At 45.0% G+C, this 288358-nt stretch overlaps 1 protein-coding gene across 3 annotated transcripts; it reads right to left on the bottom strand.

Moving 5' to 3' along the window:
• Positions 1 to 52892: 52892 nt before the first annotated feature.
• On the bottom strand, positions 52893 to 275873 carry AHCTF1 (AT-hook containing transcription factor 1). Of its 3 annotated transcripts, none has more exons than XM_088474344.1 (37): positions 275546 to 275873; positions 271148 to 271190; positions 270634 to 270762; positions 268976 to 269229; positions 267438 to 267618; positions 266507 to 266714; positions 252237 to 252350; positions 238049 to 238130; positions 237056 to 237206; positions 213134 to 213266; positions 212875 to 213053; positions 202288 to 202349; positions 195751 to 195879; positions 195565 to 195655; positions 194391 to 194480; positions 194111 to 194251; positions 193443 to 193547; positions 193224 to 193317; positions 179362 to 179482; positions 179222 to 179278; positions 172051 to 172197; positions 159653 to 159840; positions 154789 to 154933; positions 154579 to 154710; positions 134571 to 134718; positions 132352 to 132499; positions 131889 to 131990; positions 131417 to 131624; positions 116486 to 116671; positions 115927 to 116308; positions 115486 to 115588; positions 109046 to 109125; positions 101296 to 101465; positions 85340 to 87113; positions 72906 to 73036; positions 72597 to 72694; positions 52893 to 53322 (listed from the first exon to the last, which is right to left on the bottom strand). In XM_088474344.1, the coding sequence occupies exons 3-37, from the start codon at positions 270752 to 270754 to the stop codon at positions 53130 to 53132; spliced, it is 6648 nt and encodes a 2215-aa protein (XP_088330470.1). In that variant the 5' UTR covers positions 270755 to 270762; positions 271148 to 271190; positions 275546 to 275873; the 3' UTR covers positions 52893 to 53129. The 3 variants fall into 3 exon arrangements, with proteins under 3 accessions (XP_088330470.1, XP_088330471.1, XP_088330472.1); XM_088474345.1 differs by lacking the exon at positions 271148 to 271190 and having other exon boundaries at positions 275546 to 275651; positions 275735 to 275873; XM_088474346.1 differs by lacking the exon at positions 271148 to 271190 and having other exon boundaries at positions 72906 to 73033.
• Positions 275874 to 288358: the final 12485 nt, after the last annotated feature.

Below are 288358 nucleotides of genomic sequence, written 5' to 3'. Positions count from 1 at the left end.
AATTCAAGGGCTTCAGCACTTCAGGGAGGAGACACAGGGAAAAGAACGGGAAAAAGGGTAAGAAGGAGGGGTACTCTATAAGAGCTGAATCAACATACAGTAAAAGAAAAACATAGACATGAAATATTTACAGAAAAGTACCCTCTAAAGGCACATTATGGCAACAAAAAAAAACTTCTGCTGTTATCAACATCAATATCCATTAGAACATTATGGGCCAAATGTAATAGGTAGTCTGTTTTGGTAAATTGCGAGTTTGGTGCTAAACTCGCAATTTTTCACAACTCTCCAATGTAATGGGGTGTCTGTTCACTAAAACTCGCATTTTTCAGAGTTACTAAAACTCTCCATTCTCAAACTCGCATCCAGATGTTTTCACATTGAAAACAATCAACTCGCCCAATGTAATAGAGTGTCTGTTTCAGACTCGCAAAAAAAAGTTTACCAAAAGTCCCCAAATAATAGACCTGCTTCAGGCTAGCGAGTACATCCTGAGCAAGTCAGATTAACACAGAAACATGCACATATCCATGAGATATGTACATGTTTCTGTGTGTACTTATGTTAAATGTTTTTAAATAAAAAAAAAAAATGTGCACACCCCCCAAAAGCATAACCAGCCCCGGGCTTTATAAAACCTGTTCCGTTTCTAAAAATACAGGGGCCAAAATGCGTAGGGGGCCACAGGATATTAAGAACCAGCACAGGGCTTTGTTGAGCTGGTTCTGGAAAATCAGGGGACAAAACGAGTAGGGGTCCCCTGAAAATTCCAGAACCAGCACCGAACTCTTTCTAGCTGGGGGATAATGCCACAGCCAGGGTAAACCTTTCACCGGTTTCCCCGGCCAAAGCATTACCCCTGACCACTAGTCAGTCTAGGCCGGGGATCCCTGGTGAGTTGGGTACCCCCCCAATAAAGGGGTACCCCTCTCCAGGGCACCCCAGGCCTAGACTGATAGCCCGGGGCTATCCCCGGCACCCTAGGGCGGTGGGTGCCGGGTTGATAGTGTAAAGTGTAAAATTAAGTTTTCAATATTGTCTTTATTTGTAGAACCACAAGTACCAGCAAGCCTCCCCTGCATGCTGGTATTTGGAGAACCACAAATACCAGCATGCGGGGCATTACGGGCCCGCTGGCACTTGTAGTTCCACAACTAAAGAAATATGTAAATAAACAAACATACACCGTGAAAGTATAATTTTAATAAAACATACATGCACACTCACACATACTCACCTAGTATCCGAAGTAATCCATAGGGGTGTACCTGAAAAAAAAAAATCCATACTCACCTCTCCTATGCGTAGATCACGTCCACTTGTCCGAGTAGGCAATCCAGGGGTTAAAATAGAAAAACGAAAAAAAACGAACCATACGGACTGAGCAAAGGTATGTGTGTACACATACCTTCATACCTTTGCTCCGCGTAAATGACCGGGGCACACGTGTGCCCCGTCAGTGAAGGGGCCGCCAGCCAATCAGGGAGCATCTCCGTCGGAGCAGCTCCCTGATTAGCTGAATGCGGCCAGCCTGTGTGTTCCATAGACGTCTATGTGGGAGAAATCCCCATAGACGTCTATTGTGGGAACCGCTACATCGTAGCCGCAAGATTAATTGAGGTTAATCTTGTGGTTACATCACTGATACAATGTCGCGACATATCAATTACAAAGGTTTCTTTGGCTGAGTGGTCTGTATACTATACGAGTTTAACTAACTAGAGTCAGTGATTATAATGATGAGGTGGCAACTCTTATCCAGGCATCTATAGATGGACCATGAATCTTTCACATATCCTGTTTGGATCATACAGGAAATGGGGTACTTGTAACCATGAAGGGTCTATTTAAAAAGAACAATGTCATAAAAAATATTTCCATTTACTCTATATTTATACTGAAGTGCCCTTGAGGTAAAAGGCTGTTCTGGCAAGAGGATAGTTCACTTATTTCGAATCTGTGACATCAGACGGAGATTGGAGAACCAGTCAGGGGTGCAGGGAGCCGTTGGGGAGTGGAGAAGACGGAGCCGGCCAGGGGAGTAAAGCAGTAAAGAAAAGGGCCTCTTCTCTGCTTTTATCCATTTTAGCAGGTAAAAAGACACATAGGACCTCATTCAGACCCGCTCGCAAGTGCTGTGCGCTAGGAAGCGGCCCGATATTTTGCGCATGCGCACGCTTCGTTCTGCATATGTGTGAACTACTCTGTGCGATCGCAGCCCGCTCGCTCGCACAGCAAAGACAGGCCAGTGAAATGAGTGACAGGAGAGGCCGTTCGTGGGTGGTAACGGGCAGGACACTAATAACGGGGGATTGGAGGTGTGAACGCAGGCGTGCCTGAGTGTTTCAACGCCGTTTCTAAGGCATGCATAATTAACAGGCAGCGTCATAGAACACGTCATATGCCTGTTTTTTACACTGAAGTCCTCGCAGTGCTTGCGGTAGGGTAAGGCAACCACAAGCGCTGCGATTGCTACCGATAGTGTTCGATGTACCAATGTTTTAATACACTTCCTGGAGAAGACGTGCACTAGTGGGCATGTCAACATACGCTAATGGGTGTCTGCATAGACAGAGCGATAGCTCGCACAGCCAAAGTGGGTGTGCTTATGCCTTGGCGAGCGATCGCTCTGTATGGTAAGAATGCAGAAATTAAAAGGGGAGAAGTCTGTGATATCTCTGCACTTTTCAACTAATTAAATACAGAGAGAAGAAAGCTTTGGGCCTGATTCAGACCCACTCGCAAGCGGCTGTCCGCTCGCAAGTGGGTCGATGGTGTGCACTGAGCATGCGCACGACGGAGGGAGCTCCGTCGTGCGCATGCGCCAGACGCGACGAGCGAAGGAAAGTCCTTCGCTCGTTGTGTCTGATCAAAGGGGGCGTGCTGTCGATGTTGATTGACAGCACGCCCCCTTTGGTGGGCGTGCTGGGGGCGTGCCTCCCTGACGGGGGCGTTCCCACGGGAACACCTCCCGTCAGAAGCCGGCCCACTGACATCACTAGTGATGTCAGTGGGAGTGATTTTGGCTCTGATAGAGCCAAAATCACTCCGGAGCTTGCGGTTGAAAACCTCAACCGCAGGCTCCGGCTCGCAGTTTCGATGGTCGCGATGGTCAAGACCATCGCGGCCATCAAACTGCACGCTCGTATAGCCTGTGGGTGGTGACCCACAGCTATACGAGCGTCCAGGAGGACGCTGCATTTTCATGGAGGCCGGCCCTCATTCAGAGCGTGCGCTCTGCTCAGAGCGTACGGCTCTGAATGAGGGCCTTTGTCTTTCTCTAGCTAAAATGCTGGACCAAAAGCCTCTTTTATAGTTTATTGAATAGACCCCTTACTCTCCTATCCTGCACAGAGATAAAGGAACAGGAATATAAATGCAGAGGTACACTCTCTAATAAATATAATACTACAACAAAAGAATCACATGAAATGTACCTACTGAATAAATGGCTACTGTGTCTGAATTCAGAAGACTGATAAAAAAAATTAGAGAAAATGTCATTTACCTGGTCGGCATATCTGCTATCTGGACCATTTGGAACTAATGTGCTATCTTTGTTCTTCAAAAATCCATTGTGAGACCAGTATGCTAAATCAAACTTATATGTTTTTTCATGACCATGGTTCCTCGGGTCAGAAATGATTGTGCAGTTGTCTCTCATGGAAATAATGCATCTGCTCCTTGCATACTTCTCTCTCTGAAATTAGATTTTGCAAATAAAATAAGTATAAGTTATAATGGAAAAGTATAGAACTTATGTAAGTGACAAATTTTTGGGTACCTTGCTCCGATTATTTCTCACTTAACTCCCTGTTTTGGAGGAGCCTGTGGGCCTGATTCAGACCGGGTCGCAAGCGCAGAGCGCTCACAACCGGGTGGATGTTTGCCCACTGGGCATGCGCATGACGGAGCCGGCTCCGTCGTGCGCATGCACGAGACCCGGCTAGCGACGGGTGCTCCGTCGCTCCGGGTCTCGCACCAAAGGGGGCAAGCTGTCGATGGTGATTGACAGCTCGCCCCGTTTGCTAGGCGGGCAGGGGTGGGTGGCTGGCCAAACGGAGGCATTCCCATGCGAACGCCTGCCATTTGGGGGCGGCCCCACTGACAGTGGGAGAGATGCCGGCTCTATTAGAGCCAGAAGCTCTCTGGGACTTACAGCCACGAGACCCTACCACAAGGGTCTCGTCGCAAGCCCGATGGTCGCGATGGTCTTGACCATTGCGACCATCATCCTGGCCGCTCCAAAAAGAAAATCAGGGCTCTGAATCAGGGCCTGTATACCAGAGGAGAGTAGGGTGTAGTCTTAATTTGCTGTGAGTTAGAATATTCTAAATGAAGATTTAAAAATTACATGATAAAGACAACTATGGGCCTGATTCAGAGTTGGGAATAAAGAGCGATCTCTCAAGTGATCATCTTGGTGAAACCATGCTGCACTGCAGGTGGGGCAGCTTTAAAATGTGCAGAGAGATTTATATTTGGGAGGAAGGTGTCCAAACTGACATCTAAATTGTAGAGTAATAATAAAGCTGTGCAGTATTTGTCAGCTACATGCAAAATCAGCAGGTATTTATGTATTTACAGTTACACCCCTTACATTGCAACATGGTTTGCCCAGGTACACAGTTAAGTGCTATCTCTCTCTCTATTCCCAACTCTGAATCAGGCACTATATTTTCTCTGTCATCGATGCTGGGGGACATTGGACCATGGGGTTGTAGCTGGGACTGCAAGGAGCTGGCACTTAATTAATTCTATAACTTTAACTCTAAGCTCCTCCCCTCAGCAACCCCATGACTCCAGTGTAGTTTAGGGGCCTGATTCAGAGCCGGACGCAATTAGCGCTCGCTCGTCCAGAAAATAGGGGTGGCTATTCAAATCAACCGTTCGCTCTTTGCGGTCTGTTCACGCCTCTAGGTCTGAACGAGCGTACCAAACTTGCGGTCGTTCTTTGAAAAAATACGCCCCCTGGCCGCTCGCATCCTACGTCATGTCCGCTATTTATTAGATTAATCGAGTACATCGACCAGGGTATGAACTGCTCGCTATTCTTGGGGTTGGTTTTTCCTACCACAATTTTGCGAGCAGTTCTGACTATAAAATAACCCAGTGACGTGGTCAATGACGCTGCTGTTTTAATTATGCACACCCATAAAACGCCCGTTTTGACCTTTAAGCACGCCTGTGTTCGGATCTCCACTCCCCGTTTTCAAGCACCTTCCCCCGTTACCACCCACATACACCTCTTTCTGTAACTCAAATTATCAGGCATTCGCTATTTTGCGAGCACATGGATTTCGACCGCACTGACTGGTTCGCGCATGCGTATAACGATCCGTACGCATGCGCAGTTGGGCAAACATCGCTCGGAGCGAACGAGTGGCCGCTTACGAGTGGCTCCGAATCAGGCCCTAAGTGCCTTAGGAGAGCGGCATATGGGTAACTTTTATGTTTTATATGTAATTGTTTTTTTTTTTTAATTTTAGTAAAGGGCCTGCACGTTGCCAATGGCAGCGCACAGGCTAGGTGCAGCGGCTGGTGGGAGCGCACTGGCCGCTTACAGCCACGATGGGGAACGGGTGCGCTAATGGCAGCACCCTCCCTCCTGCATTACGGTCTCCATCGGAGACCGCCTGGGCCTGGGGACAGAGCAAGCCTTCACCCTTTTAGAGGGTACGGCAGTGGCCGGTGGCATACAGGCATCAAGAGGCACAACGTCAGCCTCAGAAGAGCCATCGTGGGGTAGGGCTATGGGTCGGTCACTCTCTGACTTTGTACAGCTTATGACACTTCAGCCGGATGAACAGGCGTGCGCGGCCGCTGCTGTGTCTGTTTCTGCTATACAGAGTGTTGCGTCTCCAGTGGCGGTAGGTGCGGCACCTCAGCCAGGGTCAGAACTGCCTTGGATTCGTACAATGAAGCGCTCTGTGGTGGGTTTCGAGAAAGTTTCCTCCTATATGGAACATTTCTTTGAGAACCCTAAGCTGCGGGAGGTGCACAAGCACCTGACTCCTTCCAAGGGACCGGTAGATGCTTTGGAGTCCAAGGAGGAGGAAGGTGAACTACCAGAAGAGGAGGTTCTCCCAGAGGAGGAGGATCCGGAGCCCTCATTGGGCCAAGGGGTGGAAGACCTCATCACGGCGGTGCGTCAATCGCTGGACTGCCTAGACTTGGATACCCAGGCACAAGTGGTAGGCCTGTTCAAGCGTCGATGAAAGAGGATTGTTTCTTTCCCTGCTTCCTCGAATTTCTCAAATCTTGTGGAAGAGGCGTGGAAGGGCCCGGACAAGAAATTCTCTATTCTTCGCAAGTTTGCATCTCTTTACTCACTTCCGCCAGACCATGTCACCAAGTGGGAGCAGCCTCCAAAGGTCGATGCGGCAGTGGCACGTTTGGCCAAGCACACTGCTCTCCTGGTGCAGGGTGTGGCGTCCTTCAAGGATCCGTTGGATAAGAAATTGGAAGGTTGCCTTAAGTCAATTTTTATTGGCTCTGGAGTCGTAATTCGACCTTTGCTGGCCTCCGCATGGGTCCAAGCGTTCCTTAGAATCTCACCATTATTTCCCAAGCTACTGGAGGAAAAAGCACTTACCTGCCGGTAGTGGCCCAAAGACAGCGGGGACCACGGTTCTGTGCTTTTTGATCCTCCTTTTGGGGGGGAGCACCTAGTAGAGGTCAGTCTGCCCGAGGCCAGTTTTCCCCAGCAGGGGTTCCACTCCTCGGGGCAGGTTCTCAGGTACTTACAGGCGCTCGGGAGCCAAGGCTCTGGAGAAGCCTAGCGACTGACGGGGTAGCTACCCACCCAGTCTGTTGAGGGTAGGCGGATGCCTGCTTCAGTTCAGGGACCGGTGGGTGTAGTCAGCATCCGATGCCTGGATGCAGGGCATTGTCTCCCGAGGATATGTAATCGATATGTCATTGACCTCAAGGCTCCGCCGCCACAATGTTTTTTCGCTACAGCCCTTCCCCGCGACACGGAGAAGAGAGTTCCCTGCTGGCAGAAGGAGTTGTTGTTCCAGTTCCAGCAGCAGAACAAAAACAGGGATTCTACTCCAACCTCTTCCTTGTTCGGAAGCCCAACGGCACCTATTGCCCGATCTTGAACCTACGGGCCTTGAACACCAGACTGTGGGTGGACCGGTTCCACATGGAATCTCTCCGCTTGTAGATCCAAGGAATATCTGCCAAGAAATTTTAGGTCTCTCTCGATATTCGGGACACGTACGTACACATCCCGATTTGGTCAAATCATTCTCTCCTCAGGTTTACAGTCGGCCCGGCACATTATCAGTTCCAAGCTCTGCCTTTCTGCCTGGCAACAGCCCCACACGTCTTCACAAAGATCATGGCGGCTATGACGAGCCTGCTGCACAAGGAGGAGATAACGGTTGTTCCCTATTTGGGCGATCTGCTGGTGAAAGCAGATTCAGCTTCCCAGTTACAGGCTCTGCTGCACCACACGGTGTGGGTGCTTCAGGATCATGGCTGGATTCTGAACTTTGAGAAATCTTCCCTAACGCCTTTCCAGCGTCTTGTGTTTCTGGGAGTCATCTTCGACACCTCTCTTTTACAATGAGTCTTCCTGCCTGAGGCCAAAGCCCGGGCTCTCCATGATTTGGTCACGACTGTGCTGTCGGTCCCTCGCCCGTCCATCTGACTGTGCATGAAGCTGTTGAGCATGATGGTCTCCACCTTCGAGACCATCCATTATGCCCGGTTCCACTTGCAGGAGTTCCAGTGGGAAATTCTCCACAATTGGACGGGTTGCATGGGGGACCTCTCCTCTCAGCATCTGGTTCTGTCGGTTTCCGATCACCTCCCCGAGGGCGCTCCTTGGCTAGGCCAGACTGGGTAATTGTGACCACAGATGCAAGTCTCCTCGGTTGGGGAGCGGTGATGTCGAACCGCCGTTTTCATGGTCTTTGGTCATCATCAGAGACTTCCCTGCCGATCAATGTGCTAGAGCTCCGGGCCATCTATCTGGTTCTGCTGGAAGCACAGTTGTTCTTGGCTGGCAGGCTGGTGCGAATCCAGATGGACAACGCCACAGCTGTGGCGTATGTGAATCATCAGGGTGGCACCAAGAGCGCGGCAGCAATGGCGTAGGCGGCCCTCATTCTCACTTGGGCAGAGGACTTTGTTCTGGCACTCTCTGCAGTGTTTATTCCGGGAGTGGAGAATTGGGAGGCGGACTTCCTCAGCAGGAACACCTTCCTGCCAGGGGAGTGGTCTCTCCATCCGGAAGTCTTCCAGCAATCGGTGCGGAGGTGGGGTCTTGCGGAGGTGGACCTGATAGTGTCTCGGCACGACTGCAAGGTGCCCCAATTTTGTGCGAGTCCAGGGACCCACTGGCCTTCGCAATGAATGCCATGACCATTCCGTGGTGGTCTCAGCTGGCATATCTTTTTCCTCCGTTTCCCACATTAACCCGGATACTCCGGCGGATCAGAGAGCAACACGTTCCAGAGATCCTGGTAGCTCAGGAACGGCCACGCAGGTCGTGCTACGCCGCCATTCTCAAGCTGCCCGTGGGTCCAGGTTGGTGGCTTCCACTGTGGCCGGATCTGCTGCTGCAGGGTCCATTTCGGCCTGGCTTTTGAGACCGAGCTCTTAAAGGCAAAGGGCTTTTCCCCTTCTGTAGTCCTTTTTGCAGGACATGTTGTGGGTTCAACCTCCATTTCAGCCGCCAGTGGCTCCATGGGATCTGAACCTGGTCCTTTCCACTCTGAAACCGGCTCCTTTTGGACCTTCATTTTGTCACGTGGAAGTTGGTTTTCCTTATGGCCATTGCCTCAGCTGGGCGGGTCTCGGAGCTTTGTCTTGCAAACCGCCAGTCCTCATTTTTCATGATGATCGGGCAGTGCTCCGAACAGTGCCTTCGTTTCAACCGAAGGTTGTTTCGGCCTTCCACTTAAACCAGGACATTGTATTTCCGGTGTTTGGCACATCGGAGACTTCCCGGGAATGGGAAGATCTGGCTTTGTTGGACGTCGTCCAGGCCCTGTGGATCTACTCGGACAGGACTTCGGCCCTCCGTCAGACGGATTCCCTACTGGTTCTCTACGATGCTCAGAAGCGTGGCTGGCCAGCTACGAAGCAAACCATCGCAAGTTGGATTCGATCAGTTATTTCTCTGGCCTATTCTGATGCAGGACGACCGCCACCTGCCAGGGTGGTGGCTCATTCTACAATAGCAGTGGCGACCTCTGGGCATGGGGCCTCAGCTACCCAGATCTGTTGCTCAGCCACCTGGTCCTCTGTCCACACGTTCGTTCGGTTTTACAACTTTCATGTTTTTTACTCCAGCGATGCCCACTTTGGGTGTACAGTTCTTCGGTCAGGCAGACCCCTTGGGGCGGCTGTTGAACGACCCATGGTCCAGTGTCCCCCAGCATCTATGAGAGAGAAAAGAGGATTTTTGGGTACTTACCGTTGAATCCTTTTCTCTGAATCATGCTGGGGGACACTGCGTTCCCTCCCTCACGCTCAGTCGTGGTGTCTTTGTTTTTTGTTGACCTATTGGTTCCTGCGATTCTGTTTTGATTTTTGACTTTAACAGTTTCACTGGGTTACTGCTTCTCCTTACCAGGCACTTTTGAAGTTGTACTGGAGTTATGGGGTTGCAGAGGGGAGGAGCGAGAGTTAAAGTTATTGAATTAATTAAGTGCCAGGTCCTTGCAGTCCCAGCTACAACCCCATGGTCCAGTGTCCCCCAGCATGATTCAGAGAAAAGGATTCAACGGTAAGTACCCAAAAAGCCTCTTATTAAGATGTTACATACCTGTCTCCTTTTTTATTTAAAACATATTTTATTGTAAGACTGCAATAAACATTACATAATAGCAATTAACAAGACATCAAAAGATAGGTAGGGACAATCCAAATTATAGTCCATGGAAATTGTAGAGTCAATGAACTATAAACCAGTTACAATAAATTTGGCAGAATCCAGCACAATAAATTAGTCACCTAGTCAATGCACTATGAGGGCTACAGGAATCTCTTCCTTATATATATATATATATATATATATATATAAGGAAGAGATTCCTGTAGCCCTCATAGTGCATATATATCTGGAAAATGGGGTGGAAAGGACAAGCGCCAAATAGTGTGATAAATTAAAAAATATATAATTGTGCCCGTGCTCAAATAATAATGTGCGTACCAAAAGATAATTCTTTAAGGCTTATCTGTAAATCTTGTCAGTCGATTGAGTATACAAAGCTGGACCCGGGTTACTGGTGCCAGATAGGACCTTAGTAGGGAAAGGCTCTTAACAGAGCCAGGTGAAGAAGAAAAATAATATAGTGTAGTAATTTCAGAATACTGAGTCTCGTAAATAAATGGTTATGCGTACCCGATAGATTCTTGTGTAGATGCATATAGTGTTAACCTTTGGTAACTTTATCCAGGTTTCGTCCTTATTTTTCAGCCCCAAAAGTACCACATAAAGTGGTGATGGTCTTTAAATGAAATAAATAACCATCATCAGCACTGGTGTACTTAAACAGGGGGACTTTATTACATAAATGGGGTAATGGACAAAGTATAGGACAAGTTAACACAAAAAGTAAAAAATTAGCTTATCTGTAAGGTGGTGTCAAGTCTGTCTGAGAGAGGCTGGCAGTGCCCAACGCGTTTCGTCCTTTGGACTTCCTCAGGTGTAGTGGTATAGGTGTAAATGTACAGCCTTATATACCCTATGGTGGAGGTAATCAATAAGTTTTGAATTGGCGCTAATCGCCGTTTGGCGCATGCGCAGTGCACCGCGGCCATCTTGGTGACATCATCCATGATGTCAGGGGTATCCCAAGATGCCGCGCATGATGCACCGCGCATGCGCGACTCACGGCAAATACATCGCGTCTAGTAATAACAGATTCCGCCTTGTGTGCCGCGTGGGTGAAGTGGGAACACCCGACGGCAAGTAGACAAGAGGGAATATTCACTAAAGTGTGGCACAATGCTTCTAGAGGCTAATGTAGGTGGCGGCCATCTTTTTGGTTATCCATAAACAATTTGATAGCTGGCGGCCATTTTGTTGGTTAGTAACAGGCTTCACTGGTGACATGATTTAAACGGTGGCCATTTTGTTGGTTTGAACAGGCACACAGTACTTTAAGGAATAGATTCTCAGCCTAAATGCATAATCCAAACTTATTATATACAAATCTAATAGTTATAGTCAATGTCACGTTGACATAATAAATTAATAAATAGACATATAAGTTAGGATATTACAAACAGATAACCAGATAAATTATGCAATACAAAATGTGGAGTGTAAAATAAAATAAAAGTGGGTTTTAGTCCCCATTAATAACACATAAAAGAATAATATGGCAATAAAAGTGATCTGGTTTTAGCATAAGATAGATATAATAGAGCATAAATAAATGCATAAAATATATACATAAAAACATATATATATATACAAAGATTTTCTCTAAACCCTTTCTATATATACATAAAATACCATCGGACATTGTAGTATCACATATGGGGAATGGGAGTAAGAATGGGAAGACATATACAGAGACAAGTTTAAAACCACTTAAAGAAACGGAGCAATTTCATAATTGTCATTTAAGCCATGGGGTAATAATGTGTTTAGTTCGAAAATCCAGTACATCTCTCGCTGAGACAATTTTGTAGCAAGATCTCCTCCTCTTATGCCTAATTTGACATGCTCAATGCCCCTAAAGGATAGGTGCTCTGGGTTCGCATCATGTTGTATTTTGAAATGTCTGGATATCGAATGGCTTTCAACTTTATTCTTTATGTTTCTTACATGTTCTTGAATTCTTAGTTTAAGATTCCTCTAAGTTTTGCCCACGTACTTTAATCCACAAGGGCATTCTAACAAATAAATTACTGAGCAAGTATTACAATTGATGAAGTGTTTCATGTTAAACTGTTTAGAGTTGTTAAAATTAAAGAATGCCTTTCACCGACACAGAAAAGTAATAGATTCCAGACGTTTATTGACTTGAACAAGTTCGTCAGAAAATTAACACTTAAACGACATTTCATGAAGAAAGACACAGCCATTATCCACAACTATGAGAATAGTTCTAAATCAGGCCTTAAACCTGTGTCCAAATTCTACCCTCTAGAATCTAAGAGTAGCAACATATCCATGTTCTATGAAATGACTAAAAAGGACCTAATAGATACCCCAGTTGAAATATCCCCAAAGAGTAACTTGACGCATCAAGAGAAACAAGCACTTAAAGCTCTACAAGAGAATAAAAATCTAGTCTTCAAGCAGGCTGATAAGGGGGGTGGTCTTGTTATTATGAACAGGCTAGATTATACTAAAGAGGCTGTACGGCTTTTAGATGATCCCAATTCATATATACCACTATCCAAAGACCCCACAGAAGAATTTGTTGAACTCTTTAGAGAATTACTTGTGCAAGGTTTACGGAAAAACTTTATTACAAAAAATGAATACCAATACGTAATGATGTCCAACCCAGTTATTCCCATTTTTTACCATCTGCCCAAAATCCATAAGAACTTAAGAAACCCACCAGGTCGACCCATCATAGCAGGTATTGACTCATTGACGTCACATGCATCTGAATATGTAGACATTTTTCTTAATAAATATGTGAAATCACTTCCTTCATACCTCAAAGATACAACTAGTCTCTTAAATTATATACAAGAAATTAGGTGGGATGATTGTTTCATGTGGGCTACTATAGATGTCCAATCTTTGTACACCAGTATTGAACACCACAAAGGGATTGAGGCGTGTAAAAAATACCTAGAGAAGGATTTATCTATTGATGCGAACCACCAACAGTTTATCTGCGATGTGATTTTATTTATTTTAACACATAATTATTTTAAGTTTTTAGATGATTTTTTCTTACAAACATGTGGCACGGCGATGGGTACCGTTTTTGCGCCTAGTTACGCTAATTTATTAATGGGGCACTGGGAATCGGAACACATTTTTAACAATAATCCTTTTAGTCATTTCATTCATTTTTATAAGAGATATATTGACGATATTATTATTATATGGAAAGGGAGTGCTACGGATTTTAGTGATTTTATTACATTCATCAATATTAATGATTTTAACTTGAGATTCACCTCCAATCTACAAAAAGATGAAATTGAATTTTTAGATATTGTATTGAGGGGATCCAATGATGAAATTACTACCAGAACATATATTAAATCAGTGGACACTAACAGTTATCTACATTATAAAAGCGGACATGTAAAAAGTTGGAAGGACAATATTCCATACTCCCAGTTTTACCGCATTAAACGCAATTGTAGTGATGAAACTGTCTGCCATACACAACTTAACATCTATGCTGACAGGTTTAAGGAAAGGGGCTACCCAGACACATTGATTACGGAAGCCATTTCCAAAACAGAAAACTTGAATAGAAAAGAACTTCTGGAATATAAGACTCGATCCAAAAAAGAAGATCAGGTACCTTTCATAACGCAATTCAATAAAGAAGAAAAAAGAATTAGGCGTGTCCTCAACAAACATTGGGGAATACTTAAAATGGACCCCATTTTAGCTGATATTTTACCTAATCAACCTACTATTATTTTTAAGAAGGCTAAAAATCTCAAAGATATTTTAGCCCCGAGCATGCTCCAGCAAATCCCATCCACCAAGCAAGCTCTCAAGTGCGTAGGGGCCTATAAATGTGGTCATTGCAATATGTGCAGATATCTACATCCCAATAGAAAGGCATTCTTTAATTTTAACAACTCTAAACAGTTTAACATGAAACACTTCATCAATTGCAATACTTGCTCAGTAATTTATTTGTTAGAATGCCCTTGTGGATTAAAGTACGTGGGCAAAACTAAGAGGAATCTTAAACTAAGAATTCAAGAACATGTAAGAAACATAAAGAATAAAGTTGAAAGCCATTCGATATCCAGACATTTCAAAATACAACATGATGCGAACCCAGAGCACCTTTCCTTTAGGGGCATTGAGCATGTCAAATTAGGCATAAGAGGAGGAGATCTTGCTACAAAATTGTCTCAGCGAGAGATGTACTGGATTTTCGAACTAAACACATTATTACCCCATGGCTTAAATGACAATTATGAAATTGCTCCGTTTCTTTAAGTGGTTTTAAACTTGTCTCTGTATATGTCTTCCCATTCTTACTCCCATTCCCCATATGTGATACTACAATGTCCGATGGTATTTTATGTATATATAGAAAGGGTTTAGAGAAAATCTTTGTATATATATATATATGTTTTTATGTATATATTTTATGCATTTATTTATGCTCTATTATATCTATCTTATGCTAAAACCAGGTCACTTTTATTGCCATATTATTCTTTTATGTGTTATTAATGGGGACTAAAACCCACTTTTATTTTATTTTACACTCCACATTTTGTATTGCATAATTTATCTGGTTATCTGTTTGTAATATCCTAACTTATATGTCTATTTATTAATTTATTATGTCAACGTGACATTGACTATAACTATTAGATTTGTATATAATAAGTTTGGATTATGCATTTAGGCTGAGAATCTATTCCTTAAAGTACTGTGTGCCTGTTCAAACCAACAAAATGGCCACCGTTTAAATCATGTCACCAGTGAAGCCTGTTACTAACCAACAAAATGGCCGCCAGCTATCAAATTGTTTATGGATAACCAAAAAGATGGCCGCCACCTACATTAGCCTCTAGAAGCATTGTGCCACACTTTAGTGAATATTCCCGCTTGTCTACTTGCCGCCGGGTGTTCCCACTTCACCCACGCGGCACACAAGGCGGAATCTGTTATTACTAGACGCGATGTATTTGCCGCGAGTCGCGCATGCGCGGTGCATCATGCGCGGCATCTTGGGATACCCCTGACATCATGGATGATGTCACCAAGATGGCCGCGGTGCACTGCGCATGCGCCAAACGGCGATTAGCGCCAATTCAAAACTTATTGATTACCTCCACCATAGGGTATATAAGGCTGTACATTTACACCTATACCACTACCCCTGAGGAAGTCCAAAGGACGAAACGCGTTGGGCACTGCCAGCCTCTCTCAGACAGACTTGACACCACCTTACAGATAAGCTAATTTTTTACTTTTTGTGTTAACTTGTCCTATACTTTGTCCATTACCCCATTTATGTAATAAAGTCCCCCTGTTTAAGTACACCAGTGCTGATGATGGCTATTTATTTCATTTAAAGACCATCACCACTTTATGTGGTACTTTTGGGGCTGAAAAATAAGGAAGAAACCTGGATAAAGTTACCAAAGGTTAACACTATATGCATCTACACAAGAATCTATCGGGTACGCATAACCATTTATTTACGAGACTCAGTATTCTGAAATTACTACACTATATTATTTTTCTTCTTCACCTGGCTCTGTTAAGAGCCTTTCCCTACTAAGGTCCTATCTGGCACCAGTAACCCGGGTCCAGCTTTGTATACTCAATCGACTGACAAGATTTACAGATAAGCCTTAAAGATTTATCTTTTGGTACGCACATTATTATTTGAGCACGGGCACAATTATATATTTTTTAATTTATCACACTATTTGGCGCTTGTCCTTTCCACCCCATTTTCCAGATCACTATTTCGTCTGATTGCCATACAGACCTACGGAAGGGACTGCTGCCTCCTCTTATTTGAAGGATTCAAGTGGTCGATTAACTTTTCATATGTATGACACCTGCACTTTAATGTCACAATCAGGTTAATACACTGTGCGCGATCCAAGAACTACTATTTCCATATATATATATATACACACACACACAACAACTGCATAAATCCGGCACTCACCTGATGAGTGTTTGCTATTAAAACCGAAACGTTGCTGTAGCATAGACTCTCTCATTGCTGTACAAGTCCTGGAGAGCCATCCCTTGCTTGAACCTATATATATATATATATATATATATATATATTTGTAACTTCTATTTTTAAAAGGGGGCAACACCTGTAGATACAATTTCTTCATTATACCAAGCTGTAAGTTGGACTGCAGTATGGAGTGTATCTTTCACCTGGAAGTGTAATGTACGAACATAGGGGAGCCAAATGGCAAAAAGCTTTTCTGCTCCTTTATCTTTATTAAGAGATAATTCCTTTCCAACCAGTCCATATGGAACAAATAGGAGATTCTAGGATGTAAGAGAGTGAGTGGCAGAGTATCAGCAGAGATCCATTGAGACAAAATGGTTTTCTTTGCAGCTGCTGCAAATCTTTGCTAATAGATGACGGGCACCTTTATGGTGACAAGATGACTCAGACATTGGCAGGATATGCCACATCGCCCACTCAGGCGTTAATTCAAAGCTAATTCCCAGCGTGGTGGATATATATACGTGAACTAGGGACCAGACCCTCTGTACCTCTGCACAGGACCACATACAATGCATTAGATCTACATCGGGCTGTTTACACTTGAAGCAATTAGAGTCTGTGGAAGCACCAGTAATAAATCTTAGTTTGGGGGTAAAATAAGCACGGTGCAACAACTTATAATGCATTTCGGCGTAGGATGCCGAGATTAATTGTTTATTAAATCTGATAAAAGATTGAAAAATAGAGCTTAAAGGTATGGTAGGAAATGTAGAGCGCCATTTAGTGACTCCAGCTGTCTCCACGTCTAAATTTATTACTCGTCGTATAAAAGTATATATCGTGGAGGTGGAAAACAACATGTTAGGGCAGCAGGACAGCACATCATCCAAACCTCTTTTTGCCCCAATAAAGTTGAGAGTCGGGGAACCAAAGCGGTGACATAGCTACGTATTTGATAATAGACAAATATTGGGAATCTTTCTTTTAATTGGTTGTATGGGTAAACAATCATTGTGTAGTAATTGATATATGTACCTAAGTCCTTGTGAGCTCCAGGTTTTAAAAATCTGTGTTAAAAAACCAGCAGTAAACTCAGGGTTGTGACTACTGGGAAGAAATAATGAGACGCTAGGAGAAACCTTCATTTGCGCTCTGGCATTACGCCAAGCCAAGTAGGTAGTATGAAATAGTAAGGTTTGTGTTAAATGCGGTGGAAAAGATGAAGGGTGAGTATGTAATAAACTAACTAATGGGACATCAGTGCTAAAAGCCTGCTCCAAAGGTGTGTCAGCAAATCCACCCATGCCCTTAATCCAATCAATTGCATAACGATAATATGCCGCTATGGCATACGACCTCAAGCAAGGGAGGTTGATTCCTCCTAAAGTGGTTGGTTGACTAAGTTTGAATTAGGAGATCCTAATTCTAAGAGTGTGCGTTGTATTCAGTGGCGGGCTGGGCCGGGGGGCAGGGTGCCATGTGCCGCCTGCATGCATTTGCCCCCCAGGCTAAAAGTTGCCAGCCAGCCCCTTGTTGTATTAAGGCAGGGAGATTAGCTGAGTATAAAGCTGAGGGATGAGATGGGATATTAAGGCCCAGATATTTTAAAGTTGTCCTAGCTCATTTAAAAGTAAAAGAATCATTCCAATCTATGGTGGTGTCGGGATGTAAGGCCAGTGCCTCCGTTTTAGTGTAATTTATAAAAAAAAAAAAAAAGAACAGATTATACTGAACTCTTTCAAAATGTGAAGGAGTTTAGATATGGCAGAGTGTGGGTTCCTAAAATATAATAGCAAGTCGTCTGCGTATGCAGAGACTTTTATAGTGATATCTCCGATATTTACTCCTTGCCATTGTTGACATAGCAGAAAAGTGCGAATAAGGGGGTCTATAGCCAAATTAAATAGTAAAGGGGACAGGGGACAGCCTCTATGCAGTCTAAGGGAAGGAGTATTCAGGCCGTTTACTGTTATGAATGCCATAGGAGTGTGAATAAAAAGTCATGGCCAAAATTCTGCAACTGAAAGGCACGCAAGAGGTGAGCCCACGACACTCTATTAAAAGACTTGTCAGCATCACAGCTGACAAGGAGTGCATGTCTATCTTTTATCTGGTGAGTTTTAGCTAACACTGCAACTAGGTCATGTATATTATGCACCGAGTGTCGTACCTTCATAAATCCAGTTTGTGAGGGGTGTATAAGATGGGGTAGTACTAACTGTAAATGTTGGGCAATAATACCAGTAAAAATGTTGAAGTACTGGTTACGTAGGGATATTGGCCGATAGGTTTGGGTGGGGCGTCAGTAGTTTGTAATACTCAGCGCTAAGGCCATCTGGACCAGGGGATTTACCATTGGCTAGAGATTTAATAGCCAAAGAATCCTCCAGTTCCGTAATAGGGGCTGTCAGTGAGCCACGGGCCTCCTGGGAAATGGATGATAAATTAGCGTAATTTAGAAAACGCATTCCCAAAGCGGGATCATCATCTTGTGCAGAATAGAAATCCGTGTAATAGTGTAAGAAGGAGTCTGCAATATCTTCAGTTTTGTGAAGGGATCCTGAAGAACTCTTAAGTGATATAATGTGGGGAGATGATTTCTGACTTCTAACTACATTAGCCAAAAGCTTGCCTGCTTTATTTCCCCAACGGAAATAGCAATGTTTCTGAAAGTCAAAATTATGTTGGGCTCTCTCCTTGCATAGTGTATCATACAATCTCTTAGTATTCAGATAGAGCTGCCGTGACTCCTCCGTATCAGTCTGCAACATAGAGGCGGCGTTTATGAGAAACAGGCCAAAATGTGTCCTCTCAGCTCTGGTTTAGATGCAAAATAGAGAAATATCATCGACATGAGAAATATTGTCATTATTAGAATTGTGGAATTGTTGTTCTATGTGCTGTTTGAAGTCTGGAGAAGTAGATAAATATGAAGGGAATCTCCAATTAAAGGAAGAAGCCTTGGAGGTGGATAATTGTAATAAAAACCGTAAAGGAGCATGATCCGAAATTACTATGTTTTCAATATGTGAAGTTTGTATCCTATTGAGTAAGGAACTAAAGGCCAGCCAAAAATCGAATGTAGCCGAGGAGTGATGAGGATGTGAGTAAAACGTGTAATCACGTGCTAGGGGGTGGAGGTGTCTCCACAAATCAACTAGTGTTAGGGGGTCGATTAGCAATTTTAATGTTAGAGACGTGCTGCCCTGCCACCCACCTGATGCTCCAGTTCTGTCCAGACTGGGAGACATAGTGGTATTGAAGTCGCCTCCCAAAATAAGGCCGCCTTCTGCCCAGTTTTGAAGTTGAATGTAAATGTCAAAGAGGAATGCATTGTTGGAGCCTGTGGGAGCATACAAAGTGACAAGAGTAAATAGTTCACCTTCTAAAGTCAGTTTAAGAAATAAAAATCTACCCTCCATGTCCAATACGAAGTCTATAATTGTGTATCTCAAGGATTTGTGGAAGATCACTATCACCCCTCTCTTCTCAGATGTGAAGTTTAAACTTTTTAAGAACCCAAGAGTAAGCCCAAATGGGCCCACGCAAACTATTTGAAATATATAAGAATCGAACACAAGAGGAATGGGGAAAGAGGTAAGGGAAGAGTAGGTCGGGGGGGAGGGAGGGGAGAATGTGAGAGCAGACAAAAGAAAAATAATAAACCGATAGGTAATTTGAAATCTCTGCAAAAGGTATCCAGCGATTCGTAAGAAAAATAACAAATAGTAGACCAGATATGAAAGGTACAATCATCTGCGTTATTAGGAGGAGCAGTAGCACCAGACAGAGAGTCTAGGAAGATCTTCGCAGGTTTTGGAGAATCAAAAAAGTGCTGTTTGCCGTCAGATAGGATCTTCAATTTTGCAGGATACATTAAAGCAAATTTTAAACCTAGATCAAATAACGCCTTGCAAATAGGAGAAAACTCTTCTTCTCATTGCCACTTAATATGAAAAGTCTTGATACAGCAATAATTTATGTCCTTGGTACATGAGTCCTTTAGACTTACAATAGGCATCGAGAATGCGCGTCTTGTCTAGGTAATTCAGCACTTTCATAATGACTGGGCGAGGCTGTCGTTGATCAGATGATCTATCAGGACCTATGCGCTGAACTCGCTCGTTGATGAGAGTGGTAGAGGGTATGGAGCAGTTGAGCTCAGATGGCAGCCAACGAGAGACCAGATCCATGACATCTTTTTGTTTTACAGATTCCGGTAACCTAAAAGGTGCAGGTTGTTACTGCGATTTTGGTTCTCTAAATCTTCTAGTTTATCTTGCATAGCAGAAATCGCAGATTCCTGTGTGCGGATTATGACATTGTCCTTCTGTTAGTTCGTCTTCGATGCTGGAGATACGTTGTTCTGCCTCTGCGAAGCATCGGTCATGTTCCTTAAGTTGCGAAACTGCAGAATCTATGGCTTCTTTGAGGCCAGCTAGTTTCTTGTCTAGCAATGGAAAGAGAAGCTCCGATATTTCTTGAACCATAGCTACTGAAGCAGTGCTAAATAGGGCGAGTTAGAGACCCCATCCAAAATGCTATCTGTGGGGGGTGATGTAGGAGAGCCAGGAGATGAGGAGGAAGCTGCATTTTTTTCCTTCCCCTTAGCCGTTTGATTTTTAGATACACGCTATGATATAATAAAATGAAGTGTAATTGCTGCCAAGGCCACAAGAGGGAGCTCTAGCCTACCCTGGGGGGGGGACTGGGTTTAGAGCCCTGAGTGTAAAAAAGGTGGTCTCACAGTGTCACAACATATGGCACAAGGAGAGAAGGCTTTGTGGGAGAGCCAGTGCTGTGTGGAGCAGAGTGTCCTGTCAAAATGGCGGCCGCGGGGGGTCCTGTGCGCCAGTGTACCTGCACACAGCCAAGTTAGCCTGGATGACGTAGCAGTGTGTCCCACCGACTGCCCAGTGTCTTTAGTCAGAAAGGCAGACGCTGTTAGAGGAAAAGAGAGGTGAGTATATGCCCGGCTGTGATCCACGATGACGGCCGCGGGCAATGGCGTTTCGTTTATGCGACGGGACTTCAGCGTGGAGGCAGTGCGGGGGGCCGAGGTGCAAGCCGCTCTTGCCCACAGTATCCTGGGGACCCTCAGGTGACTTGGGTGGTCCAGAGAATCTCTCCTAGCCGCATTACAGTGCGGTGGGTCAGGTCCGCCCACCAGAAGTATACCTGTCTACTTTTGAAAAAGCATTTCAGGTAGATTTTGAAAACAACACTAATGCGGGCGGCACTGTCGGGGTGTGTACTGCTCCATTGAGAGGTGTCAAAGTGCCTACACAGATGGCCATTAAGTCTGCTTTTGGTCCATGAACTAACAAAACTGTTTTACCATAGACCATTTTTTCCCAAACTTTCTTGATTCATGGCACACTTAGTGTCTCAGACTTTTTTCGTGGCATCGCTAGGTGTCAGTGGGGCAAAACTCTGAAAAGCTACGCTCTTCAGAGTTTGCTACATACTATAGTGGTCAAACCGTACACTCCATTGCAGACCCATTGTCATGTGTGTGTGAAGAGCAATACAAAACAGCAATGAAAATGGATGGCCATAACTAGTTCAATGTAAAAAAAACAATAACAGAGTACAAGCCCCCCCCCCACCCCTGCACTCACCTTCTTGTAGTTCTTCTCCACGCACTCATGGGCACTACAAGAAGTTGGTGACAGCCTTCCTTCAGCTCAAGGGGGCACCCACGTGATCCTTCTGCTCCTGAGTCCTTCTGCCAGTTTACTGCCCACATCCTCCTTTTCGTCGTCCTCCTCGGGATCTCTTCAGGGTTTGTGAAGCACGTTCTTCTGCTGCTAGTTCTGGAGGGGGCGATTTGCTCACAGCTCTACCCCCTGGCTTCACAGTACAGCACCCTCCTTAACTACCAACCCCACCCTGGAACATACCCATAACCTGCCCTGCCTGGGGACATACACTACTCACCAACTCCAGGGTCCCACTCCCGCTGGCCCCGGGGACTTACACTGCTCACCCTATTTTTGTCTTGTGGAGGACAATGTTTTTTTATTTTTTGTTCCTGTGTGGGGGCAAATATATATATATATATATATATATATATATAGTGTTCCCTCTAGCGCCGGAGCTAGTGAGGGCATGTCCGTGTGCGCGCCAAAGGCGCACGACCGAGAAGGGGGCGTGGTCATCAAAAAGGGGGCGTGTTTATAAGACGCGTCCCCTTTTCATCACTCTTGGGGGCGTGCCCGGCACTTACGGACACGCCGGGCAGCCCCCAAGCCCTGCAGACAGGGAGAATAGATGCCGGGCGCACATATTCCCTCACCCGTGGTACAATGCGACCGGCGGGTGAAGACGGTTCCCGCAGGCTGTTAGGGCAGGGCGCTTTTTGCCCTCCTTCTGGAGGGCAGGGCGCTTTTTGCCTTCCAGAAAGAGGGCAGGGCGCCGCGCCCCGCTAAAACAGCCTAGCGGGAACGCTATATATATAGAAAGTGGCAGTGTATAGGCGGCAGTCATGGCTATACAGTCAGTCAATGGTCGGAGGTCCCACTCCCCTCAAGTTCAATGTTTAAAATTTATTTTACATTTTTCATCAGGTTCCTGATGAAAAATTTGAAATAAATTTGAAACGTTGAACTTGAGGGGAGTGGGACCTCCGACCATTGACTGACTGACTGTATAGCTGTGAGTGCCGTCTATACACTGCCACTTTCTGTATTCATTTGCGAAGGAGGGCACCCAGCGAAGTTGTTCTTTAGTAAGCAAGAGTGTCAAGTACTTTGTATTCGCATATATATATATATATATATATATATATATATATATATAAGTTCAAATCCCAGTAGCACTCATTAAAAGAGTCATTGAGGGAGTGCACGGTACATATGGTAATGGTAGATAGCAGATACAAAGAACCAGCACATCCAGTAAATTAATGCAAAAAAAATCTGTATTCAGATAGCAGCAAAGAGCGGCAGCATGATTGATAACAGTCACTGATAGAGTCCAAGCAGGGTGAAGTATAATTAAATGGTATACTTAATAGAAACCAGGGTGGTCACCAAACTGTCAGTATGCATCTCACCGGACCCTAGAGCAGCAAGCCTAATCTCGACAGCTGTTTCGGCGCTGCATGCGCCTTTATCAAGAGCAGAGAAGACTACAGCACAAGGAGCCATGTATATAGCCACACACATTAATGAACTCACCCACAGGTGCGCGCGTCCACCCCCCTGTACACAACGGTTCCAGGAAGCGGCTAGGCGCACACGTGGGCAACAGCGTGTAGCCGAACCACGTGACCAACTCGATCACATGATCGGGGATGACGTGACGGTAACCTAGACAACACAGAAGCGGTAACCACGGAGCCGCATAGTCATAATAAAGCCAAAGAATAGGCAAGGCAATATAGCCAATAATGCGTGCTAGGGGAAATATAGTGACCCCAAACAGGTCATATCAATCCGCTAAATTCAGTGGCTACAATGGCTCAAGTGCATTACAATCATATCAGAATGCCAGTAATAAACACAATATGACACACCAACGATACATGACAATAGACAACACATATCAATATAACAATACCCAAAAAAAACAAAAAAATAACAAAAGACATGTACAAAAAGACATATGGTGGAGAGCACAGGATATATAGAAAGACAGGAGCTTAATTGGAAAAGTCAAAGAAAACAGCTCAAATATTGACCCTCATTAAGCCCATTGGGTACAACAGTGTTCAATCGGTCAATCCAAAAGCTTTCCCTCTGTAATAGGAGCTTATTCCTGTCACCACCTCGTTTTAGGGGAAGAATGCAATCAATCGGCATACATTTGAAATCCTTTATGAGGTGTTTAGCTGTGACAAAATGTCTCGCAACTGGTGGCGTATTAGTATCGACCAAATGCAGGGCTTTCTTAATTGAGTAACGGTGGAGGGCAATTCTCTCCCTGAGCGTACGGATAGTCTTACCCACATAGTTTTACCTGTCAGGGCTTAATGTGTATTTTTCCTTATTGTTTTATTGATTTCTGTAGGGGCCAATGTGTTTGTTTTTCCAGTGTGAACCAATGTGTTTTATTTTTTTTCTGTGCGGGTTGCTTTTTTTTTCTCTTGTGGGGGCCAATGTGTTTGTATTTTTTCCTGTGGGGGCCAATGTGTATTGTTTTCTGTAGGGACTAATGTGTTTTTATATTTTTTTCTTGTTGAGGCTAATGTATTTTTATTTTATTCTTGTGGGGGCCAATGTGTTTTATTTTTTTCCTGTGGAGACTGTGTTTTTTTTTTGTCCTGTCTGGTGTCAATGTGTATATTTTTTTTCCCGTGGGGATGAATGTGTTTTATTTATTTTTTTGTGTGGACCAATGTATTTTATTTTTTCCAGTGGGGGATAATGTTTTTGGTTTTTTTTCCTGTCGGAGTTCAATGTGTTTTTTCCTGTAGGGGTCAAAGTGTTTTATTTATTTTTCTTGTGCTTTGTTTTTCATCTGCGCATGAGTCTGAGTTGCAGTGCGGATTCATATGCATGCACAAAGTAGAGTATTAGAAATGTGTTGGGTGTTCCTAGGTGGTTACAGGGGGTTGGCTATAGAGACGCTGAATTGCTCACATTGGAGGCCATACTTACATGGATGTTCTGCACCTAGCATAGGGCTGGTGAAAGTTCAAATGTTGCAACCAATGCTGGCATCTAAAGACTTAAGGCTGGTAGTGTGTACCGACCTCGTTAGCGACGGGACCCGGAGGGGTGTCAGCATTGGCAAGTGCATGCACACTTGCTGATGCCGGGAGCAATGGCGCGAGAGCGGGGGCAGCATGACCCTCACTTACGATGTTGCCCGCCAGACTTGCATGCAAGTCCGATGGGCGATGTCATTGACAACGTGTGGGAGTGCACATCGTCAGTGACATAGTGGTACACACTGGAAGATGTGCCAGATAGGTCGCTGCGATCTGCCGGCCGCTTAGTGTGTACCCGGCATTAGAATCTGACAGTGGGCATATCAGTCCTTGCATATTTCCATCCCAATCCGCCCCTGACCCAGCCACTCATATGTCAGTGAGCTGGAGAGCTTTGCCCATTTTCTTATTCTTCTCCTCAGTGTTTCCTCCGTAGTGGACAGAGTGATGATGTCTTCACAGGGTTGTGCCCTCTTGGAGTCAGAGTAATCACCACAATTTCAGGTAGTCTCCCTTCAATTCAGGGTGAAATGGCAAGTATAAGCTGCTTTCATGTATGCATTTGTTCTGGTTAATCAAGGAGGTGTATTCTTAGAACAGTATTGAAAATTAAAATTAACATGCCACCAGTATAGCGCAAGTACACCCGGCATCCCCATCAATGGTTAGGCACCCCCGGGGGGAGATTAGGGATAGGCACCCCGGGAGACTTAGGTTTAGGCAGCGGGCAGGGGCGTATCTATAATGGGTGCAGGGTGTGCTGGGCACACGGGTCCTTGGGTCCAGGGGGTCCCTGCACCGCACACCCTGCACCCATAGTGTTACTTACCTCTCCGGAGTCCTACGTCGGCGCGGGGGTCCGGCGTCGTAAAGACGACTGGAAAATGGCCACCGCGGCCATGTTCCCGTCGTTTGTGCATGCGCAGTACAGGGAAAATGGCCACCGCGGCAATTTCCCCGGTGAACTTCGCATACTCTATAGACTCTGGGCACACTCTAGTGCCCAGAGTCTATAACTCCGGCGCTGGCCGTGCACAGCTCAGTGCGCTGCCGGCCGCCGGACAGAGAGAAGGGGGCCGTGTCGGAGACTGCACATGGGCCCCCTCCTCTCTAGAAATGCCCCTGGCAGCGGCGAAGGGGGGTTAGGTTTAGGCACTTAGAGGGGGGAATAGGGTTAGGCACTGGGGGGGAGGTTAGGGTTAGTCACCCCTAAGGGAGGGTTACGGTTGGGGGGGGGAGATTAGGGTTACTTACCTTTAGCAGCAGTTGGTATCTTCACCCCTGCCGGGCATGCGCTGTCGGGATTTGAACATGCAGCCGGCGGTAATACATACCGATCCCGTTCAAACTATTGTGCATATGAGAAAAATATGTAATTATGGCGAACGAAAAAAATTTAAAAGTAAAGTCCTTTTATAAATAGTTGTTTCAAATGAACACAACCATACATATTAAAGAAAAAAAAAAAGAGATACCTACTTTTCTATTCATATAATTTTTCAGGTCTCTAAAAAGTAGTTGGCTACTAGTACTATTGTTATTGAGTTTTTGCAAGGACTTACAGAGGGATTGCAGCCTTGGGCTAACCAGTTTGGACTTGGTTAACTTTTTGGCAGGGGAACCCTGTGTCTCCCTGCTAAAGCTTTACCCTCCTGGCTGGTTCAGCCCGGTTCTTTTTATTGGAACATTGGAAAATAGTGGGAACCCCAATCCATTAATTCTCCATATTTTCTAATATCAGCCCAGGCTCATAGGCCACTGCCGGCTCTCAGAGGTACAGTATCTAAGATGTCAGCTGTCAGGTTCGGCTGTGTCTATATTTTTGGTTTCTTTTTTATGACTGTTGACATTATGACTGTGGACATTTTAACTGTATCTACATTTATTTTGTCGATATTTTGATCATGTCGGCATTTTGGTGTCGACCTTATGATTAACTTTCAACATTTTGACCCTGTCTAGATAAACTGAAGTGCCAAAAGTCATGGGAAGATTATGCTAGGTGGTGCCACTGTACTGTGACGTATTGGAAATGCCCAGACCTGCATCAGTTGAAATCTGACATCTCGTGAGTCAGTTTGAACACCGGCTCATGGCACGGCGACGTGAATTATCAGAGTTCAAACAGAGTATGATAGTGGGTGGGACATTCTGTTTCCAAAGTTGTGCAGACATTGAACATTCCTCGATCTACGATGTCAAATGTCTACTGGGAATACCTTATGGAGGGCATTACCACCCATAGTGGACAGCGCAGTGGCCGAGCACGCATGCTTAATGATCGTGACCAGCGGCATCTGGCCAGAATTGTTAGTGGTAACAGACAAGCGACACTGGCTCAAATCACATCCACATTCAATGCAGTAGGTACTAGATGCAGATCCAGCAGGTAAGTGCAGCGGGATATGGGAGCAGAAGACCCTCCACAGTGCCCCTGTTAACACTACAACACTGGACACAGTGCCTTACCTGGGCTTGTGCCATCACTAATTGACACCTGGAGAACTGGCAGCATGTGGTGTGGTCCGATGAGTGACTGTTACAGTTGTTTCAGGCTGATGGTAGGATTTGGGTATAGCACAGACCTCATGAGGCCATGGACCCAAGTTGTCAACAAGGCATCAAGGTGGTGGTTCCATAATGGTGTGGGGTGTGTACCCCACAATGATGGAATATTCCAACACCGTGTCAGGAGTCCCAAGTTGTCCAGAAATGGCTCGAGAAGCATTCTGGAGAATTCTGATGAATGGTGTGGCCACCACATTAGCCTGACATGAACCCAATCGAGCATTTATGGGATGTGGTGGAGAGGTCCTGCACCTACAAATATCAGGGAGCTGTGGGAAGCTATCCAGTCGGCACGGGTCAACATCTCACCAGAGGTCTTCTGATACTAGGCACCTATCTCTCATGACTTTTGGCACTTCAGTGTATTCATCATCAACATTTTATCTATATCAACATTTTGTTTGTCTAAGTAATGTACCTGTCAACATTATGGTGTCTATATTTTGATTGTCTAAGTAATTTACTGCACCCGATTCATATCTTGAAGTACCAACCATAATCCTGCTTCCTTGACACACAATATATTTTTAAAAATACTACATTTAAATATACAGTACATACTTAATGAAGGTTTGCACGGATAGCCGCATGTAAATTAGAACAATTCTGACAAAAACTGGTGAATCGTACTTTTCAGAATACATCAGAAATATATTTTTTGTACATTTTGTTTATGTCTGTCCATAGTTATCCCCCTTAAAGAAATGAATAAGTTATATTTTAATATACCACATATATTTTCAAGAAAGAGTTTTTCTTTCCCTCTATTGTGACATAGAAGAAACACCAATTTCTAGAAGAGAACAATTGTACATTGCACGTAGTATCATTGAGTCACTAATAAACTATCAATAGTCTATTGCAACTATAGATATTTAGAGTTTCATTTGGTGAACACTTCACTTAGCACTTATTTTACTGATTAATAATGATTTATGATAGTACTGCGATATTTGTAAATGTATGCCATAACAATACCCTCACTTCCCCAGAGTTGAAGTTGATTGGACTCATAAAATAAATACCAATTTAAGAATTGGTATGAATTGGTATGAATAAATTCATAAAATCCCTACATAGCCTGATTCTGTACAGTAACAAATAGAACATAGTAGAATAATTGGCAGCAACACTGAAGTAAACCAACAAAGTTGACCTATTCTATAATTCAGCAGTAAAATAGTACCACAGCATTGTGCTTACTAGAAATACATGTATGAATGTGACAGTCACATATTCAGTTAAGGATTTTTCTTACCTTATTGAAAGGCCTCACACGCACAGCTACTTTCACACTATCAAAGTTTGGCATACTTCAACAGCTGCTGATCACCACACTATTACAGATGAAATGAGCAAATAAAAATTATCCCAGATATGTACTGAAACCACTGTTAACGAAAGCCCTTGCTTCACTCCTCTAGGTTTTCTACTGAATTATTTAATGCTGTATTCATTTAGGTGGTATCAGGTTAACTTCTCAGGTTGCTGCAACTTTCTCTATTTCAAATATTTTATCCAATGTTGTATTTTTGCTTTTACCTCGGTTTAGTCATTAATTGTTTTTTTTCTAAAGTGATGTTGCAGTAATTGTTGGACTCATTATCAACTTTCCTTGTTAATATAGTTATATATATGATAATGATATTCAGCTTCTACTTAGGTCATCCCTGTTTATCGTCAATAAGCACCAGGATTGACATGCCCTACCATAGGCGAAACTAGACATCTGGTAATGCGTTGTTCCAGTTCCAGCACTTTGTACAGTGCAGTGATGGTACTGGGGGGAATGTGGCCAAATCAGGGAGCCATGGTCAGACCCCCTACACAGAAAAAGCTAAAACAAACTACTATGTTCGACACTGTTGCACAGGATGATGCATGGGGCAGATCAGGGCTGGCCAGAGCCTAATTTTGTTGGTAAGCGGCTATAGATTTTGGTGCCCCTTGGTGAATTAAATCCTCATATTTCAGTGTGTGAAATATAGGGAGTACATGTAATGATCTAACAATTACAAAAAAAACAATTACAATTACAAAAGTGTTATAGCGCCCTTATACAGCAGGATCAACCTGGGTGCTAAGCTACAATTATACCCAGAGATACAAATTCAGAGAGAGGGTAACAGCACTTGGTGACAGGGAGAGGGTGATGACAGGGAGAGGGTAACAGCAATGGGTTACAGGAAAAGGGTGATGACAGGGAGAGGGTGACAGCACTGGATGACGGAGAGGATGACAGCACTGGGTTATAGCAATGGGTGAAAGGGAAAGGGTGACGACAGGGAGAGGGTGTCAGCACTGGGTGACAGGGAGAAAATGACAGCACTGAGTGACGGAAAGGATGACAGCACTGGGTGACAGCAATGGGTGAAAGGGTGATGACAGGGAGAGGGTGTCAGCACTGGGTGACGGAGAAAATGACAGCACTGGGTGATGGAGAGGATGACAGCACTGGGTGACAGGGAGAAAATGACAGCACTGGGTGATAGCAATGGGTGAAAGGGAAAGGGTGACGACAGGGAGAGGGTGTCAGCACTGGGTGACGGAGAAAATGACAGCACTGGTGATGGAGAGGGTGACAGCACTGGGCGACAGGGAGAAAATGACAGCACTGTGTGATGGAGAGGGTGTCAGCACTGGGTGACGGAGAAAATGACAGCACTGTGTGATGGAGAGGGTGTCAGCACTGGGTGACGGAGAAAATGACAGCACTGGGTGATGGAGAGGGTGACAGCACTGGGTGACAGGGAGAAAATGACAGCACTGTGTGATGGAGAGGGTGTCAGCACTGGGTGACGGAGAAAATGACAGCACTGGGCGACAGGGAGAAAATGACAGCACTGGGTGATGGAGACGGTGACAGCAATGGGTGACAGAGAGAAAATGACAGCACTGGGTGATGGAGAGGGTGACAGCAATGGGTTACAGGGAGAGGGTGATGACAGAGAGAGGGTAACAGCAATGGGTTACAAGGAAAGGGTGATGACAGGGAGAGGGTGGCAGCACTGGATGACAGAGAGAATGACAGCACTGTGTGACAGAGATGGTGACAGTACTGGGTGACAGGGAAAGGGTAACAGCACTGGATGACAGGGAGAAAATTAGAGCACTGGGTGACGGAGAGGGTGACAGTGAAAGGGTGATGACAAGGAGAGGGTGACAGCACTGGGTGACGGAGAGGGAGACAGCACTGGGTGATAGGGAGAGAATGACAACACTGGGTGACAGGGAGAGAATGACAGCACTGTGTGACAGAGATGGTGACAGTACTGGGTGACAGGGAAAGGGTAACAGCACTGGATGACAGGGAGAAAATTAGAGCACTGGGTGACGGAGAGGGTGACAGTGAAAGGGTGATGACAAGGAGAGGGTGACAGCACTGGGTGACGGAGAGGGAGACAGCACTGGGTGATAGGGAGAGAATGACAACACTGGGTGACAGGGAGAGAATGACAACAGGGAGAGGGTGACAGGGAATGGGTGGCAGGGAGAGGGTGACGCCAAGAAAGGGTGACAGCAGTGGGTGACAGGTAGAGGATGACGCAAAGAGAGGATGACAGCACTGGGTGACAGCAGTGGGGACAGGGAGAGGGTGACAGCCAGTGGATGATTAATACACAACATTTCAATTTTCTTACCTGGGCCCAGAACTGCAGTGCAGCTCGTGGACAGTGGCTCCTTCTTGGCCTTTTAACGCCGGGCCGGTCACGTGATGTCAGATCCCCGGCGCCCAAGCACAGCCTTCAGAGAGGGGAGGAAGCCGGGGAACATAAGGTAAAAGGGGAGGAGCTGAGTAGAGGGAGAGTGTGGCCCCTCCTCCCCCTCCAGCCTTGCATGGACAGACTCCAGTAATGGTGCATACACACGATCAGATTTTTCCTTCAGATATGAACGATAACGATTTAAAAATCGTTCAGTCGTTCATATCTGAAGGAAAATCGTTCATATCTGACATGCCTGAACGATGGACGATCAACGATGCGCGTTCCCGATGGTCAGATAACGATTTCTGACATCTGATGGGTTTGCAGTCAGACTTGGACGATTCCATTCATTTTAATGCAGTCAAAAATCGTTCAATCGTTCAAATCGTTCAAAACTTTGTTAAAATCGTTCAAATCGTTCAGATCGTTTAATCGTTCATCTGACAAATCTGACAAGTCTGACAAATCTGACCGTGTGTACGCTCCATAAGCCAGACTGTCCCTATGGGGGGAGGAGCTGAGGAGAGGGGAGGAGAAGAGATAGTGTGGCCCCTCCTCCCCCTCCAGCCTTGCACGGACGGACACCAGCATAAGCCAGGCTGTCACTCTGTTCTGAGGAGAAGAGAAAGCGGCCCCTCCTCCCCCTTCAGCCTTGCGCGGACGGACTCCAGCATAAGCTGGGCTGTCACTCTGGGGGGAGGAGCTGAGGAGAGGGGAGGATAAGAGAGAGCAGCCCCTCCAGCCGTGCCTGTACTGTCAATCACTCACAGTGTTCAGACTGCTGCACTGGCTGGCGGCGGGCAGAGTAGCGGCACAGTATAATAAGTCAGCATGACTTATTGTATTGCCGGCTGCATGGGGGACAGGGGCGGGACTGAGGAGATGGCGCCCTTAAAGCTAGGCGCCGTACATGGTTGCGTACCTCGCGTAACGGGCCGTCTGGCCCTGGGGCAGATCATAAGAGAGATGGGGGGAGAGAGGAATCATTGTGATCACTACCCCTGCACAACATGCAGGGAGAGAGAGGAGAGTGCTGCTGTTCAGCGCCATTAGCCTCTCTGGACGCTTTACAGCCCAGCACACACTGGGGAGAGAGGCTGCTGCCGCTAAGCAACAGCAGGTAATTAGTGTTATGAGGAGCACAAGTAATTGAGGCTGTGTAACTCAGGTGATTTGGGGCATCATGCTCCTAGTGATTGTGCGCTGCACCTCCTCAGCTCATCTTTGTGGGCACACACTAAGAGTGTGTGCATCGTAATGTTGTGCATATAATCAGGGCAGGTTGCTGCGGCAAAGGTTAAATAGATTTAATTTCTGGAGATCTGGCTAATAGCTGGTCCAGTGCATACACAGACCACCCCCTTAGTTTTGCCTATATTTCCTACATACTTTTTATGTACAAGGTGTGGCTGTTAAATAACGAGACTGTACTTGTAAAAAATAAACCATACTGTCAGAGTTAATAGGGAGTGGAAGAATATTGACCTTGGACTATCCCAAAACGGTTTTGCAAGTTTCACCCCCTCACACAGATAATTTGTCATCACACAATGATCAAAGAAGTTGTGTTTTTCTTGTGTGCTGAAAAAATTTAGTTCCAAAGTAGAACAACGTGTTAACTAACATTTTTAGTTGAATTGAACAAAAGGATGTCAAAGATGATGAATGTCCTGGAAGGACTTGCACATTAAAAATAGATGAAAATGTGGGAAAAAAATTAGATGATTGTCAGAATTGCCAGTTGACTCAATATCCGAATGATAGTAGAAATGGTAAACATTGTCAAAGAAACTGTTTTGCATCAAGATGTTAACATGACAAAAGTTTGTGCTAAGATGGTCCCAAGGCTTCACACTGTAAAGCAGAAAGAAAATCAAAAGTAAATTTGTACAGACATTTTGGAACAAATTCCAGCAGATTCGTATTTTTTAGATAAAGTTATCACCTGTGATGAAACATAGATCTTCCAGTACGATCCTGAGACAAAACGCCAGCCCATGCACTGGAAAATACCATCACCAAGAATGCCATGTTAGTTGTTTTCTTTGATATGAAGGGTGTTATTTTGGAAGACTGAGTATCAGAAAGTGCAACAGTGAATAACATTACTCCAAAAATGTTCTAGCAGCTTTGCGGGAAAGAATCAGAAGAAAGAGGCCAGTAATGTGGAAAAATGATATCATCCTCCATCAGGACAATGCACCAGCCCACACAGCTCTCTGTGAAGCAGTTTTTGGCTGAGAAACAGATTGCAGTGCTATAACACCCTCCATACTCACCAAACCTAGCACTTAGTGACTTCTTTCTTTTCCCTAAAGTAAAATCTGTACTCAAGGGAAGCAGTTTTGCATCAGCTACTGAGGTAAAGAAGAAGACAAAGGAGCAGTTGAGACAGCTGACAGATAATGAGCTACAGCACGGCTTTGACCAATGGAAAATAAGAGAGCAGCGGTGTGTGGATGCAGAAAGGAGAGTACATAGAAGGGGAAACAGAGTTAAAATGTACTTCACATAATTAAACAAATTATAGCATCAATCATTTCAATTAATAGCCACAGTTCGTATTTATCTATGGAATAGTGTGACACTTCTTCGTTATTTCGATCTAGGAAGCCTCCAGGTATTCATTAACATATTTGTTAGAGGAGACTGATCCAGACAATCATTGTGGTATTTTCAGATTCCACCTTTCATTCTTGATCTTAAAATCTTGAAAAGTCGGCCTAGATGTAGAAGAAAATTTCTGTCTGTTATATAGCCTTCCTGACATTGTATTTCTAAGTTGCCGAAACTAGGAAGTGATTGATTAGGTTTTTCTCCAGAAGATGTGTGTATCATGGAATGAAATCTTCTCAAACTAGAAAGATCTGTTAAGCTATTTTTACACTGAGAGCCAAACTTTCTATGTGTTGGAGGATGTGATCTCGAAATATAAAGTGTCACTAATATTAAGTGCTGAACACACTGCGTTTTGCCCTTAATATTAGTGCCACTTTAAATTTCTTGGTCAAAGCCACAAAATAATAAATCTATCCCTAAATATCCACTGTCCAAGGATGTAATCAAAGGGCTCTTTTAGTCGTTACACAGTGCTGACTTAAGTTTTTATTTGGTCACCTTGGACACCATTGCTTATTATTTCCCCTTTGCATAATTCTTATACTTCGTAGTAGGTTGTCCTGGTCTTAAATCTAGAGCACAGGTTCTCCAACTCAGTCCTCAGGACCCCAAACAGTGCATGTTTTCCAGATCTCCTCACAATTACAAGTTAAATAATTAGCTCCACCTGTGAATCTTTTAAAATGTGTCAGTGAGTAATGAATACACCTGTGCACCTGTTAGGTGACCTGGAAAACATGAACTGTTTGGGGTCCTGAGGACAGAGTTTGAGAACCAGTGATCTAGATTTCTCTCCATCGTATGATGACTCTGGAAACCAAGGCTATGGCAATACAGGACGCCAGTGCAATCCATAAAGAAAATAAATAAATAAAACACAATCCTGTATTTTACTATCCATGGTGCCTCATCTCAGGGCAAGCCAGTCTTCACGCGGAAGTGCAGCGCTACTAGACATATGCCTGAAGTACCTCATTCTGAGTAACATCTATCTTCACATTTGCAACTACTAAACATCCATGTATTTGAACCCCTTGTTTAGCATTATCATCTTACCGAGTAAAGATCATTTCATCCAGGCAATACATTACTTAAACTGTTCAGTAGATAGAATTATCTCCTCAGTCTGGGTGCTACATTGAGAACCCACATGTTCCCTTTTTAAGGCAGGATATAACAGTACTGAAAAAAAATCTTCTATTACTATTTATCCAATGAAGAATGCAGGATAATAGGAAACCCCCTTACCCTAAGGGGCTTACCTGTAGTGGGTGTCTTTTGAATGTTTAGGAGGAAATTCAGTTTTGTGAACTCTGCTTCCATTGCTGCTGGCAGTGATTACCATGATGCAGAACGCTGTGAAGCAGTTCAAGTTCCCCAATCCAGAAGCTGATTTTTTTTTTTTTACATTATTACCAGAACTGGTCTGGAAAGTAGCAGAATGGTGTGTACGGGTAGCCAGCCCACAGGACTGAGGATCATACTTACTAAAGAATATTTGAGGGATATCCACAGAAACACCCATTCCCCTTACTGTACGAGGTATATATAGGGGCAGGGCCATAGCTAGGGCAGTGCAGCCGGTGCCATCGCACAGGGCACCACAGGGCAGGGGGCGCTATTTGGGCTTGTCAAATTTCTGTTTATTATCATTCTTGCTTGTAGCTTCCTCTTATTTCATCCCCAGCATCTCCTGGCCTCTCCTATCTCTTCCCTGGCCCTTCCCCATGAAGCTTTGGCCCTTTTTTGGGTGCATTATGTCCCTTTGAAAACTATGGGGGGCACTAATGCTCTTTCTGGCACAGGGCACCAAAAAGTCTAGTTACGGCTCTGTATAGGGGACAGCAGCAAATAGAGATATCTGGTGTGGTTCCCTATTTTTGACTGAAAAAGCAGCCCCAATAGATATTTATGGGTGTTTCTTAAATGCGAAGCATTCAGAAGCATGGCCTGGTAGTGATCTCCAGATGGCATTAGCAATGGCAAAAAGCAGCCCCAATAGATATTTATGGGTGTTTCTTAAATGCGAAGCATTCAGAAGCATGGCCTGGTAGTGATCTCCAGATGGCATTAGCAATTGCAGCCTATGGGCTACAGACCCAATAATAACTGGCAGAGGGATCCGTAGGAACCTTCCCCGGCACGCTCAGCTCGCACATGCACAGTTATCAGATCACACATCTGCAGTAGCACAGGCGGCTACCATAGTAAATTTATCGCATTAGTGATCACTTCTGCACAACGCAGGGATGGACTGCTACAGGAGCACCGGTCCCTGGATGCAAGTCTTGGTAAATACGGTCAATCTTTATTTTATTTTATTTTTTTTCAGCGATAAGAATTTATTATCAGGTCTAAAACTGAATAATAAATTCTACCCTGAAAGAGAAGCTAAGGCATGCAGGACCTCATTCAGAGTCGGTCGTTGCGGCCACACGGTCGTGCGCCACAGATGTTCGCTAAACTGCGCATGCGTAAAATTCGCAATGCGCGTGCGCAAACTAGCTATTACGATCAAAAATACCTCTCTCCTTCAACTTGGCCAGGTCGTTAGTTTGAGTGACAGGATGAGGCGTTTGTGGGTGGTAACAGGGGAAGGTGCTTGTGAACGGGGGAGTGGAGATCCGAACGCAGGCGTGCCTGACTATGCAAACGGCGTTTTATGGGAGTGCATAATTAACTAAGTAGTGTCATGGCACATGTGACAAGGGCGGTTTTTACACTGACTTGATCATAGTGCTTAAGAGAGGGTATGGTCAACCTTAAGGTGTACGAGCAGCTCCGATGGTCTCGATTAATCCTTATATGCCCGGAGATAACGTGTAATGCGAACGAGAAGAGGGCGTTTTTTTAGTCTTACGGCCGCATCCTACCCTCGCTCGTCCAGTTAACGATCCCATCTTAACGACGCAACTTGCGAGCGCTTCATTTGCATATCCGGCCCCTTTTACCTTACGACCGTACGGCCGCAACGACCGACTCTGAATGAGGTCCGCAGTGCTTTATTTAATTTTTTCTGCATGGAGTAGAAAAAAATAAAACATTGCATGCCTGCGCTAAAGACTGGAGAAGATCTAGGTAAAAGGAAGACCTCTTATATACAATCCCTGGGGGAATTATTACCTACCTGTCTCTAACCAACTAGAATGGAGCTAACCCATTGTAAGGGCTAATGTATTGAATTAACTAATGATTGCACCATACACAAAGAATTGACATTTGTTTTTGTTCTTATACACATTTATGTTATTTCGTGGTTTAGATGTGTCATTTTTATTTTATTTAGAAAGGCTGAACATATATTTTAGTACGAGTCTGATTCTAAACATTCATCATGTAACAGATGTGTACTAACAGATGATACAATTGTTCAATTATTTGTCCTGTGACCTGTGTGCTATTGGTCCCCAAAAGAAGTCCAGTTTGATTACACTTTGATAAAGTCTTCCCCGCCAAACTGTATTAGATGTATAACACCAAGAAGTCGTAAGGAGGACAGATTGCCTGACAGAATTGTACTTTTGCTGCTGAAATTTAAATTCACAGACCTGCAAATCGAGATATACCCACTTCTGCATTTGTTTTGGAATTTGTCATCACTACATCTACATGTAAGAGGTGAGGCAGCCACTCAACATTGCTTATAGAGGGCATCTGAGAGAGCCCATCACTCGTATGTGCAAGTCCCGTAATCATCACACAGGATCTATTTGCTGGCTAGTCTGCCTGGTCACAGTGTAAGCCAGACTAGTGGCTGAAGAATTCACCTAGCAATGAACTGCTTAGGATCCTGCTAACCCAATTTCTGAGCATCATAGTGGACCAAGAGATCATTCAGACATCACTTGAATCACAACAATGTGAAACTACTTTTGGTTAAAATCAAGGCCTGTGGGGGTAGATTTACTAAAGCGCCTAAAACACTGGTGTTGTCCATAGCAACCACATTCTTTATATAATTTTCTAAAATGCAATAGAGAAATGATAGCTAAAATCTGTGCCTACACTGAACGAGCAGTCGTTCAGTGTAGGCACATCAGTCATCTCCTAACATGCACAACATGATGTTACAGGTTGTACAGCTTGTTTGCCCGATGATAGATGTATAAAACGACCAGTGTGAGCGCGCATCGCTGGTCGTTTTAGACATTTTAGTGAACGATTTGCAAACGATTATTGAACGATAACATTCAATCGCTCAATTTAATCATCTAGTGCACAGGTTCTCAAACTCGGTCCTCAGGACCCCAAACAGTGCATGTTTTCCAGATATCCTTGCAAAATCACAAGTGAAATAATTAGCTCCACCTGTGGATCTTTTAAAATGTGTCAGTGAGTAATGAATACACCTGCGCACCTGCTGGGTGACCTGGAAAACGTGAACTGTGTGGGATACTGAGGACTGAGTTTAAGAACCACTGGTCTAGTGGATATGAAAATGATTCCAGGTCTCAGTTCCCGCGACCATTCTTTGCGACCAAAGGATTACTTAGATGGTGGATTATTGATGGATCTGCAGCTACCACTGCATGTTGTATGCACTTGCTTGGACCTGCAAAGCCACCAGTGGGCATCTCAATACATTTTCAGGTGGCTATAGTATTAGCATATATTCATATAGCACCTGCGTAAAAGATCGCAGCTGCAAATGCATTAGCATACATCTCTAAAACGGGCCCAGAGTCTGTTACTCCAATTTGACAATATACATACAAACTTCGCAGCTGTATAAGGGCAAAGTCTCCAAAAATATGGAAAGCAATAAATCCATATAGCATTTGTAAATTGAAATTCAGTAACTAATATTTTATATTTGTAATTATAAATAAATTACTAAATATTGTTACTTTCTGGATTTTATATTTGTGGATTAGAAAAGATTTATTAATCAAAGTAGTAAACACGAGAAGGATTAGATCAATAGGATTCATGGAATCAAAGCTGATGGTATATAAGAACAGTGCATGTTGTTCTAAATATAGTAGCATAACAGTAATATCTAAATTAATATCCTGTGTGATATGGGAGATTGATATAAATGAGTCAGAAAAATAGTGACCCTATGGATACGGTAACCAGGCCTATGGTGGTTTGGTGGATTCTCCTAACTCCTAGCTGTATAACTTGGCTGGTGTAAATTCCAGGATCCAGTGTCCAATAGCTGCTTAGAGGTACTGGTCATTATCCGAACAAGGTGGTGATGATAGAGTGAGGATTAGTACAGGTATACTTCCATAGTATACTGCCGGACTTTTCGCCTTCATCTGAACTTTTCTTGGGGATAAAGTATCGGGTGCGTGCCCATGTATCCCTGTATTCAATTTGGAATCGGCGAAAACGGGACCCGGCAATAAGGTAACTAGCGAAAAGTCCTGTCACTTTTGGTGAAATCAGCCTGTCACACCCCAAAGGATGCACTAACATGGGGGATCACTATGGGTACCCCCAAAAAGCCCTGCTAAAGGCATTTGGGGTTTTTAAATGATCTCTACAGGTGTTCCAAAGTGGTATTTGGGGTTTTTAAATGATCTCTGCAGGTGCTCCAAAGTGGTGAAGAATAGCATTTAGCAACATTTAAAAAATAAATAAAAAAATAGCTAGTCCCATCAAATTTGGGGTACATGAAAATGGGTGCAAGCATATTTTTAAGTCCCTAAAGTGAACTTTAAAAAATTGTTAAGAATCCACCTGCCGCAACCAGCCGCAACAAAAAATCCACCTGCCGCAACCAACCGTAACAAAAAAAACACCTGCCGCATACTTGGGGACGCCCCCTGAGTTTATTTCACTAGTTTATAAGTTTGTCCCCCACCTTTTTTTTTTTTCTTCTCCCACAAAACGAAAGCACTTTTTTTGGGGTATCCTGTGGAACTTTTACAAAATTTTACACATATACCTTTAGGGGTCATTCCAAGGGGTGCAGGGTAATTTTTTTAAGTTTGTACCCCAAAACCCCAATTCTGCACTTTTTTTCTCCACCTATTCTATGGTGAAAACTTATCCATGGATTTTGACAGACTTTTCGCACCTGCGGAAAGTCTTTGAAATTGAATATGGGGAAAAGTGAAAACGGCGAAAATGATGTCATCGGCGATAAAGTATCGCCAATAACGAGTTTTCGCTGCCTAATTGAATATGGCCCTATATTGTGTTTCCCATTAATTTTTTTTATCCCGGAGAATTATCATATACCGGAGGATGTGTGACAATTCCTTTGATTGACTTATTGTTGACTTGTTGGAACAATCCAGAGCTCAAGTGAGGTTGATTTGTTTTGTGCCATTAGATATAAGGTGGTGACTTATTAACCTCTGCAGCACTGGAGTGCAGCGCCATAGGGTTTGTATATCTTTTGTTTGCATTATTATTTATTACCAGTTATATAGCGCACACATATTCTGCAGGACCTTATAGAGAATAGTTGCCCATTCACATCTATCACTGCCCCAGTGGAGCTTACAATCTATATTCCCTACCACATGCACACACACATACACACGAGGGTTAATTTTTGTTGGGAGCCAATTAACCTACCAGTATATTTTTGGAATGTGGGGGAGACCCATAGGAAACCCACAGAAGCACAGGGAGAATATACAAACTCCACACAGGGCCGTAGTGGGAAACAAACCCACAACCTCAGTGCTGTGAGGCGGTAATGCTAACCATTACACTGTCTGTGTATTAGGATTAATCCTATCTGTAGGATCTTTGAGGGAGGGTGTATTCAGAATGGGAAGGGTAGATCATCTGACTAAACTAGCCACATGTGCATCCAAGGAGGGGGGAGCAGATTCCCACGTAGCCCTGTCAGTCGCTGGGAGGGAATAAAAAGTGGAAATGCACTTTGAAATTAAGAAGCGCTTGCTAGGGGGAGCCCACTCTGACTGAGCAGAGGAAGGAGACTTCCCTGCAGTTTTCTTTTGGCTCTTAAGTACAAGGGAATCAGATTTTGAGGCTTGGTCTTTGTCTTTAATCAAGAGTGCAGTTTTCACTGCCTTGATCAAGGCTTCAACATTTTCCTACATTTGGGAGTACTCTTGAATAGAGGAAGTCTCAATATCAGAATAAACAGGGAGCTTGTTTAATGCGAGGAGCCTGAGATTGGGAGTGTGAAGTTGGGCTGCACATCATTGCTCCAGTGCTGAGAGAAACACTGCTCCGCGGGTCCAGCTTGTCCTTGACCTCTTGATGCCTTTTACCTGAGATAATTGTTGAATCTGAAAGGAGAGCGGTGCCTGGAGGAGGGGACGTAACCACTCGGATCCCCCAGGTACTAACATTGTTTTGTCTTTCCTCTCTTACTAATATTTCTTAAATATCCTTCTACTTTCCCTGATACTTGGTTCCTACCCTCCTTGTGTGTGATCCCTGCCCCCCCTGATACCCTTATTAACCTCCCCTTGATACATATCTTTCCATCACTATATTCCCTGATTATCTCTCTACCATTTAATGGTGCCCACACACATAGCGATGTGCTCACGATTAGCCGATGTGTACGACTTCCCTTGAAACTCTCCCCGGCAGCTCTGTACACGATCTGCACACAATTTGGTGTCCAATCTTCATATGATCTCTCCTGCATCCAGAATTTTTACAGTGCATCACCTCCTCGATTGTCAGATCTGCCCTACTGCATGGCAGATCTGACGATGCGATGTGCGACTAGCGGGGATGCGCATCGCATCGTGATCGTGAGTGGGGACTCACGATTTACTCATGATTTGGCCATATTTTATACGATCTGTCGTTCCAATGTGTTGGAATAAGCCAGATCGGGTAAAATATCACTATGTGTGTGGGCAGCTTAAGGGTATCCACTGATAAACCCTCCATAACTACCTCCACACCTGAAATTATGTTGGGGGATGATAATGTTTTGAGCCAGTTCTGGCTAACTGAGGATTTGCAAGGACTCCTGTGAATCTTTAATACAGACAAAGGAGAAGAGCCTTTACTAGCAGGACTGTGATATCCCTGTTTGAATTTAATATATTTCCTCTGGAAAAGGTGTCCATACCAGGGAAATATTGAGATCGTATGAAAAGACCTTCTAGTGGTCTATATCTGAGGTTTTGTCTCCATCTAGTGTTTTTTTCCCTAATTACAGGCTCTTTCCAAATTACAGGTTGTTATTTACAGGATGTAATCCTTGAGTAAAGATAATATTTTCACTACAATACAGATATAATTCTTGTGATATTTTAGTATCTTGTATTTCTGTACACAAAACAATATTCATAGTGTAATAATTATATGATATACTGCTCGATTATTATACTATAGTTTTACTATTGATATTTTTGTAATACTGTGACGGAGATTCTACTACTTGGATTCTGGGGAATTACCCTCAAGAAATAAGTGTTTGGATAGAAAGAATATATAAAATGTAATTAACAGATATCTAAAGGGTTAAAGAGACGAATTAGGCATACACAGGTCTACTTTATATATTTTTCTGCTTAACTTGCAATAAATAGTAGACGGTTCAGTAAAGCTGTATCTCTTGGCCTGCCCAACTTAGGGCATGGACAGGTACATAGAAAAGTTACCACCGCCACATAATTCCAATTCTTCCTCAGAGACAACCATAGGTAGAACCCGTCAGAAATCAAATGCATCTGCATCTGCCCCTTCACCCCCATTTTTCTCTACAGATGGCCCCTCAGGGAATCAAGCAGCGGGTACCCTACAACCCATCTCTATTTCCTAATCGGAGGACAATGCTAGGGTTACAATTAATATGCTTATGCCCCTGCTAGACAAGAGATTTGAGGATCTCAGTACACGATTGGATGCATCCCTAACTAAGATAGATGCAAACACAGCTAGGATTGTGACAGCAGAACAACGAACAAACAATACATTCCTTAACAACTAAACTAGATGATGTAGAAAATAGGGATACAAGAAATAATTTAAGGTTCATAGGGATCCCGGAAACTGTAAAATAAAAACCCTCAGCTGATGGATTTCCTTTGCACTCGTATTCCTCAGGCACTGGGGATTGCAGATGAGGCAGCTCTTCCACAAATTGAATGGACACATGGAATAGGCCCGAAACATTCGGGGCGTGATCCCAGACCCTGGCCTGTTATTGCCAAATTTTTAGATTTGAGGGTGAAGGAAAAGTTTCTCATGGCTTATAGAACCACACAATCCCTCATGGTTGATAATATAAAAATCTTGATTTTTCAGTGATGGTGTTTCAAAAAAGGTGACAGTTTTCTGACATATGTAAACTGTTGGTGGAACAAAACAGGAGATTTGCATTGATGTACCCGGCTAATTTGAGGATTATGGAAAATGGACAGCCCCTATTCTTTACTGACCTAAGTTGGCTAAGAATCATGTATCTAGGAATCCTCCTGATTCCCCCCCACGTCCAGATGAATGAGCTGTCTACTTATTTGTTAGAAATCATTTTTGAATCTTAATGGGTACTTAGAAACCCTTATGGAACAGTCACTGCAAATTCACATCCGATAAATCCATTTTAGTTTTGTTTCGACCCCTAAGTTCCCATCTGATCCTATTATTTTACCTTTCTTCTTGGTACAGATAATACATATCATGGGATAGAATATACACTCAAAAGAGTGAGAGGGGGGAGGAAATAAAAAAACAAAACAAAAAAAAACAATTGTGGTGACAACTAAGTTTGATATTTGCCCTATTGGTATATAGACCTGAGTTGTGTTGATTTGCTTTATATTTTTGTATTTCCTTGTATGGCTCATGGCCCTTTTTTTTCTCCATTTGAGAACATGTTTTCTGTTTATGCGGAGCATCCCTCCTGCTTTGGGATGGGATCCTCAGACGAAGTTGACGGCTTTGCCTCACCATATTGTATTTCAAAAAAAAAATAAAAAATAAAAAATTGAACACCATGATCTAAATTTATATGTTAACTTGTTAAATGGAACCGCAACTCTAACTGTATTCTATATTGTTAATTTATATTACAGTTTTCAAAATGTTTTTAAATTAATTTACTTTGCCGGGAGGGCGGGGGGGGGGGGGGGGTGTGGGGCACGGCCGTGGGGGGTGATGCTGAGGGGAGCTCCCTGTTTTCCCCCTTTTTTTGTTATACTTTTAGGACAAGTGCTTCTCAACATATGTGCTTCTCTTTTTTATCAACCCATGTCTAATAAATTAAATAGAGGGGATGGTCCGTCTATTCCTCCGCATTTTCATTTGGTATCACGGAACGTGGATGGCCTCAATACCCCTGTTAAACGTAAGAAGGTAGCGACTCACCTGCACCCAGATATAGTATTAATACAAGAGACACATTAGGCGCAGGGAGAGCAGGGTACACTCAAGGCCAGATAGATTGGGGAATGCATCACTGCATCTTACAGATCTAAATCAAGAGGGGTGGCAATTTTATTTAATAGAAATGTAAAATACTCCATTTTGGATAAGATAATAGACCCAGAGGGTCGCTTCTTGCTGATAGATGTATCTATTGAAGGACGTAATTATACCATAGTTAATCTATATGCTCCAAATATATCCCCACATCAATTTGTGGCTAAATTGTCTCAGATATTGGCACACAGAACGGTGTATGACTTGATATTAGCAGGTGATTATAATTCAGTGGACGACTGTAGTATTGATATGTCTCCCTTAGTAAATAGGTCTAATACACCCTCATGGTACTTTATACAGGCACTCAAGACTCTGCGCCAGTTGTCTGACCCATGGAGACTTATACATGGCTCGGGAACGAATGTACACCCATCTTTCTCGGGCACATCAATCTTTATCTAGGATTGATTTTTTTTTATTTCAAATTCTTTGATGACCCAGGTACGTAGGTCAGAGATCCATGAGATCTTAATATCAGATCACGCCCCAGTATCTTTGGGCTTTAGGCATATCTCCTTGACCCCTGCAGATTGCCTATGGCGCTTCCCAGACTATTTGGCTAAATCGGACCAATTTAAACGATTTTTAATTACATCTTCATATAACTATCAGGATGATAATTTGGAACATTGGCAAGACATTATTTTATTTTGGAGCGCTTCCAAAGCAGTTATGCGAGGTCATGTTTTACAACATGTAGCTAAACTTAGAAGGGAATAAAAAAAACAATACTTGGAATTGCATGCTGCGGTGGCGCTAACATTTCGACATTATCAAGCCAATCAGTCTGCGCATAACTTGGAGGAATACCTTAAAAATAAAAACTTTTGGAGTCTTTTTTATCTGCTCAGGCTAGAACCCGCTTAGATTATTCTAAACAAATGTTTTATAAATGGGGCAACAAACCTGGCAAACTACTAGCACTCATGTCTAAGCCATGGACAAAAAAATCCTATATTACAGCAATCAAGGACCCTTCATCTAATACTACACATTTGAACACCAAAGAGATTCTGGGCAAAATGTACTAAGCGGCGGTTTGACGGTGGTTTCTATTCTATTCTAAACCCCGGCGGTTTGGTGGTGGTTTCTATTCTATTCTAAACCCTGGGGGTTTGGTGGCGGTTTTACAGTGGTTTCTAAATGACTGCCCTGTTCTATTATATTCTAAAATGTGTTTTTTAATGGCAGTTTTGCAGCGGTTTTGGACTTAGTAAATCTGCAGATAGCAAAACCGCCGCCAAACCACAGTCAAAACACATTTTAGAATAGAATAGAACAGGACTGTCATTTAGAAACTGCTGCAAAACCGCCACCAAACCCCTGGGGTTTAGAATAGAATAGAAACCCCCACCAAACCGCCGAGGTTTAGAATAGAATAGAAACCACCGTCCGCTGCTTAGTAAATTTTGCCCTCTATCTCATTTCCACTCTTACTTTTCAAATCTTTATCAACCAATCGAGGAGGAGAGAGACTTACGGGAACAACTACTCTCAGCAGCCCGATTACCTGTATTGACCCAGGACCAACGGGATATGTTATCAAAGGATATTTTGGAGGCAGAATTAAATAGTGTTATAACTGGTCTACTACCTCATAAATCGCCTGGACCTGATGGTTTCTCAGGTTCTTATTATAAACTCTTAAAATATAGCATAGTACCCACTTTGGTAGAATTATTTAATAAAATATTGCATGATAAGCTGGCTTTCCCTTCATTTACAGCTTATACGACACTTATTCCAAAACCAGGCAAACTTCTTCTAACTCAAAGAGATTTGTGTTTATTGAACCCCTCTCTTTAGAAATTCTATTTGGAAATCCAAACGCCCAAGGATTGGGTTAATTAAACTACAGCAAACAAAGGGTGAACCCATCTGGGGTCGTCCACGGAGTGATGACTCTAGAAACAGCAGGCCGTGATCTCAGGGGTGGCAGACTCGGTTAGTGCTCCAGGTAGTCTGTTACCAAGTGTTCCTTACAGAGGGTCAAGGCCACTAGCACTTACCATATGCTCCGTTGCGCTCTACACCTGGATTCGTCTTCCTTCTTCTGGCGCCGCTGCTCCGTCTCTGCCGTGCATATCGTGCTGCGTGTATCTGCTAGTCAGGAACATAATCCTAATGCCTTCTGCGGGTTCTGTTGGATAATATCCAAGGGTACTGGGTATGTGGCTTCCCAACGTGTTTCAGCCTTCTTGGCCTTCTTCTAGAACACAGGTTCTCAAACTCGGTCCTCAGGACCCCAAACAGTACATGTTTTGCAGGTCTCCTCAGAATCACAAGTGAAATAATTAGCTCCACCTGTGGATCTTTTTAAAATGTGTCAGTGAGTAATGAGTACACCTGCTGGGTGACCTGGAAAACGTGACCTGTGTGGGGTCCTGAGGACCGAGTTTGAGAACCACTGTTTTAGTAGGTAATTGTGATGTCTGTGGCTGGTCTCCCACCTTCTTATAGGTAGAAGGGGGATGGTCTAAAGCCCTGCAGCTGGATCAGGGCAGTGTTTAATTGGTGAATGGTTGCTGCCTTGTGATTGGTGATTGAGGCTGTCAATCCTGCTTTGTTTACATTTGGTAAATGGCAGCTAGTGTTAGATTTGCATAGTTGCTGCCTGTAGCGGGATACATGCAATTGCAGAGTAACTACTCATATAGATTTTTATGGAGGTGTGCGATGCACGGTAGTTATATGTTTGATATTTCTTCATGTGTGTGCGTTCACAGTGTTTAAGGCAGATGTCCGGGAGATGTTGGGTCTGCTATGCTATGGGATGCTATAAAGCCGGATACCCTGTCTATTGTGCATAGCTACAAGTATGTCCTGGTGTTCGGTATGTACAGCCCAGGTTGTGTCCCTCCCCATTGTATTGTATGGAATGGGTTGGCCTTCTTACTGTTGTTAGGCAAGTGGTAAGCCTTGGTTTGTAAGTGGTAAGGCAAATGTTAGGTTAATGTTAAATCATTGTTTTCCTAAAATTGATTTAACTTCATTGTCCTTGTTCAGAACTCATGGTGCGAATGTTTTTAATTCATACATTCACTTTAATTCCTTTTTATTAATAAGATTAGTGAAATTGCCCCCTCTCCAATTGTGTCACTTCCTGGATGCCTACAAATTTCAATGATTTGGGTCACTGTCATGATGGTCTCTAAAGTGTTTCCATAGATTATGGTCCTCAAGACCCTTCTTTATGTTGCGTATATGTTCCTGAACACGTGTATTGAGAGGTCTAATTGTTAATCCTACATATGGTTTTTGACAATCACATTCCAAGAGGTATATTGCCGGTATGCAGTCGGGAAGCCAGCGGACCTAATCCTGACAGCTGGCTTCCCAACTGTCATATCCCAGCAAGGGTCTAAAGACAGGCATCGATATGCCGACACCTGTCATTAGACATTCGCCGGGAGCCCGACGCCCGTCATTAGACATACGCCGGGAGCTCGACGCCCAGCATCCCGATCGAAGGGACGCCGGGCGCTGAGCGCGGATAGCAGCAGGGGGGGGGGGGAGGGTTAGGTTTAGGGTTCCCGGGGGGGACTTAGGGTTAGGCACCCCCCGGGAGGTTAGGTTTAGGCGGCGGGGAAGGGGCGGTTAGGTTTAGGCACTGGGGGGAAGGTTAGAGGGTAGAAATAGGTTAGTATATACTTACCTTTGACTATCGGGATTTCCTCCTCTGCCGGGATTCCAATCGCCGGGCATGGGTCTGGTGGTAAATCATACAATTTCCATATTACCCTCTTGCTGTTGCATGTGATCATGGTTTTGATTTCATATTGGGTGTTTGTGTAATTCGATTTAAAGTGAGTCGTCGGTTTGGTGGTCGATTTGTTATTGTTAGTGCATCCTATGCATGTGCCGCAATAATAAAAGCCATTTGTAGGTGCAGATTTTGTGATGGTTGTCTGTTTTACCTGTTTGGGAGGATTGTGGCTATGAACCAACTTCTTTCTAAGGTCTGGGGCTTTCCTGAAGGCCACTTTTGGTAGTTCTGATAGATGGTCTACCAGTATTTCATCCACTAATAGGATGGGCCAATGTTTCTTTAAGCTATTCTGTATGGCTTTGGATTGTTTCGAGTATTCAGTAATAAAAAGGGTTGTGTTGTTGGTGATTGTTTGCTCTTTGTTTTTGTATTGTAAGAGATCGTTCCTGTCAGTGTTCTCTACTTGTTTAAAGGCTTGTCCAATTGTCATCTTATCATAATGTTTGTCTAGAAGTTGTTCTGTTAATTCTTTACCTTGTGATTCAAACTCCTCTTTTTTGGAAGAGTTTCTTTTGAGTCTGATGAGCTCACTTCTCGGTATGGATCTGAACCAATTTGGGTGGTGCCAGCTGCTGGATAAAATTAAACTGTTCACATCTACTTGTTTGTGAAATGTTTTGGTTAGTATTTGGTTGTTCTCTATATAAATGTCAAGATCTAGGAATTCGAAACATTCCTTGCTGTAGTTGGCTGTGAATTTAAGGTGGTTGTCATTCTGATTGATGCTTCCTAGAAAGTTTTGTAGTTGTGACTCAGCCCCGTGCCAAATAAGGAGGATGTCGTCTATAAAACGCCTCCATAGTACGAGATTCGCTCCGAGCTCTTGGTTGCCCCAGATAAAATGGTCCTCCCGCCAACTCATGAAGAGGTTGGCGTAGCTCGGAGCAAATTTTGTACCCATCGCAGTTCCAGTGGTTTGCAAATAAAACATGCCCTCAAACCAGACATAGTTGTGCCTGAGGATAAATTCTATACATGATAGTATGAAATTCCTTTGTAATTCGGTCATCTCTAAATCCCTTTCTAGGTGGTATTTGACACTAGCAATCCCTTGGTCGTGGTCGATGACTGAATATAGAGATGTTATGTCTGCTGTGACCAGCCAAAGTTTCTCTCCCCATTGTCTGGCTTTGAGGTAGTTCAATACTGATGTAGTGTCTCTTAGGTAGGATTTCTGTTGTACATATGGTTGTAGAATTGAGTCTAGATGTTCTGATAAGTTAGAAGTCAATGAACCTATCCCTGAGATAATCGACCTGCCAGGTGGTTTTGTGATATTCGTGTGTAGTTTTGGTAAATAATAAAAAAAAAAGCTGGAATAATAGGGTGGTCTGTTTATATGAATTTCAGCTCTTGTTCTGTGAGTATACCTGTTCTTTTGCCATCATTACGGTGTTTATTTGATTTGTTTTGAAAGGTGGGGGTTGGGTCTTGATTAAGCTTTCTATATGTCATCTCATCACTCAGCAGTCTAAATGCTTCTGCTAAGTAGTCTTGTTTATTGAGAATCGCTATACCCCCGCTGGTTTTATTATAATTTGATGGTTGTCTTGAAGTTCTCGTATCGCAAGATATTCTTTGCGTGTGAGATTGTGTGTCTTTTGTTGTCTTCAATTCTTTCAATATCTTTCTCTACCATTTTCACAAATGTCTCAATCTGTGGTCCCTGGATGTGACATGGGTAAAAGGTGGATTTGGGTCTGAGGGTTGCAGGTTTGTATGGATCTGTCCTTGTGTCATTTCTAAGTTGCGCTGGGACTGTAGTGGCAAAGAATTTCTTTAGGGTCAATTTGCGGCCAAAATTATGTAATTCTAGATAGGTCTGAAATTTGTTCAGTTGGTTGACAGGAGCAAATTTCAGACCCTTTTCCAAAAGTTTGAGTTGGTCATTCGTAAGTGTGGCGTCACTGAGGTTAAATATACCTTTCCCTAACTCTGTGGTTGGTCTGCTTCCGGATTTCTTCTTTTTGTCTCCTCCTCTACATCCTCTCATGGAGTTTGTAAATTTCTTTTGTCCATTTGGACTGGTAGACGTTGAGGTAATGGGCGGACATCTAAAAAAAGGGGTGGTGGTGACACATGTTGTCTGACCCTTGTATTGTGTTGTATTTTTTCCCTCTGGGTTTGCTGTTGGCTAGTGGTTCATGGATATTGATGGGTGTTTCTGTGACAACGCTGCTATTGATCCAGCCTCTCTCTAAAGAGGCTCTTGCTAATTGTTCGTATTGTGCCTCATCTCCCGTTTCATAAAGGGATAAGGGTTGTTCCAAATCAGTAGCATCTGTGTACTCAAATGAATATAGTTCTTCCTCATCTTTAAGTAATGGTTTGATGGTGTTCGTGTTGTGTATTTTCAACATGTACTGCTGATAAGTCAAATTGAGGGCCTTGTATATAGGTGTTCTTGGTTTATTGTTTCTCAGGGTAAGTTTTAATTTGTTTTGCTGTACCATGCATGTTCGTGGTAACAATTTGTTCCGCTTGGGTTTGGTTCTAATTCCGAATTTATCTCTTATGATTTTATTCTTTTTAGCCTCTATTAATAGATCCTCTCCTTTCAGGATTCTGTGTGTTGTCAGTTCTGATAAGGTGATAAATTCTTGTTCTTCTTTGTATGGTTCTAATTGTTGGTCTAAGGTCCCTATACTCTCCTCTAGATTTGTTGGTGTAAAACTCACTGTGGTACATATACCCATCTATTCTATCGGGATATTTGATCATAATTACAATCATCTCAGGCCAAGCGCTGTACCTATCTATTTTTACCATGTTATTTTAAGGTTTGGGGACACCTTGAGGTTTACAAGCAGCTGACCATTAACACCTGCTCAGTGCGCAGAATACATACCTATATCTACAGCAAACAAAAGCAAACGGGGGTGTTAATTTTCCTCATATATTAAATTATAATCACGCTGCAATATTAAAGGTATCTCCGTGACTGGATCCATGATAAAGACCTTTATGCAAACTCATCAATTGAGGGACAATTTTTAGTAGATTGCAATTTGGTGAGCTTCTTACATATGCAGGACGCAGAAATTTCAAATCATATAAGAGATAACCCTCTCTTATGGTCCACAAGAAAAGTGTGGCATATTATTAGTCACCTTTGCCAGTTAACTTCTTATAAATCTATATTTTTGCCTTTTATAGCAAATCCGGAATTTCAGAGGGGTAGGGCAGCATTCCCATTTACTAAACTTCATAAAGAAGGGCTAACTAATATAGGTATGTTCCTTAACATACCATTAAAACGCTCACTTAACGATGAGGAGGCATTGGAAAGGTTTCCCTCATTTCGTATTCATCCCCTCGTATTAATGCAGGGTAAATATGTTGCTTCAGTTATTAAATGTTTCTCGGATTCTGAAAACACATTTAATACTATGCTTCTTTCAGAAACGGACACAAAAAAAGCGTTATTAATACACTACTCCTTTTTAAGACAACCCATACAACATGAGGTGGTACGTACTGGGATGAGTAGGTGAGTGCAGGTGAGTCCCTCATTATCATGCGAAATTCTTAACATAGCTCTTCTCTTATCACGTAATTTACTCCCAGCTATTCAATACCAGGAAATGTTTATGAATATTTTTTCACAAAGCATACTTCTCCCCACATAGACAGTATCTAGCAGGTATGACCTCCTCGGCCTCTTGCCCTAATCAGTTCACAATAGCCAACTTGTACCACTATTTTTGGTCTTGTCCTCTTTTAAGAACTTTTTGGCTACAAATAAGGAAATATGCCCTTGAACACCTGGTGAATTATGTACCATTCACGGATATATGGGCTGTTTGGGATACTTCCGGAAGGTCAGCGAGTGGCGAGAGGTTGTAAGAGACTTCTACTCATTATTGGTGCGGTGGCTCGTAAGACAATACTCCAGACATGGATTGAAACCTCTCCACCTACATTGCGTCTTTTTAAGGAAAAAAAACTCTTTCATGTATTTAACATGGATTGGATTGAGACTAGTGTTGAAACATTTTTCTTAACTTGGGAGAGCTACATAGGTACCCTGACCTTAGCTCAGACATATAATTTTTTAATCAAATTTACCCAATGGTATTGTTACCGAATCATACCTGGGGAACCCCCCAATTAGGTTGGATTCTTAAGGGACTATGCTTGTTCACCTGGGCCTCTTGGTTTCTGCCTCCCCCCTTGGGATCTTGTCCCCGTGCCCGCTTTCCTTTCCGGATTCAGATGGTTGGAATACTGTTAGAACGATGAATAAAAGTACAATAAATATTGTTTTATATTTTACAAGTTTACTATTCCAATATAACGACATTCAGAAATCATTATTATATATATATATATATATATATATATATATATATATATATATATATAGTCTTTGGATGGAACAGATGTGGATCAAACCTGCACCAATATTCTATGTAGTAGACTTCTAGTTGTCTTACCGGTACCGGTTATGAAACCAATTCATACCTTCAAATTATGAGGACTATGTGTATAGAATTGAAGACAAAGTCTAGAAGTCTACTACATAGAATATTGGTGCAAGTTTGATCCATATCGGTTCCATCCAAAGGATATATGTGTATAATTCTTACTATTCCAATATAACGACATCCAGAAATCAGTATTAATTTAAGCGCACTCTTTATTGTTTTTGTTGGAATTAATCTGTTGACCCTTCTAACAGGGGGACTTAAAAGAGCTGCAGCTGAGTAGTACACAGCACATTAAGGATATTTAGGATTAATTGTTCTAGGGTTTGGCGCAAGTTATAGGGATCTTTGTTTAATATATATATATATATATATATATATATATATATATATATACACACACATACATACACACACACACGCAAGAGTAAAATGTTTGGTGTATGATCTTCTGAGCCCTGGTGTTAAGCAGGCAATATCACTCTGCATTACATAGATGAGGAGAAAGCACATTGTGCCTCATCTTCCAAACTGAGCTGGGACAGTTTTGGCACCCCCATAATTTGCATCTACTACTTTATTTTCCGATTAAGAAAATAAAATGACTCCTAAATCGCACATGCAAACACCCTCATGCCATGAGCACCATAAACTACGCTCCTGTTGCACCCCCCCCATTCCTCAGTCCTCCTTTTTTCAGTTCTCACCTGTTGCTAACCCCTACCCTCTCCAAATACACTTTACACAAAAAAAATATATATAAATAAACTTGAGAGATCTACAGGCCCCTATTCAGCTCCAGATGTCACATTGTACTGTAGTGTATGTCATACTGGTCAATCTAAAGATATGAAAAAAATAAATCTTTGAAATGAAAAGTAAAATATCAATTATTTTTATTTAACATTCCATGAAGGTATAGATACACATTTTATAAATGTATGAAGATTTGATACAAAATAGAATAAAATGTCCTTGTCTGGAAAGAAAATTACACTCCAGGTACTGTAATTTTAAATTTCGTATTTAAGAACATTTACATTATATATAAATTATTCTTTCGACAAGCATTTTTTTTTAATATTTCCTACATTTTATTTTATTTACAAACTTGTGACGCACATTTAAAAAAAGAAAAAAAAAGAAAAATCATCTGATCTTCCGGCGTCTCACAGGTTTTGATGTTACTATTCTTCTTGATTTCCTTAATGTATTTCTTTGAGCAGCTCGCGATTCCTTTGGTGAAGGCTGTACAGCTTCTGAATTGACAGTTGGGCTTTCTGGAGGTGAAAGCAGCTGAATCTCTACAGGTGGTGGTGACCATCCCACCTTATCTGCTTGCCTGCAAACAAACAACTGAAGTTGAAAGTGCATAATTAAAAAAAGAGGCGGCATGCAGAGTTGATAAAATGGGCAACATTGGGAAAAAAGGAATTTATCTTTCAGTTAATGTATTCACTCCTCTTACCTCAGCACTGTCCCTCTACTCACTAGAGCAGGTCTGGCCAACCTGTGGCTCTCCAGCTGTTGTGAAACTACAAGTCCCAGCATGCCCTGCAACAGTTTTAGCATTCCCTAACAGCAAAACTGTAGCAGGGCATGCTGAGACTTGTATTTTCACAACAGCTGGAGAGCCAAAGGTTAGCCAGGCCTTATGTGCTAGGCTCTATCTAGTTTTCATTTTCACAGCCACACTGTCTACATTGTATGTTTCCATTTTAAGCAGGACATTTGTTCCCTGCTATCTGGCGTTGTGGTGCACTATGCTATAATAATGAATGACTACAGTGATTCACATGTTCTCATTGAATTTTATTTATATAGCGCTCTTTCTCCAATAGTACTAAAGGCGCTAAAACTATAGACAAAGGTTTAGCCTAGTATGAAATAGAGACACGATGAAGATAATACAAGGGTGTGGCCGCAATTTTGAGTAATCAGTTGCAAGGATTACTCATCATTTAAATATTAAAAAGGAAGGCAGGTGGATCCTATTTCACCTGATGTTGATATGGCTACTAAGCTTTTCAATGTTATAATGCCTAAAATAGACAAGATTGCATTCCCTTATGCCTGTGATTTATGAAATATCAGCACCAGTTTTTACCTAAAATACGTGAAACCTTTGACCAATTTATACCCAAAATAGATAAGAGGTTAGAGAAGTTTTAATCCTCTATCGATTCCTCATTGGTCAGTTTGCCTGATCATACCAACCGATTAGATGCGATAGAACAGGTCAGTGACTGAGGACACTATCAACTCCCTACAATTTATGCGGCTTCCATTTAGTCACTAGCTGACAAGGTGGATGATTTAGAAAATCGCCATAGCCGTAATATGCACTTTGTAGGCATACCCGAGAGTTAAGGGACAGGCCTTATTTGAATACTTGGGACAAAACTTATTCTTGCCGCCTTCCACCTTGAAAGTGAGCTGGGTGTACAGCAAATTGAAAGGGCCCATCGTCCAGAGAGGGAGGGGGACTAACGACAGGCCTCGGTCGTGCTATCGTGCTAAGGAGAAAATCTTGGAGGCTTACAAATGTCAAAGGATCCTCATTTTTCAGGATATCACTGATGGCAGCCCCAAACCGTACAGAATTTTCTTTTGTCTGTAAATTTTGTTTACCAACAAAAGGTTTACTGTGTTGTACCCTGCAAAGTAGAAAGTCACTGACAATGGGCAAACCCTCATATTTGCAAGTGTGGCTGCTGGTAGAATGCTTTTTTCCCCCACAGAATAGCCCCTCACCATCGCACTCCCCTACAGGTCCTTCTGTGTCTTGAACTAGTAATGCTCTTAAAGTTTGACTTCATAACTGTCCTGGTCATGCTTTTTTTTTTTTTAATTTAAACTTCCACTATCTTGACAAATGTTTAAATGGTCTGCAATTGTTACAGTTTGTTTATAATTCTTTTACACTTTATATCCAACCGACCCCTGGGATGAGCACCAGAGCTTGGTTTATTCATTCTTTTGGATGGAAAATGGTTTAAGAAAAATTAATGAAGCATGTTTGTTTGTAGTTTTCGCTTTCCTGCTTATTGCCATTGTACCTTGTGAAAATGCATCAATGTGTGTTCAGCTCACCATGGGGATTCATGCCCCACGATTTGCTGACCCTTACTCTTGAGGTTTCCGATGCTTGCTGGGACAGGAGGGACCTTGTGTCTGACATCTCACTCTTTGCTCTTAAGCTTCCATCTAACGGGATAGCATGATAGCACCAACACCTGTTACACACTAATCACTCACACAGACTCCTCGCACACTATTAAAATTACTTCTTGGATTGTGGGTGAAAGTGGAAAATGACAGCGCTGTGGAGCACCTGAGAGATTGAAGAAATTTCTATAAAAAAAAATATATAATTTTGAACGAAAATGATGACGACCTTGGGGTAATAGCTGGATCTGGATCCACGGGCACCACGCAGTTAAAGCTTTCACTGCTCCCAGGATGCACTTGGGTCCGTCCACCTCTATACCCCGCCCCCAAGCCACAGGCACCTCAGTTGGTAAGCAGCCAAGGCCGGAGGAGGAGACTAAACAGAGAGAAGAAAGACTGGAACACACAAGGAACCATACTCACAGAAATGGGAGACGGAAAAACCGGTGACCAGCCACACAGCCCATTTGAAGCCAGGAGCGTCAGGGCGGGCGCCTTGTGGACCCTATGGACTTCGTAGAAACAGAGATAACAAAAGGTAAGTTCTTACCATAGCTCTTGTTTTCTACGTCAGGGTCCATAGGGGGTCCACAGGGTTGACTCCCAAAGCAGTTCAACTAAGGGCGGGGACGCTCCTGAGCAGAAAGGAGAATCCAGCGCCCAAAGGATGCATCCTGAGAGGCAAAGGTGTCAAACGCATAAAACCTCAAAAACGTCTGAATTGAAGACCAAGTGGCTGCCTTGCACAGCTGAACAGCGGAGGCACCACATCTAGCAGCCCAAGAAGGACCCACAGACCGAGTGGAATGAGCCTCAACAGAGGCTGGGACAGGTAAACCTTCCTGTATATAAGCCTCACGAATAACAGAACAAAGCCAACGGGCAACAGTTTGTTTGTTGGCAGGCCAACCCCTCCTATGAGAACCAAAGAATCGGACTTTCTAACAGAAGCAGTCCGGTCCAAATCATTTCTGAGCGCACAGACAACGTCCAACGACGCCTCACCAGCTGTAAGATCAGGTGACTGAAAAGCTGGCACCACAAGTTCCTGATTGATGTGGAACTTAGAGACTACTTTAGGCAAAAACTCAGGACGAGTGCGAAGCACCGCTCTGTCCTGGTGAAAAATTAAGAAGGGGGGACTACAGGAAAGCGCCCCCAACTCAGATACCCTCCTGGCTGAAGCAATTGCCAGGAGAAAAAAAACAAACAGTCTTAAGCGTTAACTACTTGAAGTCAACCGACTCAAGAGGCTCAAAAGAACCACCGCCAAGTCCCACAGAGCCACAAAAGGAGGATGGATTCTAAGAACACCTGGAAAAAGGTGTGAACATCCGGCAGTGTAGCGATCCTACGTTGGAACCACACAGACAGAACCAACACATGAACCTTCAGGGAAGCCAGACGAAAGCCTAGGTCAAGACCTGACTGAAGAAATGCCAAAATCCTAGAAACCCTGAACACCTGAGGATCAAAGTTTCTAGACTCACACCACTGAAAGTGTGCCACAACCTGTGGTAAATCCGTGCTGAGGCAGGTTTATGCACCCTCAGCATGGTACTGATGACAGAGCTTGAAAATCCCGGGACCTTAAGACTGACGGCATGGCTCTTGAGACAGCAAAGACAGTCGACCCAGACCGGGTAAAGGCAGGGCCCCTGAGACAGCAGGTCCCGACGCTGAGGTAGAAGGTATGGAACGTTGATGGACAAGATCTTGAGATCGGAGTACCAAGGACGTCTGGGACACGCTGGAGCCACCAGCAGAAACGTGCCTCCATCCTGTTTGATTATTCTTAGCACCCGAGGCAGCAGGGAGATCGGAGGAAACAGGTACGCTAGGTGAAATGTCCATTTCACCAACAGCGCGTCCACCAGACTTGCGCCTGCGTCCCTTGTCCTTGAGCCGTAAACGGGCAACTTGTAGTTGTGACGGGAAGCCATCAGTTCCAACTCCGGCAGTCCCCATTTGTCCACGAGAAGTTGAAACACCTCCGGGTGAAGCGACCATTCCCCTGGGTGCACGTCATGACGGCTGAGGAAGTCCGCCTCCCACTTGAGGACTCCCGGGATGAAGACTGCCGAGATTGCAGGAAGGTGGCTCTCCGCCCAAGCCAGGATGCGAGACACCTCCAACATCGCCGCTCAACTGCGAGTTCCTCCCTGGTGATTGATGTACGCCATCGTGGTGGCGTTGTCGGATTGCACCTGTACCGCCCTTCTGTGAAGAGCGGTGCCTGATGACAGCAGAGCCCTGTACATGGCCTGCAGCTCCAGAACGTTTATGGGAAGAACTGCTATCTCCGGAGACCAACGGCCCTGAAGAGACAACGAGCCGGTCACTGCCCCCCAACCCCCGGAGACTGGCATCTGTCGTGAGCAGAACCCAGTCCGGGATCCAAAAGGGGCGACCCTCGATGAGATTAGCTGGCTGAAGCCACCAAGCTAGAGACCGGCGCACTTCCGGGGACAAGACCAGCATCTGGGATCGGATCCGATGAGGTAACCCGTTCCACTTGGACAGAATCTGCAGGGGCCTGGAATGGAACTGGGCAAATTCCACCATGTCGAATGCCGACACCATGGACCCCAGGACTCTCATTTCCGAGTTGACCAACACCCTGCAACTGCTCTGGCAACTGTGTATCCTCAGTTGTAGGGAGGACACCTTTTCAGGAGTCAGGAAAATCCTTTGTTGACGAGAATCCAGAAGGGCTCACAAATGGACCATCCGTTGTGATGGGATCAGAGATGACATTTTCCAATTAATCAACCACCCGTGTGCTTGAAGACAAGCAATGGTCAGGTGGGGATGTCGAAGAAGTACCCCCGGGGAGCTCGCCAGCAGAAGATGATCATCCAGATACGCCAGGAACCGTATACCCTGGCCCCGAAGGTGGGCGGCCATAATTGCCATCACCTTGGTGAACACCCTCGGAGCCGTGGAAACGCCAAAAGGCAACGCCCGAAAACTGGTAGTGATGTTGCAGGATAGCAAACCTCAGATACCGTTGGTGTGCAGGTGCTATGGGCATGTGAAGATAGGCGTCCTGGATATCCAGGGAAACCATGTAATCCCCTGGTTCCATCGCCAGAATGATGGAACGTAACGTTTCCATCCTGAACTTGGGAACCCTGAGGTATTTTGTTCAGGGACTTCAAATTCAGGATAGGATGATGAGAATCATTGGGCTTCTGAACCAAAAACAGAGTAGAATAGTATCCCATCCTGCGTTGAGGCTGCGGAACGGGAACAATGACCCCTGCTTGGAGTAAGGGAAGCTTTGGTCTTGTCCAGAGAAGGACTCGTGCAAAAAAACTGGTGGAGCGGCCTAAGCCGAAAAGACAGGGCGTACCCCTGGGAGAATACTTCTCGCAGCCAGGCATCCGTGGTGGTATTGTGCCAGCACTGAGCGAATTGGAGAAGTCGGCCCCCCACTCTGAGGTCCCCCAGAGGGAGGCCCGTCCCATCAGGCAGCCGGTTTATCCTCCTGCTTGGAAGAAGGGCGCCGAGCACTCCATGCCTGCTTCTGGGGCTTGGGTGCGGCCTTGGTTGCCGAATGTCTCGGGAAGGACTGACCCTTGGCCTTACCTTGAACCCGAAAGGACCGAAAAGCAGAGCTCCTCATTTTAGCCGGCGCAGAGGCCGAAGGAAAGCCGACTTGGATTTAGCCAAGGTTTCTACTATTTTGTCCAAGTCTGGACCAAATAGTAACTCACCATTAAAGGGCAAGGCCTCCAGACCCTTTTTAGAATCTGCATCAGCTCGCCAGGACCTCAGCCACAAGGACAGACAAGCAGACACAGCAGCCGCCGAAACCCTAGAGGTCAGCAGACTAGCATCCAGCGATGGTAGCGTAGCGCTCTTAATCAAACGGGTGACATGGGAGTCCACCGCTGGAGGGGTTTCCCACTTCCTGCAATGAGCCTCAGGAAAAAGATAATTAGACGCCAGCCGCTTTTGTGACTGGAATCTTTTACTGGGCAACTGCCAGGCCCCCGCCATATGATCCGTCAACTGGTCAGACAAGGGAAAGACACTCGAGGTTACCTTAGCCTTTTTAAAAATTAGGGTACTTAGACCTAGGGGCCGGTTCATCCTCCTCGATATGAAGGATAGCCCGCACCGCCCTAACCAAAGCCGGAACATTTATGGAGGACACTGACTCGGATGCCATGGTCCAGGAGATGGAGACTGAGTCCTCATGGACTTCTCCGTCATCTGAAGACACATCAGAGCCCGACAGCTGTGCCGTCAGAGCACTCACTACATGACGCTTGGACGCCTTATGGGGCAAGTCACTATGCAGCATCGACTGAAAAGCCGAAGATGAGGCCGCCAGACTCTGCACAGAGCTGGACAGTACATCCACCCAGGGTGGAGGATCCGCCTGAGGAAACCCCGGAAAAGGCACCACAGACTGTTGCATCACAGGGGGAGAATGGACATACATAGGCAACCCTGCATAAGGCCCCACAGTCTGAGACCCCGAGGGAGACTACAATAACTGCGGAATATCTGGGGAAATGGGGATGTCCTGCTGGGGCAACACCCTAGAAGGGACCGATGTTGGAACCACTAAACGGTGCGCAATTGACGCCAGCACTTGGGAAAACATCGCCCATGGAGGATGCTGCGACATAGGGGGTTTACAGGGGACAAGGTACCAGCTGGCACCGCCCGCACAGACCATCCTGAGAAGTCCTCCCTATCCACTCGCACAGAACAGCGTCTGCAGGAAAACACAGGAGCCACGGAGCGCTCAATCTCCTCATCAGACATGATACAGCAAATATTCAAGGAATACGTATCACCAGAGGAATTATGGTGTAAACACCCGCGCTCTCACCAGTATGCAACACAAACAGCACACAATAATGGTACTGTGTAGCACACAACTGTATGTGACTGGCCTCAGAAATAGTTAATTTATATAAGTGAGGTCCACAGAAAAAGCCCTTCCCCGACACCTGCCGGGCCGTAGGATAAGGAAAGGGATAGGTATAAGCTGACAGTAAGTTAGAAATAAGTCACGGACAGCAGCACTAGCAATAGTCACATACAATGCAATAAGATCATTACTCACTGCACCTTCTGCTACAATCAACCTCCCAGATTCAGTGTCTGGGAGGGCTATAGAGCTGCGTACACTGTCTCTTTGCAGAGGAGAGGTACACAGGGGGACCGGTCCACACACCTCCTGGGAGTCAGCGTTGCTGCCAGAAGGTGGCCGCCGGAGAGCTCTGAGAAGGAGTGGCCGCAGGAGGAACAGCTCAGCGACGCCAGCACACGCAAGAGAAGGCGCGCTGAGCTGAGGAGCCGCTAAACCAGGGAAGGCTGCCTCCCCTGGCTAGCAATTAACCCCAGGGACGCTGGTTCCCCTCCAGCCATTATTCCGTGGTGGTCCAGCAGACGCGCGGGGTATACCTAGTGGGGGAGCCCGCTGCCGTTACTAGCGCCGCCGGTCTGTCTCCAGAAACCAGCGCCTGAAGACTGCATGTATCACCGCGAGCAGTGCTGATAGCTTACCTTGATCCCCGTGAGCCCAGCAGCAGTCAGTGGGAGGTCCCGGAGCCACGCTAGTACTGACTCCGGGGTCCCGCTGCGATCCCCAGATCAGTACTGGCGTCGCAGCGCCAGCGGGGGTGTTGGAGCGGCAGCATGGACGTCCAGATGGACAGTCTGATGCTGCCGCTCAGAAGATAGTAAAAATAAATAAAATCTTCAATAAAAAATTTAAAATTAGCTTAGGGGCTGCTAATGCAGCCCCACTGCGCCAGGGTGACCAGACTCCGGCTGGGCACCAACTAAAACTGAGGTGCCTGTGGCTCGGAGGCGGGGTATAGAGAAGGGTATAGAGGAGTTCTCAGAGTGCCACATGTCTCTAGGAGAACTACCATCGGTGACTACACAAAACTATGTTTGGAGTTAGATAATGTAACGTGATCAATAAAAAAACCAAATCGGTTAACTCTCTAGATAATATGAGATATGGTAAGAACTTACCCGTTATCTCTATTTCTACGAAGTCCATAGGGTTCCACAGGATACCTTGGGGTATAGGTGTGACGTCAGTCTAAGGGCACCAAAGAGTTAAGCTTTCAGCCTCCCAGGATGCACTAGGTCCCCCTCCTATACCCCGCCCCCGAGCCAAGGCATCTCAGTTAGTTACCAAGCCATAGGCCGGAGGAGGAGAAGGAAGAGAGAGAACAAAGATCTGGACACATACAAGAATCACATTCTCACCAGAGGGAGACGGAAAAAAACGGTGACCAGAGCAAAGCCCATCTGCAGCACAGGTGCGACAGGGCGGGAGTCCTGTGGAACCCTATGGACTTCGTAGAAATAGAGATAACAAGGGTAAGTTCTTACCATATCTCATATTTTCTACTTCAGGGTCCATAGGGTATCCACAGGATACCTTGGGGATGTCCCAAAGCAGTATCCTTTAAGGGTGGGGACGCTCCTGTGCAGAAAGGAGAATCCGCCGCCCGAAGGAAGCATCCTGAGAGGCGAAGGTGTCAAACCTGTAATACCTCACGAAGGTATGGACAGAGGACCACGTAGCAGCCTTGCAGATCTGGACTGCAGAGGCACCACGTCGAGCTGCCCACGAAGGACCCACAGACCTAGTGGAATGAGCCTTCAGAGAAGGAGGAACCGGTAGGCCTTCATGAAGATAAGCTTCAGAAATAGCCATACGGAACCAGGCTGCCAAAGTTTGCTTTGAAGCAGGCCAACCCTTTTTACGGAAGCCATAGAGGACAAACAAAGCGTCCGACTTCCTAAACGAAGAAGTGCGGTCAACATAAGTCCTTAAGGCCCGCACAACATCCAAAGAGGCCTCACCCACGGAAAGACCCGGTGAGTTAAAGGCCGGAACAACGATTTCCTCGTTAACATGAAACTGGGAAACAACTTTGGGAAGAAACTCGGGCCGAGTGCGGAGTACTGCCCTGTTCCCATGAAAAACCAAGAAAGGGGGTCTACAAGAAAGAGCCCCTAAATCAGAAACACGTCTGGCCGAAGCAATAGCCAGAAGGAAAACAGTCTTAGCTGTTAGCCATTTAAGATCCACTAATCCCAGTGGTTCAAACGGCGGTACTTGGAGAGCCCTCAGGACCACAGCCAAATCCCAAGGCGCCACAGGTGGAACAAAGGGCGGCTGAATGCGGACAACACCTTGCATAAAGGTGCGCACATCCGGGATTGTAGCAATCCTACGGTGAAACCAGACAGATAGGGCCGAAACCTGTACCTTCAAAGAAGCAAGGCGAAGCCCATGATCTAGTCCCGCTTGCAGGAAGGCGAGAATCCGAGACAGACGAAACTCCCGCGGTGCATAACCTCTCGGTCGACACCACTGGAAGAACGTATGCCACACGCAATGGTATATCCTCGCGGAAGACGGTTTCCGAGCTCGCAACATGGTACGCACCACAGAGCTGGAAAACCCCCGGGACCTCAGCATGGCCGTCTCAACAGCCACGCCGTCAAAGACAGCAGAGTCAGGTCCGGGTGAAGACAAGGACCCTGTGACAGTAGGTCCAGTCGTAGCGGCAACCGCAGAGGAATGTCCACGGACAGACCCTGAAGGTCTGAGAACCAGTGCCGTCTGGGCCACGCGGGAGCTATCAACAGGAGCGTCCCTCCTTCCTGTTTGAATTTCCGGATTACCCGTGGAAGAAGGGAGACCGGAGGGAACAGGTATGCGAACCGGAACGTCCACCAGAGACGCCCCTTCGTCTCTTGTGCGAGACCCGTACACCGGCAACTTGTTGTGCCGGGACGCCATGAGGTCGATCTCTGGAAGACCCCATCTGTCCACCAGTAGTTGAAAAACGTCCGGGTGCAGGGACCATTCCCCCGGATGAACGTCCTGGCGACTTAGAAAGTCCGCCTCCCAATTGAGCACTCCCGGGATGAAGACCGCTGATATGGCCGGAAGATTGCGCTCCGCCCAAACCAGGATCCGAGACACCTCTACGAGAGCCGCCCTGGTTTGGGGTCCCTCCTTGCCTGTTTATGTAGGCCACGGTGGTAGCGTTGTCCGACTGGACCTGTACCGGGTGACCCTGGAGAAACCGATGTGCCTGCTGGAGAGCATTGAAGACCGCACGGAGTTCCAAGATATTGATTGGAAGCTCCGCTTCTGTCGGCGTCCACCTGCCCTGGAACAGATGTGGACCCGAAACTGCTCCCCAGCCCCGAAGACTGGTGTCCGTTCTGGGTTCCAAATTGGGTCCTGTTGACAACGGACGTCCCTCGCTGAGGTGGGTCATCTGTAACCACCAAGCAAGGGACAGGCGAACCTCCGGGGTGAACACAATCGTCTGGGACTTCAGAGACTGAGGCAGCCCGTTCCACTTTGACAGGATCAGGTGCTGCAGAGGTCTGGAGTGAAACTGGGCATATTCCACCATGTCGAACACCGACACCATGGAGCCCAGTAACCTCATCGCCGAGTGTAGAGACACCCGGCGGCTGTGCAGACAACTGCGCACCCTTGACTGTAAAGCAGAGATCTTTTCCTCCGTCACGAAGATCTTTTGCTGTCCCGAGTCCAATAAGGCTCCAAGATGCAGAATCCTCCGAGACGGGATTAGAGTGGACTTCTGCCAGTTGATTAGCCAGCCGTGCCGTTGCAGCAGGGCAATGGTCAGGTCCAAGTGGTGTAACAGGAGCTCTGGAGATCCCGCCACCAATAACAGGTCGTCCAAGTACGGCAACATGCGGACTCCCTGCAGCCGCAGAGAAGCCACCATGACCGCCATCACCTTGGTGAAAACACGTGGTGCTGTCGCCAGGCCAAAAGGTAACGCCCGAAACTGGAAGTGGTCGCTGCGGATTGCAAACCTGAGGAACTGTTGATGGCGCAAAAGAATAGGGACATGCAGGTAAGCGTCCTGTATGTCCAATGACACCATGTAGTCCCCAGGTTCCAGCGCCAGAATGATGGACCGTAGGGTCTCCATCCGAAACTTCGGTACCCGCAAAGACTTGTTGAGTGCTTTGGAGGTTGAGAATCGGACGATACGACCCATTGGGTTTCTGTACCAAAAAAAGATTTGAATAGAAACCCTGGCCCCTCTGGGAGAATGGAACAGGCACTATAACTCCAGCCTGGAGCATAGTGTGCAATACCTTCCGCAGCTCCGTAGCCTTGTTCCGGTCTGATGGTAGACCCGTGGTGAAGAATCGAGCCGGGGCTCTGTCCCGGAAGGAGAGGGCGTACCCGTGGGAGACCACCTCCAGAACCCAAGTGTCTGTCGTAGTGACCGACCACCACTGGGCGAACTGCAGCAGGCGGCCTTCCACCCTGGGATCCCCCAAAGGGAGGCCCGGACCGTCAGGCCGCAGTCATCTTGTCATCTGGCTTGGGGGCCGGACGTCTGGTACTCCATGCCTGCTTCCGGGGCTTGACCGATTTCCTAGGGCCAGCCTGACGAGGAAACGACTGTGGTTTGGGCCTGCCCTGGGCCCTAGATGACCGAAAGGACGATGGTCCAGAACCAGAAGGAGCAGCGGCTGACGGGAGACAAGCCGATTTGGCTGCCGCCAGCGTGGCCACAATCTTATCCAGATCCGGACCGAAGAGAACTTCTCCGGTAAACGGCAACGCTTCCAGACCCTTCTTGGAATCTGCGTCCGCCTTCCAGGATCGCAGCCACAAGGTGTGACGAGCAGCTACCGCTGCTGAAGAAATTCTAGACACCAGAGTACTAATGTCTAGAGCCGCCTCGTTGATGTAGGTGGCCGAATCACGGAGATTGCCAATCAACTCCGCCTGATCGGCCGGACAGTCGGAATCAAAAGAAGCCTCTAATGAATCCGCCCAGCGCTCCATCGCTCTGGCAACCCAGCAAATGGCCATAGCCGGCCGTGCTGCCCCCCCCGCAAGGGAATAAGCGGACTTCAGGCAGATTTCCACCTTGCGGTCCGTAGCACCCTTAAGGGAGGACATGGATGGCATCGGCAATGTGGCACTACGGACAAGACGGGTCACGTGAGAATCCACCTGTGGAGAGGATTCCCACTTAGCAAAATAATTATCCGCGAACGGATAAGCCACCGCCAGGCGTCTCTGCGGCTGGTATCTTTTGCCAGGCTGTTTCCACGCCTCCTCTAAATGGTCCACCAACTGACCCGAAAGAGGAAAGACTGTGGCATCGCCCTTCACGTCTCTGAAAAAGGCATACTTAGACTTAGCCGCTGGGGGAACTTCGTCCTCAATCACCAAGGCTGTGCAGACCGCCCGAATAAGTCCAGGAATATATACTTTGGACTTAGCATCAGCGTCCTTAGTATGGAGAGGTTCCTGATCGTAAGGATCCAGAATCTCTCCATCATCAGACGTCCCTTCGTCATCCTCATAAGGAGCGGACAGAGACGCCACCGGCCGTTTATGAGGCCGCATCACAGACTCCCCTTGCAACACATCCGACAAGTGCTGTACAGAACTCGTCAGGGAGTTAACCCACGCTGGCTCCTGAGAAACCGGGAGCGGGGAAATAGGGAGACTGTGGGGTACCACCAATTGGAAACCCTGCATGGGTGACGACACCACAGACTGCTGGGACAAACCCATCGGAGTAAACGCGGGCTGCGGAGCTAACTGGCCCACTAAAGCTGTTAGCGCCTGAGCGAAACAAGCCCAGGGCGGCTCCTGTACCGGTGCTGTAACCGTAAGAGGCCGCGCCATGGACAAACACTGCCGGCAAAGGCCCTCCGCGCTACCCTCCCCCTCCGCTAACGGTACTTTACACGTGGTACACTGTAGCCGGAGGGGAAAATCACTTTCAGACATGATGGCACCACGTATGTGACCCCTTTCACCAATTATATATTAAATAGGCGAGAGACCACCCTGCAGCACCGCACCGCAAGGGCTTAGCAGAAAGAACAGGGACAGTAATAAAGCTGACAGTCTTGAGAAGAAAAGTTACAGGCAGCAGCGCTAGCACAGTCACATACAATGCAAAGAAAATCAATTCCTGCACTAACAGCGCTGATCACTCAACTACACAGACACAGGGCCTGGTAGGACACAGCGCTGCATACACAGACCTGACCACAGCGGAGGAGAGGTATGCGGGGGGACCCAGACCACGATGCTTCCAATGCAGACTTCCAGCAGCGTTCACCATGCTTCTGAAAAGATGGCCGCCGAGGAGCAGAGAGAAGGCTGGCCTGGGGGAGGAGCGCTGACACAGGGCCAGTCAGCACAGTGCAGAAAGGGCTGTGTGCAGCGGGGGAGGCGCCGGCTGTGAGACAGGGAAGGCGCGCTCCCCTGGCATGCATTTAACCCCTGGGACGCCGCAGCGCTACCGCTCTGCTGCGGTCCGCTGTCCCAGTGGGTAGTGGAAGCGCAGGTTGGTCGCCTGGCTCCACGCTGCAGCCAGTCCCCAGGGAGCCCCCTGCCTGGGGACTTAGGACCATGTGATCAGCGGGGACCCACCGCGGGACCCCGCTGCTTACCTCTGTCCCCCTTGAATCCGGCCATGGTCCGGAACATCTGGGGTCACCGCTAGCTGTGACCCCAGATGCCCACCAGCATCCCCGGATCAGTACCGGCGGGGTGTAGGGAAGACAGCATGGACGTCAGGACTGACTGTCCATGCTGTTCATCCAGATGTGCAGCCACAGCTGCATGAAGAAAAAGCTTCAGGGGCTCTTCTAGCCCCCACTCCAACAGGTGCACCCGACTCCGGCCGGGCACCAAACTAAACTGAGATGCCTTGGCTCGGGGGCGGGGTATTGGTGGGGGACCTAGTGCATCCTGGGAGGCTGAAAGCTTAACTCTTTGGTGCCCTGAGACTGACGTCACACCTATACCCCAAGGTATCCTGTGGATACCCTATGGACCCTGAAGTAGAAACAATTCAATAGAGATAGCTACAATGAGAATCTGTACTAGAGGGGTGAAAAAACAAACGTAATAGTCTATACAAACACACGCATGTAAGCGTATACATACACATACATTTAGATCTTGTTCTTTTTATATATGCATCAAAGATAGTACTGTGGCCGTACATATTGGAATTATGTGCACAAATCTGTGTGCTCTCCGCACACACATGTACTAAGTACATGTATATGTGAGGGATTAAAGCAGCCTAAAGGGTGAAACACAATCGCATGCCTAAGTGTGGAAATAAAAAGAAATGTTGGGAAGTAAGTCCCCAACAAAAGCCCAGCACCTTTAGGTCACATGAGCTGTGGTGGGAGCGTGAACCCCAATACATCCATAGGCACTGTGTGATAACATGGAAGATGTGGTGTGTGTTACAAGCGAATTCCGTTTCCGTGGATTCTTATTTTCATCTAGATTGACATTTTCTGTTACAATTTTGCTGGCAACACAGTGCCAATTCTTTTCCCCATTCCCTGGATGTGAATTAGCAGTGATTAATACGGCAGCTGTATCTCAAAATTGTGGTGCTCTCATATGCATAATTCTATTCATTGACTGACATCAGTTGGAGACATTTTTATTTAATTATGTATGTATTTTTGATGTAATATAATTGTTATTACTATCATTTATGTTGTATTCACACACACATATATATATAATTCTTTTCTTATTGTATTTTTCATTATAATTGGCCATTGAGGTCTCATGTTTTATTATCGATTTTATTATTAATTTTTATATATTAAAGAGGTCTATTCTTGACTAACATGGCTGGAATACCATTTTTTATCCACATATATACATATTCTTTTTTTGGTTGATACTTCATCTCCATTTTTCATTATAATACACACACACACTTATTTACATTATCATTTTCGTTCACAATTATATATTATTTTTATTATAGAAATTTCTTCAATCTCTCAGGTGCTTCACAGCACTGTAATTTTCCACTTTCTTGTTTTTTCTATGGTTGGCTACCCATGACAGCAGGATTGTGGGTGGGCCGAATACCCCTATCACATGTAAGCAGATTTTTACTGCCCTTAAAAACCTTAAGCCAGGAATTGTTTACATACAAGAGTAACTGGAAGTCAGATGGGGACTGCGTGATGGTTGCCTCTCCACCTCTTACCATTCCAAATCTCATGTAGTGGTCATCTTTGCCAGATACCTTCCTTACAGTAGTCTGCATACTATTTTGGACCCGGAAGGCCGGTATATCATATTGTATGTTTAAGGAAAAAGAAAGAATCTGCACTGATCCTTATATTTCTAATCAATTTCACCCTACCTACTTATTTTCTGTGTAGGTATTCACCATTTAATGTTATCCTTTTCATACCGTCTTAGTACGAAAAAGGAATGTTGGAAATGGTGCTACCCTGCTCACAAAACATACTCAAAGAAAAAGAAGAAAGGTGTGAGACCGTTGGGTGCACTCTCGGGTGATTAAGGGCAAGTGCTGGGCTCTGATGGTGTTTTTGTTACAATAGCAACATGGTGATAAATAAAAAATAACTTTTATTAATTTATATTAAAATTAAAAATATATACCATAACATTTGGGGTTAAAATGAAAGATATAGTGCATAAAGTAGGAAAAAGTGTTAAATTAAAATTCCTGGAAAGGCCGCTGGGTTACTAACTTATATTGTCAGTATTAGTTCTGATTATATACTGCACCAGATATATATTTCTGCTCACTTATTATATAGCTTCAGTATTGCTATTCATCAGAACAGAGCAGATTCACTGTATCAAAAGTCAGTAGTGACATTAGTTAGCTTGCTGTTACAATGTATAATAACTACTGTAATTGTATCAATAATATCGCCTCAGCAGTTGTTCGTATCCTGCTCTGAACAATCACTTCATGTTAGAGTCAGCTTCACCATATATTTGGTTTGATAATTATCGTATTTAATAACCTATTTCAGTTAACCCTGTACAGTGTGTAATTGGGTTATTTCCCTGTTCATTCACCATTGCAGGTATGTGGCAGGTCCCTCTCAGTACAAGTCAGTGCAACATGAATATTGTTGTTATATTTCTGTTACTACATTATTATAATCATGCAACAGCTCTGCTCAGTATAGAACTGTTGATTAACAGCAAGATGTGCGCTAGTAATGAGCGCATTGAAACGTCTGCTTCATACAATCTTAAATCGAACACATTACTGCTAAAACACTTCTAATCCCTGGGGTTTATTTGTGTATAAACGGCATTTAATTGCCGCGGCTCTAATGGTACTCACTCCCTGGGTTAGGATCAGTGTATCATATTTTGAGCAGCAAGTCTTTATTACAGCATGTTAATTAGGAGATCTTAATGTGGGCTAATACATCCATATGACCCAGTGATCTCAGGTGCCCGATATAGAACTGTTAATTAATAGTAAGATGTGCGCTAGTAATAAGCGCGTTGGGACGCCTGCTTCATACAATATTAAATCAGACACATTACTACTGTGGCACTACTATTCGTAAGATGTGCGCTAGTAATAAGCGCGTTCAGACGCCTGCTTTATACAACAATAAATCAGACATTACTGCTGTGGCACTACTAATCCCTGGGGTTTATTTGTGTATAAACGGCATTTGGTTGCCGCGGCTTCTAATAGCACTCACTCCCCAGGTTAAGATCAGTGTACCATATTTTTAACCAGCGAATCTTTTTTTAGCATATTAACCAGGATGTCTCCATGTGGACTAATACGTCCATATAACCCAGCGGTCTCATGAGCCTATGCGCATTTCGCTGAGGCGATATTATTGATACAATTACAGTAGTTATTATACATTGTAACAGCAAGCTAACTAATGTCACTACTGACTTTTGATACAGTGAATCTGCTCTGTTCTGATGAATAGCAATACTGAAGCTATATAATAAGTGAGCAGAAATATATATCTGGTGCAGTATATAATCAGAACTAATACTGACAATATAAGTTAGTAACCCAGCGGCCTTTCCAGGAATTTTAATTTAACACTTTTTGCTACTTTATACACTATATCTTTCATTTTAACCCCAAATGTTATGGTATATATTTTTAATATAAATTAATAAAAGTAATTTTTTTATTTATCACCATGTTGCTATTGTAACATCAACCCCATCAGAGCCCAGCACTTGCCCTTAATCACCCGAGAGTGCACCCAACAGTCTCACACCTTTCTTCTATATCCTATTGTATGTCCAGATATTTGATGCCAGATTTACTCCACTTAATATCTATGCGCCCAATTGCGATTTACAGGCCTTCTATCAAACCATATCCATGAAACAATTACTTGTGAGTGAATAGATCCCATGCGCATGGCATCTTTTCACACTGCGGTGAGAGCTTGGGGGCAGCCCAATTTCTCCATGAGTGCTGGGCACCCCCTCTACAGCGATGAAAAGAGGGCATGTTTCAAGGGCACAACCCCTTTTCTAGTGACCACACCCCTTTTTCTGGAGCATGCACCCTTTTACTAAGATGCCCAGCCCATTCTAGAATTAACACTATATATTACTGGAAAGATTGTTCTGGCACAAGCTCAATCCAAGTTTGATTATACCAAGAAAATGTACTTCCACTAGGGAAATAAAACGGGAACTTTGTTAGCCAATATGACTAAATCTTTAAAACATCTGCATCATGTGACGGCCCTTTGTGATCCTAATTCCCCTACCTTGTTATTATCCGGGTGTTCCAAGAGTATAATAGTCTCCTGTGTACAGCTGCCCCACATGACACTGCTATAATGACTAAATTGTTGGATGAGGCTGCCCTGCCCCATATTTCTCCCTCGCAAGAGATGCCCTGGAAGCAAATATGAGATAGCAGTTCCATTTTGACCCTACAATCAAATAAGTCTCCAGGACCTGATGGATACTCAGCTGAATACTATAACCTTTTAAAACATTGCATTGTTCTGGCTCTTTATGAGCTTTCCCGCTGTATACTGACATACTCAATTTTTTTAACCAAGCTTTTACTACACTTATCCCAAAGCCTAATAAAAACTCGACTCAGTCGTCTTCCCACTGCCCCATGTGAAAGGCATCCATAGAGACACTGAGAATGGATTGGCTGCTAACCTCTAATCTGATTTCCAGGGTATCTTTTTAAGCCTTAATGCCACTAAGGCATTTGATATGGTAAAGATTTGGTCCTAGATTTCAGTCCATGATCAAATGTTTAAATACTCGTCCAACTAGCTCATTATTGATTAATGGGACTGTCGGGTAAAGTCTTATAATGTCCCGAGGAACAAAACAGGCTTGTCCCCCTTCGCCCTTGCTCTCTAATTCGGCCTTAAATCCCATGCTCAGAGTCTTACAAAACTGGCCGGCATTCAGAGTATTAATATTGGAGTGGAGGTTAAGATTTTGGCCGATGTTCTCTTGGACCCTTGTTGGTGATAATAACTGAGCGTGTATCAGTATCAGGCTTTGCCGTTAATTTTGAAAAGTGTACTGCTTTATACCTTCGAAGAGTATAGAATTTCCCAGTGTGGTCCAGAGAGATTCCTAATGTATGGGCGAATAAGGCCATTACATATTTGTGGGTATAGATACCGTAAAAAATCTTAGTAACCTATATACCACTAACTTATGAACTATTGTACATAGTGTTCGGGTAGATGTTGAGAGCTGACGGCGGCTTAATCTCTTATCTAGGACGGGCTAGTCTAGTGAAAAGGATTCTAGTTCCAGAGGATTCTCTATCCTCTTCAATTTCTCCCTATTTTTTTGTTAAGACAGGATATTATGGAGCTTGAAGGGAAAATCCGCACCTTTATTTGGAATGATAAGAGGTCTTGTAAAGCTTCAGCAAAGCAGATCTAATGGTGGCAACAATTTAACCAATATCACTGCCTATAGTCATGCTTCCCATCTTCGTAACATGAGAAATTGGTTACATACAGATGTGTCCACATACATCTATCCTCTGTGCGCTACAAGTCACGTTACACAACGTGTGGGCACCAGGTGACTCGCTAATGCTGAGCGTCTTTTTGTGCAATTTCTTTCCTTCAGGTGCATCTTATTAACACAGCGATGCGAATAGGTAGCACAAGCAGCTTCTACTGATTAAAATATGCGGCATGCCAATATTCTGTGTGCGACTATGGGTGATCCATGCAAAATGCTACGTTACAGTGCAAGTTGCTGTGACACTAAGGTAGCGCTTCGCATGCGAAATGCAGATACACCCACGACTGCTTGTTTTCTACATGGATTGGTTGGAGGCCTCATTGCAAAAGGAAAAGTTTACTAAACTAAAATTTGTTTAAAAAAAAAAGAAAAAGCAAGGCAGGGAAAATATAGGGAGCATAATCACAAAATAAAAGTGTAAAATGTAGCAGAAGGAAGTTTTGTTTTATTGGTGAAAATCACCACATTGTCTCATATTAGATAATTTTTGGACGAGAGGTTGGCATTTTAAGACAGTCACTGAACCTGCTTGTGAAATGAATTGTAGAGGGAAGGGGGGGAGTGAATTGGAATTTTGTGCGATTACGTACATGTCCTGTTTCTTTGCTTTGTGTTTTGGAGGTCTGCCTCTTCGTTTTACTACCAGATCTTCAGCATCTGCCTCATGAGATTTCTGGACATCTGCATCCTACAAGAGAATATCATGATATTTTACTCACTTTCACCGTTAAGTTTTGGTATTAAAAAAATAAATAAATATTACTTATACTATGGCTCAGAGCATATTAGAAAAGCATTCAGCAAAAAATATCCCTGCTCAAGGCTGTCTATTATAACCCTTACCACTGCTTAATGTATTAATGCACCATCACAATAAAAACAGAAATGGTAAGACAAACCTTGTCCTTCAGTTTTACATTAGCAGGTGTTCTAGATGATCTTGTCCTCAATGAGGGTGGAGAGAAGACATATTGAGAGGCTACGTGTTGCTGTATTTCTACTGAAGAGATGTGGGGAGCGGTTTGTTCTGCTAAAGAGAAACAAAGAATAGATTTATATTTAAAATCTACACATACATTCTCCACTAGTAGTTGCTAACTAATATGCATTTTATATGCAGACATTCACTTACTTGCGCTGTAATAGGTATTGAAATAAGGAGAGTTATGGTAAAACACAAAAAAAACTTACCTTGGTAAACTGTCTTTCTTCAAAGTCCATAGGGTCCACAGGGAGACATTGGGGGGTGTAGGTGGGACCTGGAGGACCGGACATCAACAGCAAAGCTTTTCAATCCCAGGATGCTCCGGTCCTTCCCCTTATACCCCACCCACAGCCTGAGGGCACTTCAGTTTTGTTAACAAGCCCAAAGCAGGAGCAGGATAGGAGAGAAGGAAGACTGGTACACTGAAAAGGTAATAAGTGACAAGGGGAAGAAACCCATAGAAGCTAGGAGCATCAGGGCGGGTGCCTTGTGGCCCTTATAGATTTCGAAGAAAGAATACAAGGTAAGTTTTATCATAACTCTCCTTTTCTATAGGGCTCCATAGGGAGACATTGGGGACGTCCCAAAGCAGTTTAAGGGCGGGAACGCTCCTGAAGGGAATGGAGAACCCTACGCCCAAAGGAAGCATCCTGAGAGGCAAATGTATCAAAGGCATAAAACCTAAGAAAAGGTGTGGACAGAAGACCAGGTGGCTGCCTTGCATAGCTGTTCAACTGAGGCGCCACGCCGGGCTGCCCACGAGGGACCCACAGAGCGAGTAGAATGAGCAGATATTGAAGCCGGCATAGGAAGGCCAATCTGCGTGTAAGCCTGTGAGATAGAGTCCTGCGAATCCATCTAGCCAGAGTGTTTTTTAGCTGTCCATTACTTCTTGTGGAATCCATATAGGACAAAGAGGGATTTCTATTTCCTGATGGAAGTAGTGCGGTCCACGTAGATCTTCAGAGCACAGACCACATCCAACGAGGCCTCTCCTATCGAGAGGTCTGGTGAATTAAATGCAGGGACCACAATTTCCACATTCAAGGTGGAAGTCAGAAACGACCTTGCGAAGGAACCTGGGCGTGCACAAAGAACAGCCCTGTCCTGATGAAATATTAAAAAGGGGAAACGACATGAAAGCGCCCCTAAATCAGATACCCTACGGGCAGATGCTGTAGCCAGAAGAAAGTCTTCGCAGTGAGCCACTTGACATCCACTGATTCCAGGGGTTCAAAAGGAGGTAAAGGTCAATATACCAGGCATCAAGGAAGCACTAATCAAGTCAAAGAAATATATTGTGTGGGCTGCTGCTCATCACCTGGGAAAAATGCCACTTCCCTACAACAAGAAATATAATAAGAAAGAGGCAAAAGAGCGCTGCGCACACACATAAATCAGATATTCCGTTTATAATAAAGAATTTAATGTACACTTAAAAAGGTGTCAAAAGATTGCTCTAATGCATATTCATGTATATATTTCAAACCTATTTATATATCTCTCATAGCATAGCAAAAATAGCAGAATAAAGCTTTATATGGATCTAAACACTATACTAAATAGTAGCATCACCTAACAGGTAAAAAAGAGACAATAATATACAATAATAAAGTCACTTATGAGACTAGAGGAATATGTCCATATGATTGTAAAATAGATGAAGGGGGGCAATGTTTGTGGAAGAAGTGTCCTGTTGCGTTGCGCTACTGAGTGTGGCAAGGAGTAGCGTGGCTATATTATACCCTAAAACAAATGTCCACATGTAGTTCATATACCAATAGGTTTCACTTCCTCGGATGAACGGATCTGCTAATGCTGTAAGCAATAAATTCTCCGGCAGCACAGTGGGATCGCTGTTCCTACCAGCTGGATGGTAATCTTATCGGTCAGCTGCGTGATCAGTCTGTATCTAATGTAAGAAGCCGCACTGTATTAGAGCCGCGGCCCAGTGGCTAGCTGTTTGTTCAGTCAGAGGGGAAATCCAGCAGTGTAGTAGGCGCGAAGTTCGAATGGAGGGTCCTCAAGTGCTTGGAGCACCGCTGACAAATCCCAGGAGGGACAAAGGGAAGTTGTATACGTAGAACACCGTGCATGAAGGTGTGAACATCCGGTATAGTAGCAATTATGCACTGAAACCAGATAGAGAAAGCAGAGACCTGCACTTTCAGAGATGCTAGGCGGAAGCCTAGATCCAGTCCAGCCTGAAGAAAGGCAACAATTCTACAAACTTTAAATACTTGCGGGACAGTTTCTTGGAGTACAACATTGGAAATATGTATGTAAACATGGACCCTGAGACAACAGGTCTACTCGTAGAGGAAGTTGAATAGGAACGTCTATGGAGAGTCTGTAAAGATCAGAGAACCAATAACGTCTGGGCCAAGCCGGAGCTATGAACAAGACACTGCCCCCCATCCCTCCGCGTTGAAAGGCCGAATGACAGAGCCTGAAATTGGTAATGTTGCTGTAGTATAGCAAACCGGAGATATTTATGAGAATGCGCTATAGGTACATGTAGGCAAGCGTCCTGAATGTCTAGATTTACCTTAAAATCCCCAGGTTCCATAGCTAGGATAATGGAACGGAGGGCACCCTGATAAACTTGTTCAGAGTTTTGAGGTTGAGGCTAGGCAGACGAGACCCATTGGGCTTCTGAACTAAGAAAAGGGTAGTGAGGACGGGACCCGAATAATTACTCCTGAATTCAGTAAAGACTGAATGGCTTTTTGAAGCAGCAGGACCTGTGCAAAAGAGCTGCTTGGGATAGGGGGTGGGCGTCACCTCAGGAATGAGAGTGTGTATGTATCCATGGGTGACCACTTCCCTTACCCAGGCATCTGACGTGGTTTGATGAAAAACCTGGGCAAATTGAATAAGTCTGCCTCCCACCCTGGGAGCCCCCAGCGAGAGGCCAGCCTGTCAGGCTGTAGGCTTGTCCGCAGACTTGGCAGGTGGACGTCTAGTAGCCCAGGCCTGTTTGGCCCTAGGCTTGGTGGCCTTGGTTGAAATCTGCTGTTGTGGATAAGACGGACGATTGGCTTTTCCTTGAGGGCAAAATTATGACGTCTGATGCTTTGTATTATATGCAGATGGCAGGAACGCCATCTTGGAAGCTGCCAGAGTCACAATTTTATCTAATTCTGAACCAAATAGGATGTCTCCAGAATAAGGCAGAGACTCCAGATGCCGTTTTGAGTCTGAATCTGTTTTCCAGGAACGTAGCCAAACAATACAGCGGGCCACTATAGAAGTGTCCGATATCCTGCAGGCCAGGAGAGCCGCAACCATACCTGCTTCACCTGCATCTCTAATGTGAGATATGTAGGACAGCTGTTCCCTCGAAGCATCAGGGGGGGAAATGTCTCTTCTAGGGCCTCATCCCAACTCTCAATGGCTTTTGCCACCCAGGCCATAGCCCTAGCAGGACGAGTAATAGCTCCTTTAAGATAGCATATGGATTCATGACAAGCTTCTATACATCTATCTGTCGTCTCTTTGAAGGAGGTTGCAGTATGAATGGGTGTGGTGGCATTTTTAACCAGACGTGTTACATGAGAATCCACTGTTAGGGGAACTTCCCATTTAGTACTATCAGTAGCTGGAAGAGGGTAAAAGGAACTGAACAGTTTTGGAATTTGAAACCTTTTACCAGGCATATTCCAAGCTTCACTCATGTGATCAGATAGCTGGTCAGAGTGAGGAAACTCTGGTTAAAAAAAACAACCTTTTGTCGCTTTAAAAGTGCGTGTTTTTTCTTAGGAGTGGGTTCATCCTCTTATTTGTAAAATAGTTTTAACAGCTCTCACAAGAGCAGGTATATTTAGTTTAGAATGTGGCTCCTCTTCTCCTGACACAGAGTCAGAGTGAGAGAGGTCTGCATCCTCTACATCCCCAGATGATACAGTACCTTGCAAAAGTATTCACCCCCCTTGGCTTTTTATCTTTTTTGTTACATTACAACCTGGAATCTATAAATTTTTTTGGTGAAGTGAGAAAAATATATATATTAAAAAAAAATGTATAAATAAAATTCAGAAAATTGGCATGTGCATATGTAATCACCCCCTTTGCTATGAAGCTCCTCAAAAGTTCTGGTGCAACCAATTACCTTCAGAAGTCACAATTAGTGAAATGAAGTCCACCTGTGTGAACTCTAAGTGTCACATGATCTGTCATTATAAACACACCTTTTCTGAAAGGCCCCAGAGGCTGCAACACCACTAAGCAAGAGGCATCACACCATGAAGACCAAGGAGCACTCCAAACAAGATCAGGGACAAAGTTGTTGAGAAGTACAATTCTGGGTTGGGTTATAAAAAAAATATCCAAATCTTTGATGATCCCCCGGAACACCAACAAATCCATCATCATCAAATGGAAAGAACATGGTACAAACCTGCCAAGAGAGGGCCGCCAACCAAACTCACAGACCGGGCAAGGAGGGCATCAGAGAGGCAGCACAGAGACCAAAGGTAACCCTGAAGGAGCTGCAGAGTTCCACAGCAGAGACTGGTGTATCTGTGCATGTGACCACAATAAGCCGTACACTCCATAGAGCTGGGCTTTATGGAAGAGTGGCCAGAAAAAAGCCATTACTTAGTGATAAAAATAAGACACGATTTGAGTTTGCCAAAAGGCATGTGGGTGACTTCCCAAATGTAAGGAGGAAGGTGCTCTGGTCAGATGAGAGTAAAATTGAACTTTTCGTCCACCAAGGAAAACGCTATGTCTGGCGCAAACCCAACACATCCCATCACCCCAAGAACACCATCCCCACAGTGAAACATGGTGGTGGCAGCATCATGCTGTGGAGATGTTTTTCAGCAGCAGTGACTGGAAACTGATTTGAGTCGAGGGAAAGATGGATGGTGCTAAATACAGGGATATTCTTGAGGAAAACCTGTTTGTCTGCCTGTGATTTGAGACTGGGACGGAGGTTCACCTTCCAGCGGGACAATGACCCGAAGCATACTGCTATAGCAAAACTCGAGTGGTTTAAGGGGAAACGTTTAAATGTGTTGGAATGGCCTAGTCAAAGCCCAGATCTCAATCCAATTGAGAATCTGTGGTCAGACTTGAAGATTTCTGTTCACAAGCGGAAATCCATCCAACATGAAGGAGCTGGAGCAGTTTCCCTTGAGGAATGGGCAAAAATCCCAGGGGCAAAATGTGGCAAGCTCATAGAGACTTATCCAAAACGACTTGCAGCTGTAATTGCCGCAAAACGTGGCTCGACAAAGTACTGACTTTAGGGGGGTGAATAGTTATGCACGCTGAAGTTTTCTGTTATGTTGTCCTAAATGTTGTTTAATTCACAATCTAAAAAAAAACACAACTTCACAGTTGTAGGCATGTTCTGTGAATGAAATCATGCACACCTTCAAACAATCCATTTTAATTCCAGGTTGCGAGGCAACAAAACATGAAAAATGCAAAGGGGGATGAATACTTTTGCAAGGCACTGTGTATCAGAATCAGATAAATGGGTGGACTGGGAAGATAACACAGCACGTTTAGTAGGCTTAGTAGTTAAAGCTTTTGCTGAAATACCGTAGAGGTATTAGCCAAACTCTGTACTGTCTACCCATGGGGGAGGCAAATTATTTGCAGGTTGTACCAGCTGTGGCCATTCCACAGGGGGAGCTACCACGGGGACTGCTATGTGGTCCGCAAGTTTTGCCAGCATCTGTGAAAAGGCAGCCCAGGGTGGGTCCTGAGGGAGACACACCGGGGCTGAGTAACAATTAGTACAAAGACCCTTTCCGAATGAGGTCCTCTTTGGCCAAGCCCACTGAGCAGGACTTACAAGACACCACAGTAGGAGCAGCAGCATCAGACTATTTTATTCTGGTGGCTATGTCTGGCAGAGGAAAGAACAAGCAAAGTATGATAAGTGCAGTGAACACCCTGCAGTATGTATACTATGGCACAGTGTAGTATGCAACCACACTATTAAGTGTGAGATAGCCCTCACAATTATATATGTGATGAGGTACAATGAACCCCCCCTATACCTTAGTATGTCAGGGTATAGTAGAATAAAGGGAAAGGTATAAGCTGACAGTATAGAAAGTAGAAATTAGCGCTAGCACAAGTCACATACAAATGCAGAAAAACATTACATGTCTGCAATGGGCACTAAAACCAAACTACAAACTGGTAGGATATAGCGCTGTATGAACAGCTCAGAGAACACCAGAACCACAGTAGAATGGCACCCTGGACAGTGGGATGGGCTGCAGGTAGAGCGCCTTCTCCCCTTGCTGATGTTAACCACCGAGTCCCCTGGCCTCTATATATGCCCTGCGCCAGTGTATTGTATGCCCCAGTGGTCTAATGGAGTCGTGGGTGCACCAGTGTCCACATCAGCACCTCCAGTCTGTATCCTGAGACCGGAGGCAAGACTGTGCAAAAATGCGAGTCACCGTGCACGTGGTTCCACCTTCTGTCCCCTGAATTCTGGGGTTCGGGTACCCTGCTAGCTAGTCCCACTTGGAGCCCTGCCGGGAGTACCTAGCACATGCTTGGTGTCACGGAGCCGTGGAGGGGTGATGGGGCAGAAGCAGACAACCGCTGGTGTAAAAATAGAAAATAAATTAAAATTATTATAAAAGTTTGGGCTGCTTAATGCAGCCCCGTTCTAATGGTGATCCAGCTCCTGCCGGACACCAACGAAACTGAAGTGCCCTCAGGCTGTGGGCGGGGTATAGGGGGAAGGACCGGAGCATCCTGGGATTGAAAAGCTTTGCTGTTGGTGTCCGATCCTCCAGGTCCCACCTACACACCCCAATGTCCCTCTGTGGAGCCCTATGGACCCTGCAGAAGAAATAAAACACTTCTATAAAAGATAGCTACTAAAATCAACTACATATGTGGAAGTTTCGGGAGCCTATCAGAACACAAGTTTTATTTAAAGATGTATAAATTGAAGACTAAAACCTTTTTATCAGGGTGTGTAATGAAAAGGCCTTAGGGGGCCTTGAAATGTTGGCTTAAATAAACACTATCGCTGACTTGTAAGTCCGATGAAGTGCCACCTGATTCTTCCTTTAAAGATCCGCATTTTCTATTATTGAAAGGATGGCACCCTGGCATATAGACATGTGTACATGTATGTGAAAAAAAATATATATTATATTATACATACATATATATACCATAAGTAGGAAGCACTCCCGGACAAATAAAGCATGAAATAGCAGTTAAAACAGACTGTTGGGCCTCTGCATCTGTCTGTATTATGTAACCTTTATATTGGATTAAACCCGTTTTTTTGTATTGGAGTGCAAGTCCTGGAAATACACACACACACACACACACACACACACACACACACACACACACGGATGTTTCACCTGGGTAGACTTTAAATTTACGGTTTCCATCTCACCACTCCAGTAACACATTAATCCTTCACTGCTATAGTTATGCATCCCCTCCACTCACTGCTATAGTAAGACATTACACCCTCTCTCACCTCTGTAGTAATACATTTGACATTCCCTTCCCTCACCGATGTAGTAACACATTCGCCTACCTCATCTGTGTAGCAACACATTCCCCAACCATACCTGTGTAGTAACACATTCCCCTCCCTCACCTCTATAGTAACATATTCCCCTCCCTCACTATTCAAATAGAGGAGCCTCACCAACTGCTAATGGTGATGTTTGGCATCACTTTGGGTGACCGTTGGTGTTTGAATTTCGAACTGTGCTGTAGCCACAATGAGTCAGGCAGGACATTGCACAGGGGGAGGAAACATTTGAGCCCTTTTCACCCCCCTAATCGTTCAAAAAATCGTTGTGTGTGTATGCACCTTATCGTTAAACGATATCGTTTGACTCAGAAAGTGAACGATTTTTACAAACTATTATCGTTAAACGATGAACGATTTTCGTTCATGCGTTCACGTTTGTAGTTCAGTCAGACTTGTCAACTCAACGATTTTCAGTAAGGGAATATGCAAAAATCGTTTGTAGTTCTAAAAAATCGTTCATTACATTTAAATGAACATAGTAAATGAACAACTTTAGTAAACGATTTTAGTTAATTTTTTCAAGGGAGAAAATTGTTTACTAAAATCGTTCATTAACTAAATCGCTGTGTGTGTATGCACCTTTAGAAGTAGAATTTAGAAAAATCCCTTCTTAGTGGCCACCTACATCATGGAAGGAATATACTCCCCGATTTTCCTATTTCGATGTCCAGGGCTTTGGGCTGGGCGTTGAGGTGTCAAGTACGTTTGAGAGAAAAAAAAAAAAAAAAGGGCACTGTTGTGCCCTTATATTAAGAGCCGTATTCAATTTGAGCCGAGCCGCGTTAAGTTAACACGGCCCGGACTTAACGCCGACTTCGCCTGTTTTGCAGGCGTTAAATTATCAAGCGCGTGCACGCTTTACCCCGTATTCAATTTGAAAGTACGCGTAGGCGGCGATACTGTAACAAGCGGAAAGTACTGTCAGTTTTGGGGAAATCAGCCTGACACCCCCCAAATGATGCTCTGACATGGGGGTTAGCTATGGTTACCCCCGATTTGGCTTGCTGAAGGTATTTGGTATTTTTAAATGGGCTCAATAGCTGCTAAATAGCGTTTTTCTATACCGGATGCAGAATAGTAATTAGGAGTATTTTTTCCAGAAAATAACTTATCCCAGCAAATTTGGGGTACTTGAAAATCGCGAAAAATCCACCTGCCGCAAACACCTGCAATCAAAAAAACACCTGGGGCATACTTGGGTATCCCCCCCAGGGTCAAGGTCACTAGTTTTTAACTTTGTACCCCAACATTTTTTTTCACCCCCTTTTTCAAAGTAAATTTTTGGGGTGTCCTTAAGTTGTTTTTTTTTTAACACAGATTACCTTTGGGGGACTGTCTGAAGGCTGCACGGGGGTTCCCGAAACGTTGCACCCCAAAACCCCAATTCTGCATTTTTTTCCGCCTGCCATTAATAGGCGATACTTCACCGCCTATTACACTGCATTGACTTTCCGCCTAGGCGGAAAGTCTTTCAAATTGAATACGGGGTAAAACCAAAACAGACAATAATTACGTCATCGGCGGTAACTTAAAGTGGATCCGGACTTAACGCTTCAAATTGAATACGGCCCACAGGCTGAATCGAATAAACTGAATTCTTCCATAGGGAATTCCTGAGAGGGGGACATGGCATTGAGGGGCTACACCTCAAAAGCTATTGGACGTACTAAGCTGAAATTTGGCATGGACAGGTAGAACTGTCGCTCGGTGCTGCAGGGTAAAAAAGTAAAAAATGTGTAATTGGGAGTAATCTAAAGTTTTTTTTTTCTTCCACTTCCTGTTTGGTCAAAACTGCCACTTTTCTGCTTCAGTCTATGAGGGATTTTTGGGAAGGCATAACTCAGGGTAGAGGAAAATTAAGACTTGGACTTAGTTTTGTTAGGTAGCTCCTGTTCCATGGAGTGTAGGGCCTTTTGGGGTTCAGGTAATTGAAAGTTACAGTTTAACAATTGGCCAAAACATGCCCAATTTTAAAAATAGGGAATGGCATGCTCAGTAGGTGGCCTCCTGCAGGGGGTGTACAGTGGCTTCACTTGGGTGCACTAACATGGCTGGCTTTTAGCCGGCATACCAGTGCAGGCGTTAGCGGGACCCAGTGGATGTGCAGGCGGCAGAGACTATGGGACCTGACTGAGGTAGCGGGCGTTCGCAGCAGACCTGGATCCGAGAGGATCCAGTCCCTGCCAGCCATTCTGCAAAGTTCGGCAGTGGTGCCATTTTAAAAAAACGGCAGTGGTGCCATTTTTGAATTTCAAGATGGCTGCCGCGAGCCAATCACAGCGTCAGAATAACGTAATCACCCTGTCCCCTCGGCTAGCCAACGCAAGGCAGCGACTGGCAGTTCGCCGGTGGGGAAGGAGCATGCATGTAAGAGCTTCTGAAGTTAGAAGATGCTGGAAACCCTGTAAAAGAGCTTAAAGGCCGCCTCCCCCCAGGTGAAAACCCCGAAAGCCCTGGGGAGGCGGTAGCCCCCCAGGTGAACATGCAAGAAGCCTTGGGTAGGTGGCGGCCAAGAAAAAGCTTAAAGGCCCCGCCCCCAAGTAAAGATGCAGTATAAACTTTTATTAAAATATTAAAATGTATTGTGTTTATTTTAATATTTTCTTTACAGGCGGACTGCGGGTGCCAGCGGACCCGTAATTCCCCCGCATGCTGGTACTTGTGGTTCTCCAAGTACCAGCATGCAAGGAATGCTTGCTGGGACCTGTAGTTCACCTGTAAAAGACAGTACACTATTCTTTACGCAATTAACCCGGCACCTACCGCCCAGGGGTGCCAGGGATAGCCCTGGGCTATCAGCCCAGGCCTGGGGTGCCCTGGATAGGGGGATACCCACCTCCCCAGAGATCCCCAACCTGGGATGACTAATGGTCAGGGGTAATGCTTTGGCTGGGGTACCTAGTGAAAGGGTTCCCCTGGCTGTGGCATTACTCCCTCGCTAGAATGGGTCCGGTGCTGGTTATGAATAATATATGGTAACCCTATGTTGTTCGTCCCCTCTATTTTGACAACCAGGACCGGCTGTGGAAAGCACGAGGCTTGTTGTACGCCATTTTTTTTTTTTTAAAGTTCAGTTTTCATTTTTAACACAGACGCATGGACGGATCTCACTTATCCATCTGTCCATGCATCTGTGTCTTAAGTGTTTTTTCTGAATTATTATTTTTTTTTGCCTGCATCACGGGTCTCACTGATCCGTGCATGCAGTCAGCTATCTTTAGATCTTGCACGATAGTTCTGTCAAAATGTTATTTAAGCACCATATCGAGTGCCGGAGTGCCGTGGAGAGTTCTAGGGAAATCGTTCAGGATATCGCAATGTGAGCACATCATTCCATGTGTAGGGGCTTTAAATAGCAGTTCAGGGCTGAGACCATCAGTGCCAGTGAGCCAGTCACCCGCTGCTGCCCTTGTGCACTGCCCCTCTGCTGCCACTGTGCACTGCCCCGTACCCCTGCAGCCGTCTCTCCCTCTGCACCCTCAAAATGCCTCCTGTGTGCTGTCCCCTCCACCACCCGCACTAGTGTACCATTTTGTTGCCCTTCTCCTCTGCAGGTGGCCCAGTTTGCTGCTCCCGTCCCTGATGGTTAATAAATTATAAAAAAGCAATGAAATTCCATAGACATAAACCCTTACGGTTATGTCCCATTAAGGCTTCTTAGACATGATCTGAAATTTCACAAAGCCTACTGAATTTCTGCAACTCAAACTTAAAAAAAGCAATTAAATTCCGATCATTGAGGCTGACACCTTAATGGACGTGTTCCTTGCACAATACAGATACGGTATGCCATCAGACCCTCACAGAGTCTATGCAACTGAGGTATGAGCAGAAGATAGAGCTGCGTAGATGGGATAAGAGTGGTGTGGATGGGGGGAGGAGGAGACCGTGGTGTGGATGGGGGAGACAAAGCATGGAGGGGGGGGGGGGGGGGGGAAGAGAAGATTAAACAGTACAGATGGGGGGGGGGGGGAGCCAAAGTGATGCAGATGGGTGGAAAACAGTGGTGCAGATCGGGAGGAGACAGCAGCGCAGATGGGTTGAGAGAGAACAGTGGCACGGTTTGGGGGACAGAGTGACGTGGATGGGGGGTACAGTGTGGCATGGACGCGGGAAGACAGCAGCGCAGATGGGTAAAGACAGATTGGTGCGAATGAGGGAATACAGACTAACAAATGGGAGAACAAACAGTAGGGATTGGGGAAGACGTATTGGTGCCGATTGGTGCAGATGGTGGGGCAGAGACAGGGGCACGGTTGGGGACGACGACACAGTGGTGCAGATGGAGGAAGAAAGAGTGGCACAGATGAGGGGAAGAGAGTGGCTGGACGCTGGATGGGAAGAGACAGATTGGTGCGAATGACGGAATACAGACTAGCACAGTTGGGAGACCACACCGCAGTAGTGATTGGAGAAGATAGAGCAGCATGGAGGCGTATCAGGGAAGAAAGCATAGACAGTATGATAGTTTTAGCAATTAGTAAGCTGAATGTGTATTCTGAATAAAATGGATGTATGGAGTGAAGGATGTTGGAAGCCAGTGGGATTCTTGGGGTGACCGAATGGGAAGATTGTGGACACTGAGTGGGCTGTGCGTGCCACATAATTGCTCAGACCTCAGTTGCATAGACTGCATGTATGATCAGAATTTCATTGCTTTTTTAAAAGTTTTAGTGGTAGAAATTCAGTATGTTTTGTGAAATTTCAGATAATGTCTAAGAAGCCTTAATGGGACATGTGAAGCCATAAGGTTATTTGTCTATGATCGATAGATCTATCTATCGTAGATGCTGGTTAGTACAAACCTTTTGCATTCTGTCTTCGTTTTGGCGTAGGTGAGGAGAACTCAAATGAAACAGCAGAAGCATCAAGAAATGAAGCTGCACTACTAGATCTAGTCCTTGTAAAACGGGTGCTTCTCTTCTGCTCCTGAATACCAACAGTATGCACTATGTCTTGGTTCTCTGGTAACTGCAACCTTTCCTCCACAATGACCTCTGCTAGTGAAGGAAGAACACTTTTTCTAGTTTGTCTGACCGTGGTTTTTATCTGGTTAGTCAAGCTTTTAATGAGTGTAGACTCTTGAGCTTGATTTATTAAAACATTTTCTTCGTGAACATCTGTGGTTTCCCCAATATCAGATTTACTGATGGTAGATCTTTTTGCCCTTTTCCTAGGCGTATCTATAATTTGCTCTTGTGACTTCACATTTTCCATTCCCTCAGAACTTTTTCCGTCAGTATGATTTTCTGATTTTATTCTTGACCATCTTAGCCTCTTAGGAGAAACAGGTGGGCTGGTGTCAGTCTTGTTAGTAGCTTGAGAGGCATTAAGCTCAAAATGCTTGACCAACTCATTTACAGCATGTTTTCCCCTTCGGCCTCTAGATGGTGTAATAAACTGCTGTTCAACTTCAACATTCTGAACAGAAGCTTCATTTTCACTCTGAGTTACTATTTTAGATGATCTTGTTATTCTGGTAGGTGTCAGAGGCATGGCAACGTTTAGAGCAACATGATCTTCATTTAATTGATCTAATGCAGTTGCTTTTGCTCTACGTGTTCTAGCTGGAGAGGATGGCAGCTTTGTTGTGATTTCTTCTACTTGTGGTCCTTCCTCTTCTGTAGATAGCGGTTTCAGAGATACAGAACTTTTTGTCCTTCTAGATATCCTTATTGTACTAACCGTTAGCTGTTCCTCTTGCACAATGGATATTGATGCTGCTAGATTTTCTTTGGCTTTTCTACCACCTCTCCTAGGAGTTGTTGGGAGTTGAACTTCCAAATCATCATTAGTACTTTCAGGCAACTTTGTGGTTTTCCTTATACTTCGGCGCGGAGTTGGAGGTTTTATAAGTGCAGATTTGTATTCACTTGGGGAAGTCTGTAGTTGGTTTATTTCACTCACTCTTTGTTCATCTGATTTTTCAGGTGGTGTTATTGGCGACATCACACTGTTAATGGATAGCTCTTCAGAGTGAGTTTGCTTTATTCTTTTTACAGGTGATCTAGAAGAGGTATGAGAATGGTGACGTTTCTTTGCATACTCATTATCATAAACAGAGTCACTATTACCCTCTGCTGTCAAATCTTTACTTCTAGTATCTTTGAAATCATCAAGTAGGTCTTCTGCTATGGCCACCTTTATTGGCTCAGGCACATAAGGCATTATTTCCACATTTGTCTCTTGTTCACGGCCAACAGTGAAGGTATTTCCAGAACATTCATTATTAACCTGGTTCTTTAGATTGATATTTTCATCAACCAGAGTGCAAGACACCATAGAAGGTGCTTTCATTGCTTCATCACGAGGATGATCTTGTTCAAGTGGTTCTAGGACTACATCTTCATCATCTGCTGCATCACCTTCAAGTACCAAAGTAAAATTATCGGAAGCTACAAAGTGCTCTTCTTCAACATCAGCTCTCTCACTTTTTACAGAATTTCGTCCATCACCACGTTCACATTGGTTGCCATGATCAAGATTTTCAGCATTGCAGCTCACTGGATACACCTCATGATAGGTCATCTTTGGTCCTGTTTCAGGAATTTCAACAGTCTCCTCCTTTTCTTTTACAATCTACAGAAAAAAAATAAAAATAATTAACTTACATTTTAAAAAGCAAATCTGTACTTTTATACTGAAAATAAAATTGATAAGGCTAAAATTGGCAGGTAATTCATAAATTAACTAAAATTTACTAGTACTAAACTACTTAGAGTAAAAAGTTATTTTTTGTTTGGTTTTTTACATATCCAGTTATTTCCTTCAAAAAAGGAAAAATTTAATGAATTTATGTAAAGCTATAAATGGGGAGCCACGTAACTTTTAAGCATGACATTATGCTCATTGGTGGGTGTGGTTATACAAACTTACTATGCTGGTTAGTAGAACATATTTGAAGTATATACAGGCCAACCAGACAGTACATATCATATCTGCCTGTGCCATCCAACACATTTTACTAACCTGTACCCTTCCCTCACAACATTACACTACTCTGAAAACTATAAATAAATACCACAACTTCTAGAATATCCAATGGGGGAAACTAGGACAATGAGGAAGAGAGTTTTGTGCAGGACCTCAGGCACTATAAGTAAAATAAAATTTAAGTCAGAGTTTCAGCCCCCAAAATATCCCTAGCCAAGAAACTTCGGAACAATTGCCGCAGAAGGTAGTTGTACTTTTAAGTCAGTAGGAAATCAATAAGCATTTTCTTTAATTTACCTACTACAGCATTGCTGCCAATCAGCTTTGGTTATGTGAATAGGGTTTGTTTACAACCATCTTGGCAAGCTTTTCTGTTAGGAACGGCCAATCGCTGCTAACAGTAAGCTGCAGCATTTCATCCACTGTCTGAGGAATGTTACACAGCATTTTACTAATTTCTACCCTGCTTGGCAGTGCCTGTGGCAGCTTTTCTGTGATTGGGTTTATGCAGGGAAATTACTGTTCTTTTTCTCCATGAAAGACAAAAGTAGCCGCACCAGAGCCTGTCTTTATCTAGAGAGGTGGCTTCTGAGACATTTTTCAAAGGTTCAAATATTCCAAATTACCCAGTGAATAGTCTGGGACAGACACACACTGCCAGTGCTGAGAGATATGGAGTCTCGAGAGCAACCAGGTGGTAGCGATCTGGTGGAGACTGCTTGGGACAAATAAACTTTAAGAAAAGGAGCAAAACTATTCAGTGTCTCAATTCAGCTCAATTTTTTTACCCATTTCTACCCCCTAATTCAGTTTTTCGAACCCACAGGAAGTCATAAATTAACAATCTCCGGATCAAGTCTTTAGACCGCTCTTTTGAAAAGTACATAGAATCTTGTGAGTCCAGGCAAGTGCTTAGTTCAAAATTTGGAAGGAAGGTCCTAATTTGTTTAGATTTAGAGGAATCTCTGTATAATAAAGAGGAATACACTAAAAAAGACAAGAAATTGAGTTGTTACAGCTGTACATCAAATGTAGGTAATGGAGGAATACATCTCCTGACATTTTGCTGTTTAAAAGAAAAGACAAGATTGCTTTACCACCATGATCCCAATATAATAACCTATTGGTAGGGATATTGACAATGTCCCATACTACCTACGAATTGTGTGTATAAAGTGATTCAAACATTGTCAGAACAATTGTCCAAAGCTATTCAGGCAGCAGACAGAATTATAAAATTGACCTTACTACCACATACTGAGCATGCATCTGACTGCTAGTATTTCTGCTACTTCTATACATACCCTCTCTCGCTTAATGCTTGGGAGGCTGCCCCAGAATCTAAGAGCTCTGTGGTTCCATTCCATTGACTTTCCTTAAGTCGAAAGAACCTACATCTATAACAGTTTCTCATCTAGGACACAAAAAGGGTGGACAGGTCTGGTCTGTTAAAAAACAGACCACAAAAGCTACATGCAAACCATTTGCAAGACAGCACTTTACCCGTCATCTCCTGTGCTCAGGGCCCCGTCTACTTCTATTCTGGGACCAATGGTTTGTTTCCACTATAGATACCTATAGGATTCTCTTATACTTCTTGATGTAGCCCGAACGCTAAAAATTTTAACAACTTAATATCCATAAACAGATGGTCTGTTAACTCTTATTTTTGTGCCTCCATATAAGACTATGGTATACTTACCTTTGTAAACTCTTTCTTCGAGGTCCATAGGGTGCACAGGAACTACTTTGGGGTATGTGGTTGGAGAGATCCAGGCACCAAACAGTCAAAGCTTTAGCTCCCAGAATGCACTGGTCCTCCTCCATACATATCTCGCCCGTAGCCACAGGCATTCAGTTTGTTAACAAGCCTAAATGGCAGGAGAAGGAAAGTGGAGAAGGAAGTACAAATTACACAAGAAACACGCACAAAGATGAGGGAATCACTGACGAGAAGGAACAGATCCCAAACGAGGCCAGGTGTATCAGGGTGGGAGCCCTGTGGACCCTATGGACTTCAAAAGAAAAAGTTAGCAGAGGCAAGTCTACTATAACTCTTATTTTCTTCTTCAGGGTCCATATGGTCCACAGGAACTACCTTGGGGATGTCCTAAAGCAGTTCCCTTAAGGGTGGGGACGCTCCTGAGCAGAGAGGAGAATCCGCCGCCCAAAGGAAGCAATCCTGGGAGGCAAAAGTATCAAAAGCATAACATTTGCACAGAGGCGCCATACAGACAGTCGAATGTGCTGTCAGTGTGTTAGGGGAGATCAGCTTGTGTATAAACCTGAGAAAGTCATACGCAGGCGAGCGAGCCAGGAGTCTGCTTGATATATGGTTTTCACATGCGAGGCTAGCCAGCTAACACAAAAAGCGCATCTGATTTCCTGATGGAGTTGGTACGAGCCACGTAGATACGAAGGGCTCGAACCACATCGAGGGAAGCTTCAGCTGTAGAAAGGTCTGAAGACTGAAAGGCTGGGACTACAATTTCTTAATTTATATGAAAACAGGATACCACCTTTGGAAGGTAACCCTCCCGTGTACGAAGTACAGCTCTATGATGAAAAATCAAATATGGGGAGTGACATGAAAGCGCTGTCCAATCAGAAACTCTATGAGCTATGGAGATAGCAAGGAGAAAATGTGTCTTTGCGGTTAACCATTTGAGGTCCAGAGTCCAAGGGTTCAAAGTTTGGAGTCTGCAGTGCCCTGAGAACCAAGGATAGCTCCCACGGTGCCGCCGAAGGGAGAAACTGAGAACACCCTGCAAAAATGTTCTAACATCTGGCAGAGGAGCAATTCTGCGCTGGAACCAAACTGACGATGCAGAAACCTGATCTCTCAAGGCAGCCAGATGAAGACCTATTTCTAGTCCAGCTTGGAGAAAAGCAAGAACTCGGGAGTTTGAAAAAAGGAATGCCAAATTCTGTAATAGATGCGGGCAAAGTTTTATTGCCCTGAGCATAGCCTGAATCACAGAAGTAGAAAAACCTTTGGCTTTTAAGACGGAAGACTCAAGAGCCACGCCGTCAAAGCCAGATGAGGTAGTTCCGGATGTAGGCAGGGACCCTGCCGTAGCAAATCCGGCCGTAGAGGAAGCGGATTGTCTATGGATAGACAGGTCAGATCGGTGAACCAATGTCGCCTGGGCCAAGCCGGGGCTATTAGTATCAACCTGCCACCTTCTTGCTTGAATTTTCCGAGGACCCTTGGTAGGAGGGAGATTGGAGTAAACCGTTATGACAACCTGAAATCCCACCTCACCGCCAAAGCATCCACAAAGGTGGCTGAGGGGGGTCTCTTGTCCTGGACCCGTACCTGGAAACCTTGTGGTTGTGACGTGATGCCATGAGGTCTATGTCAGGTAGTCCCCACTTGTCCACCAGGAGCTGAAAGACATCCAGATGGAGAGCCCATTCTCCGGCGTGTATGTCCTGATGACTTAGGAAATCCGCTTCCCAATTGATGACTCCTGGAATGAATATTGACAAGATTGCTGGAAGATGGCATTCTGTCCAACCCAGAATGTTCGCCACTTCACTCATGGCTGTTGGACTTGCCTCCCTGATGATTGATGTAGGCCACTGTGGTCGCATTGTCAAACAGAATCTGGACCGGCCTTTCTTGAAGGAGGTCCTGTGCCAGAAACCGCGCCTTGTGCACTACATGAAACTCCAAGATGTTTATGGGCAGGTGACTTTCGTGATCCGTCCATCTTCCCTGAAAGGTGTGATGACCTGTCACCGCTCCCCGACCTTGAAGACTTGCATCCGTAGCGAGGAGAACCCAATTTAGGACCCATAATGGGCGACCCTTGTTTAAATGGGCTATCTGTAGCCACTACTAATGGGAGAGCTGAACCTCTGATGAAATGAGGATCGTTCCAGATCTTATCAGATGATACTGACAGTCCCACCGAGACAGAATCCATTGCTGCAGGGGCCTGGAATTGAACTGGGCATTATGCCACCATGTCGAAGATGGAAACCATGGACCACAGGACCTGTATTCCTGAGTGAACGGATACTCTTCGATTTCTGAGCATTTTGCACACCTGCATTTGTAGAGCCAACATCTTGTCTCCTGGTACAAAGATCCTTTGTGTCAGAGAATCCAGTATCGCCCACAGATGTACCATCTGTTGAGTTGGACTTTTTCCAATTGACTATCCAGCCATGGTCTTGTAGAAAGGCAATAGTCAGCTGGAGATGATGTAATATCTCTAGAGACTAGGTCTAGTATGGCGGTATCCTGACTGTCGCCTGAGATGAGCCACATGACTTCCATTATCTTGGTAAACACCCGAGGGGCTGTGAACCAAAGGGCAGAGAATGAAACTGGTAATGTTGCTGATGAGCAGCAAACCTCAGAAACCTTTGGTGAGATACGCATCCTGTATGTCCAAGGAAACCATGAAATCCCCAGGCTCCATTGCTAGCATAATTGACCGTAGTGTTTCCATACGGAATTTGGGCACATGGATAAACTTGTTGAGAGATTTCAGAATCAGATTAGGGCGGTGAGACCCATTTAATAATAACACCTTCCCTGTTAGGCCAGAGGAACGGGGATTATTATCCCTGAAACCAGAAGAGCACAAACAGCCTCTTCCAGGGCCAGGGCTTTGACCTAGTCTGATGGAGGAGTTGTACAAAAAAAAAAAAAAAAAAAAAAACTTTGGAGGGGGATGCCTCAGAAACTTGAGGGCATATCCTTGGGAGACCACTTCTTGAACCCAAGCATCCGTTGTTGTCTGATGCCAGGTGTAGGATAATTGGAGAAGTCGGCCTCCTACCCTGAGAGCCCACAGGAGATAGCCCGCCCCATCAGGCAGTTGGTTTATAGTCAGGCTTCAGAAAATAAATTTAACCATGTAATAGGCGCTTGATTTTCATGTAGATGTTTCACTAAAAGTGACATATCCCAAACCATAACCCCTATATCATAGGGGCAACAATGATGGGAAAAGATTTTTAAATATAGTAACATGAAGAATATAAAATATACACACACATATAACAAACGTATATTCACAGACCATGGGGGTATTATAAATAGTCCACAAAAGTTCTTTTATTATTATTATCATCATCCTTTATTTATACGGCGCCACAAGTGTTCCGCAGCGCCTTACATAGTACATAGAACTAATAGGTGAACAAGAAACAAGTAACTTACAGTACATTACAGTGCAGGACAAGGACACGACTTATATACATTGCTGAAGTAGTGATTAAAGCACTCACAATAAGCTGCCGGGAGTTGGCAGTCCCATGTTAGGTGCCCTAATGGGGAGTAGAGAGTAGAAGAAAATGTAAAGAGAAGCACATGAGGGAAGAGGTCCCTGCTCATGAGAGCTTACATTCTAAGGGGAGGGTCAGACAGACAGGCGTGACACAGAAGGGGTAGATAGGAAGGAAAGATCATGAGGTGGGTTAGGATGAGTGCTGAAAGGCCTTGATGAAGTAGTGGGTCTTGAGAGCCCATTTGAAGATTTGTAGAGAGGTGAAGAGTCTGATAGGGAGAGGGAGAGCATTCCAAAGGTAGGGAGCAGCACGGGCAAAATCTCGGATGCGGGAGTAAGTAATCAGTTGGCAAGAGAGGCGGCATGCATTAGTTGAGCGAAGTGGACAGGCGGGAGTGTGAAGGGATAGAAGGTCAGAAATGTATGCGGGAGAGGATTTGGTGAGGGCTTTGTAGGCGAATGTAAGAACCTTGAATTGGCATCTGAAGGGGAAGGAGAGCCAGTGTAGGGCTTGAAGGAGAGGGGAAGCAGATGTAGAACGTCTGGAGAGGAAGATGAGCCGAGCAGCAGCATTGAGAACAGATTGTAGTGGAGAGAGGTGAGAGACTGGGAGGCCAGCTAGGTTACAGTAGTCCAATCTGGATGTGACCAGTGAGTGGATGAGGGTTTTAGTGGCATCCTGGGTGAGGAAGGGTCTAATCCTGGAGATATTTTTTAGGTGAAAACGGCAGGACTGCGAGAGGTGCTGAATGTGCGGTTTAAAGGAGATGGAGGAGTCTAGGAAAACTCCAAGACAGCGCACTTTGGGGCTAGAGGAGATAGTTAAGCCATCAATAGATAATGAAATTGTGGGAAGTGATGTAGTGGAAGAGCGTGGGAAGATGATCAGCTCAGTCTTAGACATGTTAAGTTTAAGAAAGCGCTGGGACATCCATGAAGATGACAGCAGAGAGACAGTTGGAGATGAGCGTAAGGAGCGAGGGGGAGAGCTCAGGGGTGGAAAGGTAAATTTGAGTATCATCTGCATAGAGATGATATTGGAGGTCAAAGGAGTTAATGAATTCACCTAAAGAGGATGTATATAGGGAGAAAAGGAGAGGTCCAAGAACAGAACCTTGGGGAACTCCTACTGTTAGTGGAAGTGGAGGGGAAGAGGAGTTATGAGAGGACACAGCGAAGGAACGATCAGAGAGGTAGGAGGAAAGCCAGGAGACGGCAGTGCCACGTAAACCGAGAGAGTAAAGGATTTGCAGGAGGAGAGGGTGGTCTACACTGTCAAATGCAGCAGAGAGGTCAAGGAGAACGAGCAGAGATTAGTGGCTCTTGGATTGGCAGCAAGGAGGTCGTTGCTGACTTTCGTGAGGGCAGTTTCAGTGGAGTGGAGAGATCGGAAGCCAGATTGAAATGAGTCAAGGAGGGAGTGGGAGGAAAGAAAGGTGGTAAGGCGGTTGTAGGCAATACGCTCAAGGAGTTTGGAAGCAAAAGGGAGAAGAGAGATGGGTCGATAGTTGGAAAGTATGTTAGGATCAAGGGTAGGTTTTTTAAGAATGGGGGATGCAGAAGGGACAGTGCCAGATGATAGGGAGAGATTAAGGAGGTGAGCCAGATGGGAACAGGCAGAAGGAGACAGGTGGGAGAGGAGATTCGAAGGAATAGGGTCAAGAGGGGAAGTGGAAGGAGGGGAGGACCGGATGAGGGCCATGACTTCCTCTCCAGAAGCAGGGGAGAAGGATGTCAGAGTTGGTGAGACAGAAGGGGAGGGGTGGTAAGGGCAAGGAGTGCTGAGGGTCTGATGGGATATGATGTCCTCACGTATGGAGTCAATTTTAGATGTAAAGTAGGTGGCAAAGTCGAGGGCAGAGAGCGAGGAAGGAAGGCGAGGAGGGGAAGGGCAGAGTAGGGAGTTGAAAGTGGCAAAGACGCCGGGGGTTTGAGGACTGGGAGGAGATGAGGTTCTAGAAATATGTTTGTTTGGAGAGAGACAGGGCAGCACTGTAGGAAGAGAGAATACATTTGAAATGGAGGAAGTCAGCCTGAGAGTGTGACTTTCTCCACTGACGCTCTGCAATTCTTGAACACTTTTGCAGGTATCTGGTGCATTTGGAATGCCAGGGTTGTGGTGTGGATCTGCGAGGGTGAGTAGTTATTGTTGGAGCAACAGAATCAAGAGCAGAAGTAAGGGAGGAATTGTACAGGGAAGTAGCTTGTTCAGGACAGGAGAGAGAAATGATAGGGGAGAGAAGAGAGTCCATCAGGGAGGAAAAAGCAACAGTGTCAATAGCCTCAATATTATTCTTAGTAATGGTAGCCTTAGGAGTTAGAGGAGGGGAAGGAGAGAGGGATAGGTTAAAAGAGAGAAGGTGATGGTCAGACAGGGGGAATGGGCAATTGGAGTAATCAGAAATATCACAACGGTGAGTAAAGACCAGGTCAAGTGAGTGCCCACTCACATGGGAGGGTGATTAGGTCCATTGGGCGAGACCAAATGAAGAGGTGAGGGTAAGGAGTTTAGCTGCAGAGGATTCTGTGGGAATGTCAATAGGAATATTAAAATCACCTAGGATAATGGAGGGAACATCTGAGGAGAGAAAGTGAGGGAGCCAGGAAGCGAAGTTGTCAATGAACTTGGGAGGGAGAGCCAGGGGGACGGTAAATGACAGCTACTCAGAGGTTTACCGGTTGGAATAGGCGTATAGCATGAACCTCAAATGTGGGGAATGTAAGGGATGGTTCAGAGGGTATTAGCTGGTAGGAATAACTAGTGGATAGAAGGACCCCAACACCACCACCATGGCGACCCCAGGCCGGGGGGTGTGGGAGAAGGCAAGGCCCCCAGAGGATAGAGCAGCAGGAGAAGTGGTCAGAGGGTGAGATCCAAGTTTCAGTGATGGCTAGGAGATTCAGGGAGTTGGAGATGAAAAGGACATGGGTGGGGACCAGTTTATTACAGACTGACCTGGCATTCCAGAGGGCACAGGATAGAGAGATAGCATTTGTGGGGGAGATGTGAATAAGATTATCCGGGTTGCTGTAACGTGGAGGTAAGATTAATTTGGGGGACAGATATGAATAGAGTTTAGTGATGGTGCGGGCACCTGAGCTAGAAAGGGAACCTATAGGAGGTGGGCAGGGAGGGAGATGTGGATGGCAGTGGGGTGAAGTGACAGGGAGAGGAGTGTAGGAGGAGGGTTTGGTGGTGGGGTAGTAGGACAGAGGGGGGTAGAACAGGAAGAAAGTGGAGTAATGGGTGAGGAGTGAAGAGTAGGCAGACAGAGGAAGGGGGAGAAGGGGAGGAGAGCGGAAAGAAAGGTCTGCCAAATCAGAGACCCTACGAGCAGAGGCGATAGCAAGATGAAACACTGTCATTGCTGTCAACCACTTAAGGTCTACTGATTTCAGGGGTTCGAATGGGTGAGCCTGTAGAGCCCTGAGAACCAACGTCAAATCCCACAGAGCTACCGGAGGAACAAAGGGAGGCTGAACCCTCAGAACACCCTGAAAAACATCGTAACATCATGCAACGGGGCGATCGTTCGCTGAAACTAAACTGCAAGTGCAGATGCCTGAACCCTCAGGGTGGCCAGATGAAGATCCCGGTCTAATCCAGCCTGAAGAAGAAAGCCGCACTCGAGAGACCCTATACATTTCAGGATCATATTTTCTATGTTCATATCACTGAAAATACGAGTGCCAAACTCTGTAATAAATGCGGGCAGAGGAAGTGTTCCGTGCCTTAAGCATTGTCTGAATTACAGAAGTTGAAAAACCTTTGGCCCTCAAAACTAAAAAAGTTTCAAGAGCCACGCCGTCAAAGACAGATAAGGAAAGTCCGGATACAGGCAGGGACCCTGTATTAACAGGTCCGGCCTTAGAGGAAGAGGCCACGGAGTGTCTATGGAGACACTCTGGACACCAATGGAGTCTGGGGAAGTCAGTATTACTGCCTCTTCTTGAATTTCTGATGAAGCTTGGAAGAAGGGAAAACGGAGGAAACATACGCCAGTCTGAAGTTCGACTTCACTGCTAGAGCGTTTACAAAATCGGCTGCAGGATCCCTGATTCTGGACCTGTACCGGGGGACCCTATGGTTGTGGCCTGGGGCCATGAGATCTACCTCTGGAAACCCCTATCTGTCCACTAGGCTCTGAAATATCTGTGGAAGAGGAGACCTCTCTCCGGCATGCATCTCCTGCCGACTTAGGAAGTCCGCTTCTCAATTGAGGACTCCTGGTATAAAAATACTGCTGAGATCGCTGGAAGAGGACATTCTGCCCAGACCAGAATGTTTGACACTTCCACCATGGCAGCCTGATTCCGCGTGCCTCCCTAATGATTGAGGTAGGTTACTGCGGTGGCATTGTCGGACTGTACCTATACAGGCCTGCCCTTTAGTTACCTCCTGAACTAGTGCTCTGAATACTGCACGTAGTTCCAGGACGTTTTTGGACAGGAGACTTTCCTTGGTCATCCATTTTCCCTGAAATGTGTGTCGACCAGTCACTGTGCCCCATCTGCGGAGGCTGGCATCGGTAGTGAGGAGCACCCAATCTGGAATCCAGAATGGGCGACCCCTGTTGAGCCGAAATGTCTAACCACTATGACAGCGACAGGCGAGAGACTGATCGTCTGCGACTTTATTGAGTGGTACTCCCGTTCCAATGCGAGATGATTAACCGTTGTACTGGTCTGGAGTGGAATTGAGCATATTCCACCATGTTGAAGGTGGACACCATGGATCACAGAACCCGCATTGCTGAGTGAACAGATACTGACTGGTTGTAGAGAAATCTGCATCTCCGCAACTGAAGGGCACATGAAGATATCCATCCTAAATGTCCAAAGACACCATAACATTCCCTGGTTGCATTGCTGTCGAAACCAGCAGAGAATGAGTGGCCTGCTGGAGGGCCAAGGCTTTCGCAGACCCCGCTTCAGGAGTTGTTCAAAAAACCCTTTGCGGGGGACTTCTCCATAAAGTAAGGGCGTACCCTTTAGATACCATCTCCCGAACCCAGGCGTCTGTTGTTGCGAGATGCCAGGTGTCCGAAAACTGAAGAAATTGGCCTCCTACCCTGGAATCCCCCCAGGGGGATGCCAGCTCCATCAGGCTGCGCTTTTATCCTCGGACTTGGAAGCCAGACGTCTGTTTGGCCGGCGTTTCTTAGATTGCGGTTTCCTGCGGAACACTGAGGAAGACTGACCTTTTGCTTTTCCTTGTGGCCAAAAGGCTTGAAAGGACGACTGCCTAGGTCTAGGAGTCGATGCTGAGGGTAGACTTGCCATTTTAGAGGCTGCCACCGTAGCAACAATCTTATCCAGTTCAGTGGCAAACAGAATGCCTCCCGTAAACGGAAGGGTTTCCAGGGCTTTTTGGATCCTGAATCTGCTTTCCAGTTCCTTAACCAAAGTGCTCTGCGAGCCACGACTGAGACAGCTGATGCCTTAGAGCAGTGATTCCCTACCTCGGTCCTCAAGGCACACTAACAGTCCTGGTTTTAGTGATATCTATGGTTGAGCACAGATGGTTAAATCAAAATAACTGAGGTACTAAATTAAGTCACTTGTGCTCAAGTATGGCTCCCTAAAACCTGGACTGTTCGTGTGCCTTGCGGACCTTGGTTGGGAACCCCTGCCTTAAAGGATAGTATACCCGCATCCAATGCTGCTTCTCCAAGATAGGAAGCTGCCTCCTTAACATAGGAGATAATTGTTAGCTGCTCTCTGGAAGCCACTGGAAGAATGTCTTCCAGTGCCTTCATCCATTCCTCAATGGCTTTAGACACCCAGGCCGTAGTCATGGCCAGGCAAGTAACAGCTCCCGATAGAGAAAAGACCGCCTTGAGACAGGCTTCAAGTCTCCTATCTGTGGAACCCCTAAGAGAGGATGCAGCAGGTATGGGGAATGTGGCGCTCTTCACCAGATGTGCCACATGCGTGTCTACTGAAGGCGGAACTTCCCATTTGGCACACTTGTCTGGTGGAAGGGGGAATGAGGCCGCAACGTTTGTAATATGAAAACGCCTATCCGGAGAACTCCATGCTTCCTCCATAACTTCCGAGAGGTGCTCAGATACACAATAGCTTCCAAGGGCCTGAATGAAAATCTTGGGTTACAGTGTTATCTAAAGATATCAATAAGTTCCTATATATGACTATAATACATGATGTGAAAAGGTTTTGGTATATATCTATCCTGTATAACAGCATGTTTTTATTTTTTATGTATTTTGTATTTGATAGCCAACTCCGTACACTGGGTAGCTATGGTTACCATTGTACTGCTTTATTGGTCAGCTGACGGGAGTGCACCTGGATTAGGTCATCGCTGCTTTGACATGGAGCTGTAACGTGCTTCTCTGGCAGCGTCCAATGAAGTTCCCAGTCGGCTGTTTCCAATCAGGTAATTTGTTTGTGTATAAAATGTGCTTGTATGTTTATTTAGCCAAATATCCCTGACGACGGGCTGACCCCCGAAACGTAGGACATTAAAAGGCGCTATTTTAACTTAACGAAGACTCCAACTGCCACCAATATGAGATATATATACACACACATACACAGTAAGCTCTTTTAGTCAACTACAGTCTTAGGCCAAGTAGGATATCGAGCTCTGTATAACCTGATTACCTAGGGAGAGGCATACAGGCAGACCGACCCAACCCCCTGAGAACACAGCCACCGAGAGCACCTGAGAGTGGTCTCTGGCCGACTCATACAGGGAGGCTGGGCGGAGCAACCTAGATGCGGGAAACATCGAATCTGGACCAGCATCTGGGTCGAGGGAGGGGCGGCCGGGGAGAGCGTACCTCCACTCTGCTGTATAGATCCACCCGACACACTGACATGGCCGCCGTCATTTACTTTACCCCCAGCTGTCAGGATCCCTCATGTCCCGGTGGTCCAGTGTGGGAGGCAGTTTACCTGGCTCCTCACAACAGTGTCCTCCGGCGGGTCTCCACCGCCGGAGACACGGACTGCCACGTGGTTCCCCACCGCAGCGGCTGCGGGGAACCACCTTAACTGTGTCCCCAATGTTCCCGGCTGCAGCCCTGGGCTCAGCTTCTGACACCACCGAAATCACCAGTTCCCTCACTGGTGTTGCGGCGCTGGCGGGGGAAAACTGAGCAGCAGCTAGGGCATCAGGACGCCTTGTGCTGCTTACTCATAAAATAAAGTGTTTGGGTCTGCTTGCAGCAGTCCCACTGTTCAGTAAGGTGCCTCATGCGCACCAAACAAAAAACTAACTGTCTGTAGCCAGGGGTGGGGTATATATGGAGGAGAACCCAGCTAAGAAAAGCACACAAGGCTAAGTAGGATATGGAGCTCTGTATAACCTGACCACCTAAGGAGAGGTATACAGGAAGACTGACCAAACTTCCTGAGATTGCAGCCACCGAGAGCACCCAAGACTGGTCTCTGGCCATCTCATATACAGGGAGGCTGGGCGAGGCAACCCAGACGTGGGAAACCTCGCATCTGGACCAGCGACTGGGTCATGGGAGGGGCTGCTGGGGAGACCGTACATCCCCTCTCCTGTATGGATCCAATAGGCACACTGACACATCATGGCTGCTGCTGTTATCACCCCCGGCTGTCAGGATCCCTCATATCCTGGTGGTCTAGTTGGGGAGGCAGTACACCTGGCTCCTTACTGCAGCATCCCCCGGCAGGTCTCCACCGCCGGAGGCACGGACTGCCACAAGGATCCCAGTCATAAGCGGCCGCGTGGAACCACCTTACCTGCATCCCCAATGCTTCCGGTTGCAGCCCCGGGGGATCAGCGGCACCCCGCTAACCCCCGTCGAAATCACCAGCTCTCGCACTGGTGTTGCGGCGTCGGCAGGGGTAGACTGAGCTGCAGCACAGGCATCCATCCGGACGCCTTGTGCTGCTTATTCATGATAATAAAACAAACAAACAACTTGCTTGGGACTGCCGAGGCAGTCCCCTGTTCTGTACGGTGCACTCCTGCGCACCAAACAAAACGAAATGCCTGTAGCCAGGGGCGGGGTATATATGGAGGAGGACCCAGTGCATACTGGGAGCTAAAGCTTGTAACTGTTTGGTGCCTGGATCACTCCAACCACATTTTTGTGGACCCTATGGAACCCAAAGAAGAAACAGTTAAATTACATAAAAAGTATAGACTGCTTAAAAGCAGTTTAACAGTGCCTACTCCTGCAAGGCACCAAACTAAAACTGGCCTGGCTGGGGGTGGGACATAGGGGAGGAAGAGCCGGGGCTCAATTCAACCAGTCGGCCAGTGTATACAGATGATATGTCTGAGCGACGTCGTTCAGACATATCGCATCGGTAGTGCTCTGCAGATATTTTTGAGCATGCTGTGTGAACGGGCGGTCATATGACGACACGACATGTCCGGGGTTGTGGACTCGCGGCCAGATGATGGTTGTTTAGTGTGTATGAACAACCATCATCTGCATGTATATCTGCAGATCACTCGATCTGCAGATATATCTGTTAGGTGTGTACCCAGCTTTAGGCAGTACTCAAAGCTCTGAAAAAGATACATTTTGTATTAAACACAAAAAAAATAAAAAGTCAACTCTCATTACAATTACCTGAACCTCCACATAGTGAGGCAATGTGGAAGTAGCAGCAGGATGTTCTTCAACCAATAAAACATTCTCTTCCACAAACTGAAATTCAACAGCTTCAGTTCCTTCCATTTCTTTAAGATGTTCAGAGTGGACACTTTCAATTTCTTCACTATCATGAATACTGATGACTGCTACAATAAGAGATGGATAACATGAATTCGCTCACTCAGAAAAATTCTACATACATCTGTAAAAATGTCAATATATAAACAGCAGTTGAATCTTCGAGAAAATTATATTGTGCAAACATTAAGGTGTTCACTTGAATAACGTTATGCTATTTAACTGAACACTATTCCCTATATAGAACTACTGCACTCACTATAAAAAAAACAAAAAACACAATTTTCAAAAACAAATTTGCGGGACACTGCTGCACCCTGAGGTACAAATTGTGCTAGTGCAGGAGCAAGGAACAACTAAATACAAAATGTTTTGATCCCCAAGTTCCTCCACTTTAGTGTTTATACCCCTTAACCACATTAAAAAATAAAATAAAAAAATTTAAAATGGTTTCTTCGAGCTCCATAGGGTCCACAGGGATACCATGGAGTATGTTGTTGGAGTGATCTAGGCACCAAACAGTCAAGCTTTAGTTCCCAGGATGCCTCGGTCCTCCCCCACCCCTGGCCATAGGCAGGCAGTTTTGTAAACAAGCCCAAGGCAGAAGAAGGAAATAGGAGAAGGAAGGACAATGTACACCAGAAACACTCTCTCAAAGAGTGAACATTAGAAAAGTTTACCCATTGAAGTCAGGTACGTCAGGGTGAGTGCTCTGTGGACCTCGAAGAAAAAAAAAAAAAAAAAGTTACCTAAGGTAAGTCTACCATAATCCTTATTTTCTTCTTCAGGCTCCATAGGGATGCCATGGGGATGTCCTAAAGCAGAATCCGCCGCCCAAAAGGAAGCATCCTGAGTGTCAAAAATGTAAAACCTGAGAAAGGTGTGGACAGAAGACCATGTGGCCGCTTGGCACAGTTGTTCAGCATAGGCACCACGTTGAAACGCCCATGATGGTCCCAGAATGTGTTGTCACAGTGTTTGTAACAGGGAGATCAGCCTGCGAGATAGTCATGCGCAGCCATCGAGCCAGAGTCTGCTTGTTAGCTGGCCAGCCTAGTTTGTGAAAGCCATACAACACAATAAGTCAGATTTTCTCAAGGAGTTGGTATGATCCACATATAAACATAGCACGAACCACATCCAGGAAGGCTTCACCTGCAGAAAGGTCTGAAGACTGGAACCACAATCTCTTCATTCACATGAAAACGGAATACTACCTTAGGAAGGTAACCCACCCATGTATGGAGGACAGCTCTATCCTGGTGAAAAATCAAAAATGGGGAGCTGCCAAATCAGAGACTCTGCGAGCAGAGGAAATAGCGATGAGAAAAAGGGGTCTTCACTGTCAACCACTTGAGGTTTACTGAGTCCAGGGGTTCAAATGGGGGACCCTGTAGCGCCCTGAGAACCAAAGACAAATCCCACGGTACTACCGGAGACACAAAAGGCAGCTGAACGTGTAGAACACCCTGAAAAAGATTTCTAACATCCAGCAGAGGAGCGATCCTTCTCTGGAAGGAAACCAACAACGCAGAATCTTGTACTCTCAGGGTGGCCAAGCGGAGACAGAGGTCTAACCCAGCCTGGAGAAAAGCAAGTACCCGGGAAACCCTAAATACCTTAGAGTCATACTCTCTGTGGGAACACCATTGAAGAAAGGACTGCCATAGAGGAAGAGGAAACAGAGTGTCTATGGAGAAACTCCATAGGTCGGTGAACCAATGGCGCCTGGGCCAAGCAGGAGCCATCAGCATTACTGCGCCGCCTTCTTGCTTGAATTTTCTGAGGACCCTTGGGAGAAGGGAGATCGGTGGAAAGATATGCCAGTCTGAAGTCCCACCTCACTGCCAGAGCATCCACTAAGGTGGCTGAGCGATCTCTGGTCTTGGACCCGTACCTGGGTGACCTTGTGATTGTGACGTGAGGCCATGAGGTCTAAGTCTGGTAGTCCCCATTTATCCACCAGGAGCTGAAAGACAACCGGGTGGAGAGCCCATTCTCCGGTGTGTATGCGCTGATGACTTAGGAAGTCCGCTTCCCAGTTGAGGACTCCCGGGATGAATATTGCAGAGATTGCTGGAAGAGGACGCTCTGCCCAGACCAGAATGTTTGCCACTTCCCTCATGGCTGCCTGAATTTGAGTGCCTCCCTGATAATTGAGGTAGGCTACTGTGGTCGCATTGTCGGACTGGATCTGGACCAGCCTGCCTTTGAGGAGGTACTGTGTCAGAATGAGCACTTTGTACGCAGCACGAAGCTCCAGGATGTTTATGGGCAGGTGACTTTCCTGAGTTGTCCATCTTTCCTAAAAGGTATGATAACCTGTCACCGCACCCCATCTGCGAATGCTGGCATCTGTTGTGAGGAGCACCCAATTTTAGGATCCAGAAGGGGCGATCTGGAGGGAGGAGGATTGTCTGGGACTGTATTAGATGATACTGCCCATTCCGCCGGGAGAGAAATTGTTGCAGAGGCCTCGAGTGGAACTGTGCACATTCCACCATGTCGAAGGTGGATACAATTGACCCCAGGACCTGCATCGCTGAGTGAATGGATACCCTTCGATTGCGGAGCAATCTGCGCACACGCAATAGTAGCGCCGAAATCTTGTCCCCTGGCAGAAATACCCTTTGTGTCTGAGAATCCAGTGTACCATCCGCTTTATTGGAGAAAGGGAAGACTTCTTCCAATTGATGATCCAGCCATGCGTCTTTAGGCAGCCAATGGTCAGTTGGATATGGTGTTGTAAAACAGCGGGAGACTGTGCCAATATCGGGAGGTCGTCCAAGTATGGCAGTATTCTGGCTCCCTGACGTGGGCCGTCATAATTGCCATTATTTTTCTAAAGACCCAAGGGGCTGTTGACAGACCAAAGGGCAGTGCCTGAAATTAGTCATGTTGCTGCAGAACAGCAAACCGTAGAAATCATTGGTGGGATGGCGTAATAGGCACATGCAAATACGCATCCTGAATGCCCAGGGAAGCCATAATATCCCCAGGTTCCATTGCCAGAAAAATTGGCTAAAGAGTCACCATACTGAACTTGGGCACATGGATAAATCTGTTGAGGGTTTTCAAATTTAGAATCCATTTGGTTTCTGAATTAAAAACAGATTAGAATAATATGAAAATAAGACACACCTTGAGAAAGACTTATTGTTGAAACGCTTTGGTGGTAGCAGGATACAAGGGGACCCTGTGGATTTCTGCAGCAGTGACCTGTGGTGAAAAAGTCCGGACCTTTAATCCACTCAGGTCATTGTTTCTATTTTCCATCTGTTTTATTTCCACTTGGTTACCCGTTTTTTTACTTGTATTGTATGGTGAACCATTAAACTTTTTAAACTGACGTTTGATGGTTGGTTTCCACTTTATCCCATTCCATATTCATATGTTGGGAGTAAGAGGATAAGTCATCAACCACAACGAATAGAAGTGTCGAAGCTCAAAGATACCTTTATTGGCCTATGAATTTATGATCAGTGTGAGTTGGGGTACGCCCGCCTTCTTTATACTACACCATTTGCATGGGTGAACTTCACTATTGGTATGCTGCACAGTGGTGACGAGGCCATCTGATTTAAAGATACCTTTATATGTGGAAGTCATAGTTTTTGAACGTGAGTGCGGTACGATCATCCTTTCTGTTCATATTTAGAGGAAGAAATCACCACTTATTTGTGTTATTTGAGAGACTTTTTACGAATTACTACACTATATTATTTTCTTCTTGTTTGTTCTTTTTCCATTTTCGGCGAGATCCCATACAAGAAGAACTAGAACTGCATCCATCACATTGAACATTCCCTTTGGGCAGTAAGACTATATTCATAGTATTGTATTGGTTTCTTTGCTGTATGGTGTGTGCTACTTTATAAGGAGTGCGCAGAGTTTTAGGGTTGGCCAATCTTTTTGGTTTGAGATTAGAATAATAATCCCTTCCTTGCTAAGCCAAAAGGAACCGGAATAATCATCCCTGAATGCTGCAGGGTGTGAATGGCCTCCAGGAGGACCAAGGCCTTGGAGGAAGCCCCCTCACTACCCAATAAGGAGGAGGGTTTGTAGTCTGGCTTGGAAGCTGGATGTCTGACCACCCAAGACCTCTTAGTTTGCAGCTTGGTGGTCCTGCGGGAAATAGACTGTCTGGAGAAAAGCTGCCCTTTTGCTCTTCCCTGAGGGCAAAAGGACCAAAGAGAGAACTGCCTAGGCTTAGAGGTAGCTGTTGATGGCAGACCGGCAGATTTTGAGGCTGACAGAGTAACCACTATCTTATCCAATTCTGTGCCAAATAGCAGGTTTCCAAAGAAAGGCAGGGATTTCAGAACCTTCCTGGGATCCCACATCTGCTTTCAAGGACCTTAACCAAATCGGCTTTATTCAATGGCCTCGGATACCCAGGCTGCGGCCATAGCCACCCGGCCAACAGCTCCAGATAATGAAAATACTGATTTAAGACAGGTTTCAAGTAATCTGTGGGATCCCTAAGGGAGTATGCGGACGGCATAGGCAATGTAGAGCTCCTGACTAAATGTGCCACATAAGCATACACAGTAGGAGGGACTTCCCACTTTGTACTCTTTCCAACCTGGCGAATGTACGAAGATGCTAATCTTTTTGTAACATGGAACAGTTTATCAGGAGTACTCCATGCTTCCCCCATGAGTTCAGTGAGCAGCTCAGATTTAAAAAACCCAGCCTTAACCACCTTCTGGCATTTAAACACTTGAGCCTTAGGTCTAGGAGCTGGCTCGTCATCCTCTATATTTAGGATTAATTTGACCACCCTCACCAAGGACGGGACATCTACTGTCGAAGGATGGTCCTCCTCTCCCGAGACAGACCCCTGGAGCCTGAAGAAGATAATTTATTGTACTCACAGTGAACAAACGTGGCCTGAACCACATAACTCGCAATGCCCGAACAACATCCAAGAAATGAATCAGACAAAGGATCAGAATGATTGATAGCCGTGAATACAATCTCCCAGTTCAAGGAAAACTTTGTTGGTCAGAAAGACAGTAGTTCAGAGTAATGTTCAATCAAAAGTGAAAAAATATAGGAAATGAGAATTAGCAGACGGAGTTGCCAGCTTCGAGACACACAGAGTGGAAAAAATGACCAACAGAAACGCCACCGAGGAGTACGGGGAAATGACTCCAAGGGAAAATTGATGTACCAAGACAGGATCAGTAGAATAGAAGGATGATGTACAGGTGTACACCCAATTCAGAATTGTTTGAATATCCGAAACAAGCCCAGACACTTCTGAAACAAGACAGATCAGGCAGAAACATAATCCAACCGATACCCGGAGTCAACTCTTACCGCAAAAAAGGAAATAATAATAAAAAAAAACCAAGAGTGGAAGAGTGTTGAGATGCCCAGACAGAACTCGAAGCTGAAACTGGGAGGTGACAAGGGACACACACTAACAGAAGACCATGCTAAACATCAGTCCTACCAGAACAGCCTAGTGACAAACTACGGAAAAGTACACAGGAGCACAGCTAACACAATGTCCTAAAGATAATCTGCCACAGAAAGCCAAGAGGGGCTGAGAGTAATACTCAAACATTAGAAGCCCGTAAATCTGACGCATACCCCCGAAAAGGAGCCGTATGCTGGAAGATACCAACACGACCGGATTAAGGTGGATGTTCAAATACAAACTGACCCTGATGCCAATACTGCAAATGTGCAAACTAAAATCCCTCACAGAAGGGAAGCCAAAGGAAGGAAAATTGAATCACCCACAATCCTGAGTAGTGCACCAAAGTTCTATCAGAAACTGAAAAGGCCTGGGGACATGGACATCCGCAAATGGTAAAATTGTCAGTTAATATTGCAAATGGAACCTACACCCAGAAGCGCAACCACCCAATAAACGGATGAGCCACCAGACAGGCCCGCCTCTCCTAAGAAATGTACAGCCAAGTCTGCACCCTCCCGAGAAATTGGAACCGAATAGGAAGGGTTGCCCTGCAAAGGTAATACTGGCTAACAATACTGGCCCGCAATCTGACAATAACTGTAAACTCAAAGTTGTACCAGGACTTCCGGCAGAGGACACAAGACCATTCCAGGGAACACAAGACAGAAACTCGACACAAAAGTACTGAAATAATGGCCCTAGGAAGGTTGGAAAATGAACACTCGGGCTGCAGCCCAATGGATAAAGACATGGCTTAAATGGTCTGCAAGGGACAGAGGTTGTGCCCAAAAGTCCAGAGCGCTTAAACTTCAGGAAGTAGTACAGGGCTGTGGGCAAGAGCCCTATATCCACCAGTCAAAATGAAGACCATCCACTGCCCATCCTGCACAGAACCACAAAGGCCCTTGCAGGGTCCTTCGGTTCAAAAACCAAGGGCAGGGACACCCCCTGAAATAAAAATGCCATCCTGGGAAAGGTTACAAGCTACCCTTGCTACGTGACCAACACTGCACGATGGCTAAGACTGGTGAAAGTGTGTGGAGTGTACAACGTAATAAAGCTGTCCACTGTAGGTGAAAGATTGTCCAAGAAGTAGGACACTCAAAAAGCACCCACTTCAATTGAGAATTCAATGTGTTAGTACCCCTGTGAAAAGTCACTAAGGGAGCTTAGCCAATGACCCTCTACCCAAGGAGGAGGACATTTTGCAAAACGTACAGCCAGGGATGATGGGCAGACGACAACTACCTCCCCCCCAAAACCTACCTACTTAATAAAAGCTGCAGAGCTTTAATATGTAAAAAATAGAACTCAAATTTGTCAACCTACCTCTAAAAGCAATACGAGAGGAAAATGAGAGCTGTTTCAAGCAGGTAACTGAAATCCCATCCTCGCCAAATATTGCCTCTACCTCAGCTCCCAGTGCGCAATCTGATATAAGCCACAAGTTCCTGGTTCACTATGTGGACTTGGTGACCTAAACTGACGGGAGCCCATTGGTGGAGAGCCGGGAGCTGCCAAACAGCAGCTATCAGTACCAGAACACACACACTCAATGCAAGCATTCCATTGAACTCATTTAAATCATAAGGCAGCAATAAAAACGAGAGAGAATAAAACAGTGTCCTACTCCATGGTCACAAAATAAAAAAAATGGATATTACTGGGGGAGGAATAGAAAGGGAAGGTATTGGGGGATCAACAAGGTTTTTTTTGTTAAGGCCAGCACTATTGCCTTTTATACTCCAGTGTACAGCAGTATCCCCCAAACTGATAAAAAAAGATGTATTGCAATTGGAAATTGTAGCGAACAAGGAATGCATTTGAACTGCTTGTAATCCACATGCATACCAGCCACTTAACTATAATATAGTGCATACTGTAATATTTAAAGTGTTATGGGACTAACTGTGATGAGACTGACACTTGAATGAAATCCTAGAAAGTAATCACTATAAAAGAGGTATTTACTTCTGTGGACTTACCATGCTTAGCATGAGCTGTAAATAAAAGATCTACTAGTAGCTCATTTGTAATTAAGAAGCATTTTCCCAGAAGTATCATGATTTTTAAAAAAATGGAAATCTAATTGTTAATTTTCAAGAATGCAACGTTATAACACAAAAAATTAAGAGTAATGCCTTTCTCACAATAGTTTTGTGTTTAACAGTAGTCTCAAAATTGTCACTCATTATTTAAGAACATTCAATTACTTACATGCAGAGTCCATGGCGGATGAAACATGTTCTGGTTCAAAGTCAACAGACAGTGCATTGCCTTCTATTGGTTCTAAAACACTGCAAGAAAGAAATAGATTTTTTTTTATCATTTAACTGTATGACCGAAAAGCAATTGTGGTGCACAGGTTTCTGGACACACTGATGCGGTTGGCAAACTAACCATACGAGGTGTAACTATTAAATAATGAGACTGATGCTATCATTTAATTTTAATTATAAGAACTACATTTTAACTCTGTTCTCCTTCTGTGTACTCCCTTTCTGAATCAACAGACCTCTGCATTCTTATTTTCTATTGGTCAAAGCAGTGTTGTAGCTCATTATCTGTCAGCTGTCTCAACAGCTCCGTCGTTTTCCTCTTTACCTCAGTAATGGGTGCAAAACGGATTCGCTTGAGTACAGATGGTATAACATACCTTTGTTAACACTTTCTTCGAGGTCCACAGCCATCACGTTGGGTATGAATCCCGGTCACCAAACAGTTAAAACGAGCTCTCTGCTCCCAGGATGCACCAGGTTTCCTCCTCATATACCCCACCTCCTGCCTCAGGTAGCCAGTTCGTTACAAAGCTCAAGCAGGCAGAGATAAACAAAGGGTAAGAAAGAAAAGACCCTTACTTACGAGTCCAGACTCTCAAGAGAAGAAACTACGGAAAACCTCCCCCAGAACTACAGGTTCGTCTGGGTGGGTGTCCTGTGGACCCCATGGACCTCGAAGAAAAAGAGTTAACAAAAGGTATGTTATACCATAACTCTTATTTTCTTCTTCGGGGTCCACAGCCATTACGTTGGGGATATCCCAAAGCACTAACCCTACGGGCGGGGACGCTCCTGACTCTCGGAAGAGGGGAGAATCCTATGCCCGAAGGAGGCATCCTGAGAGGCAAAAGTGTCACAGGCATAAAATTTGACAAAAAGGTATGGATGGAAGACAATGTGGCTGCTTTACATAATTGCTCAGCAGAAGCACCCCGGTGGGCCGCCCATGATGGACCTACCGCCCTAGTAGATTGTGCAGTCAATGAATCCGGCACACGCATACCAGCCTGTGTATAAGCCAATGAAATTGCCATGTGAATCCACCTGGCCAGTGTCTGTTTATTGGCTGGCCAGCCACGCTTATGACAACCATAAAGCACAAAAAGTGAATCTGACTTCCTCCATTTGCTCGTGCACAGATTCTCAACGCACAGACCACATCCAGGGAAGCCTCACCTTGTGACAGACTTGTGCCCTGAAATGCTGGAACTACTATTTCTTCATTAATATGAAATTTAGACACCACTTTCGGAAGGTAACCCTCCCTAGTATGTAAAGAGGCCAGGCGTAGCCCTTTTTCCAGACTGCTTTGAAGAAAATCCAGCACTCTGGATATGAGGAATTTTTGTAGATCATACCCTTTCAGTTCACACCACTGAAAGAAAGTATGCCAAACCCTATAATATATACGGGCTGAGGATGGTTTCCGCGCCTTCAACATCGTCCGTATAACAGACTCGGAAAACCCCTTTTCCCTCAAGACGGAGGCCTCAAGAGCCATGCCGTCAAAGCAGGGACCCTGTAGCAACAGATCCGGTCTCAATGGCAGAGGCCATTGAGTGTCTATGGAGAGAGACCGTAGATCTGTGAACCAGTGCCGTCTCGGCCACGCCGGATATTAATATGACGGTGCTGCCCTCTTGTTTGATCTTTCTGACTACTCTGGGCAGAAGAGCAAACGGGGGAAACAGATATACCAGCTTGTAACGCCACTTTACTGTCAGTGCGTCTACAAACTCGGCTCTCGGATCTCTTGTCCAGGATCCGTACCTGGGAACCTTGTTGTTCCTTCTTGATGCCATCAGATCTATTTCTGGTAGACCCCACCTGTCCACAAGGTTCCGAAAAACCTGTGGATGTAGGGCCCATTCCCCTGCATTTATCTCTTGTCGACTGAGAAAATCGGCCTCCCAATTCAGGATTCCTGGAATGAACACGGCAGATATCGTGGGCAGATGAGTCTCTGCCCATACCAGGATTCTTGATACCTCTGCCAAGGCGGCCCCGACTCCTCGTGCCCCCTTGATTATTTAGGTAGGCGACCGCGGTGCGATTGTCCGACTGTATCTGCACCGACCTGCCCTTTAAGATTTCCTGAGCCTGCACTAAAGCTTTGAATATAGCTCTTAGTTCCAGGATATTTATCGGTAGCCGGCTTTCCGTCACATCCAGCCATGACTGTACAGACATGATACCGTCAGCCTTAAATGATCCTGTAACTGCTGAGGGGACTGCCCCAGCAACAGGAAGTCGTCCAAGTAAGGCAAAATCCTGACGCCTTGGCGCCTGAGGCATGCCATCATCACTGCCATCACCTTGGTGAATACCCGAGGGGCTGTGGACAGGCCAAACGACAGGGACTGGAACTGAAAATGTTCCTCCCCTACCGCAAAACGAAGAAATTTTTGATGACCCTGTGTGATTGGGATGTGAAGGTAGGCATCTTGTATGTCTAGGGACACCATATAGTCCCCCTGTTCCATTGCCAACACAATCAATCGCAATGTTTCCATCCTGAACCCGGGGGCTCGAACAAATTTGTTGAGCTCTCTCATATTTAGAATAGGCCGGTATGACCCATTCGGTTTCAGAACCAAGAACAGATTGGAGTAAAACCCCTCTCGGAACTGGTTCTCTGGCACCGGAATCACTACTTCAGAAGGCTATTCTTGCCTTACTAGCATCAGAAGGGCCAAAGCTCTTTCTGAACCCACCTGCGGGTTTACACAAAAGAACCTTTGAGGAGGAGTCCTCCAAAACGTCAGGGTGTACCCTCGGGAAACAACTCCCCGAACCCAGGCATCCTCCGTCGTGAGGTGCCAGGGCTCTGAGAACCGAAGCAGTCGGCCCCGCACCCTGGGAACCGCCAGGGTGGGCCCGTCCAATCAGGCCACTGGTTTATCCTGGACGTTTATTCTGCCAGGGCTTCCTGGGTCCTGCCTTTCTTGGTGGAAATCTCGTTGAGGGCTGACCTTTGGCCTTGCCCTGCGGCCGAAACCCCCGAAAGGACGCCCTCCTCAATTTAGACGAGGTTGCTGATGGTAAACCTGCCGTCTTTGAGGCTGCCATGGAGGATACAATTTTGTCCAGTTCTGGACCAAAGAGCACACCTCCTGTGAATGGAAGGAATTCTAGGGCCTTTCTTACCTTATCCGGACGGACCCAGGCTTCCTCCATAAGCTCTGATAAATGTTCAGACTTTGGGAATTCTGCCTTAACCACTTTTTGGCGCTTGAACAGGGGGGCTTTCCTAAGCGGAAGATCCCCTTCCTCGATATTTAACACCGATTTTACAGCCCTTATCAGAAAAGGGACATCGGCTACTGGGAAATGATCATCACCCTCCTCTGAGCTAGACTCCTGCGAAAAGTCCTGTGCCTGTTCCTCCTCGGAGGAGGCACTCGAGTACTCACCCATGTAAGGCGGTACATGGCGCCTAGATTTAGGCTGCTTTGGCTTGACAGCCTGAGGCTGAAAAACCCCCGAGGATGATGCCATAACCTTACCAGCACCAGGGTCCATCCAAGGCAGCCACATCATGGGCATAGGATGCATCTGCTGAGGCAAACCACAAACCGGTGGTACCGGGGAAGCCAGCCGTTCCGCCACCTGAGCCATAACCTGAGAAAATGATGCCCAAGGAGGCTCAGGGCCTGAAACAGGCAAACTTAATTGGTGTGGTGGCTGTCTGAAACCGTTCCCACAAAGCCCATTTTGTAGAAAGTCCTGTGGGGACAAACCTGCCTTGCAGGCTACACAGGATATCAGCAACGGGGCTCCCGCCACCTGACCCTCCTGACTCCTTAGACATAACACTATGCCACTGGTTCTGAGTGTATATGTGCTGCTTTCTACTCTCAACCCGACACCTGTAGCAAGGGAAGGGGAGAGACAGTGACAGTATACAGGAATCACAGTTCTTTTACAGAAGAAACATTATCCATAAACAACAATCACAGGTCATGCATAAATACTCTGCGAGTCATATGCATATAAGCTCTCACTACCATAATCAGCCTCAGCTTAGGTAGGATAGAGCCCTGTAAAAACCTAGACCAGCAGTAGGCAAGGTATACAGGGTTCAGAGAGCAACTGACATACACTCTGGCTGCCCTATATGGAGGCTGGGAGGAACAATCCACAATCAACTGTGCCAGAGGACTAAACTAGCGTGTGGATTGGGGGAGGGGCCGCCGGGGAAGCATACCTCCCCTATGCTGCTTGGACCTGCCCGGTAAACTGACCTAGCCGCCGCCACAAGCCCCGGCTGGTCAGGAACATCAAATCCCGGCGGTCTAGGCTGGGAGAACAAGCCGTATGCCTCCTGACTGCAGCGCGCCTCCGGCCAGTCTCACCGCCAGAGGCCGGACCGCCACGTGGTCCCAGCGTCAGCGGACGCCGCGACCACCTGCTTGCCTGCCATCCCCTTGATCCGGTTGTGGTCCAGGGCCAGAAAGCCCCTGCCGAGGCTAGCGGTGCAGCGCCGGAGGAGGTAGTTGCAGCGCGTGGCCGGTGCACCTCCAATCAGGCGCGAGGCTGCTTCCAGAACAGCTCAGACCACCCGCTGAGATAGAGTAAAACTCTTTTTTTTTTTTTGTACTCGTCTGCAGGACTGCTCCAGCAGTCCCACTGTCTATGTGGTGAACACACCAAACAGGAAGAACTGGCTACCTGAGGCAGGAGGTGGGGTATATGAGGAGGAAACCCGGTGCATCCTGGGAGCAGAGAGCTCGTTTGTATTAACTGTTTGGTGACCGGGATTCATACCAAATGTAATGGCTGTGGACATCATGGACCCCGAAGAAGAAATAAAGAAATCGCAGTGCTAGGGGGCAGATGTGCCCCCTGGAGAGTGATAAATTACCAATCAGCTTCTGTAATTTTTCAAACACAGCCTGTAAGATGACAGTGAGGAGTTGAGTGTCTGGTATTTTATCACTTTCCAGAGCGGGTTCTCAGCCAAAAACTGCTGGGCTTGTGCGTTGTCCTGATAGATCATGAAACAATTTTTCCACAACTCTTTTTCTTCTGATTCTTTCCCGCAAAGTTACTAGAACATTCTGTGTCTATTTTTACTGTTTCTGCTATCATTCGAATGCTGAGATGACGATTGGTATGAACAATTTTCTCAATATTTTCCACATTTTCGTTTTTGATGTGCAAAGCTGTCCCTGACGTTCATCTTCAAGATCCTCATGTACGCCACTAAGGGGTCTATTTACTAAGCAGTGTGAGGAGAGAGTGAAAAGTGATAAGGTACCAACCAATCAGCTCCCAACTGTCATCTCACAGGCTGTGTTTGAAAAATGACAGTTGGGAGCGGATTGGCTGGCACCTTACCACTATCTTATCTCTTTTCATTCTGTCTCCTAACACTGCTTAGTAAATAGACCCCTAAATCTTTTGTGCTACTCAAACACACATGCACTTGACAAGCAATCTGCCCTGTAAGCCTTAGTTAACATACGGAAGGTTATGCGTATTTAAATTGAGCGTTCTGCTCAATTTAAATAAAAAATGTAAGTTAACTCGTTGATCTACTTTTGAAGTAAGCATTTTTACGATGCACGGAAAAAACAACTTAGTCTGCTGCCACACAGCGTTCTCTCTGTGCAAAAGGGGTGAAACTTGCAAAACCATTTTGGGCTAGTCCAAGGTCAAGGTTCCCCCACTCCCTTTTAACTCGGGCAGTATGGTTTATTTTTTTACAAGTATAATCTATTATTTAATAGCCACACCTTGTATGGGTATGTTACATAACCCAGCTAAACATGGAAGAAGCACTGTGATATCTTAAAGTACTGCAGCTGGCTATTCCAGTCACTGCAATATAGAGGGGTTGTTCTCATAGGAAGGCTTATCTGGAAGTAAAACTTCTTTAGCTACAGCCTTTTAAATATCAGTAGTTAGACAAAATAGTTAATGGGATTAGGAATTCACTAACCAGTAGGCTTCAGATATATGCTCTATTAAAACATTTAAAAATGACCAAAACAAAATGCTGTACACCTTATTGGTTCTGTTTTAAGGCTCCAAACCAGACAATACAAAAAAGAAAACCAGTGACACTGAGTCTCTATATGTGGTGATTTTTATGAGTGGAAGTTATAGAGTTGCATCAAGAAACCTAGAAGGGAGCCCTAAACAAACACCTACTGCCTTGTTGCATGGGGAGGGGGATGAAGTTTGAATAAATATGGACTAGTAAAAGAAAAAGGGTGCTGCATTACCCGGTTACAAGGTGTGTAAAATCTCTAAAATAAAACCGCTAATGCGACATCTTGATGAACAGTTATGTTTATTTGTCAAAAAAATACAAATAAATCCATATCCTGGCTGTCCTGAATAGACACATAGGGTGACATTATCCATTGTTACCTCTTAACTGGTAAATCAATATTTTGCACTGGAGCCAACTGATGCAATATACTGGATCCATCTTCAAGCAAGGAAAGACATTCAATATTTGCTTGCTCGATGTCTGATGAACAAAAAAAAGAAGAGACATTTTGTGTCAATATGCAATATTTTAAACATACAAAATATATACAATGCAAGTTTCCCTTGATATTATACAAAAAGATTAAATTTTTTCATGAAAAAATTTTTCTTTTTTAGTATGAGGATGTGCTCAGAGTAAAACACAGAAAAATCTATCTAATATATATATCTATAAAACAAATAAAAAAAAATTATTATATATATATATATAAATAATATATCTACATATCCATTTTATATACATTTATATTAAACACATGAAGGGGCTTAAAGCACATGAAGAAAAAAAATAAATATAAAAAAACCACCACAACATACCTCTCTGTTCTGCCTCCATGCATTCCTTTGCAAGCTGTGAATCACCTATAAAGATGTCCATTTCAGGATGCTCTAGACCTTTTTTGACTAGAGGCTGAATTTCAGCAGTTACAGCAATATCATCATTTTCCAAGTCATCAGGTGTGGGGGCATCATGATACTCCAACGTTGTCTGATCAGACTTTGCAGACACATTACTTGCATCTTTACTGACTTCTATCTTGCTTGGGCTCTCACCCTGGACAACTGAAGACTCATCCATTTCCTCGCTGTCCTTTGTAGAAGTGTGTGTAAATGTTACCACACTCTCAGCCCATGCATTATCTTGGGAATATTTCTGTATGGGGGAGGAGGTTGGCAGATCTCTATCAGATGTTAAAATCTGTTGTAAAAAACAAAAAAAATAAATAAAAACACAGTACTTTAATTAGTAAAGGACTTGAAGCATGAGACACACAGGAAAGCTTATATATAAGAATTAAGTCATTTTAATTTTGCATGTTAGAGAGAAAAAACAACAACACACACACACACACACACACACACACACACACCTTACCCTTTTGGTATATTTGGTATTAATCTGATCCATAAAGGAGATTTTGGTTTCCTTGGATTGCAAAGAAGGCGTAACTGACCTCCCAGGAGATACAGAAGGCGAGGCTAGAGGAGTGGACCTTAGTATAGACTGAGGAGTATGTGCAATAAAAGACGACGTTGTGCTTGCAGCCAAGGCCTTTGCTTTCTGCAGAGAGAATGATACAATGCACCATCAAGGTTAAACTTTAAATTCTGTAAGAAAAGCCAACAAACAACAGTAATATAGAGCACTTTAGGTATGCATGCATATTACATAATTGTGAGCATTAATAAATTGCTTACAGAGAAGTAACAAAATCATTACTGTGGTGCAATATAACTGCTCATATCTTTAACTCTAAAGTCTATAAAAATAGTGGTGGCGGAAAAAGGAGAGTTCTGGTAAACCTTACCTTAATTAACTCTCAGTCCATAGGGTCCACAGGGAGACATTGGGGTATAAGTGGGACCTGGAGGACCGGACGCCAACAGCAAAGCATTTCAATCCCAGTATTCTCCGGTCCTTCCCCCTATACCCCGCCCACAGCCTGAGGGCACTTCAGTTTTGTTAAGCCCAAGGCAGGAAAGGAGAGGAGAGAAGGAAGATTGGTACAATGAGGAATCACACTCTCACACAGAGAAGGGAACAAGTGACCAAGGGTAGAAATCCATAGAAGCCAGGTGCGTCAGAGCAGGTGCCCTGTGGAAACTACGGACTTCAAAGAAAGTTAACCAAGGTAAGTTTTACCATAACTCTCCTATTCTTCCTCAGCGTACATATGGGCTCCACAGGGATACATTGGGGGATGTCCCAAAGCAGTTGTTCAAGGGCAAAAATGCTCCTGAGCGGATAGGAGAACCCTACGCCCGAAGGAAGCATACTGAAAGGCAAATATATCAAAGCCATAAAACCTAAGAAAGGTGTGGACAGAAGACCATAGCTGTTCAGCTGAGGCGCCACGCCGGGCTGCCCACAAGGGACATACAAAGCGAGTAGAATAAGCAGAGTCTGTAGTCAGCACAGAAAGGCCAATCTGCGTCTAAGCCTGTGAGATAGTCATGCGAATCTGTTTGTTAGCTGGCCATCCCTTCTTACGGAATCCATATAGGGACAAAGAGGGAGTCAGATTACCTGATGGAAGTAGTACGGTCCACGTAGATCTTCAGAGCATGGACCACATCCAAAGACGCTTCACCTGTCGAGAGGTCTGGTGAAGTAAAGGTCAGAACCACAATATCCCCATTCTTGTGGAAGAGAGTAACCACCTCTTAGGAAGGAAGCCTGGGCGTGTTCGAAGGCGGAAGCAACATGAAAGGGCCCCAAAATCTGATACCCTACGGGCAGATGCTATAGCCAGTAGAAAGTCTTCGCAGTGACCATTTGACATCCAATGATTCCTGGGGTTCAAATAGAGGTTCCTGAAGTGCTTTGAGCACCACTGACAAATCCGATAGACCCACAGGAGTGACAAAGGGAGGTTGTAAACGTAGAACACCTTGCATGAAGGTGTGAACATCCGATATAGGAACAATCCTGCGCTGAAACCAGAAAGACAAAGTAGAGACCTGCACTTAAGAGATGCTAGGCGGAGGCCTAGATCTCGGCCAGCCTGAAGAAAGGCAAGAAAATGAGAAACTTTAAAGACTTGAGGGTCAGTTTCTTGGAGCACACCATTGGAAATATGTACAGTATGCCAAATTCTGTGGTAAATCCTGGCTGAGGTCGGTTTACGTGCTCTGAGCATGGTCTGGACTAAAGAGGTGGAGAAACACTTAGCCGTTAAGAGCCAAGCCGTTAAAGACAGACTGGCTAGGTCCGGATGTAGACATGGACCCTGAGACAACAGGTCTACTTGTAAAGGAAGTTGCAGGGGAATGTCTATGGAGAACCTTTGAAGTTCGGAGTACCAATGACGTCTGGGCCAAGCTAGAGCCATTAACAGTACTGTGCCCCCCTCCTGTCTGAATTTCCGAAGAATTCAAGGAAGCAGGGATATTGGAGGAAAGAGATATGCTAAATGGAAGTTACATTTTACCGATAACGCGTCTATGAGGCCGCGTCGGGGGGGTCCTTTGTTCTGGCTCCATAAACGAAGTTTGTGGTTGTGTCTTGAGGCCATGAGATGCACTTATGGAAGACACCATTTGTCTACTAGAAGCTGAAAGACTTCTGGATGTAGAGACCATTCCGCTGCGTGCACATGGTGATGGCTGAGGAAATCCACTTCCCAATTGAGAATCCAGGGATGAACACTGCAGAGATGGCTGGGAGATTGCGTTCGACCTATGTGAGAATGCGGGACACTTCAGTCATTGCTGACTGACTTAGAGTGACCCCCTTGGTGATTGAGGTAGGCCACAGCCGTGGGCGTTGTCGGACTGTACTTGTACTAGCCTGTTTTTCATAATATTCTGAGTGAGAGCTTTGTAGATGGCTCGAAGTTCCAAGATATTAATTGGCAGCACTGCCTCGACTGGGGACCATTGGCCCTGGAAGGAGTGCTGACCGGTTACTGTGCCCCACCCTTGGAGGCATGTGTCCGTGATGAGGAGAGCCCAGTCCTGGATCCAAAAGGGACAACCCTTGTTCAAATGGGAAGTCTGTAGCCACCAGGCTAGGAACAGGCAAACCTCTGGGGGAAGGCTCATGATCTGGGATCTGAGCAGATGGGGTAGCCCTTTTCCACCTGGAGAGGATCAGGTGTTGCAGTGGCCTGGAGTGAAACTGGGTGAATTCCACCATGTCGAAGGTGGACACCACTGATCCCAAGGCCTGCATTGCAGAGTGAATTGACACTCGGCGATTGTGGAGCAGTCTGCGCTGTAATGCTGAAATCTTGTCCGTTGTTAGGAAGATTCTCTGAACTCGAGAATCCAGGAGGGCTCCCAAATGTTGATCAGCCAACCATGCTGTTGTAGAAAAGTAATGGTTATCTGCAGATGGCGGCGAAGAGTCTCTGGGGAACTGGCCAACAGCAAGAGATCGTCCAGGTATGGGAGCAGTCTGATCCTTTGACGACGGCGAAGACAGGCCGCCATTACTGCAATGATATTGGTAAAGACTCAAGGGGCTAATGAGAGGCCAAATGGCAGAGCCTGAAATTGGTAATGCTGCTGCACTGTAGCAAACCAGAGATATTGTTGACAAGGCACTATAGGTACATGTAGCTAAGCGTCCTGAATGTCTAGGGATACCATCAAATCTTCAGGCTCCATAGCTAGGATAATAGACCGGAGGGTTTCCATACGAAACCTGGGCAGCCTGATAAACCTGTTCAGAGATTTGAGATTTAGGATAGGCCGATGAGACCCAATGGGCTTCTGAACTAAGAAAAGGGTAGAATAATAACCCTTTTCCCTTTGTGAGGAAGGGACCCGAATTATTACCCCTGAATTCAGTAAGGACTAAATGGCTTTTTGGAGCCCAGTGCAAAAGAACAGTTAGGGGTGTCACCTCAGGAAGGAGGGGGCATATCCTTGGGAGACCACTTCTCTTACCCAAGCATCTGACATGGTCTGATGCCTTACCTGGGCGAATTGAAGAAGTCGGCCTCCCGCCCCGTGAGCCCACAGGGAGAGGCCTGCCCAGTCAGGCTGCAAGCTTGTCTTCAAATTTGGCAGGTGGACGTCAAGTAGCCCAGGCTTGTTTGGCCCTAGGCTTGGATGTCTTGGCTGATGTCTGTTGCCCTGGAAAGGACTGACCCTTCGCCTTGCATTGAGGACCCCAAAATAGACTCCAGAGCCTGCTTTGAGTCTGAATATGCTTTCCAGGAATGGTGCCAAACAATACGGCAGGTCACTACTACAGTGGCAGATATCCAGGAGGCCAGGAGAGTCGTATCCATAGCTGCTTCTCCCAAGTAGGAGGTTGCATCCCTAATGTGAGATATGAAGGATAGTTGTTCCCTTGAAACTTCAGGGGGAAAGGTCTCTTCTAGGGCCTCTGCCCAACTCTCAATGGCTTTTGCCACCCATACCGTAGCTCTAGCAGGAAGAGAAATAGCTCCTGTAGGAGAGTAAATGGATTTATGACAAGCTTCTATATGTCTGTCTGTAGTCTCCTTTAAGGAGGTTGCAGTATGAAAGGATAATGTGGCAACTTTAACCAGACTTGTTACATGAGAATCCAACGCTGGGGAAACTTCCCATTTAGTGCAATCAGCAGCGGGAAGCGGGTACAAAAACTGAACCGTTTTGGAATTTGAAACCTTTTACCAGGCATATTCCATGCTTCACTTATGTGATCACATAGCTGATCTGATTGAGGGAATTCTGGTAACACCACCTTTTGTCTTTTAAAAAGTGAATTATTTTTCTTAGGAGCAGGTTCATCCTCTTCTATTTGTAGAATCGATTTTACTGCTCTCACAAGAGCAGGTATATTTAGTTTAGAGGGTGGCTCCTCTTCTCCCAAGACTCAGAGTGATAGAGGTCTGCGTCTTCTGCTTCCCCAGATAATTTGTGCGAGTCAGTTAACAGAGTGAACTGGGAAGATAATAGGGCATGTTTACCTTTTGGAGCATTTGCTGAAAAACCATAGGAGGTATGAGCCAAGCTCTGTACTGAAGTAGATAGTACGTCTACCCATGGGGGAGGCACAAGATTTGCAGGGATTACCTGCTGTGGCCATCCCACAGCGGGAGTTACTACGGGGACTGCTATGTAGTCCTTACGTTTTGTCAGCATTTGTGAAAAAGACATCGGGGCTGAAGAGCCTGAGGCTGTGCAGCAATTAATACAAAGTCCATCCTGAATGAGGTCCTCTAGGGCTAAGCCTGCTGATCAGGACTTACATGACAACCGAGTAGGGGCAGCAGTCTCAGGCTGCTTGTTATTCTTTCCTCTGCCACACAATCACAGCAATAAGAGTACACCGTAGTATATACAGTGCAGTGAACACCCTGCAGTATGTGTATTATGGCACAATGTAGTGTGCAACAGCGCTATATATGGCACAGTGCAGTGTGCAACCGTGCTCTATAGTATGTGATCGTCATCACACTTATATAGAAAAAGTGAGGTACAATGAACCCTCTCTATACCTTAGTTCACAGGTTCTCAAACTCGGTCCTGAGGACCCCAAACAGTGCATGTTTTCCAGGTCTCCTGAAAGAATTGCAAGTGAAGTAGTTAGCGCCATCTATGGATCTTTTAATGTGTATCAGTGAGTAATGAATACACCTGTGCACCTGCTGGGTGACCTGGAAAACGTGACCTGTGTGGGTCCTGAGGACAGAGTTTGAGAACCACTGCCTTAGTTTATAACGGTTCCTTTATTCTATATACCCTAACATACTGACAGTATAGAAAATAGAGAATAGTGCTAGCACAAGTCACATACAAACACAAACATTACATGTCTGCAATGGGCATTAAAATCAACTACACATACCATAGTGGCTGGAAGGATATAGCGCTGTATAACCTGGTCCGTGGGAGGGGTATACAGGAAGACTAGAGTCAGCGTTTCCCGGAGGCCTGCTTGCAGAAAATGGCTGCCCCGCGTCTCGGAAGGGGTGGAGGATGAGGGAGGAGCAGCTCAGGAATCACCAAGACCACAGTGGAAAAGCACCCTGAGCTGGGGGAGGGGCTGCAGGGAGTGTGCCTTTTCCCTTGGCTGACGTTAACCATCGGGTCCCCTGGCCATAACAATTGCCTCTGCGCCAGTATATTGTGCCCCGGTGGTGTAGTGGGCGAGCCAGTGTCCACACATCAGCGCCTACGGTCTGTCTCGTGAGACCGGAGGCAAGACTGCACTAAACTGTGGGTCCCCGCGAACAGGGTTTCGCCTTACCTGTCCCCTGGTTTCCTTGCTGCAGTCTAGGGTCCGGTGAGCCTACTAGCTAGTCCTCCTCAGAGCTTGGTGTCACGGCGCCGTGGACAGGTGAAGGGCGGCAGCACATACGTCAGGAAGACAGTCTGGTACTGCTAGCCAGTTAGTAAAAAATAGAAAGTAAATTAAATCATAAAATGAAAGCTTAGGCTGCTTAAGGCAGCCCACTGTTATAATGGTGGTCCAGTTCCTGCCGGACACAAACGAAACTGAAGTGCCCTCAGGCTGTGGGTGGGGTATAGGGGGGGGGAAGGACCGGGGAATCCTGAGATTGACAAGCTTTGCTGTTGGTGTCCGGTCCTCCAGGTCCCATCTACACCCCCCAATGTCTCCCTGTGGACACAGCTAAGACATAAGCTATTTGAAATTACCATGTGCCCATGATCCTGCAAGCAATTTGTATTTTTTTTTGTCCCTGCCACAATGTAAGCCTGTTGTATTACGGATCAATCCATCTAGCAAGTCTACTTAGAGGTCTTAGATGTAGGCCAACCTCTATAGGGCATCGTAGAAGATTCATAGATAATATTTATATACTCGTCTCAACCTATTTAGAAAGGATATAAGCCATTATAAAGGCTGCCACTGTGTACTAAAGGAGAATGGTTTTTGTGTCACTGTTACTAAAAATACTGATATGGAGACCTGCAAGAGCCCCAAATCAAACTCTGTGCTCTAAAAAGAAAAAAACTTAAATAAATCTCTATTTTATATAAAGAAACTTTTACTACCCATGAGACTAACATCTGGGCCATCTCTTGAACAAGGGTCTGGAGCAAGGTTGGGGACTCCACTACTTTCAACACATCAACCATGTAATGCTGGGCAAACACGGCAAGATAAAATGCCTGTCACAGTGTAAGATAAAATGCCTGTCACATACTCACAGTGTATTAGCACCGACAGCTGTGCTACGCCCCCGGGGGAGGAGACTTTTCCCTGAAGGAACACAGGAAATGTCTGTCTGTTGGCTGCAGCTGGGCATACACTGCCCGATGCAGCCGACATTTAACTCACAAATATAGCATCGGACAGCCATGCTGGACGATCCGGCATGACCGAGCGATATTTAACTCTCGGTCGCCCACACACACAATTATCGGGGGGATCCACGGATATCAGGCGGATCGCCCCGATAATTGTAGCGCGTATGCCCCAGCTTAAGGAATAATCACCAGATAGAACAGCAGTCATAACCTCCATGATCTTAGTAAACAACCTGTCACAGGCCGATAAGTAGAGCCTGAAAACAAGAGATATGGTAAGAACTTACCTTTGTTATCCCTGTTTCTACGAAGTCCATAGGGTCCACAGGGTTGACCTTAGGGTATAGTTGGATCTGGATCCACGGGCACCACGCAGTTAAAGCTTTGCTGCTCCCGGGATGCACTTGGGTCAGTCCTCCTCTATACCCCGCCCCCGACCACAGGCACCTCAGTTGGTAAGCAGCTAAAGCTTGAGGAGGAGACTAAACAGAGAGAAGGAAGACTGGAACACACAAGAAACCATACTCACAGAAATGGGAGACGGAAAACCGGTGACCAGCCACACAAGCCATTGGAAGCCAGGTGCGTCAGGGCGGGCGCCTTGTGGAGCCTATGGACTTCGTAGAAACAGAGATAACAAAGGTAAGTTCTTACCATATCTCTTGTTTTCTACTTCAGGGTCCATAGGGGGTCCACAGGGTTGACCTTGGGGATGTCCCAAAGCAGTTCAACTAAGGGAGGGGACGCTCCTGTGCTGAAAGGAGTACCCGGCGCCCAAAGGATGCATCCTGAGAGGCGAAGGTGTCAAACGCATAGAACCTCAAAAACGTCTGAATTGAAGACTAAGTAGCCGCCTTACACAGCTGAACAGCGGAGGCGCCACGTCTAGCAGCCCAAGAAGGACCCACAGAACGAGTGGAATGAGCCTTAACAGAGGCTGGCACAGGTAAACCCTCCTGTGCATAAGCCTCACAAATAACTGAACGAGGCCAACGGGCTAACGTTTGCTTGTTGGCAGGCCAACCCCTCTTGTGAAAACCGAAGAGGACAAACAAAGAATCCGACATCCTAACCGAAGCAGTCCGGTCCACATAGATTCTAAGTGCCTGGACCACATCCAAGGAAGCCTCACCAGCAGAAAGATCAGGTGACTGAAAAGCTGGCACAATAAGTTCCTGATTAATGTGGAACTTTGAGACCACTTTGGGCAAAAACTCAGGACGCGTGCGGAGCACCGCCCTGTCCTGGTGAAAAATCAGAAAAGGAGGGCGACAGGAAAGTGCCCCCAATTCTGAAACCCTCCTAGCAGAAGCAATTGTCAGGAGAAAAATGGTCTTAAACGTCAGCCACTTGAGCTCCACCGACTCAAGCGGCTCAAAAGGAGGACCCTGCAAGACCCTCAGTACCACTGCCAAGTCCCATGGAGCCACCGGAGGCACGAAGGGAGGCTGGATCCTGAGAACACCTTGGAAAAAGGTGTAAACATCTGGCAGTGTAGCAATCCGTCGCTGAAACCACACGGACAAAGCAGACACATGAACCTTCAGAGAGGCCAGGCGTAAGCCAAGGTCCAAACCCGATTGAAGAAACTCCAAGATTCTGCGGATCATAGTTTCTGGATTCACACCACTGAAAATAAGTGCGCCACACCCTGTGGTAAATCCGCGCGGAAGCAGGCTTGCGTGCCCTAAGCATGGTACCAATGACCGAACTGGAGAAACCCCTAGACCTCAAGACGGCTGTCTCAAGAACCACGCCGTCAAAGACAGCCGACCCAGATCCGGGTAAAGGCAGGGCCCTTGAGACAACAGGTCCCGACGCTGAGGAAGAAGGTACGGAGCGTCGATGGAGAGGCACCTCAGATTGGAGTACCAAGGACGTCTGGGCAATGCCGGAGCCACCAGCACAAACGTGCCGCCGTCCTGCTTGAATTTCCGCAGAACCCGAGGAAGCAGGGATATCGGAGGAAACAGCTACGCCAGGTGAAACGTAAATTTCACCGACAGAGCGTCTACCAGACAGGCGCCCGCGTCTCTTGTCCTTGACCCGTAAACGGGCAACTTGTGATTGTGACGGGAGGCCATCAAGTCCAGCTCCGGCAGCCCCCACCTGTCCACGAGTAGCTGAAACACCTCTGGGTGAAGCGACCATTCCCCGGGATGCACGTCGTGACGGCTGAGGAAGCCCGCCTCCCAATTGAGGACTCCGGGAATGAAGACTGCCGAGATCGCTGGAACGTGACACTCCGCCCAAGCAAGAATGCGAGACACCTCCGACATTGCTGCCCGACTGCGAGTTCCCCCTTGGTGGTTGATATAGCCACCGTGGTGGAGTTGTCGGACTGCACCTGAACCGCCCTTTCGTGAAGAGTGGGGCCGGACGACTGCAGGGCCCTGTACACAGCCCGTAGTTCCAGGATGTTGATGGGGAGAAGTGCTTCTTCCGCGGACCAACGACCCTGAAGCGATAATGAGCCGGTCACTGCCCCCCAACCCCGGAGACTGGCATCCGTCGTGAGCAGGACCCAGTCCGGGATCCAAAAGGGGCGCCCCTCGACCAGATGCGCTGTCTGAAGCCACCAAGCCAAAGACTGCCGAACCTCCGGGGACAACACCAGCATTTGAGAGCGGATCCGGTGAGGTAACCCGTTCCATTCCGATAGAATCAGCCCCTGCAGGGGCCGGGAATGGAACTGGGCAAATTCCACCATGTCGACACCAGGGACCCCAGAACTCTCATAGCCGAATGGACCGACAGGCGGCAACTGCTCAGGCAATTGTGTATCTGCAGCTGCAGGGAGGAGACCTTCTCCGGAGTCAGGAAAATCCGTTGCTGACTAGAATCCAGCAGGGCTCCCAAATGAACCATCCGCTGTGATGGAATCAAGGAGGACTTCTTCCAATTTATCAACCACCCGTGTGCTTGAAGACAAGCAATGGTCAGGTGGAGATGTCGAAGAAGCACCTCCGGGGAGCTCGCCAGCAGCAGAAGATCGTCCAGGTACGTCAACAGACGTAGACCCTGACCCCGAAGGTGGGCAGCCATAACTGCCATCACCTTGGTGAACACCCTCGGAGCCGTGGAAAGGCCGAAAGGCAACGCCCGAAATTGGTAGTGATGGTTCAGGATAGCAAACCTCAGATACCGCTGATGTGCCGGTGCTATCGGCACATGGAGATAGGCGTCCTGGATATCGAGGGAGACCATATAATCCCCGGGTTCCATCGCCAGAATGATGGAACGTAACGTTTCCATCCTGAACTTGGGAACTCTGAGGTATCTGTTCAGAGACTTCAAATTCAGGATAGGGCAATGAGAACCATTGGGTTTCTGTACCAGAAAGAGTAGAATAGTACCCCGTCCCGCGCTGAGACTGCGGAACGGGAACAATGACCCCTGCTTGTAGCAAGGATTCTATAGCTACCTGAATCTGACCAGCTTTGGTCTTGTCCAGAGAAGGACTCGTACAGAAAAACTGGTGGGGCGGCCTGAACCGAAAAGACAGGGCGTACCCCTGAGAGACTACTTCTCGAACCCAGGCATCCGTGGTGGTATTGTGCCAACACTGGGCGAATTGGAGAAGTCGGCCTCCCACTCTGGGGTCCCCCAGAGAGAGGCCCGTCCCATCAGGCAGCAGGCTTATCCTCCTGCTTGGAAGAAGGGCGCCGAGCACTCCATGCTTGCTTCTTGGGCTTGGGTGCGGCCTTGGTCGCCGAATGTCTCGGGAAGGACTGGCCCTTGGCCTTACCCTGAACCCGAAAGGACCGAAAGGCAGAGCTCCTCACTTTAGCCGGTGCAGAGGCCGAAGGGAGGAAAGCCGACTTGGACTTAGCCAAAGTATCCACTATTTTGTCCAAATCCGGACCAAATAGTAAATCACCATTAAAAGGCAAGGCCTCCAGACCCTTTTTTGAATCTGCATCAGCCCTCCAGGACCTCAGCCACAGGGAGCGCCGAGCACACACCGCTGCAGCCGACACCCTAGAAGTGAGCAGGCTGGCATCCAAAGACGCTTCCCCAATATAGGAAGCTGCATCCCGCATCTGTCCCACTAACGCTCTCTGGATATCCGGAGCCTCATCAGGAAAGGTATCCTCCAAGGCATTGGCCCATGCCTCAATGGCTTTAGCCACCTAGGAGATAGCCATGGACGGGCGAGCCACCGCCCCGGAAAGAGAGTAAATGGACTTTAAACAAGTCTCCACCTTCCTGTCCGTGGGATCCTTCAAAGAGGAGATAGACGGCAATGGCAGCGTCGCGCTTTTGATCAAGCGGGTAACATGGGAATCCACCGCCGGCGGACTCTCCCATTTCCTGCAATGAGCTTCAGGAAAAGGATAGTTCGCCGCCAACCTCTTCTGTGGATGGAACCTCTTACTGGGTAATTGCCAGGCCGCCGCCATATGATCCGATAATTGATCAGACAGGGGGAACACAGTTGAAGTCACCTTGGCCTTTTTAAAATTAGGAAACTTCGACCTAGGAGCCGGCGCATCATCCTCAACAGGATAGCCCGCACCGCCCTAACTAAGGCTGGAACATTAATGGAGGACTTAGCTTCCACCTCCTGCCCCATGGCGTCAGAGTCCTCATGGATTTCTCCATCATCTGAGGACACTTCCGAGTACGACAACTGCGCAGCTAGTGAACTCACAACCGGACGTTTAGACGCCCTTGGTGGCACATCACCTTGCAACATGGACTGAAACGCCGAGGATGAAGCCGCCAGACTCTGTACGGAGCTGGAGAGAACATCCACCCAAGGCGGAGGAGCCGTCGGAGCAAAACTCTGCAAAGGCACTACAGACTGACGCGTCACTGGGGAAGACTGCACATACACAGGCAGTCCCGAGTAAGGACCCACAGTCTGGGCCCCGGGGGGAGACCGCAACATTTGTGGAACACCCGGGGAATGGGGGATGGTGGACTGCGGCAACGCCCTAGAAGGGACCGCTGATGGGACCGATAACCGGTCCGCAATAGACGCCAGCACCTGTGAAAACATCGCCCAAGGAGGGTCCTGTGATACAGGGGGGTTGGAGGGGCCCGGTACCAGCTGGCACCGCCCGCACAGACCATCCTGAGATAAGTCCTCCCCATCAGCTCCAGCAGCACAGCGTCTGCAGGAAAATAGCACAGGAGCCACAGAGCGCTCAGTCTCCTCATCAGACATGATACCGTAAATACACAAGAAATACGTATCACCAGAGGAATTACGGTTTTAACACCCGCGCACTCACCAATATGCGACACAACAGCCCAGATATGGTACTGTGTAGCACACAACAGTATGTGACTGCCCACAAATACGTGATTTATATAAGTGAGGGTCTCAGAAAAACGCCCTTCCCCCACACACCTGCCGGGCCGTAGGAGAAGGAAAGGGATAGTTATAAGCTGACAGCAAGGAGAATAAGTCACAGACAGGCAGCACTAGCAATAGTCACATACAATGCAGAAAAGTTAGTACTCACTGCACCTTCCGCTACAATCAACCGCCCAGATTCAGTGTCTGGGAGGGCTATAGCGCTGTGTACACTGTCCTTTAGCAGGGGAGAGGTACACAGGGGGACCGGTCAACTTGATACCGCCTGGGAGTCTGCGATGCCTGCCAGTAAAGATGGCCGCCGGAGACCTCAGAGGAGGAGTGGCCGTAAGATAAGAGCAGCTCAGCGACGCCAGACTGCTTGTTGAAAGGAGCGCTGAGCTGAGGGGAGGAGCCGCTAGACAGGGAAGGCTGCTTCCCCTGGCTAGCAATTAACCCCCGGGTTGCCGGTCCCGCTACCAGCCTGTTACCCTGGTGGTCTAGCAGACACGCGGGGTATTCCTCAATAGAGGGGGAGCCCGCTAGCGCCTCCGGTCTGTCCCCAGAGTCCGGAGGCTTCTGACTGCATAAAAAGTATCCACGGGCCTCCGCACGTGGCTACCCCCGGCTTGCCTGATCCCCGTCGCGTCCGGCAGCAGTCAAGGGAGTCCCCAGAGCCTGACTAGTACAGGCTCTGGGGTCCCGCCGCGATCCCCAGAGCTGTACTGGCGTCGCGGCGCCAGCGGGGAGAAGGAGCGGCAGCGTGGACGTCCTAAAGGACAGTCTGATGCTGCCGCTCTAAAAGTGTAAAAAAAGTAGAAAAAAAAAAAAAAAATTATCTTAAAATAAAGCTTAAGGGCTGCTCCTGCAGCCCCACTGCGACAGGGTGACCCGACTCCGGCCGGGCACCAAATAAAACTGAGGTGCCTGTGGTCGGGGGCGGGTATAGAGGAGGACGGACCCAAGTGCATCCTGGGACAGCAAAGCTTTAACTGCGTGGTGCCCGTGGATCCAGATCCAGCTATACCCCAAGGTCAACCCTGTGGACCCCCTATGGACCCTGAAGTAGAAATTGGTAATAATGGGACTGAAATAAGAATCTGATCAAGCACTGTGACCTTTGCAGACCACAACAAGTAGGTACCCCATCCTTCGTGACAATTTCCAGTAGCCGCAGCATTTCTGATAGGAATTATGGTGATCTTGGACAAAAGTTCTTCCTTTTAAACAAGGGTAGTGTTATTCAGTCTCACTGCTGTCCTGACTGTTTATTACTTACCACACACAGTCCACACTAAATTATTTAAAACATGCAGCTTAATGTACTCCTTGTCAAAACATAAATTTTCCACCTCACCTTCTTCCTGAGCAGAACACTAAGTCAGATACACTCTAGTACTGATTTACAGCAGGACTCTGGTGCTTCCAAGGCCTCATTAGAGTGGATGCTTCTAGAAACCTCTAAAGAGGAGGAAACTTAATGAGATCCTGCCTAGACACCTGAAGGGCTCTTTAAAATGAACTACAATAATGCTTGGTACACACCTGAACAACATATCTTTCGATCGAGCGGTGACTGATTTATCAGCGGGTGTGTGCACCCGATTTGTCTGAATGGCGTAGTTCACAGACATATCTGACTGGCCCTGCAGCACAGCCGATGAGGATATATCTAGCAGATCTATCTATACATCTTGCTGTCTGTACGGTGTGTCCGCAGCTTAAGTCAGAGTTTCCAAACTCTGCCATTACAGTCCAGGTTTTAAAGGATATGCGTGCTTGAGTCCAAATGGTTACATCAAATTGACTTGAATAGAAACCCTGACCCCTCTGGGAGAATGGAACAGGCACTATAACTTCAGCCTGGAGCATAGTGTGCAAAACCTTCCGCAATTCCAAGGCTTTGTTCCGGTCTAATGGAAGGTCTGTGGTGAAGAACTGGGATGGTGGGCCTGTGCCGAAAGGAGAGGGCATACCCGTGAGAAACCACCTCGTGAACCCAATTGTCTGTCGTAGTTATTGACCAACACTGGGCGAACTGCAGCAGGCGGCCTCCCACTTTGGGATCCCCCAAAGGGAGGCCCGGACCGTCAGGCCGCAGGTTTGTCATCCGACTTAGGGGCCGGACGTCTAGGATAGCCCCCCTCTAAACATGTGCTCCGACTGGGCACCAACGAAACTGAGATGCCATGGCTCAGGGGCGGGGTATGGAGGGGGACCCTAGTGCATCCTGGGAGGCTGAAAACTTAACTCTATGGTGCCCGATGCCTGACATCATCACCTATACCCCAAAGTATCCTGTGGATACCCTATGGACCCTGATGTAGAAAAACCTTCCCTGGTTAAGTCATCTGCCATGGGGACTAACCCCCATTTGCACATCACTGTCACCTCCCACCGTAGTGTCTGCCAATACAGACTGTGTAAATGCAGCTTATATAAATGACTGAGCTGCAGGGACTAACCCCCATCTACACAAATTGCAATGTCGCTGCCCCCTTCTGGACTTCACCTATAAGCTCCAGGTAGGGGTGACAAGGGGCGTAATGTGTTTGCTAGGGGGCCTCGCCTGGAGACCGGCGCCATGTCTGATGTCCCGCCATTGTCAGATCTCCCCTTTGAGATTAAAAAATAATTTAAGAGCAAGTGGACTATACAGCTGCTCATGCAGCTTTGAGTGGCAATGGCTATGGAGCTACAGCAGGTACTAATTACTTATTAACAAATTAAAGGTTTTTTAGTTCAAGATATAATCAGTCATTTTTGCTAATACAAGTATTTACTTACCCTGACTACAGGTGGTGTTTCCAACAGGTTAAATTCAGACGCTCTGGCAAGGTTTTTTAATTGTGCAGTTTTAAGTAGACTTGATTGAAAAGGGCTAGATGTCAGCAACATAGATGATTTATGAGGTGTTTTTTGATTGATACTTTCAAAATCTGTGGTTAGAGGTGAAGGCTCTGCCAAGACTGGATGGACAACAGAATCCAGAAATCTGCCAATCATAAACATACTACTTAGATAATGAAGCAATATGAACATTCTATATAGTTCAAAAGTTTGAGGCATTAACCTTAAAAATACTTAACCAGTTGTCAATCTGAACACTGTTATTGTGAGAAACATTAAAAACAACGTTTTATGGTTGGAAAAAACATGACTATTTTAGTGCGTTGTTGCAGTTCAATAAATTTCACAAAGCTAAAGCTTAACTTGATCAAAGCGTCCAATAATTCCTATGACACTAACCATTACTAACCTGGACAGTCTCTTGGAATTAGACATGGGCACACCAACAAAAGCGTCTGGAACTTCTGCATGTGGCAGTGGAGATATTGTATGTTGGTCTTCATTGCTTAAGCTACAATATACATGAAAATATGTGAATGCATTTGTTTCCCTAGGGCGCAATAAGAAGTGCAACAAGACTAAAAAACTGCAGATGAACTGGTAACTTCCCAACATCTGTTCCAAAAATCCACGGCTAAAAACGTGCACTTTGGTAAGAACATACTAGAACAGCAATTTCTAAAGTTTTATACAGTTTGCTCAAAACGCAGGATCCAATATATCTAAAATTTTAGTAGAACATCTCAATCCACTACCATAGCTTTTATACACAGTAGCTGATGTTTTTACAGTATTGACAATTACGTAATGTATTTTCCAAAAGTAGTACATCAACCTGCATTTGGATTTTTTATTTCACTTAAAATTCTTACCTTTTGCAAGGAGAGAATTCTCTTTCTACTTTCGCAACAGACACTTCCTTTATTTTCAACAACACATTGCTGATAAAACTTGCTCTACTTATCACGCTTCCCCTAGGAGCCTGTTTGACAACAGTAGATAAAGGCTTTGGTTTTGGCACTAAAACAAAAAGGAAAACTTATCACATAAGAAAAGAAAAAATCTAACACATATGCAGGTACTTTTCATGTGTATATCAAGGCATTGTGTTTAGCATTTTCTTTGTGATTAAAAAGGTACTGAACAGAATTTCAAACAAATATCAAGACCTGACAAACGTGATGGCCAATTATAATTACCATGGGCATACATAATGCATCATAAAATGAAGGGTAAGAATAAATCTGGTTATGTGTCGACATATTGTGTAGAAAATAGGAATTTTGATCAATTTACTATTGAATCCTTTTCTCTAAAGCAGGCTGGGGTACACTGGACCATGGGACTGTAGATTGGAACTTGAGCTGGCACTTGCTGATTAATTTGACATGCAACACTTATTTCTGTATGCGACTGAGTCCCTGAACCTGTATACTGTATGAAGTGCTACAATGTAGCGGCCGCTGCTTTTTTCATTCCAAGTTCTGTTGTGCTTCATATACAGACTGTCGCACACAGATACACAATTGTTGCATATCAAAATAATCAGCACAGTCTGCTGGTGTGTCCTATCCTAGTGGCTTCGCATTAAGACTTCTGCATTTTTGGCAAAAAAACACAAGAACTGCCTGACGCTAGCAGATTTGCACGTGACCTGATGGCTCATTCACACCAGGCAAGTCGCGCTGCGTATTGAGGCTAGATGTATAAGGACACATCTACTTACAAAACCTAATACCATCAACCTTGCAACTCCTGAATTTTAAATGCAAATAGGCAATGATAAAACCTCCATAAAGTGTGATTGGCTGGAGAAATACACAAAGATTCAAGAGTGATCCTGCACTGGCTGGAGAAATAACCTAAAACATTTGCATAACAAAAAAGAAATAACCAGCGCCCATCGGATGCACATACGTGGTATTTTTAGACTGGAAACAGAACTTTTGATTTAACAAAATGGGTGCACACTAGGTTGACCCCACCGACCTGACAATTGATAAGTGTATACACACTTACCAATTGTCTGACGGATGTGCTGGACTTGACAGTTCAACTGAGTTGAGCTCTCAATCACCACCATATCCCTGCATCATGTGTGCGGGCGATCGGCGGGTCACACGTACACGCCAGATGACCAAAATATCCTTCAAATATATTAGCCATCTGCTGTGCTGCACAGCAGATTGGATATGTCTGCGAATCGAAGTCATTCACAGACATAGCCGCTGTATAAGCCTGGCGATGCACTATAGATATATCGCCCATTCAATGGAATGGGCGATATATATATCAGTGTACACAGCTTTATAAACTAATCTGTTTTCTCAGAATTTTAAAACAATTTAATATTTAAAATTTCATCAATTGTGAAAAACATCATGTGTATTATAAATTTGTTCTGAGCAAACATGGTTAGCTTATCATTAATAATAAATTAAGTCATGTTTTAAATCTAAGAATAATTATACCACATGTGCATCCAGTAGGAACTGTTTATTCTTATTCTCTGTGTTAAACAGCAAGATGACAGCATAATCATATAATTACCAAGGAGCGAAGTCAATTAGCCTGGAAGTTAGAATTAGCCACTGTGCCGTGCGTGGAGCTATCCGATTACAGCCCGCAGGCTGCACTTAATGCAGATTTCTATTTGAGCCTCAGAAAGAGGTGAACAGAAATCTGCGTTAAATCGGGATCTTTGCCCTCATCACATCCGACAGGAACACGTTAACAATTCCCTCCGCGTCGCTCGGAAACTATGGGTTAACGTGCATTAACTGCATATTCACTGCACAAAGAAAATGGCTTGTAATTGAATAGCTCTGGGAGTAAAAAGTTCGAGGCTACAGCCCTTTTTCTCATGCTGCAACATATCGAGGCTAAATTAAATTGGCCTTAAGTGTGCAAATGGCTCACACTGTATAAAAAGGGATGAAGGGTATAGTATACTGAACACTTAATTTGAGAAAGCTAAAGCAACACAAGCTAACATTCGTGAACCACTTTGGCCATGTCAGTTGATCTTTAAATAATGTATTGTGATGTTTCAACAGTAGAAAATATTTTTAGTAAAGTTGGTTATATCTACCTTCATTCCAAATAATTGATGACAATGGGTGGGGCTTCACCCTCTCGTTCACTAGGGTTCGTTGTACTCTTGGCATTATTTTGCTATACTGATCCAGCATAGAATTTCTAGCCATTGCTCTGTCTCGTAGACGACGGTCAGAGTCATTCTGTACACAAGATTAAAAAATACAAATAGTATAATTTATGGAGGGGAAATGCAAAAAACCACAAAAACAAACGCTGCATTATAAGCACGTATGCCTAAGTACGAGACTTAGAGATGTGCGAGTTCGGTTTTACTCTGTTCTTTTCGCCAAAATTTTCGCAAGTTTGCCTTTATTTTACTGGCTATCCAAAACACGTGATAGCCGATAGCCAATGAGATGCCGTTTTTGAGATCCGAACATAGAGTAAAATCAAGTAACACCGAACCCGCACATCTCTAATGGGAATATCATTTTTATATTTGCAGAAAAACCTTTTCTCTGAACCCACTGAGGAATACTGCACCATGGGAATATAGAACCTTAATTAGGATTTTGACATTTTATAAAACTCAACCTGTTTATGGTAATCTCTCTGCTATACACCCCCACGCTGCAGGACAGAAGCAGAGAAAAATGAAACCAAGTGTGAAACACCAACACCTGATAAAATTGAACAGTAGAACTAAAATGTGTGGGCACTCGCTGTTTGCTTAAGTAACAAGAAAAAAAACAAAAAACATTCTTTTATCTTCTTCCGTTTGCTTTAGAATCCTCAAGAGTACTTTATCAAACCTGGCGGCAAAAAAAATTGAAGCTGTAACATTTTGAAAAACCACTCAGATTGTCCATGTGGCTGCCTCACACAGGCAGCAAGGCACACCGCCCACAGTTCTGGTAGAATGTGCCTTCACAAATATGTATATAATACCCGATTAACATTCAGATTTAAAATAAAACGGCCAAAATCCACCTTAAATTTAAAAATGGTATTTTTGTACTTACCATTAATTCCTTTTCTCAGAGTCCATCTAGAGGACACTGATAACCATGAGTTGCTGGAGGACACCAAAAGGAGTTGGCAATCAATACAAATTATCATCACTTTAAGACAGAAGTTCCCCCCCTGCCCAGCAACTCATGACCTTCAATACAACTTTAAAAGAAGCCCAAAACCAAAAGAACACAGTAATGTAAATAGCCAACGGATAAAGAAATGAGTATATGGGTGGAAAAGCAATGTCCCCCAGAGGGATTGTCAGAAAGTGATTTAAAGGTGAATACAGAGTAACGAAAAAAAAAAAAAGCTTGCAAAAGAGCAAGCCTAATAGAAGTGGACACCAACCAGTGTGTGAGCTGCAAAGTTCCCACACACTAAGGAACACTTAGATGCCAGACACTGAACGACTATCCACATTATGCATAGACGAAGTATGAATAAAAAAAAAAAAAAAAAAATTCCACAGAGCTTGAATTACCACCAAGAGACTCCCACAAACCTGAGAAAACAGAGGATTGCCGAAAAACCCAGCAAGACAAGTTACTCTACCTCACCGTAAAAGAACTACGGTCGAGAGCAAAGAAAAACCCCATCAGTGAAGCAACAGAAGCAATGGACCAAACCATCAGACATCACACAGAATGCCTAGCACCCCAATCCACCCAATGTTTGAGGCAAGTTTTAGAGTAGTAGAGACTCCCAAATCCAGAAGCACACATTTGGATCAGGTTCTGTAGTAAGGCAACCTAGAGTGTGACTGACACAAACGAGGCTGCCTGACCACATTGTGGGTCCCAGAACAAAGTAACCAGCATAACTCCTCCAGAAAACAAAGGGTCGCATAACCCCAGCAGATAGAAGTCCAAAAACTGAACAAGGAGAAAGGATACCAGAAGGACAGCCACCATCCTTGTAACTGAAGAAAAAAAAAAAAAACCACCAAAAACCAACCACTATAAGCAGAGAGGGGCCCAGAGGACATACCACAGAAAAGCAAGGTTGCAAAGTGGAAGTAGAATGCAGAGTAGCCACAGGATGGACAGCTCTGAGACAGACCAATGAAGAAACTGACATCCCAACATGGATCAACCCTGACTGTTCAAAAGGGCCAGTTAGAAGTCTCAATGAAAAAAAAAAGATTCCAGGGCCCTCAATGAGCAGAGGAGAGATGTGTAGCCAAAAACACCTGCACCATGCATTCCCGAACCAAACAAAAGGGACTAACGGGGCCCATCCATCAGCGAAGGATTGTCGCGATCCCGCGATGCTGCAACCCGGCATCGCAGAAATCCAACATGTTTGAATTTGCCGATTTGATGATCGTGATCAAAAAATGATCACGATCGTCAAATCGCCAGCATTTAACATAGGAAATGTCTGTGATCCAGCAACGGAGGGCAGAACATCGATGGTGGAAGGTCAGCGTTTCCATACGGAAGCAGGAAAAAGACCTATCAGAAAAAAGCTGGCCAAAACTCAGGGCACTTGAACCCAAGGACCTGTTACCACCAAGTCCTCTGCAAAGAACACTCAGTGTCACACCCAGGTTGGCCAGAAGAAAAAGGAAAGGAAGGTCCTTCTATGGCCCGTATTGAATTTGGAGCGAAAAGCCGAGATCGGCAAAAATGTTTCACCAATGACGTCATTTCGCCAGGCAGAAAAGTATCGTCATATTCAATTTGAAAGACTTTCCGCCTAGGCGGAAAGTAAATGCAATGTAATAGGCAAAAAAGTTTCGCTTATGAATAGCAGGCGGAAAAAAATTAAGAATTTTTGGGGTGCAACGTCCCCCAAAGGTTAACTGCGTAAAAAAAAAAAAAATTAACACCCCAAAAAATTACTTTCATTTTGGGGATGGAAGAAAAAAATTTTGGGGACAAAGTTAAAAGCTAGCGACATAGACCCCAGGGGGGGTCCCCACAATTATGCCCCATGTGTTTTTTTGATTGCAGGTGTTTGCAGCAGGTGGATTTTTTACGTATTTTTAAACGATGCTTCAGCAACTTTAAAATAGGCTACCCCACCATTTTCAGGTCAGACCCATTTTATTATCAGACCCAGATTTGGCACAGAGATTGGGTATGAATGTTTCTATGAGCTGGAGAAGGTCAACAATCCTCCATGATAAAATGACTTTGAACAAACTTAAGACTCCAAAATTTATATCCAACAAAAAAGGAACTTTTCCTTGTGGGACATGCAGAGCATGCCAATACATGACACAAGTTGAGGAAAGAGTACAAATTTGGACACATACATAAGTTAAATGAGCACTTTAATTGTCGTTCAACGAAAGTGATATACTGTCTGACTTGCCCATGTAATATTAAATATGTGGGCATCACCAGCCGCATGCTCAAATCAAGAGTTTTGGAACATTCAAGGAATATCAGAAACGCAGACAGATATTTTACAAAAATGAAACTACTAACAAACTATAGCAAAACATCACCACCACCTACGCCATGATCCAGAACACAAGTTGAAAGTATTTTGTCTGGAGAAAATAAAACTTGGCATAAAGGGGAGGCGACTATATAAGAGAGCTACTAAAAAAGGAAAGCGCAGGGGACCTATAGATTAGGTACCCTCGCACCATACAGTCTGAAAGAACAAATCAACTACACTGTATTCCTCAAACCTTATTAAATAGACTTATTACACCAGATTTTCTAAACCGCTCTTAATTATATCCTGAATACTAAACAAAATACAGGTACTTAGTGTTTTATTATGGTAATATATCTTTTTTTCTTTCTTATATTAATGTATATCACCAGTCTTGATTTTACACTTTAGTTTGTAGATATTTCATCTTATAATATGAATACAATTCTATGTGACACTGCTCTCTCCTGGCTGTCCTCCTACCTCTCTGACCGTTCCTTCTCTGTTTCCTCTCATGGCGACTCATCCCCCCCACAGCCTCTTACAGTAGGTGTTCCCCAAGGTTTTGTTCTTGGACCTCTCCTATTCTCTCTCTATACGTCTTCTCTAGGTAAACTCATCAGCTCTTTTGACCTCAATTATCATCTCTATGCTGATGATACTCAGATCTACCTTTCCTCACCTGATCTTTCCCCCTCTATACTGACTTGTATCTCTGCTATCTCTTCCTGGATGTCCCAGCGATTTCTCAAACTTAATATGTCTAAGACTGAGCTGATAGTCTTCCCACCCTCCCACATATCATGTCCCACTATTTCTTTATTAATAGATGGCATTACTATCTCATCTAGCCCCAAAGTGCGTTGTCTTGGAGTCATCCTGGACTCTTCCCTCTCCTTTAAACCACACATTCAGAACCTCTCACAGTCCTGTCGTTTCCATCTCAAGAATATTTCCAAGATCAGACCCTTTCTCACCCAGGATGCTACCAAAACCCTTGTACATTCACTGGTCATGTCCAGACTGGACTACTGTAACCTTCTCCTAGCTGGCCTCCCCAAATCCCATCTCTCTCCTCTCCAGTCTGTGCTCAATGCTGCTGCTCGGCTCATCTTCCTCTCCAAACGCTCTACATCTGCCTCCCCTCTTTTGCAAGCCCTCCACTGGCTCCCATTCCCTTTCAGAACCCAATTCAAGGCTCTTACACTCACTTACAAAGCCCTCACCCATTCCTCTCCCATTTACATCTCTGATCTAATCTCCCTTCACTCTTCTGTCCGCCCTCTTCGTTCACTTAATACACGCCGCCTTTCATGCCAATTGATTACTTCCTCCCACTCCCGCCTCAAAGACTTTGCCCGTGCTGCTCCTCACCTTTGGAACTCCCTCCCTCTCCCTATCAGACTCTGCACCTCTCTACCATCTTTCAAACGAGCTCTGAAGACCCACTACTTCATTAAAGCCTTCCAGCTCTCATCCTAACTTGCTGCTACATCTTCCTTTCTCCCGGCCCACCCCATTCTGTCTCACTCCTGTTTGTCTTCCCCTCCCTTAAAGAATGTAAGCTCTTTCGAGCAGGGCCCTCTACCCTCTTGTGCTTCTCCCTACTGTAATTTAATTTATCTCTTACTAGCCACTAGGGCAACTAACACTTGGCTGCTTATGCGGGCGTTAATGTCACTAATATAGCAATGTTTATCCATGTCCTGTATTGTAAGTCAATGGTTACTTTTTTGTCTATGTACTTTGTAAGGCGCTGCGGAACACTTGTGGCGCCATATAAATAAATGATAATAATAATATAGACCATTCTCAATATATATTTACTTTCCTTATTAATTTTTTTATTACACACCTCATATATAAAATATATATATATATTATATATATATATATATATGCGGTGATTTTCACTGTTAAATTGTCTGAAATAGATGAGTTATCAACTCACATTTTGTTTAGTCACTTATATACTTCACTCAATCTCCTATTTTTACCTAATTGGGTGTCCTACAATCTATCCTATTATATTTATTTTTCATTTACTTCACTAGTCTTTTTATCCTTTTAACTAAGTGATTGGAATTATATAGCAACATTGTGCACCTACAGAGGATATATGAATATTTGTTATAAGAGATTACAAAAAACATTATTTACAGACTCCAAACATATGCTTTAATATATAGAATCTACTACACTTTATACATGTGATGAACTCTCTTTAGGAGATATGCCTATATTCTTTATATATTCTCTATTTTTTGATTGTTTAGTCTCATCAATACATATATTCTATATGATAAATACACAATTCTTAGACATATAGAACCATCACATATTGTAATCTATAAATTTTTTTAAGTATTTTTATATTCACTAAAAACCTCATATTTGTTTCATATATTTTTCCATCTTCATTTGTTATTTATAATTATTATACGAAAATAATTTTATATATGACCATTAATATCAATAAGTATATGGGGAGAAAATTATATATTTTAGAATGTTAATCAAGATCAGTGATAATTAAAATGAGCCCAATGTAAATTATTCTCAACAACACAAGAGCCGAAGACAATGTGCCACTATTTTAGGCTCTCTTTATAACAACTATAAGTGACCCTATTCTATATACTTACACCTGAGTGATTTATCTGTGATAGATATAAATAATGGTGAGTACACTTAAGATTGAATTAGGAGACTCTCACTTAAAATTAATAATGATGTACAAGTCCTCACCTGGACAGATTAGATCTATTAAGTTTGACACTTAGATTGACCAATCATGTAGGCCGAAATGGAATTGGTCACCCTTTCCTATTTAAACCGCTCTCCGTAACATGTAGTCAGGTAAACAGGTGATCAAGCCTGACATAGGTGAAACGCGCATCCTGACATGGTTCCCAGCTGCAGGAGGGAACCACCAACGGCAGATCCAGGAATCGGCAATCCACACTAATCTTTTGGTAACCCAGGTATTTCCTTTCTGGTGTGTAGCGACCTTCCCGGCAGCGCATTCGGCCACTGCTATGATTTCAGCAACAGGGACAGTCTAACCCCGCACACGGGTTCAGTGTCTCCAGGAACTCACTTTTTGATTCTATCGACACTGTCCAGGAGACCCTCATCTCCGGTCTGCTCGTTGATGACCCTAGACAGCAGAAGGGTCCGGGACGTTAGTAACGTACTTTAACTTTCGCTATCCATCTATCCTGGGAGTTATACATTAAGTCTTGTGCTATTTTGAAGTGAAATAGGCATTTTTCTATCAAGGTGAAAAAATATATAATACATGACTCTTATGTTACATAACTGTTTACATCATCCAGACCTGGGTTATTATCCCAATATATTTATGCTCAGCTAATTATTATTTTCTAAGTACTTGTTATTTGATATTAGGGAGCACCACCAGCGACTACTGATATAAGTTTCAATAATTTGATTATAATTTTCATTTACTGCTGGTTTTTATATGCATTTGAATATTTGTCTGTTTGTTCCTGTGCAGGATAATATATGTCTTTCTAGACGTACTGCAGAGTTCACCTGCCTTCCACAGACTGGAGGCCCTGCACTTCCATACAAGAGCAGTTGCTGGGGACTGGATATATTTTCAGGCATCAGGCAAGTGAGCTGAGCACAGAGTGCACAGAAATGATTGAATCATAATATGTAGGAATATCAGTCTAATAACCACCGAACTAATAGTGAGCTTCCAAAGACACCCAGGCACTTTACTGACCTGGAAAACCTACGAGATAATTATATCTGCTATCCCATTTCCTTAATTAATTTTGCCTTAGTCTGTCTATTATTATTAAACTTTATTTATATGGCGCCACAAGTGTTCCGCAGCGCCTTACATAGTACATAGAACTAATAAGTGAACAAGAAACAAGTAACTTACAGTACATTACAGTGCAGGACAAGGACACGATTTATATACATTGCTGCAATAGCGATTAAAGCACTCACAATAAGCAGCCGGAGTTGGGAGTCATATGTTAGGTGGCCTAATGGGGAGTAGAAGAAAATATAAAGAGAAGCACATGAGGGAAGAGGTCCCTGCTCGTGAGAACTTACATTCTAAAGGGGAGGGTCAGACAGACAGGCGTGACACAGAAGGGGGAAATGGGGAGGAAAGAGCATGAGGTGGGTTAGGATGAATGCTGGAAGGCCTTGATAAAGTAGTGGGTCTTGAGAGCCCGTTTGAAGGTTTGTAGAGAGGTGGAGAGTCTGATAGGGAGAGGGAGAGCATTCCAAAGGTAGGGAGCAGTACGGGCAAAATCTTGGATGCGGGAGTGGGAGGAAGTAATCAGTTGGCAAGAGAGGCGGCATGCATTTGTTGAGCGAAGTGGATGGGTAGGAGTGTGAAGGGAGAGAAGGTCAGAAATGTATGCGGGAGAGGATTTGGTGAGGGCTTTGTAGGAGAGTGTAAGAACCTTGAATTGGCATCTGAAGGGGAAGGGGAGCCAGTGTAGGGCTTGAAGGAGAGGGGAAGCAGATGTAGAATGTCTGGAGAAGATGAGCCGAGCAGCAGCATTGAGAAATTACTGTAGTGGAGAGAGGTGAGAGACTGGGAGGCCAGCTAGGAGAAGGTTACAGTAGTCCAATCTGGAGATGACCAGTGAGTGGATGAAGGTTTTAGTGGCATCCTGGGTGAGGAAGGGTCTAATCCTGCAGATATTTTTTAGGTGGAAACGGTAGGACTGCAAGAGGTGCTGAATGTGTGGTTTAAAGGAGAGGGAGGAGTCTAGGACAACCCCAAAACAGCACACTTTGGGGCTAGAGGAGATAGTTGTGCCATCAATAGATAATGAAATTGTGGGAGGGTGGGAAGATGATCAGCTCAGTCTTAGACATGTTAAGTTTAAGAAAGCGCTGGGACATACATGAAGGGACAGCAGAGAGACAGTTGGAGATACGGGTAAGGAGCGAGGGGGAGAGCTCAGGGGTGGAAATGTAAATTTGAGTATCATCAGCATAGAGACAATATTGGAGGTCAGAGGAGTTAACGAGTTCACCTAAAGAGGACGTATATAGGGAGAAAATGAGAGGTCCAAGAACAGAACATTGGGGAACTCCTACTGTTAGTGCAAGTGGTGGGGGGGAGGGGGGGGGGGGGGAGAGGAGTCATGAGAGGACACAGAAGGAACAATCAGAGAGGTAGGAGGAAAGCCAGGAGAAGGCAGTGCCACGTAAACCGAGAGAGTAAAGGATGTTTGCAGGAGGAGAGGGTGGTCTACAGTGTCAAATGCAGCAGAGAGGTCAAGGAGAATGAGCAGAGAGTAGTGGACCTTGGATTTGGCAGCAAGGGAGGTCGTTGTTGATTTTCGTGAGGGCAGTTTCAGTGGAGTGGAGAGAACAGAAGCCAGACTGAAATGAGTCAAGGAAGGAGTGGGAGGAAAGAAAGGTGGTAAAGCAGTTGTAGACAATACACTCAAGGAGTTTGGAAGCAAAAAGGGAGAAGAGATGGGTCGATAGTTGGAAAGTATGTTAGGATCAAGGGTAGGTTTTTTAAGAATGGCGGAGACAAGGGCATGTTTGAATGCAGAAGGGACAGTGCCAGATAGGGAGAGATTAAGGAGGTGAGCAAGATGAGAACAGGCAGAAGGAGACTGGTAAAAGAGGAGACGGGAAGGGATAGGGTCAAGAGGGGAGGTGAAAAGAGGGGAGGTTATAATTTCGAACAGGGTTTCCTGTTGCACTAGATACCATATATGCCTATATAAATCAATATCGTAAACCCCACATATATCACTATCTCTCGTTCGGAAAACGTGGGTGTGCTACCACGGACAATGTATAATACCACAAAATGATACAAAAAAGAGGGAAATGTCCATTGCGGTGCACTAATCAGACAACATGACATAAAACATAACTTTTATTAATTAATCAATAATATAAGGACTAAAAAGCAAAATATTAAAAAGGGGATGGTGATGTGTGTGATATGAATGAATATAGGTTGATGGAAATATGTATGATGATGAAAATACACTGAATAAAGACAAATAAATTTATGTGGGAGATATATATATTTAAATTGAGAGCCAAGACACTAAATGTGGCTGAATATTTAGGATACAAGCATGGAAGCCTATCACTATAAAAATGAAAGATAAAGAGAAGAGTCACATCACCAATGTGTAGAGATAATCAAGTGTTAATATCAGAAGTAAAAACACCACATTTGTGCATATAATTATAGTAAGATTATAAATAGTGGAAGATTTACAAACACTATTATAACTGGGTGTTAATCCATGAACAAACACTAATAGGAGAGTTATTCTGCATTTATCATCATTTAGAACAGTGAAATTGCAATCCTTACACGTTCCAATTGATGATACAATTTAGGTAGCGTGGGCTGTGATATTAGAGGACAGTACTATTTTACTTGCAGTAAAGGGAACAATTCAGTCCCTATTGGGATGTAGATACCCTATTAGATATCTGCAAGGGAATAGGATCCCACATATCACGTAAACCTCAACCTACATGATATAGATTATACTATACTCCCATACATGGATTTCAGTAACAAGAGGATAAGGTTTTTACCTATCCTGGATCATACATGCTAACCAGTCCAATGATATTGACATCAGGATACATAGTATAAAAGGAGCGCACGCTTTTTTATTAATACATTCATTCATATCACACACATCACCATCCCCTTTTTAATATTTTGCTTTCTAGTCCTTATATTATTGATTAATTAATAAAAGTTATGTTTTATGTCATGTTGTCTGATTAGTGCACCGCAATGGACATTTCCCTCTTTTTTGTATCATTTTGTGAAAAGAGGGGAGGACCAGATGAGGGCCATGACTTCCTCTCCAGAAACAGGGGAGAAGACTATCAGAGTTGGTGAGACAGAAAAGGAGGGGTGGTCCGGGAAAGGAGGGGGAGGAGTGCTGAGGGTCTGATGGGATATGAAATCCTCACGTATGGAGTCAATCTTAGAAGTAAAGCAAAGTCAAGGGCAGAGAGCGAGGAGGGGAAGGGTAGAGGAGGGAGTTGAAAGTGGCAAAGAGAAGCCAGGGGAGGAGATTAGGTTATTGACATATGTTTGAGACAGCACAGCACTTAGGAAGAGAATAAATTTGAAATGGCGGAAGTCAGCCTTAAGCTGCATACACAATGATTTTTTGAACGATCGTTAAATATCGTTTAACGATAATTTTTGAAAAAATCGTTCACTTTCTGAGTCAAACGATGAACGATCATCGTTCACGTTTGTAGTTCAGTCAGACTTGTTAACTCAGCGATTTTCATTAAGCGAATATGCAAATATAGTTTGTAGTTCAAAAAAATCGTTAATTTCACAAAATCTGACAGAAAAAAAATTGTTCATAAAATCGTTGGTAACAAAATCGTTGTGTGTATATGCAGCTTAAGAGCGTGATTTTCTCGACTGACGCTCGGCAATTCTTGAACACTTTTGCAGGCATCTGGTGCACTTGGAATGCCAGGGTTGTGGTGTGGATCTGCGAGGGTGAGTAGTTATTGCCGGAGCAACAGAGTCGAGACCAGAAGTAAGGGAGGAATTGTACAGGGAAGTAGCTTGTTCAGGACAGGAGAGAGAACGGTTAGGGTAGAGAAGAGAGTCCAGCAGGGAGGAAAAAGCAACAGTGTCAGTAGCCTCAATATTACGCTTAGTAATGGTAATGGTAGGAGGTAAAGGAGGGGGAAGGAGAGAGGGATAGGTTAAAAGAGAGAAGGTGATGGTCAGAGAGGGGGGAATGGGGAATTGGAGTAATCAGAAATATCACAACGGTGAGTAAAGACCAGGTCAAGTGAGTGCCCACTCACATGGGAGGGTGATGAGGTCCATTGGGCAAGACCAAATGAAGAGGTGAGGGTAAGGAGTTTAGCTTCAGAGGATTCTGTGGGAATGTCAATAGGAATATTAAAATCACCTAGGATAATGGAGGGAACATCTGAGGAGAGAAAGTGAGGGAACCCGGAAGCGAAGTTGTCAAGGAATTTGGAGGGAGAGCCAGGGGGGACGGTAAATGACAGCTACTCTGAGGTTTACTGGTTGGAAGAGGCATATAACATGAACCTCAAATGTGAGGAATGTAAGGGATGGTTCAGAGGGTATTAACTGGTGGATAGAAGGACCCCAATACCACCATCATGGCGACCCCAGGCCGGGGTGTGTGGGAGAAGGCAAGGCCCCCAGAAGATAGAGCAGCAGGAGAAGTGGTCAGAGGGTGAGATCCAGGTTTCAGTAATGGCTAGGAGATTCAGGGAGTTGGAGATGAAAAGGACATGGGTGGGGACCAGTTTATTACAGACTGACCTGGCATTCCAGAGGGCACAGGATAGAGAGATAGCATTTGTGGGGGAGATGTGAAGAATATTATCCGGGTTGCTGTAACGTGGAGGTAAGATTAATTTGGGGGACCGATATGAATAGAGTTTAGCGATGGTGCGGGCACCTGAGCTAGAAAGGGAACCTGTAGGAGGTGGGCAGGGAGGGAAATGAGGATGGTAGTGGGGTGAAGTGACAGGGAGATGAGTGTAGGAGGAGGGTTTGGTGGTGGGGTAGTAGGTAGATTTGAACTCAAATCCTATATCTTGTTTGAATACTAAAAGGCATGATCATGAGAACATCCTCTACACTCCCTGCATCAAACCTTTTTATCAACAGTGATATTAATCACTTATTTCCTACCCTCAAATTTACACATTTTTAGAGCCAACATTTTCAACCTGTTATCAGAAAATTAAAACTCACATCTTACAATAATCACTTCACTTTTACTATTTGTGCCAAATCCAGGTCCAGTCACACCGCCTATACACATCATTCTGATTCAAAACACAATAGAAATCTTCAATCTTCTAGAAATAACCAATATGGATTGCTCAACAAAACACTGCCTCAATCACAGGCTTTTCACATAGTGTTTTCTACTTATCCAACACCTCAGACAGACAAGGCAGTGGAGTTTGACTACTCCCTTCCCAACACTGCACATCCACAGTTCTGTCAATTGTCCCATCACTCATGTTCCCATCTTCAGAAGCACATGCAATTTGAATTTTTCAAACCATTTTGTGCATCACTGGGATCTACTGTCCCCATGGACTTTACCACAACAGTTGCTAGGAACATTTCTTTACCTGACCGATTTCTTATCTTCTCACATCCCACCATTTAAATCTCCCCACTGATCATCCAAATGCTCTCTCTACTCTCCAGACTACACTAACCTCCCCTTAGTCTCACTCAATGGACCAACCACTCTAGTTAGTGGTATGCCCACCAAGTTGATTTGGGTTTCTATAGACTATATTCAGTTTCACCTGCAAATTCTCCACCACCACTAGTTTAAAACTCTGTGCTATGAAATACTACAATTTTGCTTCATACCCTTGAATTCTAAGCTCAATTATCAGATTGTTTCAATTTGTAAAATGCTGTAGAATATAAAAGGCACAAAAAATATGAGATATGATAAGAACTTACCTTTTTTATCTCTATTTCTACGAAGTCCATAGGGTTCCACAGGATACCTTGGGGTATAGGTGATGACGTCAGGCATCGGGCACCATAGAGTTAAGTTTTCAGCCTCCCAGGATGCACTAGGGTCCCCCTCCTATACCCCGCCCACGAGCCAAGGCATCTCAGTTATGTACCAAGCCATAGGCCGGAGGATGAGAAGGGAGAGAGAAAAAAGATCTGGACACACACAAGAATCACATTCTCACCAGAGAGAGACGGAAAAAAAAACGGTGACCAGAGTAAAGCCCATCTGCAGCACAGGTGCGGCAGTCCTGTGGAACCCTATGGACTTCGTAGAAATAGAGATAAGGGTAAGTTCTTACCATATCTCATATTTTCTACTTCAGGGTCCATTGGGTATCCACAGGATACCTTGGGAATGTCCCAAAGGGGTGGGGGACGCTCCTGTGCTGAAAGGAGAATCCGCCACCCGAAGGAAGCATCCTGACATTCAAAGGTGTTAAACGCGTAATACCTCACAAGGGTGTGGACAGAGGACCACGTGGCAGCCTTGCAGATCTGGACTGCAGAGGCACCACGTCGAGCTGCCCACGAAGGACCCACAGACCTAGTGGAATGAGCCCTCACAGAGGATGGAACCGGGAGGCCTTCATGAAGATAAGCTTCTGAAATTGCCATACGGATCCAACCTGCCAAAGTTTGCTTTGAAGCAGGCCAACCCTTTTTTACGGAAGCCATAGAGGACAAACAAGGCGTCCGACTTCCTAAACGAAGAAGTGCGGTCAACATAAATCCTTAAGGCCCGCACAACGTCCAAAGTGGCCTCACCCACTGAAAGGTCAGGTGAGTTAAAAGCCGGCACAACGATTTCCTCGTTGATATGAAAACGAGAAAAAACTTTGGAAAGAAAATCAGGACGAGTGCGCAGCACTGCCCTGTTCCCATGAAAAATCAAGAAAGGGGGTCTACAAGAGAGCCCCTAAATCAGAAACACGTCTCGCCGAAGCGATGGCCAGAAGGAAAATTGTTTTAGCTGTCAGCCATTTAAGATCCACTGAGCCCAGTGGTTCAAACGGCGGTCCCTGGAGAGCCCTCAGGACCACAGCCAAATCCCAAGGCACCACCTGTGGAACAAATGGCGGCTGAATTCGAAGAACACCTTGCATAAAGGTGCGCACATCAGTGATTGTAGCAATCCTACGATGGAACCAGACAGACAGGGCAGAAACCTGCACCTTCAAAGAAGCAAGGCGTAGCCCATGGTCTAGTCCCGCCTGTAGGAAGGCTAGCACTCGACAGACGGAACTCCCGAGGTGCATAACCTCTCGGTCGACACCACAGGGAGAACGTATGCCACACACGATGGTATATTCTTGCAGAAGACTGTTTCCGACCTCTTAGCATAGTTCGTACTACAGAGCTGGAAAACCCCCTGGACCTCAACAGCCACGCCGTCAAAGACAGCCGAGTCAGGTCCGGGTGAAGACAAGGACCCTGTGACAGTAGGTCCGGTCGTAGCGGCAACCGCAGAGGAATGTCCACGGACAGACCCTGAAGGTCTGAGAACCAGTGCCGTCTGGGCCACGCGGGAGCTATCAACAGGAGCGTCCCTCCTTCCTGTTTGAATTTCCGGATTACCCGTGGAAGAAGGGAAAATGGAGGAAAGAGATAAGCAAACCGGAACGTCCACTGGACGGACAGAGCATCCACCAGAGACGCCTTTTCGTCTCTTGTGCGAGACCCGTACACCGGCAACTTGCTGTTGTGCCGTGACGCCATGAGGTCGATCTCTGGAAGACCCCACCTGTCCACCAGAAGTTGAAAGATGTCCTGGTGCAGAGACCATTCCCCCAAATGAACGTGCTGGCAACTGAGAAAGTCGGCCTCCCAGTTGACTCCCGGGATGAATACAGCTGATATGGCCGGGAGATTGTGCTCCGCCCAGATCAGGATTCGGGACACCTCTACAGGTGCCGCCCGACTTCGGGTTCCTCCTTGCCGATTTATGTAGGCCACGGTGGTGGCGTTGTCCGACTGGACCTGCACGGAATGACCCTGGAGAACGTGATGGGCCTGCTGGAGAGCATTGAAAATGGCACGGAGTTCCAAGATGTTTATCGGAAGCTCCTTTTCTGCCCTGTGGGACCAGTGTGGACCAGTGACCACTCCCCAGCCCCGAAGACTGGCGTCCGTTGTCAATAAGACACAGTTTGCCACCCAAAACGGACAACCCTTGTTGAGATGGGTCGTCTGCAGCCACCAGGCAAGGGACAGGCGAACCTCCGGAGTGAGCACCATCGTCTGGGATTTGAGACTCTGGGGCAGTCCATTCCATTTGGACAGTATCAATTGCTGCAGAGGTCTGGAGTGAAACTGGGCATATTCCACCATGTCGAATATGGACACCATGGAGCCCAGTAACCTCATTGCCGAGTGAAGAGACACACGGTGACTCTGCAGACAACTGCGCACCCTCAACTGCAAGGCAGAGATCTTTTCCCCCGTCACAAAGATCCTCTGCTGACTGGAGTCCAACAAGGCTCCGAGGTGTAGAATCCTTGGAGACGGGATCAGGGTGGACTTTTGCCAGTTTATAAACCAGCCGTGCCGTTGCAGTACTGCAATCGTCAGATCCAGATGGTGTAGAAGGAGCTCCGGAGACCCTGCTACCAACAGGTGGTCGACTAGGTACGGCAACATGCTGACTCCCTGCAGCCGCAGGGAAGCCGCCATGACCGCCATAACCTTGGTGAACACACGTGGTGCTGTCGCCAGGCCAAAAGGTAACGCCCGGAACTGGAAGTGATCGTTGCGGATTGCAAGCCTGAGGAACTGTTGATGGCGCGGAAGAATAGGGACATGCAGGTAAGCGTCCTGTATGTCCAACGACACCATGTAATCCCCAGGTTCCAGCGCCAGAATGATGGACCGTAGGGTCTCCATTCGAAACCTCGGCACCCGCAAGGACTTGTTGAGTGCTTTGAGGTTGAGGATCGGACGGTACGACCCATTGGGTTTCTGCACCAAAAACGATTGGAATAGAAACCCAGGCCCCTCTGGGAGAAAGGAACAGGCACTATAACTCCAGCCTGGAGCATAGTGTGCAAAACCTTCCGAAATTCCGTGGCTTTGTTCCGGTCTGATGGAAGACCCGTGGTGAAAAATCGGGATGGGGGTCTGTGCAGAAAGGAGAGGGCATATCCCTGTGAGAAACCACCTCGTGAACCCAACTGTCTGTCGTGGTTACCGACCAACACTGGGCGAACCGTAGCAGACGGCCTCCCACTTTGGGATCCCCCAAAGGGAGGCCCAGACAGTCAGGCCGCAGGTTTGTCATCGGACTTAGGGGCCGGACATCTGGTACTCCAGGCCTGCTTCCAGGGCTTGGCCGATTTCTTGGGGCCAGCCTGTCGGGGAAAGGACTGTGCTTTAGGCCTACCCTGGGCCCTGTAAGGCTGAAAGGACGGCGTACCTGAACTGGAAGGAACTGCAGCAGACGGGAGACATGCCAATTTGGCTGCCGCCAGCGTGGCTACAATTTTGTCCAGATCCGGACCAAATAGGACTTCTCCATTAAAAGGCAAAGCTTCCAAGCACTTTTAGTAATCAGCGTCCGCCTTCAAAGATCGCAACCATAAGGTGCGAATAAGCCGCCACAGCTGCCGAAGAAATCCGAGAAGTCAGGGTACTGATATCTAAAGCCGCTTCATTAATGTAAGTGGCCGAATCCCGGAGATTGCCTATCAACTCGGTCTGTTCAGCCGAACAGTCGGAATCGAAAGACGCCTCTAAACTATCTGCCCAGCGCTCCATAGCTCTGGCTACCCAGCAAATGGCCATAGCCGGCCTGGCTGCCCCCCCCCCAGCGAGGGAATAAACAGACTTTAGGCAGATTTCCACCTTATGGTTCGTGGCATCCTTTAAGGAGGACATGGAGGGCATGGGCAACGTGGCACTTCTGACCAGGCATGTTACATGGGAATCCACCTGTGGCGGGGATTCCCACTTAGCAAAATAATTGTCCGCAAACGGATAAGCCACTGCTAAACGTCTTTGAGGCTGATACCGTTTGCCAGGATGTTTCCACGCCTCCTCTAAGTGGTCCACCAATTGACCCGAAAGAGGAAACACTGTGGCGTCACCCTTAACATCTTTGAAAAAGGCATATTTGGATTTTGATACCGGAGGTTCATCATCCTCAATAACTAAAGCTGTGCGGACTGCACGAATAAGGCCAGGTATATAAACCTTAGACTTAGCGTCCGACTCTTTAGTACGGAGAGGTTCTTGGTCCGAAAGATCCAGTATCTCCCCATCATCGGTCGTCCCCTCGTCATCCTCATAAGGAGTGGACAGAGACGCCGCCGGCAGCTTATGAGGCCGCAACGCAGACTCCCCTTGTAACACATCTGACAAATGCTGCACAGAACTTGTCAGAGAATTAACCCACGCAGGCTCCTGAGATACCAGAGGAGGGGAAATAGGGAAAATATGGGGTACCATCAGTTGTCTAGGGAAGCCCTGCATTGGTGACTACACCACTGACTGTTGGGACAATCCCATCTGAGGGAACGCAGGTTGCGGAGCTAACTGGCCCACTAGGGTTGTAAGCGCTTTAGCGAAACAAGCCCAGGACGGCTCCTGAACTGGAGCCGTGACAGTAATTGGCCGAGTCAATAAAAAACACTGCCGACATAGCCCCTCCACGCTACCCTCCTCCTCTGCTATAGGTACCTTACTCCTAGTACACAGAAGCTGGAGAGGAAAATCACTCTCAGACATGATGGCAAGTATGTGACCCTTCTCACTGATATGCGTTAGCATAGTGGGAGAACCGCCCTGCAATCTCCGCACCGCTAGGGCTTTAGCAGAAGAAGAGCAGGGACAGTGAAAAGGCTGACAGTAGAAAGTGAAAGTACAGGCAGCAGATGCTAGCAGCAGTCACATACAATGCAAAGAAATCAATTCCTGCACTATCAGCACTGATCCTCAACTACGCAGACACAGTCTGGAAGGACACAGCGCTGCATACACAGGCCTGTTCCAACGGAGGAGAGGTATGCCGGGGGACCCAGACCATGATGCCACCGATCAGCAGCGTCCAGCAACGTTCACCATGCTTCAGGAAAGATGGCCACCGAGGAGCAGAGAGGAGGCGGCCGGCCTGGGGGAGGAGCGCTGCCACAGGGCCAATCGGCAAGTACAGAGAGGTTGTGTGCAGCGTGGGTGGCGCCGGCTATGTACAGGGAAGGCGCGCTCCCCTGGCATGCAATTAACCCCTGGGACGTTGCAGCGCTATTGCTCAGCTGCGGTCCGCTGTCCCAGGGGGGTAGTGGAAGCGCAGGTCCGTAACCTGGCTCCACGCTGCAGCCAGTCCCCAAGGAGCCTCCTGCCTGGGGACTCTGGACCATGTTCCAGCGGGGACCCACCGCGGGACCCCGCTGCTTACCTGCTGTCCTCCTTAAATCCGGCCATGGTTCCAAACATCTGGGGTCACCGCTAGCTGTGACCCCAGATGTCTACCAGCATCCCGGATCAGTACCGGCGTTCTGGTACCGGCGGGGGTGTAGGGAAGACAGCACGGACATCAAGAATGACTGTCCATGCTGTACTTCCAGATGTGCAGCCACAGCTGCCTTGTAGAAAACTTCAGGGGCTAGCCTTACCCCCCTCTAAACAGGTGCATCCGACTCCGAGCCGGGCACCAACAAAACTGAGATGCCTTGGCTCACGGGCGGGATATAGGAGGGGGACCCTAGTGCATCCTGGGAGGCTGAAAACTTAACTCTATGGTGCCCGATGCCTGACATCAGCACCTATACCCCAAGGTATCCTGTGGATACCCTATGGACCCTGAAGTAGAAATAAAAGTTAATAAATAAATCTATTCAGGTTTTTTTAAAAGGAAATTAAGATGACCAAATAAGGAAGGCAAGTTTATGAATAGCACATTGAGGTCTATAAAACTCCTCAAAGAGAATAGTCAGAAGACTGCGTCTGACTGGCCCACACTGTTCACTGACAGTATGACTCAGTTGAAGATTTTCAAAATAAACAGGTTTAGTACTAAAGGTTCCGCCTTTAATTGATCAAAATGTTTTTATCAAGTACTCATATCTGATGAAGGCTAACATTACACCTAAACAATCTGTGTTCCGCAGGCAGTTCAGCCAGTTCATAAAGTCTAGTAATAAACCATTATGCCTTAGGGAGAAATTAAGCTTATCGCATGTCCCTACAAACACATTAGTCAAAGCTAAATGTGGGGCTGCAATTGCACCCTTTAGAGTATTGGAGTTTTTAGTGACTGGGCAGGTCCACCAGTGTAAACATGCAACATAGATGTTAGATAGTACAGTAGTATTGATTCTGGGCAAAGGGAACCCCTAAAGAAAGGTTGAGACATTTAGAGCCATATCCAATTAGCCCCGAACACTGTTCGGGCGCTAATTGATCCCCGCGATCTGCGAAAAACGGGGATTTTTCGCTGATAATCCCCGATTTTCGCCAATATTTTTTTCATCGCTATCCTATTAATTCGGGCGAATTAATAGGATAGTTCGCCCGTTAAGACATAGGAGCCGCGATACGCTCGCGGCCCTGTGTTCTCGCCTTTTTCTGGGCAAAAAAACGGCACTTATTGTGGATTATTCCGAGCGAGCTGAGTAGCCGTGGTAATTTACTGCGGCTAATTGGATATGGCCCTTACTCAATTGCACAATTGTTTGGCGCTATAGCAAGGATAAGTCTACAGAAGACTTGTATTATTTCTTTAAAATGTTAATACAGAGAACTTGTGTAAGTGGATGTTCCTAGTATAGAAAGAAAAAAAAAAAAAAGAAAAAAAAAATATAAATATTTATTTATTTATATATTTATATATATATATATATATATATATATATATATATATATATATATATATATATATATATATATATATATATATATGATACTAAGAGCGTATTTGGCTTCTGAAAATGTTTAGCCCTAAGATTTGAAAGAGATAACCAGAGTATCACATATAGGACCATACAAAATAATTGCAACCTTAACCCAGTTAACCCTGAATTCCAATAGATATACCACTATATGGTTTAAGAAAAGGGATAGCTGATGCAATATATAAAAAAAAAAAAGTTGGTTAACTTACCAGATTGTAACTTTTTAATGACTGGTTCAGTTGCAAAGCTGGCACATAATTTGCTCTCTGTAAATGATGTAACAAAAGCAGCTCCTGATTTTGCAAACCTCCACTTGCATGCAAAAACTTATGCAAATAGTGCTGCAAATTAAATAAAAAGCATTATGAGTATAGCAACATTGCAGGTATTACTATATTTACACTTGTGTCATCTCTTACTTGTTCTGAGTCTGTGTAAGTGAACTTAAGCAAGTCTTCCATAAGCCCCATTTCTTGACAGGTTTCATACATATGCATTAAGAGTTCTTCTACGTTCAGTCTGCTACAGTGAAGTCTTTGCAGATTCCAGGCTTCAATAATGTATCTAAGAAGAAAAACAGTCAGTCATTCAGTTTAGAGTATTAAACATATAAAATAGTACTTTCTGTCCCATTGAGAAGTCTCCTCCCAAAAAAAAAAAAAAAAAGTCCATGTTCTTTATGTTCTTTTATCATGGATATTTGGAATTAATTCTGGAAGATGCACCAACAAAACTAAGTATGCCCTTCCCTACATTCCTTGCTTAGTACATATTTAAACAACTGAGTAAGAGTGCCAAAAAAAGTTCTTGCATACCCATCTGAGATGCCACAAGGTCTTTGATTTTTTTTAAGCCATGTGCATCATGGATACACATTTACAAACTGAACACCACAAAAAAAATTACAAAAAAAAAAACTAAGTTCGTTTTGCCTCCTCCCTTTATATTCAGGCAGCCCCTATCAAATGTACAGTGTTTCAAGTCAAATTTAAATTTGTACTTGCCATTCTTAAGAATGCCAAGTAAACATTACCTTGAGAGAAAAATTATATTGTCAGTGGTAACCAAACCTGGGGCCCAGGGCCTGCTCGAAGGCACATTTGACCAGTGCGGTCGAACAGGGGCACCACACCATAGAGGGCGCATCCCTTCCAACCATACCGATTTTCAGAGGGATAGTCACGTTTTATGGGCACTGCCCTGCTGTTCCACTCATGGGCTGAAATGTCTCATCCGGTGGTTTGGTATAGGGTCTAAATAATCTTGTTCCCTGCTGCCATTCAATGACTTGTGATACAAAGTAAATCACTCTCATATCATATACTAACAATTGTTTTCTTATTGTATGCGAATTGCAACATTTATGTTTGTTCACTATATGTATTTGTTTTACATGTGAGTTACCTAACTGAAGAGAATTTATCTTACCAAGTTCACTATTAAAAGTTTTAATTTCATATAATTCTGTTCATTCATTTTCATTACATTTTCTTTCTAAGAGTGCCCCAACAAAGGCTTATTTGTCTTTTTTCTAGTTTTTGCTCTTTGCATAACTATTTATATGTGTATTGCACAAATCCTATGGGTGCATCACCAATATTAGAGTCATCCAGAATTTTTTGTTAAAATGTGTGATAGATCATTACGATGTTTTTTTTAATTTTTGACCTAATCTAATTGTATTAGGCATTATTCACTACCATTTCTCTCACCACTAGTGCGGACTCCGCTGTTTATTCTATAAACCCCACCGCCGCAGCTGTGCTGGCCATGGAGGAGAAGAGGAATGGATGAGCGCGCATGTGCGCGGAATACATGCAGTGCAGGGAGAGCCCAGCTACTGAAGGAGTGCTGGGCTCGCCTCCAGCCCTACGGACACGCCCCCAATTAGCATCAGGTAGGGGGTGTGGTCTATGGTAATTAGTACATCCCACTTATCACCAGGCACAGGGTAAAGGGGGAGTCAGAGTCCCTCTCTGCAGAGGACGCGGGCTCCTCTAGCCAGCCCAGCTGGGGCATGATTCAGGTTTGGGAATAGAGTAATGGTGCCCATACACGGTGCGATATGTACCTTGCGCCGCGACCCAACAGTTCACATATCGGGCGGACCCGACACAGAGCGATCGGGTGGTCGACCGCCTGATATATCGGCACCCTCTCCACCAGCATAAGGTGCTGTATGGGATCGTACATCGCATCCCCAGATTAAGTGAACATGCAGTAAGATCTGGAGGTGCGATGTACGACCCCACGGGAGCGCGCACTGGTCGATATCATGCCCACACACAGTACAATATAGCACCGATATCGTATCAGTCGGTCAGATCTGCTGCTATATCGCACAGTGCATGGGCACCTTAAGAGGGCAAATAACTGCGTACCTGGACAAACCATGTTGCACTGCAAGGGGTGCAAATACATAATTTTTTTTGCATGCAACGTAAATGCTGGCTGCTTTTGCATGTAGCCCACAAATGCTGGACAGCTTTATTGTTACAGTGCAATTTAGATTTCAGGTTGGACACCCCTCCCAAATCTAAATCTCTGCACATTTTAAGTATGCCCCAGCTGCAGTGCAACATGGTTTTTACAAAGATGCACAGTAACTCTTATGTCGTGTATCCACTAGACGATATGTTGGACGTTTTGAACGATAACAATGTTGTTATCGTTTATCGTCCAGTGGATATGCCGTCAACGACCAGCAATGCGCGCTCCCGCTGGTCGTTGACATCTTTCATTGTCCATACTTGCAGGACAACCTGACGATATCGTCAGGTTCTGCAAGTACGGGAATGAGGGAGGGTGACGTCACTGAACAAAATCGTTCAGTGTGGTTGCTCAATGTAGTTAACGACATTGAGCACATCACTGCCGGGAAAATACTAGACGATATCGCTCATGGAGCATATCGTCTAGTGTAGGTCTGGCCAACCTGTGGCTCTCCAGCTGTTGTGAATCTACAAGTCCCATCATTCCCTACCACAGTTTTAGCATCCCCTAACAGCAAAACTGTGGCAATGCATGCTGGGACTTGTAGTTTTTGAACAGCTGGAGAGCCACAGGTTGGCCTGCCCTGGTCTAGTGGATACCCACCTTTACTCTATTCTCAAATCTGAATCAGGACCTTGGTCGTAACAGCCCAAGTTTTAAGGCTATCCATGCTTGTGCACAGGTGACCGAATTAGTACTTCATTCATTCAGCCTAAACCTGAGTGAGCAAAACACCCTCCCTTTACTTGTAGTTCTTTAAGTTAGAGTAGACGCATGTCAGTGTCCCCCCAGAGAAAAAGATTTACTAGAAGTACAAAAATCCAGTTCTCCATTCTATTGGGGGACACCCGTAGAACGATCTCAAAATTTCAGGTACAAATGTACCAGCTCCACTGGAAACTTGTCAAAATATTGAAGCTATAGTCTGCTTAAGCAGATGCAAAATTCTGTGGGCATAACATAAGACCAAGAGGTCATAAGTTTTGTGAAGATCTAGAGTTATATTAACATAAGTAATCAAGGCCACGACAAGATCTAATAAGTGAAAGCATCTCTCCTTTCTTGTACAGCAACCAGGTACAAGGCCAAAATTATATATAGATTATATAATAAATGATATTTGGGCATTTAAAAGATAGAATCCTACTTTTGAAATTCTCTCGCTGTAAGATGGCCAAAAGAAAGCAGATCTTGCATTAAAGAAATATCAAGTCCGCTGATTCAAAAAGATCATGTTCTAGGTCTGTTAAAAGAAAAAGTTTAGCTCCCAAAGTAGGAATGGCAATAAGCCAGCTTCTTCTGAAAGAAAACCAAAAGTTCAGATCACAACCCTGTAAAAGCAGAAGTAAACCAGGCAAAATTAAAAAGCAGAGGTAGGAAACCACTTACCACACCAGGAGGTGGAGATCTACAACTTCAAGACCCTATGATCATTTTTAAACAAAATCAGCTTTCTAAAACCTAAACAAGGTCTCAAACACAATGTTGATATGTACCTTCAATTCATCTGCGTACATACACAATAAATAGTTTGAGATTGCCAACATTCATAACTGAGGCAACAGTTCCCCCTACTGTATATTAATATTTATGTAGATTGCCAAATATGACCTTTATACTTGTTAAATGCTTATGTTGGGGTTTATCTCTTCGAGAACAGCCTATATAAGATGTAATTTGTCAGTATGCGATCAGACTATGCTCGATGTACGAGATCCAGCTCCAAGCTGTTGGGAGGGGAGCTACTGGGAATGTAACCATTTATGTTCTGAGTAGATGATCTGACAAGCAGGTTAAGTGTTTATTATACTTTACGCTCTTATACACTGTAATAAATGTCTATCTGATATTTGCTGTGTGGCTTGATTAACATCTTTGTATCCAAAGAATCCTATCTCGTTCCACCGTGAACTATGGCTCTGAAAAGCCATGATATTAAATTGAGCTGTGGTAACTCCTGATAATATTTAACAGGTTATGTAGCTTCATACAAAGAGGACATGAGCAAACAAGTTACAGAAGTACAAACTGAGACAATTTCACAACTTTACATACAGTTAAACAATAATGTGCAATTCACAAAATTATGTAGAAAAGAGAAGGGAGAGGGCTATGCTCGCAAAAGTTTACAATATAGAGTGGCTATGGATGAACACATAATGGAGATTGAAAAATGCCATGACATTTGCCATATTGAGAATACCTGTCTACCTACTTTGATCTCCTCGCTCAGTCCAGTGCCACTTTACTTACTCTAGAACTTGGCTCATCAGAAGAGAGAGCTTTTAAAAGCTCTATTAATCCCTTTTCCACAACATTATTAGCCAATGCCAAGGAGGGACTAAGAGGCCTCAGCAGCAACATATAATGAACCTCAAGATGGCAGTTAAACGCCTGGATGTCAGTGGATACCAAAATATGTTGCAAAGGTGCATACAGTCTCACTTAAATCCTTTTCAGGTCCGGCAACTGGTAATGCAGTCAAGAGCATCAATAGTAAAGTGTGAAGGAGATGCCAAGTTCAGTGCTATAACAAGTAGAACACAGCCTGTGTGGTTTAAAAGGTGTAAAACCCCAATTGGAAAATGGTTATGGATATCTTAGATCTTAAATATATACATACGAATCGCCACCAATACCACCATATTATTCTAATGGGGGGGGGGGAATCGTTTGCTTTAAAAACAAATTTAAATTACTGATTTAATAGTAAATCAGCTAGATAATTCTAGCACACAGATATTCAAGCTGGCAGTCAAGGATTTTATGTTATGAGGTAATGTTTCTTACTTGTTGGCCAGGAGCACCGTCATGTGGAGTTTGACCTCTGTGTTGGTAATTACAGGAGGCTTCATCACTTGGATATAGCGCAAGGCCTGTCTGTGATCCCCTTGGCACATTAAAATTTCAATAATTTGGCTATGCTGCCAGGTCATCACTCGACTTGCAGCTGGATGAAGAATACAGTCCACTGAATTCTAATAAAAGTTTTTTAAAAAAAAAATATATATATAAATGCTTTGTTTAGTTTTGCCAACATTTAAGCTTTTAACAGTTTACTAAAAACTTTACACATGGCTGAGATTGAGAACTACCAGAGCTGTGAAGCTCATTGGCCATCGCAATATTAACACAGAAATTAGTTGAAGTTAATGTAATGGGGCAGTCATGTGTTTGTGAAGTAATGTAAACAATAGGAAAGATACGTGTGCATATATGCAAGTATAAGTATCTAAACATTTGTAACTTTTTTCAATTTAAATAGATGTGTTTATGCAAATGATAAATTGTGACCATACGTGCATATTAAAATAGTATCGGGTCAAATGGTTGCACCTTAAAAAAAAAAAAAAAAAGAAAAGAAATATAGCAGTCTGAAGTAATCTACATGAAGTGGCAATGTACTACATGGTCTGTGAGGAAGTTGGTTATTTGATCCTATTGTAAAGCTGGCCACACATCTAAAGATTATCTGTCCAACCAGCCAACTAGTTGATTGTATACCTTACCAGATTTTCAATCCAACCAATCAGCAATCTGCTCCCAAACGCTGGAAAATGGACCAAAAAACTGTTGTTTGAACAAATAGTTTGGATCAAACATTTAACAAACTTGTCTGAACGACCATTTTCATCTGTTTTCTGGGATTTAGGAGCAAATTGCTGATCATCATTTAATCCCATAAATTACCAGATTTTCATTCCAACCAATCAACAAGTTGGCTTGCTGGATGCAAGTTGGTCTAGTGTGTGGCCATCTTAAATCTTGGGTACAGAGTAGAACCTGAAACTAGACATACATTACTAATACAAAGAAAAGACAACCAGTAAAAGAAAACATTCGTTGATAAATCTGGTGTATTGTAAGTATCACTGTACAACATTTAAAAGGGTTTTCCCCCCAACTTTTGGACAATCACATCTTAAGACTTTAATGCAGTGGTTCTCAAACTCAGTCCTCAGGACCCTACACAGGTCACCCAGCAGGTGCACAGGTGTATTCATTAAAACATTTTATAAGATGTACAGGTGGAGCCAATTATTTCACTTGTGCTTCTGTGAGGAGACCTGAAACATGCACTGTTTGGGGTCCTGAGGAGGAGTTTGAGAACCTGTGCATTAAGACATAGTATTTTACATGAAACAGAGATAGTACAAGAGAAGATGTTTTGAGTGTTGTTCCAACCAGCCATAGACTATGCTACATTCTCACTCTATAGAATAGGTTCCAAAGAGCTTTATTAGCAGTATAAACGAATGTCAGATAGCACTAATACCCCAATTTGTCAAACTCTCATTAAAGGGTACACCCTACTTATACATAGGAAGACCGAGCTAATTAAGAAGGGATGTCTCTGATGCAAGTCGTTAAGTGTACAAGTTTATGGATAGGCAAAAATGTATTCCAATATGTTGTTTTCAGAACTAGGTCTCTCACCAAGGCTGTACCTATTCATGCTACTGTCTGATGCTGCAACTGAAAAGGCGTACCTTTCCAGTTCTACTAACTACTATAAAACACTTGTACACGATTAAAATATTGTCAAATCAATAATTTGAACTTTTATAGCACGATTCATTAGTTATATGAATGCCCTACAATTTCTTGCCACAACTTGCCATCTCCAAGCAGACATTTTTGTATACAAGTAGGGTTCAGAGTTAAAGCAAACTAAGGCCCTGATTCAGAGCCAGACGCTCTGACAGAGCACTCGCTCTGAATCAGGGCCGTCCCTCCTACCTTTTGGAGTGGCCTCCTGGCCGCTCGCATAGCTGTGGGTGACCACCCACAGCTATAGCGAGCGGCCAAAATGATGGTCGCTTGACCATCGCGACCATCGGGTTTGCGACGAGACCCTTGCGGTAGGGTCTCGCTGCCGCAAGCCCATAAGTGCTTTTGGCTCTATCAGAGAAAAAAGCACTCAAACTGACATCACTAGTGATGTCAGTGGGGCCGGCCCCAGATGGTAGGCGTTCCCATGGGAACGCTTCCGTCTGGACAGCCACGCCCCCGGCACGCCCACCAAAGGGGGCGTGCTGTCAATCACCATCGACAGCACGCCCCCTTTGGCGCGAGACCCATAACGACGGCTTGGCCGTCGTTATTTGGGTCTCGCGCATGCGCACAACGGAGCCGGCTTCCTCGTGCGCATGCGCACTTGGGCAACATCGACCCGCTTGCGAGCGCTCAGCGTTCGCGAGCGGGTCTGAATCAGGCCCTAAGTCCATGAGCGTTAAATGTGAGAAAGATCTGAATTGAACTGTAATTTACCATTGAATTAATTTTTTTTACCGCTTCAATAATGTAGTACCAGGTTTCATTTATACTATTTTATTGCTTTTTTTCAAACATACAGCTATTATTACGTCATAACAAAATTTGAGTGTACAGATGGGTCCACATACATCTAGCCTCCTGGCGTATTAAACAGCCCTTCTAGTCACGCCATGCCGTGGCATGACTCAGTAGCACCAAGCGTCTTCTTGTGCGGTTTTTTTCGCACAACGATGCGAATAGATAACAGAAGCAGCTTTTGTTGATTAAGATGATATGCAGCATGTTTATGTTCTCTGTGTGACTGTGGGTGTATCGGCATGCTAAACACTACGTTAGTGTTACAGCCGCTGACACTAACTTAGCATTTTGCATGCGGATACACCTGCACTCAGTCACAGAATAAAGGCATGCTGTATATCATTTTAATCAGCAGAAGCTGTATGTGCTACCTAATCGCATCATTGTGAATAGGATGCATTTTAAGGTAAAAAGATGCACGAAGAGACGCTTGGCGCTACAGTGTCACACTGAACTCCCGCATTTTGTGGCGCGACTTGTAACGCACGGAGGATAGATGTGGCCACATCTGTATGATGGACTTGGTGTACTTACTCTGAACACTCCACATATACAGGTGCGTACTCCTACATCTATCCTCAATACAGCATGCTGCGCTTCTTTGGGGCAAATTCAATTAGTGGCGAAAAGTGCAAAGATTTCGCCTCATTTGTCTGTTTGGGCACAATGTTTTCGGAATGCCAACGCTTGTCTCCCTATTCAACTAAAAAACCAGGCGAAAACGCGGTTATGTGAATGTAGTAAATTACAAAAATAGTGCAGAGAACAGCATATTTTGGGGAAATCAGTCTGCACCCCATAAAAAGCCTCACTGACCATGGGAAAATAAATAAAGTATTAATAGCCCTAATAAATGTATTTAGTGATGTTATATTGAGTCAAATGGCTGTTATATGCATGTTTGAATAAGTGTGGAGAAATTATATAAAGCAGTGTTTTTTTTGTGAAAAATAAGTACCGTAGTTAAATTTGGGGTACATGTAAATGTGTACTTGTATATTTTGCAGTCTCTAAAGTGAATATTTAAAAAAAAAATCCTCAAAAATACACTTGCTGCAGTCTCCTGCAATCTTAAAAGCATCTGTCTCAACCTTATAGCCCCCTAAAATACCAGGCCCTCTACTTTTTACCCATTTTCCAACACTTCTCACATTTTCGCCTCAGAAATGATAAGTCGTATTTGGGGTGTTTATAGTTTTGTTTTTTTGCCTTATTAGTCATTGGGGGGAGGGGGGGGGGGTCTGATTCTAGTTCCCACATTTGTACCCCAAAATATGGATTTTGCACCTACATTTCACCTGCCTCTGGGTGGAGAAACTTATTTGCCTGTTTTTGCCTATGGAGTTTACGCACAGGCGAAACCATCCTTAAATTGAATAGGTTGAAAAGCAGAAAACAGGCAAAAAGCGCAAATCCGCGAAAAATTTGACGATTGCGGCTTTTCGCCTCTAATTGAATTCGCCCCTTAGTCGCAATGTGCAACTGAGCCTGTACACGGAACTTTTCATGCAAAACAGCAGTGATCTGTACATCATAGCACTTTATATGCTGATTCAGAGACTCAGTCGCACACAGATATATAAGTGTTGCATATCAACTTAATCAGCACAGTCTCCTGGCGAGTCCTAGTCGCATCGCAAGACACATTTCGGCAAAAAAGTAGCGAAAGATGCCCAGCGCTAGCAGAGTCTCATGGGACCTGGTACGTCTACAGCAAAGATGTGCGAAGACACAGCTGTATAATTACTTTTGATAAATCTAGAAATGGCTTGCTTGGAAGGGGCATAACATGTCTAAAGGTCTGCTGTAATCACAAATAAATACTGCAAAAAGTACTTCATACAGTAATTGCCTTCACTAGTTCAACAAATGCAGTCTATCCTCTTTACCATCCTTTTTACCCACAACCAGTGGATAGTAAAGTCTCTTTATTAATAGGAAATCTAGACAGATATGATCATCCATACACCTACACAGCTGCGGTCAGTGGAATTTTGTGCTGAGAGAAGAATCTCGGTAATTTTGCATTATGGTCTTGGCATGCTCTATGTGTCCCGCCACGCAGTTTTGAACCACATGCGAGTCTAATTCAGATCTCTAATGCGACAAAAAATGTGTTATGGTAAAACTTATCTTTGTTAACTCTTTCTTTGAGGTTCATAGGGCCCACAGGGACAAATTGGGGTGTAGGTGGGACCTGGAGGAGCGGACACCAACAGCAAAACTTTTCAATCACAGGATGCTCCGGTCCTTTCCCCTATACCCCACCCACAGCCCGATGGCACTTCAGTTTTGTTAACAAGCCCAAGGCAGGAGCAGGACAGTAGAGAAGGAAGACTGGTACACTGAGGAATCACACACTCACGCAGAGAAGGGAACAGGTGACAGCGGAGGCCTAGATCCAGTCCACCCTGAAGAAAGGCAAGAAACTTTAAAGACTTGAGGGTCGTAGCTTCGTGAAGCACTCCATTGGAAATATGAATGCCAAATTCTGTGGTAAATCCTGTCTGAGGCCGGTTCACATGCTCTGAGTATGGTCTGGACCAGAGAGCTGTAGAATCCCTTAGCCATAAGGAGGGATGTCTCAAGAGCCAAGCCATTAAAGACAGACGGGCTAGGTCCGGATGTAGACATGGACCCTGAGACAACAGGTCTACCTGTAGAGGAACATTATATAGCTATTAACAGGACTGTGCCTCCCTCCTGTCTGAATTTCCAAAGCACTCGAGGAAGCAGGAATATTGGAGGGAAGAGATGCGCCAACTGGAAGGTCCATGTGACCGACAAGGAGTCTATGAAGGCCGCGTTGGGGTTCTTTGTTCTTGCTCCATAAACTGGAAGTTTGTTGTTGTGTCTTGAGGCCATGAGATCCACTTCTGGAAGACCCCATTTTTCCACCAGAAGCTGAAAGACCTCTGGATGTAGAGACCATTCTCCTGCATACACGTCGTGACGGCTGAGGAAATCCGCTTCCCAATTGAGAACCCCCGGGATGAACACTGCGGAAATGGCTGGGAGGCCCATGTGATAATGCAGGACACTTCTGTCATTGCTGATTGACTTGGAGTGCCCCCTTGATGATTGAGGTAGGCCACAGCTGTGGTGTTGTCGGACTGTTCTTGTACTGGCCTGTTTTTCAGAATATTCTGAGCCAGAGTGAGAGCTCTGTAGATGGCTTGAAGCTCCAGGATGTTGATTGGCAACATTGCCTCAACTGGGGACCATTGGCCCTGGAAGGAGTGTTGACTGGTTACTGAGCCCCACCTTCAGAGGCTTAAAGGCCTTGGCTGATGTCTGTTGACGTGGAAAGGACTGACCCTTGGCTTGCCTTCAGGGTGAAATGAACGAATGGATGGAAGCAGTATGATTTACCGCGGACCGCATGGCCGGCGGTTCAAATCCCGACAGAGGCTGCCCGACACAGGAGGAAATCCCGATAGTCTAGAGAGGTAAGTAGAACTAATCTAATTCCCCCCATCTAACCCTCCTTTAGAGTGCCTAAACCTAACCCCCCCTTCCCCGCCGCCTGAACCCAAGTCCCCCGGGGGTGCCTAACCCTAACCTCCCCCGAGGGTGCCTAACCCCTCCCCTTCCCCTAGCCTAACCCTAACCTCCGGGGGGGGGGGGGGGTGGCTAGCCCTAAATCCCCCCCGGGAGGCCTAAGCCCAGATATGACTGACAGTATAGAAAAATGGAGATTAGCGCTAGCACAAGTCACTTACAAATCAGAAAAGAACATTACATGTCTGCAATGGGCACCATCATCAACTACACAGACCGCAGTTGCTTGTGGGATATAGCGCTGTATAACATGGCCCTTGGGAGAGGTATACAGGGAAACGGGACCTAGCGATTCCGAGACTGCTTGCCTAAAATGGCTGCCGCGCGTCTGAGGGGGCCGATGGTGAGGTAGGAGCAGCCCAGGGAACACCAGGACAGCAGCGGATTGGCGCCCTGAACTGGGGTAGGGGCTGCAGGGAGAGCACCTTATCCCCTGGCTGACATTAACCACCGGGTCCCTTGGCCTTAATATGCCTCTGCGCCAGTATGTTCATGCCCGGGCTGCAGTCTGGGGGTCCGGGGAGCCCGCTAGCTAGTCCGCCTCGGATCCCCGCCGGGAGTACCTAGCGCAGGCTTGGCGTCACGTTGCTGCTGAGGGGTGATGGGGTGGCAGCAGACACATCCGGAGGACAGTCTGGTGCTGCTCACCCTTCTGGTAGAAATAAAAATTAAATAAAAAATAAATAAATAATAGCTTGGGCCGCATAAGGCAGCCCCCTTTTATAATGGTGGTTCAGCTTATGCCGGACACCAACGAAACTGAAGTGTCCTCAGGTTGTGGGTGGGGTAATGGAGGCTGGGATTGAAAAGCTTTGCTGTTGGTGTCCGGTCCTCCAGGTTCCATCTACACCTGAATGTCTCAAGGTCCCACCAACACTAAGAACTTACCTTTGTTATCTCTCTTTCTTCAAAGTCCATAGGGTCCACAGAGATACCTTGGGGTATAGGTGATGGCAAAGTCATCCAGGCACCGCATAGTTAAATTTTTTCTCCCAGGTTGCACTGGGTCTCCCTCTATACCTTGCCCCCGAGCTAGAGGCACCTCCGTTCGTAGTAAGCCAGAGGAGGATAAAAGAGAAGTCTGGAACACTCAAGAATCACATTCTCACATAGGAGACGGAAAAACCGGTGACCAGAGCGAAGCCCATCTGAACCACATGTGCGTCAGGGTGGGTGCCCTGTGGACCCTATGAACTTCAAAGAGATATTACAAAGGTAAGTTCTTACCATATCATTTTCTTCTTCAGGGTCCATAGGCTCCACAGGGAGACCTTGGGGATGTCCCAAAGCAGTCCTTTTAAGGGTGGGGACGCTCCTGAGCTGAAAGAAGAATCCGCCTCCCAAAGGAGGCATCCTGAGAGACAAAAAGGTATCGAATGCATAATACCTCAGAAAGGTCTGGACAGAAGACCATGTGACCGCCTTACAAAAGCTGAACAGCCAAGGCGCTACGGCGAGCTGCCCACGAGGGACCCACAGAGTAGAATGAACAGTCACAGAAAGCTGAATAGGAAGGCCCTCCTGAGTGTAAGCCTCAGAGATAGACATGCGCAGCCATCTAGCAAATGTCTGTTTAATGGCAGGTCAACCAGTCTTGTGAAACCCGTATAAAACAAACAAGGAGTCAGACTTCCGAAGGGAACTGGTAAGGTCCATATAAATCGGGAGGGCCCGTACCACATCCAAAAAGTCCTCACCTGCCGAGAGGTCTGGAGATTTAAAGGCCGGTACAATAATTTCCTCATTAATGTGGAAACTAGAAACCACCTTAGGAAGGAACCCAGGGCAAGTCTGATGTACCGCCCTGTCCTGGTGAAATATAAGAAATGGTGAGCGACAGGAAAGTGCCCCCAAGTCTGACACATCTGGCGGAAGCTACAGGCAGAAGAAAAACAAGAGTCTTTGCTGTAAGCCATTTGAGATCCACTGATTCCAAGGGTTCAAATGGAGGGCCCTAAGGACAACAGCCAAATCCCAAGGAGCCATAGGAGGGACTAAGGGAGGCTGAAACCGGAGGATGCCCTGGGGGAAAGTGCAGATATCCGGAAGAAAAGCAATCCTACGCTGGAACCACACAGAGCAGAGACATGCACCTTCAGTGAGGCAAAGCGGAAACAGAGGTCCAAACCCGCCTGCAGGAAAGCCAAAACTCTACATATCTGAAACACCTGGGGATCGTAACCCCTGGGACGACACCATTGAAAGTAGGTATGCCGCACTCTGTGGTAAACTCTGGCCGAGGCTGGTTTACCCGCTCTGAGCATGGTGTTAACCACAGAGCCGGAAAAACCTTTGGACCTTAGGAGGGATGTCTCAAGAGCCACGCTGTCAAAGACAGAAGACCCAGGTCCGGGTAAAGGCAAGGACCTTGAGACAACAGGTCCTGACGTTGAGGCAACGGAGTTTCGAAGGAGAGACTCTGAAGATCTGAGTATCAGTGATGTCTGGGCCACACTGGAGCCACCAGCAGGACAGTGCCTCCTTCTTGTTTGAACCGAATTACTTGAGAAAGGGAGACTGGAGGGAACAGGTACGCAAACTGGAAAGTCCACTGTACCGACAGAGCGTCTACCAAGATCACCCCGGCATCTCTTGTGATGGACCCGTACACTGGCAGTTTGATTGTGTCGGTAGGCCATGAGGTCCACGTCCACTAGGAGCTGAAACACTTCTTGGTACTCATGTCTGCAAAGTGTCGAGCTTTTCTGCGGTCAGAAAAATTCTTTGCTTTGTGAATCCAACAGAGCTCCCAGATGGAGCATCCTCTGGGATGGAGTCAAGGAGGACTTCCTCCAATTGATCAACCACCTGTGAGCTTGAAGCACAGAAATCGTAGACTGTGGTGGTCTGACACCAGCATTGGGCGAACTGAAGAAGTTGGCCTCCCACCCTGGGAGGCCCGTCCTGTCAGGCCAAGGACTTGTCGTCGGACGCCTCGTACTGCAAGCCTGCTTCTTGGACTTGGAAGTCTTTTTGGGGGCTGACCCCATGGCTTACCTTGGGGCCAACAGGACTGAAAAGATGAAGTCAGAGACCCTGAGGAAGTAGATGCCGAAGGCAGACCCGCAGACTTAGCTGCTGCCAACTTATCCACAATCTTGTCCAGGTCCGGAACAAACAAGTTTTCAACATTATAAGGTAAGACCCTCTAATCCTTTCTTAGAGTCCGCGTCCGCTCTCCAAGAGCGCAGCCACAAGGAGCGGCGAGCTGAAACCGCAGCAGCTGAAATCCTGGAGGTTAAGAGGCTGACATCCAAAGCAGCCTCATTAATATAGGTAGCTGAATCACGGAGGTTGCAAACCAGATTCACCTGATCTCTGGTAGCCTCTGAACAAAAAAGGACTCCTCTAGGGAGTCTTCCCAGAACTCCATAGCCTTGGCCACCCAGGAGATAGCCATGGCCGGCCAGGAAGCTGCCCCAGATGAAGAATACATCAATTTTAAACAAACCTCCACCTTCCTAGCTGTAGTATCTTTTAAAGAAAGACATGGACAGCATAGGTAGAGTAGCACTTTTAATTAAGTGCGTTACATAAGAATCCACCACCGGCGGTGTTTCCCATTTGGTACAATGTTCCTCAGGAAAGGGATATGCATAAGCCAGGCGTCTGAGGCTGGTAACGCTTCCCAGGCGATTTCCAAGCCACTTTCATGTGTTCTACTAGCTGATCAGATAAAGGAAATCCAGCAGAAGTAACCTTTATTTCCTTGAACAGGGCATGTTTGGACCGAGGAGCTGGTGGTTTCTCCTCCTCTATGACTAAGGCTGAACGGACAGAACGTATCAGAGCCGGAATATTGATTTTAGACTTTGACTCCGAGCCCTCTCTGCGAGAGGTGGAGACCGAGACATCTAGAATCTCCCCATCATCCGATGTCATGTCATCATGTAGTGTAGACTGAGATGACGGCATAGGCCTTTTAGCTGGTCTAAGGGGTTTATCCTCATGCAGCATAGCCTGGAGGGCAGTAGAGGTATCCGCCAGGGTCTGCACCATAGTAGAGAATGTATCTACCCACGGAGGAGGCACAGATGGAATCTGCATGGGTGAAACATATTGAGGCAGGCCCCGTGAGGGCAAAACAGACTGCTGTGGGAACCCCATCGGGGGAAACACAAAAGGTACTGCCAAACACCCCGCAATGGCCGACAATGGCTGAGCAAAGCACGCCCAAGGAGGCTCCTGCAAGATGGCTGAGACCATAGAGGGGCCTGGAGGAGAATAACACCTCACACAACCCCTCTTGCACCACGTCTCCCGCACCTAATGGTGCATACACACGGTCAAATTTTTCCTTCAGATATGAACGATAACGATTTAAAAGTCGTTCAGTCGTTCATATCTGAAGGAAAATCGTTCCTGACATGCCTGAACGATGGACGATCAACGATGCGCGTTCCCGATGGTCAGATAACGATTTCTGACATCTGATGTGTTTGCAGTCAGACTTGGACGATTCCATTCATTTTAATGCAGTCAAAAATCGTTCAAATCGTTCAAAACTTTGGTAAAATCGTTCAAATCGTTTAATCGTTCATCTGACAAATCTGACAAGTCTGACAAATCTGACCGTGTGTATGCTCCATAACCCTGCCGCACATGATTTGCACGACAGCAGGGCGGGAGCAGAATTGTGCCAATTATCCTCACTTTCAGACATATTGTAGAAAAGAAAGTACACACTGTATGTGACAAAACCACACAGATATTGTATAAATGAGGTATAATACACACGCTGACAACACTTGTACTGTAAGGGCTCAGAGAAAAAGAATAGTTAGAGTAATATGGCTGACAGAATAAGAAAGAAACAGACAGACAGTGCTAGCTTAAAGTCACATACAATGCAGAAAACACCTGCACAATGGCACTACAAGTCAACCACACAGACTCAGTGTCTGGTAGGCTATAGTGCTACATATGTTGACCAGTATTTGAGGTGAGGTATGTAGGGGGACCTGGGCTCCGTACATCCAGAGAGCTCTGCGACTAGCCAGGGAAATAGAATTGCCGCCAGAGACCTCAGAGGGGGCGTAACCTTAGGAGGAGTGCTGCCTCAGCCCAGCCAGGCCGCAGTGGAAAGTCACACTGAGCAGATGTGAGGAGACGGCTGTGAACAGGGAAAGCTGCCATCCCTGGCCGGCAATTAACCCCCAGGACGCTGGTATACGCGCCAGCCTAAGTTTCTAGTGGAAGTGCAGGTTATCTGAGCCTGGCTCCACCTGCTGTCATCTCCAGACCGGCCCCAAGACCCGAAGGAAAAAGGACTGCTCAAAGCAGATCACCGCAAGCAGTGACTCTCCAGAAATTGCCCAGGTGCCACATCTAACCAAAGGTTGATTATATGAGAGAAGTAGTGGAGGCCACTCAACGGGACGTAGGTGATGTCATCAGCAGGAGCCGTGGCTGGGGAGGCCGTGGAGATGATGGACACATGGGTGAGTAACATGATATATACTGCACATTTTTTACCATTTGTATGTCTTGATAAAAGCATTAACTTTCTGAAACGTTGACAGTGACACCGGCTCAGTCTGGTTTATTTCTACAAGCTACCTAAGTCCCATTGAGTGCCCTTCACTACTTCTCACAATACACATATATACGCACACATAGAGACAGAGAAAATAAATATATATAAAACGATCTCCATCTAAAGGTGCGTATCCACTTGCCGATGAGGTAACAATACAATTACAACATTGTAATCGTAGAGTTGTTTCTCATCCTCTGTAGTGCCTACACTGAACTAAATGTTGTTCACTATAGGCACCCTCCCTCATCCCCGAACATGCCCAATTGGTTGTTATTGGCAAGCATGTTCAGGCGATGATTGATGTCGGAAACGACCGGCGGGGGTGCGCATCGCTGGTTGTTTCTGACGACATACTGCCTGATTTATGCACGATTAATGAGCGATTGAACGATTAGGATGTCGTAATCGTTCACTCATTTATATCGGCAAGTGGATACGCACCTTAACTTATAAGTGGCTTAACCCATTGAAAGAGCTGTTATGGAGTACTGAAGGAGAAATACAACCATATACAGTAGAAGCTGTTTAACAGAGCTAAGTAGCTACAAACTGATTAGCTGTGTGCTGGATTTGCACTCCGTAACAGATTAACATGATTAACAGCGAGCAAGCAACCAGCTTTAGGCAAGTATGTATGTGAGTGTAATTGATTTAACATTTCAGCAAAACGTTTTTATACAAAAACTCAATAGGCATCATATTTCCTCATAGTTATCCAGTTAAGCAAACATACCTGATTATCATTGTGATCCAGAAGCCAAAACCCTTGTGTAAGCTTTATTAGTCCACAGGGGACAGAAAAAACAGTGGGGAACGATTCTATTGAGGATTCAAGCTTGTCTGGAAAAGAATACATGATATCCAGCAAACAATAAATTGTCTGAGGAAAACAGTTAAGGTTAATTCAAAGAACATAAGTGTAAAGTGTTATGTGTAAAGGGCCATATCCATTAGCAGATAAATTGAACAACTGAACGATATATCGTTCAGTCGTTCAATTTATCTGCTAATGGATAGGCCCTGAATGACGACAGATGCGCACTCCCACGGCCGATAAATTGGGTCTTCCGTCTCTCCAACATGTTGGTCAATTATCACTTATCGCTGCCAGATATTAGAAATATCTGGCAGTTTATAAGCAGTAAAAAGACGAACGATATTTTTAATGAAAAGTCATATAAACATCAAAAAAATTCCACTCCATGAATGATGTCATGCAATATCGTTCGTCGTTTGCAAAAATCTATCATGTGCATGACAGATATCTGTCACCGCAGCCCCAGGAATTTAAGGGATAATCTTTTGTCTTTCATCGTTAGAAAAAGATCTGCTAATGGATAGGCCCCTTAAAAGTTACTTACAGCAGACCAACAGATGTAACCTAAAATGTGTGCAACTCTGTCCTACTTAAAGTAAATCGGAATTCAGTCGATTTTTACGTATAACAAGAGATATGGTAAGAACTTACCTTTGTTATCTCTGTTTCTATGAAGTCCATAGGGTCCACAGGGTTGACCTTGGGGTATAGCTGGATCTGGATCCACGGGCACCACGCAGTTAAAGCTTTCACTGCTCCCGGGATGCACTTGGGTCCGTCCTCCTCTATACCCCCGCCCCCGAGCCACAGGCACCTCAGTTGGTAAGCAGCCCAGGCCGGAGGAGGAGACTAAACAGAGAGAAGGAAGACTGGAACACACAAGAAACCATACTCACAGAAATGGGAGACGGAAAACCGGTGACCAACCACACAGCCCATTGGAAGCCAGGTGCGTCAGGGCGGGCGCCTTGTGGATCCTATGGACTTCGTAGAAACAGATAACAAAGGTAAGTTCTTACCATATCTCTTGTTTTCTACTTCAGGGTCCATAGGGGGTCCACGGGGTTGACCTTGGGGATGTCCCAAAGCAGTTCAACTAAGGGCGGGGACACTCCTGTGCAGAAAGGAGAATCCTGCGCCTGAAGGATGCATCCTGAGAGGCAAAGGTGTCAAACGCATAAAACCTCAAAAATGTCTGAATTGAAGACCAAGTGGCTGCCTTGCACAGCTGAACAGCGGAGGCACCACGTCTAGCAGCCCAAGAAGGACCCACAGAACGAGTGGAATGAGCCTTAACAGAGGCCGGAACAGGTAAACGTTCCTGTATATAAGCCTCCCTAATAACAGAACAAAGCCAACGGGCTAACGTTTGTTTGTTGGCAGGCCAACCCCTCTTATGAAAACCAAAGAGGAAAAACAAGGAATCGGACTTTCTTACAGAAGCCGTCCGATCAACAAACTCTGAGAGCACGGACAACGTCCAATGAAGCCTCACCAGCTGTAAGATCAGGAGATTGGAAAGCTGGTACCACAAGTTCCTGATTGATGTGGAACTTAGAGACTACTTTAGGCAAGAACTCAGGACGAGTACGAAGCACAGCCCTGTCCTGGTGAAAAATTAGGAAGGGGGGAGACTACAGGAAAGTGCCCCCAACTCGGATAGCCTCCTGGCTGATGCAATTGCCAGGAGAAACACAGTCTTCAGTGTTAACCACTTGAGGTCAACGGACTCAAGAGGCTCAAAGGGAGGTCCCTGCAGAACTCGAAGAACCACCGCCAAGTCCCATGGAGCCACCAAAGACACAAAGGGAGGTTGAATCCTAAGCACACCTTGGAAAAAGGTGTGAACATCAGGCAGGGTATCGATCCGTCGTTGGAACCAAACAGACAGAGCCGATACATGAACCTTCAGGGAAGCAAGCCGTAAGCCCAGGTCAAGACCTGACTGTAGAAATACCAAAATCCTAGAAACCCTGAACACTTGAGGATCAAAGTTTCTGGACTCACACCAGTGAAAGTAAGTGTGCCACACTCTGTGGTAAATCCGTGCAGAGGCAGGCTTGCGCGCCCTCAGCATGGTACAGATGACAAAGGTAGAAAAACCCCGGAACCTTAAGACGGCTGTCTCAAGAGCCACGCCGTCAAAGACAGCCGACCCAGATCCGGGTAAAGACAGGGCCCCTGAGACAGCAGGTCCCGACGCTGAGGCAGAAGGAACGGAGCGTCTACGGACAAGCTCCTGAGATCAGAGTACCAAGGACGTCTGGGCCACCAGCAGAAACGTGCCCCCGTCCTGTTTGATCTTTCTGAGTACCTGAGGTAGTAGGGAGATCGGAGGGAACAGGTACGCCAGGTGAAATGTCCACTTCACCGACAGCGCGTCCACTAGGCTTGCGCCTGCATCTCGTCCTTGAGCCGTACACGGGCAACTTGCAGTTGTGACGGGAAGCCATCAGGTCCAACTCCGGCAGTCCCCATTTGTCCACGAGAAGTTGAAACACCTCTGGGTGAAGCGACCATTCCCCGGGATGCACGTCGTGACGGCTGAGGAAGTCTGCCTCCCAGTTGAGGACTCCCGGGATGAAGACTGCTGTTTATGGGAAGGGCGGCTTCCTCCGCCGACCAACGACCCTGAAGAGACAACGAGCCGGCCACTGCCCCCCAACCCCGGAGACTGGCATCTGTTGTAAGCAGAACCCAGTCCGGGATCCAAAAGGGGCGAACCTGGACAAGATGAGCTGACTGAAGCCACCACGCCAGAGACCGGCGCACTTCCGGGGACAAAACCAGCATCTGGGATCGGATCCGGGGAGGTAACCCGTTCCACTCCGATAGAATCTGCCCCTGCAGGGGCCTGGAATGGAACTGGGCAAATTCCACCATGTCGAATGCCGAGACCACGGACCCCAGGACTCTCATTGCTGAATGGACCGACACTCTGCCACTGCTCAGGCAACGGTGTATCCTCAGTTGTAGGGAGGACACCTTTTCCGGAGTCAAGAAAATCCTTTGTTGACAAGAGTCCAGAAGCGCTCCCAGATGGACCATCCGTTGTGATGGGATCAGAGGACTTCTTCCAATTTATCAACCACCCGTGTGCTTGAAGACAAGCAATGGTCAGGTGGAGATGTCGAAGAAGCACCTCCGGGGAGCTGGCCAGCAGCAGAAGATCGTCCAGATACGGTAACAGCCGTATACCCTGACCCCGAAGGTGGGCAGCCATAACTGCCATCACCTTGGTGAACACCCTCGGAGCCGTGGCAAGGCCGAAAGGCAATGCCTGAAATTGGTAGTGATGGTTCAGGATAGCAAATCTCAGATGCCGCTGATGTGCCGGTGCTAAGGGCACATGGAGATAGGCGTCCTGGATATCGAGGGAGACCATATAATCCCCGGGTTCCATCGCCAGAATGATGGAACGTAACGTTTCCATCCTGAACCTGGGAACTCAGGTATTTGTTCAGAGACTTCAAATTCAGGATAGGGCGATGAGAACCATTGGGTTTCTGTACCAGAAAGAGTAGAATTGTACCCTGTCCCGCGCTGAGACTGCGGAACGGGAACAATGTCCCCTGCTTGTAGCAAGGATTCTATAGCTACCTGAATCTGGACAGCTTTGGTCTTGTCCAGAGAAGGACTCGTGCAGAAAAACTGGTGGGGCGGCCTGAACCGAAAAGACAGGGCGTACCCCTGAGAGACTACTTCTCGAACCCAGGCATCCGTGGTGGTATTGTGCCAACACTGGGCGAATTGGAGAAGTCGGCCTCCCACTCTGGGGTCCTCCAGAGAGAGGCCCGTCCCATCAGGCAGCAGGTTTATCCTCCTGCTTGGAAGAAGGACGCCGAGCACTCCATGCCTGCATCTTGGGCTTGGGTACGGCCTTGGTCGCCGAATGTCTCGGGAAGGACTGACCCTTGGCCTTACCATGAACCCGAAAGGACCGAAAGGTAGAGCTCCTCACTTTAGCCGTGGCAGAGGCCGAAGGGAGGAAAGCCGACTTGGACTTAGCCAAAGTATCAACTATTTTGTCCAAATCCGGACCAAATAGTAATTCTCCATTAAAAGGCAAGGCCTCCAGACCCTTTTTAGAGTCTGCATCAGCCCTCCAGGACCTCAGCCACAGGGACCGCCGAGCAGACACCGCTGCAGCCGATACCCTAGAAGTGAGCAGGCTGGCATCCAAAGACGCTTCCCCAATATAGGAAGCCGCATCCCTCATCTGTCCCACTAACGCTCTCTGGATATCCGGAGCATCGTCAGTAAAGGAATCCTCCAAGGCATTGGCCCAGGCCTCAATGGTTTTAGCCACCCAGGAGATAGCCATGGACAGGCGAGCCACCGCTCCGGAAAGAGAGTAAATGGACTTTAAACAAGTCTCCACCTTCCTGTCCGTGGGATCCCTCAAAGAGGAGACAGACGGCAATGGCAGCGTCGCGCTCTTGATCAAACGGGTGACGTGGGAATCCACCGCCGGCGGAGTCTCCCATTTCCTGCAATGAGCCTCAGGAAAAGGATAACTGGACGCCAACCGCTTCTGTGGATGGAACCTCTTACTAGGTAATTGCCAGGCCGCCGCCATATGATCCGTTAATTGATCAGACAGGGGAAACACATTTGAAGTTACCTTGGCTTTTTTAAAATTAGGAAACTTCGACCTAGGAGCCGGCGCATCATCCTCTATACGTAGGATAGCCCGCACTGCCCTAAGGCTGGAACATTAATGGAGGACTTAGATTCCACATCCTGCCCCATGGCATCAGAGTCACAGTCCTCATGGATTTCTCCATCATCTGAGGACACTTCCGTGTACGACAACTGCGCAGCCAGTGAACTCACAACCGGACGATTGGACGCCCTTGGTGGCACATCACTTTGCAACATCGACTGAAACGCCGAGGATGAGACCGCCAGACTCTGTACAGAGCTAGAGAGAACATCCACCAAGGTGGAGGAGCCGTTGGAGTAAAACTCTGAAAAGGCACCACAGACTGTTGCGTCACTGGAGGAGACTGAACATACACCGGCAGTCCCGAATAAGGACCCACAGTCTGGGCCCCGGAGGAAGACTGCAATATGTGCGGAACACCCGGGGAATGGGGGATGGTGGGCTGGGGCAACGCCCTAGACGGGATCGTTGATGGGACCGATAACCGGTCCGCAATGGACGCCAGCACCTGTGAAAACATCGCCCGAGGGGGGTCCTGTGACACGGGGGTTGGAGGGGCCCGGTACCAGCTGGCACCGCCCGCACAGACCATCCTGAGATAAGTCCTCCACATCAACTCCAGCAGCACAGCGTCTGCAGGAGAATAGCACAGGAGCCACGGAGCGCTCAGTCTCCTCATCAGACATGATACAGTAAATACACAAGAAATACGTATCACCAGAGGAATTACGGTGTAAACACCCGCGCACTCCCAGTATGCAACACAAACAGCCCAGATATGGAACTGTGTAGCACCCAACAGTATGTGACTGGCCTCACAAATACGTGATTTATATAAGTGAGGGAATCAGAAAAAAGCCCTTCCCCCACACACCTACCGGGCCGTAGGTGAAGGAAAGGGATAGGTATAAGCTGATAGTAATGGAGAATAAGTCACAGACAGGCAGCACTAGCAATAGTCACATACAATGCAGAAATGTTAGTACTCACTGCACCTTCCGCTACAATCAACCGCCCAGATTCAGTGTCTGGGAGGGCTATAGCGCTGTGTACACTGTCCTTCAGCAGGGGAGAGGTACACAGGGGGACCGGTCCACTTGATTCTGCCTGGGAGATCTGCGATGCCTGCCAGTGAAGATGGCCGCCGGAGACCTCAGAGGAGGAGTGGCCGTAAGATAAGAGCAGCTCAGCGACGCCAGACTGCTTGTTGAAAGGCACGCTGAGCTGAGGGGAGGAGCCGCTAGACAGGGAAGATTGCCTCCCCTGGCTAGCAATTAACCCCCGGGTTGCCGGTCCCGCCTGTCACCCTGGTGGTCTAGCGGACACGCGGGGTGTTCCTCTATAGAGGGGGAGCCCGCCGCCGCTGCTAGTGCCTCCGGTCTGTCCCCTGAGACCGGAGGCTCCTGACTGCCTTTGAAGTATCCGCGTGCCGCGGCACGCGGCGACCCACGGCTTACCTGGTCCACGTCGCATCCGACAGCAGTCATGGGAGTCCCCAGAGCCTGGCTAGTACAGACTCTGGTGTCCCGCCGCGATCCCCAGATCTGTACTGGCGTCGCGGCGCCAGCGGGGAGAAGGAGCGGCAGCGTGGACGTCCTAAAGGACAGTCTGATGCTGCCGCTCTGATAGTGTAAAAAGCAGCCCCACTGCGACAGGGTAACCCGACTCCGGCCGGGCACCAACTAAAACTGAGGTGCCTGTGGCTCGGGGTATAGAGGACGGACCCAAGTGCATCCTGGGAGCAGTGAAAGCTTTAACTGCGTGGTGCCCGTGGATCCAGATCCAGTTATACCCAAAGGACAACCCTGTGGACCCCCTATGGACCCTGAAGTAGAAAATATCCTTATATCTTAATAGTTGTGTACTAGGTGGACTACATTCCTAAATAAGCCTGTGTAATCACTAGTAATAGTCATGTTCTCCAATAGATGTCTCAATGTTTACAAGTACAGGTTGAGTCTCCCATATCCAAATATTCTGAAATACGGAATATCCTGAAACACAGAATTTTTTTTTTTAGCATGTCTGAGATAGTGAAGCCTTTGCTTTTTGATGGTTCAATGTACACAAAAACTTTGTTTAAGGCACAAAATTAAAAATATTGACTAAAATTACCTTCAGGCTTTGTGTATAAGGTGTGTATGAAACATTAATTTAATGTATGTTCACAAACTGTTTTTGAGCCACAAAATTATTGAAAATATTGTATAAAATTACCTGCAGGCTGTGTGTACAATGTGTATATAAAATAAATGCATTCTGTGTTTAGATTTGGGTCCCATTCCCAAGATATTTCATTACGGTATGCAAATATTCCGATATCCAAAATACCTCTGGTCCCAAGCATTTTGGATATGGGAGACTCATTCTGCAGAAGGTGAAAAGAGGTTCTTGCCATTGTTGAAAGACTGTAAAGGATACAATTGCATGTTTGCTCATTTCCTCTACATTTTCCAGTAGGTACAAATCAAGTAGTGCCTGCAACACAAACAGAAGATGCTTTTTACATAAAGAAAAAAAAAAAAAAAAAAGTTACATTATTATAAAGGAAGGCAACTTACATGCAAGTTGGCCGGTGGATATTTGCCGGTGCCTCCGTCTCTACTCCATAAATGCTCAATCCTCTCCCCGAATTGGCAAATCATACCGTCAATCATCAATGAACTGGTGTTCCATTTTCCACTGCATTAATCAAACACAATTATAAATAAGTTCTTTCAAGATGGCTCCATATATTACAAATAGAACGCCAAGTGCAATAATATATAATGCAGTTATGATTGTCAAACAAATATCAGCTAATTCTAAAAGGGAAGTAAAGTAGGAAGCTTGAAAAGAGCAAATACAGCAGGGCACTACACACATACAGGAAATCTCTAAGATGTGATGTAATACTACCGGCCCCACACCCTTCCCAAATTTATGCTGCTTATTTTCACTTTATTAGGAACAGTCATGAAATATTTGGGCTCATGGTAAGTGTGAAATTGATACAAAATGATTCCGTAGCGGAGAATCAAAACAGAAACTGTTTTAGGACATAGCATCCAAAGGGTAGACAATGAAACGTTTTGGTGGTGCGCACATGGAGTTAATGTAGCAAATACATTAAAAATATATTTTCAATCTATACTGGAGAGTAGTTCAGTAGTTTGGGGGACACTACACTGTGCTCATTGGGACCTTCAAAGCAGCAGATATTTTTCTGTACCCTCCCCAGATTTGTGCCTCGAGAAAATCCTGTCTCGGAGGTCTACAGACAATTCCTTGGACTTCATGCTTGGTTTGTGCTCTGACATGCACTGTCAAGTGTGGGACCTTATATAAACAGGTGTATGCCTTTCAAAATCATGTCCAATCACCTGAATTTACCACAGGTGGACTCCAATTAGCTGTAGGAACATCTCAAGGATGATCAGTGGAAATAGGATGCACCAGAGCTCAATTTTGAGCTTCATGGCAAAGGCTGTGAATACTTATGTACATGTGATTTCTTAAGATTTTTTTTTATTTCTTTTACATTTCCAAAAATCTCAAAAAAACTTTTTACACGTTGTCATTATGGGGTATGGTTTGTAGAATTTTGAGGACAAAAATGAATTTATTCCATTTTGGAATAAGGCTGTACCATAAAAAAAAATTGGAAGAAGTGTAGCGCTGTGAATACTTTCCAGACGCACTGTATGAATTATGAACTTTATCCCCTAGGGCAGTGGTTCCCAAACTTTTCTGAATCACAGCGCCCTAGAGTATCAGCATTTTTTCCATGGCACCCCTGGGCCAAAAGTTTCTTAATGAGAAATTCAGCAAAAATGAAATTTAGTAAATTGTGCTTATATGTCACCCTTAGGTTCAGTTATGATGTGGTTGACAGGGCTGCATTTCTTTTTGTCCACATATTTTTTGATTGGCAGCTGTTAGCACTGGTTTTGCCCATCACACAACTATAATTTTATTTGGTACTGTACCACCAACCTGATGCACCCCTGCAAGTGCCCTGAGGCACCCCAGGGTGCCACGGTACCCAGTTTGGAACCACTGCCATAGGGGTTTGAACATTGATTGAGACCAAATGGTTTTTATAATTTTTATACAGTATTGTTATTTATTTTTTAGTATATCTGTATCCATTTGTTGGTGATTATGATATTTGTTCTCAAATCTATTTAATTGTAATGTCTTTTTATTAATACTATGTGTAAATGATTGATGCTCATTCCCAGGAGCATGTTTTAATATATGTTTTTTAATCTTGCATCGCTAATGGCACTTTGGGCCTGATTCAGAGCTGCTCGTAAGCGGCCGCTCGTTCGTTCCGAGCGATGTTTGCCCAACTGCGCATGCGTACGGATCGTTATACGCATGCGCGAACCAGTCAGTGCGGTCGAAATTCATGTGCTCGCAAAATAGCGAATGACTGATAATTTGAGTGACAGGAGTAGGCGTATGTGGGTGGTAACGGGGGAAGGTGCTTGAAAACGGGGAGTGGAAATCAGAACGCAGGCGTGCTTAAAGGTCAAAACGGGCGTTTTAAGGGTATGCATAATACTGGAGCGTCATTGACCACGTCACTGGGTTATTTTATAGCCAGAATTTGTGGTAGTTCATACGCTGTTCGATGTACTCGATTAATCTAATAAATATCGGACATGACGTATGATGCGAGCGGCCAGGGGGCGTCTCTTTCAAAATTACAACTGCAAGTTTTGTTCGCTCGTTCAGACATAGAGGCGTCAACAGACCGCAAAGAGCGAACGGTTCATTTGAATAGCCACCCCTTTTTGTTGAACGAACGACTGCAAATAGCGACCGGCTCTGAATCAGGCCCTTTGTCTTTTTGTATTTATGAGGGGAGAAGTTTGCTGTCCTTACTCCCGTGCAAAGGAGATGTTCTGAATTACAATTCCCATAATGCCGCCTGTTTTGCCAAACCTATGACCACTTCCGCTATACAATGGTTTGACAGAAAGTCACATGTCCCCTGTCACTGCACGATGCGATATCAATGCTTCCGGGTGGATGACATCTTGGAACTCCGTTTGCATTCCAAAGGCCGGAAGTGACATGCCGATCGCAACAGAGCCTGCACAAACAATCTAGAGTCTTTTCGCTCTTCAGAAATGGATTTCTGGCTTAGAATATATACTTACCTATATGGAAATCCGGGGACTCTGTAGCTCCGGTCTTATTCTTTATAATGGGCGGATCTGTTTGTAAGGAATGTTTTTAAACTTTTTATCTTGAAGTACACACATGGTTTTTACGAAATTCCAATGTGTATGACTGATGTGTCTAGAGGTTAGGTATGGGATGCATGATTGAATACACTATTCTTCATTCAATACGGACTAATTAGGATTTGGTGGATCACAAGACTGGTTCCCCGGATCACATGACCACAAACTATAAGTATATAAAGGGCTTCCCCTCACTCTATACTCATACACCTTGAAAAAGGAAGGATTCCGAAACGGGTTGGTGTGGCGAGGATTGCTGCCAGATTGGACCTAAAGGGGGATAACCACTCGATGACGACTGGAGGTGACTAAACCAGGTATAAGAACTATCCCCTCATGCTGTTTACAGTGCCTACCTTTTAGGCCTTGTCTGGTTATCCTCTTTGTTGATGTGGATCTTGAGACATTCCAACACAACTTTAAGTTGAACATAAGAAGCAAGTGAAAACACATCACCTGTATTTGTTTCTTTTTTTTTCTCCCATACTAGAGAAATTTTGCATTTATCAATGCTTGGTGGCCTTCCCTCTTCTTATTGTTTCTAGCAGCAGTATCCTTGCCTGTGAAGACCTTTTTGTGCAAAACAATGATGACTGCACGTGTTTCCTTCCAGGTAACCATGGTTAACAGGGAAAGAACAATGATTTCAAGCACCACCCTCCTTTCAAAGCTTCCAGTCTGTTATTCTAACTCAATCAGCATGACAGCGTGATCTCCAGCCTTGTCCTCGACAACACACTCACCTATGTTAACGAGAGAATCACTGACATGTCAGCTGGTCCTTTTGTGGCAGGGCTGAAATGCAGTGGAAATGTTTTTGGAATTAAGTTTATTGTCATGGCAAAAAGGGATTTTGCAATTAATTGCAATTCATCTGATCAGTCTTTATGACATTCTGGAGTAAATGACACTATTTTTTTTTTGTGGTTATAAAGTAGGTGTTTCACAATTCCAGTCACACCCCCACAACAGATCATGTTTGTAGGATCCCTCTAATCATACACAGGTGACAGTTTACTTGGCTGGGGCAGTAATTATCCAACCTGTTCCCAAAGATATAAATCTTGAAAACATGAACTGTTGACAGTACATGAAAACAGCATTGCTAAATATTGCATTAAATGTAGTTAGAGATTATATCTATATCTCTATATCTATCTATCTAGGGATGAAAAACAAAATCCTGTGGCAATAAATATGAATTAGAGAGACTGTAATAAATATGAATTAAGGAGGTAGAGGCCATGGTCCTTCCTCAAGCATCTCCCAGGCTACCGATAACTACCGATGCCACCTTTCCACACTGCTCTTGTTTCAAGTAAATTTAGGTAACTTTATACAAGGTCTTTGTCGTGAGGTATGGTACTAGAGTCTGTAGTCGATGTGCCAAGCCCTGTATCTGGACACTTATTTCAGGCAAGAGTTTATTTTATTTACAATGGGATGAGAGGACAGTGCCTTGTTTACAGCCCAGCCATGGCAAAACTTTATTACTTCCATCATCTTAAAATGGCAGTGTGAAATTAAGCATAGTGGAGATTTATAGAAGTGAAGAAGTCGTCTTTGTTGATGGCTGTGAGTATCGATTTTTCAGATTCCATGTGAAAAGGTAATTGACAATTTTTTTTAATAGTCCTCGCCTTCCTGATCAGAAGGAACAAAGGAAATTGCTCAGGCTTATGAAGCGCTGTAAAAATGTAAAGCTTTAACTGTGGAGTTTAATTTAGTTATTGGGCTTCAAACACATGATATTGAAGGAACTCTAGAAAATATCCATTTCTTCCAATATCTAAAACACACTTGACAGAATGGTTTAATATGCCTACATATTACGAAATTTTGCCCCTACAGGTGTTGGAAGGAACGGACTACCAATAGTCACTTGAACTTCGATTTAGCTTTCCATCTTCAATCCTGAAAACACCAAAGGGCTTGAATAATTCTGCCTGCTACAATTTTATTCTTAGCTTATAGCTTTCTGCGGATAAATATGAGGCTGAAACTACTCAGACCTTGTGGAAAATAGTTTAACTTTTTCAAGAAGCTTTTTGTATGAAGGAGCCTAATTTGTCTTTAATAATGTGGCCGTATCAAATGGGAGATTAAAAAGGCTCTATTTTGACTAAGCCCCTGCTGACCAGGTGTCCAATGAAAGCTTACACTGGTATATTATCCCTCTCTACTTGATTTACATACTAAACAAGTATTTCCTGTTTACCTTCTCTTGGACATACTTATTGAGTGTCTCCACCCTTAATATGAGGGCTCTGAACACTTATGCAATGGTGACACCTAATTCCAATATGGCTTGACAAAATATGAAGCTTCTTTAAAAAACTATATGTTTATATCCATATTGTTCCCTAAGTGAACCCCAATCTTCCAGAGAAATGGTTCTGGCAAAGATAGTTAAGGCTACAACTACTTTGGGGTACGAACACCATTTCTGCACTTCCACATTACTGAATAGATACCTAATGTTTTAGAATTGGGCTGACTGCTTTATGACAAGCGTCCATTCCTTATGGGTTAAATCATTTAGCAAGGTTATGGACACCATGGTCTCATTCATCCCCATGGACTTGCACATGTTTGATCAAGTTTTCCACATTCTCCAGATTAAACATCGCAAAGACAATACAAATTTTCATAGCTAGAGGAGCGTCTCCTAAAATTGCAGAAGAATCCTATTCTCAATAGCAAGATCCATATTTCAGATCCATACTTTTCTGGAATCTTGTCCTGTCTACTCCTTGTAACGCATAGAGACCCTTGTTAGCAACAATGGATTATTTCATCCAATCTGTAAAATGGTTAAACTACTGTGGAACTTATTTATTTTCTCCATTAGCATCACTTGACTTCATGTTACAGTACTTTGTGCTCTTCAGTTCTATCCCAGGGAAGAGGGGCAACTATATTTAGGCAACTATACTAGCAAGAATAAACATTACGAAACACCCCTAATTTAGGAGTCCATCAAGAAGTTGCTTTTTTGTATATTAGGGATTGGACTCTGGCTTCATTCTACACTATTTTAGGGACAGTGGAAGATGTATCAAACCTTGGAGAGAGAAAGTGGAAAGTAGTACCAACCAATCAGCTCCTGTCATTTTTTCAAACACAGCCTGTAAACTGACAGAAGCTGATTTGTTAGTAATTTCTCTCTCTCATCTTGGATAAATCTCATCCAGGGGACTATATTAAGGCCTATTCCTGCCTGGTCATATGTATTTGCCAATTTCTTATGACATGATGGGCATACAACACTGGAACCTACAATCAGGAGCACAATCACCAGCTCTGTTGCCAGGAGTAGCAGACTGGTGTTTTTCCAGGTAGCCAACCAGACACAAGAGCAGGTAAGCATTACAGAAAACAAAACACTGCCAACCATTACTACACTATACCGAGCAAATGACAAAGGGAATGGGAGTCGTTTTTACCTACCCTGTCACTAGCTAATTTGGATAAGAAGTTACCCATTGTAATGACAGCCTAATTTTGATTCTCTTCAATCATTCATGGCAGAGTATTATATGTGGAGAAAACATACGATGTATAAAGCCTCAGATGTCAAGGGAAATATCGTTGAGCAGTTAATTGTCATAATATATTGCGTGAAGTTTAATTAACCCCTTCACTGTTTAGCATATTCTGACACATTTTTGGTTAATCCCATTCATACACCAATAAATGTAATTTATGCAGTACCAAACACAAATTATACCTTTTTTTAGCTTGCTTATTTCTCCTTACATGGCAAAAAAACCTACCTAAAATGTGCACAAATAAGGATTTTTGGTAGTCACTGTTAGATCCACTTCTGACTCCATCTTGCGGAGACTGGTATATCTTGGGATGTAGAGGGCGCTAGACCAGCAGCAGGCACAAAAACTAAACTTGTTTGAAAGCTTGCTCCTCTCCCTCTACATCCCATGAGGCCATTGAACCTTTAGAATATCAGTTGGAACTTAAGCCCATGAAAGAGCTAACAAAAAAACGTAACCAAGACCACACTGAATGTTAGTGAACAGAGTTGAACAGAGAAATGGATTTAATGTTGAGTAACCAAAAATCTTTTTTTCTTTCATCCATTTGGTGGACACTGGAATACCTTGAGCATGTTCCAAAGATACCCTAGAGTAGGCTAGGCACAAATAAGTGTGCTAAATAATCAACCTAAAATGGCATCTTCGGCTTCTTGAAAAACACCTGAATAAGTCAACAGAATTCAAGAATGGAGAACCAGAAGTCAGTCGGGAACAACAATCTGACCATGGCGCTATGTTGCGTCTGAACAGGCTTGGATTCTACACTGCATATATGCTGGATCAAAGAAACGTCTACGATCTACTGTAAGTAGCAAGCTAATACCTCCATCCAGGTGGAATACAGAAAGAGCCAGTACCGAATAAAGCAAGATACAATCCCAGGGCCAGGTAATACGAAGAACTACGGTCACAAACACAGGCAAAGAATGCAAGACACGTCTGGCTCAGACAGACACAGGTTTCACGGCCTGTTCATATGGCCTATAGGGTCCTACATAAGTGTTACAGATGACTGCTTCAGGACAAGAAACAGCAGGACAATCCAGCTGCCCTGAGAGGAATCCCATGCTGATGTCTATACCAATGAACTCCGGATGCCACTGCCAAAGCCACAGACGACAGAACACAATTGTGACCATCCCTGATAAGTGAATGAGCACACATTAGAAGATCAAACATTTTTATTAAAGATTTGGCCATTAGAACCCATCAACTCTGGACTTCCTATAGCTTTCTGTAGGTGAAAGTAATGTTCAGTCATCACCAGACTATGACAAGGGAAACACTTCAGAGACAGGACTCGGATGTTTAAGTGCCAGGATAGGGAGATTAGGTACATTAAGTGTCCTTCCCATTCACTGGCTCTACTAATACTTGTGCAGTGCAAGTCAATATTGTCTGGTGATCACCAGTCAGTCAATAACCACTAAAGAAAGAAGAGAAGATTTCTATTACAAATATGAGTGCCAGAGTTATTGAAGCCAGGATGGGAGAAATGTTTCCCCATTCATGGACTTTATAATTATTCATGTGTGATCACCAGGGAACAACTCTACCCTGCAAAGAATATTTTTTTTTAGGTATCACCTCACTCAAAATAGTGGGTTATGTAGAGTCTAAGCGCATGAATGGCAGAAATAGAGCAATTTTACTCTATTGCCCATATTTCAACTCATTTGAACTGTAGTGCTTAGGATGAGTCGCACTCGACCTTAGCAGTGAAGGGATTAAGACTAAAAAATAAGAGATCTGGTAAGAACTTACCTTCATCATCTCTATTTCTGCGAGGTCCATAGGGTTCCACAGGGATACCTTGGGTTATTGTCATGGCTTGGCATCGGGCACCACATAGTTAACTTTGTGCTCCCAGGATGCACTGGGCCCCCTCCTATAACCCCGCCCCCAGGCCAAGGCACCTCAGATCAGTAATAAGCCAAGGCCACAGGAGGAGAGAAAAAGAGAAAAGGAAGTCTGGAACACACAAGAATCACATTCTCACAACAGGGAGACGGAAAATCGGTGACCAGAACCAGACCCATCTGAAACACAGGGCGACAGGGTGGGCGCCTTGTAGAACCCTATGGACCTCGCAGAAAGAGATAATAAAGGTAAGTTCTTACCATATCTCTTTTTTGCAGCAGGCTCCATAGGGTATCCACGGGGATACCTTGGGAGTTCCCAAAGCAGTATCCTCAAGGGTGGGGGCGCTCCTGTGCAAAAAGGAGAACCCGCCGCCCGAAGGAAGCATCCTGAGAGGCAAAGGTATCAAATGCATAATGCCTTACAAAAAGGTATGGACAGAGGACCAAGTGGCCGCCTTAAAAGCTGTACAACCTAGGCGCCACGGCGAGCTGCCCATGAAGGACCCACAGACCTCATAGAATGAGCAGTAACAGAGGGCAAAACAGGAATGCTCTCATGAATGTAAGCCTCAGAAATCGCCATGCGAATCAACGTTTGCTTGTTGGCCGGCCAACCCTTCTTATGGAAACCATAGAGGACGAACAAAGCGTCCGACTTTCTAAGGGAACCGGTACGGAACACATAAAACCGTAGAGCTCGTACCACATCCAATGAGGCCTCCTGAAAGGTCTGGTGAGTTAAAGGCCGGCACTACAATTTCCCCCTTAGTGTGGAAACTAGAGACCACCTTAGGCAGGAACCCAGGGCAAGTCTGAAGCACTGCCCTGTTCCTGTGAAAAACCATAAAGGGGGGGGTCGGCAGGAAAGAGCCCCCAAATCTGACACCCTCCTGGCAGAAGCGTTAGCCAGGAGGAACACAATCTTAGCTGTGAGCCATTTGAGATCCACTGAGCGCAGTGGTTCAAATGGAGGTCCTTGGAGAGCCCGAAGGACCACAGCCAACTCCCAAAGAGCCACAGGAGGCACAAAGGGAGGCTGTATGCGAAAAGCACCCTGCATAAAGGTGCGAACATCCGAGAGTGGAGCAATCCTCCACTGAAACCACACAGACAGTGTGGAAACATGTACTTTCAATGGGGCGACACCATTCAAAGAAGGTATGCAACACCCTGTGGTAAATCCTCGCAGAAGCAGGTTTCCGAGCTCTAAGCATGGATGTCTCAAGAGCCACGCCGTCAAAAGATAGATGACCCAGATCCGTATAAACACAAGTACCCTGAGACAACAGGTCCGGACGTTGAGGCAACGGAACGTCTATGGAGAGACTCTTAAAATCTGAGTACCAGTGACGTCTGGGCCACGCTGAAGCCACCAGCAGGATCATGCCTCCTTCTTGCTTGAACTCCCTCAATACCCGAGGAAGAAGCGAGAAAGTAGGAAACAGGTACACAAACTGGAAGGTCAACCGAACCGACAGAGCGTCTACCAGGAGAGCCTCTGCGTCTCTTGTTCTGGATCGGTACACTCTTAGCTTACAGTTGTGTCTGGAGGCCATGAGGTCTCTCTCTGGAAGACCCCATTTGTCCACCAGGAATTAGAAGACCTCCTGGTGAAGTGACCACTCCGCCGAATGTACATTGTGTCGACTGAGGAAGTCCGCTTCCCAGTTGAGTACTCCTGGAATGAACACTGCAGAGATGGCTGGGATATTGTCTTTTGCCCAAGTCAGAATGCGGGATGCCTTGCAGAGCTGCCTGAGAGTTCCGTCTGGAAGGCTTATGTAAGCCACCGTGGTGGCGTTGTCTGACTGAACTTGCACAGGTTTCCCTCGCAGAACCAGTCTTGCATGGAGAAGCTCAGAACACTGACCAAAGTTCCAATATATTGATCAGAAGGGCAGATTCCGTTGATGTCCACCGTCCTTAAATATGTGTGGGCCTGTTCCGAGCCCCAGCCCCGGAGACAGGCGCCCATCGTGAGAAGGACCCAATCCGGGATCCAAAATGGGCACCCCTTCTTTAGGTACATGTCTGTAACCACCAAGTCAGAGATAAGCGCACCTCCGGAGTAAGCACCCTGTGTCTTTATCCGACCGTGTGATCCATCCCATCTGAAGAGGATCAGCCTCTGTAGAGGTCTTGAACGAAGCTGGGCATATTCCACCATGTCAAATGTCGACACCATGGAACCCAGTAATTTAGTTGCCAAGTGAATGGACACCTGGCGACCCTGGAGACAGGAACGTACACTGGTCTGTAGGGCTGAGATCTTCTCCTCTAAAGAAGATTCTCTGCTGCTGAGAGTCCAACAGTGCTCCCAGATGGATCAACTTCTGGGATGGCATCAGTGAGGACTTTTTCCAATTGATCAGCCAGCAGTGAGTCTGCAACACCGATATTGTCAGGTGCAGATGATTGCAAAGTACCTCCGGAGACCCTGCTAGGAGAAGCAGGTCGTCCACGAAAGGTAGCAGGCGAACCTCCTGTAACCACAGGTGAGCTGCCATGACAGCCATTACCTTGGTGAACACTTGCAGAGCCGTGGAAAGACCAAACGGCAGCACTTAAAACTGGTAATGGTGATCCAATACAGCAAATCTGAGAAACCTCTGATGAGTCGTAGCAATGGGAATATGCAGGTAGGCATCCTGAATATTCAGGGACATCATGAAATCCCCAGGTTCCATAGCTAATATAATAGAACGTAGAGCCTCCATCCTGAACCGAGGGACCCTCAGAAACTTGTTTAGAGCCTTGAGGTTGAGAATAGGACAGAAAGAACAGTTCGGTTTTGGTACCAAAAAGAGATTGGAATAATAACCCGTCCCCCTGAGGGATGGGGGGACAGGAACTATGACCCCTTCTTGGAGCATAGAACTTACCACTTTCTGGATTTCCAGAGCATTTGTGGAATGAAGGCCTACCTCCGGAGTGTAGGAAATAAAATTGATGGGGAGGCCTTCTGCTGAAGGAGAGGGCGTACCAGTGAGAAACCACTTCTCTGACCCAGGTGTCTGTGGTAATCATACACCAGTGCTGGGTAAGCTGCTAAGTGTTTGTCCTCAGGCTTGGTGACAAGGTGTCTAGCACTCCAAGGTCGCTTCTTGGACGTGGGTGTCTTCCTGGTGGCCTCTGATGGCCTGGGAAAAGACTGCACTGTTTGATTACCTTGAGGACGATAGGCCCGAAAGGACGAAGTAGCAGTCCCAGACGGAGCCGGAGCAGATGGCAGACATGCAGACTTTGCAGCTGCCAACGTACTTACAATTTTATCTAGGTCTGGGCTGAAGAGGACCTGACCATTAAACGGCAAGCCTTCCAGGCCCTTCTTGGATTCTACGTCTGCATTCCAAGAACGCAACCACCATGATCGGCAAGCTGAAACTGCTACTGCCGAAATCCTGGAAGTAAGCAGGCTAAACATCCAACGCTGCTTGTTAATTTAAGTAGCAGAATCGCGGATATTACCTACCAGCACCATCTGCTCCTCAGAAGCATCAGAGGAGTATGACAACTCCAGAGCGTCAGCCCATTTTTCCATGGCCCGAGCCACCCAACAGACCACCATGAGCGGTCTGGCTGATCCGCCGGCCAAAAGTGTAAACGGATTTTAAGTAAATCTCTACCTTGCGGTCCGTAACGTCCTTAAATGAGGACATAGACGGCATGAGTAAGATTGCACTCTTAATCAGGTGTGTCACATGGGAATCCACCTGAGGAGGGGTGACCCACTTAGTGAAGCAATCCTCTGCAAAGGGATAAGAATATAGTCAGTCTCTTTTGGGGCTGAAACCATTTCCCTGGGAATTTCCACGCTTCCTCCATATGGGCCACCAGCTGACCAGATGGAGGAAAAACTGACGCCTTACCTTTAAGGTTCTTAAAGTATGCGCAAGACTATGCAGTCGCAGGGAGACAGTCATTCTCCATGAGCATAACCCTGCGAACAGCTTTAAATTAGCCTGTATACATAAATCCTGGACTTATACTCAACCTCTTAAGTGGGTCGTTTCGAGTCAGATTCTGGGAGCTCCCCTTCATCTGACATCACCATAATAATGTGGTAACAGTGGCGCTATTAAAGGTCTCTTAGCAGGCCGCGGAGCAGGCACCGTTAAAACGTCCATTAAGTTCTGTACTGTGGCGGACAGAGCGCTCACCCAGACAGGTTCCTTTTGGGATACCCTCTGAGGAGGAGGACCCTGTGCCACCATCAACTGTCCCGGTGCCCCAAGTACAGGGGAAAAAACTACCGCCTGATGCATGAACCAAAATTGAGGAGCGGGACAATCGCCCTACCAAGGCTTTAACAGCTAGCGTAGGCGCCGCCCACGGAGGCTCCTGGAACGTGCTTGCTACTACAGGGGCGACAGGCAGGGACCAAAAGTGCTGCATATCCCATCCTGCAGAAACTCCCCCTCCACTGAGTGCGGAATCCTCACTACCAGACACGTTAGTATGTGACCCCTTACAGTAAGTAAAACACTACCCACTGTGAGGTATAATATCCACCCTGACAGTACTGTGCATAGATTAGGGTAGAACAGAGCAGAAAACAGGGACAGTAAAAATGGCTGACAAAAGAAAATATAAAGACAGCGCTAACATAAAGTCACATACTATGCAGAAATAAATGCCTGCACTTACTGCGCTAACATCAACCACTCAGATGCTAAGTCTGAAGAGGGAATAGCGCTACCTGAAAAAACCTTTAGCTGTAGGAGAGGTAGGGAGGGAGGGGGGGGGGGGGGGACCCAGGCTCCACATTCCTACTCAGCGTAGCTGCGCATCCAAGATGGCCTCCGAGCGTTCTGGAGGCAGGACCATGGGGGAGGTTCCAAAAGCACCAGCGCGCCAAGCCTCAGTAGAAGGGTGGCTGGTGCAGTGAGAGAGGGGCATTTCCCATAGTCTAAAAAAGGAAAGGCACCCTCCCTGGCAGGCCATTAACCCCTGGGATGCTGGAGTGCTTCCTTAACGCTCCAGCCCCATATCCCTGGTGGTCTAGTGGTAGCGCAGGAGCAGTACCTGGCTCCATTAACTGCCGCCTTCAGGGAGCCCCCAGCCCTGGGGACACTGGACTGTGTCGCAGTGGGCGGTGTCCGCAGATGCCTTTTTCGTTTAACTTGCTGCCCCCTGTGCACCAGACCACAGTGCTGAGCTCCCCGGGCCCCACTAGCTGGGGCCCCCAGAAAAGTCTGCAGAGTTCCCCGGATCAGTACCGGTGGCTCAGCGCCAGCAGGGGTGTAGTTGCGGTAGTGGGGGCTTCCGCTGGACTGTCCCCACTAGCCGCACTTGCAGTCTTAACTTCAGGGCTGTTTTTGCCAGCAGCCCCCATGCAGTGATCAGACTATGGCCGGGCACCAACTGAAACTGAGGGGCGGGGTTATAGGAGGGGGCCCAGTGCATCCTGGGAGCACAAAGTTAACTGTGTGGTGCCCGATGGCCAAGCCATGACAATAGCCCAAGGTATTCCTGTGGATACCCTATGGAGCCTGCTGCAGAAATCGGGAATGATGGCAAATGGTGGGTTTGGCACAAACTGAAAATATATCAAAAGTAGATAGAATTTCTTTCTAAGTGAGCACATATGCTTCTTCTGTTTTTTTGCCATAACCAAACTCCATAACCAAGTTTTTCATTGGTAGTTCAACACCTAACGACCACAAGTTATAGGAAAGCAACTGAAGTTCAACAATAAAATGGAAGTTAAGATATCATACCAAAAGCACAACATTAAATTTGGAAAAACAAAAAGCAACATTTTATCTACCTGGATAAATGTTCCATCCTTTTCCGCCTTTCTGTGTAGTAGCACTGCATCAGTTGATAATTGTAGTATGGTCTGGTCAATTGAAGAGCTTCATCTGATAGAACATAGTTGAGGGACAAAATAAAAAAAAGATACTAAAATCTTCGCAAAACTGACATTATTGGTCTTGCATTATAGAATTACAAAATGTGCACAAAATAACTTATTTTAAGGTCTTACCCGAATTATCTGGTAAAAGACCACAACGACAAAACCAGAGGACAACAGAGGTGTACTGAGCCAAGAGCTTGGTCACCGACTTTTTGTTGGTCAGATCTATTAAACCTGCAAAAATGATACAGTTTAAGCATAAATACAACCCAAATTTTAGATATTTTTTTTCCGATACAAAACAGTAAAACTACTTTATGGTCATAACAAGGCTGCTTAAAGTGCAAATACATAAACAGTGGAGACAGTGAGTGGGCCAAAATAATATTTAATATTGACATTTGATGTACTACTGATTAATTTATCAGCTACAGTCTCAATCAGAAAATAGCTGCCTCCCACATTTTACCACTTGCCTGGTCATCAGATGTCACCACGACATATCAGGCGGTCCATACACACTGGGGGAAACTGTGCCCGATAAGCCGGCCCCCCATTGCCGCATGGGATCGTGAGCCTGATTTTACTGCATGTACAAAAGATCAGGTCGATGCAGCTGACGACCCCATGGGAGAGCGTGCACTACACGTTGTAGTGCAAATACATTACATGATGTTTAAGATTTCTCGTTCCAATGCATCGGTATTGGCCAAATAGTTAACAATATCATGTAGTGTGTACCCAGGTTAAGCCCGATATGGAAATGAGAAGGTATTGACAGATTGTAACTTATGTACCTTGTTCAGTGAGCTCCTGGGCCTCGTTTAAAAAACAGTCAAAGACAGTGTTCAGGTTAGTGAGACACAACTCACAGTGCTGTAGAGACTGCAGTGTTTGAGGGTCAATAAAGTTACATGATCCATCAAACAGAGGTACACCTGCAGAATATAGACAAAGTTAAATAATTATTCAGAAAATAATGTTGTAGTTTTACAGTTTAGTTGGCTTAAGTTCTAAAAGGTGCAGATGTATAAAATACAAACACTTAGAATTGCATAAAATATAATGAATACTTACACAGTTGGTCAAAATCTTGTTTTGTACGGACAACTTTATTCCATGTCCATTCAAGAACAAAACGCAGGTTAGAAGCAGACCTCGGTTGCGCTTTTAAAAACAAATTAAAAAATGACAGGCAATATAGATCAACATACATACACAGGGCACTTTTATTATTAGGCACACATGCTTGTCAATGCAAACAGCTAACCAGCCAATTACATGGTAGCATCTTGTAAACCTGATCAAAAAGTTTGCTTCTTATTCAGACCCAACACCAATATAATTGTTGGTGACTGACAAGGTGGTGTGAGTAACTCAAATGACTAAATCTGATATTTTCATGCACAACAGTCCAATTCCTAAAGGGAACGATGTGCAAAACCAAATATCTAAGGAACTGCCATATTAATGAGAACAAATGAGCTTGTAGAGACAGGTGCAAGCTGATTGGAAGGTGACAACATCTAGAAAATCATCTCTGAACACACAGCACTTTGAACCTTTTAGTGGATGGACTAGAGCAGCAGACGACCACACCAGATTCCACGCCTGTCAGCACACAGGAAGCTAAGGCCACATTGGGAACAGACGCAACAAAACCGGATAGTTGATTTTTAAATTCATCACCTGGCTTGGAAAAATCTGCCGTGACGTGATCGGTATTTGACGTAAACCGGAATCCATCCTGCCGTGCTTCAACTGTTGATGTTAGTTGGAAACGTTTTCTAGGGTCACATTAGGCCCCTTAGTAACGATTGAATATCTTTTGAATGCCACAGCCTACACCGGTTCTTTTGCTGTCTTTTTGCATTGCTTTATGGCCCCAATCTACACCCATCTTCTAAAGACTACTTACACAGCAGGATAACGTGCCTTGCTACAAAGCATATAATCTCAAACTGGTTCTATGAAAACCAGTTCAGTGTAGTCCAATTGGCGACAAACATTAGCTCTCAATCCAATAAAGCATCTTTGGGAATGGTGGTTCTGCAGCATGACTATACAGCCAATAAACATGCAAAAACTGCTTGATGTCATCATTTTAACAAGGACCATAACCTCCTTGGAATGTTTCAAGCACGTTACTCAATCCTGGCCACAAAAGAGTACTAGAAAGGTGTACCTCATAAAAGTAGCAATTGAGTGTACATACACCATTTACAGTAGGGAAGAAAAATTGAACACTTACCTTCTGCAGTCCACTGCTTTATACAACGTGTTAAAAGGCTAATGGAACTGGTTTCAATGGCAGCTGACAACAAAGCTTTTAATTGTTCTTCCTATACATTAAAAAGGGTATTTCCATTTTAGCATAAGAGGTCCTGAAAGCTCTTCACTTTAAGATGGATGGGGGTAGGGGGTGGGAAATGCTTACTTGACTCAAACTGGAGGGCTGAACATCAGCAAGTCTTGGGGAGAGCAGACCAGCCACTAAGCATCTGTTATAGCCATCGTGAACAGTTTCATTTATTGATGATGCAGAATTCTTTAAAAAGTGCAGGGTCTTAAAAGACAAGTGATTTCACATTAAACATTATTGAAGCATTTTACATTGTTACTCATGTTAAGCCCATCGTGTCCCTTTGTGAACTGACATTTTTTTCATGCAATGCTTTATAAAAGGATAGATTTTCTATAGCCTACCTAAAATGTATGTGTCATACTAAATTATAATAAAAAAAAAAAAAAAAACACATGTTCAGAAATAGATAGATCCATCTATATATCAATCCAACTATAGACAATGTGGCCATAAAAAAAGTTGCCAGCTACGTGGTTGCAACGGTAACAACCCATGGGTTTATCTGCCAATCATACACGATGTCTTACATGTGGACATATAAAGTTAATCTCTGTCTACAGGTACGTCTTATGAGATCAAACATTTATAAACTGTGAATCTTTATATATAGTTTATGTATTAAGCTACCCATGTGGGATTCAATACGTGGGCAAAACTATTTGTTCCCTGAAAGAAAGATTTAGGGAGCACAGACAAAATGTACGTAGAGCAAATTTTTATCACAATGTCTCCAGGAACTTTTTTGACAAACATTATAGTGATCCCAAACTCCTTAATATCCTAGAGGTAGAAGTGATTGAAATAACAAACAGGGGCAGTGATACGTTCAGACGACTCTGCTCTGCAGAGTCTAAATGGATATTCCGCCTTCAAACATTGTGTCCAGACAGACTTAACGAAGCACTTTAATTTAGTAACTAATATTCACCAAGGTTTTTGGTGATATATAAGGGCTTCCCCCAACCGCCACTCCAGTGGGTGTACATGTACTGTGCGAGTGTGCCTGCTGGAGCCACGCAGCTGCTACCCAATGAATGCCTGACATAAACCGGGTCATTCCATGCAAAAGCACAAAAAAAGTAACTTTTCAACCCGACAGTCTCAGATTTTCATGATATTTGGTAGGATGATTGAGGGCTACAATTTTACATATGAAAGTTACTTTATGCCGTCTGTGATACACGGTGTTCATGTTACAGGGTTGCAAACATGGCCAAAAATAAATAAATTTAAATTTATGCCTGTAAGGTCAACTAAAACGAATCATAACTTAGCTTCAAAACAAGACCAACATGAAAGTTCTACCACAATTAGAAGCAGAGACCATAGTTTTCATAAAAAATTGTTTAATATTTAAATATTGACTTTTCCATTTCAAGGTCACATGATGTGATCTTTGACCTTGAATCTCTCATATTTCAATTTTGGAAGCCTTTGGGAACAGGATTAAAAAAAAAAAAAAAATATTAAGTACGGTAGTTGAACCCTTCTTGCACTAACCATGCAACTGGCAAGTTCAGACTTGTCTTGTAGAATCTCTGTTCTAGGGATAGCCACAATCGATGGCACCATCGATAGTTCAACATTGATTGTGATTGTACAATCAATGCTTTGCACCACTGGATGGCCACGCTGCTGCCACGTGTCTGGCAAGCCGCGGGCTAAACAAAAAACGGGATGAAGCTTAGGTGGCTGGGCTGAGCGGACAGACAAGGGGCGGCGCTAGGCTGTCATGAGCAGAAAAAACCAACAGGTTCCACTTTGCCATCAATGGCAGAAAATAACTGGCTCTCTGCCAATGATGGTAAACAATCTAGATTTGCAAATTGATGGTCGATGGCCATCCCTTCTATGTTCTTCTTAGCCATCCCTTCTATGTTCTTCTGCATTGAGAACTAGTGTTAGAAGGGACTAAGGCCCTGATTCAGACCCACTCGCAAGCGGCTGTCCGCTCGCAAGTGGGTCGATGGTCTGCACTGAGCATGCGCACGACGGAGGGAGCTCCATCGTGCGCATGCGCCAGACGCGACGAGCGAAGGAAAGTCCTTCGCTCATTGTGTCTGATCAAAGGGGGCGTGCTGTCGATGTTGATTGACAGCACGCCCCCTTTGGTGGGCGTGCCGGGGGCGTGCCTCCCTGACGGGGGCGTTCCCGCGGGAACGCCTCCCGTCAGAAGCCGGCCCACTGACATCACTAGTGATGTCAGTGGGAGTGATTTTGGCTCTGATAGAGCCAAAATCACTCCGGGGCTTGCGGTTGAAAACCTCAACCGCAGGCTCCGGCTCGCAGTTTCGATGGTCGCGACCATCAAACTGCACGCTCGTATAGGCTGTGGGTGGTGACCCACAGCTATACGAGCGTCCAGGAGGACGCTCCATTTTTATGGAGGGCGGCCCTCATTCAGAGCGTGTGCTCTGCTCAGAGCGTACAGCTCTGAATGAGGGCCTAAGACAGTTTACCTAATATAGGGCCTGAATTAGACACGGTTAGCACACATCTCCGATAGTAGGTTGGATTGAGCATGCGCAGGATGTGTACTGCGCATGTGCAGCCCTCCACCTGCGAGTTCACTCGCAGAGCCTCCCTTCCGCAGCCCGATTGACAGCCTGAGACATTTGGAAGGTGGAGCAAGGGCGTTCCTGGGCAGCGTTCTTGGAAAACGGGGGCATGTCGCCCAATTCTCTGGGAGGCACAAGGCCAAAGTCTGCATTGGTGGACGCAGACTTCCTGGCCTCGCAAGCTGCCAGTACCCGGTGAGGATGCGGTAAGCTTCAGCTGCGGCAGCCTGGCCGAAGTGACAACAATCGCAACCAACTGTTCCGAAGGTGATCCCAGGCTGCGACCTTCGTCGCAGTGCTGGGCTCACACAGATGCAGCAAGGAGGTGTCAGACCTCCTTCTGCATTTTAGTTTTAAATGGACGAAAAATTGCACAGCCATTTATGTGCGGCTGTGCAATTCCGTCTCTCTCTGAATCAGGCCAAAGTTTATCAGTGAATAGTGGTAGTTTGATAAAGAGTGTGACAAACGAATATTGATATTAAATGACACAATTATCAGGCACAGGTTCCTCAGCTGGAATATAGACTATATCCTCTTTTGTACCATCGCAGGAAATCCACCGTTTGCCATCTCTAGAACACAGAGATTCTACAAGACAACTCTGAATTTGCCAGTTGCATGGTTAGTGCAAGAAGGGTTTAACTGCTGTACTTAATATTTTTACTCCCGTTCCCAAAGGCTTCCCAAAATTAAACATATACCAAAGAGAGATATTGTATTTAAGTGTATAACATACTGTATGTACAAAAAAAATAAAAATTGCACTTTTTTCGATATTCAAGGTCCACACATAATGTGACCTTGAAATGTAAAAGTCTATATTTAAATTTAAAACTATTTATGAAAACTATGGTCCCTTAAGGTGCCTAAACACGTGATATTTTACACGATTTACCAGATTCCGACACATCATGACAACAAATCGTGTTAAATATGCCCAAATGGTGAGTGTCCACTAACAATCACGATGTGCGTTCCTGCAGGTCGTACATCGCATCTTCAGATCTGCAGTGCTGTAGGGCAGATCTGACAATTTCAGTCACGATGCTCTGGAATAGTTAGGAGGCACGATAGATCGTTTGTCACATTGGACAGATTTTAACACCAAATCGTGCCCATGACTGCCGGGGAGCTGCTGGGGAGAGTTCAAGGGGAAATTGGACACAATGTCAGATCGTGAGCACATCGCCAAGTGTGTAGACACCTTTAGCTTCAATAAAAGACCAACACGAAAATTCAAATTTCATAAAAATCTGAGACGGTCGGGTTGGAAGCTGTGATGGCATGGAATGACTCATTTATCTTTTTTATCACTGTGGTTCTTCCCCCTCTGGTAAACTCTGGTTCCTTCCATCTGTATTTTCATAATATTCTCCTTCTGCTTATACAGCTTGGGTGATGTTCTATCCACACACTGGATGATCTAGGTTTTATTTTCTAATAGGGTATCTGCAAACTTCCATTCCTTATAATTTTTTATCCTCTCAAAGTTGATATATACTTTCATGTTTATTTTTATTTATTGTTGTTTCTATGATTATCATCATAGTGCCGTTATGGGCAGGGTGTCCGTTGCTGACACCAATGGTGCAGTTCAGCGAAGGTACTGATGTCTTTATCAACCTTATTGAATCAATAGACTGTAGAGCTATTTTATAAAGAGCCACATATGTATATTTAACACATATCCATACTATAATTCAAGTGAACTCAGACATGGGGAGATGTGTACGGATGCTGGGCTAATTGCTTATGCGCCTTTGTGCAGCAAACCGGAGGATAGATTTGTGTTCTATATAAAGTGAATTAATGGATTGTGTATAAATATTCTTTTTTAATGAATTCTATACAAGTTGATTACTGATATTATGTATATTATATTACTTATTTTTTATATATAAAACAATTGAGTTGTGTATGAATGATGTCTTGTTATACTTCTTGTAGTGTGTATAGGACAATCTCCAGGCTGCAATTAAATAATGCAGTCTGCAACTGTAGGTGTTATGATTGACTATTTATCAGTCTCCCTGAGGTCAGCTAATAAGAAAGCCATCTATGCTATTTAAAAGGAATGTAGGAAACAAAGTGACATTTAGCTTGAAAAAGTCTACAGGGTATTTACGGACACTGAATTCTATATTAATCTTATATTGCACCCTATTGGCAAGAATTGAGCACCAGCACTTTGCTTTCACGCTAACCGAAGCTCCACATGCTAGGCGGTCACTGATGAACTGAACATTGGCTTGGCACCTGTGTTTGATCTCTGGCGGACCACCACAGTAGCCTTACAGGCTAATATTACTGGACCACTGCACTTATTTACCAGTGTCTCTTACTACTCCTACCACCATTCAGCATGGCTCAGGATAAGGCTTTGAGATAGCAGTGTCTGTTATCTGTTCTTCAATGCCAGTGTCAGTTTCCTATTGTGGCTGGCAAGAGCTGCGTGCACCTGGACCGTGTGAGTAACCGGGGGACGCCCAGGACCATCCCCACTACACCAACCTGTCAGCTAGACGGGGGTCCTGATATTTAGCAGCTCTGGGCCAAGGACGGTAAATACAACCACTACATGAGAAAATAGATCGACCTATATACGGTGGAAATACTCTCTTTGACTGTGCAAATTTTATTCAGTAGATCCTGTGGACTTGGACACTCTAACAATTATATTGGATAACTTTATATCCTTGTATGGGAGATCTAAAGTACCATTTCCCTGTCTCAAACACCACAAGACTAGCATATCTGGTTTATTCAAAGAGATCCCCCATTTTATATTTTTTTAATATATTTTTTGTTTATTTAAACATTTGCCGTTCACTTCTGATTAAAATAATTCTGGTGATTCATAAGCAAAATTTATTTATACGTTTATTAAACTGAATACTTTTTTTACTCTATGTATCTCTTATCCACTATCCGACTGAGGAACGTTTGAAAGATTACAACATCGTAATCGTTCAGTCATTCCACATCCTGTAGGTGTCCACACTGAACAATATGTCGCTCAGTGCAGGCACCCTCCCTCATCCCCGAACATGGCCAATCTGTCGTTATCAGCAGATTGATCGCCATGTTCAGGTGATGATCGAGGTCTGAAACGACCAGCAGGAACACTCAGCGCTGGTCATTTGCGACATTATACTACCCGATTTATGCACGATTAATGAGCGATTGAACGATTACGTTCTCGTAATCGTTTAATCAGCAAGTGGATACACGGCTTAACTTATGCAACCAGCGCGGCAATGGTTAAAAAAAAAGTGGTTCACTCGTGGATACACTCCCTTGACAATCAGATCATAAAGTTCAACTATTCAGAGCTGTAAAAAAACTAAACACTATTCAATGCATAGAGAGGATAATGTGGGTCAAAAAATAAATAAATCTACAGATAGAGTAAAATATGGCCGCGTGCAAAGAAAATTCAAAGAAACCAAAAATTAAATAGAGAAACTGAAACAGAAAATGACCGAACAAGAGGAATCAAATTCTGAGCTCCAAAATCACAATATTCGATCATCAGTTTCATTATCAGGAATACCAGCAATTTGACAACCATTTTATTGCAGTGCACACTATTTTTGAATTAAAATTTCAGCTGTTTCTTTTTCAGTTTCCACGAAAAGTAAAAATAAAAATTTGATAACCAAGATGAACCTAAATTTAATTTCAATTGGTTGGTACATTGTCATGCAATTTACCTTGTACAGCACTATAGTTTCCCCTATCGGCAGATTTTGAAACTAATTTTATTTATTGTTTCACTGAATCCTTGTTCACATGCCTTGAATAATATACTTGCCAAATTTGGTGGTATTCCGTTCAGACAGTTCTGAATAGGGAAACTTTAAATTATAGCCCCATTGTAGATCTCTCTATATAAAAGAAATATATATATTTATTCCCCCCCCCCCCCAGAACAAATAAGGTTTGCAAGAAGCTTAAAATCTCTTATTTGGAGCAGAATGTGACAAATGGAGTATGGGTATTGTACCAAGTGAATAAGGATGCTAAATGTGGTCTATGCAGTACTTACCTCTTTTTGAAAGCCAGTGCAAGAGAAATGAATTACTCCAGAACCCAGCAAACATACAGCATCTTGAAATTAAAAAGATAAAGAGAAAGTTCTACTAATGTTCATGACCAAAAAAAACTTACCACCATGAAGGTGTCATTAATATTACAGTGTCATCTGCTCTTTAATATCCACCCATGTTGTACTGTCCTATGCCTGCATTCCTAAATACATACATGCCAATATTAACACAGACAATGAAAGCATAAGACATTCAAACCCTTAGGGCGGTATTCAATTGTTATAGCACGTTCGATCTCCCATCTAAAGTGATAGGAGATAGCGGGCGCTATTCAAATGTTGCAGATTTAACCGCGTAAAATGGCTATACCTGACCAAAGTGCTAGGCGTGGACACAAAAAGAGCCTTTTGGGTGCCAAAACAGGTAACTTTTCGCCCATTTCAGCTCACCCCCGGGGCTGCGAGCTGAAATGGTGCGCCGGTAGCTGATCGCGCCCGACAGGAGCAACAATTGAATAAAGCCCTTAAAGTTTAAAATACTACTTTTGTACTTAATATGAGTAAATGTATTTCTCGGAATCTGTTGGGGGTAACGGCCGCCGAGGAATAGATGGTCAGCCTATGAGCTTGGCTCTTGAACATGTTAAGTGTGAGTCTTTTGTGTGTCTAAACAAGCCCCAAATAAAATTGAGAGAAGGAAAGAAAAAGGAAACCAGAAGATGGAATCCCAACACCACAGGCGCGTAGGTGATTAAGCCTGTTTTTCTTTGTGATGCCCCCACGAGGTGCAGAAGGCTGCGATAGGTGAGAATCCTATGTTTGGGTTAGATCTATGCTTCACGTAGAAAATCCTATGAGTATGAAGGAAACACTGTTTTTCATATTAAACAGAAGATTGTCGGGGACATCGCCTGGACAAAATAAGTTTTGGTAGACTTATCTAGATAACTTCTTTTCTTCGAGGTCCATAGGGTCCACAGGGATACCATGGGGATATTATGGTTGAAGACCAGGCATCAAACAGTTAAAGCTTTAGCTCCCAGGATGCCTTGGGCCCTCCTTCATATATATCCCCACCCCTAGCCATAGGACTTCAGTTTAGTTAACAATCCTCAAGGCTAGAGAAGGAAGAGCAATCGTACATCAGAAATACTCTTACACAAAATGAGGTAATCTGTACCTCAAAGAAAAAAATTTACCCATGCAGCCAGGTGCGTCAGAGTGGGTGCCCTGTGTACCTCAAAGAAAAGGAGTTCTCTAGGTAAGTTTACCATAACTCTTATTTTCTTCTTCAGGTTCCACAGGGATATCATGGGGATGTCATAAAGCAGTTCACCTAGAGTAGGGGACGCTCCAGAGCAGAAAGGAGAACTCGTCGCCCAAAGGAAGCATCCTGAGAGGCAAAAGTATCAAAGGCATAAAACCTAAGAAAAGTGTGAACAGAAGACCATGCGGCTGCCTTGCACAACTGTTCACCAGAGGCACCACGCCTAAATGCCCACGATGCCCCTTACAGACAGAGTAGAACGTGCAGTCAATGTGCTTGGGACAGGGAGATCAGCCTGTGTGTACACCTGAGAGATAGTCATGTGTAGCCATCTCACCAGAGTGTTTATTAGCTGGCCATCCTCGTTTGTGAAAACCATATAATACAAAAAGAGCATGAGATTTTCTAACAGTTTGTACGCTCCACATAGATACGAAGAGCACGAACTACATCCAGGGAGGCTTCACCTACAGAAAGATCTGGAACCTGAAAAGCTGGTACTACAATTTCTTCATTCACATGAAAAAACGGGACACTACCTTAGGAATTTCACCCTCCCTAGTGCGAACAGCAGCTTTATCAAATGTACAAGGGTTCAAATGGGGGAGCTTGTAGCCCCCTTAAGAACCAACAAATCCCACGGTGCTACCGGTGAAACAAAAGGGAGGCTGAATTTGCAGAACTCCCTGAAAAAAAAAAAAATTCTAGTATCTGGTAATGAGGCAATCTTCCCCTGGAAACATACTGAAAGTGCAGAAACCTGCACTTTCAAAGTGGCCAGGCGGAAACCACGGTCTAAACCCACCTGGAGAAAAGCCAGTTTCCTGGAAATCCTGAACACTTTAGGTAGGATCATACTTTGTGGGCACACCACTGACCAAAAGAATGCCAAGCCCTGTAATAGATGAGGGCAGAGGCAGGCTTTCATGCCCTAAGCATTGTCTGAATTACAGAACTGGAAAAACCTTTTGCTCTTAAGATGCCATCAAAACCAGACTAGGTAAATTCGGATGTCTGCAAGGTCCCTGCGTTAGCACATCCTGCCATACAACGAAGAGGATACGGACTGTCTATTGACAGAATCTGTATGTAGGTGGACCAATGACATCTGGGCCAAGCCGGAGCCACCAGTATTACTGTTCCGCCTTTCAGCTTGAATTTCCTGAGAACTCTTGGGAGTAGAGAAGTCAGAGGAAAGAGATATGGCAGCTTGAAGTCCCATCTTACTGCCAGTGCATCCACAAAGGTTGCTGATGGGTCTCTGGACCTGGACCCGGTACATGGGGACCTTGTGGTTGTGATGTGATGCCATGAGATCCATTTCTGGCAGACCCCATTTATCAGAAGCTGAAACACTCCTGGATGGAGAGACCACTCTCCGGCGTGTATGTCCTGGCGACTTAGGAAGTCTGCTTCCCAATTGAGTACTCCCGATATGAAAATTGCAGAGATGGCTGGAAGATTACGTTCTGCCCAAATAAGAACTCATGTCACTTCTTTCATGGCTACATAACTTCTTGTGCCTCGCTAAATGATTAAAGGTAGGCCACTGTAGTCACAATGTCAGACTGGATCGGCTTGCCCTGAAGCAGGTCCTGTGCCCTGATAAGCGCTTTGTATACTGCCCACAGTTCTAGAATGTTTATTGGCAGATGACTTTCCCGATTTGTCCATCTTCATTAAAAAGGTGTGATGACCTGTCACTGCTCCCCATCCGCGAGGACTGGCATCAGTGGAGCAGTACCACATTTGGAATCCAGAATGGGTGCCCCTTGTTCAGAAGATCCTTTCTCAGACACCACAGGAGGGAGTGACGAGCCTCTAGAGTATGAAGGGTCCTCCGGAACTTCATTCGATGATACTGTCCGTTCCACTTTGAGAGAATCAAATCTTTGCAGAGGCCTGGAATGGAACTGAGCATACCCCACTATGTCAAAGTGGATACCATTGATCCCAGGACCTGCTTTGCAAGCAGAATGGGTACCCTTCGCTTTCGAAGGAGCTTGCTTATTCGCAATGATAGGGCCACAATCTCAGAAACACCCTCTGTGCCTGAGAATCCAGAAGAGATCTTAAATGTACCATCTGCTGTGTTGGAGAAAGATTTCTGCCAATTGGATGACCCAGCTGTGCTTTTGTAAGCAGGTTATGGTCAGATGAAGATGGTTTTGTAAAACAACCGGAGTCTGTGCCATTATCAGAAGGTTGTCCAGATATGGCAGAATTCTGACTCCCTGACGCCTGAGATAGGCCGTCATGACTGCCATTATTTTGGTATAAACCTGGGGAGCTTTAGATAGGTCAAAAAGGTAGAGCTTGAAATTGGTACTGCTGCTGAAGGACAGCAAAGTGTAAAAATTGCTGGTGGGATAGTATAATAGGAACATGTAGATTTGCATCCTGAATATCCAGAGAAACCATGCAATCCCCCAGGTCCATTGCCAAAATAATTGATCGGAAAGTTTCCAAACGAAACTTGGGTACATGGATAAATCAGACTTCGTATAGGGCGATAAGCCTCATTCGGTTTCTGAACCAGAAATAGATTTGAATAAGAACTCCTTCCCTGTTCCGACACAGGAACCAGGACTATTACCCCCGCCTGCAGCAGGGAGTGAATGGCTTCTTGAAAGGCCAAGGCCTTGTCCGCATTGGATGGGGAATCTGCAAAAAAAAAAAAAAAAAACTTCTGGGGAGGATGCCTCTTGAAAGTGAGAGACCACTTCTCAGACCAGGCATCTGTTTGATGCCAATAATCCATAAGCTGAAAGTCGGCCTCCTACCGCGGGATCCCCCAAGAGGAGGCCCACCCCATCAAAAAGAGGGTTTGTTACCTGGCTTATAAGTTGGACATCTTGCCGACCCAGACCTCTTAGTTTGTTGCCTTTGGCCCTCCAGCTGCTGTGGAACTATAGATCCCAGGATGCCCTGCCACAGTTTTAGCATGCCGTTATCAAAATGGTGGCAGGGCATGTTGGGATGTGTAATTCCACAGCAGCTGGAGGGCCACAGGTTGAAGACACCTGCCTTAGAGGATGGCTGTTCCATTGCGCGTCCCTGAGAACCAAATGACCGAAAATAAACCTGCCTAGACTTCATAGTTGCCATAGATGGCAGACCTGCTGACTTTGAAGCCGCCAGAGTAGCTGTTATTTTATCCAACTCTGCTCCAAAAAGTACTTTTCCATAGAAAGGTAAAACCTCTAGCGCCCTCTTTGATCCTGTATCAGCTTTCCAGGATCTTAATCAAAGGGCCCTGCGTACCACCATTGAAGCTGCTGATACTTTAAAAGCTAAAATTCCAGCATCTACAGCCATGGCCAAAAGTTTTGAGAATGACAAGTATTGATTTTCACAAAGTATGCGGCTTCAGTGTTTTTAGACCTTTTTGTCAGATGTTACTATGTTATACTGAAGTAAAATTACAAGCATTTCATAAGCGTCAAAGGCTTTTATTGACAATTACATTAAGTTTATGCAGAGTCAATATTTGCAGTGTTGACCCTTCTTTTTCAAGACCACTGGAATTCGCCCTGGCATGCTGTCAAACTTCTGGGCCACATACTGACTTATGGCCGCCCATTCTTGCCTAATCAATGCTTGGAGCTTGTCAGAATTTGTGGGATACTGCTACTCACTGGTATCCTGCCAAGATGGAGCTAGCACAAAGTACTGTGAACACACAAACTGGCTTCTCCACAGCATATGCACTTGAACGTGTTTCTCCGCCTTCACACAGATCAGTGGCTTCCTCAGGAAGATGTGTGCAGCTCCTATGCCCTCCTGCCATTTAAATAGTGGCTACATCTGATCATATTCACCTGCGTCTCATCAGACGCCTCAATAACCATTTCCTGACATATGATTGATGGAACACACAGCACTATCAAAGCAATCGGGAAAGATGTCAGGGGCTTATGGCAGGTCAGTGATTAAATCCTGTATGTCAGATGTTTGTAAAGTAGTCAAAGCTTGTATTGAGTCCATACTAATGGCATGTCAGTATACAATATATAATTATTATATAATAATGTACCTCATGTACATTTCTCTATTGATTCATCTATTTAATCTTTACCGAAAGCTCTTTATACCATTTCTAGGACTTGGATTGTTTAATCTAATCAGTTGAACTGATTGACATCTGATATATAAACATTTTATCAAATTAATAAGTGAACACATATATACCTAATCAAGAACCACAATTCTGTTTAGAACAATAGCGAAACCGATATACACATATGCAAATATTGACTCTGCATAAACTTAATGTAATGGTCAATAAAAGCCTCTGACACTTATGAAATTCTTGTAATTTTACTTCAGTATACCATAGTAACATCTGACAAAAAGGTCTAAAAACACTGAAGCCGCAAAGTTTGTGAAGAATACTTCTTGTCATTCTCAAAACTTTGGCCATGGCTGTACAGCAGCTTCTCCCAGTTAGGAAGCCGCTTCCCATACTATGAGATATATACATCACCTGTTCTCTGGTAGCATTTGGTAAAGACTTTTACAAAGCTCCCATCCATTCTTCAACCGTTTTGGCTACCCAAGCTCCAGCCATAGCTGGACGAGTAACAGCTCCAGATGATGAAAAAAATAATTTTAAGACACGCCTCAATCTTTTTATCCGTGGAATCCTTCAGGGAAGATGCAGACGGAATAGGCAATGTAGCATTTATATCAAATGCGTTACATGAGCATCCACAGTTTAGCACATACAGAATCTGGGAAAGGATACAACGATGTTATTCTCTGATTCACATAAAAATGTTTGTCATGGTTATCCCATGCCTCATCTATAAAGCTCAGTGAGCTGTTCAGATTCAGGGAACTCAGTTCTAGGGATGTGCAGGCTCGGTTCTACTCGGTTCCGTTTGGGTTTTTTTCCCGAATCTTATTGGGTTTCAGCTGTCACGAGTTTTGGATAGCCAATAAGATTCGGTAAAAAAAAACGAACGGAACAGAGTAGAACCGAGCCTGCACATCCCTAGTTTTAACCACCTTCCGATGGTGTTTAAACACTGTAGCCTTTGTTCTATGAGCTGGTCAATCATCCTGAATGACTAGGATTGATTTAACCGCCCTCACCAAAAGGAGGAACATCCACTGTGGACGGATGGTCATCCCGAGCTAGACCCTGGAGAGGAACCTTGTGCATTATTATCTGAAGCCTCTGATGATGCGTCTGAGTCAATATGTTGGGCAAACTGATTATTATTATCCTTTATTTATATCTTACAAAGTACATAAATAATTTGACAAGTGACTTACAGTACAATATAGGACAAGGACATGGATAATATACATTGCTACATTAGGGACCATAACACCTAGATATGCAACAGAGCGTAAGCAACCAAGTGTTAGGTGCCCTGGTGGCAAGAAGTAGATGAAAGTAAAGTAAGAAGAAGCACAAGAGGGTAGAGGCTCTGCTCGTAAGAACTTACATTCTAAATGGGAGGGGCAGACAAACAGGTGTGACACATTGGGTAAACAGGGAGGAAGGAGCATGTTGCAGCTAACTTGCGCTTAGGCGCCTTAGTAACTACCGGTCTGCTATCAACATTAGACTGTGCCATACTCTGACTAGAATGGCCATAAACATCCTTTCAGGAAGGATGCATAGGAGGTCCAAACATAGTATGCTGTGGACACTCCATCCTAGGAGGCATAGTGGGAACAGTCATACAATTCACAAATTGCTTCATTACCTAGAGGGAAAAAAAAAAAAGAAGAGGATATCCAAGAAGGCTCTTGTCCAGGGACAAGTAAACTGGACTGGTTTGGTGGCTCTTTAAGACAGACAACACACAAACCATCCTTAATGTCCTGAAGGGATACAATAAGCTATACACAATTTACATGAAACAAGCACAGAAGGCTCCCCCTCCTGTATACCTTTATCTTTTGACATGTTCAAAATAAAGGGAATAATCTCACTTATGTGACAGTCTTTACAAAATCTTAATGAATGTGAAGTACTCAGAAAACGACCTCCACCCCAAAAGGATGGAGAGAAAAAAAACAAAAAACAGTGTAGTTATAACTGACAGAAATAAAAGACCGTGTCAATACAGCAGCTAGCAAAGTGTCACACATACAATGCATATGTAACAAAAATACAATCAACTAAATCAACTACACAGACACACAGGAATGGTAGGAAGGGAGAGGTATACAGGGAGACTGACCCAAACCCTCCTGAGACTAACAGCTACAGGAAGCACTGAGGGTGGACCTGGAGCACCTCAAATACAAGTGGAGGGTATGCAGAGCAACCCAGACGAGCGAAACCCTTCTTAGGGACTGCATCTGGGTCGGGGGAGCGCATACCCCCCCCTAGGCTGCATTAACCAGCCGGGTACGCTGGCATCGTGGCAACAGAAGGGTCTGCTGCCGATCCTCAGCGTCAGACGATAAAGCCCCGGTGGTGTAGTTAGAATTCTGAAAATCCCGGGTCCTAACAGCAGTGGCTTCTGGTGAGTCTCTGACACCAGAAGCAAGGGACTCACCAGAAGCCTGGACTGCCGCGTGAGATTCCCCATAAGCGGGGGATCTCCTTACCTGGCATCTCCTTACATCCGGTGGCAATCCAGGTAGCAAGCTTAGCAGCGACCCGCCGAAATCACCAGCACAGTTACTGGTGTAGCGGCCCGGCGGAGGTAGATGGAGTCGCAGTTTATGAGTCTTAATTCAGACGCTTAGTACTGCCAAACGAAAAAACAGAACAGAAAATAAAATCGAAAATAAAAACTTAGGACTGCCAGAGCAGTCCCCTGTTACAAAAGGTGCGTCTTGATCCTCCCACACCAAACAAACAACTGAAGTCCTACGGCTAGGGGCGGGGTATACATGGAGGAGGACCCAATGCATCCAGGGAGCTGAAGCTTTAACGGTTTGGTGCCTGGTCTCCAACCATAATATCCCCATGGCATCCCTGTGGATCCCTACGGACCCTGAAGAAACCGGGCGTAGCAGAACAGTTTAATATACAGCCTGTATCTCCTAGTAACATCTTGACTAAATATGGGCACACACTGTACAATATATTGCTCCGATGTGGATCGGAATGATATATCGTACACATTGTATAGTACGCCCAATCGGTCATTCACCGCATCATCCCATCTGCTGTTCTGCACAGTAGATGGGACGATGCAATGAACGGTGTGGTGCAGTTACATGCAACATATTACACATCGCACCATCATACACCGAAACGTGCAGTGTGTATGGCACTTGTGGTCATTAGACAATAACTACTAAGGGGGCACATTGCATGAAAGAGTCGTCTCAAAACAATGTGCCCTCCACCATACATGGAAAATATATTTTTTTCTGTAATATCTGGTGATAAGACAATAAGTTATAAAGGGGCCTCATTTGATAGAAGGGAACATATATTATATTATATTATATTATAATATAATATAATATAATATATATATAGATATAGAGAGAGTGAGGGAGCACTTCATTATTAATAGCCATGTTGGAGGAAACCTTCCCTCATTCCTGGACTCCATGATATTTCTGCAGTGCAGGGAGCTTAAGGTCTGCTTATCACATTGAACAGCAGAAAAGCTTTGATGGGGTACCTAGCTTCAAAGAGGGGACCCCATCTTTCTGCTTCACTCCCCACACTGCTTTTTTTTTTTTTTTTTTAGAATATTCTTGAACTTAAATCACACAGAATACCACCACTGGTTACAGGGTTAAAATGTTTTGGATCATGCCCCACAACTGCAAACACTAAATAAATATTGATGCATATGGGGGCAGAAAATTCAACACCTCTGAGCTTACTACGATTTGGACTAGCTGGAAGTCCAACAGGAGTTTCTCATTAAACGACCACTTGGCCGAATTATCAATATTTGGGATGCTTTTTAAGCAGAAAAAAAAAAAACAAGGAAATTATCTTGAACAAAAGCACACGGAGCTTGAGCAGCAATATTTAACTGATCAGTCTGATACCAGTTATCTTTGTTTGGTCATATGTAAAAAGTTAACATATGTTCTAGGGCCCTATCCAAACTTTTTAATTACCATGGATGTCAAAATAATGGGCAAAATAGTTTCTATCCACTTAGGGAGGTGGTTCACCTAGACCAAAAATGTCTTTTGCCAGGTAAAATACATCTGCAAACCTTATACCCATATACCTGAAACAGGTGGTGGAGCAGTGCGGTGGTTGATGCTGCCAAAGCATTTGATTCGAGTAGCCTTCTTTGTGAGAGGTCCTCACCAAATCTGGCATTGAACCCAATTTCACAGCATTCAGTTATATTCTATTCCTGTAGGTAAATTATGTACCAATGGTTTTGTATCTAGTCCCTTTAAACACGGGAGGAACATGAGACTGGGTTGCTTGCTATCGATCCACTGACCTGTGCGATATAAATATGCCCTGGTATGTTAGGGCTGTGTGCAACAGCATGTGGTGAAGGTGGCTTTATGCGCAGATTACTTGCTTTTATTTATGTTTATGCTTCACTCATTGATGGAAAAATAAAATGTTTAGGTATTGGTTGACGTTTGATTTATCAGATTACATTCCTCTTAAAATCTAACCATAGACAGATTTTAAGAACAGGTTGCAGGTTTGGAAAAAAAAACACCTTTAGAAGTTACAGTTGAAAGACCAAGGGGGAGACCAATCAAAACATCTAAAAAGGACAGGTGGAGACATTGCCTAAAGTTACCAGTTTCTACATATCCTGTAATAGAATGTCCTTGATAAAATGGTATATAGGAGCGTATTTATTGCTATGGGCAACTACTCCACTTGTCCTCTTTAGAAAGTTTGATGCATCTTCCCCTAAGAATGTGGTTACTAGCAAACAATGAAACAAAAGAGACAAATAATTACACCTTTACGCAAGTGCTCCCTTACTACAGTTACATTACATTTTTCCCCAATCTGAACTCTTCTCTCACATTGAATGGAAATAGTTCATAAGTTTACCAGAAAGTGCCAGATATCGCTTAAATAAAGCCAATATAAACAAACATCTGTTGATGCACATTAGTCAAAGAGTACATTAACTTCATTTTAAAACACATTTTCTAATTACTTGTATTTTAAAAATTATTTTGCTTTTCCATATTTAAAACCACTTACTACATACTAACAGACCATAAACTCGTTACAGTGATAGCATATACAGCATAATTATGTAAAAGCAACAAGTTTTGCTTACACCTTCGTTCTACTGCAGTTGTATATTTTCGATCACCTTATGTTTTGGACTATAAAGTCATTTAGAAATACATACATGCAAAAATATGTAGATAAACTGGATAAATACCAAAATTGTAGGTGCTTGGGTAGTAGAACTGCTCTGGAGGTGGATAAGAAGGTGGAACTCCTCTGCTGAGACTACGTTCACGCACAAGGATGTCAAATATATTGTCCTCAGTTACATTCACCAAAGCGTCAAGTGACCAGAATGCAAAATAAGAGCAGTTTCGAAGAAACTGTCCAGGCCTGGAATAAGTAAAAGTTAATGAGTGGGATGGGAGTAGCTAAACACACACTCTAACAAGACAGATATTTTGCATATTTACCTTAAAGAATCTGGCATCTGGGCTTGATACCAGCGGTTTATATCAAACACTCCCATATAAATGGAAGGCTTAGCCTCTCCATAAGTATTGACTTGCCAGCTAAAAACCGACACACTGGTATCAGGTGATGTGACTAAAGGGGGAGGGGGAAAAAAAAAAGTTCTAATTAAAAAAAATATATATATTAAATAAATTGAAAAACAAAATATCTATAACACAAGTTTGATGTAATTACTTTGTTTTATACAATCTGCCGTTTGAAAGGCACTTCATACTATACCCAGATTTATTAACTTCACACTCTGGCTTCATGATTTCCTCCACTTCCTTTAACACAACTGGACGATGCCCATTAAATACAGTACAGTCCTGCAATCATAACAGTGGTTCCCAAACTGGGTGCCATGGCACCCCAGGGTGCTGCGTGGCACATGCAAGTTGGTGTTCCATGACCAAATCAAATTATTTATGGTCAATGTGATTGGCAACCACCAGCACTGCCCATCATAAAATGTGGATAAACAGAGCAACCACAACAACTGTACCCAAGGATGACATAAGCACAAATTACTTCATTTAATATTTTCATAATTTTTCAATAAGAAACTGTTGGCCTAGGGGTGCCATGAAAAAAAAAAATGCTTATACTCTGGGGCACCATGACTGCAAAATGTTTGGCAATCACTACAATAATGTAAGTAGACAAGTCACTATCACAAAACAAGCACACCTCTCCTGAGTTTCCAATTATAATGTTCAGTCTCAAACCATTTTAAAGCAGATGTATAAATAAATAGTGATTCACAATTACAGGTTGAGTCTCCCATATCCAAAATGTTTGGGACCACGGGTAGTTTGGATAATGGAATATTTCGTATTTTGGAATATTTGCATATCATAATGAAATATCTTGGGAATAGGACCCAAATATACACACAGGATGCATTTATGTGTTATATACTCCTTATACACACAGCCTGCAGGTCATTTTATACAATATTTTGAATAATTTTGAGGCTCAAGCAAAATTCACTTATTTAGGTGTCATATACACACAGCCTATAGGTAATTTTATGCAATATTTTAATAGTTTGTGCCTTAGACAAAGTTTGTGTACAATGAACCATCAAAAATCAAAGGTTTCACTATCTCGGTCATGCCCAAAAAATTCTGTATTTCGGAATATTTGGATATGGGAGACTCAACCTGTAAAAAATATAAATATATATATATATATATATATATATATATAAATAATACATCTCTCCAATTGAATGGGGGGCACTGGAGAGTAGGTAGTGGTGGAGGAGCCTGGCACTTTTAAGAAGCCTGAACAGACGCCTCCCCCTTCATACCCAAAGCCCTTAAACAAGCCAAACAGAAAGAAAAGAGTAGAAACAGTACAGGACATCATGCCACCCTTGAACAAGTAAAGGCAGAGCCAGAACAAAACTACCCAGAGCATAGGTAGGGTGGTCCAGTGTCCCCCATGGAATCGGAGAAATGGATTTTACTGGCAAGCACAAAACAAGTTAACTCTTTCTGTGCTTGCCAGTATGTAGTTGGAGTGATCCTTTGCCCCAAACAGTTTACAGCTTTGAAGCTCCCAGCATGCATAGGGCCTCCTCCCTATATACCCAACTCCGAGCCACAGGCATTTAGTTTGTAAACAAGCCTAACGGCAAGAGACGGACAGTGGAGAGGGCAGTACAATGTGGACAAGAAACTCTTAAAAAAAATGAAGAGGGAATCAGTGATACAAAAAGAAAAGGAACAGATCCCAACTGAGGCCAGGTGCGTCAGGTGGGTGTCCTGTGGACCTGGAAGAAAAAGTTAATTAAGGTATGTTATACCATAACTGATTTTCTTCTTCAGGGTCCATAGGGTCCACAGGAACTACCTTGGGTACATCCTAAAGCAGTTATCTTAAGGGTTGGGGACGCTAATGAACATAGAGAGGAGAATCCGCCGCCCAAAGGAAGCATCCTGGGAGGCAAAAGTATCAAATGCATAGAATTTAATCAAGGTATGGACGGAAGATCAAGTGGCTGCCTTGCTTAGCTGTTCAGCCGAGGCGCCATGTCTAACCGCCCACGATGGTCCCACAGACAGTAGAATGTGCTGTCACCTTGTTTGGGATGGAGAGATCAGCCTGTGTATAGACCTGAGAAATAGTCATACGCAGTCAGCGAGCCAAAGGCTGTTTGTTAGCTGGCCAGCCTCGTTTGCAAAACGCATATAACACACAGCACCTTTGATTTCCTGATGGAGTTGGTACGATCCACGTAGATACGCAGGGCTCGAACCAAATCCAGGGAAGCTTCAACCTTAGAAGGTCTGAAGACTGAAAGGCCGGGAATACAATTTCCTCATTCATATGAAAACATGATCCCACCTTTGGAAGGTAACCCGCTCTAGTACGGAGGACAGCTCTAATTTGATGAAATATCAAATATGGGGAGCGAGCGAGACGAAAAAGTGTCTTCGCTGTCAACCATCTAAGATCCACCTTATCCAAGGGTTCAAAGGGAGAACCTTGCAATGCCCTGAGAACCAAAAGATAAATCCGAGGGTGTCACCGGAGGGACAAACGGTGGTTTCAGGCGGAGAACCCCCTGCAAAAATGTTCCACATCCAGCAGGGAAGCAATTCTGCGCTGGAACCACACTGACAATGCAGAAACCTGAACTCTCAAGGTAGCCAGGCTAAGTCTAATCCCTCCTGAAGAAAAGCAAGCACTCGGGAGACCCTGAAAACCTTAGGGTCATATTTTCTGTGGGACCACCAAAGAAAAAAAATGAATGGCAAATCCTGTGATTGCGGAGGGCAAGGAAGCCTGCCTCGGCCCGCATCTTAGTCTGGATCATAGAAGTAGAGAAACCTTAGCCTTTAAGACGGAAGCCTCAATAGCCATGCAGTCAAAGCTGGATATAGGCAGGGACCCTACACTAGCAAACCTGGTCGTAGAGGCAGTGGAAGTGGACTGTCTATGGATAGACATGTCAGATCGGTGAACCAATGTCTACTGGCCAGACAGGAGCTATTAGTATTATCCTGCAGCCCTATCCTTCAACTTTCTGACGACCCTTGGATGGAGGGAGATTGGTGGTGAGGTGTGACCAGGTTGGCTTACCTGTTTCCTCCAGAGCGTCCACGAAGGCGGCTGAGGGGTCCCTTGTTCTGGACCCATACCTGGGGACTTTGTGGTTGTGGAGTGACATCTGATAGTGCCCATTATCCACCAAGAGTTGAAAGACGTCTGGGTGAAGAGCTCATTCTCTGGCATGTATGTCCTGACGACTTAAGAAGTCCAGGCTCCTGGAATAAATATTGCAGAGATTGCTGGAAGATGGCATTCTGCCCACAGCAGAATGTTCGCCACTTCCTTCATGGCTGCCGGACTTTGTGCGCCTTACTGATTGTTGATATAGGCCACAGTGGTCGCGATGTCGGACTGAATCTGGACAGGCCTGCTGTGAAGGTCATTCGCCAGAATGAGCACTGCACAAAGCTCCAAAATGTTAATCGTCAGGTGACCTTCCAGAGCTGTCCACCTTCCCTGAAAGGCATGACAAGCCGTCACTGCTCCCCATCCTCACAGACTTGCATCCGTGGTGAGGAGTACCCATTCTGGGATTCATAACAGGTGACCCTTGTTTAAATGAGTCGTTTGCAGCCACCCTGCAAGGGAGAGCCGAACCTCTGACGAGATGCGGATATTTTGAGACAGATCAGATGATACTGGCCATCCCAATGAGACAGAATCCATCGTTGCAGGGACCTGGAATGGAACTAGGTATAAGCCACCCTGTCCAAGGTAGATACCATGGACCCCAGTACCTGCATTGCTAAGTGAACTGACACTGATTGCAAAGCAGTCTGCGCACCCATAAAACTGTAGGGTAGCAATATTGTCCACTGGCAGAAGAATCCTCTGCCCCTGGGAATCCAGCAACACCCGCAAATGTACCATCGGCTGAACTAGAGAAAGAAAATACTTTTTCCAATTGATTATCCAGCCGCTCTTATAGACAGGCAATGGTCATATGGAGATGGTGTTGTAAAAACTTCTGGAGATTGCCAATCTCAGGAGGTCGTCCAAGTAGGTTAGTATCCTGACTCCTTGTCGTCTGAGATGAGCCGTTTTTGACTGCCATTATCTTGGTTACCGCGCCCTTCTGCCCAAACCAACCCGAGGGGCTGTGGACAGACTAAAGGGCAATGGTAATGTTGCTGACGAACAGCAAAACTCAGAAACCCCTGGTGGAACAGTGCAATAGGTACATGCAGATATGCATCCTGTATGTCCGGGGAACCCTGAAAACCTCATTCTATTGCCAGCCAGATTGCTCGCATGGCTTAGAACCTGATTGAGTTGTACCAACCACCTTCTGGGGATTGCACCCCAAATGCATTCCCTCTGTGGGAGAGGGGGACAAAAAGACATTAGTCCCTTTTTGGAATCTGGAACAGTCTATCTGGAGTGATCCATGCTTCCCCCATACACTCAGTGAGCTATTCAAAATTGAAGTAATCCAGTTTAAATCACTTTAGTGTCTAAACACCAGGTTTATTAGGTGTTATGAGCAGGTACTTCCTCTCTAGCAGGGGTGGTTAATTCAGTCCTCCTTATAGAAGATGAACATCCACTGATTAATTATGCTCTCCTTTCCACCAGAGGAAGAAACCTGTGTATCATCTGTCTCCTCAGATGAGAATTAGAATATGAAAGCAGGGTGGACCGAGAGGACATAATTTTCCATGAGGGCAGGATGTAATCACTGTAGGAAACCCAAATAAGAGGCGGTGTGGGGGTTAACAAGCGGTCCACTAACTGAGTCATAATCTGAGACCAGGGGGACACACTAATACCCCTTTTACACCAAAATCCCGGGTCCGACCCTGGAATTTGAACACTGGTCAATCCCGGGTCGAACTCGGTTTCAGACCCCGTTTACACTGCAACTTGACCCGGGTTATTCCCAGTTTTGCCCCGTTCACATTGAACCCGGGTAATCCCTGCTTTTCTCTATAGAAGTCAATAAAAATGGTCTGTTTTAAGGTCTGACAAAAATGGTCACAAAAGGCAACAAAAGAAAGGGGTGGGGACTGATTACAGCATTGTTACAGGTTGCTGTTCTGGCTGTGGCAGGTTGTGTATCAGCCTGCGTTTGTGGCTGCTGTCAGGCTGTGGTGCAGGCTGCAGTTCTGGCTATGGCAGGCTGTGTGCCTGCCTGCTTTTGTGGCTGCTGTGGTGCAGGAGGTTAGGCAGGCAAGCGATGGCTTCAAGTGCATCTCTCTGCAGGGCACTGACAAATTACATCATCTGCCAGTGCCCCAGAAGCTCCAATCAGCATCTTTCAGAGCTAGCCGGGTCAAATAAGCAGGGTAGCACCCGTTCACACTGCCGCATGACACGGCAACAACCCGTGTTCAACCCTGCTCTCAACCCGAGTAAGATTCCCGGGTAAATCAACCCGGGAAATTTTTCTGGGAGCCATTCACACAGAAACCCGGCAATAACCCAGGTTATTCGGTTGGTGTAAAAGGGGTATAAGTGACCCCTGAACAGGTGCTGGCAAGTGAGCTTACACAAACCAAAAGAGTTGGTAGGATTCTAGTGCTATATACCTTGAGCCTAGGAAAAAAGGTATACTCAGAGGTTAAATCTCCCCTCAGTAAACATTAAACTGCAGCTGAGCTTCCCCATCTATTAGTAGAGGGGGGGGGATGGGCAGCTCAGTGTTCACAAGTGAATGTGAAGCACCATGTGAACCACCACACCTGGTAGTTGAGGGTAAACATGGAGCAATAGCAGTGATAGTTATACAGTAGAATCCTCAGGATGCCTGATGGTATATCTCATATGCTCTTGCTTTGCCACAACTGGTCTATTAGCCCTCTGCAGGTAATGCTAGCGAATAAACCAGTTGCGGCAAAGCAACAAACTTACACCAAATCCTTTTCTGACAGGTCTGCCAAACAGGATTTACAAGATATCAGCGATGGAGGCTCATCCTTCTCCCCTTTACCTTTAGACATAGCAATGTATAACAGGTACAAGTAAATGTGAAAAGACCATGAAAAACCCCACCCTGTTTTGCAGAGGGATCAGGAGAAACAGCGACAGAAATATCTCACCGTTTAGAAATAAAAAGGCAGTATCAACACAGCAGCTAGCATTAAAGTCACAAAATGCATATATACATTCAAATGCGAATGGACTCAATCAACTGACCAGCACCACAGGGGATATTGGTAGGATATAGAGCACTATATACCTGACTGAGGGGAAAGTTATACAGGGAGACAGACCAAACCTCTGAGAACAACCAGCTTTCAGCAGTGCACCCAAGGTGGACTGTGAGCATCTCACACACGAAGTGGTTAGAAATAAACCAGACACGGGAATCCACACAGAAAGCTGCGTCTGGGTTGGGGGATGAACGGCCGGGGGAGCGCCCATCTCCCCTAAACTGCGATTTTGACAGCATGGGTACGCTGGCCTCACAGTAGTAGACGCTACCTAGTGCGCTCTAGTGAGTCTACTACCCATCCCCGGCGACAAACGATATGGCCACAGCCGCCTTAGTGAGGCGACGTTGAACAAGACCTTCACCTGCAGTCGCCTCCGATGCGTCTCCTACACCGGAGGCCAGGACTGCCGCGCACGAATCCTCACATTAGGAATAGTCTTACCTGCCATCTCCGTGAATCCGATCGCAGTCCGGACCCCAGCGATGCCGCCGAAATCAACAGTGTATAAAGAGATACTGGCGTTTCTGCATTGGCGGAGGTCAAAAGAGTCGTAGTACCTGCGTCCTACTGCGGCATCTCCTCACCCAATAGCCGCCAGCGGCATCCCCTCACCCAATAGCCGCCGGCGGCATCCCCTCACCCAATAGCCGCCGGCGGCATCCCCTCACCCAATAGCCGCCGGCGGCATCCCCTCACCCAATAGCCGCCGGCGGCATCCCCTCACCCAATAGCCGCCGGCGGCATCCCCTCACCCAATAGCCGCCGGCGGCATCCCCTCACCCAATAGCCGCCGGCGGCATCCCCACACCCAATCAGCAGGCAGCTCCAACCAGGCAGACACCAGCCGGCCCATAACGAGGTCAGCCGCAATGTTGTAGTAGGGATAGTGTGGCTTATATACAGAAGGCTTAGACTGTCACTGTGTGGTATTTGGTTGGAGATGGAGTTCTGTGCTGGCCTGGCTCAGCTGCTGCGGAAATGCAGGGGTTTTGCTTGGTCCCGTCTGTGATAAATGAGGATAAGCCCAAGGCTGCTGGCATAATCTGGCTGCTGATGTGGTGGCATAAGAGGATAGGCACTGGTAGCACATGGGGATGGGGCTCTGGCATATAAGTGGCATGAGGAGGTCTGATGCAATATAAATGGGCATGAGAGGCTCTGGCATAAACAGGATCATGAGGGGGGCCTTGATAACAAAGGCCCATGAGAGGGTTCTAGCATATATAGGGGCATGAGGGGGTTCTGGGCTGGCATATATGGGCAAGATGTATATATGGAAGCATGATGGGGTTCTGGGCTGGCATATAAAGGTTGATGAGGGGAGCTATTAGACTTCAAGCCATTTTCTTATCACTCTAACTGTCTCTTGTGCACAGCAGCGTCTCCTCACCCAATCAGCAGGCAGCTCAGACCATGACCAGAAACACACAAACCGGCTCACCACGCCCAGTCCTGGGACCGCCAGGCCTCGCCCACTGCCCGGGAGCAGAAGCCTTGAGAAAGTCCAAGACCAAATTCAGATTCCACGGAGCCGTAGGGGGCACAAACGTCAGCTGAACAAGAACACCACCTTCCAAGAAGGAACCTTCAGGGAACCTAACCTTAGCCCAGCATTCAACACCGCCAGCAGAAAAAGGCGGAGCCTACCCACGTGACACAGACAGTCGCAACTGGGAAAGAGCTGTGGGTTTTTTTTAATTGTTTTTTCATTTTATTTGAGACGTTTGGGGGCTGGAGTGGCCTGTGGAGTGGGAGGAAGTGTGGGGGAAGGTAGCTGGACTGGAGTGGCCCGGGGAGAGAGGGGGGTGCTGGAGTGGCACTTGAAAGGCTGCGGTTGTGACAGATGAGGGTCTGCTGGAGTGACATATCAGGGGCTTGTGAGACACATGAAAAGGTGAAACGCAAGATAACCATTCAAGGATTTTAGATTTAAAACAGGCCGGACCAAACCATCCCGTGTTGGAGACTACAAAAAGATCTGAATAAAACCCCAGAGTGAGTGGTGTGGCCTAGCTCGCAGCTGGAGTTTACGTGCTCTCCCGGAGATCCCCATCAGTGGCCCTTAAAAGCCCTTTCTGCCATGGTCCCCATGACCGGATTCACTCCCGAGTCCCCTGCTCTGTCCCCCTGGTGTCTGCTGTAGCGAGGGATTAGGTCAGCGGAATCGGAGTGCACTCTTAGTGCCCTTCAGCTCGATCTGCAGCTACGGCCTCAATTTGCGGCTGCCACCCGGTTAGGGCTCACTCCACTAGCGGAGCCGCGATTCTTCTGCCTGCTCCCTAGGGACACTCCTGACCAGCCCGAAGGCTCTTCAGTGGCCACCACTACCTTTGGGGCCTGCTCCAGTCACTCACTGGACCCACTTCATCTCCAACCGGCACACATTCACCGGGAACGGAGCCTGTGCTGCATCCGGGAATCTCCAGGGCCACCTCTCAGGCCGGTCCCTACCTCCTTGGTGCCCCTGACTGCTGCTGTACCTGTCACCAGGACACGCACGACCTCCCTGTTTGCTGTCACTGTTGTATCTGTAGGATCTTCGGAGCAGCCCCATCCATTAGCACAGCCACAACCTGCAACTCTCTCCAGTGGCTGCACAGCCTAATTGGATCCCCTGACAGTCTCTTCTCACATGGATCCTGTTGCTCCTGCATTCTGCTGGTCCTGAGGTGAGGTAGGGAAGATACTTGACTATTTATTATTTCATAGTCTTCTAGGCTGCTCCGACCCTGTATTGTAGGCCACTGGGAGACGCCATTTTGGTCTCTTCCCAATCTCCCTGCCAGGAGACTACATCACACAACCAACAGATGACCTGCCTGCTGTCGATTTGATTAATATACGTGTCCCTGCTGATCTTCTGTGACCGGCCTCTCCGCCGTCCCTGACAGAGTCCTCTGACCCTTCTTCAGCCCCCCTCCATTCCTGCAGGGGATTTTTTTAGGCTGCACTGAGGTTTCCCTGATCACGCTGAGGTCATACCCTCCAGTGGTGCTTATTCAGGCCTCCTAACTCAGTATACCACTCCAGACCTTCTCTATTATAAACCACTACACCCGCACTACTAGTTCAGGACACTCTGCCTCCTTGCTCACTATCGCTCCATCAGTGCTGCCTATTACCATGAACAGATCCAACGCAAATACCAGAAAGCGGACGGGCGGAGACATCGCCCAACATTTCTCTAAGAGAGACAAACCACCCATGCTCACTGAACCCTCTTCCTCTCAGATGGATGGAGACGACTCCTCTCCCCTGCTCTATCCACCAAAGGGACATCATAGCCCTACATTCTCTTATTACAGATCTTAAAGAATCCTTGGAAACTAAATTCGATAAAGCAGTTTAGTCTATCCGATCTGATCTCTCTTCACTATCCGCCAGAACCTCTAAACTGGAGTCCTGTCAAGATACTCTCCAAAAACCCCAAAATGATACCCACGGGACAGAAGAAAATCTCCGTATCTGCAATATCCCAGAATCAATACCCCCGGATGGACTAGAGACTTACCTTCACAAGATGTTATCCTTCCGGACCTTGGCTCTCACCAACTACCTTTGGTGAGAGCCCATCAAGCCCTTAGGCCGAAACCTCAAGACAGCGATCCCCCCAAGGGACGTTGTTATTCGCTTCCTAAGCTTCAAGTATAGAGAACGAATTCTAGCTCCAACATGCTGCAAACCATACATCCTCTATGACAACACTATACTCTAGTTCTATCAAGACTTAGTCCTCATCACGAATCTAAAAAGTCAGGAACTCCGGGGTATGGCAAGTGCACTACGAGACCGTGGAATTCACGATCACTGGGGTTCACCTTCAAGCTCTTGGTTCACTTCAATGGTAAGTCAGTAGTCATAAGAGATCTCAAAGACAGTAAAGATTTCCTCTCTCACCTAGAAGACTCTGGTCCTCCGGATGCTTAACTATTTTTTCTGATGTAATTATTTCCTGATCTCCGCTTTCCCGCACAGAGAACATTATGAGTCTAACACAATATGACCTTACAATGGGTAATATATCCCCCCCTCTTATAGTGGTGTTTTGGTCTGTTCTCAAAGTCTTTGCTCAGTGAATATTTAATATTTTCTTCATAGGTAGTCTCATTAAGAATTGTAATATGTACAGCTTTTTGTATTGTAATTTGTTCACATTTTGGTTATGTTGCTTTTTGTTAGGTTTATGTTCTTCATAATCTATACATCTTTGGGAGGTCCCTGGAGCATTCCAGATGATAATTTCATGCACATGGGTTCCATGTTAGATGTCTTCATTTCATTCTGAACCCACTTCTGGGGTCTCCATGGGGCCCTCCTACGAGTTCATCAAGATCACTCTAAAATTTGTACCATTTTGTGTATGTTGCTGATAACTTAATTTATCCTTAGCAACGTCTGTCCTCTCCTGGGCCTCCTTACCCTATCCCTTTCAGTGTTCTCCCCAGAATTTTTTTCCAGCCGAGTGACATCAAGAAGTAGCCGGGTGGGGGCCTTCGCAATAATAAAATGTTTTAAACCCTGACCTTATAAGATTTAAACTTGAAATAACATTTTATATATTAATTCTCCTCTTCTTATTAGAGGCCCAGTCTGATTATGATAAAGCTGCAAATTCTGTAAAATCTTTTTATATAGCTCCCAGATACTGTGCCCACTTGCAGGCTCCCAAGTGCCAGGCTGTTTCTTGCCGGGTGGTGCACCCGCAAAAAACAGCCTGGGGAGAACACTGCCTTTTCCCCTCCTTTTGATTTCCTAGTGACCTAACTATTCTTCAAGTTTGGTCATTACATTCATTCCTTTCACACTAGACCACCACTGGAGGTTTTCGACTCTCAAGACTTCCCCACCCTCCACCTCTATTCATATCTCCGCTTTTCCTTGGCTATGTGATTTTCCCTCTCTTAAATCCACCCTCCCCAATATCTCAACGGTAGCACGGTTTACCCTATCTGCTACCTTTTTGGACTTTGTAGTCCCGACCTCTGCGTGTGTCTTCCTCTGCCGGACATGAGGAGATCCCCCCCGGACCCTTCCCTACCGTTTTCTCTTCTAATTTGCTACTTCTTCCCTAACCCCCTGCGAGTCAGGGGAACTCCTCTCCTCAAGTCAACTCTTAATTTCAATACTCCTGCAATGTCGCAGATTTTTACATCCCTGAACGCAAAGGGTTTAAATACTCCCCAAAAGCGCTCCTCGCTTTTTCGATCCATTCATGGTCTCAAGGCTGGGATTGTCTTGATCTAAGAAACCCACTTCAAAGCCCAACTACACCCCTCTTTACAATCAAAGAGTTTTCCTACTGTGTATTATTCTTCCAGCCAATCGAAACATAACAGGGTGGCGATACTGATTAACAGCAACATATCTCTGTCCAACATTTGGTACATACAGACTACATGATTTTAACTGGAAAAATAGGTAATGTAGAATGCACAATAGCCAATGTATATGCTCCCAACACCGGCCAGATCTCATTCTTTAATTCTTTCTTCTCGAAACTGAACAAATGTAGAATGGGTTACCTTATTGTGGATGGAGACTTCAATGCTGTTCTTAATTGCAAACTTGATAAACCTCCTCCCCCTACCAACTCGCGAACTTGCCCACTGACTCGTTCTTTGAATAAACACTTTCTGGAATCGGGTCTTTGATACCTGCCGCGCACTTAACCCCACATCCAGAGACTACACTTTTTTCAATACCCCACCAATCCAACGCAAGGATAGATTTTTAAGAAAAAAATGTCAGGCAACCAGCGTCCAAACATCTCTAAACCCTCCATTGCTGTTACTAACCCTTGGTCCGATTATTCCATTATTACTGCATCATTTGATTTCATTGATGTACCAACTTCTAGACCTCCTTGGCGCTTAAACGAAACTCTTGAAAATTCCAAAATTTCAGGAGAAAATAAAGCTTGCTCTCACAGAGAGCTTCTCAATGAATGGCCAAGACTCCTCCTGTACCCCATTGGTTTGGGAGGTACATAAAGCAGTCGTTCGAAGGCACATAATTAGTTACGCCTCTTTCAGGAATAGGGAGTGTAGATCCCAACTATCCTCTTTATCCAAAGAGGTCCAGCGCCTAGAATCCTCCCATAAATGCCACCCTTCCTGTCCTGTATAAAACAGACTGCTGATATCAGCTAGAGCATCCTTAAATGCTCTTTTAGCCGAAACAAAACTGAAGAATCCCTCCGTTGGCTTAACAAAAATTTTTTTTTTAGGAAAAGAGCAATAAAGCAGACACCCTATTAGCTAACAGGCTGAAAGCTCGGAGGGCCGGAATGCTATCCCAGTCCTGAAAGATGATCACAGTACCCATCACTATAACCCAACTCACTATTTAAGACACCTATATAACCTTTCCAATTCTCCCGCCACATCCCCTACCACCGACTCTTTGACCACAGAACACTTGTCCTCTTGTAACCTTCCTTGCATAGACCCTGGGACTTCTCTCGCCCTGGACGTACCCATTTCTGCCGAAGAAATTCGCTCAGCCCTTAAAACACAAAAACCTTCCAAAATCCCCAGGCCCGATGGATTCCCAGTGTCTAAAATGGGTACACGTAAAGATTTTCTGTCCTACCATCCAACTAGTTGATTGGTTAGAATAAAAATCTGGTAACGTATGGGAGTAAATGATGATCAGCAATTTGCACTTAACTGCCAGAAAACTGATGAAAATGGTCGTCAGACAAGTTTGTTAAATGTTTGATCTAAACAATTTGTTCAAACAACTGTTTTTGGCCATTTTCCGGCATTTGGAAGCAAATTGCTGATTGTCATTTGCTTTCATACCTTACCAGATTTTCTTTCCAACCAACTAGTTGGACAGAAAATCTTTATGCGTGTACCCCAGCTTTATTATAAAAATTTCCAATCCGCTCTACTACCTCCCCTAACCGCGGCTTTCAACCACATTATGGAGGGTACTCCTTTTCACTGTGATACCTCTAAAGCCACTATTACAGTCCTCCCAAAACCTAAAGATCTGTGTCCAACTACCGGCCCATCTCACTTCTCAACTCAGATTTGAAAATGTTTGCCAAAGTACTCGCAAACAGACTGAACTCACTCCTCCACACTTGATCCATCCTGATCAGGTGGGCTTCATCCCATCCAGGCAAGCACTTGAACAATATCAATTGTGCGTCTGGTATTGTCATTACATCAACGTCCATAAACTCCCCTCTGGTGCTTGCCTTGGACGCAAAGTCCTTTGATAGGGTCACCTGACCATCCGTGTTCCAGAAGCTACGCCATTTCGGTTCCCTCTACCATAACCCATCTGCCATAGTTTCGGCAGGTGGTCAATATCTGACCCTATCCCGATCACCAATGGCACTAGGCAGGGTTGTCCTTTATCACTGTTTGAATTCGCTCTCGTCATCGAACCACCGGCTTCCCGAATACGGGCTAATCCTGGTATAGCTACCATAGAAATCAAACACACCCTATCCCTGTTTGCCGACATTCTCCTTACGCTGACAAACGCTCACATCCCTCCCAAACCTTTTCTGTGAACTCTCTATGGCGATCGGGTTAGAAAGTTAACCACTCCAAATCTGAAGCTCCTCCCCTTCATCTCCCTGGGAGCATGAAGACACTGCTACGCTTAAATTTCGACTTTCAGTGGAAGAGAGACTCGCTAAAACACCTTGGGTTTTTAATCACAAAATCATATAGCTCCCTCTACAAACTAATTACCCTCCCCTTAGCAACTCTATTGTTAAGGACCTACAGCAGTGGCATTCATATTTCGTGTCATGGACCGGCCGCATAAACACTGAAGATGAGCATCCTTCCAAAACAGCTATACCTGTTCCAGACACTCCCAGTGACTATTCCCTTACACACTCTCAACACTCTTCAAACCACACTCTAAATTTTATTGGAATGGCAAAACCCCCTGAATTCGACAAGATATCCTCGCCAAACACACATGGAACAGAGGGCTAGGGTTACCCATCCTCTAACGATAGTATAATGCCTCCCGACTGAGCCAAATGGTTGCTTGGCACTCTCCTCGCCATGTTAAATGCTGGGTTGATTTGGAAAGTGACCTGGCTGATGCACACGATCTCTCACCGACCATGGTTACCCCGTAAACCAAGACCCAGACCTGCTTTCTTGGTTCCTACTATTTCCTTAACACTTAACAATTGGGATTCTCTCAACAAAAAAAGGTACTCTCTCTTCACATCAGTCTCCCCTAACCCCAATTTGCAATAATCCTGCTTTTCCACCGGGCTTCTCCGCTACAATGGCTCATCCCTGGGTTTCAGCCGGTATTACCAGACATCATATTGTCAGGAATTTTGCCCCTATGTCATTCACCGACATTCAAGAAAAATACAGGATCCCCAACTCACTCCATTATCAATACTTACAGATTTGCCACTTTACCACCACCTCTTCTCCTGCCTCCTCCCCATCCGCTCCCTCCCCCCTAGAAAGATTTTGTATTTATAGACCTAATGATAAAGGTGCTCTCTCACATCTATATCATTCTATTCTCGCATTGGAGTCTCCCCCACTCAAGGTTCATGAATGGGCTTGGAAATCAGATCTGGGCCTTTCCCTTGGCGACGAAACTTGGGATGCCATACGAACAGCCATCTCTAAATGCTATTTCAGTGTGGCTATTCGAGAATTCTTACAAAGCATATGCCAGAACGCCTCCATCAGATTTTTTTCAGACCCCTCTAACTTATGCTGGAGATGTGACCATATCTGAACGTTTTTTTCATATTTGGTGGACTTGTCCACTTATCCTCCCTTGCTGGAATACAGTCCACACTTTAGTTTCCCAAATAGATATCCCGATTTCTCTCTTTCCCGCCAATAACTCTGCACCCCAAGTGATCAGGTCTCCAAAGCCTCCAACAAACTGGTTCTACACATATCTTGTGCAGCTGAGTACCAGATTGCCCGTAATTGGAAAGTGCTGAATACTCCCAGCCATCAGGCACTCCTAAACAGGATATGGTTCATTTTGAAAATGGAATATATTACTAGTCTACAGAACCACACTATACGGATTATGCAAGCTGTCTGGAACCCCTGTTATTCCCACCATAATGTTCCCTCCAAGGCCTCACTTACTACCTCCCAGAACACTCCCGCTATACTCAATCTTCTCTTTTCTCCCCCCGACTCGCTTCGCTCCCCTTCCTTTTCCCCCTACCTTTTTTCCAAGACCCTCTACTTCATCTCGATACAGGTTGCTAATTATGACCCGCCATGGTAATTTTGAACACAATTTTTTTCTTTTAATTGATGCAAGCATTTTTTTTTTTTTGCTGGATTGAAGTCCTGTGCTTTTAGAAATTTTTTCTATATCAATTTAATGATTTACGACAGTTTTATTCAGAGGTTTTCTTAACTGTGTTTAATAAACGAAAATAAAAAAAAATAAAAAAGACCCAGAGTGCGCAGATCAATCACCTCGAAAGCGAGAAACTTCTGAACAGCCTGCTGCAGGGCTCTGAAACTGAATCTTGTAACCGAGGGACACAAGTTTCCATGCCCAGACGTCCTAAGAAGTTTGAAACCAAACATCATTGAACTGTAAGAGACGCGCGCCCACAGTGGGAGCCCTCATGTGGGATGGGAGACAGTCATGCTGCAGACTTATCTGCAACCTTGGACCTCTTTTCTCGAGCAGCAGCTGCTGCACCCCTGGAGTTTGCATGAAACCGGGAAGGAGCTCGAAAAGGAAGGACCTCAAAAAAAAGGGCTGTCAAGATGCCACAGAGGTAGATGGGGCTCTTTACTCCCAAAGCTAACGCAATCCACTTGTACAACACTGGCCCAGACAAGACATCCCGATGTATGGCAGGGCCTCCACTGCCAGTTTTGACTCTGCCAAGACTGAAGCGACAGAGCTCTGCAAGTCGCGAAAGCAGAGGTCAATATCTTGGAACAAACCTAGCCAACATCCATGGAAGCATCTCCCAGGTATATAGCAGATTCCCTAATATGTTTAGCTAGAGGAATTAACTTGCGGAACATCTGACTGAAGACTTGCCACCAGTTGTTACGCCCATTTTTCCACATCCTTATTTACCAAAACACCAACCAAGGCTGGGCTGAGGGATATACCTACTGCTAAGTAGATGGACTTTAGGGTGTTATCCAACTTCCTATCAGAACTATCCAGTAAAGATGTGGCCGCTGGAACAGGAAGGGCAGTCATCTTAGATAAAACATACTGATGGGTCAACCGGAGGTGAGATCTCCCATCTAGCCCTGTCCTCAGACTTTTGGAACTTACTATCCGGCTGCTTCCACGCTGCAGTTAGCCAACTCTCCGGAGAAGGAAACAAGTGACCAGGAGAAGAAATCCATAGTAGCTAGAAACGTCAGAGCTGGTGCCCTGTGGAGCCCTATGGACTCCGAAGAAAGTTAATGAATGTAAGTTTTACCTTAACTCATTTTCTTCTTCAGAGTCCATAGGGCTCCACAGGGAGACATTGGGGATGTCTCAAAGCAGTTGTTCAAGGGCAGGAACGCTCCTGAGCTGATAGGAGAACCCTATGCCCGAAGGAAGCAACCCGAGAGGAAAATAAATCAAAGGCATAAAACCTGAGAAAGGTGTGGACAGAAGACCAGGTGGCTGCCTTGCATAGCTGTACAGCTGAGGCACCAAGCCGGGCTGCCCACGAGGGACCCACAGAGCGACTAGAATGAGCAGATACTGAAGCTGGCATAGGAAGGCCAGTCTGCGTGTAAGCTTGTGAGATAGTAATGCAAATCCATCTGGCCAGAGTCTTTGTCCTATATGGATTCCACAAGAAGGGATGGCCAGTTTAAAAAAGGAAGAACAAGAAGAAGGACGAGGACGAGGAGGACGAGGAGGGAGTCCGATTTCCTGATGGAAGTAATGCGGTCTACATAGATCTTCAGAGCACGGACAACTTCCAACGAGGCCTCACCTGCCGAGTGGTCTGGTGAATTAAATGCTGGAACCACAATTTCCTGATTCAGGTGGAAGTGAGAAACCATCTTAGGAAGAAAACCTGGGAGTTTTACACTAATAGGATACAAAGAGCTGAGCGCAGTATATAATTTACTATTAATCTACTTACCTTGTAATAGAGGCAGCTATTTCTTATACTGCAGCTCGCCAAAGCATAACCCACTTTCAGTGCGCAGTTATCCCCCCTTCTTTCCCCATGGATCCTGAGACAAGAGGTCTAGTCATAGAGAAAGTTGAAGAGGAACGTCTATGGAGAGCCTGTGCAGATCGGAGCACCAATGATGTCTGAGCCAAGCCGGAGTTAGGACTGTGTCCCCATCCAGTCTGAACCTTCGAAGGACTCAAGGAAGTCGGGTTATCGAAGGGAAGAGATATGCCAAATGGAAGTTCCATTTCACAGACAATGAGTCTATGAAGGCCGCGTCGGGGTCGTGTGTTCTGGCTCCATAAATTGGAAGTTTGATGTGTCTTGAGACTATGAGATCCACTTCCGGATGAACCCATTTGTCCACTAGAAGCTGAAAGACTTCTGGATGTGAAGACCATTCCCCTGCATGCATGTCGTGACGGCTGAGAAAATCCGCTTCCCAATTGAGAATCCCCGGGATGAACACTGCTGGGAGAGCGTTCGGCCCATGTGAGAATGCAGGACACTTCTGTCATTGTTGACTAAACTTCGAGCGCCCCCTTGCTGATGATAGAGGTAGGCCACCATCATGGCGTTGTCAGACTGAATTTGTACTGGCCTGTTTTCAGTATATTCTGATGAAGAGAGTGAGAGCTCTGTAGATGGCTCGGAGTTCCAGGATATTGATTGGTAACATTGCCTCGACTGGGGACCGACTGAAAGGAGTGCTGGCCACTTACTGCACACTACCCTCGGAGGCTTGCATTCGTGGTGAGGAGAGCCCAGTCCAGGATCCAAAAGAGAGGACCCTTGTTCACATGGGAAGTCTAGCCACCAGGTTAGGTAAAGGCAACCCTCTCAGGGAGGCTCAGTCTGGGATTTGAGCAGATGGGATAGTCCGTTCCACCTGGAAAGGATCAGGTATTGTAGGGGCCTGGAGTGAAACTGGGCGAACTCCACCATGTCGAAGGTGACACCATTAATCCCAAGGCCTGCATTGCAGAGTGAATTGAAACTCTGTGATTGTGGAGCAGTCTGCATAGTCTGTGCTGGATTGCTGAAATGTCTGCTATCAGAAAGATTTCTCTGAACTAGAGAGTCCAGGAGGGCTCCCAAATGTACCATCTTTTGAGAGGGTGTTAGGGAAGATTTTCTCTAGTTGATCAGCCAACCAACCGTGCATTTGAAGAAAGGCAATTGTTACCTGTAGATGGCGGTGAAGAGTCTCTAGGGAGCTGGTCAACAGCAAAAGATCATCCAAATATGGGAGCAGTCTGATCCCTTGACGGAGAAGAGAGGTCACCATAACTGCCATGATCTTGATAAAGACCCGGGGGGCGTTGAAAGGCCGAGCCTGAAATTAGTAATGTTGCTGTAGTATAACAAACCGGAGATATTGTTGATGAGAAGACGCTATAGGTACATGTAAGGTAAGCATCCTGAATTTCTAGAGATGCCATAAAATCCCCAGGCTCCATAGCTTGGATAATGAAACAGTGTTTCCAAACTAAACCTGGGCACCCTGGTCAACTTGTTCATAGAATTTAGGTGGAGGATAGGCCGATGAAACCCATTGGGCTTCTGAACTAAGATAAAAGGTAGAATAATAACCCCGTTGTGAGAAGGGGAACTGAATTATTACTCCTGCATAGAGTAAAGACTGAATGGCTTTTTGGAGCAGCAGGGCCTTGGTTGGGTCCAATGGAGGTCCTGTGCAAAAGAACTGCTGGGGGGGGGTCGCCTCAGGAATGAGAGGGCATATCCGTGGGAAACCAGTTCCCTTACCCAGGCATCTGACGTGGGCGAATTGAAGAGGTCGGCCTCCCACTCTTGGAGGCTGTAGGCTTGTCCTCAGACTTCGCAGGTGGAGGTCTAGCAGCCCAGGCTTGTAGGCCTTGGTTGATGTCTGCTGTCGTGAAAAAGACTGACCCTTGGCTTTTCCTGGAGTGCAAAAGAACCAAAAGTATAACGTCCGAGGCTTTGTATTATATGCAGAGAGCAGGAATGCAGTCTTGTTAGCCGCCAAAGTAGTTACAATTTTATCCAATTCTGTACCAAATAGGATGTCTCCAGCATAAGGCAGACTCTAGAGATGTTTTGATTCAGAATCTGCTTTCTAGGAACGTAGTCAAAGAATATGGAGAGGTAATACTGGGTTTGGGATGCGCTTCGGGGTGGTGTTGTGGGATGTGGGATATGGGGGGGAGGAGAGAGAGAGAGAGAGAGAGAGAGAGAGAGAAGAGAGAAGAGAAGAGAGAGAAGAGAAGAGAGAGAGAGAAGAGAGAGAGAGAAGAGAGAGAGAGAAGAGAGAGAGAGAGAGAGAAGAGAGAGAGAGAAGAGAGAGAGAGAGAAGAGAGAGAGAGAGAAGAGAGAGAGAAGAGAGAGAGAAGAGAGAGAAGAGAGAGAGAGAGAAGAGAGAGAGAGAAGAGAGAGAGAGAAGAGAGAGAGAGAGTCCAGGTGTGGATGGTGCTGCACCCTACAGTAGGGGTACCTGATCCTACTATTGTATAGATAGGGTAAGATTGGAGGGTACGTGCGCTCCTTGGTTGTGTGTGTGTATTGGTGGGGAGAGGGAGGAGGGAAAAAAATGGGGGGAGGTTGGGGGGGGGGGGAACAGATGGCTGTATGGTTGGCTGTGTTGTTGAAGAACATAAATACTGGAGGCTGGATGGGTGGTGGAAGAAACAAGTACGTTTATTTGTATCTGTGTGGCAAAGTGGGAGCACCCCATATCACCTCCAACAGGGCATCCTAGTTCAGAAGTCTGTCGACCATAGGTCCAGCAGGGAAGCATGCAGTAGTCAGGACCGCATGTCAAGGAGCCCCCTGAAAGGGTTGACCCTACTCCCCACACTGTGGAAACGCCCTGTCACCCCAAATCACCAACTGGGCAGTGTGTGCTGCCACGAACCATCTAAGAGATATTTATCCTCCAGGAGCACTGTGCCTCCTACTGAGCAACTACCACCCCCTATGTGCACACACAGATACAAATAAACGTATTTGTTTCTTCCACCACCCACCCAGCCTCCAGTATTTATGTTCTACAACAACACATCCACCACATACAGCCATCTGTTCCCCCCCAACCTCCCCCCGTTTTTTTCCCTCCTCCCTCTCCCCACCAATACACACACACACACACAAGGAGCGCACGTACCCTCCAATCTTACCAAAGAATATGGAGAGTCCCTACCGAAGTAGCAGATATCCTGGAGGCCAGGAGAGCTGTATCCATAGCTGCTTCACCTAAGTAGGAGGCTGCATCTCTAATGTGAGATATGTAGGACAGCTGTTCCCTCGAAGCATCAGGGAGAAATCTCTCTTCTAGGGCCTATGCCCAACTCTCAATGGCTTTTGCCACCCACGCTGTAGCTCTAGCAGGATGAGTAATAGCTCCTATAAGAGAGTACATAGATTTATGACAAGCTTCTATACGTCTGTCTGTAGCCTCCTTCAAGGAGTTTGCAGTATGAATGGGTAATGTGGCATTTTTAACCAGACGTGTTACATGAGAATCCACTGCTAGGGGAACTTCCCATTTAGTACAATCAGTAGCTGGAAGAGGGTAAAAGGAACTGAACAGTTTTGGAATCTGAAACTTCTTACCAGGCTTATTCCAAGCCTCACGCATGTGATCAGATAGCTGGTCAGTGAGGAAACTCTAGTAAAACAACCTTTTGTCGCTTAAAATGTATGTGTTTTTTCTTAGGAGCGGGTTCATACTCTATTTTTAGAACAGTTTTAACAGCTCTCACAAGAGCATGTATTTATTTTAGAGGGTGGCTCCTCTTCTCCTGAGACGGAATCAGGAGTGAGAGATCTGCGGCTTCTGCCTCCCCAGATGATATCTCAAAACCAGATACCTGTGTGGATTGGTAAGATATAGTACGTTTAGTAGTCCTAGTAGGTAAAGGCTTTTCTTTTTGCAGCATTTGCTGAAAACCCCCCAATGTCTCCCTGTGGAGGCCTATGGACACTGAAGAAATGTTAAGTACCTGGCAAACAGCCAAAATAAGTTTGTATCCTCCAGGGATACATCCTCTACGTCCAACTCCCCCCTCCTAAGAGGAACACCCCTCTTCAGAGTCATCCCCCTGACTGCAAGACCATGGGAAGATGGCACTTAGGAGTGGTAAGCTTTGAAACATCAACAGTCTCTGGAAGAGGACTCCAGCATCCTGTCACCTAGCCTTTCCAATGTAGAAGAGACCTGTGTTAAAACCTCTACTGAGAGGGCTAAACCCTGTGCCAGTGCAGTTACTGTAGAAGCCTCCCCTCTTCTCTCTCCCACCAGGAAAGAGCCATTTCCTGCGACAATTCTGGAGTAGATCTAGCCTCACACAGAGCCGTGCAGTCATAGCAGGCCTTTGGAATTTATTTTTGCATTTAGTACAGGCAAAAACATTCTGGCTTGTGTGAGTGTGCTGTTACCCTTCCCAGACATACTGCACACTCACACAAGGAAAGCCAGAGAAAAGCAGGCCAGTCTCACAGAGATAGAGGCAGCAGTATAGAGCTAGAGTAGCAGTGTAACAATCTCCCTAACCACACAGACACAGTCTTACTGCACTACCCAGCCCCAGTGTAACTCACAGTGCCTTGGGAGGAAGGGCGTTGCTGTGGTTCGTCTGGACTGCCGTATCAAAATAGCGTGAGACCACAGGAGAAGCGCACCGACCATATCTGGTGGGCGCCAAGTGTAGATGGGACCAGCCACTTCCTGGGCTCAGGGACAACCTGGGCCAATGGGCAGCCTCCTCTTTAGAAAGTCTCCCCATCGCAGGCGTCCCAGCAACAGTGCGGGAGAGACCACGTCGTCCGGTAAGCTCAGCCCCCTCCAACGCAGCACAGGCTAAGGCTAAACTTGTCCGACTACCTGAACAGCTCCGGGTGTCCCTACTGGACTGGGGGCGTCCGCGACTTAACTACAGACACCACTCTCCATGTTAGTCAGGGAGAGTGGCTATATGCACTACTGCTCTAGCCAGTCGGTGCAGGGTGGCCATGTCAGGGTCTGAGGACCCTGTGGCCCAGGACCCAGACACTGGCTGGTGTAGCCATGGCGGGTCCTGCCGGAGGCTCCCTCGATGCAGACGGACTGTTAGCAGCATACAGTCTGCCTTTTGGAACCGTCATAGAAGAACTCAAGTAAAAAAAGTAAAACAAACATGTAAGGCTGGAGACATCCTTCTACGGCCCGGGGAGCCGGGTACTTTTGTCTAAACCGGGTCAAGTGGGGTATAGTGGTGGATGAGTGTCTCAGATTTAGAAAATTTTAAAGAGTCAGGCTCTGCTGAAAACCAGTCTATACCCCAGTGTAACTTCAGTGTTCTCTAGTGGAAGAAAGTGCTTGCAAGCTGGAGTATAATAGCTTATAGGGCTGCACAGTGTACAGTCCCTATAAGTACATTGCAGCCAGTGATCAGCACAGAGGAGGATTCCTGCTGGAAGCCCTTACTGGCAGTCCCACAGGGTGAGTAACTTCCGCCTCGAGACTGCCAGCCCTGTGTGAGATTAGCAGGTAGGGTTTTAATAGGAAGCCACTACACTGCCGACACATTCAGTGCAGGTCTACACAAGGAGACTGTCTCCTGTTGTGCCTGCCCTGCAAAGAATGGTCGCGCTGACGCCGTTAGGTCAGGGGGGTTCCGGAGCCAGTGTGGTCCCCAGAAAAAGAGGTCACTGGGGACTCGCAGTGGCAGATTTTTACTGGGGGGCTGCAGTCCTGCTGCCCCTAGGTAGAATTCGCTACTGCACACCTCTGTCCATGCCAAATATGTGGATTTACAAACCTGTACAAAACATGTGCATCGAAGATTGAAAACCTGTAGCCCAAGATGGGGCATATTCAATCACTTCAGTAGAATTCACAATTTTGTGCATGAAAAGTCTGTCTTATTCTTTGTGTCCCCTGTGATCTAAACTACCAGACTTTGAATATAAATCAACATATCCATTTTTAAACAATAGTGATAGGTTTACTTGTAAGTGGAAGCAGATTGCTATATTTTATTTGTTTTTACAGCCACCTTGTCAGGATAAAAAAAAAAAAAAAATGTTGTGTTCAAGATGAAATGGGCAGTCCATGTTTGGATGTGAGCTGGGAAAGGTTTCCTTTGGTTTTGCAAATCATTCTCCATCATGTGGAGTTAGAGGTTTTAAATCTCTGAAGTGTATCCTGTCTAGAACTCTTTGTTTTTGGTATTGGCGCCCAATGTAGCAATTCACTTGTTTTTTGCGCACATTCATTATCGCGCCAAATTGAAAAGGTTTAGCTACTTATAGGGGCTACCGTTTAAAGTCCACAGACTTTTCACACATTTCTGCTCGCCTCTTTAAGAGGGCACGAGCACGAATGCCGGCGCCTGTTTACACATGAACGGTGCAACAATTGAATCGCTCAGTCGGATGCCTGGAACTGACAGCCGCCAGCTCAAACAATTGAAGCTCCCCCTTAGAAATATTTTAATGGTTTCCCATCTGTGGCATTTTTAAATCAAAGATTATCACTGGATCCCCAGCATAGTGCTAACAAAAAGTGAACAAACCTTCATGGAGTCCATCTTCTCTTTCATTATGAGCATGACATTTTTCTATGGTCTGCCAGCTGAGCAATTTGGTACTGGTTGCTTGCCCTCTCAAAGTCAGGACATTAGCTGAAAGATCCAAGCTGTACCTTTCCTCACAATACTCCAAATTCTGTAAGACAAAACAATGACAAGTGTATACTGTAGGTCAAAAAAATTGACAAAAACAGTAAAATATATTTTCTTGGGTTACAGTGTTAAACAGTGAGCAATAGCTATTTGCAGTAGAGAATAGTCAGAAACATGTATTTCACCTTGCATCCACGGTATAGAAGTGCATGCAGGGGCTATGGCACTAACCAATTCTCACTGAAACCTAAAGGTGCCATCACACACACACAGCCGATGTGTCCAATTTCCCTTGAAACTCTCCCCGGCAACTCAGCACACGATATGCTGTCCAATCTTCATCTGATCTCCAGCAGCCAGACTTTTTTATAGTGCATTGTATCCTAGATTGTCAGATCTGCCGTACAGCATGGCAGATCTGACGATGCGATGTGCTACCTGCGGGGGCGAGCATCGTATCGTGATCTCACGATTTGGGCATTTTTTACCCGATCTGTTGTTTCGAAGTGTCGGAATCGGCCAGATCGGGTTTAAAAAAAAAAAAAAAAAAAAAAATTTGCTGTGTGGGGGCAGCATTAGCCTCTCCCCCTCTGCTGTATCTTTCAGCCAGGAGTTGTCAGGAATGTGGTGTCCTGTGCGATGCTGCAGCACTAAATGCATCGCGTAATTTTATAGTCTATACTTTAATTTTAGTTTGTATTTTGGCTAATCTTGTAAACATCCATTAGGCTACAAGGCAGCTTAACTAGGTTAAGAATGTGGGAAGAAGATACATTAAATTAAAAAAAAAAAAAAAAAAAACACAACACACACACACAGTAACCACATGTAAATGCACTGGTGGAAAGGTTGCAGTCTCATGATAACAACACACAAGTATCTTACCTCATAGATTATTTGTCCCGATGGTAAGCATTTTTTGTCACCAAAAGCCAACTGCAGCAAATGCAGGCTTATATCTTGTCCACTACAATAGAAAATAAATGGAGAACATAAAATTTTCAGACGCTTTCCTGTAAAGTGATGCATACCAGCTAGGCTGGTATGCATCAACTTAGAAGTGTAAACCTTGGTCAAGTTTAAAATGTTACATATAGAGGCAAACTTATTGCTTACTATATATAATTTCCTTGTTTGCTGCAAAGGTTTTCATAGAGGTAGTTAACTATTTAAAATGTAGAAAATGTATATTAGCGGTGCTCCAAATTTTCTTCATATAAACCTAGTAATGTAGCATATTTTGAAATTGATACAGGACACTTGCTGTGACATCTCTGGCCATACCGTCATGTGAAGCAAATCAAATATGTCAATGTATAGGTTAACTTTCTTACATTCGTTGAAGTATGCAAATATGGAAAAAATGTGCATGGGTATAAGTTCTTTCATTACATTATAGGACTAACAAAATCTACTTCCAATCACTGATAAAGATACCCGAAAAAACAGAAGATACATTTGTCCTCCAATTCTCTATGGAAAGCATTATAGTGAGTAGCTTCCACTTTAAGTTAGCTAGAAACTGGTAGATAAACACCCCCAGGTGGTATATAATGCAACTCCTTTTCCCTGGTGTTGTATTCCTTTATCAGGTATGGTTTTGTTTAATTCTGTAGGTCAGAGGACTTGGTGACATAATATTTAAGCATGCTATTATTGAAAGAAAACAATTTGTGTTGGGAGGTGGCTACACATAGGAATAATTTGGTCTGACAAATATTTTTCAAGGGTCTGAGGATAAAAAAATTTCCCACCTTCCATGATGCGAGTGAAGATTTGAAAAGAGAATGGAGTAATATATTAGATACTTGTTATTTTTCTCTCATTAACCTTATCCTCAAGGAAAGGAGAGAAACTCAGAACCATTAATGAGAGAACAGAAGTTTTACAGACTCTGGTACAGCCATTTGAGAATCTACCAGAGTTTGTAATCCTGGAAAAAGATATAGAATTAAAAAATCAATCAAAATACTAAAGAATTAATAGCGAAGAAGCAAAAAAAGTTAAAGAGGGATCATGACTTTCATAAAAATGGAAAATAAAGAACAGTAAAAGAAACCATCAAAAAAGAAAAAAAAAAAATCAACAAAAGATCAAGATAAAAAAAGATAGTTCTCACATAAAAGGTTTAGAATGGGAAGACTTTAATACCCCCAACAAAAAGACTACAAAAAAAAAAAGGGTAGGTTTTGCTGGGAAAAAATGTTTTCCAACCCGAAATATCCAAGATCTAATCCAAGGGAATATTATGAGGATTTCGAAAAAAAATTGGACCAATACATATAAAAATCATAATAAATTTAAAAAAACAGGATAGAGATGAATGGGTATATCCAAGAAGGTCATATAGAAGAGACAATAGATACTATAGAAGAGATTATAGACCCTCATTAGATCAATCCAATAGATTTGACGTCTTAAAGGAGGATAATTATCCTATGGGTTCCCCTTTTTTAGGGAGACAGAAAGTAGGTCGAATCCTGAAATCTTTTAAAGTAATACAAAAAAAAACAAGTGGTAAACGAGGGGGGCTAAAGAAAAAAAAGAAAATATAAAAATAAAAAAACATGAGATAATTCAGGATGAACAAAAAATATTAGATGATGTAAAAATTTTTAAAGTAAAAAAAACCTTGCAGACATAGAAGAAAAAATATTGAGAAAAGGCCTCAAATTTGCCCCCTCTAATGATATAGATTTTAAAATGTTCATTGACGTACATAAGTTTGCGTGCAAATTAACTTTTAAGAAATTTTTTGACATGAAAAACGATAAAATTAAATAACCTAGTAGAAATAGACATGGAAGAAACCATATTTAGGAAGAAATCTACTTTCTATCCAGTACATGTAAAAGGAGGTACGATAGATTGTTTTATTAAGTCAGTTATTGAAGATTTGAATATTATGAAAAAGAAAGAGGAAGAATAGTAATCTTACAAAGAAAGAAAGAGAGGCTATAAAAACTCTCAAAAAAGATCCCTCTATTGTGATTAAACCCTGTGATAAGGGAGGAGCAGTGGCTGTATTAGATAAACTTGATTATATTAAAGAAATTGAGGGGCAGTTAAATAAAGAAGGAACTTATCTAAAATTGAAAGGAGATCCTACGAATAGAATCAAGAGTAACTTTTTGAAGTTCCTCAAGAAATATATGGACTTAGGAGTTATTAACAAGAAGGAGTTTGATTTTTTTTAAATGTGGAAAATCCTAAAACTCCAGGTATTTATATCCTGCCTAAGGTTCATAAGAACCCCACTACCCCACCAGGACGACACATAATAGCAGGTATGGGAAGTGACTACTAATTTTTCAGAGATGATAGATTTTTATTTACAGCCTCTGGTTAAAAATACAAAATCGTATATTAAGGATACGTTAGATATCATAAATAAACTGGAAAATATAGAAATGGCTGATAATATATACTTGATAACCGCAGATGTTACGTCGCTATATACGATGATAGATCATCAGGATGGATTGGAGAAACTAAGATGGTCTTTATCACATACTGATCTAACAGAAGGAATAATACATTTTATCCTGGAAGGAGTTGAGTTTATTTTAAATAACTATTTCTTTTTTGAGGACAATTACTATGTACAAAAGGTTGGTACAGCTATGGATACCAAGTTCGCACCCGAATACACGAATCTCTTTATGGCCCATTGGGAACAAGATTCGGTATGGAAGGAGCCGGGTGCGAACTTGGTATCCTGGCATAGATTGATGATGTGATATTTATTTGGAGGATCAGATTTGGAACTAAAATCTTTTTGTGAACGACTAAACGGGAATGGTAAAAATAATAGACTTACATTTGAAATTAGCCAAGAATCTGTTCATTTTTTTGGACCGAACACTATATATTGAAGGAAAAAAATTACATACAAAAGGGTATAGCAAACCCACAGATTCTAATAGCTATATGCCCAAAAATAGTAACCACCACCCTAATTGGCTGAGGGGGATTCCCAAAGGCCAATTTATTAGGTTAAAAAGAAATTGTAGTGATGATTCTCATTCCAGAACACAAATATTGGAAATGGGGAAGAAATTTACAACTAGGGGATATGATCCTGAATATATAGAGAAAGCAAAAAAACAGAAGTAATATCGATGGATAGAAAATGTATTTTAAAGGGAACCAAGAAAGAGGGTCAACAAGAATACTAATTGGGCTATTATTTCAGGTTTTAGTTCAGATTTAAAAAATGTAGAAAAGATTAAAGAATATTGGGATATTCTTTTAAAGGACCCTGCTTTAAAGGATATAGGACCTTATTCAGAGGCGGCCGTACGGTCTACGACTGCCTCGATGTTTTGCCAGTGCGCATGCGCACGAGGGAGCCGGCTCCCTCCTGCGCATGCGCGAGACCCGCTACGACCGACAGCGCCGGTCGTAGCGGGTCTCTTTCCAAAGGGGGCGAGCTGTCGATGTTGATTGACAGCTCGCCCCGTTTGGAAGGCGGGCCGGGGGGGTGGCAGCCCAAACGGAGGCGTTCCCATGGGAACGCCTGCCATTTGGGGGAGGCCCCACTGGCATCACTAGTGATATCAGTGGAGAGCTTCCGGCTCTGACAGAGCCAGAAGCTCTCCGGGGCTTACGACAAGTGAGACCCTACCCTAGAGTCTCGTCATAAGCCCCGATGGTCGCTGACCATCGCGACAATCACCCGAGCGGTCGTTAGAGCTGTGGGTGTTAACACACAGCCTAACGACCGCAACAGAGGCGGGCGGTCAGGATGCGAATGGCCGCCCAGTTTCTGAGCGACCGCTTGCATCCTCTGAATGAGGCCCATAATCCCCAACAAACCAGTATTTATGTATCACAGAGCAGCTAATCTCAAAGACAATCTCGTCAAGAGTGCATTACCTTATGAGACCCCTAACCCTATACGAAGAAAGGGTTTTCACAGATGCGGGGATTGTATTACGGCAAGGCGGTCCCTGCATCTAAAACTAAGATTACTAATTTTATAGTAAAAGGTGAAGAATATAAAATTAACAGCTTTATTACCTGTCATAGGGCGAATTTTATATATTTATTGAAATGTAGGTGTGGTTTGATATACATAGGACGTACATCTAGGTCCTCAGAAACTCTAGCGGAGCATATCAGAAATGTTAGGAAAGGGCTGAATACACATACTCTGTCAGAAAATTTTAGAGTATCTCATAACTGTTCTGCCAAAGATTTAATGGAGTTTATGGGGATACAAAATATTAAAATTCTAACTGGAAAGACAGGGATATTGAGGGGAACCTTGCTCGAGCAGAAATGCAATGGATATTTAAATTACAAACATTGACACCTGGAGGGTTAAATGCCAACTTTGAGCTGAAGTGGTTGTTATAAAATTTTTTATAATTTTTAAAATTTTAAGATCTGAATTTTAAATATTTTATATTTCATCTATTTTTGTGTCAGAGAGGAGGATTTTAATATTAATCTTGTTTTTATGGAAATACCTCCTATTTTATACCTCTGACCTATTAGGAAATAATATCTCTAGCTTGCGTTCCAAGACATGGAACGCATAAATTACCAACAGTTGAGATACAGATATGTGGAGGTAAGCTTTTGGCTTGCGCTTCACCACATATGGAGACTCACATTCCGGTTTGCGCTCCACTACATGGAACGCAGCAACTTCCGGGTACAGAGGTAATCATATTCAGATTTTTTTAATAATTAAGCTTATAAATAGCCTGCCGATATTAGCGTCAGACCACCGGTCCCGGGGAGGATGTCTATTATATCGGGGAAGGGTTTATTCTTTATATGATATGTTTGAATTTTGATGTATTGTATGTAAATTCTGTGATTTTGTGAAGTTCCAGTTCTGCCCTATTTGTAAAGGGGGAATGAATAGTATAAATAGGAGAATATAGCACAGTTCCCATTGAATGCCTTGAGAAAGACTTGTTCGAAACACGTTGGATGCTGGGAACTGTGCAATTGAAAAGGACCAAAATTTTTGAACCCTTGGACTATTGGAGGTATTTTTAGGTGACTACTGTTGATCTGGACAGCTGTACAAACTTACCATCTATGTTAACACTATATTACTCCCTCCGTCTCTTGGAGAACAATAATCTGTGGACTTCCTTTGAATTGTGGTGTTTTTTTATGAAGAAGAAAAATTCATGTTTTTAAAGTAAATACATTTTTCATTACAAAATAACGTGACTTTTGCATATGAGATCCAGTGGAGAAAACCCAAATAAAGATACCTTTACAGGAGGAAGACACATATAAATTATGAGAGTAAAGCTGGCCACACACTACACCAACTTACATCCAACCACCCAACTTGTTGATTGGTTGGAATGAAAATCTGGTAACGTATGGGAGTAAATGATGATCAGCAATTTGCTCCTAAATGCCAGAAAACTGATGAAAATGGTCGTTCAGACAAGTTTGTTAAATGTTTGATCTAAACTATTTGTTCAAACAACAGTTTTGGTCCATTTTCCAGCGTTTGGGAGCAAATTGCTGATTGTATTCTTTACTAGATTTTCATTCCAACCAATCAACAAGTTGGCTGATTGGATGAAAGTTGGTCTAGTGTGTGGCCAGCTTAAGGTACGCTTTCCCTTGAATAGATTGTGTCGTCTATAGAGTAAAAGATACCTTAATGAGCAGGTGTATATGTAGTTACTAAGTGAGTAAGGTATATTACATATCACAATTATTACTTTTTTAATGGATATTACATTTTTTGGGTGGATACACATTGAGTGCTAATTTTGAAGATTCCCATTTACACATATGTCTTTATGAAGTGAGGAAGAACGTTTAAAGAGTTTATACAGATTTTGTCTTTTGTTTTCCTTTTCATATTGAAAAAAACTTTGAGTGAAAGAAGCATAAAGAAAAGAAAAAGGATAAAGAAACTTTTTTTTTGGGACATTTGGAATATTATTCGCCTGTTTCTAGTTATCGGGAGCGCTCTTTGATCCTATTCTAAAAATCTATTTGTATATACCATTGTTTTCTTGTATTTTGGGCAAGAGTAGTATAGGATTGGAGCTACAGCATACCGTTTTAGTTGCGCCCAGACATCTCCTTACTATAAATTGTGTATAGACATAATATATGGTGTTGCAAACAGGGGATAGGATAGCTACCTTGGGAACACCAGAGGGTAAAAAAAAAAAAAAAAAGGCATGCCAGGACGAATGTGGGCGTTCTGCACAGACAGTGTCCTGTTTAAAGCAGATCATTCAAATTGGGCAGGATGGAAGGAATATAAAACACAATTGAGGCAGGGGAGAGAATGTACATGAAGGAAACCGCATCCGGAACAAACAGCTGAAAAGACACCTTTTCTAGGCAAGCCCTTAACTTAGGACGGTGATGTAAGTGACGGAAAAAAAAAAAATGGGGTTCAATTATGGCCATATTTAGACAACATACTGGTGACATGTCTTAAATGCCATGACAATACAACCAAAATAACCTTTTTGCAGAAGCCTGGCAGGTTACGAACAGGGAAAAAGATTCAACTTGTCCTTTCACAGCAAATAAAGATTCCTGGATGTGAAAACAAATACCATACCAAAAAAAAAAAAAAAGCTGAGGAAAGGGGTCTACAAATACAGTAGTAAAAAAATAAAAATCCATAACAGTGTGTTGTGTGTAACAGTGCCAATTCTAGCAGGTATGGCACCGACCAAGAAAGAGGGCACATCTGTGCATGCCTGAAAATGGTTTGTGGCTACTTAGGGGAGGGGCCGCACGACACACACCCTCCATCCAAACACTCCAGGAGGCATACCCAGCACTCTAGGAGATGCTGGGCTGTCCAAGCTTTCCCTGCACTGTGATTAGATGGAGGAGTAAATAAAATTTCTAGTAATATATATAATACCCAACATAAAATACTGAAAAATTACTTAAAACAGTAACACACAAAAAAATTATAAAGTCCAAACTTAGTATTACCATACAATTACCCCTCTAGAGACAATAATGAACCACACAGCTATAAATAATCAGCGGGTGACCATAATTTCACAAGACTGTGCATATCAAATTGAAGGGTCACAAAAAGCATTACACTACCTTCTAACAGGATTATATCTTACTGAAGAGAAGCGGTTTAAAAGTATAGACACTGTGTCGCAGCTGAAACCAGCACTTAAACCAAACCAGCATAAGCATGCACAAATTAGCATAAACTTCAGTTTGTTAGGAAAATTCAATGGTTCGGTCACATCCAATGTTAGCGCATAAGTATAAAGCAGTGTTCATTCTAGGGTAGGCAAGGTGCAGGGATGCCATCATAGAAGAGCACGCATGTGCCCGAAAACCCCCCCAGGATTTTAGCACTTAAAGATAACTCAATTTCTCCGATTCCACAGAGGAAACTGGAGCTCAAGACACTGGGGTATAGACGGTGGTAGAATAGAGCCTGGCACTTTACACAAATTTGAAGTGTGACCGGCTCCTCCCCATCTATGCCCCATTAGCCCCAGTTAAGGAAATGGAGCCAGAGATGAGACTGAGAACAGATATGAAGAAAATAGGAGAAGGAAAATTCCCCAGGATGGGACATCCCATCGGAGAACACCACAACACAATTCATGCAACACAGTCACACTCAAACACACAAAACTGTAAAAGAACTGGAGCAGAAACAAAAACTTCCAATGGAAAAAAAAAAAAACGGTAAACAGCGCTGTCCAATATCCTGTTTTCTCCTTCATCCACTAGGAGACATCCCAAAGTTTCCCTCCCGGGTGGGAGAGTGCTGAGAAACCTGCAACACCCTGCAGCCAAAACTGAAATCCTAGGCTGCAAAAAGGTATCAAAGCTGTAAAGGCGAACAAAAATTATGCAGAGAAGACCACGTAGCTGCACGACAAAGATGAGACGCAGAAGCACCCACGGAGCACGTAGAATGTGCTGAAATGGTTACAGGTGGAGGTCGACTTAAGCCTGCTGAATAGCTAGAAAGATCCATCTGGCCAAAGTCTGTTTAGAGGCATACCAACCCGCTGGGCCGCCTCAGAGAGGATGAAAAGAGCATCCAATTTGCGCAACCCCGCTGTATGGGCCACATAGCTACAGAGGGCCCTCATTATATCCAGGGAATGTGAAGCCCCAGACGAATCCAGCAGAGCTGGGACTACAATCTGTTGATTAATGTGGAAGGCCGATACCACCTTTGAAGAGTATGAAGCTCAGCACGATCCTCATGAAAAACCAGATAGGAAGAGCGACACGACAAAGCCCCAAGGTCTGAAACACCTAGTTGAAGCCAGGGCCAACAAAAACTCATCCAAGGGTTCAAACACTGCAGACTGAAGAAAAAAAAAAACCACACACACACACGACAACAGTACGATGTTGAGACCCCAAGGCAAAGTAGGCGGAACAAAAGGGAGGCTGGACGCTAAGTACCCCCTGAAGAAAAGTCTGCACTTACGGAAACAGGGCCAAGCAACGCTGAAAAAAAATACAGTTATAGGCATAAATCTGCGCATCCAGTGAGCCCAAGCAAAGTCCAGCATCTAGACCCCTCTGGAGGAACAATATAAACGAAGGAAAGTGGAAGGAGGCGGCGGAAGAACCACGACCCTCGCACCAGAACACACGATTTCCAAATCCGATGGTAATGAGCCGATGTAATCGGCTTCCTAGCTCTAAGCATAGTAGGAATCACAGTCCTCGGAATAACATCTTCTGAAGATGTAGGTCTAACCAGCCACACTGTCAAACGTAGCAGAGGTAAGTTAGGGTACACAAAACGGACTCTGCTGAAGAAGATCAGATCTCAGGGGAAGAGAACACGAATCGTCTGCCAGAAGGAGTAGATCGGAGTACCAAGCTTGACTAGGCCAGTCCGGAGCCACTAGGATGACTGTTGTGGACACGCACTTGAGAACTCGTGGAACGTGTGGAAATGGCGAGAACAGGTACACTAGGCTGTACGGCCAAGGTATCAACAACGTATCTGCTCCGATGGTCTTTGGTTCTGGAATAGTAAAGAGGCCGCTGATGATTGATCCTGGAAGCCATGAGATTTATCTGCGCCCTGCCCCAACAGCGGATCAACTGCTCGAAGATCTCCAGATGCAGCATCCACTCCACAGGATGAAGATCCCGACGGCTGAGATAATACACTTCCCAATTGTCTACCCCTGGGATGAAGATGGCGGAGATGGCCTTGACGTGTTTTTCCGACCACTGTAAGTTGCGGCTGTCCCCCTCTGCCGTTTGATGTATGCCACACCATACGGTACATCTGAAGAGGAGACACCGACCATTGGGACAGAATGTCCAACTGGAATGGCCAGGAATGGAATGTGCTGACCTTTATGGCTTTGAATGAGGCCACTATCTTTGCTAAAAGGTGGATGCAAAGGTGAACAGACACCCGCTTCGGCCTTAGCACAAAGCGTATCAAGTCCTGAATTGCCTGAGCCTTGTCCAGAGGAAGAAACACCTGTTGTAGAGATGTGTCCAAAATCATCTCGAGGAACTGAAGACGCTGTGATGGCACCAGCTGGAAATTGACGATCTTACCGTGCTGGATGAGGATATGATGGGTGAACGTCACCTGTTCCAGGAGCCTTGATAAGGAGGTAGTCCAGATAAGAGACGATAATCACTCCCTGCGTCCGAAGATGACAAATCATCGCCATCACCTTGACCCTGGGAGCGGATGACAGTTCAATGGCAGAGCTTGAAACTGAAAATTTTACTCCCTGATGGCAAACCAAGGAAAACTTTGTGTGGTACCCAAATCGGAACAGGTAGGTATGCATCTTTGATGTCCAGAGAAACCATGTATTCAGCTGCTTCCAATGACTGAATGAAGGGATTCCATATTTAATCTGGGAAAGGACAGGTCGAGATTCAAGGATTTGATATTCAAAATGGGCCTGACTGATCCATCGAGATTCGGAACCAAACAGATTCAAGTAGAACTCGAGTCCTTTGGGAAGACGGAACTGTAATAAGGACCTCGGAGGCAACAAGTTTGTCGATCGCCTTTTGTAAAACTACCTGTTTTAGGGAATCGACAGGGAGGCCTGTAGTAAAGAAAAGCAAACTATCTTGTACCCAAGGGATACAAGATTGCAAACCCAAGTATCGGAACCCCAGGTGAGAAAAAAGCCTGTCATGCCATGTTTTTTGGCTTGGGGTCGGGGCGACGGGAGCTAGAAGCTTGTCGCACTCTGGAGCTGCCCCTCTAAATTGCAGAAGCAGCACCTCTAACTCTGACCTAAAACCTAGAGGAGGGTCGAAAGGAACAAAAGGAAGGGTCTCTAAAAGAGTGCTGGGGGATCGCTGCAAAATAAGGCGAAAAAAGAGGTACTTTTGCCACCCGTGGTCAAAGAAACCCATTTGTCCAGCTTTGGACCTTGGAAATGGAAGGGCTTCCACAGCGAGTTTAGACTCTGCATCAGCTTGCCAAGTCCAGGGCAGCATCTGAAATACTGGACCCTACCTGGCCAATATCTCTAGAGGCATGGCCCAATAAACCGCTGTTTCACGAATATGTTCAGCTAGAACATAATCAGCTCGTGGAGTTTTGGATCGTAGACCTTCCGCCTACTATTCAGCCCATTTTTCTACTGCCATGTTGGCCCAAGAACCGACCAAAGCCGGTCTGAGTAAAACAAAGACATCCATATGAGGAATGGAGTGTGGTTTCTAACTTGCGCTCAGAACCTTCTTTTAAAAGGTCATAGCTTCCAGAACAGGTAGTGTTGTCTTCTTAGACAAATGAGGGACCCAAGAGCCCACAGGCGGAGGAGTATCCCATTTGCTCCTGTTATCTGTGGAAAAAGGATACAGGGAGAGAAACCACCTGGGCAGCTGAAGCTTCCTGTCAGGGTGCTTCCAAGCTGCAGCCAGCTGCTCATATAATTGAAGAGAAGCAGGGAGAAGTTAAGGCGGGTATCCACTACTGAACGATATTGAACGATAACGAAAAGACTGAACGATAACGATATTGTTTACGTTCAGTACACTGCAGGGTGCCCACACTGAACGATATGCTGTTCAGTGCAGGCACAATCAATCATCTGCAAACATGCTGAACCTGACAATATCGTCAGGTTGACCAGCATGTTTGAACGATGATAAATGTCTAAAGGACCAGATGTTCAACCGAATTTATCGTTATCGTTCAACTTTATCGTCTAGTGGATACCCCCCTTTAGACTCTTTGTTTCTTGCCAAACAGTGATGAATCCAATGATTCAGGAAACTCAATCTAAAATATGTAGCACCTCCTGGACCACCAGGATAAGGGTTCCAATACTTTGGGTAGCTGAATCCTCCAACATCTCACCCTCCTCATCCTCCAGAGAGGAGTGTTCCGCATCCAACTCTGACTAAAGAATGTCCAGAAGTGCTCTTTTCTTAGCAGGCTGTCCTACCGCACTATACATGGGTTTAGACGTTAGAGGAGTATCATTTCGACTAAACCATGTAACGAACGGGCTAACCCCCAAGCCTATGCTGGTTTGCTAGCTGAGTCAGAAGCACTGGGACCTTCCCTGGCGCCCTCTCTCTCCCTGTGAGTAGCTCCTAGCTCGGAGGTCAAATCTGACATCACCCCAGCAAAAGTGGCTATCCAAGGTGGTGTAATATTCTGGTTAGATTGGGCAGTATTAGAACGGTCTGATTCACAGGCATCACATAGGGAAAAACCCTCTGAACTAGCCTGCGCAAACTTCTTCTTGCAAATAGTGCAAGCAAACAATTTGAGAGGTACGCTTATCTGTTGCCTTTGCCATCATAACTGTGGAACCCACTCACACAGAACTATCACTTTAGCACAGCAAGAGAAAGTGCAGCTTAACAGGAGATTAGAGTCTAAGATGAGCAGAAATGTATTTGATATATCTACATATACAGAATATCCAACTCCATGTGGAATATAGACCAGCACAATTCTTCGTATGCAAAAATATATACACTTATTTAATGTCCATGATACAATAAGGGAAACAAGCCATCCTTTGAATCAGACATAAGTGTAGACATCAGTACTTATAGTCAAAGTAGAAATCCATGATGTCCCTTGGGGGCTGCTTCTAGATCTGTGAGCATGTGGACATCATGGATTTCTACTTTATGACTATGAATCAGACCTAAGATTAGACATCAGTACTTTTCAAAGTATGGCTTGTTTTCCCTATTGTATCATATATATCCCATAGTGAGCTTCTATGCCCCCAACATGGCCATTCTTACACCGACAACTTAGCTTTTACCCAGCTAAACTGCCCCAGTATTCTCAAAAGTATAGTAAGCGCTGAGCAGCTCCATACTCATGGAGCTAAGTGGGCGCAGGCGGGGGATGCTGCTCAGCGTTTTTTGTGACAGCCGTAGCAGACTGCACTGTCACACTGCCCAGCTGTTAACCACAGCTTCTGCTAATCAGGAGTGGTGGGTATTCTTACTGACTCTTGCGGCAGGGAAGCTGAGCAGGAAGGGGGGCATGCAGGGGACACGAACACGAGAGGCAGGACCCGCAGAGTCTGATGTCACTGTAAATCTTAGGCAGATCGCATTTCCCATTACAATTATGGGAAATGCGATCTGCTTACTAAAAATTTGATAATTAGGGCTTGGAGTAGAATCTTACAAACTCTACTCCAATTGCCCTTTAGTAAATTTAGGCGATACTAAAGCAATGTGAAAAGGGTGTGAATATACCCTTTTTCACTTTATTTTAGTAAAAATAATGTTAACCACTTACTGAAAACATTTTTTTCTTCAAAAAATGCCCCCAAAATTGTCGGGTTTTTTATTAGCAAATTATGTAAACAGCTATTTAAACTAGATTCAATATATATTATATGATGCCAGGTGCCTGATCACTGTGGCCAGCAGCGATCAGGACACAAAGGAGGGGGTGCGGAGGGTGTAGAGGGACCAGGAGGTCCCTATTAAATAGACCCATTCTTTTCTGCCATCGATAGCAAAATGGAACCAGTTGGGTTTTTTCTGCTCATGGCACAGAACTTAGCCCAGTCTCCTGGCTGTCCACTAAGCCCCACCAAATGAGCCCCATCCCTTGTGTTTTCTTTTTTTGCTCACGGTTTGCAAGACACCCGGCAGCAGAGACCATACAGTTGTGAAAACCATCAATGGTTCACCATAGATTGTTATTGCACCATCAATGGTTATCACCGATGGCACCACCGATGTAAAACCACAGATGGTCATGCCTAGAACACAGAGAGACAATACAAGACAAGCGTGAACTTGCCAGTTACATGGTTAGTGCAAGAAGGGTTTAACTGCCGTACTTATTTTTTTGTACTCCTGTGCCCAATATGAAACTTATATCAAAGAGATTGTAGTTAAGTGTATAAAATACTTTGAGAAAAAAAAAAAAAAAAAGTGTTTAATTTTTTTGTACATAGATATTTAAGGTCAAAGATCACATGTGACCTTGAAATGTTAAAGTCAATATTTAAAATAAAAAATTGTTTTATCAACATTGATTCCTTAGCTCAAAACAAGACCAACATGAAAGTTTTATCACAATTAGAAGCAAAAGTTATGATATGTTTTAGTTGACCTTGCAAGCATAAATTAAATTTTTTGTCACGTTTGCAAACCTGTAGCATAAACACCGTGTATCACTGAGGGTTAAAAATGTATATATAAAAGTTACTTTATGCCGTCTATCATCCTACCAAATTTCCCGAAAATCTGAGATGGTCGGATTGAAAAGTTACTTTTTTGTGATAAATTGGCATGGAATGACCCTTAACCACCTGTGCTCAACCATGGATCTCTCTAAAACCTGAACTGTTGGGGAGCCTTGAGGACCGCATTTGGGAATCTCTGGTCTAATGCTTAATGCTCTGATGGATGCAGAACATTTGGAGTTACAGGCACAAGAAACTAATTTTTAAATACCCAGATAAAAGCAGTCAGAGCGCCAAACTTTCTTGCCAAAAGACAAAAAATACCCATTGTAATGATAGCCATGGAACATTTCAAAGAAAGGAAATATTGGTAATCAATCACAATTCCTGTTTTTGCAATACACTTATTTTATAATTTCCAAAAACTAAACAAGAAATACCTTGGACTAGTTTGAGCTGCCCAAAGGTAACAGCAATTCCGAGGGTCATTTTCAGGTTCTTGAAAAGTAACGGCAAACACAGGAACTCTACCTCCTTCAACCTGAACATGGTATCTATCCCAAAAAAAAAAAAAAAAAGAAGGAGGCAGCATAAGTTTAAAACATATTCAAATGTTGTTTGAAACATCTAAACCTGTACTTTAACAGTGTTAACTGAAACAAATACATACACTCATTTTGTTCCCATGTCCTGGCAGTCAGGACTAACGGATACCACCACATATGTCCATCTACAGGTGCAATCATTGCAATTACCAGTCACACATGAGGCAGTGTAGAGCCAGTGAGTACTTAACAAGCACACCTACCAAAGTAAAGTTGACCAAGTTCCCAACTAGCAAACGGGATATAAATAACAGGCACATAACCCCTTACCAAGCAAATGGAAAATAGATGACTATTTTGTCCGCTGTCTGATTTGAAGTAGCACAATTACAATAAGAATGGCTTATTGTATTGTATTGGTGCTTGTAATTAGAGGGGGATTCAGGGGGGCAATACCCAGTGACTGGCCAGCGGTAGCTGCATGTCACAGTTGAGGCAGCAGTTCCTGTACTAGTTCTCTCGCTCATATATATATATATATATATATATATACATAATATGAGATATGGTAAGAACTTACCCTTGTTATCTCTATTTCTACGAAGTCCATAGGGTTCCACAGGATACCTTGGGGTATAGGTGTGACGTCAGTCGCAGGGCACCAAAGAGTTAAGCTTTCAGCCTCCCAGGATGCACTAGGTCCCCCTCCTATACCCCGCCCCCGGGCCAAGGCACCTCAGTTAGTTACCAAGCCATAGGCCGGAGGAGGAGAAGGAAGAGAGAGAACAAAGATCTGGACACATACAAGAATCACATTCTCACCAGAGGGAGACGGAAAACCGGTGACCAGAGCAAAGCCCATCTGCAGCACAGGTGCGACAGGGCGGGAGTCCTGTGGAACCCTATGGACTTCGTAGAAATAGAGATAACAAGGGTAAGTTCTTACCATATCTCATATTTTCTACTTCAGGGTCCATAGGGTATCCACAGGATACCTTGGGGATGTCCCAAAGCAGTATCCTTTAAGGGTGGGGACGCTCCTGTGCAGAAAGGAGAATCCGCCGCCCGAAGGAAGCATCCTGAGAGGCGAAGGTGTCAAACCAGTAATACCTCACGAAGGTATGGACAGAAGACCACGTAGCAGCCTTGCAGATCTGAACTGCCGAGGCACCACGTCGAGCTGCCCACGAAGGACCCACAGACCTAGTGGAATGAGCCTTCAGAGAAGGAGGGACCGGTAGGCCTTCATGAAGATAAGCTTCAGAAATAGCCATACGGATCCAGGCTGCCAAAGTTTGCTTTGAAGCAGGCCAACCCTTTTTACAGAAGCCATAGAGGACAACAAAGCGTCCGACTTCCTAAACAAAGAAGTGCGGTCAACATAAGTCCTTAAGGCCCGCACAACATCCAAAGAGGCCTCACCCACGGAAAGACCCGGTGAGTTAAAGGCCGGAACAACTATTTCCTCGTTAACATGAAACTGGGAAACAACTTTGGGAAGAAACTTGGGCCGAGTGCGGAGCACTGCCCTGTTCCCATGAAAAACCAAGAAAGGGGGTCTACGAGAAAGAGCCCCTAACTCAGAAACACGTCTGGCTGAAGCAACGGCCAGAAGGAAAACAGTCTTAGCTGTTAGCCATTTAATATCCACTGAGCCCAGTGGTTCAAACGGCGGTCCTTGGAGAGCCCTCAGGACCACAGCCAAATCCCAAGGCGCCACAGGTGGAACAAAGGGCGGCTGAATACGGAGAACACCTTGCATAAAGGTGCGCACATCCGGGATTGTAGCAATCCTACGGTGAAACCAGACAGATAGGGCCGAAACCTGTACCTTCAAAGAAGCAAGGCGAAGCCCATGATCTAGTCCCGCTTGCAGGAAGGCGAGAATCCGAGACAGACGAAACTCCCGCGGTGCATAACCTCTCGGTCGACACCACTGGAAGAACATATGCCACACGCGATGGTATATCCTCGCGGAAGACGGTTTCCGAGCTCGTAACATGGTACGCACCACAGAGCTGGAAAACCCCCAGGACCTCAGCATGGCCGTCTCAACAGCCACGCCGCCAAAGACAGCCGAGTCAGGTCCGGGTGAAGACAAGGACCCTGAGACAGAAGGTCCGGTCGTAGCGGCAACCGCAGAGGACTGTCCACGGACAGACCCTGAAGGTCTGAGAACCAGTGCCGTCTGGGCCACGCGGGAGCTATCAACAGGAGCGTCCCTCCTTCCTGTTTGAATTTCCGGATTACCCGTGGAAGAAGGGAGACCGGAGGGAACAGGTATGCAAACCTGAACGTCCACCGGACGGACAGAGCATCCACCAGAGACGCCCCTTCGTCTCTTGTGCGAGACCCGTACACCGGCAACTTGTTGTTGTGCCGGGACGCCATGAGGTCGATTTCTGGAAGACCCCACCTGTCCACCAGTAGTTGAAAAACGTCCGGGTGCAGGGACCATTCCCCTGGATGAACGTCCTGGCGACTTAGAAAGTCTGCCTCCCAATTTAGCACTCCCGGGATGAAGACCGCTGATATGGCCGGAAGATTGCGCTCCGCCCAAACCAGGATCCGAGAGACCTCTACGAGAGCCGCCCGACTGCGAGTTCCTCCTTGCCTGTTTATGTAGGCCACGGTGGTAGCATTGTCCGACTGGACCTGCACCGGGTGACCCTGGAGAAACCGCTGTGCCTGCAGGAGAGCATTGAAGACCGCACGGAGTTCCAAGATATTTATTGGAAGCTCCGCTTCTGTCGGTGTCCACCTGCCCTGGAACAAGTGTGGACCCGAAACTGCTCCCCAGCCCCGAAGACTGGCGTCCGTTGTCAACAGGACCCAATTTGGAACCCAGAACGGACGTCCCTTGTTGAGGTGGGTCGTCTTTAACCACCACGCAAGGGACAGGCGAACCTCCGGGGTGAGCACAATCGTCTGGAACTTCAGAGACTGAGGCAGCCCGTTCCACTTGGACAGGATCAGGTGCTGCAGAGGTCTGGAGTGAAACTGGGCGTATTCCACCATGTCGAACACCGACACCATGGAGCCCAGTAACCTCATCGCCGAGTGTAAGGACACCCGGCGGCTGTGCAGACAACTGCGCACCCTTGACTGTAAAGCAGAGATCTTGTCCTCCGTCACGAAGATCCTTTGCTGTCCCGAGTCCAATAAGGCTCCAAGATGCAGAATCCTCCGAGACGGGATTAGAGTGGACTTCTGCCAGTTGATTAGCCAGCCGTGCCATTGCAGCAGTGCAATGGTCAGGTCCAAGTGGTGTAACAGGAGCTCTGGAGATCCTGCCACCAATAACAGGTCGTCCAAGTACGGCAACATGCGGACTCCTTGCAGCCGCAGAGAAGCCGCCATGACCGCCATAGCGTCCTGTAAGTTCAATGACACCATGTAGTCCCCAGGTTCCAGCGCCAGAATGATGGACCGTAGGGTCTCCATCCGAAACTTCGGTACCCGCAAAGACTTGTTGAGTGCTTTGAGGTTGAGAATCGGACGATATGACCCATTGGGTTTCTGTACCAAAAAAAGATTTGAATAGAAACCCTGGCCCCTCTGGGAGAATGGAACAGGCACTATAACTCCAGCCTGGAGCATAGTGTGCAATACCTTCCGCAGCTCCGTAGCCTTGTTCCGGTCTGATGGTAGACCCGTGGTGAAGAATCGAGCCGGGGGTCTGTGCCGGAAGGAGAGGGCGTACCCGTGAGAGACCACCTCCAGAACCCAAGTGTCTGTCGTAGTGAACGACCAACACCGGGAGAACTGCAGCAGGCGGCCTCCCACCCTGGGATCCCCCAAGGGGAGACCCGGACCGTCAGGCCGCAGGCTTGTCATCTGGCTTGGGGGCCGGACGTCTGGTACTCCATGCCTGTTTCCGGGGCTTGACCGATTTCTTAGGGCCAGCCTGTCGAGGAAACGACTGTGGTTTGGGCCTGCCCTGGGCCCTAGATGACCGAAAGGACGATGGTCCAGAACCAGAAGGAGCAGCGGCCGACGGGAGACAAGCAGATTTGGCTGCGGCCAGCGTGGCCACAATCTTATCCAGATCCGGACCGAAGAGAACTTCTCCGGTAAACGGCAACGCTTCCAGACCTTTCTTGGATCTGCGTCCGCCTTCCAGGATCGCAGCCACAAGGTGCGACGAGCAGCTACCGCTGCTGAAGAAATTCTAGACACCAGAGTACTAATGTCTAGAGCCGCCTCGTTGATGTAGGTGGCCGAATCACGGAGATTGCCAATCAACTCCGCCTGTTCGGCCGGACAGTCGGATTCAAAAGAAGCCTCTAATGAATCCGCCCAGCGCTCCATCGCTCTGGCAACCCAGCAAATGGCCATAGCCGGCCGTGCTGCCCCCCCTGCAAGGGAATAAGCAGACTTCAGGCAGATTTCTACCTTGCGGTCCGTAGCATCCTTAAGGGAGGACATGGATGGCATCGGCAATGTGGCACTACGGACAAGACGGGTCACGTGAGAATCCACCTGTGGAGGGGATTCACACTTAGCAAAATAATTATCCGCGAACGGATAAGCCACCGCCAGGCGTCTCTGCGGCTGGTATCTTTTGCCAGGTTGTTTCCACGCCTCCTCTAAATGGTCCACCAACTGACCCGAAAGAGGAAAGACTGTGGCATCGCCCTTCACATCTTTGAAAAAGGCATACTTAGATTTAGCCGCTGGGGGAACTTCGTCCTCAATCACCAAGGCTGTGCGGACCGCCCGAATAAGTCCAGGAATATATACTTTGGACTTAGCATCAGCGTCCTTAGTATGGAAAGGTTCCTGATCGTAAGGATCCAGAATCTCCCCATCATCAGACGTCCCTTCGTCATCCTCATAAGGAGCGGACAGAGACGCCACCGGCCTTTTATGAGGCCGCATCACAGACTCCCCTTGCAACACATCCGACAAGTGCTGTACAGAACTCGTCAGGGAGTTAACCCACGCTGGCTCCTGAGAACCCGGGAGCGGGGAAATAGGGAGACTGTGGGGTACCACCAATTGTCGTGGGAACCCCTGCATGGGTGACGACACCACAGACTGCTGGGACAAACCCATCGGAGTAAACGCGGGCTGCGGAGCTAACTGGCCCACTAAAGCTGTTAACGCCTGAGCGAAACAAGCCCAGGGCGGCTCCTGTACCGGTGCTGTAACCGTAATAGGCCGCGCCATGGACAAACACTGCCGGCAAAGGCCCTCCGCGCTACCCTCCCCCTCCGCTAACGGTACTTTGCACGTGGTACACTGTAGCCGGAGGGGAAAATCACTTTCAGACATGATGGCACCACGTATGTGACCTCTCTCACCAATTAAGTATTAAATAGGCGAGAGACCACCCTGCAGCACCGCACCGCAAGGGCTTTAGCAGAAAGAACAGGGACAGTAATAAAGCTGACAGTTTAGAGAAGAAAAGTTACAGGCAGCGCTAGCACAGTCACATACAATGCAGAGAAATAACAATTCCTGCACTAACAGCGCTGATCACTCAACTACACAGACACAGGGCCTGGTAGGACACAGCGCTGCATACACAGACCTGAGCCACAGCGGAGGAGAGGTATGCGGGGGGACCCAGACCACGATGCTTCCTTCCAGACTTCCAGCAGCGTTCACCATGCGTTGCAGAGAAGATGGCCGCCGAGGAGCAGAGAGAAGCTGGCCTGGGGGAGGAGCGCTGACACAGGACCAGTCAGCACAGTGCAGAGAGGGCTGTGTGCAGCGGGGGAGGCACCGGCTGTGAGACAGGGAAGGCGCGCTCCCCTGGCATGCATTTAACCCCTGGGACGCCGCAGCGCTACCGCTCTGCTGCGGTCCGCTGTCCCAGGGGGTAGTGGAAGCGCAGGTTGGTCGCCTGGCTCCACGCTGCAGCCAGTCCCCAGGGAGCCCCCTGCCTGGGGACTTAGGACCATGTGATCAGCGGGGACCCACCGCGGAACCCCGCTGCTTACCTCTGTCCCCCTTGAATCCGGCCATGGTCCGGAACATCTGGGGTCACCGCTAGCTGTGACCCCAGACGCCCACCAGCATCCCCGGATCAGTACCGGCGGGGTGTAGGGAAGACAGCATGGACGTCGGGACTGACTGTCCATGCTGTTCATCCAGATGTGCAGCCACAGCTGCATGAAGAAAAAGCTTCAGGGGCTCTTCTAGCCCCCACTCCAACAGGTGCACCCGACTCCGGCCGGGCACCAAACTAAAACTGAGGTGCCTTGGCCCGGGGGCGGGGTATAGGAGGGGGACCTAGTGCATCCTGGGAGGCTGAAAGCTTAACTCTTTGGTGCCCTGCGACTGACGTCACACCTATACCCCAAGGTATCCTGTGGATACCCTATGGACCCTGAAGTAGAAATATACACACACACACACACACACACACATATATATTATATATATAAAAAATAACCTGTTCGTTAAAAGAATAAATAGAATATTTGCTTCCAACATTTGAGGGTAAAGGGGAAAAAAATAGGAAAAACACCTATATCATTGGCACACCGAACAGCCCTGCTTAAATTGTGGCAACAATGGCGCTCGACCTTGTGATAACCACAATTAAAAAAAAAAAAAAAAAAAAAAGCAGAGAACCCACATATTTTTTTTTGTTTGTACACAGAATGCCACTTGTACAAATGGTATCCAGCAAATTTAATTGTAATCCTCACAGTACTAGCGACAAAAATTTGTTTACAACAGTGATTGCGGTGAGTGACAAAATATGTGGGTCCCAGGGACCCTCCACTTTTAAAACAAAAAAAATGGGGTCCTACCTGACCATTTCTGGGTCCCATCATAATTTATGCTTTAGAACTCCCCAAATGCCTCTCAGACCTCCCCTAACCCCTTACAAATGATGCCACACAGCCATGCCCGGCCTTTACACATTATGCCACGCAGTAATGCCTGGTCTTTACACATTATGCCATGCAGTAATACCCCTTACAAATTATGCCACACTGCCATGCCCAGCCAGTACACATTATGCTGCATATTAAAGCCCTTTAGCCCCCTATGCATTGCCCCCAGTAGTAGCCCCCCCTATGCATTGCCCCCAGTAGTAGTCCCCCTATGCATTGCCCCCAATAGTAATCCCCCTATGCATTGCCCCCAATAGTAGTCCCCCCTATGCATTACCCCCAATAGTAGTCCCCCCCTATGCATTACCCCTACGCACTACCCCTAGCTGTCCCCCTAGGCATTGCCCCCAGTAGTAGTCCCCCCTATGCATTACCCCTAGTAGTCCCCCTATGCATCACCCCCAGTAGTTGAATCCCTATGCATCGCCCCCAGTAGTTGAATCCCTATGTATTGCCCCCAGTAGTAGCCCCCCTATACATTGCCCCAGTAGTAGTCCCCTTATGCATTACCCCCAGTAGTAGTCCCCCTACGCATTACCCCTAGTAGTAATCCCCCTATGCATTGGCCCCAGTAGTAGTCCCCCTATGCATTGCCCCCAATAGTAATCCCCCTATGCATTGCCCCCAATAGTAGTCCCCCCTATGCATTACCCCCAATAGTAGTCCCCCCCTATGCATTACCCCTAGCTGTCCCCCTAGGCATTGCCCCCAGTAGTAGTCCCCCCCTATGCATTACCCCTAGTAGTCCCCCTATGCATCACCCCCAGTAGTTGAATCCCTATGCATTGCCCCCAGTAGTTGAATCCCTATGTATTGCCCCCAGTAGTAGCCCCCTATACATTGCCCCCAGTAGTAGTCCCCTTATGCATTACCCCCAGTAGTAGTCCCCCTACACATTACCCCTAGTAGTAGTCCCCCTATGCAGTGCTCCCAGTATTGGTCCACCAATTTGCCCTTTAGTGACCTGGGCCTAATTGCCCAGGTCACTCACACCTATTGTGGGGCAGATACCTTCAATTGGGCCTAATGCCCCCTATGTAGCCCGGGCCTTGTGCCCACCTATATACCCCAGGCCTATTGCCTGAATTTATCCCACGGGCCTAGAGCCCGACATCCCTGGTGGTCTAGGAAGAAGTTAAATAACGGTGGCCCAAGGCCGCCTACCAGAACGGTGGAAGAGGCTGCGGAGGGGGAGCTTCGTTAGCCATTTTTTTTCCACCCCCGCAGTCCTCTTCGGTACTCAGCTTCATTCTTGTGCCGCTAGCCGGTCCTAGCCAGCGGCGCCGAATCTTCCTTTGTCCTCCTGGATCACGCCATCTTCTGGCCTCTTGCGTGGTTTGCTTAATATGCATAACATATTATGTTTAAGATAATCAGGTTGTATTTGGGAGTTTTGGCCCTGTGAAAGCTGGCATGTTTAGCTCACATGAAGCTTTGGGTTGCTATACATAGAGTATAGCGGCGAAGACCCAGTGTCTGGGGTCTGTGGTAATAGGACGGAAAGGTAAGAAACTGTATGGAAAGGTTAGCAAGGTTCAGAGAGATATAAGTTCCTTATGAATATCTGAGCTGTCACGGGTACTGGGAACCTGTGGAAGGCGTGAGTTAGTCAGGCGGATTATTAACCTAATCTCCTATATCAATAAATGTAAGATATCAGCTGTGTTGTTTTCACTCGATGCAGAAAAGGCAATTGACCGGCTATCTTGGCCTTGCATGTTTCAGGCCTTACAGACTTATGGCTTTTGCGGCAGCTTTGTTCAGCTATTAAGGCCCTATACTGGTGGTCTCCAACCCATAGCTCGCGAGCTACAGTTAGCTCACGGCTGTAATTTGGGTATCTCTCCCCTAGCTGCAGTACTGCAGAGTCAACTAGGAGGAAATGACCTCTGACAAAGCCGTGGGTGGCGCAACGGGGAAGCGCATCAGGTGATTGCCATAGGGCAACAATACATGACGGATGCCATCTGGTCATCACAGGAGTCAACTGCATTTGGGACAAGCGACTCCTGTCCAGCACTGCCGAAAAATCACACAGCTGCCCTGTCTATATCTTTTGCTCCTCTAATGTACTTACCTCTTTGGAGCTGGTAATTAAAAGTGAAATGTGCAACAATATCATTGTATTAATTAAATGCATTGTTGTTTTCTATTAAAAAAAATTTTAATTTTGATTAAATGATCAAAATTTTTTTCGATTAGCCAGTTTTTATTTTTTCTAAAAGGTTAGTAGCTCTTTAGGTTTCATTTTTCTCGAGTAGCTCACATCTCAATTAAGGTTGGCGACCACTGCCCTATACCATAGTCAGTCAGCCATAGTCTTGACTAATGGACTTTCTTCACCAATGTTTACCTGGGGTAACGGTACGAGACAGGGAAGTCAACTTTCGCCGTTGCTTTATGCCTTAAGCATAGAACCTCTCGTGGCCAAAATTCAGGACAATCCCAATATCAAGAATGTGTCAGTACAAGGGTCGCAAAACAAAAGCTCTGTTCGCAGATTATCTATTAACCCTGACATCACCCTTGACTTCGCTGCCTAATTACAGGCTGAACCATGCGCTTATGGTGACAGTTCGGGGCATAAAGTAAATGGAACTATATAATCGGAGGCTTTGGTGTTCAACCTCCCTCCTCCCACACAGAAGCTTCTATAGATCAACTTTGAATACACCTGGCGAACTAAATCCTTCAAATATTTAGGTATTACCAATACAAAGACGTACAAACAGCTATTACAGGCTAATACACCTCTACTTCAATCGATCAAAAAGGACCTATCCAGAAGGGCTCCCCAATGCATTTTGTGGACAGGTCGTGTTAACACAGTTAAGATGAATAAAATTCCCAGGTTATTATACCTTTTTCAAACAATTCCAATTGTGGTCCCAGTCTCTTATCTCCATGAGGTTGAATCATTATGTGGCTACTTGTGTGGTCCGGTAAAACACCAAGATGTAGTAGGATCTGGTGCTTTCCATTTTTGATAGATATTTTTCTGCAACACAATTTAGCCATAAGATCATGGCACTCAGAGGAGGGGGAGTAAGAAATGGGTATTACTTGAAAATGACTTGGCAGCCAGTTTTCTTCCATAGCTGCCCCTTCATACAAGACCAGCCTCGGTTCAGGAAGTTCCCTGCGTAACGGCTGTCCTGAGAGTTTGTGACAAGCTAAATAAAAAAGTTTAAAAGTAGCACCCGACCCAACCCACCTAAACCCTCATTTCCCACTGGGGTGCATGGGCCCTCTTACCTCAATGCGTGTCTGTTATTAGCCTGTTTTGTTCTATAAATGTTTCCAATTGTAAAGCGCAACGGAATATGCTGCGGTATATAAGCAACTGTTAATAAATAAATAAAATATGCAACTTTGGATATCAACTGGGATAACTACAATCCTGCAAATTCAGGGTGATTTTGCGCCCCAAAATTTTACAGATGTGTGAAAAATATAGTGTCTTCTAACCATCAGTTCATATATTTACAAATTGTAGTATTATTCGTTCACGCAATAAACCCTACTCCATTTGAGTGTAGATGCAGTGTTCGCAAATACGCGCTATCGCACGTATTTTACCCGATGTCGGGCACTGGGGACTCACTTTTAGAAAGTTCTCGGGTCCCCGGGGACGCGCTGTGCTGTGGCCAATCCCTGACAGCTGGCTGTAGCACAGTGCGTGCCCCTGAGAAAGAGACAGCGCTGTCTGTTAGAGCAGCCAATGAGACTCAAGTGTCTGAACCCAGCATCGGCACAGAGCCGGGTAAGCCACCGCAGTGTGTACCTGGTGAAGGAAGCGCCTGGTCCCTTCCACCCGTGTCGGCAGTAAAGTGGCGGAGGGCGACGCTCGGCTCCGGGCGCAAGCCGAGCGGAGCTCACTGCCTGGAAACCAAGTAGCGGCGGCGGTTGTTTGGCACTGGCCGCGAGTCAATAGGAGGCAGACGCGACGAGCCAATCGGGGCTCGCCGAGTCATATCCACACCCACTCGCGATGTCTTCAATAGATGCCGCTGAGCGGGAATGTTCAGTCCGGTGGCGGAGGGGAGGAGTGAAGACCTCCCGAAGACAAGTGAAGGAGCGGCACAGCAACAATTCCAGCGGCCGCGCAAGAGGCCAGAAGACGGCGTGATCAAGAAGAAAGAGGCGGCACCGCTGGCCAAGACGGGCCAGCGGCAGAAGAATGAAGCTGGGGACCAAAGAGGACTGCAGCGGTGGAAAAGAAAAGAGCAATCGGAGCTCCCCCCCCCGCAGCCTCTTGCCACCGTACGGGTAGGCGGCCGTGGTCCACCTTTATTTACCCCTCCCTAGACCATCAGGGTTGTCGGGGACTAGGCCCGTGGGATAAATGCAGGCAATAGGCCTGTGGGTATATAGGGGGCACAAGGCCTGGGTTACATAGGGGGAATTAGGCCCAATTGAAGGTGCGAGTGACCTGGGCATTAGGCCCAGGTCACTAATAGGTGGGCCAATACTGGGAACAATGCATAGGGGGTAATCTACTGGGGACGACTACTACTGGGGGCAATGCATAGGGGGACTAAAGGGCATTAATGTGCGGCATAATGTGTAAAGGGCATTAATGTGCGGCATAATGTGTAAAGGCCGGGCATGGCTGTGTGGCATCATTTGTAAGGGCTATTACTGCATGGCATAATGTGTAAAGATCGGGCATTAATCTGCGGCATAATGTTTAAAAACGGGGCATAGCTGTGCCGAAATGTGTAAAGACAGGGCACTGCTGTTTGGCATAGTATGTAAAGGGCATTAATGTGCAGCATAACATTTAAAGGGCGGGCATGGCTCTGTGGCATCATTTGTAAGGGGCTAGGGGAGTTCTGAGAGGCATTTTGGGAGCTCTAAAGCATAAATGATGGGACCCAGAAATGGCCCTCATTTTTTCTAAAGTGGTGGGTCCCTGGGACCCACATATTTTGTCACTCACCGATCACTGTAGATGTATTTACAACCCTGGCTGCAAGGGATCCATATCAATATTGTACTCATTGTCAACCCCCTTGTCCCCTGAATTCAGGGAACCCATCGAGCAGACCTGGGAGCAAGACCTGGGGATTAGTTTGGAGGACGACTATTTCGCAACCAGTCAGTCAATGGGTGGCTAAGTCCTCCATTAATACCAACATAAAAGAAATTCCTTCAAAGTGTATTGTCGATGGTACATGGTCCCTACAAATCTGCATCAGATTTTCCCGGGGTCTTTGGACCTATTTGCATGTGACGTGTTACTGCCGCCCCCCCAGATATAAAAATATTGGGATGAAGTCACATCTTTGGCGTGTAGGGTGCTCAGAATTACCCCCCCTAAGGAACCTCTACATATGCTTCTACATAAACCCACTACTTCCCACTCTAAGAGGGGTATTCAATATGAAACGTTAACTTCACTGTCGAAGTTAACGTTTCATATCGGAGTTTTTTTCTGCGTTAAGGTATGGTGCGCGCTCCCACTTATCCCCATATTCAATATAAAATTAACGAAAACGGGAAACTCCGAAGTTGGACTTGCGTAAAGTTACGAATTTTTCCTTAAAATAATTGTAAGACCCCCCTAAAGTTGTAAAAACATGGGGGAACACAATGGGTACCCCCGTTTTACCCTTTAATTGAAAGTCGGGGATTTAAATAGCCGCAGCAGGTGTTTTTTCCCGACATTGAATAAGTGATGCAGAAGAGCACTTAGGTTATTTTTTTCGTTTTTTTTAAGTGGTCCCATCAAATTTGGGGTACATGAAAATGGGTACTAGCATATTTTTAAGTCCCTAAAGTAATTTTTTTAAAATTCTGTATTTGTGCACCTGCCGCATACTTGCAGAATAGCCCTGAACCTATTTCCCTATTGTTAAACAACTTTTTCCCATTTTTTTTTTTACCCCAATTTTTAAATTAATTTTTTGGGGTGTCCCCATTTTATTTTATTTTTACTTTTTTTGACACAGTTCTTTTTTTAAATGTCATTCCCAAGGGTGCAGGCTATTTTTTTTTTTTAAGCCTGCACCCCTAAACCCCAATTCTGCACTTTTTTTCGACACCTATTCAATGGTGAAAAGTTATCCCCGTTTTTATCAAACACTTTTCAAAACTGCGATAAGTCTTTGAAATTGAATACGGTGTAAAAGTAAAACCTGCGATAATGACGTCATACCTCCAATATTAACGCAAAAACGATGTTATCGCACCCATATTGAATACCCCTGTAAACCTCATAACAAACTATGTGGCCACATTTCTAATACAGCCAAACTGTTGATTGATAGAAACTGGAAGCAAATTGAGGCTCCGGCAATGCTACTGAACAAAATCTGGTATATAAGCCTCCATGGAATATATCACTGCTCTACTCCATGATACTGTGATAAAGTTTCATGCTACCTGGGACCCTTGGTACTCTACAAGTCATAGACAGCTACCCGGAATGGAATGAAACTTGTCTTCTCTGGGTTGTGTAGCGTACTGCAGGTTGCCTCCCCTTCCCCCTTTTCTTTCCTCTTTGAACCCTTATTTTTTCCTTGTTAAAAATTTAAATAATAGTTGTATATTAACAGTGATGTACACACTATATTTTCAGAAATACCTTGTTTGGATAACTTATGTTGTATCTACTATTATAATAAAGAGATTTAAAAAAAAAAAAAAAAAAACTTGCATAAAAAAAAAAAAAATAAAATAATCATGTTTCATGGCTCTTTCTAGAAATTCCAATAAAAACACTTTTTTGGCCATTTGGGTTAGATTGACTAAAATGACATACATATATATATATATATATACATACACATATACATACACACACACACACACACACACACACACACACACGTTGAGTCTCCCATATCCAAAATGTTTGGGACCAGGGGTATTTTGGATAACTGAATAGTCCGTATTTTAAAATATTTGCACATCATAATGAAATATCTTGGGAATGGGACCCCAATATACACACAGAATGCATGTGTTATATACACCACCTTATACACACAGTCTGCAGGTAATTCTATACAATATTTTCAATAATTTTGTGACTCAAGCCAAGTTTGTGTACATACATGAAATTTATGTTTCATATACACCTTATTCACACTGCCTGAAGGTAATTTTATACAATATTTTTAATAATTTGTGCCTAAGACAAAATTTGTGTACATTGAACCATCAAAAGGTTTCATTATCTCAGCCATGCCAAAATTATTCCGTATTTCAGAATATTTGGATATGGGAGACTCTGACCTAATACATTAGAGATCAAATACTTTTGCATGAGAATGTAAGAGCTATAGAAAAAAAAAAATTACTTACTCTCGCCTTAAAGTTTTCATGTTCCATAAGGAGAGATATCCATCAGAAAAGCCAACTGCCAGCTGGTTAGTTTTGGTTATATAGTGGAGTGCAGATACTGGGGTTCCAGATGGGGCCAATAACTGAAGACACAAGTGTCGTCTCTCTCTATTTGCAGCATCCCTTAGTTTGGGTATTTCAGCTGGTATACCACTCATCACTTCAAGATCTACAAGTGAATAAAGTAACTAATGTCAGAAGCTGTGAAAGTATACAATGTTATCAGACAACTCTTATGCTGGCCACACAGCGATATTTTACCCGATTTGGCAGATTCCGACACATTGGAACGACAGAATCCTGTAAAATATAGCCAAATAGTGAGTAAATCGTGAGTCCCCACTCACGATCACGATGCAATGCGCGTCCCCGCTGGTCGCACATCGCATTGTCAGATCTGCCGTGCCGTAGGGCAGATCTGACAATCTAGGACACGATGCACTGTGAAAGTCTGACTGCAGGAGAGATCGTTTGAAGATTGGACACCAAATCGTGTGCAGATCGTGTGGAGAACTGCCGGGGCGAGTTTCCAGGTAAATAGTACACATTGGCTGATCGTGTGCACATCGCCATGTGTGTGGGCAGCTTTAGTGATTTTAGAATACCAAGCAGGCTTTTTTAAAACGATTGAGTTTTCTGCAAAGTTCTTTGCAATATAGTTTAAAAGAAAGGATAGCCACCTCAATTGTATGACTACAAACATGTTACCTTGGTTTTAGTCTGTCATGTACATGGTTAGTGCCCTTATTGGGTTTCATATTAGCAATTCTTATTTATTTCCATGTTTTTAAAATAACCTGGCATAACAAATTGCTTTTTTATAATTATTTTAAATCTTAAATGATACAACTATGAAAACATCTGAACAAAAGAAAAAAATATATATAAATACCTGATGCATCCAGTTCATCCTGATTGTTTGATACATCATCTAAACACAAGTCGATAAGAAGAACATGGCCAACATCTGTAACCACGGCTGCAACACCAAAAAACCACCGCAAACTCTGATGCAAGTGTTGAGTACTCGCACTGGCCCCTCCATGATTTACTATAGGCTCAACAGCGGTTACCTGAATGCAACAGAGATTTTAAAAAATTAACACCAGTGTGAAGAAAAACCCCCCCCCCCCAAAAAAACAACCTGTAGTCATGTACAGTTAATTTCCACTTTGCTCCAGTTCAGACCATGCCGATAACGCCAATTTCTAGTTCCTAAACTTGCCTATTTACTACTTAGAATGGTACAAATCAAATGTTTAAAAAAAAAATCAAGGTTGGAGAAGGGAGTATGGGAGTTAGGATCTCATTCAGAGGCGGTCGCTCGGAAGCAATCGGTAGCACCCAAAGTGATCGAGAATATGCAAAACAAGCGCTCAGTCGCAACGCACATCGTAAGCGCAGAAACACCCACAACAATGAAAGCACACCTATCTCTACGGCCTAATTCAGAGTCGGTCGCAACCTACATCAGCACGATTAACACCTGTTACAGTGTTAATTGACTACAGACATCAGTTGAGGCAGAAACCATCGCCTGCACTCGCAATGCTTAAGGTAGACCCTGGGCTACCTTTAGCACTACGAGCAGTAGCATCATTATTGCAACGAGATGACATGTGTGATGACTCGCACAGTAATATACGCACGCCTTTAAAACGCCCTTTTTAAGGTCAACCACGCCTGCGTCCGCACCATCACACCCCCGTTCACAAGCACTTTCCCCTGTGACCACCCACAAACGGCACAAAATGTCAATCTCAGCTACGACTAACGAGCAATTGCGGTCGGAAAGACAGGCTTGCGCACGCGCACTGCCATGTACACGCATGCGCAGTTGAAAAAAAAAAAAAAAAAACCATCGCTCGCTACGACCAATCGCTCCGTGCGACCGCCTCTGAATGAGGTCCTTAATGTGAAACCTGCAAAAGGTCAGCCTCCACATGGCAGAAAGGTAATAAGATACAGTATTGTGGTGTGATTAAAAAAAAAAAAAAAAAGGCTATTTGGGTCAGTCTTTTACAAATAAGTAACTTACAGCAACAAGAGGTTATATCCCAGTGCATTTTAAAGTACAGAACTCCTTGAATCCTGCTACCCTTGATATAAATTAAGGGATTCCATGCACCCATATATAAAATGTTCAGACAAAAAGTGTCAAGCCTTTCTGCAGGAGCAGCCATAATGCACAATTTGTAGAGTCTCAAGCAATCAAATCACAGAAACCACTGGAATAGTGCATCTAGTGCATCAAATGAGCAAGTTACCACGGAAATGGAACAAGTTTACTTTATGGAGGGAAGGGGTGTGGACACACCTCTACAAAACACATTTTTATGTTTGAGAATACTCAAAAAAATAAATAAATACATAATTCCTCTAAATAATGGAAGACATTTATAAGTAAAGTAGTGGGTAACATGAACATACCGATCCAGGAAGCACAACTGCTTTAACAACTTTTGATATCCCCACATCATACAAACAGAGAACGCTGTCTTCTGCTTCCACTAGACCCACAAGTAATCCAGTCTTCTTCTGCCAGGAAAACTCTCTGACAGCCACAACAGTGGGAGATCGTTCGGTCACACCGCTAAAGTGATAAGCGGAAAGCCTTTCCCCTGTTACAGAGTTGGTTACTTCCAATTGGGGTCCACAAGCCAGCCAGGCCAGGCCAGATTTCCCTTTAAAAGAAAGCAAGCTATTTTAAGCATTTTTATGTAAATGATAAAATTGTCAAACATAAAAAAGCATTTATAATAAACCCATAGAGCAGTGTTCTTAAACCCAATCCTCAGGGTAAGCCTAACAGTACATGTATTCCAGATTACCTAGCTGGAGTACAGGTATATTAATTGATCACAGTAGATCAACAGGCGGTACTAATTTTCCCTGAGGACATATCACTGTTGGGGTTCTACGAGGACAGAGTTTGAGAAACACTTCCCTAGAGCATTTGAGTAATGCTGCCCATCCACTAGCAGACCATAGAAACGACAGTACGATTACGTCATTGTAATCGTGCAGTCGTTTCTATGTCTGTGATAAGCCTACACTGAACGAGCAGTCGTTCGGTGCAGGCTCATCAATCATCTGGCAACATGCTGAACCTGACGTTACCGTCAGGTTGACCAGCATGTTTGCACGATGATATATGTCTAAATAACCAGCGGGCACGCGCATCGCTGGTGTTTTAGACATTTTTACAAACGATTTACAAACGATTGAGCGATCGTTATCGTTCAATCGCTCAACTTGATCGTCTAGTGGATGGGTAGCATTAGGCATTGCGCTTTCCCACCTTTCTAAAGTAACAAATAATTGCAGCCTAGAAATACAAGAGCTGAGCACACACCAACACACCAGTGGGGATTGTCAGAATGGATGGCAAATACAGTAGTGTTCAGCTCTGGAAGGGGGGATGTTATCAGAATATGTACAGTCACTTTGTTGACAGTAACTAAGCAGACAAGAAATCTGGCACCAGTATGCCACTTTAGGAGCATGTTAAAAGTTATAATGCTCGCAGTTAAAATGCTTTAAGTAGTATTACAACAGTGTCAGGATACTGGTGCTCGTTTTTGTGTGTCTACATAGTCACTGCTGACATATCGTATGGACCCCCAGGAAGGATCTATTTATAGCAGAAACTTACTTATTAACAGATGAATGTACATTGAATATACTTATTGGTTCTGCTTCTTGTGATCAATAAGTCTGAACAATATAAACTACTGTATAAACTTTCCAGTTAAAGTAAATATAGTTAAATTATAGAGAACTTTAAAATAATATACATCCAATAGTCTTATATGCTCATATTTAACTCCTGTATTTGTTTTCAATATGAAGTTTAGAGTCCACATTACCTCATTGTATAGAACAAGTTATTCTGTAATCAGAGTTATGGTCTCAGTATTTTAAAATATAAATAGCTAAAAAGGTATTACCAAGGCTCTAGCTCCACATCTCACTGCAACTCCTGAAATGGGAACTTTGTTCAGTGAGCACGAGGTGCCCCTGACCAGTGCTGAAAAATATTGCTTCCTAATAGGTTTTATTTCTTTAACTTGTGACTGTGAACTTACCAGTGGCAAATTTAGCACGCAAAACAGAATCTAAATTTATTTCATCCTCTTGAAGAGCTTTTACTGTTGCGTCAGGAAACCGCAGCAAGCTACTGGTTACATCAGCTGCTAAATTCTGCATACTTTAGGCTAAACAAATAAAATTAAAAAAAAATGTTGTTTAACACCAAGTAACAGAGCACACAGGACAGACAAAAGTAAGTTATTACCAACTGTAAAGGGGGTATTCAGTTATTTGTGGGCACCCAGTCTCCCGTCTAAAAGTGACCAGAAGCTATTCAATTGTTTTTGCTTATGGGCACGAATGCCGCAGGCACCAATTATTTATGCACACACCTTTTGAGGTGGCGAGCAAAAATTCTCAAGGCATTTGGGCAGCGTGCCCATTACTTTGCAGGGACGTCTAAACCCAATACATTTGGACAGAAAACGTGAGATAAGTAACGGACGTGCTTGGCATTCGCGCCCATTGGCAAAACAGGTGAATACTGCCCATCAGATGCCCATTACTTACGGGCGCGAGAAGTGATTCTGTGGGTCATTGACTGATCAAATCACTGTGAAAGAACAATAGAGAAATACATGAAAAATATTCCTAAACTTAAATACAGCTAATTAATAAAGCCCAAAAATTTGATTTACCCCTAGTCCACTCTCCGATCAATTTTGTAAACCATATCAAGTTTTTTTTGTTTGTTTTTTTATTAGAAATTCATACCTCCCAAATTCACTTATTCGGGAAAAAAAGTAAACTGCAAATGAGTTATGATTTTATCATTTCTAATCTACTCTATTAAGTCATTGATCTTGACATACAAGACTGCATTAGTCGTAGTCATAGGAACGGCCCCATATCATATTAATGTACAGTGTTCTCCCCAGATTTTTTTTCCAGCCGGGCGGCATCCAAAAGTAGCCGGGTGGGGGCCTTCTCAATTATGCGCGCGCAGGGAAAAGGGGTATCTCCCACACCAATCCAGCCCGACATGTCTCAGGCTGCTCCCCCACTGGCTCTCAGTCAAAAGTGCACATACTCTTGCTGCCGCAAGCCCAGGAGTGATTTTGGCTCTATCAGAGCCAAAATCACTCCCACTGACATCACTAGTGATGTCAGTGGGGCCAGCTTCAGACGGTAGGCGTTCCCATGGGAACGCCTCCGCCTGACAGGCACGCCCCCAAAGGGGGCGTGCTGTCAATCAACATCGAAAGCACGCCCCCTTTGGTGCGAGACCTGGAGCGATGGAGAGCCCGTAGCTCGCCGGGTCTCGCGCAGGCGCGCGCCGGAGCTCCCTCCGTCGTGTGCATGCGCAGTGGGGGAACATCGACCCGCTTGCGAGCGTACTGCCGCTCACGAGCAGGTCTGAATGACCCCCTTAGTGTGTACGCTTACAGTATCGCTGCCAGCACTTAAGCTGGAGAATGCAGGTTCCCAGTGACTAAACACCCATCATTAGGCACCATAACCTGCACCTCCTGACTTAAGTGCAGGGCATGATGGGGCAATTGAATAGCTACAGGAACTCATTTCTGGTACCAGTGATCGCAAAATACATGCTATAGTGTGTTCTTAGATTGACACGCTATAGACAGTGAAGGACTACGTTTTTAAAACTGACTGGGACCTGCGGGACGCATTGTGAGGTACTGAGGTCCTGTGTGTGATCTGCAGCAGCCAATAAAAATCATCAGCGTCTCCCCACTCCCCAACCAATCACCTGCGTGCAGCATCTCCTTGTCCAATCGCTGCCCGAGTCTGCCACCCCACCCTCCCCGCATCATACTTCTCTGCGGCTGCTTGGCTATTACTGCAATTGTGGGCCCCATGCATTTCCTCTCTCCGGTGAGCCGATCTGTGATGAGACCTCAGCCTATGTGACCCACAGCTGCTTCTAAGATGACAATCCATATTCTAGTGTTCTCTAGGTCTGGCGCCGGAACTAGAGAAAGGGCACATCTGCACGCGCCAAAGGCATGCGTGCACCTGAAAAGAGGGCGAGGTCAAGGAAAAGGGGGATGTCTTTAAGAGGCGTCCCCTTTTCATCACTCTTGGGAGGCGTGCGGTCGCACTTACGGACATGCTGGGCTGCCCCCAAGCGCTTCTGACAGGGTGAATGACAGTGACTGCTATACAGCAGTTTTCCTCACCCGCAGGACACTGCGACCCTCCGGAGGGGACGGCAGCAGCAGGCTGTTTCAGTAGGGTACAGTGCCAGAAGGCAGGGTGCATTTTTTTCCTTTAGAAACAGTCTAGTGGGAACACTAATCTTCCACCTAACCATTGTATGAAACAAGTCACATCAATTGCACCCCCCTGATTAACTGTTCTGATAACCCTGTCAAACAAATCTGACATTCTGTTGACATATCACCCCTCAGGGAAACTCTATTGCCTTGTTTTATGCAGATTACTGGATATAAGATAATCAATTTTTTTTTTCTCTCCTGCAAAATTACCATAAATTGATTTACATTTGAAAGGCTCCTTTTCCATGCCCCTCTAATATCAGAAAGCAGAATTAAGCTCCAAGAAAGTAAAGTTGGGTACACACCGAGACTGTCGGTGCGATATGTCGTTTCCGGCAGAGTCGGGACATATCGACGACATCGCTCAGTGTGTACGACCAATATGCGCGCTCCCGCGGCCGCTTGTGACATCATGCTGCACGACTAACCGGACAAGATTGCAAGTGGCTCTGTTGCGGGTAATGTTCCATCGTTCATTACCTCGTTCTGATGTTTACCCATGATCTGATATGTCAGCCCAGCATATCGGCTGGGTACACATCGCTTAGTACGGTAAGTACCCAGCTTGTGTATGTATTCTATTCTGCTGCATGATTATACAAATTGTAATTGCTGACAGACTATTTTTTAATGATTTCAGTGTTAGGGTTAGGCTGCAATTATGGTTAGGGTTCTGATCAGGTATTCTCCCTTCCAGGAACGGACAGCTACATGCTCAACGTGCCTCCTGCCAACATTCTAAACAAGTTGACAAATTCTACTAGACCTCTATATGCATTTCTGACTAAACTCAACTGTACATAAATATAGAAGGTAAGAGACAGCATGGAGTCAAAAAAATAAAATAAAGATGTCATTTTGTCAGGCACCACATTGCTCCACAGAACTGAACAGTGGTGAATACAGAAAACAGGCACATACAAGTTACAAAATAAGTACAAAACAGATAACAAAAGAAGTGCTTGTGGCATGATTAATGTAGACATGGACATAGTCATCGTCGATATTATAACTGAGGTCCTATGTGTTGCTGCAGCCAATAAAAAATCATTAGCATTTCCCCAAACAATCACCTGCAGGCAGTGTCTCCTTGACACCGCCTGAGCCTGTCTTAACTGCTGTCTGCACTTAGCCCCTTACTACCCCCAGCATTGCCTGTCCTTACCCAGTCTACCCAAACTTCTCCCTGCTTCTACCTCCAGCTCTACCCCAACCACTGTTTGCCCTTAACTCCCTCTACCCCAAATACTACCTGCCTACAGTACTGCCCAAGCGGCCTCCTGACCTTAGCACTGTCCCAACTGCTGCCTGCCCTTATCCCACATAATATGTGATGGGACCCTGAAACCATGAAGTAGGACCCCATTTTTATTTTATTTTTTTTTTAAGTGAAGGGTCCTTGCGACCCATACTTTTTCACTGAGCAGGATCACTACTCAATATTGATTTTTTCCCTACTCAATATTGATTAATCAAATTGCCCCCTATATTGCTACTGTGCACTCAAATTGACAGGAAAAAAAAAAAATATATATATATATATATATATATACACACACATACATATATACATACACACATATATATACACACATATATATACACACATATATATACACACATATATATACACACACACAGTCAGGTCCATAAATATTGGGACATTGACAGAATTTTCAGATTTTGGCCTCTATTCACCACCAGCTTAGACTATGCAGCTTATATACACACACACACACACACACACAAAATTAGAACTGTTGGTCTTACTTTAAATTCCTTCAATATCCATGGGCAAAAAAAAAAAAAAAAAAAAAATAACTAAAATAAAGGAGGACAATTATCAAATCTTGGAGAGAGATAAAGTACCAATAAGCGTCCAAAGTCGGGTACACACTATGCAATTCTTGCCCCGACATGGCTATAACTGACAGATAGGGATACTTGTGTAGTGTGTACATAGCACCAGGGCCCGAATGTCGGTCAAAAAACAGTTGGATCGGCTCCCAATGCTGTGAGTGCTGAACAAGCTATGTTGTCTAGGTATCGTTCAAAAAGTGCAGTGCGTGGACCTTGGCTCAATTTCTGCTAATTAGCATTTCCCTATAGAGAGGAGACGATTTTAAATCAAAGGATCATTTGGAACTAAACAATTAGGTAGTGTGTACAGCACATATCGCCCATTTTCAGGATTGTTTTGGCCGTTCTGAATCTGTGCGTATGTCAAAATATGTTCAGTAAAGCGCTGCGGAATGTATGTGCACTATATAAATAACTGGTAATACATCTGTGTACAAAACCTTATAGTGTGCACAGCTTGTCATTTTTCCAGCACAGCATGTAAAGTGACAGTTAGGAGCTGATTGGTTTGTGCTTTATCTCTCTCCACGATATGATTCTCCCCCTAAATTATTAATTTCTGCAATTTCAACTACTAGATTGTTTTCAAATACATGACAATATAAGATAGTTTGGTTGAGGAAGACAGTTATATATATACACACAGTTGGGGTACAGTTCCCCTGCTGTTCTAAAATGGTGAAGTCTGCTTAGGATAACGGATGCCAGAGAATGACAGTGGCGCCGGCACACCTGGGGAGCTGGGCACAGCGATCTGTGATACTGGCGCAAAGGACAGCACCCACACGAAGTTGCGGCATGTGCTCACCTCAGTTCCCCAACCCGGGCACTTTCCAGCTGCAGAACACCAATCACTTAGAGCTGGGCATACCCACTCGGAGAAGGGTACACCGGGGAAACGTGCCTGGCTGCTCCTGAAAAATATACAAGCAAGTAATAGACAAGGCGCCCGGTGCGGAAGCACGGCAGGTCAGGCAGTCAGGTCGGTGTGCCTTGCCTCCTTGGTAGAAGCTGCAGATGGTGAAATCGGCAGCAGGACTCTTCTCTCAGGCCTGTCCCACAGACGGAAACATCACAGCGACCATCTCTCATCCGATAGCGCCGCCTCTTCCAGTTCCTCCGTTATGGGACATGACGTCAGGAAATGGCAGAAACTATGGCGATGCGTCCTTAGCGGGTCCCTGATTGGCTGATTTGTGTTTAGAGGCGGGGCCTGGCTGAGAGCGAGTGGCAGCACGCACGTTCTACACTTCCCATGACGTGACGTGTCTTTCAAATCAGAGTAACGGCGGGAAATCCCTCACGCGGTACATGCCTGCCGGTGTCTCGTGCATATGACTAGTGCTCCCCAACCGTGCTTTATTTTTTCCCATACCGTGTCAGCTTGGTTTACGGAGGCCGGGGCACATTGCCGTATTCCTGATTTCCCTAATGAATCACCGTAAGCGAATAAAGGGAGATGTATCAATTTTTTTTAAAGAGAGGAGGGAGAAGTTGCCCATAGTTTCCAATCAGCTAATACCCATCATTTTGTACACTGTGTATTTGATAAATAGCTATACACTGAATGGTTGTTATCAGCAACTTCACTATTTAAAAACTTTGATACATCTCCTTATAATTAATACTAAGGAATCTAAAACTCAGTCTAGGCTAACTGAATACAATTATCACTATATCCAACTCACAGTGGGGGATACTCAATCAGAGCAATTCAGCATTGATCCGATGCGTGGACAGCTCTGAAAAGCCGCTGCCTCCGCAGTTAGTATTGTATTGCAGCTACAGAAGTAGCTGCGTTACTCACCTCTCCCCCATTAGCGCGCTACGCATGTGCAAAGCCGACAGGGAGGTAGTGAGGCGGTGGTGGAGGGATCCGCTCTGATCTCCCCCCGGAACTTCCCATAGGAAAGATTGGGGATCCAAGAACAAGCGCCATCTGAAGATGCCCATACATTACAGATACTTTTAGTGATTTGCAGATCATTTTCAGCAAATCACAGATATGTGCCAATCTTGAAAAGCTCATCAGTTTACTAGTTACGGTCAGCAAATCAGCTGATCATCTCCACTCATTGCCAATATAGCCCAGATTGATTGCTGAAATTTAACATGTTGGACAACCTGATTTAGCAATTCCGATCACTTTTTGATGCATTTAGCGAACCGTCATACATTGCTGATAGTTTGGGACAATCATCTGCAAAATGTCAAATTGCCCCAAATATTCGTAGATGTATGGGGGCCTTTACATATTGGCCCATATTCAATTAGTTTCGCACTCTCGATAAAGTTTCGCATTCTTCACTTTTCGCCTACACCATATATTTTAGCCGCGGAAACTTATCATGCGTGCCTCTGCTATTGGCCGTATTAAATGCTGATAAAGATGTATTATTAAGCCTATTTCATCTTTAATTGGGTAAGAGATATTTACTTAGTGCAAACATGCCATTCATGCCCAATGGAAGTATGGTTTGGAGTTAAAACATCCACCATGTATGCTTAAAGCTCCATTACTGCCTAGTAAAATATTTTACTAAGACTAAAGCTGTCCAAACACCTGACAGTGGGGTTTATTTATCAAGCAGTGATGGAGAAGTTGCTCATGGCAACCAATCAGCTTTGAAGTGACATTTATTAAGTACAGTCTATAAAATAATAGGTAGGAGCTGATTGGTTGCCATGGGCAACTTCTCCACTGGTCCACTTCTCTAAGTTTTTCACTGCTTGATAAATAAACCCCTAACTTTCCTCAAACCATGCAACTTGTGTGGTCAACTAAAATGCTGCTCCACACACCTAACCAACTTTTTCAGCAGACTAGCCAATCGTCTGACCAGGCACACTTCAACTTGTAATGCCAAATAAGTATCCTACTTCTCCTTGTTTTGAATAAATATATTTATTTTTATTTCAATAAAACTGGGGTATTTTTTTATTAATGTTACTGACCGTGAAAGACAAAAACCCAGGAGGGTTAGGCATGAAGGGGGGAGACTTAGGTTTAGGCACTAATGGGGAGAGTTAGGCTACAAGAAAGGAGGGTTAGGGGGGAAGGGTAAGTATACTTACCCGAACTCTGTCGGGATACCAACCATCGGGATACCGCTGCCGGTATTTTGATAGGAGGCATTCCGACAGTTGGCCTTACATACCGCTTCCCTCTGGGCTACTATTTCTGTGGCTAGGTACAGTCTAACAACAACCATTGCCTGTACATGACTATAGTAGCACTGCCTATATGCCAGAGCCCATACAGGACTATGGGCGGGATGTACTAAAGGCAAAATGCAGTCAATACTCAGAATACTGTGGCTTTTTGAGGCTGTTCCGCTTTTCCCATATACCCAATAGGCATTGCCATCTTCCATTTTTGCACCTCACTCTTGAAAATAAGTTATCCTCAGTTTAACTAATGGAAAACACACATCTAATATTGAGGGAGTTACTATTGAAGAGTAACCAGGGTAGCTCTATCCCCTAGGTTGGGTATGAGTTTTCGGCAGTCGGGATGCCGCTGGTCAGAATATCGACAGCGGCATCCCGACAGTGAAAATCCCGACAGCGGTGGGTAAGTATACTACCCCTAACCCCCCCAGTGCCTAAACCTAACCTCCCCACACCCTAAATGTAACCCTCTCCCCATTGCCTAAACATAACCACTGATGCTTACCTTCGGGATGCCAGCAGTTGAGATATGGGAGCTGGGATCCCGACGTGGTCTGGATTCTGGCGCTGGTAAATAGGATGTTGTCAATATAGCGCCACCAACGCAGCAGACTTGTACTCTAGCAATGCCCCTGTCGCACCCGGCAGGTAAATACTAAACAGTTCACCTTGTGGCCTGTATGCTCGTAGCAGGTTCTTCGGATGAATTCGGAGAGGTAAGGAGGATGGGAGTCACACAAAGGTACGGATAAACAGTTTCTTTCCGTAGAGCACGGTTTTATTAGTAAACAGACTGTAACTCTCAAAGATTACGGAAATAATCATGTAACATAGAATTCTTCACAATACGCTCACTTGGCAAATCTTTTCACAAACAAACAGCTGGTCATAAAATGACATCACATTGATGGCAAATATGGTGTGCAAAATACAATTCAAGTGATCTCACAGTGACCGGTAATACTGCATAGTTACCATTTTCATTGTTACTTCACTTAACCAGTAACTTACATTGCAAAACTCTGATAAACAATCCCACAACCCTTGACTAGTGCGCACAAGAATAATGTCAATACTCTAGGCTGATCAGCACGTTGGGGCCCAAGGGTAAGTATGAGAAGTACTTTATTCTCCTTATATGACATATATGTCCTTGATGATTCTGGTTATAACTACCAGGTGACAATATCATAGTGGGATAGTGTATAATAGCTATTATACCAAGAAAGTTACTGTAGCTTTGCTCCAAAAACAGGCTGTCCCAATGTACTATGGCAATAATAGTGTCCGAGGTGTATGTGAGTGTGCTGCTTAATGTCACAAAGTTCAAAACTCACCACAGTGCTGCCTGTATCACTTTGTGGTCTGTCTCTGGTGGAGCTGGCTGACTCTTTTAATCAGGAGCTGTAGCCTCCATTCACTGCTGTGATACAATAGTTGCAAAGATAGGGGAAAAGGCTGACAGCTATGACTGCTGTAGATAGCTTGTAGAAGTGTCATCCACTCTGCTGTCTGCACCTTGGTGTGATTGCTGTTAGGATAATGCAGCTCTCCTAGCACTCTGCCTCAGCCATCCACTGCCTGTCTCCAGGGATCTTGCTCTTCTCACACTGCAGCTCCACTTACTGTAACTACAGGGGCACCAAACACACAGCACTCCTGCTCTCCACTTCTCCCCTGGTCACCACGTGCTTTCCCCTCTCCTCACACTTCCTGGGATCTCTCTCAGTCAGGGCACAATCTGCTTACACATGCTCCCTACAGCCAGCTCTGGGTCCTAAAGTCCTCTTCCTCCAAGCACACTGCAGTCCTATGCTATTCAAGTGAAAGGCTGTCAGGGAGTTAACCCCTGCTTTCCCTGGGGGAATCTTTCAGGGGTGTCACACCCCCTCCAGACAGACTCTTCCTCCTATCTGGACATGAAGAAGTTTGCATAGCTGGGTGCAAACCTGGTGCCCGACGCTGGGAGGTTGTCCTCTTTGAAAGATAATCCATCAAAACAATAATTGTTTTGAAGGATAAATATGATACCTTCAAAAATAAGATTCTGAAATTGTGTATCCACCTACTACCTATTCAAGGTCTTTTTAACGGCTTTACTGCCGTCTTGATGGGCAATGATAGTATAATTGGATAATAATAATAAATAATAAGAGACATCTGCAGTAATAGCAATAAAATTAGATTCCCAGATGATATCCTTCAACTTATTCAATATATATTTAGACTCCCTGAGATAGGATTTCTCTTTACTTGCCAAGGGTTATAGGTGATGATCTATAAATGCTGACAGGTTTGCAGCAATAGGTTTCTGCAAAAATGAGATGCTCAGGAGGATTTTTGGCATCTTGGGTAGTAAATATATAACTGGAATAGAATATTGTTTGTTTATCCATGGTTTCTTTCTTAATCACTCCTAGTTCTGAATATTTCAAAACCATCTCCTTTAGGAATTTTAGAAGATTGATCATCCCATCATTTTTTAAAGGTCTGACCATAATTTAACTGCCCCATAACTTCTTTAATATAAGCCTCTTTATTTAAGATGACAGTACCCCCCATATCTGCCGCTTTGAAAACAGTATCACTGTTATCCCTCAACTGCATTAAGAACTCTCTCTATGTGCGTAGTTATTATTACGGGGAGGGGGGAGGGCATAATATGAGCCTATCAATTTTCTCCAATACACTTTTATTAAAAGCTTCCACAAAACAACCTTCAACAAGCAAAGTCTTGAATGTGTCTGTGAATCTTTCTTTACAATTCAGTAGAATTGTATTTCTATTCACTGTTGGCAAAAAAGTGTTAAAGATAATTTTCTCACAAATTTCTGTATATCTATTAATAAGTCGAAGTGATTGATGTCATTGGATGGGGAGAACTTAAGTCCCTTTTATAAGACCAATTTATCTGCTTGATTCAGTTTGTAATTAGTAATTACACACATTAAAGATTTTGACTGTTTCCTTAGGTCCATATTAATTTATCTATAATGTTTGTGTTACACTCGCTAGAAGTCCCATAAAGCAATCTAACCTTTTTTCTTCATTGCCTTTCTTTTTTTTACTCTCCTTTTAGATTTTTGCAGGATTTCTTCTGTATCTGTTTTTTTTTTTTATATATGTATCTCCTTCTGTCTAAAAAAATCTCATTAAGAGGCCTGGGACAGGGATTGTACCCATAAGGGCATACAAATTAATTGGGACAAAGGACCTGATTCAGAGCCGTTCGCTAAGGCGCGATTTCTCGCAGCTGCTATGAGCAGGAAAATGCAAAACAAGCGATCGCTCGCAATGCACAGCGCAAGCTGGTAAGCACCCATCTCAATGAAAACACACCTACTGGACCATGTAACAGAATGAGCGACGACTACACATACAGTAGTCTGATAGACGCAGCCATCACCCTACGCGACCATCGCAATTACTTGCCAGTCGTGTGTTCTCTTCTGATCTTTCGATGTTCCCTTTTAATTGCCTATGATGCGATTGCAATCAGTGGATAACCGCATTTTTTTTTTTTTTTTCATTTACTGGTGCTGGATTTGGCAAATTTTAGAAACACACACACAACTTTGTATGTCTAATTATATATTATGTCTCTCTCTATATATATAAATATACAATGATATAGTGAGTCTCCCCTCCAGGGGTTAACCACAGCACGGCACTGCAGACTGTCATGTGAAAAAAAGTGAATTTATTGAACACGACGTTTCAATAAATTCACTTTTCTTCACATGAAAGTCTGCAGTGCTGTGCTGTGGTTAACCCCTGGAGGGGCAACTCACTATATCATTGTACATTATACTTGCAACGGCACGCAGGATATTGACATTTCTAATTAGAGTGCCGGTCCAACAGAATTGTATATATATATATATATATATAAATGTTTAAATATATGTATGGATATACTGTATATGTATGTATTTTAAATTAAATATATACATATATATATATATATATATATATATGTTAAATTAAAATGAACATATAGACAGAATGAGATAGATAGAGTTTTTATGTTTTTTTATTTGCAATTTAAATAATGGAATATCTTAACATATAATAAAAACACAACACTTTTATTTTTTCCAAAAGTAATCATTTTGGTAAAGGGCCCTTTGTATCCGTGTGATGGACTCCAAAATTTGGTGCACAGCTGTGCCGATGAGTGTAAGCTCCCTCCGGAGCAACCACCATGGCTCCTCTTGTTCAACTGAAATATAAATTTAAAAATATATATTTTTTGAAGTATTTGTTAGTCAACCATAACAGTTTAAAACATCACCCACCCACCATAGCCATGAATATTTTGTGTGTATCCCTTCGCCGGCTAATAGTGAACAGTGTAGCGCATTGGCTACTGTGGTTAATGCTGCTTTCACATGGCATTAGTTGCAGGTTCCTAAATTTGTTAAGGATTGCATTATGGCATCTGGGACATTTGGCTTCAACGCTTACACCATACAAACATATGTGTGATTTTGCAGACAGCGCCAATGGAGGGATCAGAGCAGGTATAGCTGAAATAGTGTATAGTATATGTACCTTCACCAATAGGTTGTTCCTCTACTGAGCCCGGCACTTCTTGTGACGAAGCAGACCAATTCGAGCTCCCAGAGGAGTGATGGAGTGAGGCGGCTTCAGGGGTGGTTGGGGAGGAGCGGTGGGGTGAGGCGGCTTCAGGGGTGGTTGGGGAGGAGTGGTGGGGTGAGGCGGCTTCAGGGGTGGTTGGGGAGGAGTGGTGGGGTGAGACGGCTTCAGATGTGGTTGGGGAGGAGTGGTGGGGTGAGGCGGCTTCAGGGGTGGTTGGGGAGGAGTAGTGCGGTGAGGCGGCTTCATGGGTGGTTGGTGGAGGAAGGTTGGGTTGATGTGGATTCAAGGGTGGTTGGGGAGGAGGAGTTGGGTTGAGGCGGCTTCAGGGGTGGGGGGTAAGGTTGGGTTGAGGCAGATTCAAGGATGGTTGGGGTGGGTGAGGTTTCACCATGTCGTGGCCTTTCTCTACGTCAATGTAATCCTATGAGATAGTGGAAAATTAATAATAAAATAAAAAATATTTGTTAAAGTTGACATTAATAAGTATACATATCTCAATGTTGTGTGAATATATTTGTCTATCAGTGTTTTTTTGTTTGTTTTTTACAATCTAAATCCTGACTCAGGGTGTGCAGAATTCAACATGATTTTTGACACATCATATCCAGAACTCCCAGGTTTAGCAGAGCAAAGACATGAGCAAGGTCCAGATTTGATATTTGCATTTGAAGGCTGAGGATTACATACAGACACCTGTGTCACCCTTGTTTCATTAATGCAGAGACACTGTGGAAACTGTAGTCTGACATTAAAATAGCGAGGCATCTTCTAAATAAAAACAGATCTGCCAAAGACCATGATGAATAAAACACACACACCTAATGTCTACAACAGTTAAGCTACTTTTTAAATCACAGCAGTTTTTTTAGGACCATCAAATTGGTAACTGCCATTTAAAAAAAACAAAATGGCTGCAGACCTTAATATGAAATAAGCAAACAGGCTATTAAAAGCAATACATGTTACACACACATAAAGGCATACAAAACACAAGGCATATGCAACACATTACATACTTTGGTGGTTAACCGCCCGCAATTGAACAAGGAGGACCAGGGTCCGCCTCCAGATATCCAACCACCTGCTTTCCAACTGAACGACAGTATAGCGGAAGCCCATGCGGCGGAGCCTCCTCCTCACCTCCACGTATGCCCGCATTTTGACACGATTAGGCACATGCGGGCCCCAGGCGCCGGTCCATCACGTCTATGAGGATGCGCAGCTCCTGTCTGCTAAAACTAGAGGATCTCATGATGGCAATGACAAATATTGCAGTGTGCAAACTTTATATCAAATATGGTGCGGTCTGATTGGTTGGTCATTCAAAAATGGCGGATGGACACAGAACAGTTGTTGATTTACTACATCTATATCAACACAACACCTATTATACAGAATGTGGACACACTTGCAAATGTGGGTGTGGAAAGTGTGCCTGTACCGCCACCAGATGATCCTCCTACGCTTCCTACAAACACATCACCTCCAAATGTGGCTGGCGCATCAGATGGCAGGATACAATGTCAAGATATTCCTTGTGGGGTTACGGATACCCTCATCCAGGAGGCACTAGCCAGATTCTCTTTTGGACATAACATTCCAGTACAACATCGTACAGGAATCTGGGTGAAAATATCCAAGATCATTAATCTGAAGCACTCCACTAATGTTGATGCTTATTTTGTCAGAAAAAAGTAAGTAATTTATATATTTTACAATCAAAGGAAAAATGTATAGAAAATGTTTTTTTTTCAGGATTCCCCAAATAAACCAAAGTCTATATTGAAGTCCCAATGTTGAAAGCCCATGGTTAATATATATTTTGTGTGATAGCAAGATGTTTTTTTTTTTTAAATTAATTAAATCTAAAATTCTTATTAGGTGGGGTGACCTTTGCAGCTGACTCAAGACAAAGCTCAATTTACGGATCAAACACCTTAATGGGCCAGGGGGTCCCCTCCCTGACAGCTTGGCTTTGACCCAAAGGCAACAACAGATGTTGGTGGCCTTAGATTAGAGATTAGTGTTGGAGGCACAATTAGACCATCAGGAGCCTCCACAAGATGACCAACATGCTGTGTCTGGTAATTATTTGCATCCACCTGTCTCGATATCTCTCTATTTTTGTGTAAATAAAAATTAAAAACATTTATTTCTTCAATTTTAAAGGACCTTGCCTTGATGAAAGGCTGCAGACGGATGGGGTGACGGCACAACCTCCATCAACTGTGCCTCCTCCATCCTCCACTGTCACCCTTGCCCAAGTCCTGGATGGGTTTAGGGTGGCAGTGTTATGCCAAACAGCAGTCCAGGCCAGCATGGTGGAGCAAACCTCTATTCTAAGGTCCATAAGCCAAGAAATCAGGGAGCTGAACCAACAACTCACTGGCCCAAGAGAAGATGAGGTCTACCAGTGCCCTGCTGTGGCTGGACCGAGCTCCCTGCAGGGTCACGACGGTCCACCCGGATCCGTAAATTGAGTTTTCCGGAGTCAGCTGCAAAGCAAAAGAAAAAAGATTGACGATCTTGGATTATTTCCACACAGAATTTTCAGGATGTTTATGTCCAAAAATTTTATCTGGTTAGTGCCCCAGGAAACCACACAAGGAATAATTTGACATTGTATCATACATATGTGCCATACATATTTGGACGTGATATTTTTATTTGGAGGAGGTGAAGGAAGGACATTTGGTGATGGCACAAAAGGCACAACCCACATTTGTAAGTGTGTCCCCATTCCATATTCGTCCAGAAAATCGTGTAATTTTATTTTAAATTATTGTGTAGTTTTTAAAAATTAATTAATTTCAATAAATTAATTATTTGATGCCAAAAATGTTTGGATTGTGAATTAAAAAAATAATGTGAAAATTTACAACAAAGTCAGTCATTTGTCTTTTTAAAATGCTTTTTTTTTCTTCTAAAAAAAACCACTATAGCTACTATGGAACTACAAATTCAAGCCTGGCCTGGCACAGTATTGCTATTAAGGCATGTATTTACTCTGGAATGGCATGCTGGGATGTGCAGTTCCACACCAGCTTGAAGGAAGTACAAAAAACAAACGGCAATACGCTCGCAAGTGGGTCGATGGTCCCCACTGTGCATGCGCACGACGGAGGGAGCTCCGTCGTGCGCATGCGCGAGACCCGGCGAGCGAAGGACTTTCCATCGCTCCGGGTCTCGCACCAAAGGGGGCGTGCTGTCGATGTTGATTGACAGCACGCCCCCTTTGGTGGGCGTGCCTGCCAGACGGAGGCGTTTCCATGGGAGCGCCTAACGTCTGAAGCCGGTAGCCAAAATCACTCCAGGGCTTGTGGTTGAGAAACCCGACCACAGGGTTTCACTCGCAAGTCCGATGGTCGCGATGGTCAAGATCATCGCGACCATCTTGTTGCACGCTCGTATATGCTGTGGGTGGTGACCCACAGCTATACGAGCGTCCAGGAGGACGCTCCATATTAATGGAGGAGGGCCCTGATTCAGAGCGAGCGCTCTGGTCAGAGCGTCCGGCTCTGAATCAGGGCCAAAAAAAGTTCACCTTATTACACTTTAAATATTCAAAAAAACTATTTATTATGTATTTGATTTTTAAAAAATATAGGGGCAATTGTTAGGGAAGTAAAATGCTAAATAATGCATCTACTTAGCAATCATACAATGCAATGAGTAGCATCTGCTACTCTATTATCTGACTGCAAACATCGGCAGCTTAAAGAACCATCGACTGCTCATGCAGTGCTTGTGGTAGACCCTCGGCTCCCGCAAGCACTGCGAGTACTTCAATCAAAATAGATGTGAACTGACGTGTACAATGTCGCTGCCTATTAATTATGGACGCCCATAAAACTCAGTTTTGACAGTCAGACACGCCTGCGTTCGTAGCATCACTTCCCCGTTCATAATATGGTACTGCTGTCCGGTCATTCTCCATAGGTGTAAGGGTCTGGGTATGTTGTGGACCCAGGGTGGTGACAGGAGCAGACACAGAATCAGATTTAAATAAAAAGGTGGAGTTTTAATAAGTGATTTAGCAGACATGGAAATGGCAAAAGAAAAAGTCCATATTTATCACTAAAGTGCACTTGATAACTGTGGTGAAGCAAATGTCCAGATAGTGACAGGCAGGAAATGTCCAGTTTGCAGGTTTGGTGAGCTGTAACGAAGTGCAGGCAGAAGTAATGAAGTCCAGCTGGGAGTTAGAGTGTGAGGCAAGGTGCAAGGAAACAGCAGGTTCAGGTACTCAGGCAGGTGATAGGTAAATGGAGAGTCCAGCAGGTTTGGAGCAGGCAGGGTAACAGGCAAATAACAAGGAAGGAAGGCTCTGGACCTTCCTAAATACTCAGTGCCGCGCTGTGACTAGCCGGAAAGAGCACATGACCCACCAGGATTGGACAGCTTGAATCACATGACTGGAGGCAAGATGGCGGCGCCCATGCCAGACGGAACGGAAACACCGCCAGGCCTCAGTGACAATATGCCCGCACAGAATCCCGCGCAGCCAATGCCCCTCGCCAAACACCAGCACCACTGCCAGAGACCCCTCGCCACAATGACCTCACAGGTAATACCCGGTGACCACCATGCCGAGAAACCCTGGCCGTGACAGTAGGTATTTTCCCACATTGTCCACTCTCTACTGGAGGTGCCTTAAGGAAATGGGTACACCAAAAGAGGACAATTAATGAGATTGTCCATTAATTGTCCCCTTTTGGTGTGACATAATAGCTTTGGCTTCGAAGATTTTGGGTCACACTGTACCACCTGGTCCAGATTTTTGGTTACTCTCACATACATCTGTCCCGGTGTCTAAATATAAAAAATTGCTTTTTCAGCATATCAATATTGCCGCAAGGGCGGTCCCAGTTCGCTGGCGCTCTCATATTCCCCCCTCAGTGTGGGAGTGGAGCCAACAGTGCAGCTTTAAGCTGCATACACACACAACGATTTAGTAAATGAACGATTTTAGTAAACGATTTTCGTTCATTTTTTTAAGGGAAAAATTAACCAAAATCGTATATATATATATATATACATAGTACGTATGATCCAATATCGGCTAATCATAACATCAAAAAATTCTCTAGGATGATGGATACATCCGTGAAGGAGATGATACAACGAAGTCGATTAACTAAATATAACCTTAGCAGATTGGAAAGAGAGGCAATAGGTGAACTAAAGCAAAATAAACTGATTACTATTAGACCGGCAGACAAGGGAGGAGCCGTGGTGGTACAGGATACCTCTATATACAATGATGAAATCCTTAACCAATTAGCTGATGTTAATACGTATGAGATACTTGATACTGATCCTAGAATAAAATTTAAAAACAAATTGGATTCCGTATTGGACGGAGCATTGAAACAAGGTTGGATTTCTGAGTGTACATATGAATATCTACATGTTGATTTTCCCATTTGTCCAATAATTTACACATTGCCGAAGGTGCATAAGTGCCTGCAGAGACCCCCTGGCCGACCTATTATCTCGGCGAGGTGGTCTCTGTTTCAACCAGTTGCACGTATTTGGACACATTTCTACAGCCATGTGTGAGACACATAGAAAGTTTTATTAGGGATACTGGTGATTTTGTTAAGGATCTCAGTTCCCTGGTAATAGATACTGATGCTCATTTGCTTATAACTATGGATGTGTCCTCACTGTATACTGTAATACCTCATGCTGAGGGTATGCAATCAGTCAAGAAAGCATTGAAATTATACCACCCTGGTTCACCCCCGATTGGCTTCTTGCTTGAACTGCTTGAGCTAACCCTCACTTGTAATCATTTTAGATTTGGTGATCGATGCTACCTCCAAACCTCTGGTACTGCGATGGG

This window comes from Taudactylus pleione, unplaced genomic scaffold, assembly GCF_031769625.1.
Source record: "Taudactylus pleione unplaced genomic scaffold, aTauple2 ptg000154l, whole genome shotgun sequence".
Classification (NCBI taxonomy): domain Eukaryota; kingdom Metazoa; phylum Chordata; class Amphibia; order Anura; family Myobatrachidae; genus Taudactylus; species Taudactylus pleione.
This window is presented reverse-complemented; position numbering and strand designations above follow the sequence as displayed.

Bases quoted from the DNA above. Each gene is read 5' to 3' on its own strand.
- AHCTF1 (XM_088474344.1), bottom strand. From the start codon at position 270,754: ATGCAGAATTTAGCAGCTGATGTAACCAGTAGCTTGCTGCGGTTTCCT. The intron at 237,207-238,048 runs GTAAGATACTTG...TTTGTCTTACAG, and splicing joins CGGGACAAATAATCTATGAG to AATTTGGAGTATTGTGAGGA. The intron at 202,350-212,874 runs GTATTTATCCAG...TTTAATTTCAAG, and splicing joins CCCAAGCACCTACAATTTTG to ATGCTGTATGTTTGCTGGGT.